We start from the raw sequence: 282,038 nt of genomic DNA on the forward strand, positions 1-282,038 counted from the left end.
CCCATAGTAAGCTATAGAACTGGGGATGTGTGGTTGGAAAGCAGCAATTTGGAGAAGAACTTTGGAGTATTGGGTGATAGCTGAATATGAGTGAGCAGTGTGCCCAGGTGACCAACAAGGCCAATGGCATCCTGGCTTGTATTAGAAACACTGGCCAGCAGGAACAGGGAGGTGATCATCCCCCTGTACTCAGCACTGGTAAGGTCACACTTTCAGTATTGTTTTCAGTCCTGGGTCTCTCACTATCAGAAGCACCTCCAGCACTTATATACACATTGAGGTTTTGGAATGTGTCCAGAGAAGAGAAACGAGGCTTGTGAAGAGCACGTGCCCTATGAGGAGCAACTAAGTGAGCTGGGGTTGTTCAGTCTGAAGAAGAGGAGGCTGAGGGGACACCTCATTGCACTCTACAACTACCTGAAAGGAGGCTGGAGTGAGGAGGAGGCCAGCCTCTTCTCCTTAGTGACAAGTGACAAAACTAGAGGAAATGGATACAAGTGAAGCAAGAGAGGTTTAGTCTGCATGTTAGGAAATATTTCTTGACTGGAAGGGTTTTCAAACATTGGAATGGTCTGCTCAGGGCAGTGGTGGAGTCACTTTAAGTGGCTTGTGTATCTGGCTCTTAGGGACATAGTTTAGTGTTGACCCTTCACTGCTGGGTCAAAGGTTAGACTGGATGATCTTGAAGGTCTCTTCCAAGCAAATACATTCTGTGATTCTCTGATCTCTCTGATGCCTAAAATAGCAAAAAACCCCGGTTGTTTTCTGCTGCATGAATGCCTGGCCTGATGAGCTGCACAGTCCTGCTGATGCTTACATTGGGAAGGGGTTGAGATACAGGGGAGTGGGATGTGGCATGGACTTTGGAGCCAGATGTGAAAACATACTGCTGGATTCAGTCCATTTAGGGCAGGGTAAACTAGCTCAGACACTGTCTTAATGAGGAAATGCTGGCTGAAGCCAGTAGGCCTCCCTGTCTTGCTGATATAGGCAGACGTTAGCCATCAGCTTTGATTTCACTTCTTACCCTTGAGAAATGCTCTTTTTTCACAGGGTGAGTCAGGTGAGAGAATTTTTGTTTCTCAATTCATCAACAGAGAAATATAAAGTTTGCCACACTGATCTTTAAGGTACAAATATAACATTTCTCAGACAGCAAAAACCAAAACCGTGAAAACCCTGTAGCAGTACCCTTTCCACTCAAATTAAAAACCTCTCAAACCTTTCTGTGTGGTGTGGCAGGACTCTTCTAGCTCCAGTTAAACCTCCTTCCAATCCTGCTGCCCTCCATGAACATCTGGTCCTACATTCAAGGCCTATCACCTTGAATTTTGTCCTTTAGCAGGCAATGTATCAGCAAGCCAATGGGCTTTAGCTCAGCTAACTTTCCATAAGTGTAACTATTCATAAATCTGCCTGGGATCAGCTTCCAGTCAGCTGGGAGAAACAGGCACAGAAGGGGCAAAACACACCTTGATGTAACACTGTCAGTTAAAACAGGTGAGAAGAACCACATCACTGAGGGTAGCCCAGGCTGATGGTAGTCTTTATACTGTAGACATCTCAGCTTTGGTTTCATCACTCTTTGCTCTCCATATGCACGCCCAGTGAGTGTTAAGGGTGGTCCCAGTGGTGTCACTCTCTTTGGAGCTTTGTCACCTTAGAAGCCAAGGAAGGTGCATTTCTGCTGGACTCCATAGTGCCTGTGATTGAGTATGAACACTGAATGCCTGGAGGAGTGTCCAAACAGGAGGTGACGAAGGAAGGCAAGCATCCAGGATTCTTACATGGCAAAAAAAGGAACACTCATATAAATTTTTGCTCACTAGCTAAACTGAACTTTTATTTTGAGACTGTGGGATGTTTAGTTATGTTCTTTTTCTTTTCACAATTTTAAACATCTGTGTATAGTCAAAAATTGAGGAGAAAGTACCAAAATACTACGAAGCAAGCTAGTCTCAGTGTTTCCAGCTTAGCAGGAAGTACTTTAAAAGTTTATTTTTGACAGATGCTGAGCACTGCCTAGACGCTTGCTGTCCATAAAAGGGTCCATTGCTAGCAGGAACAGGGCATTTGTGATAATTTAAATAAGGTAGTTTGGCCCATATGAATGCTCTGGTTTTAGTTTTCTGCAGAACTTGAATCCATCAATGTGCAATCAAAATTCTCCACATGAGGACCAGCAACTTGCTGCTGTGCTCAGAGCAAGGCAAAGGGTGGGCTTTCTCACTGAGCCTGCCTATACAGTCAATGGAAGAGAATAGAGAATTCTAGGTAGGTGTTGTCCAAGTTATTTCTCTCCGTCTAATATCCTCTTTCATTCCTTTTTCTAGGCCAGCTGGACCTTTATCTCATCTTAATCATAGCAGGAGGTGCAGTCTTCTTTGTCATCTTTGTGATTTTGATTATTTATTGCATCAGGAAGAAGAAAAGAGAAAGGTTTGAAGATGATGGTAAGTATTTAAAGGGGTTTTATGTTGCTATCCAGCCACCTAAATCTTAGAGCTTCCTGCTAACAGCACCCTGTAGACAGGAGCTTGCTCTCTACCTTGGCATGAGCAATAACATAGCTTTGGCATATGGTGAATCTTGGCAGATCAGCTGGCATTGCTGGTCTCGGTTTCTGATATGTGCTTTGAAAAAAGGACTTTATTGAAATCCTTTTGCTTATTAATGAGAGAAGAATTGCTCTTCTAAAGCTTGGCCATGGCCACCAATCATGAGCATCTGTAAGGTTAAAATATATGACTAGATATTCTGTCAGCAGATTTTTTTTTCATTGCATTTATGTAATATAAAGTTAGGATCCTTGAAATCATTTCTTGTATTTGAAAACGTGAGAAAGGGCAAAAAAGAGTTCAGGCATCTCACAGAACTTATCCTCTCTACACAGCAATGCCCCTGGAGGACTATTGACACTGGAGGTCTAACTTGTAGCACTTTAAAGAATTGAGGTTTTTGGAGTGGACAGAGATTTTGTCTCTGGTTGAGAATTCATGCCTCTTTAAGACCATAATCTATACCTTAGAGAATGCCAGAGACTTCTCTGAGAGTGTGGTCTAAGACTGACAGAGAGTTTGCCTTGAATTATAACTGGGCATTGCTGTTAGTTTCGCTGGACAGAGGATACTGAGCTCACACTTGAGTCATCTGGTCCACTTGGAAAGAGGGGCTAAATCAGCAGGGAGATCACCCTGGCAAGGCTTGTTTAAAGGCTTGTTTCTGAGTGCTGCCCACACACTGTCAGGCTTCCTGTGTGATCCCAAATACCAGCTAGTCTCTGTGTGAGTCAGTTCTCCAGTTACAAAATGAGACTAAAAGGTCTTTTGTATACAACACTCATTATCAAGATAAAGAGGGCAATGCCTGATGGAAACCTTAGCTGAAGCCTCAAAGGCTGACAACAAGGGTGAGTATAACCAGTGCCATGGTTGAGGGGAGTGCAACCTCACCACACTTAAGTATGGGTAACTTGCCATGGCCCTCCTGCTTTCCCTGAAGTTATGACCATGAAGAATAAGCAAGTGCTTTTCCCATTCACTGGGAGAGCTCATCACAGTGCAGCGATGGAATATCATTTCAGAAGGCTTGCCATATCTTGTGAGCACAACACTGCTGTGAGCACAACACTGGTGTGAGCATACCCATCTTAGTGTTATTCTGCATTACAGATATTCTGGTTTGAGTGGCATACATTGCTCCCTCAACTGTGCAGTGACAGCACATCTGTAATCCCTGTGTCCAGATTCAGCAAGAACTAAGAGAAGTTTGAAAAAATGAGTATTAATATAAGAGGGTGACTAGCCTCTTTGAAACAGTTTGAGTCACAACAACCCCATGGTAAGCTACAGACTTGGGGATGTGTGGTTGGAAAGCTGCAACTTGGAGAGGGAGCTGGGGGTATTGGTTGAGAGTCAGAGGAATTGAGTCAGCAGTGTGCCCAGGTGGCCAAGAAAGCCAATGGCATCCTGGCTTGTATTAGAAACACTGTAGCCAACAAGAACAGGGAGGTGACTGTCCCCCTGTACTCAGCAATCATGAGGCCACACCTTGAATATTGTGTTCAGTTTTGGGCCATTGAGGTGCAGGAGCATGTCCAGAGAGGGGCAATGAGGCTCGTGAAGGGCCTGGAACACATGACCTACAAGGAGTGTCTGAGGGAGAAGAAGAGGCTGAGGGCAGACCTCATCACTCTCTACAATTACCTGAAAGGAGATTGGAGCAAGGAGTGGGCCAGCTTCTTCTCATTGGTGTCAAGCGATAGGATAAGAGGAAATGGTTTTAAACTGTACCAGGGAAGATTTAGGCTGCATATTAGGAAATATTTCTTCACTGAGAGGGTTCTCAAACATTGGAATGTTTTGCCCAGGGCAGTGGTGAAGTCACCATTGCTGGAGGTGTTCAAGTGCCGCATGGACCTAGTGCTTGGGCACATGGCTTAGTGTTGACCCTTCAGTCGAGGGTGGGACTGGATTATCTTTGGGGTCTCTTCCAAATGGATGTTTCTGTGTGTGCTCAAGGCCATTTCAGTGTCTCTCAGTCCCTAAGATGAGCTGTCTGACATTTCAGAAATGATGAGTCAGTGGTTAAAAGTCAGCTGGCATAAGTTTAATTCTCCTATATGTTGGGAAATTAATGCCAGCAAAATGGACCTCTGGCTTCCAGATGCCTGTAAATCCCAGTACAGACAATAGCAGGACAGAGTGCTTTGGTGTTGCTTCCTGAGGTTGCATCTCACTTTCCTTTCAATGGGCCTGTTTCCAAAAGAGGACAGAGGAGTGGCTGGGAGTGTCCATTTGGTGACCACTGAGGCCACCCCAGCAAAGCTGGTTCCCCTAACACAGAGAGGGCAGAGCTGTCCCAGATGCCTCCAGGCATCTTAACCTCATCCAGGCAGCCAAAATGTTTTCATGTTTGCCTGGAACGTGCAGGCAGAGGAGATTTTGGTTGTTCCAATGGAGTAGCAGAAAGACCTGAGAATGACAGTGGCCTTCCAGGTAAGACTAGTACTTGGCATTATCTTGCTTGGGCCAGACACTTTTCACTCTCCGTTCAACATCTGCTTAGACTTGAGTGTGTGCCTGATTGTTGGGTTCCTCTGTCATTGCAGGTGAGGAGCAAATGATGCAGGCTTGCAAGGTGGACAGTGAAATGGTGGTGCGGAAGCTCCCTCAGCCACCATGCAATCCCGCCCCAAAGCAGCTGCGCGTGCAGCAGCGGCCACTGCCACAGCCCCAGGTACAAGAGCGAGCACTGCCCCCACGGCCCAGGCCCCGTGCTCAGCCACGAACTCTAAACCACCCAAGAGAAAGACCTTGAGCGCCTGCCCCGGGAGGAATGAGGCCTCTCTGCTCCGCCATTCACAGGGAAAAAAAAGTTTCCAATCGTCAGAAACTCCTCCTGCCCAGCCTTGCATAATGCTCAGCTATGAAACCACAGCTTTGTCGCAGAAAATTAGAGAGAGCATCAAATGGAGATGAAGAGACCCAGTGGAGGAGAGTGAAGGTGATGGGCATTCATCCTTGTAGTCATTTTTTCTTTAACTGTCTCCATGTTAGGGTACCGAGCATTGAGCCTTGAAACCTGTGTCTTTCCGTGGCTCACTTGTTTGTACCACACCTTGTTGTCTTCATGCTTTTTGGATGGATTATATCAAGAAGAAGCTCCTGGATCAAAAAATTGTTGTATGCAATTAAAGGGTTGTCTGAAGTTGAAAGAATTGGTGTCATCTAATGCCGAGAAGACCATACCAATAGGAGATGCAAGAGACTCGAAGCACCTGTGTGGGAAAAATGCAAGTGGGAGAAAGTAAACTTTTAACTTTCTCTACCATGTTTAGAACAAGAAACTATTGACTTGCAGCAAGGGAGAGTTAGGTCTGGATTTTTATTTATTTATTTATGTTTAGATGAAGCACTGAAATAGATTTCTGGGGCAGGATCTCCAGCGCTGGGAGTTTCAAAGGCAGAAGAGGCAATCATCTGTGAGGGCATCTCTGTCCTGCTGAGAGCCCAAGTGCTACACAGCCTCTCCAAGGACTGTTTCAGCTCAGTTTTCTGTGACTTTTTGATGGCAAATAAGATTGAAAGCTTATTCTCAGCATAGCTCTTTTCGGTAATCCATATAATTTTTTTTTTTTGGTCATAGGAGATGTTTGTTAACCATTGCCAAGCAATCTGATTACTAGAGTCATTGTCTGAATTGTCATGGCTTTCCATTGTAGGGCTTCCTGATGATGGTGAGGGACCCTGCCCTTTGATTTTGCTGGTAAGCACCTTGTGTATAACCAGGTCATAACAGAGAACTACTGAGAGATGTCCCTCCCAAATGAGGGAGATTGGACTGCAAAAACTCCACCTGCATCACCCTCAATGTGCTGGACAGACACTGTTCTCTTTTCACCCTTGGAGAAGTTTGTAACTGCCTCTGCAGGACAGATAAGGAGCCAAGATAGGACAGGTCTTTTTAGAGAAATGTCTGAATGCGTACACCAGCCCATATGGGGTAAGAGGCAGTGCAGGTGGAGGAGAAGAGATCTGTGAGAGCCACAGAGCACAAGACATCCAGTTAGTGTGTTGCTGCATTAGGTAGAAGAATGTGTAATAGCTCTTTCAGGCTTGACTATCCTATATATGCCAGGGTAGATAAACCAACCATTTCTTGTTTCTCCCCAGAAATGCGAATCTTTTTATCTTCCAGTGCAAGGGCATGAAACTAACTTGTCAAGGAGAAGGAGGTTTCTGCCTCCTCCATAGCTCAATTTGCTTGAACTCCAGTGGTGGACACAGACCTGGAAGTGTCACTTGCTCCTGCCTTAGCTTTCTGCAGCTTGTTTGAGGGCTTCCACTATTTAAAGTTGCATTTGGTAAACATTTCATGGTTTGTTTTGTAACACATGTTATGTCCCTGTAGTGAATGAATAAAGATAAAAGTGGGTGGAGAGGATCTTAGTTCACACTTGTGCTGGTACTTCAGTATTTGGATCTCACTTTAGTGCAAAGGACACAATGAAAATGTTTTGGTGCCTGAGCCATGGAAACGTAATGCAGGAGGTTTCACACTGATCCCCGGCAGGTGCCAGCTGCCACTTGAATGTTGGCGGCTCAGGGGCTGGGCTGGTGAGCACAGCAGCTGTGCCTGCTTGCCTGCTGTGGCAGCATGCTCTTGCCTGTCCTATGAGGCCAGGGCTTTATTGGTGCCCTCTTTAGACCAAGCAGCCAAGCTAGCTCTCCTCTAGGGTTGTGGGAGCACTGGTCTTTCCTGGGAGAGAGGAAGTGTTACTGAGACCTGAGGAGCAGGATGAGCTCTTCCTGGCAACCATCTGCCACTGATTAGTGCTCTCTGTGCCCCAGGCTTAACAGAGCTGCAGGAGATGCTCCTTCCCCATGGCTGAGACTTGGTGAGCATCTCTCATGCCTTTGAGAAAGCCTCCTGGGCTTTCCACCAGCTTCTGCCTTGGGCTCTCCTCTGCTTGGAGCTGGTGCTGGTGGGGTGACACTTGCCAGAGGTCCTTTCAGGTGAGCACCAGTGTGTGCATGAGGTGGTGCCAGGGTGACTCTGGCCCAACACAGGGCTGTGCTTGCTCTTCTGGCAAGGAGCTGCAGCAAAAAGCTAAGTCATACCCAGGGTAAGAATGGGATGCATGAAGCTCTTCTACTGTTGGTCAAAAAACTAGGATCAAACCTGCCCTCAAGACTGGACTCGAGCTCACTCTCTGAATACTGGAAACTTCTGTTTTCTGTGAGGGCTGAGCACTCAAAAGCTGCTCTTAGATCCCCTTCCTGGGGGGTGGGGCTGCCAGTGGACACACTAAGTACAAGGCAGGCCAGAGGCCACAATAGTGGGCATGAGTGAGGTGTGGAGGTGCATGTTTTTATACTACCCTCCACCTGACTGCTGTAACCGTGGGCTGAGAGAAGCACTCTCAGCCTCTGCTAACTCTTTGAGGTCTCCTCTGGCTTACTAGACTGTTTTGAGCTTAATGTTTCTCACTTAAATGGTAAAAGGTTCAAACTGAGTAAAAAGCGCTGATGGGTGGATTTGCACCAAAACACAGTCCTCCACTGGGCAGACAAGTAAAAACCATGAGCACAGAGTACCTCCACACAATGGAAGCCTCATCAGAGCAGTATTTTTTTTTGACTGATAACTTTTTTTTTATCATTACCATTGTTTTTGCTGTGTTTGTTCGTGATGTGCTGTGACAGATGACGCTTGTACAGTCCTGAGTTCTACTTGATGCCTACTTGAAAAGTCAGCAGTTTTTTTGAATATGCATCATGGAGTTTTTGAATGCCAGGTTTTTGTGCTGTAGGGGATGTTTCATTTAGGAAAATGAGCAGACAGCAAGACCTGGAAAATAGCAGGGATTGCTTGGCTCTGGTGATACAACCTTTATTGTTTCTTCTTACATAGATGCATCTATAGTTACACAAGATGAGGTGGTTTTCCCCATTTTTCTTAAGGGTGATGAGCTGAGAGGGCTGATGTGCTGTCCTGGTTTAACACAGCGTGCTCTAACAAGGCTCACTCTCATGACTGAGAGTTAGTAAAACAAACAAACAAAAAACCCTGGTCTGTAAGGATGCTACCTTGTCTTCCCTGATTAGACAGACACAGTTTATGCTGCCCAGGCATTAGCAGGGATCAGTTTTGATTGGTGATGTGTTGCAAAGCCAGCACTGAAGGAAGGGGAGGAAGGTGCAGCAGAGATCTGTAGTTGTGCCACGGTCTTGCAGTGCTTGCCAGCTGTGCAAGCTGAGCAGGCACACAAAATGGTGGTATAGAAGATACAAATGTTCTATATCAGTTTTAATTCACATGGCATCAGCAGCACACACTGCCCAAAACTGGCATTTCTACTAAAGCAGACAAGACCTGCTTGTATCTCATCTAGGTATTAACCAGTCCAGAGGGAGGCTTTCTTTCTCTGGCACAGGCAGTGCTGGAGACAGATCAACAATTAATTTCTAAAATAAAACTCTAAGCCTGTAAAAGGTCAAGTAGGAAACCATGGTTGGTTCAAATGTCTTTCTTGGGATGATTGCCAAAATAATGCTATGGGGAAGAGACACCAATTTCATCCTTATTCTGCAACAAATCTTCAGGCTCTGATGTGGAGATAAATCCCATCTGGGATTGTGTTGCACATCAGCTCCCTTCTTCTTTCTGACACGGCATTATCACTTCAGCCATGATGAAGCATGGCAAAAGGCTTAAGGAATACTGGGTTTGTCCTTCAAACTGTAGTAATGCATGGGATGTGCCATGGCAACAAGTAGGAGTAGAGTTTAGCAAGGTGGGCAAAGTGCTCCACCAGTGTTCCTTGTAGGTGCTGGCTTTGCAGCAAGTACACTAGGATGGCTGTTACCTTCTGATCCTCAAACTGGCTGATAGCCACCCTGGGTCTTGTTCATGTGTTGTGAGTGACAGTGTAAGAGGTCTGGCCCCAGACTTTGGGATAAGACCAGTTTCTAGTAGCTGTCAAGCTTTTGAAATAATGCTGCTGGGCAATTGTCATGGGTTGAGTTGAATGTGCTGATGTGTATTCAGTACCATGCTGCTGTCATGGCAGCTTCAAAATGAAATTGTTGGCTGGAGCAAAGTATCATGGGGTGCAAAGTTCAGATTGTAACATGAGAGGCTTTCTGTTCTGGTCGCTGCTTTCAATTTCCAGGTTTGGGGATTGGCTTCTTTTCCTCTGGGCTGGCTGCAGATTGAGGGGTGGGAAGAGGCAGGTCGCTGGCTTCTGCTGCTGCACTTTCTGCAAATAGGCTAATTGTGCATGGTATTATGTCATTTCCAGTAAAGCTCTTTATCTCACTCTGTAGCGTTTTTGTGTGTTACTTTCTCTCACTTCTGTGTTAGGGGAGAGGGGGCGTGAGAGCGGGCTGTGTAAATCCAGCACAGCAATCCTATCTTATATCATGGGAAGAAAAAATAAGAGTAAACTGAAAGAGGACACAGTAAGATACTCAGTAACAATAATATGGCATCCTGGCCTTCTCTCTCACTCTCATCTCAGAGAAGGGATGCCAAATCCAGCCTTTTCATCCTCTCTCCCAGCAAAGTGCTCCTTCCCTCCCTGCAGGTGGGAGTTTAGAAAAGGACTTTTTCACGTCCTTGCAGCCTGGCTGCTACCTTGAGCCATGGATCAGTAGAGGCTGTGGGAACACTTCCATCCCTCAGGGCTGCAGCTTTAGCCTTTACTCTTGCAGAGGGTTGCTAGAGCAGCTACTCAGAGGGCCTCTGATGCTCACTCCAAACTGAAATTCCCCTCTGCTCTACTGCTGGAGAGGGGGAGAACTGCAGCTCTGCAGGCAGAGGGTGAAATTGTTGCCCTGGTGCAGCTAGGGTTGATTTTCCATAGGTAGGCTCCAAGCACCAAGCCACCCCTGAGACGTGTGTCCTGAAAGACCAGAAAGGAATCGGCACCCTGACTGCTTACCAGCTTCTCTGTGGATGGGAATATGGCAGTTAAAGTAAGAAACTGAGCAAAATTATTCATCCTCTGTGGGCTGAGGCAAATATCCTTGACCAGGGAAGATGCAGACCTTCAGCCCCCTAAGTAGAATTTCTCCTCCTTGGTGAGGGGGAAGATGCTTTCTCCACAGGAACAGAATATACCTGGGTGAAGGAGCTTTCCCAAAGCCCACAGCAGAGCAGCACAACATGGCTGCTGCTCTCCTTGACTTCCTGCTGGAACTAGAAAGGTGCAAAGTGAAGATTGGGGGAGAGTGAAGGAAACAGATGAGGACCTTCACATCAGTATGGGCATCTGCCAGCCCAGCTGTGATTTGGGCAGAGGAGGGGAGCAGAGACCATGTGAACTGGCCCAGGGAATAAGCCAGGCTCTGTATATGCAGCATGATGAACAATACAGCAGGTGGAGAGGGATGTGCAGGCGCAGAAATGGCTGCTGGAGAAGATGAATTAGATGACCAGGAAGGTTTTGAGTCATGTAACTTTCTTATGCTCACAGCTGGACTTCTCTTTCCATGCAGAGCTCTCGTCTGAACTCCAATTTGCCCTTTGAGCAGGGGCATGTGTTGATGCTTTGCTGGGCCTCCTGCTTCCGCCTCTATTTTTAATCCCAAGGCCAGCTGCCTTGTCCTCACCTCCTGTGATACTTCCCAGGCAGCACTGTTGCAGTGTTTCTTTCTATTCTAGCTTCCCTTTCCTACAAAACACCCACTCTGGGTGGTTTAATTTTCCTCTTTAAATGACACCTCAGCACTCCACCTATGTGCATATCAACCTAAGGGCAGTGTGCCTACCAAGAGTGGGGGGACTTTCACGGTGTGCCTGTGGCATTGGAGCATGGTTTCTCTTGGGTGAGCATGGTTCCTCTCGGGCATGCCTGGTCCAGGTCACTTTGCTGTTGTCAGCCTTTGCCACTGCCATTGGAAATGATGCCTGACTCCAAAAGTATCAAAGCAGGGTACATCTCTTTGCTGTCTCCTGCCATGAGAGCTGCACATCTGATGCTGACTCTTCTTCTCCAAGTCTTGCTGGGCATGTGGTGAGGCCCGTTCACCCAGAGCCCATGGTGCTGGCAGGCCCAGTTCCCTCACCCTTGGCATATGCATTGCTGGTATAAGCTGCTGGTTTTATTGAAGTTCACACAGAGGGAAGGAGAGGGCAAAGGCTAGGGTAGGGCAGACAAGTAACTAAAGCAATGTTCAATTCTGCCCGTCTGGCTCTCAGTGACACCAACCGCAATGCAGTGCCAGTGCCCTGCATGCCTTTGTTTTGGGTTATATTGTTAGGCAGATTCTGCCTTCGGTGCCTCCGAAATGTAGTTTTTGAGATAACAGGAAGAGATAACCCCACAACAGAGATGCTTTCCGCATAGGGGTGCTCATTGGTTGCATTTCCCATGCGCTTTCTCTGCCTACATAAAAAAAGCAGGTGAGCTTTGGGGTCACGGCCTGGCCTCTCACACAAACAGCCATTTTCATTTCCAGCCCTTCTGGGTGGTGTGGGGCAGGTGAGCAAACATGGTGCAAAGGCAGGAGACTGCAAGTAGAGATGTGTGTGGCACAGGCACTGCTGACAACTGGAGGGGAACAGCTCTGATACAAACTGTCTGCAGCCATCCCCAAACTGCATTTCTATACTTACTGCTCCCTGTTTGAGCACCAGTGAAACAGTGACAGGCAGCAAGGCTGGTGCAGCAGGACAACTAGCCCTTGAAAAGCCTTCTGCAGAATTGTAATGCCTGTTAGGACAGCTTGAGACTGCTGCTGTTAGTGGGTGGAGTCAGACAAACCCCTCTTTCTCTGTTAAAGGCAAGGTGAGCTTTCCCGTGAAGAACAGGAATGAAACAAAGGGGCTCTTGTTTGCCAGTGAGTTCCTATGTAAGGGTTCCCTTGGTTTCCACCTTTTCTTCCACAAAACAGTTGCTTCTGTGATGAACTCTTCCCAAAGCCTGCTTCAGTCCCTTCTTCATGTGGCTGGGTGCCCCAGAGACCCCTGTCATTGCTGGCAGGTTCACCAGATGGTTCTGCTGGGCAGACGCTCACTAAGATGTACTGCCCTGTGCTAGAGGCAAGGGGACCGGGGATTCCCATGTTCTGCTCTTACTCTTATCTTACACTGATAGTGTGTCATGTCCCTTGGTGACTCTCCCTGCCCTGAGTACTGGGGCAGATGGCACATCTGGTAGAGTAAGTGCAGTCTGTAGGGTTGGAATGTTTTATACCATTTGTTTTATTCCATTTCTACTTTCCTGGAGGGTTTACAGCTGTTCAATGTACCACCCGAGGGAGCTGTCTCTCCAAGAACAGCTGTACGGCACCGGGCTGTACAAAGGACTGTACAGCCAGGGGGTACAATGCGAGGGCAAGGGCAAGGCCTGTTTGCTGCAGGCACATTGGTCACCATCGTAGCCAAAACTTCAGTCTTAGCTGGCTTCAGTGCGATTTCAACAGCCAGTGCCAGAGTGAGTGAGTGGCAGAATGAGGATGTGGTTCCTATTGCAGGGGAAGTGCCCGTATCTTAACTCCCAAATTCAACCCGAAAAGCTCCAACACTCTTTTGCTGAGCTTACAATTTCTATAAGTTCTATTTTCTTTGAGACATTTAGAAAACCCGAGAAGCTTAGCCAAAAGCTAGCCACTGTAAAAGAAGAACTGAGCATTACAAAGCACTCACAGGAAGGAAACATGTCTGGACAGAGAGTGACTTGCAGGAGCCTTTAAACCCTGTAGTGGAAATTAAATATTGAGTGTTGGAGGAGTTGCTGTTGAATCCAAAGTCTTCCCAAGGAAGGTTTGATTAATACAGAAAAGGGGGTGGAAATAAACAGTGTCCCCACCCTCTCTATTTATCAGACATCTCACCCTGCCTAGAAATGCAGGCCACATATAGACTGCCTAGTCTCATGCTGCTGAAAACAGCAATGTGTCCCTGTCTGTTGCTGCCAAAGTACATTCTCTTATCAGACTCATTCTTGTCCTCCTGCCCCTCTTCCTTGTCATCACTGTACTACAGGAAGAGCTTCCCTGGGGTATGTTCTAGGGAAAAGGGGCAGGATATGCATGTCTCTGAATATCAAATAGTACCTGAAGTATGCCTCTCTGTTGGCACTGGGATCACCACATCAGGAAAATTGGGTCAGCTTTAGTAAAACCAACAAACTGCAGCTCTGAAGAGCCACAGATGGTGTCAGGGTTAGAGGAGATACTGACAGGTGAGAAGAGGCATTTCAAAATGGCAGCTGTAGAAGAAGTACCTGTGAGTCTTCTTTCTCTCAAAACATCTGTGCTAGAGAAGAATATCTGTGACAGGGAACCTGAGGCAAATGCTGGCCTGGTGTCTTATCTAGAAATGAAAGAATGCACCACTACTGGCAGGCACCAAAGCAGCTGCCTCAACTGCCCCAACATATGTATGCATATGTTAAGCAGTGAGAACTGTTGGTCCTCTCTTTCTCCTGAAGTTTTGAAGGACACGTGCTTCTGAAGCCCTAATAAGAAGCAGTACAGAAGAATGCTTTACAGGCCTAGACTGAACAGAAGGGGAGTGAAAGCTCTGATTCTCCAAGGTATAAAAAGGAGATGCTGCACTTTTTTTTTTTTTTTTTTTAATTGCTGTTAGGAAGTGTGGTAATTTTAGGATGAAAGAAATGATAAAGATCATACTTCACTGTGGGACAGCTGAGGCTTAACCCAGCACTGCAGACTGCACAGCAGGCACCAACCCTCTGCAGGCACCAACCCTCTGCAGGCTGAGCTTGGGGATAGGCATAGTTTCCTGGGCCGAGAATCATAGGATATTAGAACTGTTGCGGTTGGAAGAAGCTTTGATATCATGTCCAGCCACTCTCCTAGGGCTTGCAATCCCACAACTACTGCTAAGCCACTACCACTAAACCATGTCCCTAATCACCAAATTCATACATTTTAAATACCACCAGGGATGGTGACTCCACCACCTCCCTGGGCAGCCTTTACCAATGCTTGACAACCCTTCCTGAGAAGAAAGCCTGACATACTTGGCTTATCCCTCTCATAGGACTTGGCTGCTCTGCACATTTTCCCAGATCTAAGTCATGCACATGTATGAAAAGCAAGTGGATAGTCTCACAGAGCAGTCACATCTTGGAATTAGAAAAATATTTGCAAACGGTATGTGGCAGATGCTGTTGTGAGGGCAGCTGCTGGGACATGTGCAGAGTGCATGATTCCCTAAGCTGACCAATTGCATGCTGCAAAGAGCAAAACAATTAACATTCCATGTGTGCCAAGAACAACATCCTGACATGCTGGCACCTCTTACTGGGAAATGCTTTTAGCTTATATTTGTGGTTGGGTTTTATTCGTTAAGTGATTGATAAGAAAGAGAATTTAAACAGCTACTCAGAGCAATAGAACACATTGTTCGGTTAGGGATTCTTATAGGGACTTCTGTTAGTTGCTTCTTCTGTTAAGGGATTCCTGGACTTCTTCTGTAAGTGGGACTCTAAGACTCTGTAACGCTGGGGATTCTGCAACGGTGCAATAAAGGACTCTGAGAGGACTTCTGAGATTCTCTGTCCTCGGTATTTCTGGAATTCTGTTGCTAGAGCAGTAATGGGATTCGTACATTTGTTGCCCAAGGGGACCCTGTTATCAGGGGCTACTACTACTACACCAGCACCCCAAAACAGGGGTGTGATAATGGTGTGGCTCCTAGCCAAGAACCCAGTCCATGAATCTCTGCTATGAACCACTTCACAGCTTTGACAAGCTGGACAAGTTGCTACCACCACTTTAGGGTCTGCCTTTAGTCAGGTACAACCCAGAGTAGGCCAGGATGGATGCTCTACCTAAAACATGACACTGAAGGTGTTCCCTGGGAAACTTGCCTGCCTGAAGCATGGGAATTTTGTCCTATGCCTGTTTTACACCCAGACTTGGCTCTTTTTAGTGGTTCTAGGGTAAAGTGTCTACCATGTGTGGTGAATATCATGGCTGGAGGAAAGGACACAAAGCTGGATCCATGCTCAAGGGGCAGCTAAATCACTGCTTCTCAGGGAACTAATGGCTGGATGCTCTCACTGGAGGAGATGGGGAGTTTGTGGGCTGGCCATACAATGATGACAACATTTTAGGGCTGTTTTATTCAAACACAGCATCTGTTAGCCAGCTTGACACACATCTCCAGGCAGGGAAGACAGTTTACAGCACAGAACTACCTAGCAGCTCCTGTAAAAAGCCCTGTCCTGCAAGATTTATCTCAAGAGGTTCGTTCAGCTGTGCTATCAGCTGTCTCCAGGGACAAGAAGCTGAGACAGCAGGTGCCTTGCCGGCAGCAGCCTGCTTGGAACTAGTGTTAAGTGTAGGGTGCACAAGAACATGTTGGTGCTGTCATCTAGTGGGACAACGTGAGTATAGCCTGGCAATAGCTCCGTGCCCTTCCTTTCCTCATTACTTTTACTCCTCCTTTGCACTAATTTACATCTGAACTAAGAGGTTTGGGAGTGGTTTGGGGCCATAAGACTTTTCCCTACAATAAGCAGCAGAAAAGTTGTTACTGTCAGAGGCTTCATGCATAGTTTTCATCAGGCTTATATATCACGGGCCAGGCTTAAAGAGAGCTCAGCCAAACTCATGAACTCCTCTGTCCCTCATGTACCTCCTCCCAGAAGAGTGTATTTTATGTTTGTAAAACAGATCAACCCAATGAACGGAAAGAATAACGGCTAGTTGTCCATCTAATTTAGATATTGTTTTGCACCCAAGGAGATCTGAATGGTTAAGGCTAGAGACTTCTCATAACACTTGATTTCTGTTACTTGTATTCAAAACACAGCATCAGTTTCTACTTTCTGTTTGTGATCCCCCCTACAATCAGGTTCAAGTTTTGCTTCCTCTTGCAGCTGCTCAGACATGTTCTGCCACTTGCACAACACATGGCAAACCTCCCTGTTGGCTGTCCCAGATTTTCCCAGAGGGTACACTGAGTTGACTTGTCTTCCGGCAGACAAATAACAATGTCAGAGACTTAGCATTTGGAACACATTCAAGGCTGAGTGGCAAGGGAAGGGCAGAGGTGGGAGTAGGGCGTTGCAGCTCATCTTACAACTTTCCTGGCCTCTAATGGCCTTGCCTGGTAAGTGCCTCCTAGTTCCTTACACAGCAGAAGAGTGCTGGAAAGCCTGATGCTGCAAATTCAGATAGAGGAAATAGAACTTGAATCACAGCCCGGGCAAGAGGCAACAGGGAACCAAAAGCAGTCTCCCAGACGAGAAGCATTGGCATGTTTTTGTTTTAAAAGATTCAGGAATTTCTTAAATATATTTTAAATAGAAACATAGAACAGACAAAGTTAAAAGGGACCTCAGAGACTGTCTGGTCCAAACTTTCGTGGGAAAGTGTGATTGGGTGAGATTATCTGACACTGTCCAGTCACATCTTGAAAACCTCCAGCTATGGAGACTCCCTGACGTCTCCAGGAAAGTTGTGCCACGGATTGATAGTTCTCACTGTGTAAAATGTATTTCTTGCATCAAGATGAAATGACTCCCTGTGCAATTTGTACCCATTGCGCCTTCTCCCCTCCATGCGGCTCTTTGATGGTTTAGGTTAAAGTCTTTCATCTATTTACACTTCTGTTCTTTGTGATGGACTGTGATCTTGGTTGCTGTCCCAAAGTAAACACATTTATGAAGGTATCTGTCTCTGTTGGTGTGCTGTCCTTCCCTACCCTGCCTTCACACCCCTATCTTAGTCTTTTTCAGGAAGCATATTAACCTTCAGGATACATCTGTTTAAGTGCTCTTTCTAAAGGCCGCCTGGCTTAATTTCTCTTATTCTCGTCTGCTATGTGAGGCACTTTTTGCCCCCTGGTTGACTATTCCTGTCATGGTGTCAACTACAGTGGCTGCAGAAGCTCAGTGGGGGAAGCTGATGGTGAGTAGGAGAAGGTCCTGGCAGCATTCCCTTTCCACACAGGGTGATGATATGAGAGTCAGGAGAAAATTAACAAGCCCCAAGCACATTTGCTCACAGAAGACGGGTTTTGGTCACAGCTGCCAAAATGTGACTCTGCCCAAGAAGGCAGACAGGACCCAGCCAAGAATCATGTTAGGGCCCTGAGGGCATCACCAGCCCTTCCTGCCACTGCCCACAGCCAGGATCTCATTTCAGTATCCCCAGGGACTCCGTCCCCAGGGAAGGTGCCCGACACCCGGGGCAGGGCCTGCCCCGGTGACCCTGGCCGTGCCCCAGGCCGTCATCTCTGGCCTGCTCTGAGGAGAAAGCCCAGCCCCGCAGGCGGGCCAGGAGGGGGCACCTGAGAGCTGTTTTGTGCGCGGCCGTGTCTGCCCAAGGGCTCTTCCCTCCTTTTTTTTTTCTTTCTTTTTTTTTTTTCCCCCTCCACCTTCTTTCCTCTCTTCATTTTCCTCCGCACAGCCGCTCCCGTTTTCCTCTTCTCGGGAATCCGCTGCTCTGTGGCATGGAAGGAGAGCACAAAGGGCTATTCTGTGAGCAGTCAGCAGCAGGCTGTGCCTTTCCTACCTGCACCCAGTCACCACTCCCCTCCTGCCCCGGATTCTCTCCCCCACTCCACACACATGCCCATGCCCACTCCCAGCAATACGATCATCTCCAAAACACCCAGGCACACGCCAGCATATTGTAACCACGCAGCAATTCAGGAGCCAAACCCAAATCTGCTGTGGTTTTTTGTTTGTTTGTTGCTGTAAATCTCCCTGAAAAATGCCATTTCCAGTAAAACAGAACCTGTGTTCAAACCACTGTGGGAGGTGGAAGAAAGAAAGATCCACCCTCACCTCATCAAGCAAGAACGTCAGTCCGTGAGCAATGCTGGGCTTGGCTGTCTGAGACACCCTAAAATCTGGTCCTCGCTGATACTGGTGGAACTTTGCTCCTTAAAAAGAAGTATTCCAAAGGCTGCAAACATCGAGACAGAGATCTTGTACATCAGACTTCAAATCAAAGTTGCAGGGCCTGAGAAATAGATAGAGCTCAGCTGTGCTGAGGGTGTCTGGGCAAAACACCAATATCAGTCATTTGTTCAGGGTGAATTTTTACACATGCAGTCAGAGAGCAGCGTCCCTGCCATGTTTCGCTTCTGGGGGGGCGAGCATCCTGTGGTCTTTCCTTCTCTCACATGTGAAGCGAGGAACTGTTCTCACCCCCAATCCCCAAACGTTCTCTTTCCTTCTCACTTCTCATGGGTGCTTGCAGATTCAAGCATGAAATCTCTACCAACAAATGCTTTTTAGATGCTCTGCTTGTGTGGCTTTGTTGTATATGCTGATGCTTGAATTGCATCACTCCCCTGCAACTCCTTTCCTCAGGTGAGCACCCCACTCTCTTAGTGAACACATGCACGCAAAAAACATAGCTGTGCCCAGATAGCCATGTATAGCTCACACTTATGTGTGTACATCTCCACTTTTTAAGCACAGAGGCATCAACTGCTCTGATCTACACACTGTGTATGTACAGACACCTTTTTCCACATAGTGCATAGAACTTCAAGTATAAATATACTAATTTTCTTCACACAAACACACATGCACAAGCTTATTTTCCTTTCTCAGGAACAGAGAAACTTTTGTTGTTAGGCTGTCTCTGCTACTCTGGTCTTTCTTTCCTCCTTGTTTCTGACTCTGTTTTCTCTGGTGCCTGTCTCTCCTGCTTGTTCAGGCTGTCAACTACGTTGCAAGGTGCTGCAGATGAGTCACTTGAAATCACGGTTGTCCAAAGCCTTTTCCTGGGCTGATGTGTGGCTTGTAAAAAGAGGCTCCATCTGTACTCTCTCAGTGAACTCCCCCCTGCCCTATTTTGATGGTACAAAATGCAGTGTTTTGATTAAATATTTCCCCCCTGTGGGATGCTCTGTGCAGCAACAGCAAGGGACCACCTTGGGGTGGTGTGGTACCTCTTCCATCGCTATTGCAATAGCAAACACCTTGCTCTTTCCAGGTCAGAAGGCTGTGTCCAGCCTGCCTAGGCTCTCCCATGGCACTTTGGCCCTGGGCAATGCACTGCCACCCACTTTGTTCAACAAGTGAGTTGCTCGTAGTCCAGCGCTGAGGGAGCAGGAGAAAGCCAGGGTGCAGCACATGGTGGGGGTGAGTGATGTGGGTTCTTGGACAGCCAAAAGGGGGTTTAGGATGGTTTTCTGGCACCAACAAAAGCTTGCAGCTTTTGGGACAGCACAGCTTGTGGCAAGGGGTGCTTTTTGCTGGAGTAGGGCAGGCAGCCATGCTGTGCTGCACTGCAGCATCAGGAAAGCGGAGGTGATGAGGGTCTCCCTTCACCCCCATGCTGAGTGGGCATCACTTCTCTCTGGTCATTCCTGGGAGGTTTCTTGCACCTTGCTGCTGCATGGTCTGCCCAGGGCTCTCAAGATGTAGCCTTGGTGGGGATTGTGCCAGTGGTGGGCTGCCCCAGTGGGGTGCACTGACATGAGCTGCAAGCCTCCACAGGCGGCAAGGCCTGTGCCCTGGGGTAAGGGCTTTAGCCCCAGACAGATTTCAGGTACTTCCCTGGCTATGTTCTACATTTAAATAACAGCTTCCTGATGCTCAGAGTGAGTTATCTTGGATTGAGAGACTAGGGCTGTGAGGAGGTGACACTGAGAGGTATGCATTGGCTCTGTGGCATTCACTTGGTGCAAAACCGGGTTTGGGCTTTGCACACCTGAATGCTAGTAGTCTCCTGTTCCAGTGCTGAGGTGATATGCAGTAAAAAGGAACTGTGCCAAGTGTCTGTCTTTCTCTGTCTGCATTGATCCCGAGTGCATCCATGTGTTGTGGAGGCTCTGGTGAAGTAGGGTGAATGGATGACAACTCAGCTGAAAGGGATGTGGTGTGGCACAATGTAGTGTAGGAGTGAGCCCTGGTTTTGAGGATGCCTATTTCACTCCACTAGGGAAGGCATAGCCAGGCTTTGTGATGTCCCTGAAGGTAGTAACACCTTGCTCTAAACAGCCTTGAGGCCATAAGAGCAACACTGGTTGCAGACCCTTGGATGGATTGCATTCAAAGACATCTTACTGAGAAGCTAGCCTCGACTGGTTTGTCCTGGCAGTGCTGTGCCAGCAGCCCCCATTTTTCTTCTCTCCTAGTCTTGGTTTTCTGGGTGTCTCAGAGTTAGGGTTCTAAACTGGGCACATACTTTTCACTTTTTGCACTTTCTTATATTTTCTTTTTGGTTTAGAACAGACATGAGGCAGGAAGGAATGTCCAACAGACGTGTTGTCTCACACAATCCTCTCAGGACAGCCTGCCTCTGCAGAACAGTGATGCTGGTGCTACCTCCACTCACTTCCCTCTTTTCATCACTTCATTGCAACTTTGTGGTGAGTCGCAACAATTACACGTATGCTGAACAGAGATAAGTTTTTATAAGTTATTTTGGTTTTCAGTGAGCTCTCTCATCTGCTCAGTCAGGGAATGACAGCTGTTGCTGCCATGGTGAGGAGTATCTCCAGCTTGTTTTGCTCCACTGCTCCATTTACCTCTCACACAGGGTTCCCAGCCCAGCCAAAGACAGGACTCAAATGTATCTTGTGTACAGCAGAGCAAAGGCTCCAGCTCTCTGCTCCCAGCAGCTTGCTGACCTGGTGACCTCTGGGCATAAACAAAGTGCAGTGTTAGTGGAAAATTGATGCATCCCCCAGAAAGTCCTTAGGAAACATGTGAGCCTGGATGGAGCCAGCTGTTCTGCGTGGGAAGGCAAGACGTTAGCCCAGATGATGCAGAGGAAAAAGGCAAGCACATTATTTGTCTTGTGGCTGAGAAGATGAGTGGCTTGATCTGGATGTGGGTGAATGGTGCTCAACCACCTTTTGAAGAGTGACCTTCAGAGCAAACAAAGAGCCAGTCGGCTCTTGTAAAAACAATGTTGGAAACCCTACAGCCCTGGGAGCTTGACAGTGCGGTGTATTTGTGTTTCTGACCATTAACTGGGTCTTTGCACAAGCTTACTCTCACCTGTGGTTTTATCTTCACAGGCACAAACTCAGTAAGTGGGCAGTTGCATGTGCTATCTGATGTAGAGCTCCTCCTTTTGCTTCTGAACTGACGTAGTGTGATAAACAAGTATTCAGGCTACTTAAAAAGACAAAACTCTTCTGTACAATCCCTCTGTCCCGAGGTGATTAGGTTGAAAAGGCTGTTTCAAACAAAATCTATGTTCTGGGTTCTGGGTGGGATATGACTGTGGATATCGTGAAACTTGAGTGTTAAGCAGGATAATTTGGTGGTGCTAATGGTGAGACCATAGCTTTTTAGCCTCCTGATGAAATGTAGTCAGGTCTGCACATGGCATGTTCGGAGTAATCTGGACTTTCATACTGAAAGCCTCCCTTACACCACTACAATAACTTTGAGACTCAAAGCAGAGGACGAGGGAGCATCATCTTTGTGAAGTGAGTTGATATGGTCCAGTTTTTCTTCATAAGTTTCTGGGTGACCAGCTATGTTAATATAGCTGCAGCTGTGCCTCCACCAGGATTTTTTTTTTCAAGCTGAAATCAAGAACAATTACCTCAAAGATGCACTGAGGATAAAAGTGATTGTGCTGGAAGGAGCAGTGTTGTCGCTTGAGTGTTGCTTTGGCTCAGGCTGCTTCCCTCCAAATTGGAGAACTGTAGGATCAAACCTTAATTTAAGCTGGAAGGTACTCCTCTGGAGGCCATCTAGTCCAAGCCCCAGTGAACCCCCAGATGAAGCAGGTAGACTGCGAGGAATCATGTTTCTGAGCAGAGAAATCTTGGAAAAAAATCGTGGTTTACTGGGATGTAGTGGGACTTCTGTGGTAATTTAAGATGGGTCAGAGGGTTGGCTCAGCTGTGGATCACATCCAGACTCTTGGATGTGCACCTTACTCTCCTTGACTTTATGGATAACACTGCTGCCTTCACCATTCCCTGCTATATGTAGCTGGGGCAGTGTGCTCTGTGCCCATCATTGTGGTTGTACTCTCTTTGCCTCAGCTGGGTAAATAATTGCCTCTTTCCCCCTCTGCAGTGACTATATGTTAGTGCAGTGGTCAACATCACAAGGGCTGCATCACATGCTGTTTTGACCCCCTGATGAAACGATGGTAGGAACATGGTGTGTGGGGCAGGTATGCATGCAGCTGGGAGGAGGCCACTGTTGATGTCCTGCAGCTTCACACAGGTGGTGAATTTGTCTTGCTGCTGCTGCTCTCTTCTCCTGATGGTGTCCTATGAACCTTTTCTCCCACTCGGTGGTAGCCAGAGGAAGAATGGGAGGTGCTTAAAAACTTGCCCCTTAAAAAGCAGATGTCCCTGCTATCTAGAAGCAATCATGCCCCTTGTGCCCTTGGCAGGAGGTGTGTATCGTTGCACAGAAGGTTAACACATCCTGTGTTTCTGCTCTCTGGGTCTCTGAGCACGTGTTCTTGGAGGCTGAAACCTTTCCCCAGACCTCTCAGATTTGCATGAGTTTGCAACTTGTGCTTCCTGCCACTGGTTGGTCTGGATGTACAAAGGGAACAAATGTTGGATGTTATTTAGCACTTCGGTCAGGTTGTGCTGCAGCCAGGAAGTGCAGTGATTCCTAATGGAGAACATATGGGATCTCACACAAACACCCTCACTTGCCCCATCCCCGCATCCCTGCCTGCAAAATGGAAATAAAAATCCAGTACCTCAAAGAAGAGTTGTGAGACTTGCTTAACAAATTAAGATTTGCAAAATGCTCACAGAGCTTTATCCAAAAGACACATCAGGAGGGTGTTGTGGTTTTAATTGCAGGAGCATTGCCAGTCTGTCTCCTTTCCTCGCACCCAGTGGGAAGGAGGTGCTGGGTGGCCTGTTGGAATGCTAGGCCATGATGCACAAGGCATTCAGTGTGCTCAGTCACCCCTGATCACGTGGGGACCTCTGGAGATCCTGCTCTACCAGATGGAGACACAGCAACAGAATGGCACACCTATGTCCATCTGCGTGATGTCCACACCACAGCTTTTCAGCAATGGTACCCGAGGCACAACCAGTCCCACTCAGGGCTGTGTTGAATAGTTTCTTTGGCCCTGTCAACCCCATAGCCATCTGGGACTGTTTCTCACTTGTGTGGAAAACTGGGAGCCTCCCATCCAGCTGTCTTTGCACACCTGCACTCTACATCAAATGTTGACTCCAAGAGCAGCAGCATTGAAAAAAGTTCCCCCAGATAGTAACATAAAATTAAAGTCAAGGCACTATTTATTTATCTTTTTCTCCTCTACTTTTTTTTTTTTTTAAAGCAAGGAATTTTATTTCACTTTCAAGGCAAGCAGCCCTTATCTTTACCTTGGAGCTATTTTATTTTTCCTTTTCCATAATGACTTTTCTGAAGCAGTATAAAGGAACAGCCTTTAGAGAAAAGAACTGCGTGAGGCAGAAACCTCTCCTCTTCCTCCTCTTGCAGTGCAAGGGATACCAGATCCTTTCTTCCCCCTTGCTCTTGGAGTTGGTTTCTAGGAGAGGAGGACTTCATCTCCATTCTGTTTCCTGACTGGCAGGCTCTCACACATATGCACAACCCCTACCAGTGGGTTGGTTGACACTTTCTTGATCTGTTTTCCCCTGCCGATCCCAACACATGGCTGTGAAAGGTCTTGAGGATCAAGCTCTCAAGTGTGAAATTCTGGGATCCCGTAACACAGGAGGTCTTCTCCAGTCTTCTGTGGCAAGGGTTTTAAGGAATCCTCATGATGCCCAAAGCAACCTGAGAAGCAGGGTGGCTGAGCTGCATGGTGACCTGTGGTGTTTTTGTTTGATCAGGGCAAAATTGTGTCTCACAGCATTATAGTGTGGCCTGAAAATCCAGAAGTATGAGCATGCCACATGAAGAAATTATCTCAAAACATCAGGTGCCGCTACCTGGCCAGTGAAACCTAACAACTGCGAGAGCTTGTGGAGCTGACAGCACCAGGTCCGTGGCAGCACTCCCCCCAGGAGGCAGGGATGCAGCTGGCACTCATGCTGTGCCAGGAACTCATTCTGCCAATCCTGCATGGTAGCTGGTGAAAATCTGTCAAAATTGGGTTGCTCTGAGCAAACCAACTCATCAGTAAACAAAGTGGCATTTTTCCAGAGAATTTTCACAGGATCACAGGATGTCAGGGGTTGGAAGGGACCCTTGAAGAGATCATTGACTCCAACTCCCTCCCAGAGCAGAGGTCACAGAGGAACACATCCAGACAGGCCTTGAAAGTCTCCAGAGAAGGAGACTCACAGCCTCTCCGGGGAGCCTGTTCCAGTGCTCTGTCACCCTTATGGTAAAGAAGTTCCCCCTTGTGTTGAGGTGGAACCTCCTGTGCTGCAGCTTACTCCCATTGCTCCTTGTCCTATCACAGGGAGTAAGTGAGAAGAGCCTGTCCCCTCTCTCCTGACACCCAGCCATCAGATATTTATAAACATTTATTAAAACTCCTCTAAGTCTACTCTTTTTCAGACCAAAAAGCCCCAGGTCCCTCAGTCTCTCCTCATAAGGCAGTGCTCCAGTCCCCTAATCATCCTCGTAGCCCTCTGCTGGACCTTCTCCAGCAGGTCTCTGTCCCTCAACTGAACCTGGGAGGCTGCATCTGATATGGACTCTAAATGGCCATTAGCCATGTTGTGGATGAGAGCAACGTAACAGAATTTAAGGAGAAGGTTTAGGAAGGAATAAACTTTTTCTTTTGTGTAGTTTCCCAGAAACACTATTTCCCCCCGACCCTCCACTGTTCTCCATTTGAGAGCTGAAAATGTCAGTAGGTTGCAGTTCATAAATACATGGAGACAAAAGTAAAAACCAGCAGAGGGCAAATGAGAAGGAAAAGTAGAGATGTCCATCTTCACTAGAGCTGGGTGTATGTAGCAATAAACATTCACAAAATGTGCTTGTGAATAAAACATGCAGCCTGTCTTCCTTAGCAATTGTGACCCATTTTATTCCCAAACACTCTGCAGAAAAAAATGTTTCTACCCACAAAGATGTTCATGAAAGCAAGCTATCTTTTAGTGTAATGTGAATAAATATAATTGAATGCTCAGGCTGGTGTTATCCTCCAAGCTGTTTTGAAGAGCTCTATCAGTTGCCTAATAGGCTTGTCGAACAATTCAGCATGATTGCAAAGATATTGCGATGAGGAGAGGATGTTTCTCCTGCTTATGAAGTATGGTACCTAGCTAGAGGCAATATAGGATGACATACATGACCAATGGCACAATGTAAATGGTGAGTGAGGAGCAGGGGTATCTTCAGCAAAAGGGTTTCAGCTAAGCCATATGTTAAAATGCCTTCACGCAAACTGCTTGTCACAGCCATCCTAAAACAACCCTGTCTGTAAGTAGACAGGCTGCTGGCTGATTAATTCGGGGACAGACAACAGGGCTGCATTTGTTGGAGGATTTATCTGCAGTGTGCAATTTGATCAGCTTTAATCACATGTGACAGCAACATGAAGTGTAAAGTTGTGCTCGTTCAGTTTGAATTAATCCCTCTGCCAATGTCACTGCACCAAAGATCAGGGCAAGCTGGTATTGTTTTCTCACTTAGCCCCTTGCCAAGAGGAACGGCTGTCCCTGTCCACAGGTATCTCTACCTTTACTGCACTGGCACACATTCCTCTTCGTGAGTTGTCCCTACCTATGATATCAAAGATGGAGAGGGAAATGAGCTATTGGTTCACACTGAGTCTGTTCACCTCTGCCTGTTGCAAGTCCTCTCTGGTGGGTTTTTCATTTTTTTCCGTGTGTAGCAGCGAGTTGTGTTTCATATGCCCAAAACACTTGGGCTTTCCCAGCATCTCTTCAACGGCTATTGCACATTAAACTGTAATTGCACCGTCAGGGAGTTTTCCTTTCTGATAGTCTGCCAACACGTTCTCTTTAAAAAAAATATATCTATTGAGGTTAGCAGCTTGGGCAGAAAATAATCCAGACAAATGCAGGCTGCCCCATCTTTGGACCAATCAATCTGAAACAGATAGCCAGCAAGAGGTGATGGTGGAAATGCTGAATGAGATCTGTGGGGAGCAGACAGCAATTCAGCCAGGTTGTATACTTGCAATTCAGATGCTGGCAGCAGCACCCCATAATATGGGCTATGGAGAGCGCAAAGGAGGTCTTGGCTGCAGTGGGATGATGGGTTTATGGGAAACACTTGCAATGCTATGTGCTTCAGGCAACTCAGGGCCATTGACAAATTGCTAGCTGTTTGTAGAGGAAAGGCCAGCAAGTTTCCTAGGCTAGAATAGCATTCTGGTGGAAACAACCTGTGGGTGAAGTGCAGAAGAGAAGCCAGCATTGCTCAGAGCCCTGCCCTAGAAGCAATTTTCTGTGCAGCACAGGCTAAAGGGCTTCTCCACGCAGGGGCCAGACTATGGTAATGCAGAGAGAAAATCTGTGAAAAACTAAGGAAGGCATTTTTGGGGCAGAAGCACTTGTAGAAAGCTTGGCAGCTGCCTGGATGGGGCAGTGTGGCCTGTAGCAGAGCTAGGGAAGTTTTGTCTAATTCCTCTGCTCTGGAAACTCAGCAGTCTGCTGCAACTGGAAATTCCTGGCAATCCCCTGACAGGGTGATAAATTAAGAAATCATGAACTAACTTAAAACACAGCAAAGCAAAGAAGAAAATATGTGTATTTAATTTTCTTTATTTCATCTATGAGGATCTGAGGCTTTTTGACTTGAAAGGAATAAAAAAATTGTTCTGAGTGCTTCATTTTGACAATATTGAAATTAAACCTTTTGGCTGCCTGAAGAGTTGGTTGGTCACTCAGGTTTTTTGTTTGTTTGTTTGTGTGGTTTTTACATCAACAGACATGCAGACTGTGATGAGCCTATGAAGATTTTGGTACCATTGGATCCAAATCTATACTAGAAAAAATATTACCAGTTATATTCAGGTGCAGCATCAGCTGCGAGAGAGGCCATGAAATTCACAGATTCACCAATTGCATTGGGTTGGAAAGGACCTTCAAAGGTCATCTTGTCCAATCCCACTGCAGTGAGCAGGGACACTTCCAACTAGATTAGGATGCTCAGGACCACATCAAGTCTGACCTTGAATGTTTCCAGGGACTCAGTCTCGACTACATCTCTGGGCAACGTGTTGTGGTATTTTACCACTCTTATTGTAAAGAACTTTTTTCTTACGTCCAACACAAATCTAACCTGCTCCAGTTTAAAACCATTGCCCCTCATTCTATCACTACAAGCCCTTCTAAACAGTCCTTCCCCAGCCTTCCTGTACATCCCCTTCAGATATTGAAATGTAGCTGTAAGGTCTTCCTGGAGCCTTCTCTTCTGCAGGCTGAACAGCCCCAATTCTTTCAGCCTACCTTCACAGGAGAGGTGCTCCAGCCTTCTTATCATCTTTCTGGTATGACTTCCTTCCAAGGAATGCCATGAAGACTGTGATAAGATTAATATTAATCAGTGGAGGAGGAATGTTTGATAGTGAAGTCTGATAGCAAGAAGGAGACTACCGTGAAATAATGAATGCCTTTGCACTACAAATTGATTTGGGGAAAAAAAAAGTTTTCAGTTATTCTCTCATTCTCTCATGTTTGATCCGTAGGTTATAATGCAAATAACACAATATCTATAAACCGTCCCTCAGAAGCTCTACTTCCATTCCTGACCCTACCTTAGGAAAAAACCTCAAAGCAACAGAGAACCTTAGACAAAAACATTCAGGAATGGGTAGTGTGTGATATTTTTATAGAGATTTTAGTCCTGTTATTTATGCTATTTGAGAATGAATTGGATGCATCAGGGAGGTCACCAACAGCTGTTAATAGCCACTCTCTTTCAAGATACTTGTAAAAAATCCCAAATACATTTCCTTTGTGAAATATATAGCTGAAATGATAGGAGATGCTATCCAAACTGCAAGCAGTACAAAAGGTGAGTCAGGTATTTGAGCTATGGGAGGAGAGGTATGACTAGAGAAGAAAGTAGCTGAGGGTAATAAGCACAGGAGGCCAGTGCTGAGCAAGGAAGGGAGCTGCATCATTTTTGCAGAAAAGACACAAAAATATCACAGAAGCAGATAAAGGAGGATATAAGCAAACATCAAAGAAGCAAACATCAACTTCAGAGAGTTTTAGGGGAAATGAGCCTGAAATTGTGAATGGAAAATATCTCCTTTGTTTCCTTCCTGTGTTTAGGAAAACAAGCTTTACTGATAGTTGCATCCTCAGTCCTTCTTCCAAGGAGAGAGAGACGTCCCCTGTTAGTGGCATGGCAAAGTGGGGGTGCTGAGGGGTAGATGGGGCACTGGTTTTCTCTCTAACCTCCTGTTCCCCTCTTGCTCAAAATGTTCATCTTCCAAGCAATGGTTACTATACCAGCCTGGGTCTGTGCAGAAGGGTTGCTTTCTCTGGAAAATGGGAAGAAATGTGATTCTACCAATTACCAGGAATCGTCAAAAGGCTGAATTTAGGCAGGGAAGTAACTTGCACTACGAGGAGCACTCTCAGCTTATGCCTGCAAAGTTTGCTTTCTTTTGAAGACTGTTTGATTGCTTTAAAGTCATGTACTGTACGTACATGATACTTTTTTGTGTGGCTAAGCTATCAAAGTGAACAGCTGAATGGGGCTTTGCAGTGTGCATGAGTGGCTGATTTCCCTGCACAGTGACAAGTTTGGTTAAATGTGTTGTGGTCTGTGCAAAATGTGCGCAGAGCCCTGGTCTGACCCCCTGCAAAGCTTGGAGAAGGGCAGAAGACCCTGTACTGCAGCTCCCTGGTGCTTGCTAGAGGCAAGGAGCGTGCTGCTGAACTGGATGGCAGAATAACTGGGTGAGATGCCCTTCCCTAGGGCTTTAGGAGCCCTGTAGTTGCTAGTGGTCCTTGTGGACTTCCTCACATAGACCTTTCAGGGAAAATGAGGGGGAAAAGAGATACAAAAGCCAAAGCACTGGGAGACAGTAAAGCGTGTGGGATATTCTGCTCTTTGGCCAAACACTTGTAATGTCCACAGCTACTTCTACTAGGCAGCAGTGCTTTGCAGACCTGCAGAACTAAACTCCTAATTTCCTCCCGTTTTTCTTTAAAGACAAAAAATAAAATAAGCCTTCCCTTCCTCACAAGCTAGGGAAAACTATAGAAACAGACACTGAGGGGAATGGCTGCCTTCTTCAGGATGGGAGGCAGGATTTCTAGCTGGGATGGGTAGGGTCACAGGATAGGCTACAAGCCAGTTGCCTGAGCCATCACAAGCTACCAGGCAGAGGCTGCACCAAGTGCCTTGCTCTCATGCTGCCTGCCTCCTGTACCCTGCTCTGTGGGGGTGCAGTGCCTGAGCTGGCCCCATCTCCCTCTGTGCAAGCATGACTGTGTCAGCATCTGCTACAGGCATTAAATCCATTAGCCCCTGAGCACCCCGAAGGCTGCTGGCTGCCAGGCCCCCGGCTGCCAGGCAAGCTGGGGAGGGGGCTTAAGCCAAACGTGGGTTTTTCTGGGTGTGGTAAGTAGGGACAAGCAGAAGCAAGGATGAGGCCAGAGGGGGGTGGTGAAGGGAAGAAACTGCTTTTGGGCTGTATGCAAAGGCATGTGGGGAGGAAAAATGAGTGCCCCAACAAGAGACAGGGTAGACTGTTTCACATTTTTCCTGTCCTACATGTCAGCACTGAAATCGCTACCAGAGTCATTCCTTTTGGAACTCTTGACCACTTCTTCCTCCCACAGCCTGCTGATTCCTCCTCCCACAGCCTGCTGATTCCTCCTCCCACCATGGGAAGGGGAGCTACATCCTCAGAGAGCTGAGTAGCACCTCGAGACCTTCAGGAGCTCAGTCTGGGGGCCTCTGTTGCGTGCTGCAGTCATGGTCTGGCTGGAGGACAGGATGAGTAGAAGGAGTTGGCAGTGCTGTGTCTGGCATCCTGAGGGATGGGAAGCTCAGTCTGAACCAAAAGGGCCATTTAGCATTGTGAATTATTGAGTGCTCTGCAACATGGAGGAGCTGAGCGAGCCAGCTGTTGGACAACCTGCACTCTGCTTGTAGAAACGCTGGCAGACTGGGGACTAAAACACCCTTCCAGCCCAGCAAAGCTGCAGTGCACAGGCTGGAGCCCCCTGCAGCAAGCTGGGGATGCAGAGGTCAATGGGAGCAAACACCCGGGGGTCTCATAGGTGAAGGACTGGGCAGTCGGAGTAAGGGAAGTGGGGATGTACTCTCCCTCTGGGGCTGGGAAGAGCAGGCTGGGCAGTGAGCTGTGAGCCTATTGCCAGTGCTTAATATTTATTAATGACTTGGAAAAGCAAGGGAAGCAGCGAAGCAGCAAGTTTTGCAGATGACATGAAATTATTTAGGTTAGAGAGGACTGTGCAGGCACCCATTGGGACTTACCCAAGGTAGGTAAAGGGGCAGGTGAGCTTCACTGTTGACAAAACACAGTGGAGAAAGCTGCTTGAGCACTGCCACCCTCTTGCTGGATTCTCAATTGACCACAGCTGTCTGAGTGATGACGGGGGGGTGGGGGGGGGAGGCTGGCTGTCACTGCACACAGTTCAGTGGGAACATCTGCTCAATCTGCAGCAGACGTCTCCATAGAGAACAAAATAGCTGGCTATATAAAGAACAGGGTGAAAAAAAAAACATGCTGAAAATACCACCTTTCTGCTGTCTAAGCAAAGCAGGTGAATTATGGGCTGGAGTCATTGTCTTGTTGCATGAGTCACATAGATCAAGAAGAGGGAGCAAAAACAGGTGAAGCAAATTATGGATACAGAAATTAAAAATAGTGACTGCCTTGTTTCCACCTGTATGAGGAAGATTGTGGTGAGGTGTTTGAAAAACAACGACAAATCAGTTTACGCTCCTAAAGAAGTTACAATCAAAGAGAGAGCCACAGACACCGATGGACAAAGTGGCTAATGTGGGCAAAGGGATAGGCTCTTCTAAGCTGTGCATCAGCTCAGGAGATGAGATGGCACAGGATATATTGCACATGCCAGGAGTCCAGCATGATGAATCATGGTAGGACTGTACATGTAGGGGAATCACAGATACACTCATGTTTTGTGTCAGGGTTAGGAGTTGGCATGGCAGGCACTGGGATGCAGCTCCTAAGAGTTGCTCCCAAGGCTTCCTGGAACATTTCCCTGAAGCTTGCTAGTGGCCACAGTGCAAAGGTGATGCTGAACTGGGAAGGAAGGTGAGTGGGCTCCCCCAGCATTGTGAGGCTGTCAGCCAGCACATGAGAGCCATCACTACCTCTGAATTCTTTACAAGAGGACTGAGATGGCAGGTTGTGCCACCAACATAGCTGAGGGAATGAGGCAGAGAAGGCTGGGGTTTACATCAAAACATCTGCTGATCCTTGCCTCTTCATGTACCCATCAGCACCCAGGACTGAGGTTCAGTCTTCTCCCTGCAGAGGAGTGGCAGCATCTAATTGCATGGGGTTTTTGCAGCCTAGGGTAGAAAGACATGAGATATATGCAGTGTACAAAAGTTGGGCCTTGACAGCTAACAGAGAAAAAAATGTGAGCTGGAAAAAGTTAATCTCAGAAATGCATGTATTCATGAATACCTGAAGAGGAGCTGCTTCTCACCTAGGATCTTAAAGCAGTGGAACTGTCCCTGCACAGGTCTTTATCATTCCTTCAAAGCAAGGCAAGGGGAGGGGTCATCGCTCAGCACGGGCACTCTCTGCACCGCTTCGTAAAATTCGTCTAAGGTGGTTAAATCACTCAAGCAAGACAAGGCTTCGCCTCTGATGCGGCTAGGAAACGTGACCTAGTTAAACCCAGCCGTTTTAGAGTACGATGAAATGGTAGCGACTTGCGCTTGCTGAAATTTGACACCAGAAAGAGGGCGTTCGCCGCTCTCCTGGCCAGCACAGCCACCCGGTCCGAGCAGCGTGTGGGAACGGGCTGGTGGGTGCAAAAGCAAACCCGTCCCAACCCTCCTCACCGGCAGGGCGGCAGCTGCCCCGGCGGGTGGCGGGGACCCCGACAGCCCCAGCCATCGCCGCTCTGTGCTTCACTCTCCTCTGTAAAATCCAATTAAAGGGTGAAATGAATTTCAGAGTCTCAGCTAGTGGCCGGGAAATGTCCACACACACGGGTAAAATAGGCTTGTCTGTTGGTGCTGGAGCAGCAGAGAACTGACTCTGGTCTTGTTTTACGCCCAGCCCCACTGACAAGCTGCTGCTCGGGCTGCAAAGGGAGCTATAAACATACCGTGCAATAGTGTTATCTCTTTGATGGATGTTGCAAAGGCTTTGAATGCCTTTTTTTTTACTTTTTCTTTTTTTTTTTTTTTTCCTTTTACACCGTGGCCTTGTACCTGGTAGCCTCCACTGCTGTAATGTGACAATTTCTTTTGTAACCCAAATCCTGTCCCCTCCTCTCTTGCGATCTCTTTTAATGGGTAGAATGTTTTAATTTGCTGCCCATTTCCTAGAGGTAAAAAGAAATGCTTTACCATTTGTGAGGGAAAAGAAAAGGCTTTCTCCTCTCCTCTTGCTGTTTCCAGGGCAGGTTTATGCCTCTGCAACATTGGTTAGCACCAAGGTGACCAGAAGGGAGATTCAGTGCAGGCTGCTCAAGTGCCTGGAGCTCTTCCCTTGGAGAGGGACTGGCCTTGTGGGAACTATGGGCTCCTTGGGCCTCTGGAGGAGAAAGAAACTCTTGGTTCTGAAACTCATTTGTTTTGGCATTTTCTTCCTCAGCAATACTTTTCTTTCTGACAGTGATGTGCTTGGGGCAGTCCATTTGAATGTACTGCTAATGTCTTGGACCCTCCAAGGGGCTGGCATGAGAACTTCAGAGTGTACTACAATGACAGGACCTTGAGGTGTCATTTTAGGAGTGCTAATGGCTGGGCTGGCTGATGCAATGGGTACTGCATCTGGGTTACCTAAAAACCCTTCCCAGAAGGGTTCCCTTTGTCCTCCCTCACTTCTCAGATCTTTCCTTCCCCTCCACACTCCCAACATGATGCTTTCCCCCTGCATGCCTCCAGGCTGTGAAGCTCACTGCTGCCAGGTGGGATGGAGGCCAAAAAGAAGGGTTTGCAAAGCAATTAGGTTCAGAGAAAAGGTCCCTGAGGGCTATTAAACTTGCAAGCGTAACCCCTGGCTCAAGGAATTGCTACGTCATGGTCTGTCAGAAGCTGGGAGGGTCCTCTGAGGAAAGTCATGCTCTATGCCTGTCCTTGCTTTTCTGAGCTTTTTCCTTCAATGTCTGCTCCTGGCCACTGCTGCAGACAGCATACCAAGCTGGACACCTGGTGAGGTCCAGTGAGGTGTGGTCACTGCCATGTCCTTCTCTCCTGTAGTTTTCTGATTTTCTTCACTCTCCTCTTTCTGTCTCTCTGGTTTATTTTATTTTTATTGTTTTTTTCCTGCTAGGATGACTTCTTCTCTTTCCCACTCTGCTCTGACCCTGTTCTTGTCTTGCACAATTTGTTTCAATGTTCAGCCATTGCTTGGCTTTGGCTCTAGGTGACTCATTCTCCATGCCTTGCCTCAGTCTCACCTCTTGGCTGTCTCTTGGACATCTGCTCTGCGCTGCACCATTTGAATGTAGCCTGCCTGAAAGCAAAGTCCTGCTCTGTTCCCTGACACAGCCCTTTACAGCAAAAACCTGTTTTCCCTGGAGGGCTGAGGCTTCTCCAAGGGCACAATGGGTTCCCCAGAGGACAACATCAACAACAAGGTATTGGTACAGTTCCCTCCTCCTATTCTCAGTATAAATGTAACTTTATCTCCCAATCAGCCTGGAGTCACAAGAGCAGTAGAGGGATGGAGCAGCACAAGCTCCCCCTGTGCTCATCAGACTGTCACTGGGTACTCAATTAAGGGGACTTCTTAGGCTTTTTGGGTGCAAAGAGCCATGCAGGGCCAGCTACCTGCTTGTACTGCTGCCCCATAGCTCCCTCCCTGCTCCTGCATCCATGTCCTGAATATGCCTTGCTCAGTATGCTCTCCTTACCTCTGTCTCTTCATTGCCCACTCTTCCACAAAGTGACAGGTTCTCTGATGAATCCCCTTCTCATGGGAGAAGAGGGAGGGAGGAGCTGCTTTGTGCTACCTGAACCTCTACCGAGAAGGGCTGCCCCATCTCTATTTGTTTCACAAACTGGGTCACCTGGGGACCTCAATTCCTCTGGGACACTGAGCACAGGGAGCTCACTGCAGTAGTGTGCATTTTTACCTAAAAAGCTGGAGTAAGAGGATTGTTTCTTTTAGTCTTTCTTTCAAGTTTTCTTCCCTGTAGTGCTCCAGAGTAAAATGTAACTCATCAGCAAGGGTATAAAATCTAACAAAAGTAGAATGCTGAGTTTCAGGACAGTATCAATAGACTAGATAAAACCTGATGAATGTATTTTCTTCTCACCACCCCTTAAATAATTTCACACCAAGCCAATATTTCCTTCTTATTGAGGGATTTCTGAGGTCTGACTCCATGGAGACTTTGACTGGTGTGGGTGTGTAATGAGTTTTTGAAGACATCATTTGTTGAGAGTTTGCTCAGTGCTTGGAGTATAAAATGGCACTAAACTTATATGTTCAGCTGCTGTACTAAGAGTAAGGGCTTTATATGCATGCTGTCCAAACTCACAAGAAGGACTCTACTGCTTTGAACCCAAATCAACTGGCCAAATTAAATACAAAGACCATAAAATCATAGAATCACAGGCTCATTCAGGTTGGAAAAGATCCTTGAGATCATCAGGTCTAACCATTAACCCTATTCTACCAAATTCACCACTAAACCGTATCACTAATTGCCACATATAAGTGACCTTTAAACACATCCAGGGATGGTGACTCAACCACCTCCCTGGGGAGCCTGTTCCAATGCTTGACTACTCTTTCAGTGAATTTTTTTTGCCCTAATGTCTAGCCTAATGTCTACCCTGGTGCAGCTTGAGGCCATTCCCTCATGTGCTATCAATGACTACTTGTGAGAAGAACCTACCTCTTTGTATTGTCCTTTCAGGTAGTTGTGGAGGACGATAAGGTCTCCCCTCAGCCTCCTCTTCCTCTGACTAAACAGTCCGAGTTCCCTCAGCTGCTCATTCTCTAGGCCCTTCACTAGCTTAGTTGCTCTTCTTTGCACCCTCTCCAGCACCTCAATATCTTTCTTGCACTGAGGTCCCCAAAACTGAACACAGTACTTGAGGTGTGGCCACACCAATACTGAGTACAGGGCATTGTTGAGGCCATATCTCGAGTACTGAGTTCAGATATGCACTTAAATTCCCATACAGATCTGCAGTTGAGTATCATCTGTGCTGTGAAGAGACAAAACCCAGGTGCGTTTCTGAGAGAAGACTCCCACAGCTTCTTAATGTTAACAATAGTAAGTCCTGTTATAGGTGCCTTTCACCTTGAAGCTTCTCCAAACACTTTGTAGATCTCTGTGTGTGTATGATTGTTTGCCTGGTAATGAAGGGGAGGGATGTAGCAGCCATTCTATGTTATCTACAGTGTCCTTGGGCTCCTTCTCCTCCTTTCAGAGCCATGCAGTTCATGTGAAATGTTACCAACTTTCTCTAACTTCCTCCTCCAACCTCCTTCTGTATTTATCTAGACTTTCTCCATATCCCTCCTTGCATCCCTTGTATTTGCTCTTGCCCCTCTGTGCTGCATTGCTTGTGCCTGGACAGCCCTCCCTGCTCTTGTCTGGGCATGCCCTGTTCCTCTTCCTAGGCAGGCTTCTGCAAAACTGTCCTCTTGAATCACTCCCCTACTTCTTTCCTCTCCTCCAGACTCATCTGCACTCAGACTCTTAACTTTCAGCTGAATTTGCATGCCATGCCTGTTTTAGCTTGCAAGTCGCCTGGGACAGCAAAGATGTTTTATCTGCAGTGACAAATTGCTGCGTGAAGTTACAGTGCTACATGAAAAGAACAACCAGCCTAACAGTATGGCAGTTTGATGGCCATGATATGCCAGGGAGAAGAAGGTTAAAGAAAACAAAGGGAAGCACTGATATATTAAGGTCTGAAAGCAAAGAAACTTATTTAAAAGATTTCCTTATCTAATGCTTTGTATCCTGACACTTTCTGAGATCATCTGTTGATTTCCAGAGACTCCTGCTACAGGCATAGGAAGGACAAACTTCCTTGTCCTTCAGGGTTGGTCAGAGCATATTGATCTTAAGAGACATCTAGCACACCTCCATCAGGCTCAGGCTGAGGTTCCCATCTTTCAGTTATACCAATGGTACCATTTAATCTGTTTCAAGGGAGGACTCCAATACCACGTGCCTAACCTCACCCAGCCCCTACCAGCTGATCATCTGCCATACCTGTTCACCTTAAGTTTTTCTTCTGGGATGAGTTTCTTCAGGATTTCAGATGACTTTACATATGCATAAAATGCTGGGCAGTTGGCAAGCAAGCTTCCATAAGCTGCTGTTCATCATCTACCTGGCAGTTTCAAATTACAGTTTTCAGCTGTTCAGCATAACTTTGTCCCAAGCTTCATCTCTAGCTTTTCAACACAAAGAGTCAGTTATGATTGCTCATGTACCACCTTGTACTGCAGGAGTAAGGTCTCTATGTGCATTGGCAGTAACTGTCAGATAATAAGTGATCTCCCTTCACCCTAGGCAGGAGCACAGCTCATTTCAGTGCAATAACTGGCTTGGAGCCTTTGGCCTCTTTCTCTATAGACATGGTAGATAGTCTCTGGCTTGTGGCATGTGTCCATTAGAAGCAGACTTGGGATTGTCCTTACCGATTTCCACAAGATGGCATGCCAGAAAGTAGACAAGAGACAGGACCAAGCCTCAGCTGTGACTTCTTCTAGTCAGCAAAATAAGGAAACCCAGACAGCTTTGACAGCTCAAATGTAATTGAATAGCATTAGTGCAAAACCTTATGTTGTTGAATGAGACAGGCACATGAGGACAGTGAAAAATAGGCCTGAAAGGGGCCTTCTGTATCACATCGCCTTGAGGCCCTGCTGTTTGGGGTATGTATGCTGTATGGTATCGGTAACGAGCTGACTCACCTCCCCATTTAAACAAGTTGGGATTTTTGTGCTGATAAAACCTCTTGGAAGTCAATCACAGAAATACACTTCTTGGACACTCGGGACTTTCTTCCAATTTCCAGCTGAAACGTATTCCTGGCACATTTATAGGCACTTGTTCTTGTGCCAGCACTGCCCTTTCACTCAAATAGCATTTCTCTCTTCCTGGTACTTCCCTCCGGGGTATTTGTAAGCAACAAATATATCTCTTCCCAGCCTGCATTTTGCTACACTCAAGAAACTAAGCTCATTTAGTCTCTTCTTGTAGAAGAAAGCTCTCTCCTCCCCATGTCATCCTAAGAGAGAAAGGCACAGAAAAGGCAATTCTAAATTAATTCATCTTTTATATGTTCATACAATACTCTGTACTTGTGCGACGGCATTAAAATCTCGTAAGTTCTATTAGAAATCCCTCATCTGACATGCCTGAGGTTCACATTTGTCTTTCTCACATCTGCATGCTATTGCCAGCTTACAGACATTTGATCAGTTAGTGTGCTCAGGTCTTTCTCCTCCTCTGTCACTTCCAAATGATGAGCTCCCAGCTGGTGCAGAAATTCTTGTTATTACTCCCTCAAGGCACGACCTCGCATTTTGTACTATTAAATTTGGTTCCATCTCTGTTGCTTCTGTCCCTTTTTCATAGGAAAACTGCTCTGATTAGTCACCATATAATGCCTTAGAGACCTAAAGACATATTCACTATATTTTTATTTTTAGAAACTGTTTGCTGTTTCAGTATTTTCATTCAGTGAATGATGCTGATGTCTCTCTGTATTACTGCATCTTTCTAACAGAAACTCCAGGTTGATGAGGAGAAGGGCAGGGGAAAATTGCCTCTCAGATGAAATATGGCAAGAACAGGTATATTTCTAAACCATTTCAAAGAAATAATTCTTTAAGGTATTTGTCACTCTGCTGCACAGAATGATCAGACATGGTGTCCAATCAACAGCAGACTAGAAATGTATAGATAGGAAAATGTTCTGTTTTGCCTATTTTTTCCAAAGTGGTCCACTGTTGCTGGGAGTGAATTTACTGCATCTTACTGCCAGGACACAGCTCTTGTTTACAGAGCTGTCACAGTGATGGCTCCCATCACTTTAGGTTTTAACCACTAAAACTAGTTTTATGATATTCAAAGTACTTCAGAAACAACTGTCTTTATTGCTTAATTATTGTGCTCAATTACTGTGACAGTTCTGTGATGGTGGTGAGGATTCACTGATTTTAACCTCTCTTTCTCAATTACAAATAATACTAAGTATAGATTATTTTAACCAAAGAAGATCTAACGCAATTCAAAACAACCCCACCCTGTCCTCAAGATGCTGTAGAAGCTCTGAAAAACGTCTGGTGCTTTGTAAGGAGACCTCTTTGTGTGCTGAAGAAAATTACCACCACAAGAGCTATTTTATGGAAAAATGTATTTCAGAAAATAGCTGAGTAGAAGTGCATACAACAATACTGCAGAATTTGATTTCCCATGTCTGCACTGTCTGGTATATGTTTATGAAGTGTTTCATTGGGCTGTGAGGTCTTGGGTCTTGACTGGCTTTGTAGGTGTTTGAGCAGCACCTAAAGCAGTGGGACTTCTTGCCCTGAGTGGACCTCTGGAAAGTCCATCTCTGCAGATGAATATCAAGGTGACTAGGGCTGATTGTAAACTAGACAAAGCTGATGCACGTAGAGAGCTGTAGTACGGACTTGGTGTTAAAATCAATGGTAGTTTCAAGTTGTTCTCTCTTACACAAATGGGGCACATCCCAGAGACCATGGTGGTCTTCAGATGGACAAAATTTGGTTCTCATGAAAGAATCAAATTTTCTTTCCACACTGTGTTCTGCATATGCACTGCAGATCCCCTCTATATTGGGATGCCATGGGGATGGGGTCTGAGGGGAGGATGCTTTCTGTCTGTGTGCCCATGCTACAGCATTTGGTGGCACTTCAACTGCCTGCTCAAAGCATCAGAGGGGCAGGATCTCTGTTCATCCTTTCAAGCTGTGCATTGTTGCTTTTTGCTGGCAAAAGCTATATTTTCTGCTTCATCCAGACATACTAATGAGGCACCCGTGACATCTGACAGGGCCTACCTATGGAGATGTGAAAGAAAATAGCAGAGGAAGAGGTCAGGCAAGCATTGTTTCGGAAGCACAAGATCTTCTGAAACATTAATCTGGTGAATTACTCCCTGCCAACAGAATTTCACTAAACCACTGCTCTGAATCGTGTCACAGATGGCATCATCTTCCAACACATTAGCAAAAAACGCAGGGCTCAACCTTCAGTGGCCATGCATCACTATTTCTGATCCAATACAACAAGTCTGTAGAAGACAGAGCTTGTAATAATTGCAGCTCAGGAAAAAAAAAAAAAAAAGAAAACCCAACCTGTCTGAGATCTGAGTAACTGGCTTGCAGAAGGAGAACTGCCCATTTTGCTCAGTGCAGCAGTGAAGATGGGCTCATAGGATAAAAAGCACCACATGCTCTGATAGACTGTAAGATCTACTTTGATGCCTTTTTGTAAGTGTAAAACCCTGACTGGCATTTCTGAGTGGAAGGCAGCAGTGCTTAGCTTGATAAAGTAGCTATGATGTAGTCATGACGGAAGTGGAAGTAGGAGGAAGAGATTGCATGTCAACTAGGAGCCTCCATTTATGTCATTTCATGGCTGCAGGAAGAATTTAGGCTTGAAGCATTATTTTAAATTCTAAAACCAGTGCGACCTGATGCCAAAATGGATAAACAGTAACACTCTTGGGCATGTGATCTCTGGTACCAGAGGCTACATCTGTATTATTATTTCAGTCTAAGGTCCTTCTGGCACCTATCCTGGCCACATCTCATCTTCACAGTAAGAAGAGATCCCTACTTCCTTACACCTAGTTTCCATGTAAAAGCACATACAGGTACCAGGTGAGAGCTCTTAGTTTTGCCTCTTAGTGGTTTCTCTTGGTGGGTGCTTACTCACAAGACCATGAGCTGAGGAGAGCCACAGCACACATCTGAGGCCCTCTCTGGGCAGTTCTAAAGTACAAGCACATTTCCTGGGGAGCCTGAACTCACCTGGAGTTTCACTGAAAGCAGAGCTGAGATTTCCACCACCATGGTTTCCCAAGGAGAGACAGGCCACCAAAGGACACTGGTACCTGTCTCCTGAGCTTTACTCGGGCACCTGGCCCAGAACTACAACTGAAGAGCTTCACAAAAGATGTCCAGCTTCTGTTGACATCTCTCATACACATCTCCCAATACAATAGTGTTAAAAGAACAACAATAAGGATTGTGAAAGCAAGCCCACCACAAGCAGGAAGGCAATGGAGGAAAGCCAGAACAATGGTTGCCTTGTGCAGTCTTCTTTTGGGCTTCATGTGCTCACCTGCTGTTTTAGCCCCTGGAGCCCTGCCTCTCTTAGTGCACAGACTGCAGCTGTGGAGGGACTGAACAGCAAAACATGAGGATGGAAGAGGCTGTTGCAGTGGACCCACACTGCTTTCACTGGAGAAGCTGGAAGGCATGTAGTAGTTGAGGTGTAGCTGGTGAGACACCAGCGTGCTGTCTCAGGAAGCTGGACTTTCTCCCAGCTTGTGCTGTCATGTACCTGTGGAATATCACAGACATCACTTGAACCAGGTTCTGAGCAGAAATAAATCACAAGCAATCGAGCCCCGAGTTGGAGCGCCAAAAGTAAAAAGTGTGTCGGTGTGAGCTGAAATTCCCCCCCCCACCGACAATAACCAGGCTAGCCCAGTCTGGAAGCAAATGAAAAGCTGTATTTACAAGCAGAGTCTAAAATCTACGATGAAATGCAATGAATATGTAAAAATATACAAAATTCACAACATTCACAAATATATACAATCAACAGAAAAAGCACAACCGATCTCCCTTTGCTTCCCCCCAAGGGGACCCTCCCAAAGGGGCCTCTCTCCCAGGAGCTTCCCCCCAGACACCCCTGGACAGAGAAGCAGAGTTAGTTAAGCAGAAAGTTGTTAACTTAGCTGCCAAGGTCAGTACGTGTTATCTTCAGCCAGAAGAGAAGAAGAAACAGCAGCCAGACAGCCCAGCAACTGCCCCCACTGCAGAACGCAGAATGTGCAGAGTGCCTACTTTGTTTTGGGTAATAGTTCTTAAACATTTCTATCTATCCAATGGAAGTGTTTAGAACAATCGTTATTTTGCTTTCTTACACCCAATAGTGACTTATTTACATTCTTTCACTTTCTCTGTTTTGAACTTTGCAAGGAAAAATTAAAAAGACAGTTTCAAACCATCACACAGGTGTTCGTAGGTATTTGCTGCATCTGCTGCTCAGTGTCTGTTTTGAAATCCTGGGAGTGCTGTCCTCTGTGGTGACAGAGATCAGAGAGAGTCCTGCTCTGAAGGTGTACTGGTCCCTGGGTAGGCAGACCCTAGGTTGCTCAAAGAAGGTATCAGAAATGACTGCCTCTTCCCATCAGGTGGTGAGCTGGTGGTAAGCAATACAGGAGTTGCTGTAAGCACTTCATCACTATAAGGCTGTTATAGAAGAACCTAAGAGGAATTTAATAGGTCCAGAGTAACCTATTTGAATAGCATGCAGTACAAATGCCTGAAGAATCCATCAGCCCCAGGCAAGACCTCTCACAGAAGATGTCAGTCCAGCCAAAGTCAGGCAGCGTTAGAAGAAACTGAATATAATACCAACCTGCATAATAGACACTGCTACCACCTATCACAGTTATTAGATTTCATAAAGAAAAGCCCATCTCAGTGGCTTCTAGGAGAATTTCCTTTAGCAGACAGCTGGGCACCTGGGCTGATTAAACACAGATACCAGTTTGAGCAACTGGAACAGCCTATCATGTTTTACTGTACCTAGGCAGTTCTAGCTCAAAAAGATGCAGCAAGCACATCCAGTCCATTTTTACCTTGTCTCTGAATGTATACACATGGTAAGATAAACAACAATTTAGCTCCTGCAATGAACATAGTGCAGCACAGGACCCATTAGCAGTCCTTCCATGGGAATGGGCAGGACTCATTCCCTGGGGGTGTGGATAGAATCTTTCAGCCTCTGCCGTGAGACAGCAAGAGACAGGATGCATAGATTTGCTGTCACCCCATCCTGCAGGCTGATGGAGAAAAGTAGGACAATGACACATCCTCTTGGTTAGAAGACAAGGAGCTGCTATGGTGTTTCTGTACCGGAGAACGACCTGAAAACAGAACTCAGCCATAAGTCTCTCCACAATTGGCTCTCCGCACAGTACATCTGCAATGCTTCATGGTTGACCAGAGTTGCTGGCACAGCCCCATCCCTCCCAGCAATATGTTGGTGAGGTTCTTACACCTTTTTGCTGGTTTGAAGAATCAGCTACTGCCAGTCTCAGTTAAGACACTGCCAGATGAAGTTAGGGTTATGCTTGTGATTTTGATCTACAACTGCCTGGTGACCTGTCGAAAGCAGTGAGAGTCATCAAGGAAAGAGCTGGAGAGAACCCATGCAGGCACTGAGCTTGTAGTCAGGGAGCCCCTCAGACCTCATTTTCCCCCACAGAAAGATTTTGTTTTACTCTGAGTGATCTGAGTCCCAGCTCCCTTCCTTGGGACCCCATTGCCTTCCTGACAAATAACATCACATCTCAGCAGAGTAGCTTCTAGCACCAACCTTCTTGAAATATCCTGCTTTACAGTCAGGGCTCAAGCAGGAGTGAGACAATCTGGTGAATAGAAGAGGAAAGTGCAATTAAATGAAGGGTTAGAAAAGGCAGCGAAGGTTTGGACTTCTCTGTGAATCTTTATAAAGCTGGGACTGAGGCAAAGCCATAATTCTTTAAATCACCTGAGACCTGGAAGCCACTGGGGGGCTCACAGTACAGGCAAAATAGATGCTTCTGTTATTGGTATTATTATCATCATCATATCTACTAACCAGGCAAAACCAGAAAAATGCTCACCCAAGGAACAATGTTCATCTTCCATTTTACACAAGAGTGCACTTTAATTACACTCAAAGGATCTAATGACAAATTAGGGCTTAGTCAGGCTGCTTTGAAGTCAACAAATTATTCCTGTTGATTTGAGTGGGCATTGGCTTGGAATCACAAGCTGCAGGAGGAAGACTATATTGGTGTGATCCCATTAAGGGATGGCTTTGCCTCCATGAGAAGATCATTGGTGTCAGATCCAGCAGAACCGAGAGCCCATGGCTGTCAAAATCAGGAGGATGGACTTATCAAACCCCATGATTCAGTGTTCCTGTTCCCTTCTGATCCATAGAGGAGTTGCATTCTGATCCGTAACTCTCCCAGCTTACCCACACACCATCCTCTGGCATTCCTAGGAAGTATACCCTTCTAGGACTACTCTTTTCCTAGTTTTAAAATGGGACCAGATCATCAACTCAGGCACCACCTCAATATATGGCATCTTTTTGTCTGTTTGCTTGTTTGTGTTTATTTGGGTTTTGGAGGTTCTTTACCCCCTTCATCTAGAATAAATGGCAATCCACACTAATTTTTAAAACTGGCAAAGGCATTAAATCAGATTGAGTTAGGCACTTTCTGCCCCTTGCTCATGCCTGAAATAAAGCTTGTGTTATTAGAGTTGAGCTGACTATGATTTTGTGCAAGAAAGGAAAGACTCCAGTTAGTTTTTCTGTAACTGAAGCCATATGGAATTGAAACTTGTTGAATCAATAATGAGACATGCCTGTGTCACAGAGAACTTTTGATTCCAAGACATATAATAGTTTGTTTGCAAAGTCATGTTGCTGGTTAAAACTTCATTTTTTTAAATAGACAAATAATTTAGAGATTCAGCTGGTTAGGGGGATATGGTCTAGCTGATTGCCTCAGAAAGTTTTAAAAAAACCCCAAACCAACTTGAGGTTCTCTGTTGACTCACTTTCATAATACATTTGACTAAACTGTGGCAAATGTTTGCCAGACATTTAGACAAGTTGCTTAAGACATGTCAAGAGACACGAAGAGTAAAAATGATTTCAAGCTCCTCACATCCTATCCATCCTACCCAACATATGGACAGTAGCTGCACTGAGAAGCAGGCGAGTCACTAATACAGATGAAGTTGTCCTTTGAGAATCTACTGCAATTAATCCACCCAGTTATCGCTGAACAAAGAAATATTTCTGTGACACATCGTTGTTTCCAGATTTGTAAAGGAATTGCCAAATGCCTAACTGAACTTGCAAAGCAAGTGAACAGTGGTGGAGAAAAGAGTGTGCAGCCTCCAGAGGAGGGCATGGAATATCTAAGAGAGTAAATAACCTACTTCCTCAAAGGTAGCATATATTTTATTTTATTTAGGTGCTCCACAGTGAAAGAGGAGGTTGGAGAAAGTCAGAGATGCTTCAGCAGAGCTCACTGGTGACTAGAAGTTTCTTCACTTTCACATAGTATGCTTATAGCCACTTGAAGTCCATCTATATTACAATACGAGGTATTCCCCTTTGTTTTGGTTCTTGGCCTCAGTGTCTGTCACACAGATTTGTAATGCAAGTGTGAAGATATTTGACACCACACTAACATCATGCCAGCTTTAAAGCAAAAGTGTTGGCTGGAGCAAAGCATAATGGGGCTTGTAGTTTGGATTGTAAAATGAGAGGTTTTATGTTTCCAGTTGCTGCTTCTGTTTTCCAGTTCAGGGTGTTGGTCTTTTCTGCTGGGCTGGCTGCAGGCTTAGGGGGTGCAGGGGGTGTGGTGTGTGTCATTTTACTGCTGGCTTCTACTGCTGCATTTGCTGTGCTCTTCTGCGAAATAGGCTGAGGTAATTTTCCCTCCTATCATCTCATTAAATTCCTTATCTCAACCCAGGGATATTTTTTTTTGTGTTACTTTCCCTCCTGTCTGTGTGTGGGGGGCTTGCTTGTGAGAGTGGGCTGTCTTAACCAGGAGACAGTGTAAAGTGGGATTTTTTGGAACTCAAAAGCTTTGGTAATTCTTTTCAAAAAGCTTTCTTCTCTGAATTTCCTTTCTTGGTGTGGTGGTAGGCCATGACACATGGCCCAGTACAAATCCAGACAGGCCTCAAGAGGTCTAGACAGGTCCTTTCTCTCCCCTCCTTCCTGCCACAACAACAGGGCAACATGGGAAAAGGAACAAAGGGCACAGGACCTTGCCTTGTCTGGTAAACAAGATGCCCATCTGGGGTCAGAACATGTAAGCTTCCCCAGATACGAGGTCCTGGCCTCTGCCTGTTATGGTCATAGCCTAGCAGAATGCTTTCCATTGAGTGGCTACATGTTAGCTTTAGTGCCCCATTGGACCAAGTGACCTCTGGCATTTTGTATATACGCAAGTGGCTAGGGAGCCTAGGGGCTGCTGCTCAAATTGGCCTTGCTCAGATCCACCTTGCTCAGATCCTCCTCACTCAGATCCACCTCGCTCAAATCTGCCTTGCTCACATCTGCTGAAGCCTCGCCTCACTTCAAGCCTTGTCGTCTCGAGTGTCTTGCCTTGCTTCGAGCGCTGGTCCAGAGCCCTGGGATAAAGCCTGAGCCTCGAACTGGATTACAAACTGACAGTTTCTGGAGCCTGTCAGCAGAGAGAGCGAGCTAGGGACCATCTCCAAATTCCCACTTTAATCCTCGTGAGTAAATCCTGGACTGATCATATTTTCCTAAGGGTTATTGGTTGGCCTTTGGTTTATAAGTGGATGAAGCTGTTTGTGTCATAGCTTTTTCCAGTCTCTGAACTCTCTAAATTGTGTGAAAATTGCTGTTAAGCATCCTGGAAGAATTCATGACCGAACAGAACCTGTAAATAATTCTGTCAGTTTTGTACATAGTTTTGGGGTGGTGTTTTTGGGAAAATAAAAATAACTATATTTTATAATTCCTGTCTCATTAACTTAACCCAAAACTATTACACTTGGTAGCACAGGCCTGCCCCAAGAATATCACATTTCGTAATCTCTTGGTTCCTACTGACCCACGCTTTCTGAGCAGGAAGAGTGCTGCACAGTGGTGGGATCTGGGCTGGCAGCTTGGGTTTCTTCCTCAGGGACTATGGGAGCAGATGCCTGGAGCTCAATTTTTCCTGGGTTTTCTTTCTTTCTTCTCTTATTCTGTGTTGGATAATTAAGGATTGAAAGGTTGCCTTAAGTGCAGCCTTGGGAATCATGCTTTACTGCAGATAGTGTTCTCCGTTATCAGTTATTTTATTATAATAGGGCCTAAAAATTCAATGTCAGATGATCCTGTCTTGGAAAGGTTTAGTATCAAAACTCATTAACCACTGAGGGAGATAGGAAGATGCCTACGATTATGGTGCACTGTGGCACTGTAAATGGCACTACCTTGAGCCAGTGTATGCACCAGGCACTGGTGGCAAATTGCTCAAATCCCAGTTTGGTGCCTCCAGCGAATAATTTGAGTCCTGTAGCAAGGCAACGGAAACACCACAGGGGACAAAGCTGTTACTAACCAAAACAGCTGACATCATCCCTGGTTGTATGGGAACCTGCCTGTTGGTAGGGGTATATATCAATTTCCTGGTGCGGATTTTACATAGTAATTAATCACTCTGGCAAAAATAAAAACCCCAACAAACCCCAAACAAATGAAGTGAAAAAAACAAAAGAGCACAATGTCTCATAATAAGCTCTCTCTGTTGTGGCAGCAGCTGCAGTTTCTCTTCTCAGATTTCTTTTCTGTTATTACTCAGAAAGAATCAGCAGCTGGTTAGGACATATTCCAGAAAGATTAATTGAGAAGTTCCTACTTGTTTTTCACACACTAATCTGACAGAAGTAACATCTTCAAGGAAGGGACCAGTCGTTTTTGTCTCTTCCTCACAATTTACTGGCTTCATATAATGTGGTTAACTACAAGGAAATGATAGCAGGAAGAATCCAGAAGTAACAGGCCCAGGTGATGGGAGACAAGTATGGTTTTTATGCCACAGAGAGGGTGTGGGAATTGCTTTGGTTGTTTAGGTTATATTAATGATTGGGTTCCCACCTCTTTAAAAGCTTTTGCTCAATAAAACTGCTTTCCAAGTGGGTGTATTTGGAGTCAACACCCTTAAGAGGGATCATTTGGAAGAGACACAACACAGTCTCCTCTAAAAGTAGCGTACCTTCAGGACATATTGACTCTGGAGTTATTTTGATGCTGCCACTGTGCTCTGTGCTTTAAGGCTAAAGTGTGCTGCCATCAGTTTGGCCAGGGAAGCTTTCAGGGTGGAGCTGCATGAGGCAGTCCAGATCAGTGCCTCTGAACAGCCACTCCTATTGCTAAACTTCACTGTGCTTTCTTGTATGCTTGTGTACGGGGTGTCTGCTTGACAAGAGCATTCCTTCCCATAATGAGGATGCTTAACAAGAGTCAGAGCTGATGCCTGATCCAGATGATGCCTGATCCAGCTCAGCTGGTAACTGATGGTTGTTAAACAGGTCAGGGGGGGTAGAGGTGAGCTATCTGTTAAGACTCAAAGTTCACCCAAACCATTGCTGGAAGCTGTCACCCTGAGCCTTTCCCCTGTCTTTGGCCTCTGGTTGTAAAATGAATCACAGTCCCATTTCCAGGACTCTCATGAATGAGGGTACAGTGGAAACATCATCTTTTGAATGACATTTGCCCATCATTCAAAATCAAAGCCTGTTTGCCCTTTCCCTGTCCTTCTGCATCACAGGCAGCCCTGCCTCTGAATGCACTCCAGACAAAATCCAAAGTTTTTGTTGGCATCCAGAAGTGGAGGCATGGGTCTTCACAAAGCCAATATGGAGCCTCCAAAACTCTCAAGACCATGAATCCTGCTGCATGGAGAATTAAATGTGAAAAGTAACTTCTGTCACTAGTGAGTAAGGGAAAAAAAGAAACAAACTTGGGTCAAAGCGTCTGTGATGTTCAATGCTGCAAAACACTGTCCACTGAAGTGTACAAAGCTCTCGAGAAAGTGGAAGAGATAATTGGAGGTTAACAGAGATTTTACTGCTGGCTGCCTGGCCAATTATTTCTATGGAAAAATCCTGATTCTTTCCCTTTATTGGAGTGAGTTCATGATCATCTATATAAAAGAAAGCTGTGTTCTGAGAACCCATATGCATTTGCATACGGATCGTGTTCGCTTTCAAATTATTTGAATAAAAATAAAAGAAGAATGAAAACAGGAGTTTTCACTCAAGGGAAAAGTTAATGAACTCACTTCTCTTTCTTTCACTCCCTGATTAAATATTATGTTACCATTTTATCTTTGTGCATGAAGAGTAAAGCCCTATTCTGTATTTTGCCAGCTTCATTCATGAAGCTTTGTATTATTTTTACTGCACTAAAAAATTAAAAATTACTCTCTCCACATGAGAAGCAGAATGGTGAAGAGCAGTAATTCCCTGTAGTATGGAGGAAGAAGAAAGACAAGACATCCTCTTTTGTTTGTTTGAATAGGCATGAGATGTGCTCCAACATGTTCAGCTGGAGGAGATCAGCTACAGAAGCTCAATGAGAAATGCAAAAGGCATTAACTGCTATGTAAGATATCAGTGAGACCTTCTTATCTGAAGACTGTTTTTCTCTTTAACACTCGTTATTTTGGAGAGCCCATGGCCTCAGTAGCAGATTGTACTGATGTTTTAAAGTTGACTGCTTGATCGTTCCAATTCAGATCCTGTGCATTTTCAGTGTTGGTAGCTAAGTGGATTTCATTGGATTGTCAGCTAGGCCAGCTGAGTACCGCTGGATATCGGGTGCTGCAATAACCAAGTAGTTCAGCTGAGATGGTGTTATTTGCATGGGGCACCACCTTCTTTTAGGCAGCAGCAGCAGATTTGGCAACATTCAGATATGTGAGTCAGGATTTGTCTGCCAGAAGATGATTCCAGAATTGGCTTCGCATTTTATTAACACATCTGAAGGCTATTGCCCTAGATGTGTCACATTTCGGCTATGTATTTGCTATGAGACCTGTCTGAGACAACACAAGGAAACTAGCTCTGCATGAAAGCAGCTTCTTGGGGAGTGCCCATCACCTGGTAAATATGGCCGGTTTTCAAATGTTCTTGAGAATGAGCATTGTTGCTCTTAATCCAGAAATGGATGCAGGGTTTTATAGAGGCTTAGTGCCTGAATAGCTTGCAGACTTGTTTGATTGGATGTTGAGATGTAAGCAGAGGCAACATGGAACCACACAAGAGTTATCCATGTGGAAACCTTGTAAAATACAGTGTTTTCTAGGGAAAAAAATAAATGCATTTAGAAGTGGACCACTCCATCGAGAGATTTCATCTGTGCTGCTGTTGCTGGCCCATTGCTCTAGGTTAGTAGGAGAAAGGCTTCCAGCTGCCAGTCTGCCGTTTTCTTTTTGATAATTACTCACATTGCTGTAGAAATGGAAATTATCTCTATTTTCTCACTTCCCAGTTGAAAACTGTAATTGCAGCTGTTCCCTCCTCCTTGCTTGGAAGTTTTACATGCAGAGAGTCATCATCCAGTCTTGCCTTAAATCAAATCTTCCCATGCAGCCTGGGTTATAATCTACTGAGCACAGCAGCTGCCTAGTCTCAGCAAGGAGACCAGCCACTGGTTAGGGAATTCCGGCTATAAGAAAGGGGCTATGCCTTTTCTGATGCCTTTATAAAAATGTAAAGGAGTCAGTTTCCTGAGGGCTTTCACAGATAATGCTAAGCATCTTAAATTAAACAGGGCTTCCAAAACCAGCATCTAAATCTCTGTAACACACCTTCAATTTCTGTCTCCAAGGCTACCCAGCTGTCTTGATCCTCCATGACAAGCTCTGGAAATATCATGATACTTCCTTTTGCACTAGTCCTTCTCCTCTCTTCAGTTCGCCTCACTCTTGGGTCATCTGGCTCACATGGAGACACCACTCCACAGCATTGCTGCCATGGTGGTAGATGGAGAGCTGGTCTGAAATCCCACGGGAAATCTGAGTGGTGGAGAACGCACAGGCTCTCGCTTCCACCGGTGCAGAAATGCTAACTTCCTCAAGGATACAAGAAAATAGCCAGAGCCCCTGTGCAAACTTGCCCAGTTTTGCTCACTCATCTGTGCAAAGGCTGAATCAGAAGTCTCTTTAAAGCAGTGCTAACAGCATTTATTCATGCTATTTTCACGAAACCTTCTTATTCTGCTATAGGACCCACAACTAGTCCTCAGTCACAGAAGTGTATTTGGAGGGACACAGTATATGTAGCCTCATCAGACATTTTCCAGTGACTTTACATGCAGACACTGCTTTCTCATAGAGCCAAAATCTGCCCTCATATGAAGTCTCTTGGGTCTGAATCCCTCAGGGATCAGTCCTGGGACCAGTCTTGTTCAACATCTTTGTTGGTGACATGGACAGTGGCATTGAGTGCACCCTCAGCAAGTTTGCTGATGACACCAAGCTGTGTGGTGCAGCAGACACGCTGGAGGGAAGGGATGCCACCCAGAGGGACCTTGACAGGCTGGAGAGGTGGGCACAAGCCAACCTCATGAGGTTCAACAAGACCAAGTGCAGGGTCCTGCATCTGGGTCGAGGCAATCCCAAGCACAAATCCAGGCTGGGCAGTGACTGGCTGGAAAGCAGCCCTGAGGAGAGGGACCTGGGGGGCTAGTGGACAAGAAGCTCAACATGAGCTGTCAATGTGCACTTGCAGCCCAGAAAGCCAACCAGATCCTGGGCTGCATCAAGAGAAGTGTGGCCAGCAGGTCGAGGGAGGTGATTCTCCCCCTCTACTCAGCTCTGATGAGACCCCACCTGGAGTACTGCATCCAGTTCTGGAGCCCCTATTACAAGAGGGATATGGACATGCTGGAACGTGTCCAGAGAAGGGCCACCAGGATGATCAGAGGGCTGGAGCACCTCTCCTATGAGGAGAGACTGAAAGAGTTGGGGCTGTTCAGTCTGGAGAAAAGAAGGCTCTGAGGAGACCTTATTGTGGCCTTCCAGTATCTGAAGGAAGCCTACAAGAAAGCTGGGGAGGGACTTTTTAGGCTATCAGGTAGTGATAGGACTAGGGGAAATGGAATAAAGCTGGAAGTGGGGAGATTCAGACTGGATGTGAGGAAGAAGTTCTTCACCATGAGAGTGGTGAGAGCCTGGAATGGATTGTCCAGGGAGGTGATTGAAGCCCCATCCCTGAAGGTGTTTAAGGCCAGGCTGGATGAGGCTCTGGCCAGCCTGATCTAGTGTGAGGTGTCCCTGCCCATGGCAGGGGGGTTGGAACTAGATGATCCTTGTGGTCCCTTCCAGCCCTGACTGATTCTATGATTCTATGATTCTATGAATTAGTGAGACTTTTATTTATCGTGATTTGAATCTGAATGTGTTTCCTTGCTCGCAGTCCCTGCAGTCCAAGAGTAGGCATGGAGACTTTGTGCTGTAGTAAACCTTGTGATATTGTTTTTTGGCTGTCTTGGTGAACCACATGATCAGCAGGCACATTCATTGTGTTGCCAATATAGGAGCACCTTCTAAAAGTGAACATCCTTGAACATGAACGATTTGCAAAGGCACAGATGTATGGAGCAATGTCCTAGCAGTCAATAGGAGCCCCCAGCTGATGGCTTATTTGAAGGCCAAGAGTCACAGAAGTGCTGTATGAGGTGATAAGCCTTGTGTACTGCAGATACCCCCAAAACACTGCAGGGTTAAAGAAGAAAGTGCCAAACTACAATCGATGGGACCTTATGCAGACATTCAAGAATAACAAGCCAACCAGTGGATTTGCAGACAGGCTGTAACAGCTTGCTATTTGATATCCCTTGGGCACAAACATGAAGACATCTGCAGTTTTTCACTTTTTTTTCCCCTCTGCTGGCTGAATAGCTAGTTAGCTGGTCATCAGATGTGAAAACAAAACAGAGGGAAGAAGAGAGAAATTGCAATAGGCAGGAGCTTCTGGACTATTAGGATGCTAAAAGTACTGGAAATAAAATAAGTGCCGAGGTTGCTTTGCTTTCCTTTATTATTTGTTTATCAAGCTCTTGCAGTTTGCTTCTGGAACTCTGCTAAAAGCAGAGGTTTCTGTGTGCCAGTTGCCATTGAACTTCTATGTTGGTTTTATTTTGCATGTACTTTGCATCTCTAATCTCTTTGCTTTGCACTGCAAGTACAAAATTAACCTGAAAAACACACGCTGAGGCTTTACTGACTCCTTGATTATTGTCTGAGAACACAGATCTCTCTCAATGTCATCTCCAGTACCATTAGTGGGAGAGAAGACCCCCAGAAAACTGGATTGTCCTTTGGACTGAGATATCTGCTCCTTGGGATGCAGTGACTGCACTGGGTTGTATCATTCCTTTTTCCTGCTTCTAGGCTCTTATTAATAAAGAGTGTGCCCAGACTGTCAGACAGGGTCATGATCACCAGCTGCAGCCTAATTTCTTAATTAACTCCTCTTAATGTAAATGCAGTCAGAAAGATTCTTTTAGCCACAGTGTTCAAGAAATAAGAAGTCCTCTCTTGAAGAGACAGCATGTTCCTTCTTTCATGGTTCACTATAGTGACAGCACTGTCTTGCTGTATGAGAAGGATTTGCTACATCCTATGGTGCCCACTTCTCATGCTTGGATTATAGACTATTTAAAACCAACTCAGGATAATAGGTGACAGCTCAGTGTATATTATGTGCAGCATTCCAGTTGTGCATAGGCAGAGACCTTCTGGCTTCTTGTTTCTGTAATTTCCCTGTCTCAAAATAGCCTAAAGTCAAGGTTGGGTTATGCACCTCGTGTAGCAGAAAGTGAAGCTCTGGGACCTGCAAGAGAAATGCACTGCTACTGCTTTTGATTTAATATGATTGGTCGTTGTTGCATGGATGTCCTGCTCACTGCAGTGAAGATCAGAATAGGATTTGAGCCTGTTTCTGATGTGTCTCGCAGGTAAAAAATGTGAAGAGCTAAGCTAAATTTGATCATAGTGAAAAAAATTAGCTCCCAAAAAGGAGTTAAATTGGACTGTATCAAGAGAGTGGAGCAGAGCAAGGGTTGTACCTGCTCACGTTATAAGGAGAGGCTTTCCCCTCACTCATGACTTCCAGTTTTGCCTAGGAGAATCCATATAAAACAAACAAATGCCAACAGAAATGTCTCTATTATTTTCCTTCTCTGTTTCTAATGAAAACTGTTCCTTTAAAACAGAGCAATATCCTCTTATATGATTTTTGCAGTCACAACGCAGAAAGAGAAAACCTGAAAGCAAAATTGACTCTTTTTGTTTTTTTCTAGTTCAAGAGAGAAAGCATGCCAGTGGGAAAGAGAACAAAAATCATACCGAGTAAATCTGGATTTTAAGCTGTCTCTCATGATCAACAGCAATCATACAAATATTTATTTACGGTTTTATAGTTAGTGTTTAAGCTGACAGCGGATCTTTAATTTGATATTCAGTCTTTCTTATATAAAATTATGTATGTTTTAGATTGATTCTTTAATTATTCACCTCTGTGGGAATTCAGACAGCAAGTTGTTAGGGAATAAGTTTATCATATACTGCCTTATTAGTGGACAGAAGTTCACTAATTCTTTGGTTGCTGACACTCAATTTGCTACTAGAGATAAAATCCTGTTTGCCCTGATGTTGACAAAAAAATGTCCAATAACTTGAAGAGGGTGTGGCTTTTATCCTTACTGTTTGTGCCATAGTGGGAGCTGCCATAACATCTAATGCCAAATTTTTAGTACCTTCTATGCTTTGAAGTGCAGGCCCTCATATTGGGTAGTAAGCATTCACAACTTCAGCCTCAAAGCAATGGACAGGCTGCAGCCCTGTTGTTGGAAGAGCAAAGGAGAGACATGGAGTAAGAGGATGTCTCATTTATTGTGTGACAGGATGGATAACTTTTTTGTGTGTGGTATGATCATGTGGCATCAGTGACATGGATGCATGACCCATGGCCATGGAAAGGTCTTTGCAACCTGCCTGTTTCTTACTTGTTGTGGATTTAACTGGTAGACCACCATGCAGGCAACTATAGAAAAAGCTGCTGAATCTCCATGTATGCATGGAAATACACTTGTGTGTTTAGTGCTCTAAAATTCCATCAAATTCAACAGGAGCTCAGCGTCTAATACAAAGCAGCTATTTTTGGGTGCTTAAGTAGCTGGGAAGCAGACAGATTTGACAAATGTAGTCAATGCTTAAACGGTGTACTCTATGGAAAGGAGTCTAGTGTAAAAACACTCAGGAACTCTGAAGTTTAAGATGTAAAGAAACCTGCAGCACACGGTGTGTGCTTCCTACTTTTCCTGAATGTCCTTATGCCTTCTTGCCTCACAGAACAGCTGTAACACTAAACCCACTGAAATTTGTGAAGTGCTTAGAGATCCACTGAAGGGAGGCTGTAGAGGAGTAAAAGGTACTCAATTTTCATCGCTATTATGATCAGGCAAGCTAGTTTCCAGAATGTCTTTATAACAAACAGGAATAAATAACTTCAAATGCGAATCTGTTTTAATGTCTAAAGTCATTAATAGGTGTCTTTTGGTTGAGAAGAATCTCTTTTAAGGAAAAGGTGAATGTAGGTTTGAAGACTTGAATTCACATTTCAATACCTTTCTTAGGACCTTGGCTTGGAGCATCAGCATGTGCTTCACTAGTACATGAACACTATCCAAGTCTACTGGCATTGAATAATAGTGTCAGATGGTTTGTTTGACCATTTTCTCCTGTCAGTTTCAACTGGATTTTCAAATAAACTATTCACGTAAGTTTTTTCCTTATGATTTGGTTAGCTCAATAGCCAGCTGAACAATATTAATCAATCTGCAAATAATTTATTCACAAGTATTTTTTACATGAGGCAGACAGCTCTAGCCAGGACAAATCAAGGTAATTTCCTACTCTTTTGATCAAATGCCAGTAGGATTTTATCTTGGACAGCTCAACAGAGACAGGTTTTAATGCATAATACATAATGGGTAAGCTAAGTTGTTCACAGTTCTTTGTGAGTTTTCTGCAATTGCCCGTATTTCAGTTCAGCTATTGAGAGAGGAATGACAAGGGGCATATATTTTCCATCGAGGTATGATCAGAAGTATTTCACAAAACTGACCGTACAGCTTTGACCATGTAGGGCTCATGTCAGCAACAATCGTGATGGGGCAGTCCCTTGGCTGGAACGTGCAAATTGTTTAATAGAGCAAGGCAAAATTTAACAAGAGGAGAGGAAATGAAGATGGGTATTGTGCCTGCTCTGGAACACAAAGGAAACCTAGAGGCAGAATGAAATCAAGCAACATGGAATTTGGCCAGTATGCTAGGGATAATGTCCCTAGTTCTTGAGAAAAGGGGCTTTAATGGTCAGCCAAGACATGAGATGGCACATCCCCATATAGATGTCTCCAGGACAACGTTCCTGCTGTGGTTACCTTTCCCTGGGTTCTCATGCAAGCAGTTTGGAAGCCTCTGACAGTCCCTTTCCTGTGCTTAGTGGCTGTCCTTTTGCTGACAGAGAAGTTGAGCGCGGCCTTTGCCTGTCTGTCTATTCCTCTCTTTTGTTGTGGAGAGCTTAATGGCTGCCACACACCAGCAGCAAGGGGCCTCACGTAATTAAGGCAGTGGGACCAAAAGATTTCTCCCCTTCTTAAGGCTTGCAGCCAGCAATCTGCCCTGCATGTGTGCAGTGCTTTTGCAGCCTCTGCCCTTAAACAGGGTGTTGGGTCCTCGTCAGGGTGGGTCCTTCATCTGTTGGTCTGAGATATATGGGACTTTTGAAAGGTGTTTAGAATGTGTTCTATGCATAGTTGTCTTGCCTTTGTCCGTTGCTGCAAGATGGGTAGAACAAGAGTTGTTTATTCATGCTTGTCAAGAGAGAAACTTTGCAAAAGCCAGCAAGTACCTGTGGGAGGAGAGGATCAAGTAGGGAGTAGTTGCATGTGGGTTTCTTTAGGATTAATGTGTTTATGTTCCTTTACATATGTGCATGAATAATAATGTGCTTAATATAACCCTACGCTCCCGATGCTTCCCTGAGATTCTGTTGGCTAATTTAGTTACCCCCAAATGAGCGATGTCTTCAGCCTATGCATTATGCAGAATCTAGATACGAAGAAATGCAGGCAAACGTTTCTGAAGTGTCATCAATAAATGAGTTATATTATACTTGAAACAACATACTAAATACTGAAAGTCAAATGGGATGCCTTCCTGAGAATCAAACAACTGACCACATATTTACCCTGCATCTTATGAATAAACATGGAGAAAGCACAAAACCAGAGAAAGATATTTGTTTTGACTTCATATTTGGAGAAAGCTTTTGACTCGGTCTGGCTCTCTTAGCTGAACTATACAAAATGGAATTGGCAAGGGGGAAAAAATGACATAATCACATATATGTAACAATCCATTGAAAGTAGGACACACAAAAAAGAGAAGAAAACACAGCGGTCATCTTCAGGCCTGCTCTTTCTGTCATCTGTATTGGTGATTTATCAGCCTCAGAGAAAAAGTTCTCAAATTGGATGAGGGATCTCAAACACCTGCTTAAATTGTCACAACATTAAGAAATGTATTTTAACACATTCTGCTGCAAGGCCAGATAGTGAGAATGGAAGAGTATCAGTGATGAATGGCAGGATAAAGATGCTTTCTTGGAAAACGCAAATGCAGAAAGACACTTGGGGATTCAGCATTGGTAACAGACTCCACAAGCTTTTTGTACAGTGTAGGCAAGTTAATGGTCTAATTCCACATTTAGGTATGTGAGAAGGGGAAAACCAAATGACTGAGAAATTATTTTTACTCTGTGCACAGCACACATATATAGACCAGGATGATATTGTATCCAGGCAGTTGCCCGTGAGTCAAAAAACACTCAGAAACCTTGGAGAGTCCAAAAAATGCTGCAGTGGATGAACCTGAATCTTACAATCTGAGGCTTCAAAGAAAATCTATTCAGTTTAGCAAGGAGAAGTGATAGGAGCACCATGTAGTTACTTACCCATGAAAATGGGATGGGTGTGCAGGTTTGTAGACAAAGGCATAAGAAGTTCTCATGCCTCAAAGTTAGACAAATTCAACCTTGAAAGAAGCAATTTCCTAGCAGCAAGGACAATTAAACATTGGAATAAATTAGTAGGTAGAGTAAGGTACTTGCCATTACATGGAGTCTTTAAGACAAGATGTGTTGCCTTTCAAACTCACTTTGATCCAGCTGCTGGAGTCAGAGTAATGGATTATGGTGGTCCCTTCTGTCTGCAAGTCTGACTATATGGGAGGGAAAGCAGTTCTTACTAAATATTAAGTAAAAGAGTGATATGACACACCACAGCTCAGGATAGCAGGGGTTTACCTATTCCTTTCACCAGTGTAACTAACGATGTGAAGCATGGGTGAAGCTGCTATTATCTGGCAGCTACAGTAATAGCAATAGGGAGTTCCAAATTGGACAGTCAAAATTAAGATCTCTCCAAGGACATAAGGAAAATTATGAATTCACTGCTGTAACTTTTCAGCACTGTAGTTCAGGTCCTGGATCCTCAGCTAACAACAGAGCACAGGAAACAGGAAGCACAGAAAAAAAAGGGATTGGGTCTCCTCCGAAATCATTGGCCTTGTGCATACAGAAAACTTTGCATCCATGACTACATTCATGTGTACATATTAGGACTGCTGCTGCAAGGCTTAAAAAGCACAAGGAGATATATTTTCAGAACTAGTGTTTGATGAAGGATCAGCAAGTTTAAACAGCATGATGGAAGCTGACCAGTAAGGGTGAAATCTTCCAACCTGTTTTCTGAATTTGATGTAGGAGATGTGTCTTGGTTTACAGAAGCAATGTTTTCCAGTGAACGAAAAAAGTGTTTGAGCGCTGGCCAAGGAGGAGGTAGAGCAGAATGATCGGAAACAGGCAGCAAGAACAAACAGGCATATAAGTGTATTGTAAACACAGATGAAGAGAGTCTTGTTTGGGCAACATGCTCTCAGTCACGCTTGTGGATTCAGCTTCATTTGTGGTCTGGGAGACTGGAGAGCTTCAGAGTACACAGGACTAAGTGTCTCCCAGGCACCTGGTTGAGCTTTGCAAAGAGATCTTCTGTAGAAGGTCAAAGTTCTCCTCATCAGTTTTTGGAGGGTCTTGTTTTGTTCCTATAAGGCAACACTCTCTCCATTGTAAAGCACTAGAATGAATAACAAAGTCCAACCTAAAATCCAGTCTGATAATCAGGCTCAGTTATGAACACAGTGTGCACTTCCTGCTAGCAAATAACTTCGCCCCAGCCAAGGCACACTGAAGACCAAGGTACACTAGAGATGCTAGAATTAAGCCTAAACCAGCCATTATGTATGGGAGCAGCAGGTTCTGGAATGTGTATTTGGCTCCAATCAAACAACAGAAAATCAGGTAGCCTGAAGGAAGCCTGGGCAGCAAACTGCAAAAACTGCAAAACACACACAAGGAGAGCACTGATTTTACAGTTAATGGGGCAAGGGGACTAAAACAGCAGATAACTGTCTCAGTTAGTAGACAGCAGGGCAGCGCCTCAGTTCCTTGTTTTTAGAAACAAACAGGAAATTAAATCCCCAAGCAAACAAAAAACTCTCCAGCAGGCTGGGAAGGAAAGCAGCAGAATGCTGGCATGGATGCCATGAGCCCCTTATTGAGTTAAGCAGGGATGCAGGCAGGGGAAAAGAAACCAGTCCCACAGAAAGGGGCAGTGCTGCGTGACACAGCTGCCTGGTTATCAGTGTGGAGGATCAGCCCTGCCGGTACATCAGGCATGGTGGAGGGCCTCTGTGCTGCCCTGGCTGAGCAGTGCTCCCACTCCCCCTCTGCTGACCCAGGCCGTGAGGCCAGTGGGCGGACAGGAGCATAGGCAGGGCTGCAGACTTGGTGCTGCCAAGCGTGTCCGTGGAGGGAAGAGGACACGAGTGGGCCTATCCGTCAGAGACTTTTGAGACTATGCATGCATGGATAGATGAGGAACACAAGTGGACCCGGCAGCTAGAGCTGTGTGAATAGGTGCAGGGATGAATCCGTGTGTAAGGGGTGTGCGTGCAACAGCAAGCAGGCCCCGGGTGGGATCTGTGTGTAGGGCAGGGGCGGGAGTGATACTTTCTGCCCCTATCTGTGCGGTGGTTCTGTGTGCGGAGATCCTGGCTGTTGTGCCTGTGAGGAAAAGGGGCATCATCCGACCTCCACGCTTGTGCGAGGAGGGCAACGGACACGAGCAGACCGCACTCTACAGTGGCGGGGCCGGGAGAACCCTGCAGCTGGGGCAGAAGCAGCGCCATGACGGCTCCCCGCGGCCGCAGGGTCCAAAGGCCGCTGTCGGCAAGGGGGCGCCCCGTGTCGGGAACCCCTCCTCCATCCCGCCCAAGGAACCGGCGCTTTCCCGGGCTTCGTTTGCGAGGCGGCTCCAAGAAGCTGGGAGCCGCCCCGCCCTCCGCGCGGCGCCGCTCGGCTCTGGGGCTCCCCACCCCGCAGCTGGCGGCGGACGGACTAGAAGCACACGCACTCCTCCCCTTGCAGGGAGTGGGGCCGGGTCGGAGCCCCGCACCGCCTCCGCTACCTGCGGGCGGGGGCGCGTGGGGGCGGGCACTGAGGAAAGTTTGTCTCTGTGGTTGGCTGCGCCGCGCGGCGCGGCCGGTTGGGGTGGGCGGCTCCGTGTGCTGGCAGGGCAGCGGGAGGCAGAGCGGCCGGCCGAGGAGCGCGCTGCCGCCGGTCCCTGGGCGACGCGAGCGTGTGCGCCGGCGATCCCCTCTCGCGCAGCCCTGCCAGCATGGGGCACCGCGGGAAGAAGGTGTGCTGCCTGCCTCTCCTGCTGCTGCTCGGTGAGGCTGGGGGGTGCGCGATGGGGGGCAGCGGGGAGGGCCGTCTAGGGAGGCCGGTCGGGCTGGGCAGGGCCACCTCGCCCACAGGTAGTGAAGGAGGGCCGGGCCTGTGGGCTCTTCGGCGAGGAGGAAACGCCCGCCGTGCCATGCCCGCCTGAGTTGCGGCAGAGCTCAGCCTGAGCGCTGGCCTCTGAGGGGCAGCGGGGGGCCGAGCAGCGCCGCCTGCCCTACGGGCTGTGCTGTCGTCGCCTATCGTTTCCTCCAGGTTCGCCCGCGAGCATTAACTGCCGCCGCAGCCCTCACGGCTCCGCTGCTCCCTCTAATGGCCGGGGCGCGGGTTGTGGCCGGGTATCTCCCGAAACTTAAAGGGATATCCTCACACACTAGAGATGGGGTGTACCGCTTGGCGCGGTTCTCCGATGAGAGGGGGTTTCCACCGGCGACCGGGGTCCCGCGGTACGCCGGACAGGCTAACGTGACGGTGTAGTAGCTGTAGTTGCTCGTACACAGTTGCTGGTGGATGGTGGTGGCCACTCTGAGGTGAGGGCAGTGAAATTTCACGAGCGTGGAGTGTCTCGTTTCAGGGCCGAGGGGTTGATCTTTCTGCCTGTTGCGTGAGGGAGGCTGCTTGAGGGGTCCCCGCACCCGTCGTGCCGGCGGCAGAGACTCAAGTTTCTCCGGGCACACACAGATGTGCTGGGGGAAGTGATACTTATGCAGCCTCCCTTCTCGCTGTCGGGGTTTGCTACCTCTGCCGTGAACTTCTCCCCCTAAAAGATAACGAATACTTACGTAGGTGATGTTTTATGCCATACTTTCATGATAGCGTAGCTTAAGATGTGGTCTTATTCTTAATGGTGTCAATGCTGGGCTGGCAGCATGCTGAAATACAAGCTAGGAAGAGCTATACAAAAAGGTGGGAGGTGGATTTTAGTTTTTTGCTTTTAATTTCTTTTGTTGTGTTATTCAGCGTTGGAGTTGTAGCATTGTTACTCCCAGTGTTACTGACCTAACACTGAGTTTAACTGGAGAATGAGAAGATTGCTCAGGTAACATAGTTACGTGTAATATTTAAGTGGTTCTGTGTCAGCTCTGTGCAGTCAGAAGTACTTTAGGTGCTGGTATGCTGGCATGCCCTGCAGATCACTATAAGCAGTTCTCGATTCAGAACACTTGACTAATTGCAGGTAGTAAGTTGGAGCCTTTTCCTGATTTGGGGTGGAAGAAGTGAGTAACTAAACAGTGCCCTAGTCTCTCATTGCAGTGCTGTTCTTTAAAGAAAACTCTATTTTCTGACTTAGTTTGTGCTTATACTTTTGACATTGCTATGACTAATTCTTTATTTTTAAAGTCTGCCAGAGTGTTTTCCTCATGGCTTGGCTGTTGAGTCTTTCATAGACAGGTCTGCAGAGCAGATAGTTAAGAGTTGAAAAGTCATCTTTCTAAGCTTGTGCTCTTCCCAGCCGAGGCTGCTTGCAGGCAGTGAGACAATTGGGGCAGAGGAGCATCTATCCACAAGTCAAGATCCTACCACAGAAAAGTGTCCACTGTGCTTTATTTTACTTGCAGCTCGTGGTGAAACAATGAAGAACTGGAGAGAACATCTTTAGTGTTTTTGTTTAGAATCAGAAAGGGGATAAACTTTTGTTTCAAGAGAGTGGTTTAGTACGACAAGCAGAAAATCAGGATTCTCAGATACTCTAGGTCATGCAATGAAAAGTAAAAACTGTTAAGGATGATGTACAATGGGGAAGTTGTTTTCTTCTTAATTCAAGACAAGATAATCTGTATGCACAGATACCTGGCCAGTGTTCCTGATACTGTTTGTCTGAAAATTTTCTGAAAAGTTCCTTTTTGGGGTTGTTTTTTGTGTGGTCTTTTTTGTTTTGTTTTGTTTATGGTGCTTTAGTTTGCAGGAAAAAAACCTAAACTTTTCAGTCTTACGGTTTGTATTGCAGTGTGGCTATCTCCTGATACCATTACTTGGTAGATTCTGTGAGATGCTACAAATGGTGAGAGTTTGGGAAGGTGTTGTTCCTCTCACTCTGGATGCTTTTGTGAACTTTTGTCTTACAGTGGGTCTTTAGTAGTGACAGGTTGGGGCTTTTTATTAACTAATGTGCTGTAAGGATTGAGGAATTCTTGTGTTAAAGTGATGGAGGGAAGAAGTCCAAACACAGGAGAGTTCATCCCTTGTGGGTACTTAGGCCATTTGCTTTTTTTTTTTTTTTTCACCCTTTCTCCTGTATGCTGTACAGTGATAAACTGTTTGGTACCGAGACTATGGATCTTGAGATTAAGGCTTGATCTAGGATTTTTTTTTTCTTTCCTCCTCTAGTGTGGTTAGATCCTGAGAGAGCACCATTGAGGGCATTTTGCACTACTGCCGTTTCTTTTATGTATAATTTTATTCTGCAGTCAGTCTGCCTAATCAGTCTGTGAAATGCTGTAGAAACAAAAACATCCACCCATGGACAAGACAGCCAAAACCAAGACAGGTATCTGGTGGTTACTAGAGCTCAGATTTTAAAGTAAAGAGTAAGTCTTGCAGCTCCTGAATTTTATTTATTTTCTCCCCCCACTCCTGTCTTTTGTTTGAGATTCAAGGTTAAAATTTTCAGTATCTAAGAAAAAAGGTGCTGTTTAAGTGCTGTGGGGCTTCAGGAGAGCAGGCACTCAAGTAGATCTGAGGGGAAAATATTGATGATGAGCTTCTTACATATGGCCTTGTTCTTACTACTATTTAGACTTGTGTGACACTTGCTTTCCTCTATGATGAAAGTCAGTTCCAGCATGTCAGATCTCCAGGAGTCTTGTATATACGTGAATAGAATTGTTTCCTGCCACTCATATCTGAAATGTTATTCTTCTCAGAAGTTACAACAATTAGTAATTTGTATCAAGGTTTAATTGAAGTTCTGCAATAGAAAGCTTTTGGTAATTAGTGTAAATTATGTGATTGTGGACTGTAGGAAAAAAACATGCTTTAATCTTTTCCAGTGTTTGCAGCTAGAGTGAAAGCATTAGAAAATGAGACAGCCTCAACATTTAGGGCAGGTAGATGGTGTAAGGATAATTGCCCATGGAGCATTCAAGGTGTGTGAGAGTGGAATCGGCTTCCTGTTCCCCTTCTAATGCCTGCTTGCCTCTTGGTGAGCCCAGTAGTGTTGGTCACCTTTGGCTGCCTGCTTTTGCAGTAATGCAGGCTCTGATCCTTACAGGTAGTTGGAGAAGGAGCTGACAACTAGGCCTACCTATTTCTGTTGGAGATTTAGAGGTGGTTAAAAAGGCTCCCAAAGGGGAAATAACAGCAAACCTGTCTTGATCATAGCAGCTGCAGACTGCTAAAGCAGTAGAAGGGTGTAGTGAGCATTGGAACTGGATTGCTGAGGCACTGAAGGGCAGGTGGTATTGCTGAGGAGGAAGCATTTTCTGTGTAGTTTTTGCCATGCTGATGTATTAGTGTGAAGGCTATGGGAAAATGTGGAAATCAAAGGGCAAGCAGCCTATTTGAGTGTTTTTTTCCTTTATATCCTCTCTTCTTTTGGGTTGGCAAACGATAGCTTAGGCACCTTTTTCTCTCTTGTGTCTTTGTAGGTTCCTGTCCAGGGCTCATTTTTAGGGAGTCTGGGTGCTTTTTCTGAAGTTCTTTGACCTTGTTCACCAGGTTTGTGGACTGCTACATGTCAACAGCTTGCTCTCTTTAGGTAGTCTCTGTTGTATTTGGCTCTAATCCTCAAACTGAGGTATAAACCTGCCTGAACAAGATTTGAAGGAAGTAGTAGGGGAGTCATTTAAAAATGCAGTCACATGCTTGATTAGAGGGGAATGTACTTAAGAAATAATATATATCCATCTGTCTAGCTATATAAACAAACATTCAGGGACATTGGCAATTTCAGCTTTCACATTAATACATTTTTGGGTTGATTTGGGTTTGTGCGGTTATTTTTTGTGTTTGGGTTGTTGTGTGGCTATTTTTTTTTTCCCAGTCTTTGTAATCTGTGTCAAACATTTACCTGCAAAACACACTGGTGTATTTTTTAGTAGTGAAATGGTTACATACCACAATTATGTACTTTTAGAAAGTGAACATTTCAGTTGTCTGTTTTTGGATGACTTTCACTGATGTATTTTTGTCATATGTGGAGTTCTTTGTTTTAGAAGGAAGGAAGATGGACACATCTGAAAATTATCTGAATTCTTTCTGATTATGTATAGAAATCAATCACTTGAAAGCTAAGTTGGAAAGAACTTGAGATATTGATTCCTAACATGAGCTGGATTATAGGAGGAGTTATGACAGTGTCTACAAACATTTCTAGTAACTTTGAAAGAAGGATATTAGGTGGACTATAAAGTAAGAATCTATCATAATGCAAAGAAAAATATCTTATTATTCTGCTATTGACTTTTATTGGAAATGTTGCAGTTATTTCCCAGGCCTCTGGTAGTGTGCTACTTTCTTAGATCTGCAGTACTAAGTGATAAAGTCTGTTTTCTAGAGATCTGTAAAGTGAACTTGTGTAGAGATATTGATATTTAAATTTCTGTCCAAGAATAATAAGCAATTTCCTTCATGACTTCCATTCCTAACCTAAGCAAGGTACCCCAGAACTGCATGGAACAAAACAAGGACGGACTGTAACATAAGCAGGTTATGTCTGGGTTGCTAGTATCTCCTGCTCTAAAGAAGGAAGGAGCGAGGTGCTAAGTTCTCCAGTTGTCCATACTTTTGTGAGTTGATTCTTTAGAAAACCTCAAATTGTAGTGTTCTTTCAAGGCTTGAATATCTGCAGAGAAGGGCTTTAAAATACTGACATAAATTTCTAATACCTTTCTGTACTGGGTTTTGCAAAGGGCAAAGGTAAGTTTCAGACAAAACTGCTTTTGGGGTAGGTTTATCTGAAAAATAGCTGCTTAGATCACCAGTGTATCTAAAATAAGGTAGGAAGCAAGACAAGTTGTGGAACATTAAAAAAAATTCTTTACTTTTTTAATTTCTTACCAGAAACTGGTTTACATGTAAGCTTTCATAATTGTAAAGCGTAGCTGGTATAATCTAACTGAAGTCTGAGACAAAAAAAAGGTCTCTCTCCTTTTTTTTTCTGGAGAGAGGACATGTTTCAAAGCTGTTTACAGTGGAAACCACTATCAACTTTAACTATGGTTTTCTAACTAAGTTTAAAGTGAGCTAGATGGAATGTAGAAACAGTGTTGCAAAATGCCTTTGAGTCTTATGAAGTTTTAAAGCAGTATGGCAGTGCTGGTAGATTTGAATCAGCGTGCTTACTGTGAGGACTCCTTGAAATTTGTGGTAGAGTGTGGCAGTCAGTGCTCCTTTTCATTACACTAGATGAGGCATGTTGCAGGGAGTTGCAAGTTGCACACAAGTCTTATGTGACAAGGTCTGAAGAAGCATCCTGGAGAAAAATATCTTTTTGTATGCAGCGATGGCAAAATACTGTGGCAGAAATATGAAGAACTGCTGAAGCAAGATGAAGTATTTGACTATTGATGATCTCCATGGCCAGATGGAATTTGCATGGATGCTCTAATGGAGCTGAACTGTTAGGTGAGCTATGGGAATAATAGGTAAGTTAGACACCAAGTCAGGACAGAATTTCCTTTAAAAAAAAAAAATCTGAGGATGTTTTTTTGAATTAATTGACTTGTGAACTTAAGGAATGAAAACTGATTAAAGACTGAAGCTCCCAGGCAAGCAGTCACAGCTGCTGATAGGCAAGACTGCCAGCAATGCGTGTAATCTATCTGCTTGGTGCTTTTTTGTTATGAGGGCCATCTTTAAATTGTTTATTGTTCTGCAAGACTTTGGGCATTCATACTGAAATTTTCTGGGCTAGCTGTCTACTGCAGGTTGACTTATTTTCCTAGGAAATGCATCCCCCCCACTCTTACACAGCAAAAAAAAAAAAAAGTTCCAGCATTTCCAGCTGTTGTACTTGTGGGGGCAACACGAAGAAGCAGCATTCTTTAATTCTTGCATGTTTTGGCCAATTTTTACTCCTTGCTCTTAAATAATAATCTCAGTTGTTAAGATGAGAAGTTCGTGCACCTCTGTGCTTTAGAGAAAATGGAAAATTTGGCTGGCTCATTAACTTTGCATCAGGAATGTGGCTTTTTCTGTTCTTATGAAAAATGTCCAAATTTGGTGACATTATAAGGCTTGGAAAAACATCAGTTTGTAAATGCTTGTTAGGGAATTGGTCTTGGGTCCCTAGAGAAAGCACTTCTTTGTGCTGTGAAGTTGTTGGGGTGGGGTTTTTTTGGTGGTGTTTTCGGTGTTTGGTGGTTTTGTTTTGTTTTGTTCATGGGCTTTTTTGTTTGCTTTTGCCTTTTTTTTTCTCCCTCTCAGTCAGATTGGCCCATGCTGGTGCAATGTGCTGGTCTATGGGAATCACTGATCATATCTTGCTATTTATAGCACACAAAGTGTGCATATCTATATATCTACATAATATATCTCATCACTCTTATGTGGCTTTTGAAAAAAAATAATCAATGTACACTTTGTGTGGTTTAGAAACTTTTGTTCTTAGGCTTCAGTTCTTTTCTTAGGCTTTTTCCCAGGTGTTCCCCATTGTCCATTACTTCATGCTGGTTGTAAAACAACTCCTGCTGCTATGGTTGCTCTCAAAAAAACCAACCCCCTCCCCCCCCCAAAAAAAAAACCAAAACCAAAAAACCCCACAAAAAACCTGAAGAACTTATGCTACTTTCTGTTTAACAGGCTTGATCAGTCTGGGCTTGCCTTTCTTCTGACTTTCTTGAAGATGCGGTTTAGCTATGCTGCTTAGTGTTTGCTTCATGACTGCAATTCATGGTTTTTAGTCACTCTTGTCATATCAGCCATTAAAAAGAGTTGGGTGGAATACAAACTGGGGGTTGTGTGGGCTAGCTAGAGTCCAGTTCTGACAAAAGCTAGTTGAGCTTAGGTTTGCCAGTCTTAAAAAGCAAGTTGCTGATGAAAGGACTTTGTTTCCCTGCATGTTCCACTGTTAGCTGCAACTGCAGAGATTTAGCATCGTATTTCAGTCGGTCTTTGATGCAGTGTGGCTGTGGGGAATCTTTGCGCAGGCTGTAAGGCATTGTTCTCCTACATGCATTAAAATGGTTGTTGCAAGAGAGGCATCCATGGGGACCTCTGCCAACTTCTTATTGATGTGTTCAGTTTCATCTATTGACACACTACCCTTCATTATTACACAGTGAATCCTGTGGCAGTGGAATTCACTATTAAATCTGCCCTGCAAAAGAGAATTGGCAGGAGCTGTTTTAAAAGCAGCATGACCCATGTGTCTGCAAAGAATAGCTTCTAAATATGAAACAGATGCTGATTTAATAGAGGACACTTCTTAATTTTTCAGTGTACCAAACATAATTATTTTGAGAAAAATTCAGAATTCACATAAATGTAAATATTTATTCAAATTCAGTGCTTTTTTTCTAGAAATATATGTCTTGTCATTATGTGTATTAATTTGTGCTCAGATACAGCAAAGTAATACTGAGGTGAAAATAGGTAATTGTTAATGAAAACTGTTAGAATAAGTACTGAGGTGTTAGTCTTTCTGTTCATGTTCTAATCCTTTTCTGAGTGCTAGAGGATGGAGAGGTGATGCATCTTCCTTTGCCTTTTGCTATTGCCACAAACTATGCTGTTCTTTCAGAGCGCCACCCATAATGTTTACCCAGATGCTACAAGCTCCACCATCTCACAAAAGAAGCACTATGTTCTTTTGAATCCCAGTGATGCACTGTGTATTGGGAAGTGGTATCAGTGGATTGAATTTATGTCAATGTAAAGAGCCTTTATGTTGTATAGAGTATGCTTGTTCATACTCAGTTTTGAGATTTAAATTAATATGGAGTAATAAGACTATTGCATCAGTAGACACCCTTCGATCTTGGGGTTTGATTCTAGACAAGGTATGCTGTATGTTTTGGATTAAGGAGCTTGAAGCAGGCTTCATCCGTAAGAAAATAGCATGACAGCTTACTGGAGACAAAATCAGTCTTGTATTGGTGGAGGTGGGAGCTAGCACAGTAAGTCTGTGTCTTTTATGTCTGTTTGGATGGACACTAAAACCATTGATTAAGCCATGGTTGCTGGCAACTGTATTGAAAGGCACCTGTTAATAGTTGCAAAGCTGCTGACATCCCTAGGTTTGTGGGTTTATTTATTTGCTAAAACAAAAACCAAATTGAGAAAATAGCATTAGTAGCCAGGAGTCAATGGGCACAGAAATTTGGATGTTGCTAGAGGTTAGAGTTGAGGGATGGAAGGTAAGGAGAAAGTACTGGAGCAAGTCACACGTCCCAGAGAGAAAGGGAAATGGGAGAATATCTTCTTTAAAATGGAAGAAAGAGGGGAAAACATGACTGCATGAGAGGGTGGTGTTGGAGCAGCTATTACCAAAACACAGCCTTGGAAAAACCACAAGTTTCTCAAAGCTTTCCAATTAAATTTTGAAATATCCTAGTTTTCCAAACAAAGTTTTTTGTTCACTGCTGGCAAATAAATAGAATTACCCAATTGTAGACTCCTGCAGAGTTTAAAACAAGGACTGAAGTGTGATGCAGGTTGGCTGCAGGATATAGTGTGACATCTGTATTGATGCTGGTGTCTGCCTCTTGAGTCTGAAAGAAAGAGGCAAGGGGGAAGCTGCAGTACTGTGAATAGAGTTACTGGATGGGGAAGAACAAGTGAGCTTCAGACGGTAGCCATGTTCCAGCTCATGACCAGAAGGCACAGGGAGTGCCTAGTAATAACTTACATGTGCCTAACTTACACGTACATAAGTGTCTAGTAGTAACTTACATGTGGATGGCAGGACAGATGCAGTGAGTGCTTATGTGTCATGACTTGTGAGGTGGGTCCTTTCCTTGTTTTAACAAATCCTATTTGGAATAAGAAATTAGTCATCTTAACAGTGCTTTCATGGATCATGCATATGCTATCTAAGTAACTTGTTGGCTTCTCTTAATTCTGTACTTTCTTTTGTTACATTTTTGGTGTTGGTGCATTTGGGTGAAAATTTGCTTTACATATGTGGTTTTGGCCAATGTCCAGTGTGAATACTGTCCTCACATGAATGACAATCTGGGGTCAGCAGTAATCCTCCCATATCAGAGTTTCTTTGTTGCTGTAGGATCTTGCTTGCAGTCCAAAGTGGGATTTTGGTCAAGTGACCATCACAAGTACATGGATGTTTCTTGACATTTGTGGTACCTTTAGACTATGCCTTTAAAATTTTTCACAGATCTTGAGCAGAGAGTAGTCAAATGTGAATAAATAACTATTGGGTGTAAAAAGGAAAATAATGATTATTTTAAGCAATTCTATTGGAGAAATATCTCCCATAAGATTTGGTTCCCAAAACAATTGCTCTCTCTTCTTGCTTCTGTGCTCTGGGGAGATACTAACTGGCTTTACTGACCTTGGTTGCATCACTTTTATTTTGGCAGTCTAATATCCCTGCTTCTGTCTCTTGTCCCTTTTGTACAGGAGGATAAGGAGGAGGCAGGCAAGAGAGAAGATATTGCAGCTCCCCTGGTCTTTGACCAGGGGGGTCCTAGTGCTGTTTGTTAATTGCATGTACTTGTAAATATTGTAAATACTGTATATTTGTACATACTCATTGCATTTCATTGTAGATTGTAGTTTTTCTTGTAAATACAGCTTTCATTTGCTTCCACTGAGCTGGTCTGGCAAAGTTAATGTTGGGGGGGAATTTTCAACCCACCACAACACTAAAGCCCTGCAGCTAAGATTTCTACCTCGGAGGCTGTTAAGAGGAGACATCCTGTGCCTGTCACTTGGGCTGGAAGAATATGTTCAGGCAAGCTGTTTTCTGGGTAGATGACCAGTCACAGAGCTACAGAGTGAGCCTTGAAGAAGAGCAGCCTGTGTATGGGCATGGGAAGATGTTTGGAGGTTTTGACGGGGAGAAGGCAAGGCCTGTTGAGAACTGATTGTAGGTGAAGTAGTCTTTTCCTGTGCTTCCTTGCTTAGGTGTGAAACTCTCATGTTGACAGGGTTAGTATGATGGACAGCTTTGGGCCCGTGGAGAACAAAGGTGGCATAGGGGCGCATGTTGTGAATTGGTGGTGGAAGACAGCTAGTCTCAGGGAATTTGGCAATGTGAAGCTAGAGCTTTCTGCTTTTCAGTGTGTGGGTATGAATCCAGCCTTGTGTCTGCTTTTCGCTTGGCTTGTGTAAGATGAATTACTGGTTTTGCTTCAGTTGGGTGAACATATGTCAGCTGGCCAAAGCAAAATAGTAGTAGGTACTGGATGGTGTTTGATCAAGGTCACTCCCTGAACAAGGCGAGTGAGCTCAGTAGCCAGTTTGATACAAAACATCCAGATATGTGTTGGCTGTGGCTGACACATGCATGTGGAGGTTGTTGTGGGGACAGTCCTGTTTGCCTTGTTCTTGAATGTTTTGTTAACATGGGTGGGTGAAGAAATTTGGCTTTCAAAGCTACCTGAGTGCTTCTCAGTATCATTCAACATTCCCACTTCCCTCTACATCTGCCTGTGAATTGTTGCTTTTACACACATTATAAATGTGAAAAACTCAAGAATTGATGATTTGCTTTCAATACCTATAATCAAGGAGATTTTTAACTTGTAATTAATTTCCTGTCTTTAGGACTTCTGTGTAGTCTGGAGTATATGCCACCAGATTATGACAGGAAATACCATGATGATTGTCTGTTTAACAGGGGCCTCTAAATTCCTCACAGACAATTGCATATAGCCACTCTAAGCTGATGTAACATTCACTGCTGTTACATGCTACTGGTTTACTGGGGAAATGTATAGGTAAGATGTACGTTCACAGGCCCATGTGCAAAGTGGAGCAAGTATGGCTACCTGTGTTTTGTTTTGCTGTGGCATTCTTTGGAGACAGCAGGTTTTGTACATCAAGTGCAGCTTCAACAGTTAGTGGGAGCTTGTGGGAACATGCCTCTGTTTCAAGTAGCCTCTGTCTCCTAGCTAGCCTGCCTGTACTGGGGTGGTTCTCCTTTTTCTTGGAAAAGATGGCATGCATGCTTTGTATCAAATAGATAAAGGGAAGTGAATACCTGCTGGGAACCTTGAGCAGCACTCATTTAGACAGAATTCTGGTTATATGGTGATATATATTGTTGGCATCTTTAGGAATGTGGAATCTTTCTTGCTCTGTTTTAGAACATCTGTTTCTGTGCATGTCTCTTGCTTGCTGCCTTTTTTTCTCTATTTCAATCCAATTCTATCTAAGCAGTCTTCTCTGCAATATCAGGAGTATGAATGCCAGCAAGGATTTTGTCGGGTCATCTTGGGTGTTTTGTTCTTTAGGAAAGCCACAAGTCATAATAAAATGGGAGCTTAAAACCAATTAAGCTCTAGAAATGTAATAGTTGTCAGAAAATTCTTTGAATTTATGGTGATAGTCATAGAAATTCCACTGTGCACATCTGTATTTCCCCTTCTCTTTAACAACATCTAACCATCAGATTCTTGTAGTTTGTTGTGTTTTGTTTTGTTGAGATAGAAACTGACACGAGTTAATGTTTTCTTTCTTGAGAGAAACATTTAACTGAGTGACATTGACTTGTGAGGTTAGGCTGAGAAAGTCCATCCTTTTCTTCTTCCCTTTTAGAGAGAAGTTAATGAGCCTCATTTTAAACTTTTCCTGCAGAACGTTTCTTGTAACTCCAGTACTGTTCCATGGTCTTAGGCTTTGATATCTGCAATTCAGTATTCAAATGTTGCACATTTGTGCATTTCCACAAAAAATATGCAAATGCTTAAACAGTTCGTGTTAGTGATATTAAATTTATTATTAGCTTTGTGCACTGACAGCTTTTACCTCTGCTGTTGTTTCAGGCTCTCTGCAGATAACTTACAGCCTTGGATTACAACACATCTGTTTGGGTGGGTTTCATTCAAAGTTTGGGCTAAACAACGTATAATTTAAATTTTTTTTTTCCTTTTGTAGGAAATATAGGGTTCAGTTGAGTTCTGCTGTTTATCAGATGTTTGTTTCATTGATAACCAGTTGACTGACCATGCTTGTGACTTTTCCCTAGCAGTCTATGTGCATACACTTAAAGTGCTTACCAGCTTTAAAGGAGTAGGAAGTGGTTTTGATGATTTACAGCACTGTGCCCAAGAGCTTTCTTTTTCCAGAGATTTTGTAATCTGAATAATGGGATGTGAGTACAGCTTTGTTATAATTGTGAATTCCCATAATGATTAGAAAGGAAGAATACATCTGCCAGGTGGATTAATGAAGATGGTTCTTTTCATCAGTGGGTTCTTTTTTTTTCAATAGGATCTTGGAGAACTCTGGGAGATCTCACTAATTGTACTGAGCAACTGTAGGTGGTGGACACGTAGTGAATTTCTTGCATTGAACTGCTTAATAGATGAAAGTATAGTAATGTGAACAGAGCAGGCAGCAATACGAATACCTTAAAACTGCCATGGGAAGGTAGTTACTTCAGTGGTAAAATGACTTAGTTTAAAAAAAAACTACACTATTTTTCTTTTGCAAAGAGGACCTCCTTTTATGCTAAAGGCAATGAGTGCTTTTCAGTGTAGGGACAGACAGGACCTCTGACTTCCTGGCAATCCCTTGTCCAATGCTTATTTATTCCCTGTGAAAATGACAAAGATCTTGAAATCTGTGTTTTGTCTGGGGAAAAGCAAAACCTTATCTAGTTGTGTCCTTTGTAGCCTGTTTTGTGACTTTTCATAGGCTTAGGCTTTAAAACTACAAAGAGTGGAGGCATTTGTAGGCTGCTCTTGCATTGTATTATGGTGGGTGCTCTTCTGCTTGAATTCTTTGAAATGTCTTAATTTGTTGTGGATTTTAACTGATTTAAGCTCCTGGGAAATGCTATTTATATCATTAATCATTAATCTCTAAAAACTTGTTCTCATTTATGAAAAACTAAGTGGAGAGGCAAGGAGTGAGGTGAGAAGAAAGTTGCATTGTTGTCTATAGGTCTATAAATACTGTATGTACCTTTTTCTGGTTAGGTCTTCATTCGCAGCAGGGGTGCTTTCTGGGTATTTTGTTTTCTTATAACAGTAATAATAATCTCTAATTAGTATTATTAATGGCTGCTCTCTAAAAATAAACAAACTTTATTATAGGATTTGCTGTTAACATGATTTATGATTGCCATACCAACAAGAGAGCTAAACCCTGTTGATTTTGTGATGTAGTAAAACAAACAGTGATCAGGGAGTATAAATAGTATTTTGAAGCTTTAAAGTATAATTTTACTAACAATGAAGAAACTAAAAGAGAAATAAACAGTTTTGTTTTATATATGTAATGCTTCTTAAATTGTTGTATATTGCTGATATTGGACCATGGCTTGATGCAGAGATGGGAGAAGGATCCTTTACATTTTAAACCACCCATTGAGAAATCTGCCTATATGTGTACTGTGACTCTTTCTGAGTATTAATGAAGGCATAACTCCTTTTGCCTACTGGGGCTGAGATATAACACTGACTTTCTCAAGCAATGCTAGCTTTTCAGATGCTATCATATAGCATGAGAGCAAGGGGAATTTCCTGATACTGCACAGCATTCGGTGTTTTTCTTGCTCGTCCTCTTTTTATTACTGTTACTGAGATCAGGCTTTCAGTTTCAATTTCTTGCAGCCTGAGTTCAAGGCCAAAGTACCAAGTGAACACTTCTTGGATATAGCTGGCATTGTACGATTTTATTCCATGTTTCTTTTTCTTCCTGTTTCCATGTGTATGGGTCTATGCTTTGTGTTTACATTCTGAAGGATATGCTGGTTCAAGTCATCTCTGGTGCTAAGGCTGGGTAAACAGGTCCCTTGGACTTGATATGGCTTCCAGGATATGGTCTGATAAAGGAGTCATGCCTTGCTCTGCACATTGGACACCAATATTTCACGTTCCAGCTTTCTAGGCCTAATTAGAAGTACTTGTGGAGAGTATTAGCTTTCCCTGTGCATTGAGTACATCTCCTTTGTTACCCAAGGGCTGCCTGCCCTTGAATGAAGTGGGAAATTCAGCTAGAAATCTCAAAGGTTCTTAAAAGCTATTACTAAGAATCTTTTCTTACACTTCAGATGTGTGGAATGTTAATTTTGTTCTTATGTTGGCCTGTATACTGGTTGCTGCTGAATTTGCACTAGGCATAATTATGATTGATGTTAAAATTGTTTTTGTGTTAATACAGTGGCTTGTAGAGAGTTCTGAGACCTTAGTCTGCAGTTCTGTACTGGTTTTGCAAAGGGTATTTGGAATTTGTAATGTTGTATTTAGTTCTTGTTACAGATGTGTACCAGTCCAGGATCCAGAAAATGGCTGTCATGCTTTCTGTTGGGATAAAGTTTGACTACAGAGTCTTTTGATCTGTTGAAGAGCATACTGTGGGACATAACTTTTCTTCCCAGTGTAGCAAATACGAAGATGCCTAGGGTGAATGCAATCTGTTAAGTGCCACCTGATTATGAGTGTTAGTTACTGAATAATTTCAGGGTATCCAAGTGTCATTCTAATATTAACAGCTACTTGTTTTGTTTGTGGATTGTCTTATTAAATTGGTAACCTAGAACAGCTCTGCAAGGAGACTGGAGGTGAGAAGAAACAATTAAGCATTTTCCCTCTGGGAGTCTTTCAAAAACTGTATTCTCCTCCTGCTGTTTTAATGTTGTGTTGGCTCTCTACTGGCTTTTCTCTCTTGTTTCATGTTTGAAAAAGATTTTCTCTCTGCTGATTTTTAAGTTAATTGAAAAATCCATGTTCTTTCATGTTGTATGTTTTTTGTTTTGGGTTTTTGTTTGTTTGTTTTCTTCTCTTGATGCTGATTGTAGCCTAGTCACCAGCCTGGGTACCAGTGAGGAGCAACAGAGGTAAAAGGGTATTCCAAGCTCCTACTTCCTAGAGCTGTAGAAAGAGAGCCAAGGCTGACAATCCTTCAACCTTGTGTCTTGTCTCTGACAGTGGCCAAGAGCAAATACACAGGAAAGAGTGAGCACACCCTGTTATAATCTTAGTGTATCATCTCATGTTCATCTCTAGCCTGGACACTTCCTAAGTTATTTGTGATATCTTCATATTTAACCTTGGGTATTTCATTCAAGATTTTGCTGGCTTATGGGTGTTGCATTTGGCTACTTCTGAAGTTCAGTTTTCTGAAAAGCTCTGAGTGATGATGTGTATTAGGTCATCTCAGTGTGTTAACTTTCTCTTTTGAAATGTGTGATGTTGACCTTCCAATACACAGCACACCAATGACAGCAGCAAAGTAAATATGTTTGAGTTACGTTTATTTAAAGTGGGAGTAACAAGAAACATTTAAAAATGTATATTTAGGCATGCTAATCTGAAAATTAGTAGCTAATGGCTGAATGCCAACCTTTTACTAAGACTCCAAAAGTAATATGTTGTGATGCATTTTTTTATTACATGGCTACGGATGATTTTTCTTAAATGCCTAATGGCATAAAATTCTCCTCAAATCTTAACTGCATGTGGCATGTTGTAGAGCTATGTGTTACTGTGTATACCAGGGAGGCTATTCAGTATTGGTTATAGAGGTAAGAGTACTACTACAAATGCTGTGAGTTAATCAAAACAGGTTAAGAGTGAAAATTATTTGCTGGTGTATAATCTAAACAGGGGAGAAAAGACTTTCAATTTGTGATAGGAAACATGAGAAGACTGCTGGGCTTTCTCAGTCAGGTTCTAGATTGATGTGCCTTAGTATTCTGTTCCTGGAAATAACAAAATACCTGCATCGAACAATGTGTTTGGAGGTGGTGGAAGGCTTGAGGCCGTGAGCCTGAAACTTTACAAAGAGATATGGTTCCTGAAAAGGTTAATGCTCAAGGTTTTTTGAAATCTGAACCTCTTCATTTCTTGAGCTAGTTAACTTTGGCCACAGGACTGGAGTGTTTCTTTTTCTCCATTTACTCTATAAGGCATAAATAAAAAGAAGTTTGTTTCTCTGCAGGATTAATGTAATTGGGAGTGGATTTGTATCAGGTGTGTGTCTTGCATGAAGTAGTATCATCTTGGTTTCTGAATGTCTCATATGTTGCCCACATGCACATACCTGCCCACCCATTCCAGAAAGTCTCATCTTTTTGTCCAGTAAAATTAATCTTCTAGTAAATTAAATAGCAGCTGCATATACTACCTTTTCCTTTCACATGTGAGAACTGCTTTTTTAGAGATAAAAATCAGGGGCACGGGCAGGTAACTATACAGCTAATTTGGCTTCAAGCTCTTGGAGGCAGTGAATGCCAGCATATTTTTGACTCTTGCAGGCTTCTTTGAAAATTTTGGATGTTAAATTTGTTGAGCAGGGATAAGCAGCACTGTGAAGTGTGGGTGAGTTTCATATCCCAACCATACCATTGTTCATGGCTCAGCTTGTGTTTGTATTTTAGGTAAGAGTTCCCATTTCCACACTGCAGTTGAAGTTAAATGTAAACAGACCTTTAAGTATCCTTCAAGAGCATGCAGGCTGCATCATCACCGTTTCAGCTGGGGTGAGGATTGAATTTCTGAGGTGAAGCTCTTCAGTTTCTCTCTTTCCGCACATTGCTTTTTACTGTGAAGCAATCTGAGTGTGTGGTAAGGATTCCTTTAGATAGGGCTGAACTAGAGGTGTCACTCTAGGAGCGTGTCTGCTGTGTGTGGAGTGCCCTTAGGTCTTTGGCCTGTGGTACTAAGCCTGATCCAATGCAATTGCCCAAACACGCCTATTGTGATTCTCAGGGCCTTGGTGCCAACTGCCTTCTACAGCCTTTTCTCCTTTTGGACTGTGTCAAGTGTCAACGTAGACAGTTCGGCTAGCCTTAAATTTCTATGTGATGGGGGATAAGATTTTTTTTTTTTTTTTGCTGTTTAAATATTAGTGAAATAAATAAGCCATCTTGTCTTCCATCTACTCACCTGATGCCTTATTCTCAATTTTTAAGACTCTGAATGCAACCAGATTGATATGAATGTTATTTGTGAGGATTTTTTTGTTTCCAGAGCTGTCTGTATTACTACTTTTGTCTTTCAAATAATAAGAGTGCTGTGGCATGCCTCTCTTTTTAGTGCCAGCTGTTTTTCAGATCCATCTGGGGGTGGTTTTATTTAATGGTCTGTGTGTGGGTTACACAGACCCTCTTAAGAGACCTTGACTGGGATCCCTGTGTCTTCTAGATGATGTTTTATGTCTCTGACCTCTTGTCTTTTTCTTATCTGGACCTCTTCCTCCTCTTGCCTCTTCTAAACTTTCCTTAGCAAGAGGAAAACAATACTGTAATGAAATATGTCTCTTCTTGAAATGGGTGAGTTCATGTGTCCACTGTTATTTATGCCAGAGACTGACTACCTTTTCTGGGGCAAGTCATCAACAGTGCCATAGCAAATAATAAAAGATCATCAGCAACAAGTACTACAAATACCTTGTGGTCCTGTTCTCAATTACAGAATTAGTTATGTAAGTCGTGTTAAAGGAGGAAGGGCTCTGATGTCTCTCAAATCACACTCTGTGTGTGCATACATGCATGCTATTCCGCCTTGTCTAGGAGAAAGTTATCTGTGCCTCTAACTTAGGGGCTCCACAGAGATTAGCATACTAAACAGTATTGCTCTGCATGACCTGAAATTGGCTTTCGAGTGCTAATTGGGTCTATTAGTGCTTTGAGAGAAGGGACTGGAAAACACTGGTCTCTGATTTTCCAGGTTGCAGACAGCAGTATGGATATGGTGGTGGCGTAGGTGCCCAAATGAAGTCCTCAGGGGGCTCCCGAGGACCTCTAGGTCCACCAGTTGATAGAGTACAAGCTAACTTGTCTGCTTTGCATTTCCTGCTGTCTTCTTTGCCTAGCTAGTATCTTTTTGTTTTCTTCTTTATGTAAAGAAACAGTGTGATACAGTGAAATGAACACTAAGCCTGAAACTAGGAGTGCCTGTGATCTGTACCTGACTGCTGCTGTTCTGCTGCATGAGTTTGGTTTAGTCGGTTAATCTGTCCAAGTACATCTTCTGCAGCAAAAGAGCTGGCAACAGCTGTGCTCCTGTACTGAGCTGCATGTGCCGACAAGGCACAGGCACTCATTCTCATGCTGTAACACCCACGCTCTGTGCATCTGTTGTTGGCATTTTTAATGTGGCCACTTGGCTTGAAGATTATGTATGGTGAAGATGGGACCTCTAGATAATTAGATTACAGATGAAAGGATTACTCTATAAACACTGAGATCCATCCCTCCACTGGCTCCTATAGCCGCAACTCAATTGACAAGCGGAGAGCCAAGGTGGGCCTTGTGTTGGCTTGTTCAGCACTTCCAGCAGCCTTGCTGCCCAGCCACCTCCATTCATAATGTCTCACAACAGCAGATGTAGAGTGAAACTGCCCTTTAGGATCCCATCCGGAGAGTCTGAGAGCCTAACATACTTATTGATTGTTTGGTCTTGTGGCTGTCAACTTCTGTAATGGGTCTTTGTTGCTGTTTTTGCTGAAGTCTATGTAATGCCTACACTCATGCAGTGGAATCCTTGCTGGTAAATTAGTCTCTGTGTAATGATATTTCAAATGATCCCCCAAACCAGTTTTTGGGGAAGTGGAGGTTAAGATAATAATATTTGGAATATGAAAATGTGGCTTTTAAAATATTACCTTTGGAATGTTCAAATGTAGCTTCCAGTCCCCTTTAGATTTAACTTTTCTTTAGTCAGGACTTTGTCAGTATGGAGAAGGTGTTGGGTTAAGTGGAAGAATGTATGTAGAAAAACCCAGCCAAATAAAAAAAACGAACAAACCATCAAAATCCCTATTGCAAACCCAAACACCACAAAACCCCTCACAGAAAAAAGGCCCTTAAACAAGCACAATACTAAAAACCAAAGTGAAACAACCACACAAATCCCCCAATACCACATAAAAAACCCCAAAGAGGTGTTGATGTGTGGGGTTTTGTTTTGCCTTTTTTTTTTTTTTTTAATTACTAATGAAGAGTAAAAGACTTTATATTGGGTTCAGCACTTCTTATGTTTGAATTTGGAGTAGTTTTTGGGTATTGCCTTACAAAGATAACCTTGAAAACAAGTGATTACACTAGTAAAAATCAATACCTTCTGCACTGTAAGGGAAAGGGGATAATAATGGAAATTATTCTTGGGAGATGGGAGCATTCTAGAATGTCCTTTTTAAAATGTGTAATTTGTGAAATTACAGATATGTGAAACACAGGGACATTGATGTATATGCATCTTTTAAAAAGTCTTGACAAAAACACTTTTTCCTAGCTTTCCAGCTTTCTCACCCCTGCTGGGTGCTGTCTTTTTTAAAGTTATGCTGGTTGAAAAATGTATTAGCTTTTATAGTTTAACATGATCTTGTTCCAACTGCTTTGGGAAAGATTTAAGATAACAGATAAGTGCAAGCTAATGATGTTGCAGAACAGAACCGATTTTAATTCTGTATATTCCAGTTTGAGGACTTAAAAAAGAAATTGGGAAAATTATGCACTCGAGTGGAACTAGTATTACCATTTTTAACCCACATTCTTCCTCCCCACTAAAGAAAATGTGAAGATACATTCTATACAGCATTCACACAAATATTTGCAACCCTGCTTCCAACTGTGCTAGCTCTTCAGCTTTGAGCTATGGGCTTTAATCGGTTGTCAACTGTTTCCCTTACAATGTAACATGTTTAACCTCTCCTGGCAACACAAATTTCTTTGAAGGTGGAACAGCAGAAAATCACACATCTTGCATGATAGTCTAAATACCACTTCTAGTGTCCCTGGAATTTCTGGATCCCAAGTAACCTAAACAGGTTGCTGTGTCAGATTAGGCTGAAAACGGAGTTCTGTGAGACTATTTGGGCGAAAGTAAATAAAGTTTTGTTAACAGGGACAGGTATTTCAGTGAAACCCAGGAGGGAACAGCATGCTGACTCTTGAATTTCATTGTGGGGTTTTTTGTGTTTGTCATGGTAGGGCCATGACATGGCCCAGTACAAACCCAGACAGGCCTTAAGATGTCTAGACAGGGTCCCTTTCTCTCCCCTCCTTCCTGCAGGGAAACAGGGCAACACGGGAAATGAACAAAGGGGACAGGACTCCTGCCTGTCTGGTAAACAGGATGTTTATCTGGGGTGAGAACAGGTAAGCTGACCACTCTTCCCCCAGAAACAAGGTCTTTGCTTCTGCCTTTTATGGTTATAGCCTGGCAGAACGCCTTTCCATTGGGCAGCTACAGGTTAGCTTCAGTGCCCCATCGGACCAATCGATCTCTGGCAATTTGTATATATACAAGTGACTTGGTAGTCACCCTTGCCTTGCCTTGCCTTGCCTTGCTCAAACCTCGCTTCAAGCCTACTTGGACCTGTCTCGCAGAAGCTGCCTCGAGTTGCCCTTTCCTGCCTCGAGTGCCTGGTCCAGAGTCTGGGATAAAGCCATGAGCCATATGCATGCAAGCCAGAGAAGCCACAAATCTAGAAGCCACAAGCCTAGCCTGCTTCTCCTTGCTACCAGAATTGTACCGTGCCTCAGTTTACCCAGAAACCAAGCAAGCACCCGTTGCGAAGAGCATCGTTAACTGCCTACTGTCCACTGAAGCCAGGTCAGCCTGGGACCATGCAGTAAACCTTTCTTGCCAGCAATCCGCCGTGCTGTATGAGAGCACCCCAAAGGTAACACAGCAGCATCAGCATCCCTGTGTGGGTAAAAGTAGCTGTGAGTAACTAATTCATTGTCCTTTGGGTTTAAAGGTTCTTATCAAGCCTCCCCCCGCTGTAATCAAGCACTATCTGTTCTTGGGGACTTTCCAAGTTGTTGCCTCCTAATTTGCATAGAATAGGTTGTATTCCCATTGTAAATATATCTTCCAACTGTACAATGATCCTATTCAATGAGTTTTGGCATATTTATATTAATAAAGGGTTACTATTTTTATTAATACCCGTTTGCCATATCGTTTGTTATTGTGAGGGTAATTAATAAATAATTCCCCCCTTCGACCACAACAGTGTTTTGATTTTTTTGTTTGTTTGTTTTTTCTATTCTCCTTCCCCTTTTGCTCCCAGCTGCATTTTTGAGACTTAGCGAAAGTAGTTCTTTAGATACAACGTTTTATCTTCAACTGTCAGTCAGTGGTAGGGAAAGGGAATAGAGATCATGTGTGATGGAATTGTTTGACATCCAGAGGCATCTAAATTATGATCTTTAGTATTATCTCTGCCTGTTAGACATTTCCACTGTTTGCCCTAGTGGTTCTCTGCCTGTGGAGGTCCACTCTGACAACCTAGCCTTCTGCTTTGCACAGCTGGGAAAGGTTTATATGGCTTCTCCTTTCACCTTTACATGCTGTATGCCTTGCTCTACCTTGCAGTAGCATACCTTTCCCCATGACTGGGAAACAGTGGTGTGCTGTGGATTTGTGGCGTCAGCACCCAGTGACAGCGTTTTAAGTTAATTATTGCTGCATATGCAACCTTGTTTCTACTGTAAAAACTTCCACTGTAGTTTACTGGCCCTTACTCCTTGTATCGTAGCAGGAAGAATCCACAAACACATCTATGGCAAATTCCCATGGCTCATTTTGGCAGAGAATGGAAATGGGTTGTGCGGTTGAGAGAGAGATGCGGGTCAGATGGTGTTCAGGAGAATGGTGAGCAGGTGAGCAGTGCTTTATTCTTGATAGCCCAAGAGATGCCAAGAGAGGTGATTCTGTCTGATACAGTTGCTTTAGCAGAGATGTGATCTATCATCTAGATCGACACTGTCCCACACCACATCCTGGTCTCCAAACTGGTGACACATGGGCTTGATGAGTGGACCACGAGATGGATAAAGAACTGGCTTGATGGCTGCACCCAAAGAGTGGCTGTCAATGGCTCCAGGTCCCAGTGGAGGCCAGGGACAAGCGGAGTCCCTCAGGGGTCAGTCCTCGGTCTTGTTTAACATCTTTGTTGGTGACATGGACAGAGGCATTGAGTGCACCCTCAGCAAGTTTGCTGATGACACCAAGCTGTGTGGTGCAGCAGACACGCTGGAGGGAAGGGATGGCATCCAGAGGGACCTGGACAGGCTGGAGAGGTGGGCACAAGCCAACCTCATGAGGTTCAACAAGACCAAGTGCAGGGTCCTGCATCTGGGTCGAGGCAATCCCAAGCACAAATCCAGGCTGGGCAGTGACTGGCTGGAAAGCAGCCCTGAGGAGAGGGACTTGGGGGTGCTGGTGGACAAGAAGCTCAACATGAGCTGTCAATGTGCACTTGCAGCCCAGAAAGCCAACCAGATCCTGGGCTGCATCAAGAGAAGTGTGGCCAGCAGGTCAAGGGAGGTGATTTTTCTCCCTCTACTCACCTCTGGTGAGACCCCTCCTGGGGGTCTCCAGTTCTGGAGCCCCTATTACAAGAGGGATATGGACATGCTGGAACGTGTCCAGAGAAGGGCCACCAGGATGATCAGAGGGCTGGAGCACCTCTCCTATGAGGACAGACTGAAAGAGTTGGGGCTGTTCAGTCTGGAGAAGAGAAGGCTCCGAGGTGACCTTATTGTGGCCTTTCAATATCTGAAGGGGGCCTACAGGAAAGCTGGGGAAGGGCTTTTTAGGATATCAGGTAGTGATAGGACTAGGGGGATGGAACAAAGCTGGAAGTGGGGAGATTCAGGCTGGACGTGAGGAAGAAGTTCTTCACCATGAGAGTGGTGAGAGCCTGGAATGGGTTGTCCAGGGAGGTGGTTGAGGCCCTGTCCCTGGAGGTGTTTAAGGCCAGGCTGGATGAGGCTCTGGCCAGCCTGATCTAGTGTGAGGTGTCCCTGCCCATGGCAGGGGGGTTGGAACTAGATGATCCTTGTGGTCCCTTCCAACCCTGACTGATTCTATGATTCTATTCTATGTGACAGACAAGGGAGGCTTACTTTCTTGTAAGGCAGTTCAGTGAAGTTTTTCCAAAATAGATCTTCTGGTGCTGTGATCAGGCAGATGATCAACTAACTATCTGGAAGAAAGCTGGGGAGGCACTTTTTACAAGGGCTTGTAATGACAAGACAAGGGGGGAATGGCTTTAATGTGGAAGGGGGTAGATTTAGACTGGATATTAGGAAGAAATTGTTTACAGTGAGGGTGGTGAGGCATTGGAATAGACTCCCCAGTGAAGTTTTGGATGCCCCCCTCCCTGGAAGTGTTCAAGGACAAGCTTGATAGGGGCTTGAACAACCTGATCCAGTGGAAGGTGTCCTTGCCTGTGGTGGGGGAGTTGGAACTAGATGGTCTTTTAAGTTCCTTTCCAACCCAAACCATTTTATGATTTTTATCTGTATTGATATGGTATATTTTATATGGTGAAATATTGTTCTCCCGCTGTCCCTGGCGTTTTGGATAACAGCGCCTTCCGACCGCTCTATCTGGATCTGAACTTGCCAATTACTATGTGTTTAATGGAAATAGCATCATCCAGACACTTGTGTTGGGCAGAACAGCTTGGGTCTGATTCATTGAATGATCATCTGGCCCATTTTACTGTTGTGCTTCATGTTTTTAAAGAGTGATTTTTTTTTTTCTGCTAGTGGGATTTTTATTTATTTTAAAGAAGAGGAGAAGTATGGGAAGTCTGTTTAGCTTTTCTGCTGAGCTCAAGTGGTTGTCTCCCTAGGCTTTATCTAGAAGCAGCAGTGGGAGAGAAGTTTTTCAGAGAGCTTCTCTCCATTGATGACAGGCTAGGTAACTAGTCATATAAGGCAGCAAACATCTACATTTCTGAAGGACTCCTGGAAAGGATAAAGATGCAGCATAGCATAGTTTAACTGCTTGACTAACCTAGTGCCCAAAGTTGAAATGACTGTCTTGGTGCATAAAGAAAGAGTAACTGATGTAACCTACCTTAACTTCTGTAAGGCCTTTGGTACAGTTCTAGACAACATTGTTGTCACTGTGGAGAGAAAGAGAGGTTTGATGGATGGACTATTCCATAGATGAGGAATTGGTGGGCTGGCTGCATCTAAAGAGCATCCATCAACATCTTGGTGTCCAAATGAAGTTAAGCAGAATCGATATCCCTCAAGGGTCTGTATTAAGATTGGAACTGTTTGTTATCCTCATTAGTGACATACAGAGTTGGTATAAAGTTTGTGGGCAGAAGACTTGAGGAGTTGGCCCATGTGAACCTCATGAGAATTAACAAAGCCAACTGCAAAGTCCTTCACCTGAGCCAGGGCAATCCCCTGTATCAATACAGGTTGGGGGGTGAATAGATTTGGAAGCAGCCATGCCAAGAAGGACTTGGGGTTACTTATATGCTTGTAGCCCAGAAAATTGTGTCCTGGAGTGCATCAAAATATGTGGGACCAGCAGGTTGAGGGAGGTGATTCTGCCACTCTACTACTCTGGTGAGACCTCACCTGGAGTACTGTGTCCAGCTCTGGAGACCCCAATGTGAGAAAGACATGAACCTGCTCAAGCAGGTCCAGAGCAGGGCCATGAAGGTGATCAGAGGAATGGAGCACCTTCTCTATAAGGATGGGCTCAGAGTTGGATTTGTTCAGCCTGGTGAAGATAAGGCTTCAGGGAGACCTTCTTGCAGCATTTTGGTACCTAAAAGGAGCCTATAGGAAAGATGGGGCCTGACTCCTTATCCAAGGTCAGATTGGCTGGAGCTTTGAGCAACCTTATCTAGTGGAAGATCTCTCTGCCTATGGCAGGGGGTTAGAACTGTCTGACCTTACAGATCTCTTGCAAATGGAACTATACTGTGGTTCTTTGACAACAAAGAACTATGTCCTAGTGAAAGCCTTGTGGTTTGCTTAGGTGCACTTGAAATTCCTTTTTTTTGGGGTTAGAGTGGGATAGGTGGAAGAGTGGTAGGTGACAAGGGTGAACGTGAAAGACAGTAGGTTGGTACTGTACTGCAGAATATGTTTAATATTTGTCTCTCAATCTTAAGCCATGTGTATAGATACAGTCTAACAGGGAAGGTACTTAGTTTTTCACCCAGTGCTGGAGATGTGGTTTCTCTGAGATAACTCAGATGGCATGGAGATTAGAGCAATCCAGCAGCCTTGGAATTTGATAGCATTTCTGAGGCTTTGCTTAAGATGCAGTATGCGTTTCTTCATCCTGATAGAGATAATGGGTTTTAAGCAATTACACCCAGGCTAATTCCTTTTGATAAGAGCTCTACATTATCTAAAAAAAGAATCCTAGCCGCCTGGGAAAGAACAATGTAAATGTATCTCATGGAACCCTTTCATTTGCTCTTCTCTGATATCTGCAAATGATATGCTGCAGATCTTCCAGGCTATAAAAATCTATCAGTCTTTTTTTTCTCTTTTTTTTTTTTTTTTTTTTAGTAGGGGGCATTGCAGTCAGAGAGGTGTAACAGTGCTGTTGAGACTTGCAAGGCATGGAGGGAGCCCTGTATGCCTCAGATGATTCTGTACTGCTGATAGTGATTACAGCTTTGACATAAAGAATCAAATCTAGTGTCTTTTAAAAGAAGCTCTTTGTTCCGTCTCAGTGCAGGCTGTCTGGTTGTAAGGTGCAGGTTGATTCTGCTGATTAGGGCAACTCAATTTTGTGATTTGAAAAGAGTGGCAAGAGCCTGACGCTTTATTTAGCATAGATCCTAACCTCAACTGTGTGTTTTTCTGCGCTGGAAAGAAGAGTGTGATGTTGTTGTGTTAAGCAGTAGTGGTAAGAGATTGCACTTACTCAGAATTTTTTTTTTTCTTTCTCTTTTTGAGTTCAGTAAAGAAGTTTCAGTAGTTGGCTATGTTTCTGGTACTTAAGGAAATTCCTTAATCTCTTTGATTTTTCCTCTTATATATACAGTGGAGGATATAAAGTTTAATTGATTGCATTAAAAAAAGGAGGGAAATCCCAAAGCAACATTATTTGTGTAAATATGCCACTTCTAGGAAACACTTCTTGTGTTGTCCATTAAAAAAAAAAAAAAAAAGTACTGAACAGTTTTTAAACATGGTAGGCATATTTGTTATAACTTGCTCTTTCTCTCCCAGATGGTCACAGATGACATTGCTGATGTGGAGCTGCCTGATGATAATTGGAGCTGGGAGGAGAGGCAAGGGGAAGATGGGAGATAAAGGTCATAATCTCCTGTGCTGATATGCTTTGGCTCTTCTCTAGAGAAGAGCCTGTGAATGCCTGGCGTGCTGTGTGTCCCTTCACCTGTCTGCTTGCTAAGAAAAGCTGCTGAATGCCTTCCAGTGGGATCCTGATCAGTTCTTTCTAAATCAAAGAGGATGTGTTTCTTTGGGGGAAAAAAAAAAAAAACAACAAACCCCCCCCCCAAAAATAAAATCTTTTTTGTCCATTTTGTAAAATGGCTTCATGCATCATAAACACTGTAGTTATTAAACCGTGCAGTACAGAAGTTGGTTATTTGGGTTTTTTTCTAGAAATACAAGGCAGAGTACATGGCTTTAATAGTGGGGAATCTTGCTTATTCTCTAGTGTGGCTCAACTGCTTCATTTACACAGTGCTAAAGCAAAGTAGTGCCTAGATTTAAAATAAATATAGGAGTTCAGGGAGGGGAAATTGTTACTACCATTGCAAAGTTGGCTACAGTATTATATTTTTTTCTTTTCCTGTCATAAACTGTTGTGATTTGAAAAGGGCTACTGGACTTCCTTCCCAGACATGTAATGTTTAGTTGGCAAATGAAACAACATTTTGTTTGAAAAGCTCTTTTGAGATGAAAGGCATCAGCAAAGTTGTCGCTATGTCTCCTGTGACTGCTTTCCTTGAGGAGCTGGACTGTGTGTTCTAAGTCTTTCTGATGCAGAAGCTCAAGTGCTTAGTCTGAGCCAATTTACTCACACTTCAGCTCTTACTTTTTTGGCTTTAATTGGCTTCCTACTGCATGTCACATTGAATTTTCCTTTGGCTGGTGGATGTAGAGTCGACCTCCTTCTCTGGGCTGCTAAAAGAACATGTTTTATTATTAGATAGAGCTGTCTAGTGCAGGCTGCAGGAAGCACCTTGTGCAAGAGTGCTGAAGCAGAAGTGTATTCCTTGCAATGATAATATCTTTTCAGCCTTGTGGGCAACTCCACAAATTACTTCCCGTCTTGTTCTTTCATAAATGATATGTAGATACAAAACCTGTGTGAGGATGAAGCTCCTCGAAGACTTTCGTCATCTATAATAATGTCCCCAATGCAAAAGCAAATCCTCACCAGCCTATTCCTTGAGGACTTGTGTAGCTTGTTGAGAGTTTAAACAGACCAGCTGTTCTGTAGATCCTGCACATTTTTTCTGCCTTGTTTTCTTGGTTATTCTAAAAATGACAAGTTGCTATTCAGTGTATTTCGATTGACTTCACAATTTACCTATTCAGTCATCTGATTTCATTGTTCTCTTTGAAAGGATTTCTTTTAATGAAAGCAATGAGATGGTGCATCTAGGTGATGGGACAAATTAAGTACCTTCATACACCATTGCTAGGGAACAAACACTAGCTAAAAAGCTAAAACTGCCTAGAGTATGTTTAAGCTGTTTTGCCTGTTAATATGACAGGCCCTTGATTATTAATCTACCTTGAGCCACACTTTCTTCGTGTTGCTGGTGGAGTATTTAGTGTCCTCCCTTGGGTGAAACCTATAATGAAGTACTTGACAAACAGCCATGTGATTGCCCTGCTTTTTGGATGTTTCTGGCTCATCCCTGCAAAAGTACCACTGTTTCCTGGCAGTCCTGTCACCTGTGTAATGATCCAAAGGAGCAAGTCCCATCCTTTGTATGCTGGCCTCTTTGCAGGGACATCATTACCTTTTGTTTTGGAAAATAGTTCCTTGCAATTTCTTTTGGTGGTTTGGCAACTCAGTAAAAATAAACTTTTGTATTTAGGCAAGTAATCTTGTGCTCAGGCAGGTTTGATGTCCAACATTGCAGTTTGTGATGCAGAGCCATTTACTGAGTTCCTACTAAACACACATCTTTGATGGCCTCAGTGAAACTGGAAAGTACTGAATTGTCAAAGTTCTGTTACTTTCTGTCGCTAGTGTATCCTCTTCTGTCCTGCTTCATCTATTTCTACAGTTAAATGGAAGTGAATTCGTTAAGAACATGTCACCTTATATTAACAGTCAAATGTATTAGGTGTCATGAAAAAATAAACGTTTCTGACAAATTTACAGAGTTTCAAAACTTTTGCATCATGAAAACTGAAATTAGATTGCTGTAGGAATGTGAAGGAGGTGTATATGAGTAACACAGGGCACTGCAAGAATAAGATAATTTTTAACACTCCTCATTTATCTGCCAGAGTAAAATGGAGTTCACATCTTGCCAAGATCAGTCTGCAGCAGTGCCGCCTTCTACAGCTACATGAAATGTTAAACTCTAATGCACTGCAAAGAATATCACACCTTATTTAGTAGCTAGGGATACTCTTGCTGTTGACTGCTGCAGGACAAAAGGCAGAGCCCTGAATTCACAGCTTGCCAGATGCTGAGGCTCCTGGGTCTTCTAGAAGTGCAGCTTGTGTTGGAGTGTCTGCCCTGCTCATGTTTCTCCTTAACTATGGGCAAGGCACAGCAGATGTTCTGCAGTAAGTTCTCATTCTCTTACCTTAATGCTGTATGTGTGCTTCTGCCTTGTAAGAATCCTAATTTGTCTTAGAAGTAAGGAGTGTTATTGTTTGTAAAGTATAAAATTGTGACTGTTACAGGCTCTTCCTCTTCCTGCAGCCTCTTCCCACTGCACTCCTTCCAGCTTTGTGCTAAACTGGAACTGCTTGTGGGACTGTGCTGTGAGGGGGGGGGTGTAATCATTGCTTTAGAGCAATAGGTTATGCACTCTGAACAATCTGTTGAGGAGTCCCAGTGTCCTTTGACCTGCCACTAATGAAGATAGTAATCACCTCCACCCTTATTTAACGTCAAAGGGTCTTTAGTGACCTTGGCAGGAGAGAAATTCAGCTGTTGGTGCTAATCTCAAAAAAAAAAAAATAGTCGGCAGCCCTTGGCACATTAGTCATGGCTTTGTCACCTCTAGATTGGATTAGTGCAGTGCATGGTATGCAGGTGTACAGCTGAAGACACATGCAGGACAGCATTGCCTGCTTATTTTAGTGTCACAGGAGAAACATCAGCACTTGAGGAGTGCCCTGAGGATTCTGAGGTGACTTCTAAAAGTGGTCTGATGGAAGCTGGTCTGGCTGTCAGGCAGTGCTTTAAAGCTTACCTGCTGCTATTACTGCTTTTTCTTAAGAGGATAAGTTGAAGGATTGAATGGGGCTGCAACTTAAGACCTAGTGAGGAAACATCAAAGCGCTGCAACTTTCCTTAGGTTCTTCGTTCATTATTTTTCTGTACCAATGATTTTACTGTAGGGTGCTTGTGTTTAGAGAGATCTCAAAGACATCTGGTTGTAGAGCAATGCGTAGGCAGTGGAGGCTTTTCTCTCTGATTCACATGTGAATGGTGGAGAGAAGTCCAGCTTCCTTATTAGGACTAGTCAATCACTTGATCAGGTATGTAACCATCTTCTGGGAGAGGTATAAAGGGTAAGAGATTAGCCCCAATTGGTGTTATAGATAAGTTTAAAGAAGTACTACTGTTAAATACAGAAGGAGATGGCACTATTATGACTGAGCTTGTACATGTGAACAGCTGGAAAAGCAAAACAACGTGCTGGGAAATAGGACCTGGAGAGGTAAAGGCAGAGTCCTTGGTTCAACTGTTTGCTGAACTGTAACTGGTGACAAAAATATGTCCTTTCTCTTGTAGTTTTGCTCAGTGTGTGCACCTGCTTGTGTAGTTTTTAAATGCCCACAGAAATCTTGATACTTTAACATATCCTTCTCCATGCTGCTCTGGAGGGGACAAGCTGCACCTTTTAAGAGGTTCTCCAGTGGGTGGTTTCTCTCCATAAGACTAACTTTGCCCACACCTGCATACCTATTGGCATGATAGTTCTGAGCTAGTGAGTGGAGTCTTAATTTGCGTCAAGAAGACACATAGAGTGATAGGAGGGGAAGGCTCAGTGAGTATATTGGTGCTGATGTCATTAGCTGGTGGCTTTCCCAATAAAGCTGGTAAATTAGAGCAGTTGTGGGTTGCTGGACTTTGTGCTTTGGGGGGTTGTTTGCTTAAATCTGACTGCCTCTGTGGTATCTCAGATCATCCTTTTGGTCTAGTTGCTTTTGATGCTGTTATGGCCACCTATTCGGTTTCAGCAAGATCTGCCCTTCGGTGTTCTGGCTTCATCTGTTCTACCTGGCTGGTAAAATATTTTGCTATGGATAGAGAGCTGGTGGGATGCAGTAGACTGTTCATGTTTGGAGACTGAGTTTAGGTCGTGTTCCTCTATTTCTGAAAAATTGTCTCTGGTTGGAACTATGAATCAAAGCAGTTTGTTCTTTTGGGAGGTAGGAACCTGCCCAAATCTGCGTGCAGCTGCTGGGGTTATTCTTTGTGCTAGAGAGCCAAGTCAACCAGAAAAGCCTCTTGCTGCATCTTTGACAGGTCCTCTGGCTAGTTTAAGTGGTTCTCTCTTTTACCTGGAGCATGACATGCTGCTTTCCCAGCCTTCTGCAGAGAACTGCTGTTGTTGTTCTGTCCTAGTAAGACAGTCCCACAAAGCATGGTCTGAACACTGTGCTCCTCTGTTCTGGAGGGAGCCTGGTCTGCTCATACTCCAATGTTCTGAGACTTCCATGAAAGAAGAAATGTGTGTTAGAAACAGGTGTAGCTGTAGAAATCTGTTCAAGCAAACTGTGTCTCTTGAAACCAGTTCCTCCTTTTAAATCAGTCAGGTAGGCAGGGAAGCTCATCTGTGTTAGGTAAGCTGTGGCCCTTCAGGGCAGAATTCACTATGCTTGTTTTTGGAGAATGTCGACTTACTATTCTGATGGTCCTCAAGTTAGGGGAGAGTTAGTTTACTGATGTCAGCAGAAGATTTATAAAAATGCTTGATCAGATTATGCTTTCACTGTGGTAATGAAAACGATGTAGTACTATTAATGTGACTAGTGATGTCCCTCAGAGGTCTGTATTGGGACCAGTGTTCTTCAATAACTATCAGTGGTATAGACAGCAAGATTGAGTGTGCCCTTGGCAAGTTTGATGATGATGCCTGTTACAGTGTGAGAGGTGAGTGGTATGGTTAACAAGACTGAAGGACGGGATGCCATCCAGAGGGACCTAGACAGGCTAGAAAAGTAGGCTCAGGAGAATCTCATGAGGATCAGTAAGGTGAAGTGCAAGGTCCTGCATTTGGGTTGGGTCAGTCCTTGTTGCCAACACAGGCTAGGAGGTAATGAGGAACTCTGCAGAAAAGAACTTGGGGGTAGTGGTGTATGAGAAGCTGGACATGAGCCAACAATGCACTTGCAGCCCAGAGGGTGAATTGTATTCTCAGCTGCACCAAAAGAAACATGGCCAGCAGATTGAGAGTGGTGATTCTGTCACTGTATTCTGGTGAAACCTCATCTGGAGTACTGTGTCTAGCTTTGGGGCCCTCAACACAAGAAGGACATGGACCTGCTGGAGCAGATCCAGAGGAGGGCCACAAAGATGATCAGAGGGCTGGAGCACTTCTCCTATGAAGACAGGCTGGGAGAGTTGGAGTTGTTCAGCTTGGAGAAGAGAAGGCTCCATCAAGACCTTATAATTACATTTCAATATCTGAAGGGGACCTATCTGAAAGCTGGGAAGGGACTGTTTAGAAGGGCTTCTAGTGATAGGATGAGGGGCAATGGTTTTAAATAAGAGCAGGGTGAATTTTGGTTGGATATTCTTTGCAATCTGGGTAGTGAAATACTGGAACAGGTTGCTCAGAGAAGTGGTGGAGCCCCCATCTCTGGAGACATTCAAGGTCAAGCTTGATGGGACCCTGAGCAACCTGATCTAGTTAAAAAAATCTACCTGCTCACTTGGGGTGTGTGTATGTGTTGAACAAGATGACCTTTGAGGGTCCTTTTTAACTTGATGGATTCTATGATTCTAAGTATCTTACATAGCACATGGCTTGTAGTAGAAGAAAAGCTCTTACCACTGGATCTATGTCTAGTTCTCGCTCCCTTTTATTTTTTTTCCTCCTTTTTATCCCCCCCTCCTTGCAATTTTCCCATTCTCAGTAAGCAGTGAAACAATGATTGCCTACTCAAAGAATGGTGTATTTAGGAGCTCTTGTTCCAGTGAAGTTAAATGTTAATGGAAGATACTGCTCTCACTGGTTCTAGCTTTCTGCAGAATGGGGTGCTCAGCCTTATTCTGTTTCTGTGGTTGAAGTTTATCCTGGTGATTTCTTTAATTGTATGTTCTCTCTCTATTCTCCTGCCTAGCTTTCTGCAGAGGGCGCATTGTGAGGGTGCCGAAAGGTCCTCTTATTCGGGTCCTGGGCACAGAGGTGGTGATCCCTTGCAGCGTTAGTGACTACGATGGACCCAGTGAACAGAACTTTGACTGGGAGTTCTCCCGAGAGACTGACTTCATGCGGATAGTGAGTACCTGGGATCCTACATTCACCTCTGAAGAGTACCAAAAACGTGTGGGCCGCGGGGATATCAAACTGAGACGGAGCAGCAATGATGCTGTGGAGCTTGTGATTAGAAACATCCATCCGGCTGACCAAGGGAGATACAAATGTTCCACACCCAGCACTGATGCCACCGTTCAGGGAAATTATGATGCGGAGGTTCAAGTGAAAGGTATTTGTGAAGAGTGAGGTGTGCTCTAAATTTGTTCTTGATACTGATTGTGGATGTACCTGTAAGAATGTTGAAATTCTGCTGCTTATGAGCATTTTTTTTTCTCTTCCCTGTTACTGTTTAATTCATCTCAAACCAAAACTGGAAAGTGTGATAGCAAAGACAAGTGAGGTGAAAAGAAGCTGTTTACTATAAATACCACTTTTTTTTTTTCTATATAGTAAATAGGTAAATAGAAATGAGAAAACTTAAGCAGTGAGTTTTCTAAAGATTTCTAAAGATGTCTGCAAATATTTAATGTTCCTAGGACTCTGGGCAAAGAGGATGACCTCAGTTTAAAAAAGCGTAGCTTGTCTTTTCTCTCTTATTTATAGTGTTATTTAGAGAATCTTTCTGTGTGAAGGAGGTTACCTTCCTTTTCTCCTTTAGCATTTGATACTGTAGTCATACTCTAGCTTTGTTCTGTCATGCAAGTTTTTGTGTTAGTAACTTGTGAGACATTTTTTTTGAGGTGTCTTATTGTTTGCTCTTATGAAAATCAAGATGGTTCTGGATAGGAATAGTCAGAGTGATGATATTTGGATAAGAAGCTAAAGCCAAGTGAAGGATAAATGACATTGAATGCTTGTTGCGGTTTGTTTGAAGTGGAGCCCTTCCTCCAATGGATTTTTTTGGTTGAATTTCCTTGTTCCTGGAATATACTCGTTTGGAAAAAGGAATGATTGACCAGGTGTTGCTCTGTGGTGGTTTTACTGTCTCATAGCTGAACTGGTCAGTGTGGATGTTTTCTTTTTGCTTCTGTTTCATGATGCATATATCTGTTTTTTCTAAATAGTGATTTCCGATGGCTTATCGGTGAGCGGTTCAAAAGCACGTTCCTCAATGTCTCTCAGGCTGTCTGAGGGTGACTCCTTCAAGTTGCGCTGCTCAGCAATTACCACCTCATTGGAGCACACTCACCTGCATGTGAGCTGGCAGATCAAAAGTGGATCGGTTTGGCGGGACATCCTATCTTTGACTCATGAGGGCAAATTCCAGCCGGGTCCTGGCTATGAAGAGCGCTATCGCAATGGAGATATCCGATTGGATACGGGAGCGAATGACACATACCGGATATCGGTATCCCAGGTCTCCTCGGCGGATGGAGGTGCCTACAGGTGCCTTGTGAGCGAGTGGGTGAGAGGAGCAGATAGCTCATGGCAGAAGATTCAGGAGAAGAATGTGGAGATAGCAAGTGTGACAATCCAGCAGACTGGTGAGTGTTACTGAAAGTATGGGGTCATAGCTAGTAGCTACAGCAGTGTTGTGTCCAGACTGTGATAGCATGAGAGCAGAAATTGGGTAAGCTGAACTAAGTAAGGAGATAGTCCAGGAGAAACAGGCCAGTTTAGATAACTGGCCTGTTTACATCTTAGGTGATAGAAAATGCCTGGCATAATATTTCTAGCTTTTATTTTGGGGAGAAGGAGGATGATGGCATGGAAGGATTAACTGAAATCTCTTAGATGCCTAGACCTAGGTTTTATCTGATGCTTAGTTCACTTCAGATTGCTTCTCGTTTTCATATTTCTTAAATAAACATTGTATTTAACACCTGAGCACCCCAAACCTTTCCTCTGGTCTCATTAACGTGGAGCTGCCCCCGTAGCACTAAACAGCTGCACTTGCTGTGTAAAAATGCTGAGTGATTCAGTGACACATGTAAGGGATTTATGTGTGTTGTTTATCAAAATAGCATAGAAAGATCAAGAGAATGAAGGCAGGCGGTGATAATTCAACAGGCCAAATTATCCAGTCATTTCTGTGATTGACAGTGGATCACTGGTCACTGTGTTGGAAGGGGTCTAGCACAGGAATGGTTCTGTTAAACACATCACTGCATGCTTGACTAAAGAGACAAAAATACATATAGTGCTGTGCTGAGGATATCCAGATAACCCTGCCAATATAGATTTCAGGAAGAGATGCAGTAAGCACTTAATTGCATTAGCATTACTCCTGCTAGTTGGAGGAGGGGGGAGCAGAGGAGATTGATGTGTTTTCCCATTCCATAGGTGGAAAACCAGGCAATGATGGTCCCTCAGAAATGTGAGATTATGATGTTGATTTAGAAGTGCTCAGACAGTATGGCTATCTTTTTTCATTTTTGTCGTCTTTTAATCACTATAGGGAGAACCCAGAACTTCAGATTTTTTTTTTGCTAACTTTTTGAATGTACTCTTAGTATCCTGGTGGTACTTGGCCTGTGAAATTTGATAGCATCAATCTGCTTCCTCTTTTTCAGGGTACCAGTTACACAGCAGGTGTTTCTGCTGAGGCAGGGCTTGCTTAGTTAGGAACTGTAATTCTCTATTTTGTTGCACTTTTGAAGAATTTGCTTTAAGTAGGTGAAGTTTAATCAGCAGTTGAAAACTCCTCATGCTTGAGGATGGCTGGGAGCAGTAGTAGTGCAGTTTTTTAGTGTTTGGGAGTGTGGGCTTGTTTTGGGGATTTTTTTGTTCGTTTTGTGGGGTGTTTTTTGAGGTGGTAGAAGCCCCACCCCTGAAAACACTTAAGGTTAGGCTGGATGGGGCTATGAGCAACCTGGTCTAGTTAAAGATGTCCCTGCTCACTGCAGGGGGGTTGGACTAGATGACCTTTAAAGGTCCCTTCTAATCCAAAGTGTTGTGTGATTTTTATTTTTTTTTTTAGCTCAGTCATTGGCAGCACTTTCTTAGGGGCATGAAGGTTTTTTAAGTTATGCTAAATGAGATAGGCTATTCTCCAGCAAAATGTCGTGGAAGTTTTTACTCACGCTTCCTGTAGCAGAACTTAAAGAGCATCTTGTGCTAACATCTGAAACCTCTGCACTTGCATGCTAAAATTAATGTGAGTTGTAAATGGTATGCCTGGTTGCTGCTGGACTTCTTCACCTGCTGTAAACTGTGGGGTCGTATTTGTGCAAACAAAAATAAAAGTGAAAAAACCCAATGAAAAAAAGCAAACAAAACCTCACCCCCCCCAAAAAACCCCACCCAAACAACAACAAAACCCTCCCAAAGCCCCCCCAAAACCAAAAGATGAATTCACATATCTAATGAAAAAAGTCACCTAAAAGGTTTTTTGTGTAACTGTGGAGTTTTTTCTACTGTCGCTCTTCTATCTACTTGTTCATCACTTCGATTTCCTAAAATCATGACATCTTTGGGCCTGACTTTGCTGATATGTCTTTTTCAATAGTGTCTTACACAACAGGTATATAACCCTAAGTAAAGGTTTAAGGAATTGTTGCTGCCTTCTGTTAGCTTCCATTTCATGTTTCTGCAATGCACCTGAGCTCAGTCAGGACTTGTCACATGTGGCTGTGGCTGCTTCTCATCTAAATCCATTTTCTTAGAGGAGCTCTAAGCCATCTCAGCAGAAACGAAGTGGAGTTCTAATGTAGTTCCTAGTGATTTCAGTGGATACTTTCTCTTCTGAGAGATAATCCTAGACCCTCTTGTGAGAATGGAAAATCCTGCATGTGTTTTCCTGCTGTACAAAGGTGACGTGGTCTGTGACTGGGACAAAGTTGTTATGCTGTTGAGTTATAAAAGCCTGTTCTCCTTCCCTTCCTCCCTCAGCCCTCATCAGGTATCCTTTTCTCAAGTGCTGATGTGTATTTCCCTTGTAATAGATTGTGAAGCTCAGTATCAAACAGGCATTTGAAGGTGGAGCTTACTGAGCATAAACTTCTGCAATAAAATGTGAAGTCCTGAGTAATTTACAGTACACTCTTTAAAAATAAATAAGCCAATGGTTTTTGTTTGATTTTGTTGTTGTTGGTTTTTAATATCTCTTCATTTCTAAGCTCTAGATGTGGCCATTTCAACAAGCAATGTGTCTGTGACTGAAAGAGACTCCCTGGATCTTACATGCAACATCACAACAGGCAGGAGTGGTGTTTTCCAAGTGGGAGTGATGTGGTATTTTTCTGTGTCACCTGATGATACTCTGTCAGATGCTCAGGTTTTGCTGAGCATGGACCATGATTCTGTTGTCAGCGATTCCACTCTCGTCAGCCTGAGCCACACAGATAGGAACTCCTATCGCCTGTTAGTGCGTGATGTGGCTGTGGAAGACTCTGGCTACTACTTCTGCCAAGCAGCTGTCTGGGTACCACTGTACAATGGGAGCTGGCATAAGGTGGTGGAAAGGACATCTGCGCCAGTCAGTGTGGTGGTGACAGCATTAGGTGAGTGATTCTGCTTTAAGAGTTCATTCCTTGGTCCCAGAAGTGGTAGAGGACTTTGCAGAATTGCTTCTGTGCAAGTTTCTCGTTTGTATTTGTCATCTTCCTGTAGGGTGCCTCTGGCATATAAAAGTAGAGATGTGTCCTATGCGCTTTTGGCTTTGTACATTATAGGGTTTTTAGGATCTCTTAGTGTGTGTCCCATCCATGTACTCCACTTTCTTATGTAATTGAACAGTCTGCAAATGGGAAATACAAATTATTAAAATTCTACCTTGTTTTCCAGTGCTTGGAGCTGCTCCTGTTGTCATTTTGTTCCCTTTCACCTCCCTTGTACCATTAGCAGGACTCTAATCCAGCCACAGTCATTCTCTTTGAGCTCTGAACACAATGATACCAGATTCTTCCCTATATTTTTGAGTCATTTACCATGAAAATTGTTTATAATGGAAACTTCAGAGTGAACTTCAAGAGCTTTCAAAGTTGGGGTTTTGTTTTGCCTTTTTAATCACTGGAGAGACACATCCAACCAGTGGATTTAGAATGGGATGTGACTTTATACTGCTTTGTCCTTCTCTCTCAACACACAAGTTCATTTTATGAGATATAGCTGTTGAGTGGTGTGATCAAGTGAGAGAGACATGGCTTGTGGCTAGCAGTGTTGATTAGCACAGTGGCTCACGGAAACAGATTTTTCCTGCAGACTTTCCTGCACCTCAGTGTGGTGCATTTTTATCAGTTAGTCCTACAGATGAGGGGATTTTGAGCCTTTGGACAAGCAAAGGATTACTTGTGCACTTAAAGTTATGGTTTCCGTATGTTGCTTCAGCATTTCTGCAGCAAGTTCTTTTAATTCAATAGTGGGGGGGGGGAAAATCTACTTAAACAGAAACTTGATGGCCTCTATTCTCACCTTTCTTTACTCCCCAGTTGTGTTGGTTTTCCCTTCTTACAGCTCTAATACTGTTTATGTGTATTAGAGCTGTAAGAAGGGAAAACCAACAACTGGGGAGTAAAGAAAGGTGAGAATAGAGACCATCAGTTGTTCATTTAAGACTGGTTGACTGAATGAGGAACAGAAGCTATAGTTAAGAGAGGTAACAGGCTTATCTGATGTACCTGGCATACAAGAGCAGGCTGACACTTTCTTTACACCCCTTTGCAAAGACAAATCTGTTTTGAAGATCCAGTGTCTCATACACATGCTGTAGTTTGTAAAGCTTTTGCTTTGCATTATCCCAGCTGCACTCTTAGGCTTTAGAGATCTCTCTTTATGTGGATATCCTTAAAAGTAAAGTTATTTGGGAGAAATACTAAAAATTAAACTCCCGCAAAACTTCTGCAAAGCCTGGTATTTCAGGGATAGGTCTAGATATGTCAGCCTACCCATCCTGCTCCTGGTTTAATCTTGGGGAGAGATGATTTTTGATTCAGAAGTGAAGCTCAGGGTGGTGTTGCAGGATGCTGTAGGTAAGGTATCTGCACCTGCTAAAATTCACAAAGTATTGATTGTGTTGGCAGCATGACTAGGGGAGAACTGACAGAGCTGTGTTAGTTCTCAGCCTTTGACTGGATGTGATTATCAGGGCCTAAACCCCCTCAATGTACCTCTTGTCACCAGAATGAGTCTCTTGTCACCAGAAACTGCTGGTACCGTCCAGTTACAAAGGCAGAGCTTCTTCAACATTAAAGGTACCCGAAGTAGGCTCACGTAAAGAGAGTGCACTCTGAAGCCTGTATTCCAGAAATAAATACCTGTGTCAGAAGGTTAAATTCCTGCAGAGAATTACTTGAAATTTTGAATTTTAGCATTGTACAGAGCAGCTGAACCGTGGCCATTTCCAAGAATACTTAGAATGTGTGCTAGATCTGTGTGATTAATGTCTGTTTTCTATCTTTATTCAGCCATTCAGATTGCACATTCAACTTGTGAGTGATCCCTTGTTCCCCTATATGTGTGCTTGCACTTGTATGCACTCGTGTTCATGTGTGTACAGGTGCACTGCATGCTTATGGACTCTCTCATAGTGCCCATACCTGTAGGACTATTTCTTACTCTTTCCATTCCAATTTGTCATTATTTGGAAAGAGCAGAGAATAAAATCTACTTTTCAGCAGATGCGTATTTGCTAGGGCAAGGGAAAGGAGAATAAATTGTCAGCTGCATCCAGAATTCACTGACTCCTGCCCCTTAATGAAAATTAAAAGCTTCTGGAGTATTAACTCATTGAACTGTCAGTGAGGCTGTTCTTCAACAGCTGACTGAGTAGAGAAATGAGGTTTATCCAGACAACCTTTTATTCTCTCTAAATCCTCTGTTTGAGTGTCTGTCAGGGTGAAGCTCCTATCTGGAGTGGTGCTGTCAAAGCCAAAACTCTTTTTAGTGGTCTTTCTGCTTGCAAATAAACCCGAAGTGATATTCTAAGAACTTGAGTTTCTTGAAGTTCCTGTCTAGAGAAGAGTTTTTGTGCTCATGCTCTTTGTTGCTTTGATAATATTAACTAGTCTTGAATGCCTTGTTTGGTGGGGGGAAGGGGAGGCAAGAAGAACGATAAGAAAATTGCAGAGCATGAACTCTATCATGAGACCCTGGAGAATACTAATCTTTTGTGAATGAGGAAGGGTAGTGTAGGTGTAAGATCCATGGCAACTCACACTAAAACTGAGTTTTGGCCACCATTAATAATCTACGTTTTGGTTGCAGCAGAGGAATTCTCTGTATTTTCTTTTTATTTTGTCTTGCTTACACTGAAACTGTGCACTGAAACTTTGCTGGTAGTAGGTGCTACAGACTTACATAAACGGTATTTTTGTGCTTGTGTGTTACCTAACATTGCAACAGTATCACTAGATACTCTAGTGTCTGGTGTGTATTAATGCCCTTGTTCCTGCTAGATGCAAGGACACTGCATGCATAACGTTTAATGATGAGAGATTCTTTCTGGAAACTGACACAGCAGCAGCCAGCTTGCTTTACACAATTGTTTTTATCCTTTGCATCTGAAAGTCAAAAATGTATGTGCACACACAGCTTGTGCAGCAGTTCGATTAAGATGCTTTATTATTTTGGCTCATTGATGAGCTGAGTTCTACCTGTGGATTGCATTCTCTGTCCCAAGTATAGCTGCAGCTACTTGTTTCTAGGGGGGCAAAATGCCATGTAAAACATAAGAAATAAGTATTGAGTGCTGAATACACTTACTGTGTAAAAACCATATGCTGAGTACTGGCTGAACATTTGGAAAACTACTCTTTTTCCTGAATTATAGGAGACAGCAAGAGAGAAGAAAAAAATCTAATACTAGTAAATAAATATGTATCTTCTTTGTGGTATGAGGTTCTTGCAGTAATCTTTTTCCTTTGCTTTCTCTGTAGTCTGAGAGAAAATAGTCATGAGGCTGTCTTATCACTCTTAGGTTTTAGACAGCCAACTATTTCAGATTTAAATACAACAGCTCCATTCTTAACTCATGAATGTCAGGCACTCTTTCCAAATGTGAGGTCTTCCAGCCTTATAGCTGTATGGCATGTAATTCTTCCCTCCAGACTGAGCTCTTCCGATTTATGCATTTTTGACTCTTAACTTAGTTTTTTTGCTGCTTGCTGAAATTTACTGGGCACCACTACTAGTGCTATCTGTGGCCAGTGCCAGTGGTGGTACCAATAACCCCTGGTTTTAGTGTCTGTGTGGGTAAAGGATCTTGTTTGGAAATGCAGGCCTAGGAATACTTGCATCAGACTGCTGCAAGTCTGAGAGCTTGAGTCCAAGTTTCCAGTCCCCAGGTCTTGTAAGAAAAATGTGTATTCTGGCACTTGGCTTCTAGCTCAGGTGCTTTCTCAGACTGGATGTTAAAAGTTACCAATCTTTTAATAATCTCTGGCACTTAATCCCTTCTGCTTGTAGCTTCTAACCTATGTCTTCTGGGTTTTCTTTCCTGCAGAGCCAGACTATGAGGTATTTCTGAATGCCTCTAAAACACCCAAGTTTTCAGATGACCCCACAGAGCTCAATTGTAGGATCACAAACGCACAGGATACTGAAGCAAACATCCGCTTTACAGTTTCCTGGTATTACAGGCAGCACTTGCACAGTGATGATGTGGTGACAGAAGAACTCCTGGCCACAATGGATGCAGACTGGACTCTGCTGCTTGGGGATCGGAGCAGGGAGCGGACTCAGAATGGGGAAATAATCTTCTTTAAAAAGGCTGTTGACATCTTCAGTTTACGAATCCAGTGGACTTCAGAAGGTGACAGAGGGGATTATTTCTGTGTCATTTCTGCATGGAGTAAGCACCGCAACAACAGCTGGGTAAAGAGCAAGGATGTGATTTCTCCATCTGTTAGCATTTTCTGGGCTACACAAGGTAGGAACCTTGCACTTACTTACTGAAAGACCCAGGTAACTGAGGTTAATTTTATCTTGAGTAGGCCCATCAGCCACAAGGCCTGCTAATGGGCTTTGGAAGTGGTGTTCTGTGTTATGAAGAGTCAAAGCCATTATTGCCATGTGTAAAGGCCTCTTACTTGTGGAGGGTAGTAACTACTGAACCAGTTCCCTGCAAGAGTTTGAAGTGCAGAGCAGAGATAGGTCAGTTAAACTGCTGAGACTTCCAGGAGCTGGTCTGTCATTGTGACAGGGATACCATCCAACAATGATGTTGGGGCCAATTCCCTCTTTCGTGACTTGGAGTATTTCACTGTCTAGTATGCATCTTGCTGCTAACAACAGGGTTGTCTTGAGGTGAAGAGATGAATGTCACTCACTTTAAGTCATCTTTGTCTACCAGTTTGAGAGGTTTTTTTTTCTCTCCTGCAAGCCCATGTTTATAGAAGGCACTTTTGAGGAAGTTCATGGCTGTAGTAATACCAGACTATCAAAAATATGAGTGGCAGGATGTTTTGTCCCACTCAATGGATGGTGACTGAGGTGAATCTTTGTAATCTCCTGAATGGGCTAACCCTGCTTGGCTGAGCCACAACAGCAATAAGAGTTGCAACAGTGACTGAGGAACAATACAAAAGCCCAATGGCTTGTCCCACTTGGTGGACAATGAAAACTATACCTGCTTGGCTGGAACCAAAACAGCAGTAGAGTCATGACAATCATCCTGAGGAAAAGTACAAACTGATTTATTGTTTTTTTTTTTCCAACAACTATGAACAAACATTGCAAATAAAGGCACTTTGCCAGAAGAGTTCTTTCCTTACCAACTGCTTTAGAACAAACTAGGTGATGACTATCAAAAAAGAAAAACAAATAGAAGAAAATAGAAAAGAGGGAGGAGGGGAGAGTGAGCTATTTTACCATCCTTGGATCTGGCATTGTTGTCTTGAGTTGGACTTTTGATCCATAGATAGTTATTTGACAAAGGTAAATGTATGCCCTCACATGTATCTGTGTTGGTCTGGGACCACATTTGGGGTGGCAACTGTCTTGCTTTTTCCTGGTTGAGTATTTGAGGGAGTTCAGGGAAGTGAAGTGACAGTGTAATAGCTGGGAATTGAAATTAGGCCTTCTGTGTCTAGGAGTTGAAACTGGGTGAGAAAGTTCATGGGGGCAACAGCAAACAGAAGTTTGACCTGTCAGCTGGTGCATGCTCACACTGATATTTTCCAGCCATAAGAGGGGGTGGGGTAGAGAAAAACAGCTTGCTGATTTGCCTGTGCAGGGCTCGATCCATCTCCTCTCATGTTGTAACAGTTCCAGCTCAAATTGTTTGAGACAAGACAGCCCAAGACTCTGAGACACAGAGCAAAGATAGTGGATTGCTTGAATCTGGGCCTTTTTTGGCAGAAGTGAACTAGCTCTAGTAGGTATTTAAACTGATTGTAGGAGCATTTCTTAGGTTACCAGAATTGCTTAAAACTGGTTTAAAATGAGCGTATATATCCTGGATGTCCTGTAGAGTGATACTATTTTAGCTTATGTGAGACCAAGTAAGAGGCTTTGTTGAGGCAGAGAGTGAAGGAATAGGGTAACCTAGGGTGTAGTGGTGAAGTCCTTGGCAAAAATTTGTGCTTAGCTAAGCTGCATTTATCCTGATCGATTTAACAGTCTAGCCACGGGCAGAGACCTGTATTTCAGAGACAAGTAGTTTGAAATCAGTTTAAAGTTTTTTATGGATAATCCCTAAACTATGAATTGGAGAGCTTTTGCTGTGGTTCTGCTTCAGTGCAGAGAGCAACGGTGGGCTGCTTGCTTAGTACTCCCTTTATCTCCGTATCAGGTGTGGTCTGTGAGAAGGTTGTGCTTTTTGCTGAAGCTGGCTTCTCCAGCAGGAATGACATCTCTCATTAATGCTCAAGGCTGGTCACAATTAGTTCAGTTGTTATGCCACAACACGGAGTGTGTGTGTGTATGTGCATGCATGCGAAACAGATCATTGCCTTCTAAGCAGCTAGGGAGACCAGCTGGAGTTGAAAAGTCTCAGCCTGTGTTGACATTTCTGAGGGAAAACAAACTGTGACAGGTGTGAACATTTCCTTGTTTCTGGTTTTATTCTAAAGCCTGCTAATTTTGTAACACAAACAATATTATAGTCCCCATACTGAAAAGTAGATTTTGTTGGCAAAACTTGGAGTTGGGAGATTTACGATGTGAAAGTGAGCTTTCTTACAAACACCTCCACTTGAAAAAGCATGTTGCATGTCTATAAAGCATGGGGGCAATATATAGATTTTACTTCCTCTTCTTCCCTTCTGTTTCCCACACGCCACCCCAGATGTCTTTCTCTGTATGCCTTGTCCTTTGCCATATCGTGTGAGCTCCAAACTCAACTGTGAGCCCAGTGTTGTAGCCAGAAACTATGAAGGAGTTAATGTGCTGCTGCCTCTGCTCTCAGACTGTTTTGACAAGTATCTCTGGTGATTTGAGTCCCTAACTGCTCCCAGTGCTTACAGAAGTGAGCAGTGAGGCTCCCACGTGTTTGCCTAAGGAGAGAAGAGAAATTTGCCTCCTCCTTAGATAGCTTGTGCCTATATAGGGGCTTTTCTTCCAATTATTTCATTACTTGCATTGTCTCTGTTAGCTTTAGAGCAATGCTTGGGGAGGACTTTGGAGACATCCCTTTTTGGAAAAGATTATTCTGAGTTTTTTTGAAAAAGGAGAATTTTTTTTGTTGTTGTGTCTGTCAGTCAGCACAGGAGTATTCAGGATAAGGAAGCCTTTGTTTAAAATGTAAATCTGTGAAGATGTCAAGGTCGTCTTTTGTGTATTCTGTAATAAGTTGTATGTTTGCCCATTTTAACTTAGGTTTTTGTAACTTTTTATTTTGTTCTATGGAAACCAGTAATGCTCATTTCTTTCTGCTTACTTGGCTTTGTATATGCAGCCAGTTGCTATCATCAGGTCTGCCTGATTTGTTCCTTGCTTTCCTCTACACTCTTCCCCTCCAAGGTGACAAAGGAAGCATTTTTATCTCACTTCAAAAATGAAAAGTATAAATTATATTGTTGTTATTTACAGTACAAATTCCTGTCAGTAAAAAGGTGGGCAGTAAGGAAATGTGGGTATTTTGGTATTTTAAAAGATAATTTTAGTTGTTTGAATGTGAGTACTGCCTACATTTAAAGATGTACTGCTGTTTGCAGTGGAATGCAGAACTGATGTTGGTTTCCTAATTCAGTGTTATAAACTTCGGTTCTGTGTGGAGGTCTTTGCAAAAGAGAATGTTATCTTTTAATCGGAATTTCAAATCCCAAAATACTATTATTTAGGATTTTTTAATGTTTTTGTCCCAAATGTGCAAAATAATTGTATTTGACATAATGTTACTTGTCGTAAATGATTGCCCAGACTCTTCTGTTGTATTTAATTGAAAGCAAGGGTATCTTAATCTTTCAGAAAGTTGTGTGCATAAAGAACAGGTGATAATTCTGCCACCCACTTACCTTTATCATTGCTGGTGTATAATAGACACTGCGTAGTACAGACATGCCGTTCCTCTTGAACGATGAAACACCAATACCCATGGCACCAAGCTCCCAGGTGTATGTCCCATTTTGGGTATAGGAAATAAAAATACCCTAAAGAGCCCCAAGTTAGATATACAAGCCCTGGTCAAGGATGACTGAGCTCTCCATGCCTATGGCAACATGAAGGTGAAGTGTTTCTAGTCTTTGCTTGGCAGGGGAGCAGGCCAGTGAGGGTGATTTAGTTGTATGTGTGCAGCAGTGAGGAGATGTTGTACATACATGTATCAGGCTGTGGTACAGGCCTTAGTGTGCCTGTTGTATTTTCAGAGCACTGCTAGGGCTGCAATTGTTCCTCAGGGTGCTGTATAGCTGCTGCCTCCTACAAAGGCAAAGCTGTCATTACTTTAATGTGTGTTGCATTCCCTGTTCTTGCAAACTAGCTAGTGCATTGGGGGATGAGGAAGCCTTTATGAATATTGTAGTGGCATTACTTGAGGCTGCTGATGAAATGTTAGGCTTTGAGATTAACGTTAGCTTGTGGCCATTATGTTACTTTTCTAGTGGAGTGCAAGGAAAGCATTTGCTGTTTTCCTAAAGGCTCCCTGCCCTTGTATCTGTTAGGCTTTTCTAGAAATTTTACTGCCTTAGATTGGGCAAGAACTCTATTTGGTCACTGTTCAGGAAGTACTCTGGAAGCTGAGCATGCACTTTGTGGTAGAGGGCAACAGGAGAATTATAGTGTGGCTTCACCACTTAGACTGGCAGACATATGCACTGCCAGGCTCCAAAGTACAGTTTATTACTCAAATTTTTATCGGAATCATTTGGCTAGGATTTCTTCTGCTGCTGGCCCTGTGTCTTGGAGTAGTGCCCAATCCGGTTTTAAGTTTTGGATATGTTTTACTTAGGATCTCTTCCCCTACTACTTTCCAGTATAAACTCTGCAGATTGCAGAGTCCTGTATATGACTGATTCTGTTTTGATGTGCTTTTTATTCATGGAGAAGGAGAGACTCTGCATGGGATTGCAGGCAGGTGTGTGGAGGGGCAAGCATGCAGTGTAGTGGTCGAGATTCAGACATTGCTCCCTTGGCAGTTCTCAGAAGATTAAAAATGATATCTCAAGTTGTAGTTTTTGTAAGAAAATATTCTTTGATCTCTAAGGCCCATGTAATGCTTTAAGGTCTTGATGAGTAGTTTCTGTTAATGTAGGAAACATGAAAAAACTTTCTTTTCCAGTTTAACCTTCCTTGCAAATTACTGTTACTTCTAATCTAAGTGGTGTGTCTTTGATTTGTCATCTTTCTCATAACATGTGCTGTTACATGCAGGGACAACTACATGCTTTTCTGGGTGGGGGTGCTAATTAAATTTTGTCTGCTGCTAGTGAGGGAGAGAGAACAATTTTGGCACAGCATTGTACTGATAAGAATAGTAATCTAGGCTTCTTTAGTTGATAGGATATGAGTTTTTTTTTTTATTTCTTATGCAGATCTCTAATACTATTGCAGATTCAGAAATGTTCTTCTGATAGTTTGATAGTTTTTTTTCCTGCAACAAGAAAGATTCAGCACCTTTATGTGTTGTTTTTTGTGTCTTCCTCTCTATTCTGGTCTGCATTTCTTAAGGTCTTACATAAGAAGAGCTGCCTCTGCCTTCTTATTCATCCAACCTAAGGGGCTTTGGGTTTTCAAAAGGCAGAGAAATACTTTGAAAGAACTTTCATAAGAATATTTCTCCCTGTTCTCTGTTCAGCATCTTAATTCCTAACTCTTTTGAATTCTACCACTGTTCTCCAACTGTGTCTTTGGGCCTCAGATGTTGTCTTCCACAAACTTTACAGATGGCATTTCTGCTGGTGTCCCATGCTGCAACCACTCCTTTATTTTCACTGAAGGAAAAGGAGAATTGGTAAACCCAGCATTTTCTATCGCACTCAAATGGAAAGTCAAGAAAGGGTGTCAGGTAACAAAGTTTGTTCTGTCCTCCTCTCTAATGCTGCCTGGCCCCTGGCTCAGGGAATAGTTGAAGTCAGTCATTTGGTGCCCAGATAGTAGGGAGAGTTCACAGCAATACAAATGTAGACCAGATCATATGAAGGTATTTGTCTGAAGCACAACATACTCAGCGCTCAGACAGTGAAGATCAACAGCACCATGAACGTCTGCAGTAGGAGGGATATTTGATGAGAACCTCCTCTTAAGGCCAGGATAGCAACAACACGCAGCAGAAAAGTATGGCTAGCTATTCATGCTTCTGCTTTTGGAGCAAAACACAATTACTGAGTGATATGACAAGCTGATCTGTGCTGAGTTCCTAAATGCAGCAGCCTTATGAAGAAGGTGATATCAGAATCTTGTGGACAAAACAAGGAAAAAACGGATCTGAAGTCTAGAATCAGATGCATGATGAGTTCTTGAACAAGGAAGCAGAGAATGACTGAGTGCAACTTCAGTTGTGATGTTCTGAGTGCCTCATTGTGCAACTCTTGTATTCCCACTTGCTTAGTGGGTGGAAGTGTGTGTGTGTGGGGGTTTGTTGTGGAGTATGAAGTAATTCTGTGCTCGGCTGGACCACTAGAAGCAGCTCAGCCTTCTCTGCTCCTGCTGTTTCTTTATATAGCTTTGTACTGTGGTCTGCTTTATACGGTACTGATTTAAAATTGTCATATGAGGTTTCTCATCTTGTGAGCCATGTTTACTCATTGTGAAAACTGCTGCTTGAAGGCAAAACAGTGCAAAATGTAATCTTGACAAGTATCTTGTTGCTCTTGTAGGGAGGGCATAAATATTACTGCATTTAGTTCAGTTTTGGGGAATGTGTTATAATCTCACCATCACTTAGTTCCCTTTTCTTGAGAAGTTTCACCGTGCATAAAAGTGATATGTGAAGTTTTTTGTTTAACATGTCTGTGCTCTTTTGCTCTTTTTTTTTCTTCTTTCTTTTTTTTTTTTTTTTTTTTTTTTTAATAAAGTATGGATGCAGGATATGTTGCAAAAGTAAGCCCAGAAAGTCAAACTGTCTGTATTTTTGCAATACAGCAACTTTGGAAAGTGACTGTAAGCTGTGTTTTTTCTGCCCCAGTCCTCCCTTCCTTAGGAAGAACCTGAGAGTGCAGGGTGTCTCTACATCATGGTGCCCAGAAACTAGCAGCTCCCTTTTTATCTGCCACTTCTCATTTTCTCAATGTGAGGTTGCATATTTTGTGTCATGGGTCTGTGCTCCTAGATGTATAATTTTCCCAAATCCTGTAATTGGGGGACGGTTGGGACTGGAGAGTCAGCAGACTTCAAAAATGCTAAAGAAAGGGGATGGAGACTGAGAAGCAAGTGTTGCCAGCTGGCATTCTTGATGCCAAATGGGCTGGTCAAGGTTTCCAGTAGGCTTGTACTCAGGTGAATGCATCAGAAGCAGGGGAAAAGAACACATCTGGAGGGAGAGGTATACCAAACTTTTAACACATGGAGCTGTTGGGAATGAGGACTTCTGTCACCACTGCTGATTTTGTAATGCAATTCCAACTGATCTTGGGAGTTCAGCTGAACATATCTGGATTTCTCTTAGGGTTTATTTACAAAGGAAATAAAGCTACACTAAGTGCTGCTGACTTAGTGTCAGCTTTTGTCACTAGTTGTGAGTACTTCAGCAGTGTCCTCATACCCTGTCACTAAGGATGCACTTGCATAGCCATTATAAAACTGGGACTCTTGAGTCTTGTCTGACTAATATCTTTACTCCTGAATAAAAATTATCCTGGAGTTCCTGTCATGCTGTGACCTGTGTATTATGTTATTTGTTCAGTATTTGATGTTTGTTTGAATTTTTGTAATTTGACTCAAGCTGTTGTGTACTGGTTTGTGTGCACTGTTGAGTAGCATTCTGGGATGTCCATAGGTGTTTTTATGAACGTGCTGGAATGTGTCTCCCCAAAACCAGTGCTGTACCTATGTATAGTTTAGATTGAAAGGTGCTACGGAAATATCTGCACCTATTCATTAATCCCTCTCTTGCTACTTATTTCCTTCCCTCTTCAGATTACACGCTTACAGTGGAGGCGGTGAAATTGAAGCCATTCTTTGTAGCAGGCCACACCTTTGAGATGACATGCAAAGTGTCTTCGAAAAACATCAAGACTCCACGCTATTCTGTCCTTATTACTGCTGAGAAGCCACTAACGGATCAGTCAAATCCTAATGGGACCACTCGCATCATCTCCTTGAACCAGGATTCAGTAGTGCGGCTGGAGGATTGGACTGACCAGACTCGTGTGGATGGCGTGGTTCTGGAGAAGGTCCAGGAGAATGAGTTCCGCTACAGGATGTATCAGACCCAGATTTCTGATGCTGGACTGTATCGCTGTGTGGTGACTGCCTGGTCTCCAGGTGGTGGTGGCATGTGGCGTGAAGCAGTGAATGGCTTATCCAACCCTATTCAGATAGACTTCCAGACATCAGGTTGGTATAGAATCTGGCAGCTCTGTGGCTAAACCAGAAAGGGAGGGAGTTCTGTGATGCCCTCCCTCTTCTTTGGAACATGGAATTTGTCTCCAAATGGTATGATGACTGAGAGCTGTGCTTATATCCTTTAGTGTGTCCTTTGTGCTATTGACTGTCTACAGAAATATGTTTAATGAATTGACTGTAAGCATGACCCCTGGGTTTTTCTTTACTAATGTAGCTTTTACGATCATGCAGGCTCAGAGCTCATTCTCAGTATGGAATAACTGCTGCCACATTTGCCAGTTTTATCACTGGATTGCTGTTTAGGTAGTGGCTACTCTGGAAGAACATTAAACTGAATTTCTGCTCCAAAACAGACTCAGCCTTAAATTGCCTGACCACACCTTTTGATTGATGTAATTGCATAAAACAGTCAGGTCAAGGCAATGGTAGCTTTTCAGCCATCTCTGCAATCATATCTTGCCACTGGAAGACTTTAGAGGCCCCTTGTGGCTGGACTACAAAGCTCCACAAATTGGGATGAATTTCAGTACCCAGAAGTGCATACCGTTCCTCACATCCTTGCTGAAACCCTCATCTTCAGCTGTAACATTGCCTGCCTGAGATGCTTCTAGAAAAGCATGCCTCTCCTGCTATATTGTTGGGGGGAGGGAGAGAGGGTCAGCATTGTATTGAATCCTCAGAGATTTGTGTTAACCCTGGCTTTCTATTGTGCTGTGTGGGTGCAAAGTGTCACAGAATTTATTTTTGTAATGGTGGTGCGCTTTATGAGTGAAGACCTCATCTCAGGGCTTGATAAACCAAAGCTGGTAACCTCTTGAGCACTTTTGAAGAGCTCTCAATGTAGCCCAACTCCCTGTGTCGGATCTCTCTAGTTGGCTGCTTTATCTCAAACCTTCTGCACTCTTCTGTTCCTATTCACAAGCACAGCTTGGGTGAAGGTCTCTCTTCACATCCCTTGTTCTCCGTGTGAGCTATCTCCTTATAATAGCAGGGCTATAGGGTTTTTTGAAGATCTGCCTGTGACTAGGCAAGAGCAGCCTGACTTCTGGTTGCATCTATAACTAAGGAAATAGAGAACAATGAGATGATTTCTGAAAACAACTTCCTTGTAGGAGGCATATAGACGAAAGGACAAGGGCTTGAGCGTAGCGGATAGTCTTCCAATGAGGACATCACTTTGTAAGAAGCTTTGAAATCTAGCATTCTGGTACACACCCCAATGAAGATGCAGCCTGACCTATGCCAGTCAGAGAGAGGACATTGACTTATCTCAGTGTTGCTTTCAGTTTCAGATAATTCCCACTTGGCTTTTTATCTAGTTTTATGGTGAGTTAGTTTTCTGAAAATTATCTGCAAGTTTCATATGATCCAAATGCCTCTTAGGACAGCACTGTCACAGATGAATGTTGCTGTCGTCTTGTCTTCTTGGGGTGGTTTAATGGGCTATAGTTTTAGCCTTATTACTTTCAATATCTGGGTCAGACAGAGTGGGAGAGCAGCATTTGCAAAGCAGCAATGCAAGAACGAAATCTATCCCAAACCCCTACCCGCTCCTCGAAGCTATTGCATGGGGGTTTCCTGCACAAAAATGGTGGTTGGCGACTCTCCCAACATTGCTCATCTTATGTCATTTTGAACTCCCAGCCAAAACGTTTGGTGGGATGCTATTAATATCCATGGTTCAGATGGGAATCTGTGAGCTATGCAAGGGAGGGAAGTGTGCGTGTTGCAGTCTTGACTGCTTCTTGCTGTCACTCTCTACTCTCAGCCTCTTCACCCAGATAGGATTTCTGGAGCGTGCAGTGAAGAAAGGGAGGCAGCCTGTAAAACTGCCCTGGGAATGTGTGAATTCCAGTAGCAGGGCTGGAGCAGAGGGAGGGATGATCCTAAAGCCTTTCATTCTTTACAAAAGAGTGAAGAGAGCAATGAGATCCCAGGCACAATTTACTGGAGACCTGTTTCCCAAAATAATCTTGGCATGTGGCAAAATATGACTTGAAATACCTTCCTTTCTTCAACTGATGCATGAACTTTGTGTCCTTCAGTTCTTACTGGGATATCTCTTCTGGGCATTCATCTCTGGGCATGATAAGGACATGTGATGAGCACAGTTAGAATGGACTAAGTGTGGAATCATTATTTGGAAAATTACTGGAATCAGGTATACAAGACAGAAAGATTTTTCATAAGTGTGTTACTTAGGTTTTGTTTGTCAAGGTATGCTGTCTCTGGAAACTCAGACTGAGGTAAATGGCAAAGTTGTGGAGCATCTCTAAAAGCACAACTCACATACCACACTCTTGTCTTGCATCCTGTGATACAGGCAGCTGTCAAACTTATTCTTTAGAAAAAGAAGGTGGTGCCACATTTTCCCTAATGGGAATGGTGAAAGACTTGAATTGCTGAGGTAGCTAGTGGTTTCTAGGGAGAATGAGAGTCTCCCTGAAATTGTGGGGAAGATACTAGTAGGAAAGAATCAGAAAAAGCAGAGGCATGCAGCTCTCCAGACAGCTGTGAAAGCTGGGGAGCACAGCTCTGCTAAATACCGAGTTAAGGGGAGGGTAGGGTGTGATGAGTAGTTTGAGTGTGTTTGTCTATAATAGGAAAACTATTAGTAAGTCAATTGTGCTGACTTCTGGGGTTCTTAAAGTGAAACAAAGACATTTTAACTGTGAGGGGATATAATACAGTAATAAAATTGCGAAAACCAGAGTATTCCAGTGTCCTTCCTACTTTGAAGACTTGGACTTTGACAGCATTTTCAGTTTATAGCATGGAGGATGAAATGGGGATGTGATCAATATGGAAGCAGCATTTTCATCAGAAGGAAGCCCTTAAACAATTTTACATAAGGGTTTTAGTAGTCATTTCTTTCCCAGTTGTTTTTATTGATTCCCCTTTGGCAGGATTGTGGAGACTTGCTAGGATTGGAAAACCTTCCCTTCAGTTTGACTCCATCCCAGATCTAAGTGGTGTTTCAAGGAGTTTTCAGTGTGCATAGGCATTGTGCAGTGTGATCTGTCTAAATGGCAGGAGGCCTGTAAGCTTTTTTTTATGAGCTGTGGACTGTGCACATGAAGCATCAATGTTTCCTGCCACAACAGCCTTGAAATGTGGCAGTGCTCTGAAATGTTTTTCCATGAACATCTGTGGAAAATGTCTTGCTGGGATTCTTTCCATTCAAGGCAAAACTTGCTGGCTGCAAGCAGAGACCTCCTCTATTCTTTCTCCACTTGGTGTTGCAGAGGGATATATTTATTCCATTTGTTTAACAATCTGAAATGTTAATGTAAAGGCGTTTGTTTGAAACTTCCTGAACTGAAAAATGAAAAGCAGATTTTGTCCACTGAAATATATATATAAAAATGGGAAATTAGGGGGTGGTGGTGATGCTGAGGAGGAGCCTAGTAGGTCATGAGTTTTCAAATACTCAGTCAATGGCAGATTGTTCTCTGCTGGATGTATTTTAAAACCAGAGAGGCTTTTGTGAATCTTCTGTTCTGGCCTTAGGAATAACATGGGTTGCTAGACTAATTTCATAAAATGGATGCCTGCTGTATGTCCAGTAGCTGTAAGCAAGCTAAGCTAAGCTTATCTGGGGGGCAGAGGGAAGCTGTCCTGTATGAAGACTTTAATGTTCTTCAGTGCTTCTTTTTGGTTTTCCTAGTCCAGAACAGAGGTTCTGCCTTCTCTTATTCCAAGGTTGCCCAGCAGTGTGAGGGACAAGCAGGTGCTAGTGCTTGTCTTGAAATTTTCTCTTAATTTCATTGTATCTGCTGAACTGTTGGAATTCAAATGCATCCTCTTTCTTCCTGGGTGCTTTGATGTATGTAGCCTTCCTTTTAGCCTGGAACGCACATGTCTTCTTTTGCTTGCCATTCTTCTACAGCCCGTACATAAAGACAGCTTCTTGAAAGAATTGTGATCCTACCCACCCACACTGAAATCTCTTGCTTGTCTTCTGGTAATTTGGAGGTGTTACTCCAGTGCAAGCAGTGAACAGTGAATAAGACAGAGTGTCTTTTTTTCATGCTCTGCTTTGCCCTCAGTCTTAGCTGAGCAGGGCAGCAAAGGTGTGGAAGTCAATTAGCTTGAAACTGGCTTGAGATCAAAGTGCTTATCTGATGTGGGTCTGTGTACAGGTACCTGGTTCAAATTGCTCCAGCTGGCCTGCAGCAGGTTTTTTTTTTTTTTTTTTTTAATACTGAGGCACCTGGTCTCTCTGAAACCCACCTGGTTTATCCTGGCGTCAAAAATTCTTTGGCATTTGTTCTTTAATTTTCTGTCTCTCTCTTTACCCTGAATTTGGCAAACCAGGTTAGTGTTTAGTCTTTCACTCACAGGAATTTCCACAGAAGTGACTTTCTTTCCTTTCCCTTTAAGGGAAGCAGGGAGAAGGAAGCTTTTAATCTCATATTGAGAAGTCTCTCTCTCATTATGAGAGACATTTTTTTGTTTGCTGTGCTCTGGTCTAGCTTCCCTCTGTCCCATTCAACAGAGGGCAGAAAGCTCTGGAAAGGCAAAAATAAAACAGTAAGAGGAGTGTCTCAATGAAATCTTCATCTCTGAATTACATCTGCATGTGAGCTCATTGCACAGCAATGTATTATCATTCATTTCAGAAGAAGCTGAAATAAACTGAGAGCTGCTGAAATATGACATGAGGATTGATGTTGAACTTGCAATTAAAATTAAATGATGCCCTGCAATGACTCTGAGATGTACTCAGTTTCAGGAAAGGAGAATAGAAATAATCTTAATGGAAAGAAACCTTAATCACGGAAATGAATGAAGAGCAATACAGCAGAAACTCTTTGGCAAGAAAGGCTGGTATTTTCCAGGCACTGTTAATGGACAGGAACTTGCTTAGTCATTGTGTGCCTTTGTGCCTGTGTGTGTTTTGTAGCTGGAAGTAGAAACCACAGACTAAACTCCTGGGGACTTCTTCCAGTAACAGTTGTTATGAGGCTTGGGGTGAAACCTGTTAGAGAATAGCTCCATGAAGAAGCAGGGAGAGGGCAGGGGGCTGGAATATAGTGTAGGTGAGAAGGACCTTGATATCTGGAGAAAGACAAGTCATGGGATCCTTAGTGCAAGAATGAATTATTTGGTGCCAGGATAGATATGAGTAATATTTTGAAGACACAGAACTTGTGGGCTGCATCAGGCATTTTTTCCCACTTGTGGTTTGTGTTGCTGGCTGCCTGCAAGCAGGGAAGCTGTATGCAGTGATTGCGGCCTCCCTGCTGGGTAATGGACTGAATGCAGGCTGCTTGGGTGCAAGGGCTTGCTCTGCATCTCTGTTGTCAGTCAAGTTACTTGACCTTTCTCTGCTCTGCTTTACTTGTCTAGAAAATAAGGGTAACTCATGTCTATGGGGAGACTATACCTTATTTTTACAGAGAAGTACTGGCTAAAATGATTTAGAAAAGGTCAAAATGTCACCTAGGACCTAGGTAATTGGGATCTCTTCTGTGGTAAATCTAGAATTTTGGTTGTTCCTCCCTTCTTTTCCTTTTCATTTCCTTGCAGATTTAAGGTGTTTGGCTTACTGAGAAGGGATAATGAGGTGGCATGAGGTAAATAGGGCTCAGGATTTTTTTCTTTTTCCATTTTTTTTTTTCTTTCTCCAATATGGGAATCCTTAAGCTGAGTCAATTAACTCAAATGTGAACTCCTCCTTTCTACACTGCAGCCTGCTCAGTGTGAATCTGAATGAGCACAATGTAGTAAACCAGATTTAGTGCTTCTAAAAACTTTTTCATATCATTTATGTAACAGGAAGAATTTGGAATACACTTCATAGCTGAAAACTGCATCACTATAGGATTTGGATCTTGGAGTTTCCTTCCTGTCCTGCATGAAATCAGTGGATTGCACAATGAGATCTGTCATAAAAGGGGACATTCAGAAGAAATTATACCAGATCCTGCTCCTGCAATCTCTCCCTCCCTCCCCTCCCTCCCCTCCCTCTCTTTTTTCAAACTCCTGAGCAGCCTTCCTACACTTTGCTTTCTTCTTGATGAGCTTCACAGGTCATGCATGATCTGTCAGCCCTACAACTGAAACTAAATTCTGTTTGGTTTGGTCTTCTAGAGTGACCAGTGGGTGCCAATGCCAGTATTGCAAACTGTTAAATACAGGTGGCAAGGTGAGCATTTGAAGGAAAGTTCATGTCACCTCCCCAACCCTTCCTGTGAAACTGCAAGTGCTTTAATGCAGTGATGCTTAGACCCTGATACCTGGTGTCATCAGTGTCTGCTGGGAGTTGCCTGTTCCCACATGCCTGCATCTGTAAATCTTAGGGTTTTGAGGTTGTTGGTTTTTTTTATCGTGGAGGGCAAAAGTTTAAGAAAAGCATTTGAGTTTTCTGCACCAAACCCTGCTTTGTGAAGTCTAGATGCAGGGCTTGAAGATTTTCATGGTACGTTTTTACTTCTCGGGAGTTCCTCAGGAGACTTGAAGATATGTCTGGAAGCATCCTGTGTTTGCTTTAGTGCTGGTTTTTTTGTCTGTGTGCTTTTCTTGAGCCTGTAGTAAGTCAGATGTCCAGTTTGAGAAGGGTGATGGCTTTGCTTGTAACCCACCAACACACACTGGTTTGCTTCTGCTTTTGTTTGAGGTTGGCATACAGCTCATTCCTGCTTCTCTTATCCAAGTTCAGCTGAAGCCAGAGTAAATTGTTTATGCCGGGGACATAAATCAAGCACGTTACAATGAGATTAAAAGTACTGGTCAACTGAGTTTTTTGTTTTGTTTTTGTTTGGTTTGTTTTAAAATAAACAAACAAAACCAAGACCAGAACCCTTGTATAGAGAAGGGAGGCATGCAGATGACTTAAAGAGGGATTAGAGCCATAGCATCAGCCTCTGTGAATCGTTTCTAGGCTGTGTAGTGATTACAACTCTGACTCAAGTGGACTTCGTGGTGGAGGGTAGAGAATTAAATGGTCTTTGTGGATCAGCCCAGGCTAACAGGCCTCTGTTGCAACCAGCCTCCTGCCTTTTCAGGTCTTCTAGTGAGAGGAAACTAAGCAAACTATAAAGGTTCTGTATTCTGTCCTTTGAGGGCAGCGTGAGGCCCAGGGCACGTGGGCAGAAGGCCTGAGATACTTCCAGAGAAGAAAGGTGCTCCTCCTACAAAGTTGCAACCAGACAGTTTTCAAAACTGAACTAAGCAACCTTCACTATAATGAAGCTTGTTTAGGTTTAAAAAAACCTAAAGATAATTGTTTTCCCTCTTCAGCTGGAGAGCGAAGAGCACAGCCTCTTGTGCATCTCTCGACTCTGAAATGCAGTTCTTCTAACACAGGAGAGTGATTTTTCCCTGTAGGTACAGATGGTAATTTGCAGATCTGCCCTAGTAGGGAGATAACTGAAGAGAAATAACTGTTTGTGGCTTACCAAGGGGGCATGTGTGATCATGAAATGACAGAGCAGCTGCTGCCCAGCAGCCTTCTTAGGGTCCAGGAAGCTTTGACTCTCATGGGAGGCAGGGTTTGTGCTCATTGACCCAAAACTGAAGAGTACATAGGGGGAGCTGTGTTACCAGAGTACATGGCCCTTCCTGGCTGAGTGACCAAATGAGCTTTTACCCTTGTGACATTCAATGGCCAGGAGTGCTCAGTGCATTAGCTGTTTGCTGGCATGTCAGGATTTGAAGCCAGTGTCTGCTGAACGCAATAGATGCTTGGACTTTCAACCTACAAATAAGGCCTGAAAAGTCCTGTCTGTATGTACCCTCTGTCTTGCCTTGTTTACCCTGCTATCCTTAGCCTGACAAAGCTGAGATGAGGCAGTTCATCTCCTTTGCTGCAATCCAAGCCAGCAAGTAGCCAAGAGCCTGTTTGCTGGATTAGAGTATGTTCTGTGTTCCTGACATAATGTCACCTCACTCACTGCTGGGATTTAAGATAGACCCCAAGCTCTAGACAGTACCAGGATTATTATGGTGGTGGTCTGCCTTTGATCAGTGAAGCAGAGGTTAAGTTCTGGGAAATACGGGGATGTTCGTGGCAGGTTTTGACAGTCTTTGTTTCTGTGACAGTTCACACACAACTTGAGACTTTTCTGGTTATAGCTGGCTGGAATGCCCTGGTCTGTGACGCCTTCAGTCCTGTAAGACCTTGAACTTCTGTCTGCGCAACTCAAAAAAAAATTACGGAAAATGTCTTTTTTTTCTTTTTTTTTTTTTATCTGAAGATGAATAGTAAAATAGGCTGCAAGGGGAATATGGTTGATGTGTATGTGAATGTCAGGAAGCACTGAATTAACATAAAAAGAGTTTGGGTAGAGGCTGAGGAAGCAATCAGATTAATCTCTCTCCATTTCCCCAGAAGAGGGTCCAATCATGCTGATCTTAAGTTACGGCTGCAGCCTGCTTGTGAAGTCACTACTGGAACAGCTGAACTTCAGAATCATCTAGATCGCTTATTTCTTTGAGTATGTTCTAGCACAAGCGTAGGGTTTTGGCTGGTAATCCACATGTAACCTCTATTGCATCTCTACCACCCTTTTTCTTTGTTTGTTAGGGTAACTTGAAATCTTAATTTTTAACAGAAGGGAATGTGTTAAAATGGGAACATGGCTCTGGGATTATATCTCTATACACTGCCTTTTTTTACAAAGCACAACTGTTTCTGGGGCAGCCCAGAGGACTGTAAAAAATTCATGGTGTAACAAAGAGCAGCACATTGTGCCCGATTGAAATTGTGAGGAGAATTTTGGAAGCCACAGCAGTAATTATTGCATTTGAATTGGAGTTAATTTCTTAGTGTGCTATATTATCTGTGCTGACCAAAACAAGCCAGGCCTTTTTAGACTAGAATATCTTCTCTGAAATTGGCAGTTCGGGCTTCACAGCACATCCAAATTTCTTTCCAGAACCTCAGGTTGGAAGTGATGTGGTTAAGTGTGTGCAGTCTGAGTTACCAGCATTGCTTTCCACAGAAATCTGTTGGGAGAGCAAAGGATGAGTGGGTTGTCTTGGATGATTTCCTTAAATATTTTCCATCAAAAGCATTGTTTGCCTCTGGTCTTCAGTGGATTTGAAATGTACAATCCCTGTTCTAAAACAGTAGCATGTAAGAGTGGAGGAGGGCAAATCTTCCAACAGCTTTTCTTTCTCATTCTTTCTTTTTATGATTGTTGCTGCTGGAGTCTCAGGTGTTGCTGAGCCAGGTTAATGATAGCAGCTAATGGTATCTGGGAAGGGTAAAAAGGGTTACTACTTAATCCGAGTCCCAAGTTCCTTCTTGATTTTCCTGGTTTCTTCTCCCAAAGCCATCCTGGAAGCCACCATTAGCATCACGCTTCCTCTGGCCTTGTTGAATAGAAAAATAATTTAGAATATTTTGATATATTCAGTTTCTATCCTATGAGATAGACTGTACTAGTGATGTTGGCATATCTGAGGAGTTGTAGTTTTGTTAATTTTGCTCCAGAGAAGGAATTGTCATAAAAGTTTGGGGAAGTTCTGTTTTTTAATTTACATACTTCAGAAGTCAAACACCATGTTATGGTGTCTGAGCATTTCATAACAGCCTAATGGTTTTAGTCAATATCATCATCACCTTGCAGCTGAAGGAGTTACTGTACCCTTGGGCTTTGAGACATCTTCTACAGAAGAAACTATCTGTGGCAGAGCCTGAAGGAAAACTCACAGAAAAGTGTTATCAGATGCAGTTCTTGCATTGTGTTTCAATTCTGTAGCAGAACCACCTGTACTATTAAAATACTGGTTTCATCTAACTTGAATTCCTCTTGACAGCATCAGCCTTAGGATAACGCATGCGGGGTTCTCCTAAACACCTATACTCTTGTGCTCTTAGGATTCACTAGTGGAAGACCAGCTCATTTTGTATGCAGTATAGTAGAATGCAGACTCAGGCAGCAGCCTGTTGGGTCACAGGTTTGAGTACTTTGTCTTAGTGCAAATGTAAGTTTTCACAAAACAGTTATCCATGGTTGCTTAACTTCACTTCAGAGCTCTGTCTCCACAAATCAGCAGAGAATACTTCCAAAAAATGCAAGAGAAGTTTTGGACCCTGAAGAAAAATCTGTCATGAATAATTGTGGTTACTCTTTTTTAGGTCCTGTGTTTAATGTCTCGGTGCATTCTGACAACCCAACGATCTACCAGGGTGAGCTGGCAGATTTGCTGTGTATTGTCACAATGGAAGGAGTGGCACTTGAGCCAGGTACTTAAGCAAAATTTTTTTTACTTATTCACCTTCACTGGGCAGAGTAACACCAGCAGTACAACCCTATATCCTTTGAGTGGGATTGGAGAATTGAGAACCAGCATTGAAAATCCTGTAGAATTAGATGAATACTGGAGAGCATGTTTGCTTTACATAGCCCAACTTGAAACAAGGGGGTTTTGTTTCATGTTCCAAGTGGGGGTGGAGGGGAGGAAGTCTTCTTACTACTAAAGCCCCCCACTGCTGGCATTCTTAACCTACAACCACTAGATGGGCTGTGAAAGCTTTTCGTATTTCCTTTAATTGGAAAGGGAGTCTATTGGCAAGGCCTGTTAGAAGGAAATAGTCATCTAGAAACAAATCTTGAAGTCACCTGACCAGTCAGCTTCACACTTCAGAGTGAATTTAGGGCTTAAGGTAAGTCTAAATAATTGAATACTGCAGCCTAAATGCCCCAAATGAATGTTTAATGCTGATGAGGTAAGCCTTCTTTTTTGTGTGGAAGAAGAAAGAAGCACAGTACAAATTGCTGTGAAAAAGATAGTGGACACTTTAAAGGCAAATTATTATGAAGAGCGGAAAAGTTCAGAGAATGGCTTAAAACTTAGCTGCTTGCTAAACATTGCCTGAGCTGCTTGTAATCAAAATATTGTAAGAATATCTGATTACTTTATCCAAGATTTGTGTTTGGAGTGAGTTTAATTGTTTTTTTTTTAAAAGTAATTTCATATATATGACTATAAAAATATTTTTAAAATAAATCTCTAAATATTTATGTAAATATAAATGTATACACCAAAATACAAAGATGTCATGATTTATGCAAAAATTAGAAATATGCATGTAAGCCACAACAAAAGAGGTGCTGTGCAGAAAATGTTACTGTAATGTAGTAGTTGATGAGATGAAGTACCAAGCTTAGTAAAGGCCCATCACTTTGAAATTCCAAGATATCTGTACTACATTAAATCTGAGTGCAGTGGGGAAGCAATTTGCTAGGTTACAGTTGTGTGCTGCCTGTGAAAAATGATAGAATGCTCTAGGTTGTATTATGTAAATGGTTGGTAGGGAGGAAAAGCTGAGTAAACTTCATTGCTGTCAAAAGATTCATACCCTGGCACACAGTAAGCAGTGGTGTATGCCTGTGTGTATATCTCAGTCTGTCCTGCAGTTTTTGCTCAGCAGGAAGCCTCCTCTAAATCGGGGTGTGCCCAAGCTCTTAGGGGTATTGTTGTGAGGCAGTACCCAAAGCAGCTTGGCTACCTTTTCAAAGTAATAATTGCTGGCAGGGGGGAGCTGCTGCTTCTTCAGGTGTTTGACAGCTAAAATAACCTTGGGGTTGCCTTGTGAAAGACGTCTCAGCATCCCTGACTCACTTAAAACGTGAAAAGAGGCCATGTAGTATATTGGGGCAGTCCTGTCAGTGCTTTGCTGCAGTTGGCTATGTGATGGTGTTTGTGTGTTCGGTAGCTTGAGACTAGGAGAAGCACTGATGAGATAAGGATAATCAAAGGAATTGAAGTACAAAGCTGACCTCTTTGAGGAGCTGCTCATAAGCACAATCAAGTTTTAACTAGCCAACTTCATAAGGGTTCATGAATGTCTGTTGAATTGGTAGATGATACGTAGAGGTGGAAATAATGCAATCACGAGCAGCCACTGCAGTTTTGAATTTCAGCACTATAATCTGTTCCATAGCTGGGTAATGGCATCTTGAACATGACAGACCTCTGCTTCTCTCCTTTGTTTTTTTGTTTGTTTGGGGTTTTTTTGTGTGTTGTGTTTTGTGTTGGTTTTGTGTGTGTGTGTGGGTTTTGTTGGGTGGTATTTATTGTTTTGTTTTGTGTTGTGGGTTTTTGAGTCTGTAATGGGGCAGATGAGGCACCAGGCAACAGATATGCCTGGAATGGATTAAAGGGTGACATTGTGGCAGGTTTTGAGGGAGCTTAGAGACTCTGAGCCTCTATTTGCTGAATGAGCAGAGTTGGGGGCCTAATGTGCCATACTGAGTGGAGAAAGCCCATCTGGGCCTTTTATATGGGCCTGAGAGGCTGGCCTCTCTCCAGCAGTTGCTGGTCCTCTGGGTGATACTGGCAGAAGAACTGCAGGGAACAGCTGGAGTCTTTGCAACAGCTGTAGGATGTGCAGACTTACTGTGTCAGTCTGCCTTCTTGGCCTTGAGAGACGGAAGGGACTAGAGCAGTGAGATAATGGAGCAGGTTAGGTGAAGAAGGGCCTACAGGGATCGGTGGTACTCTTATTCCCCTTCTCATGCTTCATTTGAATCTACTGATGTGTATTCCATACCATGCGGCTGTCATGCCAGCTTCAAAATGAAAGTTCTGGCTGGAGCAAAGTATCATGGTGCTTGAAGTTCAGATTGTAACATGAGAGGCTTCCTGTTCTGGTTGCTCCTTCCAGTTTTGGGGTGTTGGCCTTTTCCTCTGTGCTGGGTGCTTGGGTGGAGGGAACTGTTTTATCGCTGGCCTCTGCTTTTGCTGTGCTTTTCTGCTAAGGTAACTGTACAACATGTGATCTCAATAAACTGCTTATCTCAACCCCCATTTTTTTGGTGTTACTTTCCCTCCTATCTTATGTGTGTGGAGCTTGCTTGTTAGAGCAGACTCTGTTAACCCAAAGACACTCTGTATCCCACCTGTGATCAGTTTCTATGCTGAATCAGTATCACAATTTAGTTCACAACTGGAATGGAGAACTTGCTTTTCAAATGAGTGCCAAACATGAGGCAGACTGAAAATAACAGGGGTGTCATGTCTCAGTGGGTAAAACAAGGCATGTTCTTAGGGAAAGCCTACATGAAAGAACTGCATGAACAGGGCAAGGGTTACCAGCACCTCCTAAGAGAAAACAGATGGCACCAGTAGAGACATCATCTTTCCATTTAGGAGTGGGATGAGAAAAGACAATGAAGCATTTGCATTTGACTCTCTTCTGAGGAGCACGGTCCCTTTCAAAGGCCATCTACTTTGCTGATGTCACGCCTGCTGCAGGATGGTGGTTTTGGCCCTCTTGAGAACCAGGAAGGATCAGGGAAATTCAAAGGAAATCTTGTTAAATAAGCATCCAAAACATTTTTAACACACTTGGTATGCCAGCCAGCTGTGCTTTCATGCACATAAGTAAGCATTTTGCAACCATACATGTGGATTAATATGTATGCTTCCTGTATTAAGTTGAGGGGTCAGGTGCCACCTCTCTTCCCTTTTAGAATGCACAATCAGAAAAATAAAAGTACTTCTAAGGAATTGAAGAAAAGGTAAATAACCAATGACCTTTGTCAGTGCTGCTCTTTGTTACAGTTAGCTCAATCCATTTCTTTCTAGAAGTGTTACTTATGGGTTGGAACCTTGTCTGGTAGAGGCAATTCACAATAGTCTGTGTGCATGTTCTTGTACGCACTCTGTGGGAAATTTTCAAAAGGGTGGAAAAGGTTTTGGTGTGACTGCTGCATGCTTTAATTTCCTTTGTTTGCTTGAGACCCTGCTGAAATGGAGTGTGTGTTACTAAGCTCAAGTATATGGCAGCAACTGCCCCATCTAAAATAGTGCTCCTTTGGTTTGGCAGCCATGGTTAGTGTTTTGAATTGATATGAGGGGGAGTATGTGTGTGTCAAGGGGAATAGTAGTTCTTCTGTGCCCTGAAGACATAAAAGCTGCTTCTGATATTTCTCTTGAATACACATTTTCACAAACCATCTCTCTAGACTTCCCAGATCACCCCTTCTTGAGCTATGTGCTTAGGGATTTAAAAGTATTGCTATGCTTGAAAGGAGATGTTTTTGTTTTTTTTTTTTTTTCATCTGCTCCAGACAGACCTAGTGGGCACTCTGGAGAATTTAACAAAACCATCTTGTTTACTTCTTGTATGGCTTGAAGTGGTTTGCTTAGCTCTCTAGGAAGCCCTATTCAATCTTATTTAAATGTAGTAAACAAAGAGTCTCAAAACTGTGATTCAGCGCTTTAACAAGATGCTGAGAGAGCTCCATTCTAAGCAGCAAAACTGTATGGTTCCTAAGACCTAGTCTAGAAATAGGATTCCCTGGGTTTTTTGAGGAGTGATTGGCCAGAGAAGCAGCTAAGGCCCAGACAGCTTAGTTCTGTGTGTCAAATTGAAATGTACATAAAGATGTGCTTTACATGTTGATGATCCTCACTGACTGAGGGGAGGAGGAAACGCAGCACTGCTGTTACTCTGCTCACGGAGCTTGGAACCATACAGCTCCCAGTGTTTTACATTCCTTTATGAAAACAGCTGAGTTGTGTGATCTGGGGACACTGAGGTTCTTGATGGTCTTCTGAGCCTGGTACTGGGATTATTATGCTTTTCTCTAACATGAGGCACCTTGTACAGGTGTCCCAAACTACTTACAGCCTTGTGGATCGTGAAAGGAAAGGGTGAAAGAAACCTTTGCACTGTTGAGTGTGATTCGGTTTGGTTTTTTTGTAGATAAGGGACAAAAATTGAGAGTGACTTCTCAACATTGATGCAAGGTGTATGGAATTGTACAGATGCTTTTGGGAAGTCTAATGTGTGACCTGTTCTATGTCAGTAAAACTACATATTTATTAGCACTTAGGAGCTGCTAGACATGTTCACTGACCTTTAGAGAGCACCTGATTTATGCTCTGGCTTTGCTAAATTTTTCTGTGTTTTTATTGCACGACAACCAGAGATACATAGGAATCAATAAGATGACTTTGCTGTGTTGTTTCAAGGAGGATAGTGACAAAGAGTACTGAGAGCCAAATCCTCCCTCTGTCTGTAGCGAGTCACTAATTGTACGCTGTGCATGCAGACTAATAAAACGTGTTGGCATAATACTGTTGTCCCATGTTGTAATTACAGAAGATATACTCAGCTATTTCAAAATGACAGCAAGTGCCTGTGCTCATATTTGTATGTGGAGGGAAGGGAACCTCGCATTAACTGATACTGAAAAAAAGGAATTCCTAAAAGGTAGCAGATTGCCTGGGAATCTGAAGATTAGAATTTTAGTGTGTTTTTAAATCTATTATTTTATACTTAAATTTATTGTTTAAACAAAATTTTGGCAAGTGCAATGGTGTGTTCAGCATAGTTGAACTTAGGCTGGAAGGTGTCCATATGCTGCTATGGTACTTGGAAACACAAGAGCTAATGGCAGTCTTTATCATGTTTGGAAGGAATTGGTTGCTTCCAATGTGACTGCCTGTGGCCTAGTGCTGTTACCATATTTGGTGTAAACAGGCAGCAAAGACAAGGAGTAGTTTACAGAAACAAAGTAGAGGCCCCGTTTCCCACAGGCACTTGGATGAGTACACAAAGCAGAGGTTAAACTTTGGTCCTGTCAACTGGTCCTGTTTATGGTAACTTCTGTTAACATTGCTTTCAAGGGCAGTCAGAGTGCTATGCCAAGTAACTAATACTAGCATTTGTAGTATGATAGGTGAGAGGTGATTGTTGTGGGGGCTGCTGGGCCATATGACCTATGCTGACCTCCATGTAGGACTGGGAAACTAACTACTCCTGCTGTAGGCCTGCAGAACAAGCTGGGTACTCTCTTGAGATTCTATGCTGTCACCCAGAGCACCTGGCCATAGCAGGCAGGAAACTGGTGTCCCAGAACGGTTTGTTCAGCCAGTGTCTCTGAAAATAGCATCTGCATTGTCATATTTTTGTGTTGTTATTGAAGAAGTGTGTAAAACTCAGTGCACCTTACGAGGTGATTAAAAACCACCCACTGGGTGGGGTATCATTTTGTGTGAGGTAAGGAGGAATGTTCTACCTGGCCAGCTGATGCTATATTTGAAATAGCAGAGCTAAGGATGTTCCTTCACATCACTTTACTTAAAAATATTGCTTTAGAGTTCCCTTCTTTTCCAAAGTGTTAGTTTTCCTGGTAGAGGCTTAAAAATTATCTTCACTTACATTCGCAAGGAATTTGAGTATAGCAGCAGGTTTAGGGCTTTAATTTTTCCATTAGTCTGGAGGTCAGATATGGAAGTTTAGAGAAGAGAACTCAATTAGGCTAAAAGTCAGCTTTAAATTTCAGGTTGCTAATACTGTATTTTTCAGAGAACTCGATGCTAGGAAATTCAGGTTCTATATGTCGCCCAAATCACTGGGACTGCCTTAGCTGTGAAAAGGTGAAGCCCTGTGCACACATTCTACCAGTACCAAAAACTCAGGGCAAAACCAGAAACCTCTATTTCCATTTTGGGCACATCAATTTGCTAGTGTGCCAGGAGAGAGGACCTGTTGATGAAACAAGTGAGGAGGCTTTCCTGTCTCTGTGCCAGGTCATGCCAGGTTTCAGACTCTGTGGCAGGTGTCACTTGGCTTGTGCTAGCAAAGAATAGCAGTGATTTTTAAAGTAGGCACTCAGCTACATCAGCCTAATAGGGTTAAGGCTGAGATCTGCTAATGGGATCAATAGAATCTTGCATGAATGTAGAAAGAGCTGAATGTACTGATGAATGCTGACTACCTGTCAATTATACTAAATGTGGAAGGTGTTGCAAATGCATTTTATAGACTGCCTCTTTGGGTGGTAAAACTTGTACAAGATGTGATCCTTGATGATGTGTGACAATAAATCTGCAACTCTGGAAAAACAAACCAAAAATAAACTAAAAAACTCCACACAAAAACATCATGGTCAGGCTTTGCTCCTGAATACTTTGTAGGCAATTCGTGGTGCTTTGTGTAGAATTTCAGTATTCATTTAGTCTGACTAAATGTAAGGAGGGGACCTTCAGGATCATCAAAGTTTTCTGACTTTGTGGTTGTTGTAGATTGCACGTGAAGATAATGGTTGCAAATCACTTTCTGCTAGCACTCCCACTCGCTTTTCATTTTGGATTCAGCATATTTATAGAAGTTCTTATAACACTGGGCCAGCTTGGTTAAAACTTAGATCAGAGGTTAAATACAAATTTTTGGATAACAAGCAGAAGGACACTCTGCTGCTAGTGCAGGAGCACTGCTTGAAAGTTGCAATTCATTGCAGTTCACTGCTTGAATCCTCCTAGAAAAGACATGTTCAGGGCACTCTTACTCCTTTTGCTTTCTGTTATTTTTTTCCTTCTGCTGTCAGACCAGTGCTGGCTATGCTGCTTGCAGATAAAACTTTCTGCTGGGAATTGGCAGAACGAATACTTTGCAGAGCTCATTAACATGTCTAAATTCTTGTTTGTCCACAAATGCAGATGATATGTCCTTTGATGTCTCCTGGTTTGCTGTGCACTCCTTTGCGTTGGACAGAGAGCCCGTCTTGCTGGCCTCGCTGGATCGGAGAGGGATTGTGACACAGAGCAGGAGAAACGGTAGCAGTGATCTCAGCCTGGAGAGAATCAGCCCACTAGAGTTCCGGCTCCGTGTGCATGGCTGTGAGGACCATGACTTTGGGAACCACTACTGTGTAGTGACCCCATGGGTGCGATCTGCCACTGGCGTATGGCAGCAGGAACCTGACATCAAGGCCAAACCCATCTTTATATCTGTGAAAATGGATGGTAAGAGACTGCACGATGTATTACACAATTCAAAAAAAATTTTTAAACACCTTATGTCTTTCTGTGACAGATAGTCCCCATGACTGCTTTTAAAGGTGCCTGTGCTGATCTCATTAGATTTTGTAAATCTTTTTCTGTGGATCTTTTTCTGTGGTTTGTAACTTCTGATTCCAGATTCCACAGACTGGGAAGTCCTGAACTGATCACAGCCGTAAGGCTGGACTGTTTTCTTTCTGGATCAGCTCTTGATGTTGTTTTTTGTAGCTGGGGAATCTTTCAATCAAGGTATTTTATTCTTTCCAAGTGTTAACCCTTCTGCTGCCTGCAGGAGGAAGCCTTGGTTTGCAGATGGAGTGTGCTGAATTAGAGTTGCATTATGGTTAGCAAACCTGAGAACAGAAAGTCAGAACTGTAATTCTTCCTCCCTCTCCTAACCACAAGACGTGCTGCTTCCTGTGCTTGATGCCTTGTCTGCCTTCCAGCCTGAGCTGCAAGTGTTGTTTGACATTATGAGAAGCAAGCTGCACTCAGGAAAATCAGTGCAAGAGGGGTTTTGACCAAGTTGCTTTCTTCTCAGTATTTCCAGGAAAGGTCATATTGGAAAGCTCCATGAACTCGAAAGCAATCAGAAGTTTTTATTCTCTCTACTATGTAAATAGCTATCATATCTGTACTTTCTAAGCTCCTTACAGTTCTTGGCCCTGCATTTTAACTGAGGAATACATGCTTACAAATCAAGTTTCTTGTTTAGGTACCAACTTTGGAGGTTGAATAGACTGGGTTGCTGAGTGGCAGTAGTTCTAATCGAGTGAAGTATAAAGGAGTCTACTCCTTGTCATTTGGAAACATATTACTAAGAGTGCAGCCACAGTCAGCCATTGATGGGGGAAAAATTGCAAGGCTTTTTGTTTGGAGGAACAGGTAACAAGGATACATCTTGGAACTAGCTGTACTTTGCTGTCTCACTCCAAAACTCCTCTAGTGCTTCCAGCCTCCCTGAGTCTTTGAAATGGTAGAGAAAGAGTTAGAGTGAGGAGGGTAAGTGAGTCTGGTAAGACACCAATGGTCCAAACCTCAAAAGACAGAAAACAAGGAGAAAAAATAGTGTAATGTCCTTCAGAAATAATTAATATGAATAATGTGGAATTTTCTTCCTTTTTCAGTTGGGAATTTCTCAATGATATATAATGACTTTGCCTTCCTCTTTCAGTTCTGAATGCTTTCAAGTATCCCCTGTTGATTGGCATCGGTCTGGCCACTGTCATTGGACTTTTATCCTGCCTCATTGGCTACTGCAGCTCCCGTTGGTGCTGCAAGAAGGAAGTGCAGGAAACAAGACGAGAGCGTCGCCGACTGATGTCGATGGAGATGGACTGAATGTGGGAGCCAGACATGCTTGTGTTTTGGGAGAGACTCAGCCTGGGGCTCTTGGACTGTGCTGAGACACTTGCTCACAGGACCAGACAAGACAGTGCATTTCCTTTCTGATTTCAACCTGGACCTCAAGCTTCTCCTTGTTACACTTCACGGCCTGAGAGCATTCAGGCCATATTTAGTGACTCAGAGTTCTCCTTTTCCAGCAGCACCTTCTGCAAAGGAATTGTGTCCTTCCTTCAGCAGGGCCCTGTGACAAAATTCACCAAGCTTGTTTTGGTTTTTTTTTGGTTGTGGGTTGTTTTTTGTTTGTTTGTTTGTTTGGGGTTTTTTTCCAGTGTTTTTTTCCTACCCACTCTTGGTTTTGAAAAGATGTCCCCATATGAAAGCATGATGGGCAGGGTGATGGCTGGGAAAAGGACTAGTAGAAATGTTAGGCTTCAGTTCTATTAACCAATCTACTTTTTGCCTCTACCCCATCACAACATCCTGTTCCCTTTCTCTGCCTTGGTATCTGACAGACTTCTGTGTTAGGTTGAAGGCTAGAGAGGGCTCCTCTGCTGGTGCCTCATGAGGCTGGTCCAGCAAAGAATTGGTTTATTGTTGTCAGCATGCCTTCTCTTCTCTGTCTTTCAAAAGGATTGCAATTAACCCCAAAACCATAACTTGCCTAGAGGTCTTTAAGACACTTTCCTTTAAACTTCTTTTTTATTTTATTTTCAGTGCTCAAAGCTCTTAGCTGTGGTGTATAGGGGCTAATTTGACAGCCCAGAAGAGTCAATCCTCAGACAAGCATTTGTGAATGTCCTCTTATGGCCACTTTCTTTTTCCTCACTACAGATGCCCATGTTGTGCCTGAGACCCTGTTCTGTTTGTGACAGGGGGGCACATGATGTCCAGGAATAAAGCCCAGCCCTCTGCTGGCCTTGGCAGAGAGGTAGAAGGCCTTCCCCCACTGATTATGATGAAAAACAAAAAAAGAGCTGGATCTTTGTCTGCAGGTGGCCAACTGACCATGTTTAGAGAAGCAGAGTAAATTATGTATTACTGGATGCACAAACCAGATACTATGCTGCTTTTGCCAGTCACTCAGTGATAACTCTTGAACCTGTGAACAGAGTCAGATCTGCAGCAGCTGAAGTGCAGCTCAGGGTAGAATTAAGGTCAAGCCTAAGAGGGCAGCAAGAATCCTGCAGATACCAGTACTCCTGTTCTTGTGCGTGGGCCTGCAGCAGACTTTCCTCATGGGTTTGAGAACTCTTCCTAGGTGCTATAGTATAGAAGTTGGGCTTTCGTCTTCCACACACTGACCTGGCTCCTGAGCTGGGAGCAGCTTCTGTTTCAGGCAGTTCTGTCTTCCCAGCACAGCTGGTGTTTTAAGCAATAAAAGTCAGAATAAAGATACTGTGTATAAACAAGGAAGGAAGTAGGACTGTACCAAAATCTGATGTCACAGCCTAGGTTTGGCTTGCATCAAGAAGAGTGACAAATGTAGAGTTGAGGCCAGAGCTCAATCCTTTCCAGATTTTTTAAAAATAAATTATGTTAAATGAGAGCATCCATGGTAGGTAGTGACTGTGATGTGCCATTGTTAGTCTAGACATTAGTTATGTGCTAGACACGCTGCCTCACTAATAGCTAATTTCGCTGCACATTCCAGGGGAGCTGCAGGTCAAGTATCTCTGCTACAAAGCCTTTGTCTTGCTTTAGTGTTTGTGGAAGCTTGCAGTCACCACTATTGCTATTCTGAAATTGTGGGGGTTTGCAGTGAGTTTTCCTTGTGTGTTTCCCTGCTGCCCCAGTTTTGCATTGTTCTGAGGCTGATGTGAGGGCTTAGGCTGTTCCACTTCCCACATGTGAGCATGTGTGAGGTGACATATACATACATTTGTATGCACAGAGGTGGCCACTGATTTTTGGAATCTGAATGCTGAATGTCTTCAAAACAGACTTGATTTGCATTTGGGGCTTGTGATGTGTTGAGTCTTTAAGACATTTTGTGTAGTATTCCAAAACTGGAACACCCAAAACCTATAAGCCTCATGGCCTGAACATTGACAGCAACTTTTCTTTTTGGCCTGGTATTGTCTTTTCTGGAGCTCTCAGAAGGCCTGTGTTGCAGACAGTCTCTGCTGAGAACGAGGGCAGAAGCAGTCTCTAGCTTTTGCTGTGAAAGCCGAGAGATCTGTAGTGATGCTTTCCAAAGGAAGGAAGCTGAGGGAAGGATTCGCTGAGATATTACTCTGTCAGCAAGGAATTTTCTTCCTTTCACATCTGTCTGCTATAGAGAAATCGTGCTTTTTTCCTTGGATGTTATGAAACAACATTCTGATGTTGGGGATGCTGGCTATCTTTCCTATGCTGGTCTAGCAGCTTTTTTTTCCTGCATTAATATTTGCTTTCTTCATGGAAGGCCTGTGGCATTGGGGCATCTTGGGAGGGGGCGTAGTGGGGGTGAAGCTCAAAGCACAGCATCAAGTCACTTTCTGTCCTTGCAGGCTGACTCCTTGTTTATGTGCTCTTAGTTAAGTTTTAGGTAGAGAGGATCATGACTGAAATGCAATAATTAGGGAATGAATGAGCAGGGAACCACCAGCTCTTCCCAAGCACATGATATAGCACATTTTCTCCCTGCTGGAAAAATCTCAGGGTTATTTTGGTCAGGGCTCCCTGTTCCTCTAGTGAAAGGTCCCCATGTCCTTAGCTAATGCTGACCTTCCTTCATGGCCCCAGACAAATCATTTTGTCATTCCAAGTGAAGCAAGTTGATGCTTGATCACTTCTGACTCGTGCTGCTGCCAGCCCCTTGAAAGGCAATGCTGCATCTTCTTCCACCCTGTATGTGCTGTAGTTGGAAGGATAGAAACTGAGGGGCTAGATATAAACATTTCCCCCCCCCGCCCCCGCAATTCCTTCTACTTGTGCCAATTTTGTATTATCCCCTTTTTTAAAAATAGAGTGGGAATCGTATCTCTAAGGGAAAAAAAAAGTCACTTTTCATGTTTTTATTTCCTGTGTGACCAGGGTTTGTGTGAGTGGAGGTGTGTGTGCATCTGGTTGTGTATTAAACCTGCAGAGTATCAGAAGAGTAAGCTGCCTAAGATGCATTACAAGCATCCATATATCCTCCCTGCTGCAACCTGTGGTATTGTCAAAGTATCCTAAGGGCTCACGTTGATCTTTCTCTGTTCACATTGCAAAATCTCCTGGTTAAGCTGGTAAATTCCTCCAGGCACTTAGAATTTTGATCCAGGACAAGCTTGAACATCATGTAGCAGAAGGGCAAGATATTTTCTTTCTTTTGTTTTAATTTCAAAGTTATAAAATAACGTGTTTGGCACAATCCTGGAATGCAGGTACTGAATAGTTCTAACAGTGCTGTGTAAAATGTTTCTTTTTATGTTTAAAATAAAGAATGAGCCTTTTTGATTATGTTTGTGCTGTGGGTCTGGGTGTTTGAGTTATTATGGGTGCTACTTTCCTTGTACCTTGTATGCAGACACTGTTGTTGAAGTAAGGATATCAAACGTAAACCTTATGGTGCTGTTTCCAGCACTGCTTGCCCTGTAAAACAAGCATGAGCCCTGTTTTGGAGTAAGTTTTAAATAGTTGCCTGCTTTTGTGTGATGAACTGAGGAAGAAGACAACTGTCTTCTGAGTCTATTCTGTTTCTACCCACTGTAAGATAACCTTTTTGTTGGAGTTTCCTTCTGATTACTGAGGTCCAGGAGTCAGTTAGGAGTATGTGTTTATTATCCACTGTAAACCCTAGGCATTAGATATTGGGTCTTCCTTGAACCCTTCCTGAGGCTTCTTATTTCCAAGGTACCAGGAGGGAAATTGGTAGTGATGGCTGTAAACTTCCTTCTTACTTTGTCAGTGACTGAATTTAGGATTTATTTTTTCTTGTTCCCAGCAATCATGTAAGAACACCATGGTAGTACAACAAGGAAGTAATTTGCTTTTCCAACAAGAAAGTTGTTTGAGGCAGAGGTGGTTTTGGGAGGCCAAGACAGGTTTTGGCAATGGAGGGTTATGTTCAGACTGGTGCGTGCTCCATCCAAGATGGCTGCAGTGCAGGCTGGTTGACATTGAAGTGTATATACCTTTGGCTTCTTCCCAAATGGTGGTGTCATAGCTGGCATGAAAAAATGTCTTTGGTAGAGCGTGCTTAGAGGAAGCTGGGAGGTGGCACAAAGCTTTTGGTTCCTAAGGGGTGGCAGAGACCATCAGCTGAGACACAGAAATGGCATGAATCTCTGATCCCTTACCAGAGCCTTTGGCAGCTGTAGATGTTTAACCTGTACGTGTCAACAAGTAATGAGTGGCATGCTTGTGGGACATTAGTCACTGGTCTCTATCTGTGCAGGTTGCAGCTTACAGCTTAGTGGTAAGTTTGGATTAACTTTATGAAATCCTCTTGCCTACCTAACCTGCAGGGATGACCTGGATCTTAAATACTGTTCTTGCAAGTGTGCCAGGTTTTTAGCATATAAAAGAAAGCTGAAACTTGCATTTGGGACATGAAGGATGCTTACAAGTAACTGCCTGAGTGTTGCAGTGAATGATGAGAGTTACCAAGTCTCCATCATCACCTTCTGCCATGGGTTCAGCTCAATACCTGCCTATAGAGGTATTAGCTGCATAGTGTCGTAGCAGCAGTCTGAAAGGCACTTTTTTGCCAGAGCTTCTGTAGCACCAGGCTCAGTCAATGTGCTTGGCTGTGCTTGTTGTATGACAGAGCCTAGTTGTGCTGTGATGGCTCTGACTACTCTGCTTAGGTCAGGGCCAGTCCTAAAACCTCTGCCAGGTTGAAGCTGACAAGTATTGAGTGGGATGCACGGGAAGACATGCCTCCTCTTTGTCATGTTTGCTCAGTCATGCAAATCTTCCAAGGAAACATGGCTTTTGCCTTTTCTGGGGGACTTAATATATTTCTGTGATTACAGGGGACTGAGGTCTGCACAGCAGGTGTTGGGACTGATGGTCTTTCAAGAAAGCAACTCATCGAAGCTGTGGGACCTGCTAACTGAGGAAAAAGCCATGTTCATTCTTGTGCAAGATAAATAAACCTTAAATACAGCACATAGCCTTCTATCAGCCCTTTGCCAGTGATCTCTTTCCATTACTGAGGAAAACAGTGTTAGACTGCAGCCAGCAGATGATTGATACTGAGAGCTCCAGGGGAATGCCTGTGTTATTGAGGAAGCCAGGCTCTGTGGATTTCGAGGTCTCTCAGAGGGGGTGCCACGAAGACAAGCTGTTCTGCTTTCCCTGGCAGCCAAGCTGCATTCCGCAGAGTGCCAGAAGTGTAAGCGCATGTGCTTCTGCCTCTGCCAAGTGGGTAGAAAGGCAGGACTTTCCAAAGCAAACTTTGTGAAAGCAAGTTAGTATTATATCATACTCAGCTCATATGGGATTCTATAACTCCAGCATGTACTGGGCCTTAGACTAGACCCCAGACTCAGACTGAGTGTACCTCATCTGGCTTCAGAAGTGAAAATGAAGCAGCAGGTAAATGGACATGAAATTCTGTTTCTTGTTGGCAACTTGATCTGGCTTGTGTGGTATGAACATACCAATTACTGGGCATCTGAGAACCCAGAGATATGTCTGAAGACAGGACTGGTGTTGCCTTTGTGGCTTTTGTTGCCTGGGATGCTAGGGCTATGGTGGTTACTGTAATTTCCCTCTTTAGGGAAAAACATCCATGTTGATCAGCATCTGCCTGGATATATGAAAGCTGTTTGTGGCTGCAGCCAAATGCAGAACACAGGTTTTGAATGCAAGTACAGTAGAATTAACTTCCCCTTTGGTGTTCAGGTAATGGCAACTGCCTCTAGTGATGGGCTAGGGAAGGAGGGAAGAAGCCACAGCAGATAGCTGTGGTCACTATTCAACCAACAGATGAAGAGTTTAAGATCTCTAACACCATTCTCACTTATCTTTCTGTGAAAACCGCTCCAAGGTGGATTCTAATCTTTATTTTGTTACTTGTGTAGCATCTTTCCTTTGCCTAAGAGTAGTTCTTGGGTAATAATCACCAGGATGGATCCAGTTCACTCTAACTGTGGTTTTATTCTTGCACTCCTAGTCTTCAGCCATGAAGCTTCTCTGCCATGTGACTGCTGGAGACAACTAAGTCTCATACCGAGGTCCCATGGCATCCAGTCCCTCTGATGGTGTCTCTTCTAATAGGCATACCAATAGTGAGTGATGAGGTTTCTTGAAGTTTTCAGAACAGTATCATTGCCATAAGGTGAATCTTCCAGTAATGAAAAGGATAATTTGTCTTTCTCCTTTAGCAGGCACTTGGCCTTCTTCCACAGGAACAGATCTTGCCAGCTGTTTTATGTCGCTGCCCACTCTTCTCCCTGCCCAAGCCCATCACTGTGCACTGAGAAGCATAGCCTTTTCCACAAGCTCAGAGATGTCTATCTCTGATGTTTCAAGCAGAGTCCCTTCATCTCCGAGTGCCCAGCCTGGTGGAAGTATAAATTTTCTTTAGAAATAAGATGTTAAGGTCCTTTTGAAGCTGACAGCTTTTCCTGGAGCCTTTCAGGTGAGTCCTGAGGTGTCCTTGAATGGTGCTGTTATCTTCCTTTTTTTTTTTTTTTTTCCCTCTCTCTCTTCCTTCTATCTCCCATAGTCCCCCACATTTGTTCAGAAAGATCTTTTGTATTTTGCTGTTCATTCAGTTCCTTGACCTGATTGTATACAGTGTTAACAAGATGGCTTTCAGAACCTTTGTGTTGGATTGGTATTTTTGAACGTGTATCAAATGGGAGTTTGGGGGCATCTGAAGGGTTGCTGTGTTTAAACCCTCTCTTACCTTGTGTCAGGGATGGTGGCGACATGTCTTCTAAGCATCACTTCTTCCCAAACCATGTTTCAGTGTTGAGAGCTCTCCGAGTCTGGGAGTAGCAAGGGAGATGCTACAGGTTGCCTTAGGTGGGAGATGTCAGGCAAAAGTAAGATAGCTGCTGCTGTGTTGCAGTCAAAGGTACATACTTCAGCAAGCCCTTCAGTGGCAGCACTGAAAGGGGAGTTGCTTTCTCACCGAGACTGATGGTCTGAGCACAAAGTGAGACCTAGTGTGTACATTTTCAACTCTTCCTGACATCTCCATTTAATCAAAGCTGTGTACCCCTGCAGGCTTTCCCTGGAGTTCACTGCAGCTCCTGCCTTTTGTTTGAAGGAATTTAGTTTGACTTGGTGTAAATATAGCTTAGCTTTTTTGTACTATAGCTAAGATGCCTTCCTTTAGTGCAAATGGAGGACACCAGCAGCAACATCATCAGTATTGCCTACACCATGTTCTGCTGCTGTGCTCTTGGGATGCTTGTGTGGCAGTGAGGGCAACATGGGATGGTGTTGTCCAGAGTGCTCTGCCCAAACCCAAGGAGACTGAAAAGGTGACAAATAAGAACAGAGCATCTACTGCACAACGTGTTACAGCTGTCTGGTAGCTAAGCACATCTAGACCACTAAGTAGCATGTTAATGCTACATTTTGAGTCAGGGTGTCCCCGGCAACCTCTCAGGCCCCAAACTGAGTTTTGACACTTGCATATGCGTACTTGGAGAGAAGCTTCATATTCGCAGATGAAGGATGACTTCAGAGCTTCAAGAAGAACTGAAGCTGGCAGCTCTGGGATTTTAAAGGGGAGATGCTGGCTCTGCTGTTGGACCTGGCAAAACTCTTCCCATGGTCTCAGAGGAGTGGGAAAGAGGGAGTTATTTTGGGTAGGTGAGGGAAGGCTTTGATGCTAAGTGAGCTGTAAGTGTAGTTCTGACATTGCTACCTTGATTTATTGCTTCAGGAGCATGTCACACCCACATTGTTCATAGTGCTGGGCTGGTTACACTCCTCTGATGGAGGTAGCACTTTAGTGTCCTGGCTGGGAAGGCTGGGACTTTCTGTCCATGCAGGTGACAGTTTCCCTGTGTAGCCCTCATGCTTTGGAACCTGTAGGCTCTGCCCCTTCAGCCCTGCAGGTGCCTGCCTACAGTTTCTGGATGTTTTGCTCACTGCAGTTGGTTCAGGGTAGGGAAAAATCCATGTGCTTTGAGATTCACACACTGACATCGGAGAAAGGCACGTGCTTCTTGAAGGGCCTTGGAGACCCTCTGCCTATGTCTAGAACTGGGAATGACATATTTGTGCATCTTCCACTCAAGCTAGTTAGGAGATATCTCCCTACTGCATCCACTGGTGTAGTGGGTTTTGGAAGCTGGAGTTGTCTTTTTTCCCAGCTTAGATGTACTTAACAATTGGCTGCAGCAGTGACTGTTTAATTCCCTTGCTAACATTTCCAGGGCAGCTATTTAATTTTTTTTATTAAATTTTTAAATTTTAAACCCTCATGCTTCTGGAAATCCTGTAATCAAATCCAAGCTCTGTCAATCAATTAGTTTTGAAGTGCAGCATCTCCATAACTTAGAGACCTAAATAAGCAGCTTAATATGAAAACCTAGCCTCTCTCCCAACATGTAATACTGTTTTGTATTCCCAACAGACTTTCCTTCTGCACAACAGCCTGCTGCGATTGCTCTCCCTCTTGCCCTTACTTAACCTCCTTTTCTCTTCCCCAATCTCTGCCCTTGCTGTGTCCATCGGGAACTGAAACAACCATGCACAGCCCTCTCCTGCTCTGCATCAGACACTCTTTTGTGATGCTGCTTGCTTAAAAGATGCTGATGCCTCTTTGGATGCCAACGCAGAATGGTCTGGGGGCAGCGTGTCGCAGCTCCTTGTGCCACACAGGAGCTGTGCTGGGCAGGGCAGCTGCACTTGCAGGCTGTGTGGTGATGTGATCAGGCCCCACATGTGCTCTGTTTGGGGATTGCCAGGATTTATGGAGGGCAGGCTGTACTCCCTTAGAGCCAAGCCCCACAGCCATAGGAGAATGGTCTGATGAGGTGCAGGAAAGGGCAGCTACTAGGCAATGCCTCTTTGCTGAGGTACCACACTGCTGGCTCTTTCCTTGGGTGCTGCAAGGAGTTGGCAGGCTTACCTTCCATTGTGCAGCATCCCTCAGGGTCCCCAGCAGCATGTTGTCCCTCTGAGAGTTCTGCTGCCTGCAGTGAAGGTGTCAGAAATTGTCAGAAATACACTGTTGGCCCAAACTACAAAGACTGGTGGAGCTATGGCTATAGAGGGGTGAGGGTTTTTAGCTCTTTTACATGGGTGGAAGATATTAAAAAATAATAATAATGGAGGAGAGGAATTAGGGCACTCTTTATTAGGATAAGATGGGGTATATGATTCAAGTTCTGATTATGCCCCACTGGCAGAGCAGATTTAGAACAAATGTGTTTGCCTGAAGCTGTAGCAGTGAAACAGGAATAAGCCATCCCACATTTCTGATGGACTCTGGTCTCTTTGCAGTGCTCTGGACAATTTTGCTCTTGTTTGACTTTATGCAGCAGAAATTACGCTGCAAACACATCATCTTCCCTGTGCAACGGAAGATTTTCCTAAGACATGGTTTGAGGTCTGATTTCCTTTGGAAGGTGGGGTTTCTTGCTACTTTACAGAAGGCTTGGTAGGCTGTGCCCTCTATTGTGATGGGAGGAAGCCAGAAACAGATTTGAGCAAACACTAGGTCACCAAAAAAGAGCTGTGGGCATTCTCTTCTAGGCCAGTCCTGGCAGCTCAGTACTGAAAGCAGTCAGTCCTGGAAAGTTGTGGTTGCATAGGATGGGTGTTTCTCTGCTTCCCAGCCTGTTCTGCTCTTATATTTCAATTGCCTTTTTTGTGTGTGTGTGAGTGATTTGGTTCAGTTTCCATACCAATGATACTATGTTTTTTCAGTACAAAACAGTTGCAACAACCTCTCTGTGCTGCTCTGGGGTTTGCTCTTGAATACCCTATTCTTACTGTGCATTGGAGCCATGTCCCACGACGGCCTAGGACACACAAGATTTGAGTAACAGAACCAGTCCTTTCCACCACTGTGAGAAAAGGTTGCTATTTTCTTCACCTTTGCCAGTCTCCTGCATTTTCCTGGCCATCTGATTTCCCTGGGACTGAGCAATTTGGTTTGCAGCATGTCACTGGGGAGATCTTTATCCACTGAGATCTCGCTTGGCTCCAATAGCCCAAGGTGAAAGCCCACATAGCTATGAGGTGAGCTCCCAGCAGAGTGAGCTTGGCTCCGACGGGATCTGCAGGATTCAGGCATTTGTGCTCTATCAGGAGGTTTCTGTCCATGAGAGCGTGCTCGGGGGATTGTGGCTGAGCTGGCTGTCCTTGGGGAAGCCAGGCAGCTGGCCAGCTCCTGCTCTGTGATTAGGGGGTAGTAACCAGCTGCCTTTGATGTCTGAGCCGGACTGAGAAAACCTGACAGCAGACTTCAAAGTCTGTTGTGCCAGCTCGCCTGATTATCTGTAGGCTTCTGGCGCATCCCCCAAGACTGCCAGATTATCCCAGCTAATGCTGAGCTCTTCCCTGCATCCCCCCACCCTGCCTGGTGCCAGCCTCTTTCTTTTGAGGCTGCAGCCTCCATCGCTCCCTGTCCTTCCGCCATCACCAGTCACTGTGGGTATGTGACAGTGGCATTTCTGGGCAGGGGACATGCCTCCTGAGATCTGCAAAGGCAGAGGAGGTGTTTTTGGAGAGCTTTCCTACAGCCTGCCTTTCTGGGCTGTATTCTGCTTCCCCACTTGGATGCAAGAGAGCCTGAAGTGTAGGGAGCTCTCTATGGCTGCCCTTTGCAAGATGCCAGAGGTATATACAGCCAAGCAGACACCACATGCCTTTCCCTTCCAGACAGCTCTAGGGAGCTTCCACCCATAGAATCATAAAGGTTGAAAAAGATGTTTAAGATCATCAAGGCCAACTGTAACCCAAGTACCCTGACCACTAAACTGTATCCTGAAGCACCACATCTACATGCTTCTTGAACACCTCCAGCAATGATGATTCCATCGCCCCCCTGGGCAGCCTGTTCCAATGCCTCTCAGTACAGAAGTTTTTCCTAAAGTCTGATCTAAACATCCCCTGGCACAACTTAAACCCATTTCATCTCATTCTATTGTTAGTTACTTTGGAGAACAGACCAACACCAGCCTCACTACAACCTCATTTTGGGTAGTTGTAGAGAGCAGTAAGATCTCCACTTAGCCTTCTCCAAACTAAGCAACCCCAGCTCCCTCATGTACTCCTAGTATGACGTGCTCTCCAAACCCCCCATCAGCCTTCTTGCTCTTCTCTGGACATGCTCCAAGACCTCAATGCCTTTCCTAATCTGTGGTACCCAGAACTGAACACAGTACTCAAGCTGTGCCCTCACCAGGGCCCAGTACAGGGGCACAATCACTTCCCTACTCCTGCTGGTGGACACACTGGTTTTGATAAAGGGCAGGATGCTGTTGGCCTTCTTGGCCACCTGGGCACACTGGGTGCTGGTGGATGAGCCAGCGGAGAACCTTTTCCACTGGGATGCTTTCTAGCCATTCTTCCCCAGGCCTGTAGAATTGCTTGGAGTTGTTGTGACCAAAGTTCAGGACCTGGCACTTGGTCTTATGAAACCTCGTCCCATTGACCTAAGCTCATTGATTTAACCTGTCCAGATCTCTCTGCAGTGCATTCCTACCCTTGAGCAGATCAACACTCCTGCTCAATTTAGTGTCATCTGCAAACTTGCTGATGGTGGACTTGATCCCCTCATCCAAATCATTAGTAAAGATATTAAACAGAAGTGGCCCAAATACTGAGCCCTGGGGGACACCACTTGTGACCATCTGGTTTATCACAGCTCCTTGTGCCTGGCCATCCAGCCTAAAACAGGCTAAATCCAGCAAAGAGTCCATCTGCCTATGCCATAGGCTGCAAGTTTCTCAAGGAGAATGCTGTGGGAGACTGTGTCAAAGGCTTCACTGAAATCTGGGTAGATAACATTTACAGCCTTTCCCTCATCAACTAGGTGGGTCACCTAGTCATAGAAGGAGATCAGGTTGGTCAAGCAGGACCTGCTGGCTGGGCCTGATCCCTCCATTGTCCTGCACTTTCCATGGGAGCACACCCAAGATGAACCACTCCATAATCTTCTCCAGTACCAAGGTCAGGCTGACAGGCCTGAAGTTCCCTGGATCCTCCTTTCGGCCTTTTTTATAGAATCATAGAATCAGTCAGGGTTGGAAGGGACCACAAGGATCATCTAGTTCCCACCCCGCTGCCATGGGCAGGGACACCTCACACAAGATCAGGCTGGTCAGAGCCTCATCCAGCCTGGCCTCAACCACCTCCCTGGACAACCCATTCCAGGCTCTCACCACTCTCATGGGGAAGAACTTCTTCCTCACGTCCAGCCTGAATCTCTCCACTTCCAGCTTTATTCCATTCCCCCTAGTCCTATCACTACCTGATAGCCTAAAAAGGATGTAGATGGGTGTTGTGTTGGCAAGGCTCCAGTCATCTGGCAGCTCCCCTGTTAACCAGGACTGCTGATAGATGATGGAGAGTGGCTCGGCAAGCTCCTCCGCCAACTCCCTCAGCGAATCCTGTCTGGCCCCATAGACTTGTGAGTGTCCAGGTGCCATAACAGGTCATTAACTGCTTCCTCCTGGATTATGGGGAGTTGATGCTGTTCTCTATCCCTGTCAGAAGGCTGAATACCCTGAGGGTAATGGGTATGACTGTTAAAGACTGAGGCAAGGAAGGCATTAACTACTTCAGCCTTTTTCTCATCCATGATGGCAGTGTTCCCTGTGGCATCCAGTAAAGGGTGGACATACTCCTTGGCTTTCTTTTTGTTGTTAATGTAGTTGTAAAAACCGTTTTTTATTGTTTTTGTTATCCCTCACAGCAGCAGCCAGGTTGAGTTCTAGGTGGGCTTTTGCCTTTCTGATGTTCTCTCTGCATAACATAACTAGATCCATGTACTCTTGAGTTGCCTGCCCCTCTTTGCAAAGGTGCTAACCTCTCCTTTTTTTATTCCTGAGCCCCTGCAAGAGCTCCCTGTTCAGCTAGGCCAGTCATCTTCCCTGACAGCTCATTTTACAACACATGGGGGACAGCCTGCCTCTGCACCTCAAAGACTTCCTTCTTGAAGAACATCCAGCCTTCTGGGACCCCCTTGCCCTTCAGAACTGTCTCCCATGGGACACTCTTAACCAGTGCCCTCAACAGTTTGAAGTGTGCCCCCTGGAAGTCTGGGGTAGTGGTTTTACTGACCTTCCCCCCCCCCACACTCTGTCACCAAGAATTGAGAATTCTAACATTTCATGGTCACTAAGCCCAAGAGAGCCTCCAACCACCACACCACCCACCAGTGCTTCTCAGGAGGGGTGGGCGGGTTGTATTTTATGTTGTTTTTCCAATGCAAGAAACCATGGCAGTGGCTGAAAAGCCTTCCTGTACTCATCTGAATTTGCCTAAAATGTAATTAGAAATCTGGTCTCTGTAAGATGGGCTTTGTTGCTGCTTTTCAGAAGGTGGGGTAAGTTGTATCCTCTGCTGCAGTAGGTGGAACCCAGCAACAATGCGATGGCTTCAGGCAGAAGCAACAACAGCTGCACTAACCCCAGGCACCCCTAAGTGGGATGAGTGATCTCATGGGGAGGATATTGCCAGACAGAGAATTGGGGCTGTAGTCTCTCCTCTACATTTACCTGCTTGCTTTTGGGTCTCAGCACTGTGTTGCCCTTAAAAAATAACAGCCATGTAGTCATCTCCTTCATCCTCAACTGCTTCTGTAGCATTTCTATCTTGCTGTGGGAGTGATCCTGCTTTTTCCAGTCTCTCTTACAGTGTGCAAGAGGAGGGCCTGGTCTGCTTTTACCAGTCTGGGACATTTCCAAGTGAGTGTTGCCAAGGTCTTTTAGGTAGAGTCTGACTTCAGCCCAGCTACTCTGGGCATGGCAAAGCTTTCCATACTGCATTTTTGGTGGTGTTCTTCTGAAATGCTTTGGCCCAAAGTGCCTGAGCATCATCCAGAAAGGGTGCCTGAGCAGGCATCAAAGGAGGTAGGAAAGAGGAGAATGGGTATGGAGGCATGCAGGATGGTCATCACCTGCATGAAAGCCAAAGCCTGATCTCTGGCCTTGTCTTCTGGAGTGGGAGATGGTGTTACCCTGTTGGGGTGTGCTGAGATGTGAGCCTACTGCTCAGACACTGGCTGCAGCCAGGTTCTGTCAAGGGTTAGATATCAATAGCTTTTAATCCCCATCGTCCTGGTGCAGCACTTCACCTCACTAAGCAGAGTGCATGGGCACATGCACTGCTTGGCTCAGAAGAGGCAAGTCCTCTGCTCCTTGTAAGTACAGGCAGGGACCTCTTGTGCTATCCAAGAAGCATATTTCCCCCTCACTCCCCATTTGGTGTCATCCTCAGGAAAATAGAGTAAGGGGATCTTTCTCCTCACAGATTTGGCTTCCCTGATGTGTTTTCTGATGGCAATGCTATCTTTCTAAAGGATTCTCTGATCCTCTTCCTTTACCCTGCCTTGTATGGTTAATAGCCCTTCCATATGTCTGGTTGCTGTGATATCCCAGGGAGGAAGAGAGCAATTTTTAGGTTGCACAGCCCTGGGAAGAGGGAGCTGTTTGTTTTGTCCACAGAGCATCTTCACTAGCAGTGATGGGGCTGGGCCAGGCGATCCTCTTCTCCCCAGTTCTCTGCTGCAAATGTAAACAGCGACTCATGCATCATTAGAGTCGCAAGCTTGGAGTGAAACTGTCCTCGTGTGTGTGTTTATCTGCACGCTGACTGTCAGAAGCTCACTGAGGTTGAACTCCAAGTTTTCTTTCCATTTACTCTGTTGCTATAGCAGAGGTGCTTTAGTGGTAAGTGGGTTGGCTTCACTCGCAGCAGCAGCATCCCCAGGGCTTTACTGGCAGTGGATTGCTCTTGGAAAGCAAACTAATTCCTGCCTTCCCTTCTGGGACAGGAGGATTTCATCCTGCAGGAGGGAGCAGAAGCCTATCATTCAGTTAGGGCTATATGCATGGCTGTGTCCTACTGACAGAGGAATTGAGAGTCCTCCACACCAACAGGCTGGGGCATTCTACTGCTCACCAGCCTCTGTTATACCTGCTCACCTCCTCTGAGGATCCAGGACATGGGTTTCAGCCTTGCATTGCACCCACTTCCCCCAGAAGAGGTGCTGCTCTTCTGCTCCATTTCATGGCAGTGAGGGTGGATGGTAGAGGACAGGTGCCATCCCACAGGGCCCCCTTTGCTGCAACAGCTTATGCCCCCCAGACTGCATTTGGCTTTCTGGAAGGCTCCATGGTGCTATAGGAACTGCACACACAGAATTCTGAAGAGCCTGCTTCGTGGAGGTGCAAGCCTTACAGGGAATGAGGAGCCTCTCTTGCTCTCTTTTGGTCCTCCACGCTGTCACGTGAATCAGTTTATTGGGGAAAGGAGAGACCTTGTGTGTGTTTTGCTTCATTACACGAATCTTGTTCCCTCAAGGAGCCCCATGGGATCAAATGAAAGGGCTTGTTTTATGCTTGGTTCTGCTTGTAAATCCCTGATCTGGCAGCAGGATGGGAGCAGCATGGCTCAGGGGTTCTTTCTGGGGAAAAAACCCAAAAACCAACAATCAAACAAAATACCCCAAACTAACCAACCACAACCCGTCCAAATAAAAACATAACCATAACTGAAATAACCCCTCCCCAACCCCCTCAAACAAATCCTTTCAGAGAGCATCTCTGGTTTAAGCCTCTTACTAGTGTTTGACTGCATGCCTGTGAGCCTGAGTTTCCCCCTGCCCAGGATGTGTTCCTGTCAGCCTCCCATCATGTCCCTGGTACCTGCCATCAGGGAAGCAGCATGCCTCAGGCCCTGCAGTGCCAACAGCATGACACCATAGTGTTTGCCATTAGGGCTGTGAACAGCAGGCTCCTGGCCACAACCCAATGCTTCTCCCTGTGGTCTTCCTGCCCCTGTGAGTAGCACTGGTCTGGGACCCCTGGCATCCAGATGCTTGCCCATGTGATGTGCTTGCAGGAGAGAGAGTTTGTAGCCAATTTGTGGCTGCATGGTGTTCCTTTGAGAGCAGGTAAGTTCCCTAGGCCAGGTTGGTTGTTAGGATGTAGGGTGGGAGTGCTGTGGGATGACACTCCACTCAGGGGGTCCCACTGCACCACAAGGCACAGCTTGGTCCTCAGGGAGCTATGTGCAACCCCAACATCTACCTAAGGCATCATGCTGCTGTTGAAGCTGTGGGAAATAAATAGCTGGGAGGAGCTTCAGCCCTAGAAATCTGCCCATATCTCTCCTTGGTAGCAAACTACTCCGTGCAACAAAGTCAGGAGGCAGAGGTTGAGCCTCTAAATGACTGTCAGACACAAAGCCACAGCTGGTAGTGCCAGGCACCTGGCATGCACAGAACAGCAGGAAGGGTCTTGAGCATCGCCCTTGCCCAGGTGGCATGGGGATGGGGTGGCAGCTGTCACCTCCCAGAAGCATTTGTTGTTCCTGCTCCCCAGCATCTCCCCACCCTTTTTAAGCAGAGGAAACCACATATGTGGGGCAGCTTCCTCCCAGCTGCTTTCAAAATAGCAGAGTGGCTGTCACCATCACCCATGAGAGCCTTCCACCACCCCTCTGGGAGAGGACCCAAGCACAGTCATTTCTCATGGGGCTGGCGAGGTGTCTGGCAGCTGCCTTCCTTTCTTCTCCTCCTCCTGGGTGAGTGCCCTGCCTGGTGGTGGGAGCTTTCCTGGGGTTAGATGAGGGGGAAGTAAAGGACCCTCGTGGTGCAGGTGGGTGGCTTAGTGGAGTGCCTTGCTGGAGCTGCAGGGCAAGTAGGGCCCCACTGTGGCAAGTGCTACTCTGGCTTAGTGGCCATGGGAAGAAGTGCAGTGGCATGTTCCTTCTGGCACTGTGGTTTCTCTTCAAAGCCACAGCCTGGACCCTAGGAAGGTTTTCATGAGGGGACATGCCTGCTTCTGTTTAGTGGCTGCTTGGGGTAGGTACGGAGGTGGTTACCTCACCTTCCCTTGGGAGGGGGTTTCTGAAGGTGTCTTGGGCTGTGCTGCCACTAGCTCTCTTCCCTGGCTTTTTCTCCATGGTTGTTTTTTGACTCAGTGCCCACATCCTGTGAGTGTTTTGTGGATGTGCATGCTGAGTGCCAGAACAGAGCAAGTATCACCCCTAGGACCTCTCTGGGAGAGGAAAGTGCACAGGAAGCCATCACCTCCCAGATGCTTTGCAGGCAGAAATGAAGGGAGGCTTTGCTGCCTCCTTGTGCCCTCTGTCTTCAGGGGAGCCTTTGCCAGCCCCTTCTCCCATGCCCTCCCCAGTTTCTGCCTGTGGAGCACCTCTGCAGCATGCAGTCTGCCAATTCCCTCTGCTGTCCTGTGTCCATTGGCTTCTGCATTCTATCTCCTTCTGTGGTATTAGTCAACTCTGGTACCTGCTCCCCTTCCCCACAGGTCTGTGCAGAACCTGAGTGCTTGGCCCTCTTGATTTTGACACACTACAACCTTCTTCCAGTGCTCTCAGCCTGATTGTTGCTCTCTCTGAACAGCTGGCTGAGAGATGCTCTCCAGCCATGAACAGGCTTGATAGCCCTCTGGCCATGACGCTCTGGTCTCCATCATGTGACCCTCAGTGTGCTAGGAGACAAAGTTTGGAGGTCTGTCCTCCAAGACATACTCTTACAATTGCAAGGGGTATGAAGTCCCTTGGACTTTGTGCTTCAAAGAATGAAACTGCACGGTAATTCTTTTCGGTGCTATGCTGTAGTCCCCTGCATGCCCAGACCTGCTGCTGTTTTGGGTAGCATCTGCTGTCCTTGGGTGCCATCTACTCCTGCAAACACCACATGTGCTGATTGTTTGCTGGTAGGTTTCAGCACTGGCCAACGGGTGGTGACTGTTCAGAAGGGACCTCTCTACCGTGTGAGGGGGTCTCACATCACACTGTGGTGCAAGGTGAGCGGCTACCAGGGTCCAGCAGAGCAGAACTTCCAGTGGTCCATCTACCTGCCCTCTGCCCCTGAGCGGGAGGTGCAGATCGTCAGCACTGTGGACCCCTCCTTCCCCTACGCCATCTACACCCAGCGTGTGCGCAGCAGAGGGATCTATGTGGAGCGAGTGCAGGGGGACGCTGTCCTGCTGCACATCACCGAGCTGCAGGACCGGGATGCTGGGGAGTATGAGTGCCACACACCCAACACTGACGAGAGGTACTTTGGGAGTTACAGCGCCAAGACAAATCTTTCAGGTGGGTCCTGACAGAGCTCTGCCTGGCGGGGGTGCAGGCAGGTTTCTGCCACCCCCACCTTTGCGCTGGGGAGAAATGGTTATCTCTAGATCTCTGACAAAGGAGCAGCTGGGAAAAGGAGTGATTAATGGGACTGGTGAGCACAAAGTTTCCTTCTCTCCCCACTGAGGGATTGCTATCCTGCTTCTCAGTGGCCAAGTTAGGGATGCCTAAATGCCCCCTTGCAGTTAGCTCTGGCTGTTGCTTCCGAGACAGAACAAGGGAAGGGAGAGGAAGCCTCTGCTGTCTCACAGCCCACTGTTAACTTCAGCTACTGGCACAGCCATCACATTTCACAGCTAAGCACTTAGGAGAGCAGGAATTTTCAGTCTCTGTGCATTTGCTGTTGATGTCCTCTCAGGTGAGGGCGTGGGACATGACCCAAGCAAGATACCCACAGACAAAGGGACATAGTGGTCTTGTAGAGCATTGGGAGAGGGAAGGTAATCTGGTGGAAAGGAAAAGTGAAAGGTCCTACTGTGAGACAGCCAAGTCAACACCGTGGTATAGTACTTCCATTTTGGTATTCACTCCTGCTTCCTCCTATATTCTGGTGGTGTACAATATCACACTTCATATCGTGAGGTGCTGGATGTTAATCTCTTTGGGGTTGCCTAATTAATACTGTCTGTAGTTCGACTGAAGAAGGTATTGCAGAGATATTCACTATGCTTTCTTCCCTACTGCAGTTTTAATCACTTCACACCTTGGCACAGGCTGATGGAAGCCTTGTCAATCAGCTATTTCTCCTATGTTGACAGATCCCTTGGGGCCTGGCTATGGTTTTGGAGTGGCAGGTTGCCAGTTGAGGCCAAGAGATGATTTTTCATTTTCCCCTCTATTTTTTCCCCATGTCAGTGATTTCAGACACTCTCTCAGCTTCCATGGCACCCCAGGTCCTCACCCGCACTGAAGGGGACATGGTGGATCTCACCTGTGAGGTCTCCAAGTCCACTGCCCAGCACACACACCTCTCTGTTGGCTGGTACCATCTTCACGAAGCAAGAGAACACCATGCTGAGGAGGTCCTCACCCTCTCCAAGGACTTTGTGTTGAGCCCAGGGCCCTCTTACCTGCAGAGATTTCTGGCAGGAGATGTGCAGCTGAACAAGGTTGGGAACACCACATACAAGCTCTCCATCTCAGGAGTGCAGCTGCTTGACCAGGGTCAGCTGTACTGTGAAGCAGCTGAGTGGATTGAGGATCCTGATGAGACATGGAAGGACATCTCCCACAAGCAAACAGGAAGGACTTTGCTAGTGGTCATGAGTTGGGGTAAGGCTCTTGCAAACTCACATGTTGGCTCCAAATACTTTGTGTATTTAAGGCTTTATAGCAGCAGCCTTCAGTGGCTGTTGCCTGCTTCTACTGCAGCCCAGGGTCCCACCTGTGGGTCTGGCTACATCCTGTGGGCACTGAGGGCAGGAAACTAGGCTTGAGGCCATAGCAGCCACTGGTTCAGGAGCTGTTGGTGTTTCTCACTTTGGAGGTTCATGGAGGGGAATCTGGAATGCTGGCAGTGATGATGCAACCTTGTGGGCTCAAGTGAGGTTTTAGCAGAGAGAACAATATGTGCCCACATCAGGCTGGCTCCTTGGCAATGTTAATCTCCAGTGTGCAGAAAACCTCAACTGTTGGATTGTTTTGAGGGTCTCATGGCCTCAAGACCTGAGGTAGATAACAGTCAGCTGCCCTTTGCAGTGCCTCAGCCATGTGCACTGAGGGACACAAGGACATGCTGCATGTGCTGCATGGCTCTGATGTCTGCTGGAGATAGCTTGTCTGTCTGTGCTGTCATGAGTCTGCTGCCCTCCAGAGCAATTGGTGTTAGTTTTAAGACCATTTCTGTGTCTCCTCCTAAGTAGTTAATTTATGGTGGCACTGGAACTGTGAGTCAGACTGTGCTTTGAAGTGAGTACACCAAGCTCCTGGATTATATTGTAGGGAAATATATTAGGTATTTAGAGAGAGGAGTTTTAGGCTTGCTACTATGTGTGAAATGGATTAAAATAGGGAAGTCTGAAAAATAGCCCTTCGTCAGTGCTGCCCATCCACCCCTACTCCACTCTGTCCCTGCCAGGCACCTCTTGTTCCCTCTGGCGTCACCCAAGGCCTCTGGGTTAGGGCAGCACTCAGTTCAGGTGACTGAGTTGGGCAGGGGGTGACTTAGTGGGTGCTCTGTCCTGGGGGAGTTAGCTGCTCTGAAAGGGGGAACTCAGCTCCTCAAGACTCTGATTCTTCCTCCAACTGCAACTGTTGATTAATGCCTGGAGCTAGCAACACTCTCCCCACAGGCAAAATTTTCCATCTTCATCATTTTTCTCATGAAAGAAAATGTTTCAGTAGAGAATTCCCTCCCATTTCCCTCTGGAAAGCCATTGGTGCTGCCAGGTGGGTGGGAAACATAGGCAGGGCCACCCAGCACCTGCTTTGCTTTTGATTGCCCACAGGCAGAGACCTCTCCGTGGACATTGCTGCTGCTGAAACCTCCCTTTCTGAAGGTGATACCTTGCAGCTAGATTGTACAGTGGGATCCCAGAAGAGCAGCAGCAGGCACTTCCAAGTGCTCTGGCTTTTTGATAGTGTGGAAATGGCCAGGGTGGATCCCAAGGGGGTATTGATCTGGGAGGAAGAATATGAGAAGAGAGCCAAGCTGGGGCAAGTACGAGCCTTCAAGCAAAGCAATGTGGTTTATGTCCTCACCATCTATGAGGTGGGGCTGAAGGACAATGGTATGTATCAGTGCTCTGTTTCTGAGGTGAGGACTCCTGGAGACTTTCACAGCATCCAAACGAATCTGTCATCAGGCATCCAAGTCAACGTGAAGCCAAAAGGTTAGTAAATCCTAATGGCTGCTCCTCTGGGTAAAGCCTGCAGTGATCCCTGACTGGAAAATGCTTAAAATCTGGCTTCATCTCAACAGGGGCAACACACTTGTTTGCAGCAAGAGTGTAAATGCACCATAGGTTTTTTTGGTAGATAATAATGGGAAAAGCACTTGTTCTGGCAAACATTATCATAACATGCAACAGCTGTCAACAAAGTGTAAACCTTTAGCTCAGTCTCTTTGCAGTAAGTTTTGGGGCAAATAGGTAAAGTTTAGGGGAAGCTAGGTCCTCCCATGTCTCTGGTACAGAAAATTGTGAGCAACACCTGTTGCTACTGCTGGAGATCATAAGATGACCTGGCAGAACAGGCACTTCTGGACAATGGTGGTGGTGGTGAGGGATCATTGCTGTTTTCATCTGGGTGTTCTCCCTGGTTTGGAGGGATGACTTGTGAGAAACTACTCTAAAAAAGATGCGTAGGTGACTCTTGGTTTCCTTCTCACAGCTAGATCATTACTATTCCAATGTACCAGGAGTTGCCTATTGGGACTCTATTCCTTGAGTACTTCTCTATGTATCCATGTCCAAGGAAATGCATTAAAGAAAAAAAACCACAAAACTACAAAACCCTGAAACAAAACAACCACAAAGTCCTATCCAAAGTTTTAAGAAAAGGCTGACTAAAAGTTTTAGATAATTCCTTTCCTTTTCAAAAGCTGAGGTTTATCTAGTCTCTTCCTTTAATGGCACAGTATCTCTGGCTTTCTTTGAGGAGCACAACAGTGTCCCCTCCCATGCAGTAACTGTTGTTTGCAGGGAGCCGCATGCGCCTGTCTGTGTCCACCAGCACGCCACAGGTCGTGGCTGGAGATGCTTTGATCCTCCTTTGCGAGGTGCAAGGAGCGACCAGCCCTGTGTCTGTGCAGTGGTGGCACCTGCCACTGGAGCACCCAGGTCCCCAGGTGCTGGTGGCCACCATGGAGCAGGATGGCACCCTGAGCCTGGGCAGCACCTACCGGGACAGCAGGACTCGGGGAAGCCTCCGGCTGGAGAAAGCAAGGTCAGGTGCTTTCACCCTGGTGATCCCTAACACACTGGATGAGGGCGATAGTGGCCGGTACTGGTGCAAAGCAACGGAATGGTTCCGAGGCCAGAGCTGGACAGAGGAGGGGGATACGGCAGTGAGAGTCAGCTCCATGGGTAAGTTGAGCCACCCCTATTTCTGGACTTTCAGAATGACCATGCTGGAGGCAGGCTGGAGGAGCAAGTGGACACTTGTCGGTAGGATAGAGGTCTTCTGTGCCCTGACCTCCTCTGGCAGTGTAGGTTTACCTGACACTGAGATATTTTGTGACAGACAAGTGGGACACAACATCTAAAATGTCCAGAGAGGAAAAAGACAGTGACTTACTCAGCAGGTCTTTCTGACTGTCTTCCTCTCTTGAAAAACAAAGTATCTATTCTAGCAGGATAATTACAGTAATTAAGTTCAGCAAAGGCACTTGTGGAGTTTCATGATGGCCTTTGTCAGAGTTACAGCTCTGGTGTTGCATCTAATTGCTTCTCCTGCCTTCCGTTCTTAGCGCGGAGCCATTAACCTCCCCAGCATGCAATTCCCCCACTGTTTCTTCTGTTGGTTGCTGGAGTGGTTGCCTTTATGGAGAGGCAGCTTTTAGCTGTGTTTTGAGGTATTTTACCATTTTTATTGCTGTGCTGTGTGTCTGAGAGCACCGGTAGGGCTCAGGACTCATTAGATTTTTGTGGAGGGTGAAAAGAAACAGCTAACAGGGCAGCAGCACCAGTAGAGCATAGCTGGCTCCCTGCCATGGGGTGGGACTAGAGATCCTGAGAGGGAACTCAGGGTTGCCATGGGGGAACGGAGAGTGGGGGTATGAGGTATGAGAGGGCCAGGTACCATGTGAGGCTGGAAGAGCACAGTGCAACTTGAGGAAGAATGGTGCTGGCAGAGGAGCAGCAGGGCTGCTGGCTGCCATGGGGCTGAGGTGGCTGGGGCAGCGGGGCTGGTGCTGCTTGGGAAGGGTGGTTATAAGGGGCAGGATTTCTGTCCCAGCACCAAGGGCTCTCTCTCCTCCTGAGCAGGTCTTGGTCTGCAAGCCACGCTGAGAAGCAGAATTGCCACCATCACGTATGGGAATAGTTTTGAACTTGTCTGCCAAGTGAGCGCCAACTACAGCCTCAAAGAAGTGCCAATGTCTGTGGGGTGGTTCTTCCAGCCCAGCCCTCCCACTGGCCACTACCATGAGCTGGTCCAGGTCTTTCCCAGTGGCACAGTGGCCTGGGGTGCAGCACAGCCACACTTCCGGGGTAAAGTCCAGCTGATGAAGACTGCTACCTCCTTTAGCCTACACATCCACAGTGCCATGGCTGCTGATGAGGGAACATACCGGTGTGAGGTGGAGGTCTGGAGGAGGAACACTGTGCCATTGGGGCAGCCTGCAGCCACCGCCAGGTCCAATGCCGTAGGGATAAAGGTGGTGTTGCCAGGTAAGCAGTGCCATAGGCACTTCTTCAGCACAGATCTCTCCTTCTGCAACTTTAAATCCATCAAACATGAACAGAAGCAACCAGAACCACTGATGACTGGGGTGTCCCCAGTGAGGTCACCTACCAGAGCCGCATGAGATGGTGCTGCCTGTCCTGGTTCTTCCTCAGCCTCTGGTGACGTTCTTGGAGGCAAATTTGGTGTTGGGGAGTGGCAATGTCAATGATTGCAAATTATGCCTTGCTGCTAGGATTCAAGCCTTGTTTCTGAAAAGTAGTAGTCCCTTCCAAGGAACCCAGTTGAATGCTGGAGGTATGAGGTTCCTTGCATGGTGTGGGCTTGTAGGGGTTGGAGGGTGATGAAGAGAGACCAGCCCCTGAAGCTGGTACTAGGATATATCTGTGTCCCCCTGAGCTTCCCCTGGGGTATTTGAGGTGCACTGAGAAAGCACCAGGGCTCTCTGCCAGGCTGGGAGCCAGCACTGAGCTGCAAGGTGCTAGGGACTCTGTGTGGAGGTATTTCCCCCCAGGCATGGCTGGACTGCACAGCCGGGGGACCTGCCCAGGATTCCCTTTTATGGCCACCTCTGCAGGCAGTGTCTGTGTTGCCACGGTGCCTGCCAGCATTGTGCAGGGAGTCTTGTCCTCTTATGGAAGAGAGATGTTGCAAATGAACCACAGCCTATGCCAGCCAGCCTGCTGTGTGCCTGTTCCCCACCACCCCTGGCAGCAACATGGTGTTGGCGTGTCCTACTCATGGCTGGGGCTGCTGGGGGAACTGAAGGGGTCATTATGTCCAAAATCTCTGAGGTTGTGGAGGCAAGTCTAAGGACGTGGTTGGTTATTTTTCCCCTAATGTCTATTCTGCCAGAAAAGGAGAGTTCTTATTCTTTCTTCATGCGTTAAATGCTCCTTCCTCTAATCCTTGAATTTTGGGGATCACAACCCAGCAAACTGAAATGAAGCATTTTCTGTGTTTTTTCAAGCCGGTGGGTTTGCAGTAGCAGAAACTGCCACATTTCCTTCCCTATTCTGTCTGGTTTCCATGGTGCTCTCCCTCCTGCTCCACTGCTGCTCCTCTTGTCCGTGTGGATATGGGTGCTGGGGTGCTCTGTGTTACACCTGAGCTACAGCCAGCTGGGGGCAGGAGGTCCGTGGGGTGGTACTGAGGCTAAAGGTGACATCAGACAGCATCTGTGGGTGTACAGGTAGTAGTGTAAATGGCATCAAAAGGAGCAGGTGTAATTGTAGAGCACCTACACAGAGGAGATGGTAGCAATGGAGCAGTGAGATATTACAACATTTGACTCCAAATGCATTGCAGGTGTTACTGGGTACTGTCACACTGCAAAGATGGTGGCAATTGGGAGGGGGTGATGTGCAGTGGGAGGCAGCTGTACTGAGCAGCAGAGTACCATCTCCCTCAGAAATGCAGCAAGAGCCAGTGAAGGATATTTGGGAAGTAAGTATGGGAAGGAAGCAGGCTCTAACAGCAATGAGATGAGGCAAAGCTACAGAAAATTAATCTGCAAATCATGAAAATCACCAGCCTGCTTCTTCATATATAAACCCTTATGGCTGAAGCCTACAGAGATACTGGAGTTCTTGACTTGTGCTTCAACACTTTATTTACCACTCGGTGTCAGTTGGTGCTTTAGGAATTTAAATGCCACTGTGGACCTGGCCTGTAGTTTCTGATGGGAGGGATATGTGTGAAAGGTCGTAACGTGAGGTGAAGGAAGATAGATCTTTTCCATTTCTGGTTTCTTAAGTAGTTCAGCATCTGACTCCCATATTATGGTCGACTCCCATAATTAATGCCCTGAACAGATAGATGCTGCCCAGCTCTAGTGGGGATGCCTCCCATCAGTCTCTGAGTGGAGCTGCCTGTGGTGTCAGTAGGCAGGCTTCACAAGGAGATGGGCAGCAAGAGTCTCAGCTTGATTAATTAAATTGAAAATGAAAGGAAAACAGCACCATGTCTTTCTGTGCCAAAGGAAGAGGGAGGCAGCTGCTCTGCCCTTTTCAGTAATTGACCTTTAGCAGTAAGGGGAAGAGACCTGGGGCTGAAGCAAAGGAGCTTTGCACAAGTTCTCTGCTTTGTCTCGAGGTGATTTCCTCCAGGAGCATAACAGCAATTTTTCTCATTGAAATCAAGTGCTCACAGCAGTGACTCCCGTGGCTCCTCTCTAAGCTCCAAGTAGCATCTTGTACCCCAGTGTGTGCCAGATCCACTGGTGAGAGGCCCCTGCCTCAGGCAGTTTGTTGTCTCCTGTGCTGGAAGCCTCTCTGGGTTTGGGGAAAGACCCTGGGTTTTACTGGCCTGCCCCTAACTATGGCACTGCTGCTCAGAGGAGCTCAGGTGGAGAGAGGCACACATTTGGTCTGGCATAGCCCCACAGCTGACTTCCCTGAAGCTCCTTTTTGCTGGGAGAGGTGGTAGTGCTACTTGTGATAAGTGGTGGGGCTGCTCTGCTGGCATGGTCTCCCTGGCAGGTGTGACTGGGGATGGCACATAGGAAAGCCATCCCTGATGTCCACCACCTGCACTAGTCCTGTCTGCTCCTCTATCGTGGCCTTTGAAAAGGGAGTAAATTCTTCAGTTGAAATACCGGAGTATTTTTTCTTTCCCTGTCTCAGAGCTCACTTCTAGGTCCCTGAATAAAGCTCCTGGAGTGATATTCCCCTGTACTGAGCAACTGAAGTTAACAGCCAAGTGTTTTGTTTTCTCCATGGTGATCAGTTCACCTATTGCTTTCCTCAGGGATGTACCATGGAGGAGAGGGCCCTGCTGACCTGCTGCTGAGAACATAGGGCTGAGACACTCTGTGGGAACATCTCAGCATATCTTCTGCAGCCTGTCCCAAAACCAGAACCCAGGACCTGAGTTTAAGGGAGCTTGGTTGTCCCCCAGCCTCTGTGGCTCAGGGTGTTCTGCTGCTCTGCTCATACATAAGGAAAATGCCAAGAATGAAAACTGTCTGCAGTCCCTTAAAACCCTGATGGTGTTTGTGCTGAGTAATTTCTATCTACCCACAGGTAGATTTCTGTGTGTACTTCTTCACCTGACCGCTGTCCCCACCTGACAGACGGTGTCTCATCATGGAGTGGAGGGCTGAAGGGAAATGCAGGTGGTTGGAGGCCCATTGGAGAAACTAGTTTGCAGCCTTTCTGCTTTTGGAGGAGAAGGAAGGGTGATAGCAGAGGGTAATGTACAGTAGAAAGGGGGTGCCTCAAACCAGGAGCAACACAGGAGCAGTGGGAGTAACTCTGTACTCTACCAGGGGGACAGCACCACAGCTCTCCTGAACTGCTCAGCACTAAGTTGAACAATTGCTGGGTGTAATGGCAGGAGATGCTCAGGGGTGTATTCCATGTCTTTTGATTAATAACCACAGCAATATCCTGAGATGGTGACTGTTAGTGAAACTCATGAAGGCTCTATAGTTAATCTGAGGTAAGACACTTGTTCACAGTCTCCAAAGCTGTGGGCTGGTTTTGTCACTTAGGTGTGAGCCTGCTAACAGCAGCAGTGGTAGACAGACACATTGCTTCAGACAGACGCTTTACCACCAAACTCTAACAGAGTGGCTGTCTCCATCTCCCCATTCATGCCCCATGATCCCTCAAGTGCTTCCTCTGCTGCTGGCCTGCCCAGTAGCACCCCTCCATAGTTCAAATAAAGCTGTGTGGATTTACTCTTTTCCTCCTTTCCCCATCGTCCCCTAAAGGGTCTTTGTACTCTGAGCAATCTCATCCTCCCTCCTCTTTCAGCGAATCTCTCAGACCAGCCTTATTCCTCTCCTTGCCAGCATCCATGTATTGGCAGCTCAAGTCAGCCTGATTATTTTGTTTCTCCATTTTCAGAAAGCAAGCTTCGGGTGGCTACCAAAGAGAGCTCTGTGGAGATTGCCAGCGGTGCTGACACAGCCATTGAGTGCAGAATCATGTCTGCCCAGAACAATTCTCAGTTTGCTATTACCTGGTACCTCCTACCTGCTCCAGTAGAGGCAACCCCCATGCAAATCATAAGGGCTGACTACAGCAGCATACTGGAATATGGAGCTGAGTTTAGCTCTCCTGCACAAAAGTCTCGGTTCCTGAGCCAGAGAGTGTCCAGCACCGTTTTCTGGCTGCAGATACTCTCTGCAAACCCCAGGGACCAGGGCAGGTACTACTGTGTGGTAGAGGAGTGGCTGTGGCTGGGCAATGGATGGTACAAACTCGGAGAGGAAGTGTCGGGAAGGACCATGCTGGAGTTCAAGGTCCCAGGTGAGCAGGCAGTTATCTCTTGTACAGGTGCCTCATGAGAAAGGGGGATCGATTTTATGCTGGAGCCTCCACCAGGCCTCCCCTAAGCCAGCAGGGTTTAGAGAAGCAGCAGTTCCAGCACTGGATCTGACTTAGAGATGCAGGACATGTTAGGGGAAACAGAGATCTAGGAGGATTTACCACATCCTCCAAAAGCAACCAAGCTGGTGATGTCTAATGCTTCATAGCAAAGTCAGTTGTGGCATTTTCTTATCCCTTCAATGCATGGTCCACTTGGCTGTTTGTACAGGGCTATGTACAGAGCTCCTGTGCTAGTGCTCCTGAAGCAAGGTGCTCAGTTTTCCTTAGCCTAGAGCACACTGCTGCTGAGAACAAGGCTGAAGGCCCAGCTGCCAATCTGGGTTGGGCACTGCACCACTGGTGTGCATGGTGGGTCTCTGTGGCTCAGTTCTTCCCTTTCTCAGCCTCATTTGGTTTATAGGTTATAGCCCTAAATAAAATGGATCAGAGAATTTCAGCTTCCTAAACAGCTTTTGGCCCAAAGGGTGCCTTGTCCCTTATCTGGGGGTAATGGGAAGTGTTGCAGCAGAAGTTTGTGAACAGGGTCAGAGACATTGGCAACATGGACAGTGGCATTGAGTGCACCCTCAGCAAGTTTGCTGATGACACCAAGCTGTGTGGTGCAGTAGCCACATTGGAGGGAAGGGATGCCATCCAGAGGGACCTTGACAGGCTAGAGAGGTAGGCAACAAGACCGAGTGCCAGGTCCTGCATCTTGGTCAGGGCAATCCCAAGCACCACTATAGGCTGTGCAGTTGACTGGCTTGAGAACAGCCCTGAAGAAAAGGACTTGGGGGTGCTGGTGGATGAGAAGCTCATCATGAACCACCAGTGTGCACTTGCAGCCCAGAAAGCCAATCACATCCTGGGCTGCATCAAGAGAAGCATAGCCAGCAGGTCGAGGAGGTGATTCTCCCCCTCTACACCACTCTGGTGAGACCCCACCTGGAGTACTGTGTCCAGTTCTGGAGCCCCTGTTATAAGAAGGATCTGGAGGTGCTGGAACATGTCCAGAGAAGGGCCACCAGGATGATCAGAGGGCTGGAGCACCTCTGCTCTGATGACAGACTGAGAGAATTGGGGCTGTTCAGTCTGGAGAAGAGAAGGCTCTGAGGAGACCTTATTGTGGCCTTCCAGTATCTGAAGGGGCCTGCAAGAAAGCTGGGGAGGGACTTTTTAGGATGTCAGGTAGTGATAGACTAGGGGGAGGAACGGAACAAAAATAGAAATGGGTAGATTCAGATTGGATGTTAGGAAGAAATTCTTCACCGTGAGGGTGGCGAGACACCAGAACAGGTTGCCCAGGTAGAAACCCCATCCCTGGAGGTTTTTAAGGCCAGGCTGGATGTGGCTCTGAGCAACCTGATGTAGTGTGAGGTGTCCCTGCCCATGGCAAGGGGGTTGGAAGTAGATGATCCTTGTGGTCCCTTCCAATCCTGACAATTCTATGATTCTATGATGGTGAGGGGAGAAAGCATCCCAGGCAGAATGAGTCATGAGAGTAAGGGGCCTGTGAGTGTCCTGCTAAAGCTCTTGCCCATGGCCATCCCCATTCCCTACACTTTGCTTCTGAAGATTTCTCACTGCCTGCTGCTGCAGGCAGGAACGTTTCTACAGCAGTGCAACACCACAATGTCTCCTTTTGCTCGCATCCTACCCCAGAGCGTCAGCTGCAGCTGGAGAAAGCGAACCACAGCATCTCAGCAAGGGAAGGCGAGGATGTGACGCTGCATTGCCTGCTGCAAGGTGCCCGACTGCCCACCACCCACCTCTCTGCCACCTGGTTTCGGGGTGAGGACAGTCTGCTCACCCTCCATTGTGATGGCACCATCGAGTACCCCTGGGAGAGCCTGGCAGGGAGGCTGTACCTCCGCCGCCCTGCTGCCAGTGACTTCAGCCTGACACTGAGCAGAGTGGAGGGGGGCGATGCTGGGGTCTATCACTGCCAGGTGGAGGAGTGGCAGCAGCTGAGTGAGGAGAAGGGCTGGGTTCTGCAAGCCTTGGCGCGCTCGGGGTACACCCAGCTCACTACTGTCCCAACAGGTAATGCTTCTGAGTGTGAGGGGTTGCTCACCCCACGCCGGTTCACCCTTATCCATACTGGGCTGTGTGGGGGAGATAGTGCAGCTCTCCACTGGTGGTACCGGCTGCAGTAACAAGGATACAGAGGGGTTTGATGCTGGGGAGGTTACCAGAGTTATAACGGGAACCAGGGTAGGGAAGGGAGCCCTTCAAGGGACACGTGCTTTGGGCCTGGTGGGGGGATGCAATGAGATCCCATTTCCAGTGCTGTTGATCTGCCAGGGCTGAAACCCAGGTGCTTGTCATTGTAAACATTGGAGGTGAGATACCAAGAACTCTGACTGTGAAGTGTGTGGTCCCAGGGATATCACCGAGTGCACTTTCTGTCTGCAGTGCTTTGCAGCTTATAGGCTCCCTGCTGGATTGTGGGCACCAACTTAACTGCACTATTGTGACCAGAATTCTCATTGTTTTGAGGAAAAAATTCTTGGTGTGATTTTTTTTTTTTTTTTTTTTAATGGCAAGCCATCTCCAGTGAGGTCTCCAAAAAGAGCCTCGTCCTCTTGGCATGTTGGGGTGCATGCTGTGTGCAAAGACAGAGCTGGATTCTGCATGCAGGATTTTGCATTAATAATAGCAAAGGTTTCAGCCAGATGCACTCAGTGTTTTTAAGGAAGTAATAAGCAGTAAGAAGGTACCCTTGTATTGCCTGTTTGGGGATATAGGAGGCTCAAATGACCCATGTGGAGGAAAAAACATGAACTGTGAAACCAATTGTGTTGCACCCAGCTGAGAGAACGCTGGAGCTCTTGTGCCTTCAGCTCTGCAGCTGCCATGCCCAAATGCAGCCTGGGTGCCTAAGTGTGGTTATAGCTTCTGAGGCAATTACAAATCCTGACTGATGTGGAAGACCTTAGTGGGACCTGCAGAGCCCTCCCTTGTGCCTGCTAATGGCACAGGCAGGCATGGAGCCCTCTCTCATGACTCTACACCTTCAGCAGAGCTAATCTGGATTTAATTGCACAGGGAAGGACTGACAGTGCTTTGTCTCCCTGCTATTACGTTCCTGCTGTTGTCCATCACAGCTCCCTCTAGCTCTCAGATTTCTCCTTTATTAGCTTCCTCTGTCTCTTGTTAGCCATTACTGTTGGAGTAACCCTCGCTAAAATTGCTCAGTAACTGCTAGAAAATTCTCCTCCAGTTTTTGTCTAAGGTTTTTTGCCAATTGATTTTCGTGGTTTTCACAAAATCCAAGAGATTAACAAGGTGGGATTTCGTGTCTGTGTTTCTCCAGCAACATAGATAGACCCCTTTGGCTCATGCATGTCAGTGTTCTGAAGTTTTCTGAGAGGCCATGACGTGTGCAAGTATACCCATAACCAAGAATCACTTTAGCTCTAACCCCTGATGCTGCCCTTTAGGATAACTCCCTAGTACTATAGAGCCATTCATGTAGTGGAGACTTCTCCCTGCTTTCCTATGGGAGAGTAAATGCTACTTCCATCTATATGAATGGGGCCTGGAGCTTCCAAGGTAGAAAGGTAAAAAAAGCCAATTTCACAGCCAAGAGTAGTTCCCAGGTTGGTTTGTCCCCTAGGGTCACACCTACCCCACCAGGCTATGTGCATCCCCCATGGACACTTCAAATCAGCAGACAGCATGGTTCTGCAGAGCAAGTGTAAAACATCTGCATATGGGTCTTGGGTGAAAAGACAGTCAAGGAGCAACACTTTGAGATGGATAAAACAGATCCAAAGGAGTTTATATGACCCCTCATGGTAGGCCAGGTGCATCTGAGGTCAGTTTGTGGTGTTAAAGCTGTGCGTCAAGTGAGGAGATTTTGATGGCCGGGATTAAACAGTGGCCAGAGCAAAAATGGAGAGACTGCAAATGAGACCTTTTCAGCTAGCATGGCACTTATCAATCATGGGGTTTCTAATTACTCAGAGGTTCCACCAGCAGTACAGGCAGCCTCTATCTCACTTGGAGAGCTGTCCTGTAGGAGCTGCCAGGGACAAGGTTCGCAGCTGCCTGCAGCTCAGAATGGCTGAAATAAAATAGCAAAGCAGCAGAAGCAAGGAGGGGCAGGTGTGTAGGGGAGACAGGGAGCTCCTTGATCTGCTTGCCTCTGCTTTCCTCTTGTCCCTCCTTGTTCAGTGGTACAGCCTCTGACACACTTCTACCTCACCCTGCCCTCATTGGTGCCTAGCAAGGACTCAGGACATGAAGGATATATGTCTTTTCCTTACTGAGCCCAGGCTGCAATAGGTTAACTGAAGAGCCATGCTGTTTCAGTTGGGAAATTTTAGCTGAACAAGATAGGGCTCTATCTGACCTCCCAAAACAAGAAATTGAGGCAAATTACCTGTTTTCTCTCTTCCTTCTCCTCAGGTAGCCTCTATGAATTTTAAAAAATTGGTAGCTGTTGAGGATTGAGGGAAAAGTGATAAGAAGATAACGTATAGAAACAGTAGGAGAGAAACTCAAACTGCCTTGGGGCCTCACATTTATTTCCTTTCTTTTTTCCCTCCAGTGTTAACTGGTTTGTCTAGGATCTGCTCATCCCCACCACTGCTGAACTTCATCCTGTACTTACCACTGGTTCTGATTCTTCTCCTGGCCCTTGCTGTCTTCTGCTGGTACTTCAAATTCAGAAAAAACAAGAAGGGCAACAGCACAGGAGATGAGCTGATGGAACTGCAAGGGGCTGGAGGGGTCAAGAAAACTTAGCTGGTCAGTAACAGCAGATGTAATTTGAAGGAGCAGAGCTGGACAGCTGAGAAGGACCAACTGCTTGCAGGGGATGCTTTTTACTGTTTTGTAGTAGCTCTTGCAATGAATCCAGTTAATTGCATGTTTGCTTTTAATGGAACAAAGCAGCTTTGAATTGTTTTCATAACAGGTGTTCTTCTCTCTTAGGTTAGGTACCCACTTGTTTCACACTTTGTTCATTGTGGTATACTTGATGCCCTTGCAGTATGTGACCCCCACTGTGGATGGAAGTCGTGTCATTTCTCTACAGGATAAGGGAAAAAATCAGCTCTTTTTGCACTGCAACACAAAAGTATCAAACTGCTACTCATTTTAGGTACTTGAAAAAAATCTATGTGATGTGCTGGCAAAAAAAACCCCAACAACAACAAAAACCAAACAAACCCAAACAAACAAACAATGGCAGAGCTGGAAATGGATTATTAATTAAGGTGTTGCTCTTGCATTTGGCCACCCTTTGCTGGTGAAACTCTCAGACACCTTGTTCTGAGAATGCCTGTGCCCAAAAAGCATCTTCTCAAAAGGAAATGGGTCTTCATCACAAAACCTATGGCAGGAACATGAAGAGTCATTAAGGCTGACTGACACTGAAGATCCCATAGCAGGGGTACTACAGCCATCCAAAAAACCTGAATCCTGCTGACCCCAGTATAACTGGCATGGAGTCTTGGGTCCCAGAAGAAAGAAGTGGACACGAAGTCATCTCCGAGGTGACTGTACAAAGACATTCCAGCCTCTCCCTTTGTTGAGATCGCTGCAGTTGGAGACAGCATCAAGCTTCTCATGCCTAGGTGGTCTGTGGGTCTGGAAGCTGCCTGGCTGGTATCCAAATGCCTCCAGGTTGTACCATGTAATCAAAAAGTCATGTCTGTGCTTGCAGGACCGCTCTTCTATGCTCTGAGACCCAGATCAGGCTCACTTTTTTTCAAGGCTGAGGAGCTTTACTGCCCAAAGCTTGGCTGGCTGGTACATTAGAGGAAAGGAGATTTCAATCCATTCCTGTAAGACAAGGGATAATACTCAGCTCCTAATTGTTCAAAGTGGAATGTGGTCCCAGCAGGTTGTAAGGTCACGAAGACAGGCATTCTCAGACAAAAGCAGCCTTAGGCAGAAGCACCCAATCAAGGCAGATATTTATGAGCCTGCCTCCTTTGACCAGAGGGAGGGTTGAAGACATCACAGCTCCTCTAAATGTTCAAGTATTTTACTTTCCTTACAGCTAGAAAAGCTGCCAGCCCTGTAACCCAAGAAATGCCGGGTGCTTCAATCCCTTTCTCCTTGAAAAAAAAAGCACTTTTTGCACAAGTTTAAGGCTACTGCTTGTTTCCCTATTCAGCTGCCTCCATCTGTACTGGCTGGCTCTATCTTGCTCAGCCTTTTCCTGTGGAATCAGTTTTCTGAACTCCATGCAGTTTTCCCTTTGCTGCCTTGATCCCAGCTGTCTCTCCTGTGGCTTGAGTGCTCAGAGACACACGTGACGGTCTCTGCAGAGGTTTCCCCCCTGCCTTGTGGGTTACATCCCAGTAGGATGTTTGATTTTGTGTGAGCGTGTGACAGCACGGCACTGTTCGCGCTTGGCTCGCCATCAGTGGGATGCTCTCATGCAGATTTGCTGTCTAGCAAGTTGTTTCTCCACTGTGTTCAGGCTGTTGTCTTTTCCTGTCTAACTGAAGTGCTGTTAATGTGGGTCTTTTGAACAGCTTTCTGCACCAGTTTGTGAGAGATCCTCCTGTCCTGATAATGTTTTAACTCATGGACTAGTTTCAGTCTGTTTAGACAGAGAGGCAGATGCACCCAGGACATTTTAAACTTCTAAAAGTTTGATAAAAGTGGCAGCTGGATGAAGGAGAAGGGGCAGGCAAGCTGTCCCACCAAGGGAAAGCTGCAATTTGAGTTGCTGGCCAGCCTTGAGCCAGCCATACCAGTGGGTGCCTGGCACCCAGCTTGTAATTAGAGGCTACAGAAAGGAGATGTGGGTATGTTAGGGCATAGGAAAGGAAATGGGACTATTTTTGATGATAAGCTATTAACAATTAATCTGTGCACATAGTTTATCTACCAATTTTGTGCTGCCTCTTTGGGGTTTTTGTTTGGATTTTTTCCTTAGCTGGCTCATAAGAGTACCTTGAGACCACACTTCACAGCCCTTGGCAAAATCAAGAATATGTGACACCAGCTGCTTACCCCTTCCCACAAGGCTTGCAGCCTTCTTGAAGGGAAGATTAGATAGGTCTGACATGCTCAATTTTCATTTAAAACAAACAAAAATAAAGTTGCTTTTTTCCCTTGCATTATTATAGGTGCTTGTAAGTACTTTCTGCTTGTACCTCCCTAAGAATTGCAGTTAGGAGGATGCAAGTGTTCAGTTTCCCCTTCTTTTTAAAATGAATGTTGCCCTTTTCTTATCACTTGGTGACTCACACCTCCTCAGGGGATACCACAGCAAGCTGCTAACAGATGGCTTGGCAGCCCAGTTTTTTGCTGGTTTTAGGATGAACCTCATCAAGATCAGCCTTTTGCTCAAAAATCTATGAGGTTGTTATTCATTACTAGAGTGCTGGGGTGGGGGCATGGAACAGCTTCTACCCTGCTGCAGCAATCCCATGTGTGAGTCAGTCTTCATTGCTGTGCAAACCCTGTGCGTGGGTGGGTTTGGTGCATCCCCAAGGCCTGCACTTCCCCCTTGCTTGACCACCTCCTCGCTCTGTTGCAGGTCAGTTGAGGAGCCTTTGATGCAGTCTGATCTTCATGTACAGAGTTGCAGACTCTACTGCAACATGAGATTTTTGTGTCTAGGGGACTAGGTTAAGAAGGTGGGCAGAGAGAAGGAGGGAGGTTTCTTTATCAACAGAGCACTTTCTTCTTCTGTCTGATTTTCACTCACTTAACCAAAGGCCTGTGTATGTAGAACTGTTCTATCCATGCATGTTTAGAGGGTTTAATTTAAATTTGTAAAGTGTGCCTAGGGTTTTGCAGTGTGGGTTTTTTTCCTCTTAGTGTTTTGTTGTTCTGTTTGTTTTTGTTGTGTTTTTTTTTTTTCTTCAGTGGGGGAAAAAAAAGAAAACCAACCCAACCAAATAAATAAACAAACAAAAAACTCTCAACTTTTTTAGCTATATTTTTTTAAGATGTATTTTTTTTCCATGAGTGAACCTACAGTTGTCACTTATAAAATAAAATGCTCCAAAACAGTCCTGTTTTTAAAGAGAATGTTTCACTTGACTGAGATAAAGGAAAATGAGGGAGAAAGATACGTGTCTGGGCCTCTTGGCCACCTCCACCCACACCTACTGCCACTTTTTTCCAAGTCCTGCCTCTAACAACTAATAAAAATGTATATCTATCTGTTATAGCCCTGTGGGGGAAACCAGTGAAACAGCACAGACTTTGCAGCACAGCAGTGACCATCACACAAAGTCCCACAGATGCACCCTTGCCCAGGGAACATCCTATGTTGAGGGCAGTGTGCAGTGGGGAGGTCCAGGGTCCTTTCATAGTATTTAAAGCTGCTTGAAGGGGCTACAGGGCAATGCAGAGCTGAATCTAAGAGGAATCAATCCACTGGGAAGCAGTTGCATAGTGTTATAGAAGCACAAGAGCTGTGTTGTGTTTCTGTAGGATGGTATGGAAACTATAAGGCAAGGGGAGAGCACAACTCAAGCAAGAAAGCACCACTCAGCAGCTTGGCAGACCTTCACTCTTCAGAAGATGGATGAGATGAGAGCAGGATGGGGGGGAGTATAGCCTCTACATTGGTGTCTTCCTGGCATACTTTTATGGGAGATGTCTTTGGGCAGTAGTAAGGCCAGTACTCAGTGACCTCTGAGGTGCTTACCCAACACGCAGTGGGACAAAGGATCACACCAGTCACTCTCTCATCAGGAGACTGGAGTACTGAAGATGTTTTGCTGCAAGGCTCCTTGGTCCTGTGAGAATGGAGGGTGGGTGATGAGTTAGTCATTGCACATGAGTAGTGGGAAGTGTCTTGCAAGGAAGGAGATACTTTGCATCCTCTAGAAGCCAGTGGCTCAGTGCTTCCTGGCCTGCCCAGCTCCCTGGGAGAAGTGGGCACAGACGCAGCATGCTGACCTGTACTGCCAGGGCTATGTTGTTGAGAAAGGTTGCCAAACTTTCAATAAATGCTTCCAAACCAATGACTTGGGGTTCCTCTGGGATGTCCCTCCTCAAGCAGTATCTCTTAATTCCTTCCTACTAACTCTGAGTTGGTTTTGAAATCTGACACTCCACTTTCTTCCTGTGATGAAATATTTAAAAACTGGAAAAAAAAGATGCAGTTTTGATGTGTTTTGCTCTCACTTGATGCCATTTTGCATTCCAGCTGATACTTGCAGCATCTGCTTATTTTGTGCATCCTTTGGCCTTGGTATTTGGCACTTAAGACAAAGCAGAGCTGCTTCTAAGACTCCAAAACTTTCTTAACCACTAAGAAACTGCTGTATTGTATCTACCCACTGCTGTTTTTTCTTGTCCTTCTCCTCCAATCCCCTGCCTCCTCCCTCTTCTCTTCCAGCATATGTGGGATTACAGTCCTGATGCACAGGACAGGAAAAGGCAGCCCTTGCTCTAGAGTGATGCTTTCAAAGGCACAGCAGTACAAATTGTGAAGCTCAAGGTGGGCAGGATGTGTGAGAGGTAATGTGGTATCTGGCTTGCTTTGCTACAGCAGTGAGCAGTAGAGACTAACTCGGCGTCCTTTCAGCCAGCTGCACTCACCAGCAAAGAGCCTGATTCTGGTGGTGTGAGGCTAACAAGATTGATGATCCCCTACCTGCTTGGGCATTAAAAAAAAAAAAAAAAAAAAAAAAATATATATATATATATATAAAAATATATATTCATGGGCATCATTTAAACCAAAACCAAATGTGCTTTCCTAGCAGCTTCTATTTAGAAATGCAAACTAGAAAGTGAGGTGCAAACACTATTTGCTTCTGCAGTTTAAAGAGGAAACAATACCATAAGCAGCAAATTCAAATATACTCATCTGGGCTTTCTTGATTTCATTCATTCATTACATTTTTTTACTGGTAGAGAGCTGAGCCCTCCGCTATAGCCAGTGCCAGTGAGCTCTCCAGGGGTGTGTGGGTGTAACCCTGCTACTGCCTTTGCAAACCACTAACCTCCATCAGCAGAATAATCCAAGTGGGGGCTGTTTTGTCTTTTAATTGACACTGTGCTCATTTGTGTGCCTTGCCGGCTGGGCAAAGTGAGGATAGAGGGAAGGGAGCTGCTCCTCTGGCGTTCCTGGAGCCTGCCCTTGAGATGGATACTGTCCTCAGACCCCTCCTTGTGGACCATCATGAAGGCGAGGCACCGTGGGAGTGGCTGCAAAGCAGGAGATGGCCTCGTCTCTGGCCTTGTGTGTGCTGGTACTTGCTCCTTGTAGGGGGTGGGAGGAACATTTGTTTCTGGGACTGTCGACCAAGTACAAAAACTCAGATACGAGGTGGGGAGCCACAGGTTTTTATCATTACTTTTAGTGTGAGGGAATGAATGGGTGAGTGCTAGGAGCAGTGTGGCAAACCACGAGGGACCGTGTCTCCTCACAGCCCCCTCCTGGGCTGCTAATGGGGAGGAGAGGCTCACTGTCTCGTTTGAAACAGGAAGGCTATGACCAATTGCTGTTAAGTGTGGCAGCCATGCCTCATGCGGGGGCCACAGGATAAAAGGCAGAGACAGCCTGAGCTGTAAAGACGTTTTCATTTCCCTGGTAATGAGGGAGACACACTGTGGCAATGGAACCGGGGAGAGAGAGACCGTGAGATGCTAATTTCTGCTCCTGCCGCCACTGCCGCTTTGATGTGAAGCAAATGCCCATTTTAAATTGCAAGCGGATGCGAGTCAGATATCATCCAGTGGGGGCTTACAGGCTTAATGAAGTGGGACTTACGCTTCTGCCTGATAATGTTAGGAGAGGCAAGCAATTCAGAGAGGACTTACTGAAGGTCTAAGGACGGGGAGGAAGGGTAAGGATGTCACAGGGTAATTCTCACCACTGTCAGTGTGGGGCAAATTCCTGTGTTTTCTGTCCCTGGGAAGCTATACCTGCGGCTAAGCCTGTAGCCACTCTGTGCCTAGAGAGAAGCTATGAACGTGCTGTTGTACCATTACATGTCTAGGGCACATGTCCTGTAGGAGGCATAGTGCTCATTGTCATCCTATTGTCTGGTCTCAGGGTGTGAATACCAATTTAGTGCATTCCCTAGGTGAGATTAAAGGGAAGAGGGGGGTGGGGGGGTACTAAGTAGCTCATTTTGTGCTATCACTTCATTGGGCTCAGGCAAGACAAAACTTGTGACACCTTGACTAATGAGGCTGTTTTGTGGCAGACCCAGAGGCTCCTGGGAATGGAGTCATCAAGCCAGAAGCAGTAATCTGAGAGCTCGCCCTGGACAAACACATCTTCCTAAGACTGTTTTGGGCACAGAGCTGACCTGTTTTGAAGAATGAATGTCTAAAGAGATGTTTTTATTACACTCTTCACTAACATAAGGCTCTTGGGTCCTAGGATTGGGACAGTTTGTTGTAAATCTCATGTGAGTATTCAGAGGCTTGGGTGGCTCTGCAAGCTGCTATGTTAGACCAGCCAGACGTGGGAAAGCTGAGGGACCTGCAGGCAGCTGCGAAGATTGTCCTCTGCAGCAAGCAAAGAAGAAATAGTCTGGCTGTTGAAAAAGGCTGGTGTGGCTCACAAATCTATTAGGTTCTCTGAAACAATTAGTGAGCTTCTGATGGATCTGATGGATCTCATGGATGTAGTCTCTACAGAGCCAAAAAAGTCTCCACAAATTCCATCATCCAATAATCTTATGGAAAGTAAGGAACTATGACATAAAACTGATAGGTCCTTGCATGGATAAACTATTTGATAAAAATGCAAGGCAGAAAAGTAAGTAAATAGTTCTGACAGAAACAGGAGGTCACCAGTGATGAAACCTGTGTTACTTGATGGACACTGCAATGGTCTGAAAAAGAGGATGACTACTAATCAAAGGATGACTGCTAGTCAAGGTATTAGGAGCAAGGGCTGGCTTTGATGAAATGCACAGGGGTGTAAGGAGACTGATTGGTTAAAGAAACAGCAGAGGACATTTTGCGTCAGGTGACTGGAAAGTGAGATGTGTGTGTGGGGGGGGAATCAGTCTCGGCATCACAAATAAAATGATGGGCTCTGAGCTGACTCATCATTCAGAAACAAGGTCTTGATGTGAGAATAGACAGGTGTATATAACATCTATGTGATGGTCAGAGCAGCCAAGAGAGCAAACAAGAAGCTGTGAGTTATCAGGAAATACAGAGTAAACCCAGCATTTATTTTGCTGCTATGTACACCTGCAGTACACCCACACCTTCCATGCAGAGCTGTTCCTCCAGCCTAAGAGAGGACAGCAGACCTCAGAAGGGCACAGTGAATGCTGGCACTGGCTGATGAAAGTCATGGCACATCTTTCAAGTGGGAAATATCTGACTCACTTGGGGAAGATGACCCCCAGACTGTGAGAGAGGTCTCAAATCTCAAGGAAAGGGTTGAGGGTGGTTAGGCTTTCCATCTCTCCCTGCATGAGAGCAGTGAGACACTGAGGAAGCTAGCTGGCAGCAGCCTCAAAACAAACGGAAAGAAGCAAAGACGTGAAGTTAAGTTGGAAAGCTTGTTATGGAATATTGTGCTCTAAACTTTTATTTCCCAGGAAAAAATGATCAAGAAGGGAACCTGCTGAGCATTGCCAACTGTGAAGCAGCCATCCTGGTTAAGTTCTTGATATGTGGCTTGGTAGGGATTTGGGGAAGCATCACATATGACTACTCTGCTTTTGTCTTCTGTATTAGGCCTGTCCTTTGGCCATTGCTAAAACAAGGTGAGGAGGTAGATGGTCTGACTATGCAGAATATTTTTATGCTCTTACTCCATGTTTACTTTGTAGACGTCAGATTTTCACATATTCTCTTCCTTTTATACCCCCTAATGGGGAGCTTGCTTATTTTTTTTTTCTTCCTAAAAATGGTCTAAAAGGATTAGAATCCTCTTTCAGTGCTACTTTGTAGGCTACCAGGCAAGGTGAAGTTTTTAGATCATACTTTCTTTTTCTACAACATCTTCCATTCAAGGACTTCACATCATCATGATAGCACAGTTGAGAATTCTCTCTGCTTAACAAATGAGGGAACTTAGGCACAGTAGAAAGAAGAAATCAGAAGTCTGGTTTTTTAGAACATCTGTAGAGAAGGAGACAGGAGGAAAGAATGATTCTAAATGTGAAAGTCAAAGGGAAAACCTCTCTGCTGGACTCAAAATAAGTTTCCAAATAAATCTATTTTTTTTTTTCAGAAAACAAATTACTGCAGGATGAAATAAAGATGATGGATCCCACCTGCATACATTCCTGTGTGGCTTGCCCTAGTTGATCCTGCTTTGGCAGGGGATTGGACTCGATAATCTCTGGAGGTCCCTTCTGACCCCTAGCATTCTATGATGCCATGATCTAATTCTGCAATATACTTAAGCATGTTCTTTGCATATCTCTATTCAGCTCAGGGTGCAAGCATGTGATTTCTGTGGGAGTTTACGTGCTTTATTTAATGGAGGTAGAAATAAGGATAAGCTGTGTTGAATTGGAATCTGGGCCTTCTTGGGCTTCCTCACCACTGACAAACTTGCAGCTTAATTTTTATGACAACATGTGTTTCTTTGCTGCTAAAGGTACAGACCCTGGTGCTTCAATCCCTTCAATCAGTTCAGCAGAAAGTTTCAGCAGACTCTATTCACTAGTGGGAAGTGAAGTCAGCAGAGTGTTTCCATTGTTAGGTACTTCATTATTTTGTTAATTAACTCTTTCTATTTACATGCAGACTTAAATTTACATGAGATATTTATTCTGTAAATGAACACCATGGTGATTATTAGATAATTAAGTTGAGAACTGATGACATAAGAGGTTGAGATTTGTTCTTAATCTGTCTTTTGTGTACCTCTATTTGTGGCTCGTAGACATTTAAAAGACAAGATAGGTTCTTAATATCTTGCATGCTAATTGCTTTTATTGTGACTGTGTGCTGGCAAATTATTTGGTTTAGTTTAAGCTATTTAAGACTGTTTTGTGCATATTTTTCTCCTCTCTGTTGTGACTTTATGCTTAGCCAAATTAATAGGACAAATATGGTCGGATTCAGAGTTCTATTTCATTTGCTACACTTGGAATAGATGAAGCTTTTTTGAGGGCATTCTATGGTAATTCTTCACACAAACTTTTCATGTTATTAATCCCTCTCTATTTCACACTGACTTTAAACTTTTTATTTGGGGACATGTCTATTTGCAGACCACCACAAAACACTTCCAAGGAGCACTTTGTAGTCCCACATAATGAATTTCAGCCTACTGATGACAGTGCTTTGGGATTCTCTTCAGATACTGAAGAACAAACAATCTGTTTTTGTATCTGGTTTTCCTGTTCCCTCCCCTGAGCTCCTGTGCCTGTCCCAGCCAAAATAAACTCTCAAGACATTTAAACAACCCATCTTCATGTAACCTTCCACATGGAAGCTATTGACTTGCTGTGGAGTCCCTATGAACGATCTCTCTGGCTTGTTACCCATCAGGCCACCACTGGTGTCACTGCACTGGGCTCTCAATGCACTGGGTGCTGATGGTGAAGCTGGTGCTGGAGGCTGAATTGTTAGGAGAGGGGCAGCAGGAGCCAAAACTGCTCCCTTGCACTGCTGGGCTTTGATTTTCCCTTACCACCAGAAACTATTCCTTCTCAAAATTTACTCTGGCAGGGAGATGGTAGACATGCTTCATCTCTTGGAGATTCAGTAGCACTTGCTGAGAGCCACACTTGTTTTGCAGGCATCCTCTCCCTCCTCCTCTCTGCTTTGGGACAGATTTTTTTGTTTTGTCATGTTATTACCACCAAAAGTGTATACTAGAAATGGCAGCGGTTAGTCTCTCCTTTGGTGGTGGTTTCAGCTCCATGTTTTTCAAGGTATAAGGAAAGGATGCTGTCGAAAGAAGCAAGACAAGAATGGGGGCTACTTGTGCCTGATGGGCAGTTATTCTCCTCTGTTGCTTTCAGGTCCCTGAGGAGACCTGTATCAGTGTACAAAGTACTGAACACAGAGTGGCACATGACAAGCAACTTTTGTCACCCTTTTGCTACCTCCTCAGGTCCAAGAGGACCCTCTGATCCCAAGTGGCAAGCAGCAATAAGCACCCAGCACAGAAGCTATCTCTGCCTGCTGCCTAGCTATTCTTGCCCAGGTGCCCCTGGGAGGCATCTCCGGTCTATAAAACAAGTCACAGTGCTGCACACACCTTTCTCCATGCTACAGACATGAGACAGGCCACCACTGCCAGCATTCTGTCCAGGCACATTTTCCTTCTGAGCCTGCAGTGCCTGGTATTTCCATGCCAAATTAAAGTAATGAGAACGACTCTTGGCTATTTTTCCGTAATTGGTTCTGTTTTCTGCTAATGATCTGAAATGTAGCATCTCTTCCTGCCTCTGAGTGTTACTTTGATAACCAGCGTTAAGCAAGGAGATTAAGACTGTTGCTAGCAGTGGAGGCTATAGGACATATGGATGCTGCAGATCTGTTAGTGATAGACAGAAAGTTGTTTTGAGGCAGTGGGACAGATTGTCTGGGAATCCTGGCTTAGTAGCAATGAAAGGCTGATGAGGTAAGTAGTGCTGGGAAAATCCTGTTAGGGAAGGAAAAGGGCAGACTGGAACTGAGTGATCACAGGACGCCTGGTATTGAATATGCAGTTTCTCTACAAAACTGAATTCACTTTTTGGCACAGAAATGGGATTTGTATTTCTCTCCCTATTGCACTTGCTTCATTAGCAGGCTCATAAGGCCCTCTGAACTTCCCAGTGTTTAGTAATGGATTAGAACCAAAAACTTGTTCTGAGCCTTCAGGGCAATTTGATTTAGGTTTGTATCAGACATTTCCACCTCCATTTCTTTTGCAGATGCCATGGAGTGGGATGAAGGATCCAGAACAGAATAGCCAGATCTGGTTGCTGTTGACATGATGGTTAGAAACAGTGGTGTAGAAACATTCCTTGCTGAGCTGGAAGGGAGCTATTGCTGAATTCAGGCAGGGCAGCATGGGCAATAGAGGTACACACACATATGATGAAACCTTTGGGTAACTACCAGCACCTTTTCTCCAGTGATTGTGAGCTGCCTGGTATCTGGAGTCTATGTTTCCATGTGGGGTACAGTTTGCAGCTGTCCTGGTTTTAACTCATCTGGCATCTAATTCCTGGCAGTCTGTTTAGGACACCCTTCTCCCTGCACCCCTCCCTCCTGTCCAGGTGGGCAAGGAGGAAAAGGATCCAGGAGGCAGAGATGTTAGTTGCGATAAGAACAATTTACTACTCTATTGCAGGGATATCAGACTGCACAAAAGAAAACAGAAATACCAGTGTGTGCAGCAGCAGGGGAACAGACAAAAGGCAAACCACTCATACCCATGAAACTGAAGGACCAGGAAAAGGGAGGCACCCCTGCCTGGAACCTAAGGAAAAAAACAAAACAAAACCTGAAAAGCCCAGAACAGGAAACGTTACAAGCTATAGAATATATTTCAAGTCCCATAAGCCCTGCCCAACCCCTTTGTGTCATGCAGTGAGTGTGATGTTAGCATGGTGTAGAATAACAATCCATCTTGCACTGCACCACTGTGGGGGGTTGTGGAGTAGCCCTAACCTTAGCCCTAACCCTAACCCTTGTCCCTTCTAGTGGGGCCAGTCAGCTTAAACCAACACAGCACCACTCTTCCTAAAGCACTTCCTTGGCTGTCTTTGGTCAGTGGGTGATTTGTTGCCTGTTCCTCTACAATGGCTAGATCAGCTGTGATTTATCCAGGACAGGACTGAAACTGGTGCTGCTTGTGGGTATCGAAGTTGTGAGATCTCATGGTGAAGGGTGATTGTTGTGCATCACAAGGGGATAGACTGAGATAAAAGACACAGGATTCTGGATCGGCCAGCTGAATAGGTATGTGAGGAGGTTACCCAAAATCCTTCAGATGTGTTACTAAATGCAGTCTCCTTCACTCCCTGCACCCTTTTCATTAGGGGCAACAAAGTGGCAGGCTTGTCTCCCTTCTTATTCTCTGCTTTTTTTCAGGAGGAGATGGGAGGACAAGCAAGGGAACAAATCCTTCTGCAGAAGCAGCAGCCTGCTGGCAAAGAGAACACTTCTGCTGTCAAGGGTACACTCTATCTGGGGTCATTTCAGTCATTATTCACACTCATAAGAGGCAGGGAAGAGGAGAGGAATGGCTGAAGGCAGCATCCCTGAGTAGCAGAGGAAATGCCTGAGCGGTGGGCTGCACAGGGGCCAGGTTGTGAATAGACTTGGAAGGAGGCTGTGATCTGGAGACAGGATGAGTCTCATAAAAACATAGAACAGTCTAGGTTGGAACTGATCTCAAAAGATCATCTGATCCAACTTTTCATGGGAAATGGAACCTAGGTGAGAGTGTTTGGCACCCTGTCTAGCTGCATCTTGAAAACATGCAGTGATGAGGACTCCACCACATCCCTAGGAAGGTTGTGCCAGTGACTGATTGTTCTCACAATCAAGATGAGCTATCTCCCAGTATAGCTTGCACTCATTGCCTCTTGTCCTCCTCGTGTTGCTCCCTGTGAAGTGGGCATCTGTCTAATTTGCAGCTGCCTTTTAGGTACTGGAAAACTGTGATTAGGTACCCCCTGATCAAAAAAAGACCAAACTCTGTCAGTCTTTCCTCAGTGCAAGTTCTCCAATCCTTTGATCATCTTTGTGACTCTTCTTTGGATCACCTTCAGCCTGTCCATTTCTTTTTCAAATTGTGGGGACCAGAACTGGACACAATATGCTAGATGTGACCTGACAAGGAGAGAGTAGAGTGGGATGATCACATCCCTACTTCTGCTAGTAGTATCCCTGTGGAAGCAGCTCTGGATCCAGTTTGGTTTTGTTGCTGCAGCAATGCACTGCTGATGTGTTCAGCTTCTCCATCAGGAGCTCCTGATCCTTGAGTACCCCTCACCTGCATGAACCAAAAGGACACCCCCTGGGGGCAGATGTTTCATCTGCAAGGTTTGTGTTTCTGTAGGGGGTATTGTACAAGTTGGCTGGCTGCCATGCTGCAGTGCCTTGCCCATCCCCCCAGGGAGTGGGGTGCTAGCCAGCAAGCACAGGTGGCAGAGATTATATGCACACTGAGGGTGGACAAAGTAATTGTGGACAAAGCGTTGGTGAGGAAGTCTGAAAAGCCAAGGTATATGTGCCCTCCCCACTTCTGCAGAACAGCAGCTTCTCCTTTCTTGGAAGTGTTGAGGCCTAGGGCTGGGGGAAGCTGTGGCTCCTACTTTGCAGATCTGCTGCCCACAACCATGGGCTCTGTGCATACATGTCTTCCAGGCAAGCTTCTGTCCAGTGGGCATGGCACTTGGAAAGTATTTTCCTGATGCTTTTGTGGAAACTGTTTATGTCTATTTCTGTAAAATGCCATTTTTAATTTTAAAATCCTGATTTTCCGCATTTCTGAGTTGCAGAGCTGACTCTCAGCATCCTGAGTCTCCATATGAAGCCATCACTCTCTTGCCTACCTGAATATTTCTTAGCTTTTCATGCATCATGGGAGTGAGCTGGATAAGAGCCTTCCCATTTCCCTTGCTTCAACTCAGCACTCTGTCAGCCACAGCAAAACTGCAAATGTGTTGTTAACTTTCTGCTCCTCTTGGTAAAAACTCTGAACCTTAGTGACAATCTTGCAGTTACATGAGCTACAAAGTCAGCAAGGTGAGCAATAAGTGGCAACAGACAAATCTGGTTGGAAAGACACCCTGGAAAATGAGAAGGGCAATACAGAGCTGTAGGAACACAGGCACATCCCACATCATCTGGCAACTTGTGGTGAAATGGGAAGTTATCTTCCTCCCCTTCTGCAGATAGAGGGGAAGCAGAGCTCATTGGATGTCTGTCATCTAGTCAGCATAATGCTTCAGCTAGATTTTGGAGAGTTTGACCTGTCCCATCCTCCCTACCTATGATGGTGGTCAGGGAAGAGTGCTGGTTTTGAATGCTTGTGTCGGTGTGAGCTGAAATCCCCCCCCCCCTGACAATAACCAGGCTAGCTCAGTCTGGAAGCAAATGAAGGCTGTATTTACAAGCAGAGTCTAAAATCTACGATGAAATGCAATGAATATGTACAAATATACAAAATTCACAACATTCACAAATATATACAATCAACAGAAAAGCACAACCGATCTCCCTTTGCTTCCCCCCAAGGGGACCCTCCCAAAGGGGCCTCTCTCTCTCCCAGGAGCTTCCCCCAAGACCCTCCTGGACAGAGAAGCAGAGTTAGTTAAGCAGAAAGTTGTTAACTTAGCTGCCAAGGTCAGTGTGTGTTATCTTCAGCCAGAAGAGAAGAAGAAACAGCAGCCAGACAGCCCAGCAACTGCCCCCACTGCCGAATGCAGAATGTGCAGAATGCCTACTTTGTTTTGGGTAATAGTTCTTAAACATTTCTATCTATCCAATGGAAGTGTTTAGAACAATCGTTATTTTGCTTTCTTACACCCAATAGTGACTTATTTACATTCTTTCACTTTCTCTGTTCTGAACTTTGCAAGGAAAATTAAAAAGACAGTTTCAAACCATCACAATGCTGTTCTAGAGGAATTGAAGGGTGGCCTGAAAACCTGTGACACTGGCCCCAGAGCCACAGCCCACAGAACAGTTAGAAGTAACCCAAGGAAGCATAGGCTGTTATGGGTTTTCTGGTTAAGAGATGGACAAGAAGGTTGGAGGGAGATCTACAAGAAAGTCAAATTAATCCCACAGTTTATTGCTTCAGAATGTTGAAAATCACTAGACCATGATAAACCTGGAAGAAACTGCCGTGGACTTTTATTGGTCATAAGCAACATTATTACTAGCAGGATTCTGCCACATCTTTGTTGATGGGGTTTGTATCTGAAAATCAGTATTACCTCCAGCCTCAGGAGCAAGCATTGGAGAGAGAAGTGTTTTGCAGGCCTTGCAAGAATCTCTGACTGGTCCTGGAAGAAAGTCTACACCCTACTCAGTGCTCAGTGAAGGTGACACTAGGTCAGGAGAGGCATACTGTGAGATGCAGGCTCTCTCCCTCAGTGAAGCTCTTGGCCCTCACTGCAGCTTGGTTCACAAACCATGGTTATCTCCCCACCAGACATCAGTCCTGTGCTCTCCTGGCTAGTGTCTGAGACCTCTTACCCACAGATGTGTCTGGGCACCAGCAGCACTGCTTGGGCCACATCCTTGGTGGTCAACCAACCATGGCAGCTGTGTGTGCTGGAAGAGGAAGTGCTGCTCACCAGCTGTTGGCTTGGTCTCTGGTGGCAGAACTTGCAGCTACTGCCTGACAGACAGCTCAACACTGTGGTTGTTTTCTCACCCTGTTACCCCAGGGCCACAAGTCACACCTCTCTGTGTCACCTCTGAAAAACTTTTACAGGAGGACAGAGGCTTGTGGGTCTCTGTTAGCCATGCCTGCACATGATCTGGCCCCTGATAACAGGGATTCTTGGAGGACCATTTGCACAGGACACTGCCTGCCGCTCTTCAGCTTCCTTCAGGGTGGTGCAGGAGAGCAAGGCTTTCATCAGGTGCTGGTGGCCATTAATCACATTGCATGGCTGTTCCCAGCAGCTGGTCTGGCTGGTGTCTTGGAGGAGGTAGGGATGGAGTGTAATGATGTGTATCAGGAAGCCTGTGTGGGGGACTTGGAGTCCGGACCACTGCCAGAACATTTTGGCTGACCTTGGTCAGGGCAGAGATTTTCACCCAGAGATCTGATGTTGGGTCTGAATAATGTTCCTGTGATGAAGATATAAAGATGGAGAGACTCCAGCCTCCACTTGGAGTGAGCTATAGTGGATATAGCTCACTAAGAGCTAAGAGCATATGACATTGTTTCCTGATAGGGCTTGCCTGACTCAAAGTTTCAGCCACTTTCGCCTTTCTCCACAGACTCTGTGAAGTACTTGATTAAAGCATGTCACAAGTGGTTTTGTGCAACCCAGACTAAGCTTGTCATGCCATTCACTGGATAGATAGCATTTTCCCCAGAGTTGGAAGATCAAAACTGGTTTATATGTGCAGAAGCCTAGATGTATAAAATACTGATTTCCCAAGTAACCCACACAAGGAGATATGCTTAAATATTTGAGATTGAGTCACTTGTACTTAAAAAAAGAGCAATTAAGGAAACTAAAGGTTTTCTTGAAGGGCTGAATAATTTCTTCATATTAGTTTCCACAGGAGGTGCTTACACAGACCTTGCTCTTTTCTGGACCAAGAGGAAACAGTATCAGAGATTGAGAGAGGAGGAGCTGGAATAACCAGACTGTCTATGTACTAGCAAGCTGCTAGGTCCTGATGGCATACAGCCAAGAGTTCTCTGGAACACAAAGATGAAAGAGTCACATCTTGAAAAGAAATATTCTCTCACTGAAGAAAAAAAAAACCAAAACCCAAAACTAACCAAAAGCAGTATTTGATAAGGATAGAGAATGTTGTACGCACATTTTTAACAGCTTTTGGGATGATCTGAAGAATTACAAGCCTGTTTGACATGCATGCAAATGAATGCAGTGCCTAGCAAATTAGGAGAATTGGCCATAGAGCTTACACAGGTAAGACTGCTCAGAGGTGCAACCTGCAGGGATTCTGAAAAAGGAAACCACATTTCCTGAACTCTTGTAAGTCTTTGAACAAACTAGTGAATTAGCTGAGAAAGAAGCACTGTCTGACACAATTTATTTAGCTTTTTCAGCAGGCTTTTTGCTAGGGTACTTTCAAGATGTGGCTGCAGACATCCAGCTAACAGTGGATGAAGTGGCTTGTTGTTATGGCTCTAACACTGGGTAGTAGGTGGGTGAGCAAGGTGGTCAGTGGTGGTGTGACAGATGAGGTGCCAGTGCAGCACCTTGATCAATCAATGTACAGTAACCTTTGGGGTCAGGAAGAAATGTAACAAAGCTGCAGGGAAGCTTAGGTCAGTCAAAAAGGAAGAGAGGAGGTGGGTGGAAGACCTGAAGGGGGTGGGGATTCACATGAAAGGTAGAAGGAAAAGGGGTTGACAGAAAGAGGTTAGGGATGAAAGTAATTGTCTCCTCAGCATTCATTGCATGTTTATGTCCCTGATACTTAAGTCCTGGGTCTGTAGGGCTCCAGCAGCCTAGCAGCAGGGACACAGCTGCTTTGCTGGGCAGTTTCAGGGGTCGATGTTAGACCAGTCACAGGATTGAAAGGAATCCAGAGTAGATGACAATCTAAAAAGGGATAGTATGTAGGGAGAACAGAGGAATCCTTTTTTGGTAATATCCAAGTCAATAACCTCCAGCCATGGAGGACTGGGCTTTTGTTGAGCCACCGAAGCACATCTGATCAATAACTCAAATTCCCAACTTGCACATTACCGGAGTCAATTATCAGCTCTGCTCTCTGCTTCCTTGATTATTATTTCAGCATGTAGCAGCTGTTTCACAAGCATTATGGCACATCACGCTCTGAAGGGACTGTGTTAAATGCAGATTATTGACCAATGAAGCCATAAGAATGTACGGTAAAATATAGTCCTGTTCGCCTGTAAATCCCCAGCAAGACTGCTCTTTAAAAAACTCCCTCTTGCAATGGGATTGCTCTGGGTCACTGCCAAGGACCTGAAAAATGTTTTTTTCCACCTGATTCCTGCCATCTCCTCTGTGTTGTTGTCTCTCTTGGCGTTGCATCTTCACATGAACGAGTGGTTCTCCCTCCCTCAAGCTGCTCATCAGGGCCCCTGGGCTTCAGCAGGAACGCTCAGGTTACAGTTGATTCTGCACATGGGCAAGGTGAACTGAATTTAATGTTTCTGCTCTAGCTCTGGCTTTTCTGCTGCTCCTGAGTTTCTCATGTTGCTTCAAGTTCCTCAGGTTTGGCTGAGGTTGTGGGTTTATCATTTGAAGCAGCCTAAACTTTGACAAGCATGAACAGGCTAAACCATGAGCTGTTTGAACACCAGATAATGACAGCTTTCCCTCCTCTGCCAGCCTGAAATACTGCTGGCTGTCAGCCTTGTGGTTCTTGCAGGCAGGCAGAATTGCCCGGGTCATTTTGCTTTGCAAATCTCCTCAGCTTCAGGATTTAAACCTATTTGAAGGGAAAGGGTGCATGTCTTTATGGTTATGAATTGGAAATGCTGTGGATCTACACTCTATTTAAGATACTGGTAGCTAGGCCAACAATGATGTTCTCAGCAGCTCATTAGCTCAGGTGTGCCCTTTGTCCAAAACCTTGGAGGAGCCTGGGCTCATCCCAGGCAAGTTATTGGTTATTGCAACCATAGCATGTGCTGACATGCTCTAGTGGCTAGGCAGAGGAGATCACTGGTTTGATCACTGCCCCCAATCTGACAGACCCAGCGTTTTAGCCCAGGCAGTGAAATTTTGTGCCCTTGAAACTGGGTCCCTGCTGTTGGCAGCCTGTGGAGATTTTCTTAGTGCTTATAAGGATTTCTTGATCTGCTTCTACCCAGGGTGCTCCCCTTCCAAGGACAGGAGAGGTGTTCACAAGCTTGAGCTGGAGCCCTAAGGGATGCCTAATTTAGAGCTTGACGCATTACAGGAGTTGTTTTGTGGGGTATGGATTTTTGTTTTGCTTGGGTTTTTGTTTTCTTTTGTGTGTTTGGGTTTTTATTTTGGTTTGTTTTTTTATTTTTCAATATAATTTTGACATGACTTTAGGACCTTTTTTTCCTAAGCTTTCTCAAGTGCAGAACCCAGGCCACAGTTCTGATTGCAAATGTTTTTAAAATGCTTCCACTGCTGGACCCACAGAAATCCTCAGGGCTAGGTCCTCATGAGTTCCCAGGGAGGTCTGAGTCCACTGGGTTAGTGCCAGCAGGTGTAGGGGTGTTCTGCTGGTCACAGCTGCTGGAGCATGGTACTGAGTCCCAGCTATTGCAGCATCTTCACGTCATGCAGATAAAAACATTATAAGAAGCAAGGGGACATTCCTTGGGGGTGGAGAATAAGCTTTCTGTTGTCTTGCACCCTGGTGTTTACTGCTATGAGAGCTGCTGACCAGTGTTGTTTCATGTCACATGGGATGGAAGACGACAGGGTGTGCTGCCCCATGGGATAACAGTGCTGTGAGAGTCCAGGCAACACAGCCAGAGATGAGGGAAGCGGGAACTCAGTTCCTAGACTTGCTCCCCACCTTGAGGAGGGAGTGTTCTTCTCAGCGGTGCCTGTTTCCAGATCTGGTCTTTTTACTTTCAGAAATGAAGGAGGCGAATGTCATGAGGTCAATCACCACGGCTGCTAAGGTGGACAAATGTGCAACCACCCTGGGAACAGCAGCACAAGGGGAGGAGGCATATCTCTAGGGCTTGTGACTTTTCCAATGTTAGTAGTTATCTCATGTTAGGAGTTAATGCCAGGTAGTCTTTCCCTGCTGTGGGCAGGGAGACTCAGGGTGCATTTGTGCTGTCGGTCTGATGCTCCCTCTGCTTGCCTTTCTCATCAGAAGGGAAATTTCTACATGTACCTCAAACATACATTGTGCCTAAACTGATCCAGTGTTTTTATTTGCAACCTACTGACAGCTTTTCTCTGTGTCTCAGGCTGGGAAATGCAAAAAGAGATGGGTCGGGTCAAGGGGGAACCACCAAAAATTCAAGGCAGAAATCTTTGCTTTAGCATAGCCCCTTTGCAGGCCATCATAGTAAACCCACTGGATGGCTTGCTGGCCCATCCACAAATTGCATTTTGTTTCTCTCCCTCCTGGCTGGTCTGCTGAACAATGTCTCACACTGCTCAGCAGCTCTCACTGAGGTTGCCTCCCCCTGGACACAGGATATTTTAGCCTTGAAAGCTAAACGTGGTGTTGGGGCGGGCTGATGGGAAGGCTCGTCATGTGTGGTCAGGAGACTGATACAGTCATGTTGTGTGTTCATGTCTCACTTCAGCTGCCCATAAAATGTTAACACGTATCCTGTCCCATCAACTCCCCGCTGTAAATTTTGTCCCAGGAAGGGCCATGCAGAGCAGCACATGGCCAAGACTCAGACGTGCAGCTGGTGGGGCAGTTGCAGTGGGATCACACTATGTCTTTGAGTGGCATGAATTCCTTGGTGTTTGCTTTCTTTAGCTCCCTTTTCATCTCATTTTGTGTCCCTGGGGTGAATGCCTGGTAACATACATGCTTGCCTTTAACTGTGTTGTGCACATTTAATTTTTTTTTGCCAGGGTAAATGTCTCGTGTCTTCTATGCCAGGGCAAGGCTCTCACATCAGCCCTGAATAAGCTGCTCTTCTTTTCCTCTCTCTTCTACGCTCTGTATATGCTTGAAGCACCTTTATTTAGTCATCAGCCTGGAAAGAGAGGTTTGTTGTTGATGGAATTTGCCTCTTTATCAAAAGACATTGTTGCAGTAAGACTGAGCTCGTCAAGGAGGAACCATCAAAAAGTGCCCAGAAAAGGATCATTGTAAAGCGACCTCTGCCTATTCAAAGGCTGGAGCTATGTGGAAAAGCTAATGAGCTACAGGATTTTTTTCCTTGCTTGTCATTGTTGCAGAAGTTTAGCCAGCTTGGAGTTTCGTTACTGCCTCATGCAACCTGCCTGGAGATCCTGTGCTTGTTATGTATGCATTGATGTTCACCACTGCCTTTTCCTGCTCTAAAAATGTCAGGCTACACAGGATGAGAGTCCCATGGTGTGACATGACACGTCTACACAAAGTGCAAGAAACTGAAACCACACTGCACCAGCACAGGCTGTTCAAGTGATGCTCCCAGTCCTGCAGCAGTTTTCAGAATGGGTTTTCTAAAACCTTCCATGGCCCTGGAGTCAAAGGCTTACAGCCTAGACCTATAGCTGTCACCTGGTTAAGGTTGATCGGTGCATGCCACTATCTGCACCAGTTTATAACCTGGTCTTCAGGCTGAGTCCTCCCATGACTCCTTAGATGTGTCTCACCAGTCCCCACGGACATGTCCTTGGCTTCAGCCTGGGGCAATTATCTCAACACCAAGGTAGGTATGGAATTAGATGTGGTTATATTGGCTCTTTCAGGGATGCAAGTTAGGCTCCCATAGCCCTAACTGGGTCCTTTGATGTCTGAGGGATGTGTAAAGATGTCAGGTTTTGGAGAGGAGAAGGCTGGTAGGGAATACAAACAAACAAGGTTTGCTAAAACATGGAGGCAGTGAACAGGGAGTTGTTCATCCAGCCCTGCAGCACCTCTTTGGTAAAACCTTAAAGAATAAGGATGTCTTCATGCAGCAGGTCCTGGATGCCTGGCCCTCACTGTCCCAGGGAGGAAGGCAGCACTGGCAGGTTCAGGCAGTGTTAGAGGCATTCAAGGACAGCAGGCTCAAGAATGGGTTGCTTGAAGGGATGGGATATATCTTGGCTCCATGATGATGGGCACTGTGGGAGGATGATGAGAACAGGCCCCAGGAGTGGTTGACCCTGTGTGCTCCTCATGTTTCCCACCATGGCCATGGTGGTGAAGCCAGGCTAGACAGCCCATCACTGCGTCCCAGACAGGCGATTCCTAGGTGTCTAATCCCAGGAATTAATGCCTTGAGAGAAATCTCCCTCTGAAAAAAACTGGGGATTTGAAGTTGAGAGGTAATACTGACAGGGGGAATTATGAGGAGGTTAAATACACAAAATCACACCAGTGTCCTCAATTTTTCTGCTCCTGATTTCTCTTGTGTGGCAATGTTCAAACTCAAGCATGTCTTGCTGGGTGATGTCTCATCTTTTCTTGCTGCAAAACAGAGATCATGGTTTCTGGCTGAGGGTCTCACTGGTGGCAGCAACCCAGTGAGAAGTGAACAAATTAAAGCCTCAGATTAAAAATGCCCCTGTGGGGAGGACATACCTAACTGTGCCCCAGAGGGCTGTAACTGCCTAGTGGAAGCTGAGTAAAAGCCAACATGACAACAGGCTCTCAATCCTCTATCAGCTCACCTGCCTGTGTGGAAATACAGGATATAAGTCAAGGAGACTTTAACATAGCTGGAGCTGCTGCTCTCTCTGACTCTCTACTGCAGACATGAGTCCGGAAATAAACCTCAGCTGGAAAGAGGCCTCATCCAGGGGTGCTGCTGAGGCTGGCAGCTGCAGGGGTGGCAGCCAACAAATTGCAGTGCTGCTGAGGTGGCACTGGCTGTCTGCTATCAGATCCCTGCCAGACCAGCTAATGATTGTACTGACACACATGCATGCAGGCTGCAAGAAGCAGTGCAGAGAGGATGCTTCAGCTGGCAAGCAGTTGATTAGATGTGCCAGCCAGGATGTGCTGGAGGGGAAGGAGAAACCCTGGCTGTGGGGCAGAGAGCCCTAGCAGCCAGAGGCACTACTGGCCCAACCAGAGCAGAGAGACATAGATGTTTATAAAACAAGGCCAAAGCACCTGCAATCCCCAGATAAACAGGAAAGAGTCTTGTAGGCTCATGTCTTTACGTTGCAAGGCAAGGGAGAGCTAAGGTGGCTGCATCCTGAGGACATGACTGGGAGGTAAGGTGGCTGCATCCTGAGGACATGGCTGGGGGTGCTGAGGACACAGAGCTGGGCTGTCTGCTGGAAGAGGGGAAGGATGGGATGGTACTGCTTGGGTAGCATGTATAGAGAGGAGGGAGAGGCATGGCTTACATATGTATAAGGACTGTGTGCTTCCTAGCCATTCAGGCAAATGCAAAAGTTTAGGGGTCAGACTGAGGAAGGCTTCCAGCATGCAGAGTCACCTGGCCCAGATGACAGGCTTAGGAAAAGTAGAGTAGAGAGCAGGGTTCAGTGATACAATGCCCTGTGTGAGCATCTGGGCTGGAGAGCACTTTTTGGGGGAAAACAGAACTGAGTGGGCAGATCTCCGCCAGATAGCTCCCACATTCAGGCTTAAGTGATAAATCCTCTCCTGGGGCACTGGGCTGTTGGTCCCAGCCCTGCTTTCCAGAAGGGTTCTGTTCACTCAGCTCTCCCAGGCTCCAGGTCACAGTGGCGTGCCTGGAAGAATGATGTCATGGTTTAAAATAACATGTGAGTGAGCTCAGTTGTCGGGCATAGATGAGAAATGGGTGGGCTCTCTGCTCTGTAATTTAAAAGCTGACTGTTGTGTATCTGTGACTGCATCACACCAGCTGGAAGCATCAAAGCCTGTGTGGCTGTTTCTAGGTCAGTAGTTTTCTGTCCTTGCTGTGTGACTCCCTAGGGATGCCTATCCTGCTCTTTGGGGTCTGAGGTATGTGTCTGCTGTCTGCAGGCACTCCTGCTGACACAAAGGCATGTGCCCTCCACTGGAAAGCACTCCAGGCTCCAAAAGTGGCTGAAAACCATGCCTATTCCTTGCCTGTGTGGCGTGGACCCACCCTCAGTATAGGATGGACCCCGCATCAGCCTGGTTTGTGCTTTAGTGTATTCCTCAGAAGGCCCACCCAGGTCCAGTAGACTCTTCTTTTTTTGCCCAGTTTACTGCTGTGCCCCAGGGCAACAATGCCATTTGAGTCCCTCCCTACCTCACAAGCCCTGCAAGAAGGAGGAGGATGGCTGAGCTGCTTGATCTTCTGCCTGCCTGCTCACCTCCACACCTTGGGATGCTGCCTTTCCAGTCCAGCCCAGCAGTATTGCCTATTGAGTTACCCCCTCAGGCTATAGTTGAAACAGTGTGGCTTCCCAGGCTGGTCTTTGAGATGACACAGCCTTCTGCGTCTTCACCAGCTCTGGCACAGTCCTGCTAGGAGAGAGGTTTGGGAGAGGATCACCGATGTGGGGAGCCCAGGCACCAGTGGAGAGCTTGGGGAGCCCTGTCAGCAGGAAGGGCCCTTTGTCCCTGCACCTGAGTGCAGCTGAAAGTCTCCTAACTGGCTGAACTGCCGTCTGCACTGCCGTCTGCACTGAAACCCCCCCCTGCTGCTCTGGTGCTCCTCTGCTGGCATTCAACACGAAATTGACCCTGATTTATTCTGGAATAATAGGATGAAATGCTGCAAAGGAAAATTTTACACTGAGGATTGAGATAAATTGCCCAGAGAAAAGTCAGCCACGAGAAGGGAGGGGTGAGGGTGTGTGGGACTGTATTCCCCTGGTCACTCACAAGACCAAACGTCATTAGACTGGGAAATGAAATGTTGGAAACAATGCAATGCTGTCCAAGGAGCTTTGGCTGGATTAAAAGGGCTGGGTGCTGAGCTTCTCGCAGCCTCTAGGGTTTTTCTAGCGGTTAATGCAGGCCCTCCCAAAATCTAGCAACCCTCATTGCCCCGCTACCCGCCGCTGCCAAGCAAGAGGGGGGAGGCAGGCGGCAGCTCCTGGGGCAACCAGCGGAGCTTGAGCCGGGGCCGGGCTCCCGGAGGGTTTCTGACAGTCTGGCACCATCTGCTGGGGTTTCTCGGGAAATAAAGCAGGTTTCGGGAGGCAGCTGTGCAGATGGGATCCCGGGAGCTGTCATGGATGTTGGCTCTGCTGGGGAGGCAGAGATCACCTTCTCCTCTTCGTCCTGGTCACTACTTTATGACTTTGTCACTGTAATGTGTCATTAGCAGCATGGTGGCAAAGGTGACTGATGGCCTGTCTTTACAGACCCAGGGCCAGCCTGGTGACCCATCCTAAGCAAGTGTGTGTGGTGTGGCATAAGCAAGGAGCTGGGGCTGGGTGCCTGCAGTCCCTTTGCTTTAAAGAAGGATGCCTGCCTTGTCTTGGACCTGTCAAGGTCAACTTTCTTGTTGCCAACTTTCATATCATTTCCCTTTCTCCTGTCTCCTGTTGCACACTGGTGGTGGTTGCTCCTGTCCTAGTACCTACTTTGCTCCCCAAGCACTCTTTATCTGTACCCCAAGGCTATGGTAGCAATGGGACAGCATCTGAGGACCACTGGGAAGAGGATCCTTGGACAGATGAAGATACACTGAGGCAATTGCTTCCTCTTCCAGATGAACCAGTGCTGGTGTTTGCATTGGTCCTTCAGAGAGGGTTGAGAAGGAGCAGCAGCAAGGAGAGCATGCTTCAAGGACCCTTGCTGGGCAGGTCCTGAGAGCAACCCCCGCTGCCCACCATTTGCAGGCAGGCAGAACTCATCCCTGCCTGCACGATCTGGCAGTGTGGGTCTGGGCATAGATGTATTTGCAGTAGTCACCATCATGTGTACTGCTTTTACCCTGACACAGCTGGGCAGTAAGAGTGGCTTCCTCTTGCAGCTATGCTGCCCCTCTCTGATTTTGTCTGCAGCTCCTGGATGAAGCTGTGGTTGATGTCAGACCCTGCCCCATGCAAGCAATAGGCAAGAGGTGTCCCAGATTCACATACACTTGTCCTTATTAGGGACTTCAGCAGAGGAGGGAGGGAATGAGATGGAGAAAGGCAGAAGCCTGCCTCCAGCAAGATGTTCTGCACAAATGGACTGGCTTATAAATTAATTTATGAGTTGAAATTGGCCTATAATGAGAGAGTTACTGAGAATAAAAGGACTGTGCACTGCAAACCACTTAGGAATATGAGATCTCTGTGCATTATGCAAAGCCAGAGGGGAAATGCTGAATTCTGAAAGCAAAAGTATCACCTATTACTAGGAGTGGTGATGGACAAGCTAAGGCCAGTTATGCTGCCTACCCTATAGTCTTTCACTGACACTGGATGCCTTGCCCAAAAAGTCTTCCCTTCCTCTGATAAAGCTGCAGGAGTGTTGGGCTCTTGAAAGTGCTGCTAAATGCCCTCATAAAAAATGTTTTCTTTTCAAGGAAGCCTTTTCTAGTAATGGGTCTAGAGTTAGTTCTCCAGAGAAATATGGTAATTTTAAGGTTTTCCTTTCTGAAAATAAAGCAGTCTCCCAAGCCCACTGCTGTGGTTGGGTCTTATGCTTACAGGCTTTTGTTGACAGCTTGCTTAATGAATGGAAATGTGAGGAAAGAAAAGCTTTTCAGTGAGGGGGCTTTGTGCTCCCCAGGGCTAGAACAGTAAGCAAGACGTAAGCTGTGATTGAAAGTACGACATCCTACTCTTGGTACCACCTAACACACAGAGACTAGATCTCATCTTTTGGATTTGTTGAAACCTGAGAAGTTGCTGTGTCTCCATTCCCATAACCTCTGGGTTATCTCTTTGAGAAGAATGCAGAGATGCAGGCTTGTCTCAGTTATGCAAAGCTAGTAGGTGTAGAGAAACCTTCCTTCTCCCAAGAGTAATCTGATCCCCAAAGTTGTCCAGAAACTTGTTGCTTTTGATTTCGTCGTCCCCCAGCAACTAACCTCCGCCGGCAGCTAACTTCCACTTTAGTGCTTTCTGAGGTGCAGGGAATAAACATTTCTTTCTTTTGAATCTGAGAGTGTGTCTCCAGCTGTCCATGTGAGCTGCTCACATTGTCCTCTGGCTGGTTGTGCTTCACCTGGGTGTCTGCAGCCTGGAGGATCAAGGATGGATGCCAAGCGAGCTCAAGTGATTCGTCCATGTCTCCCCACTGCCTTGTTTCATGGTAAACCCATGCTTTGCATGAAAGAAAGCCACATTTCTCTTGAAAAGCTCAGCAAGCCTGGCCACTTCCTAGCCCAGCATGCCACGCCTTGCCTGTGCAGATCTGCATCTCCTTGTGGGGCTGCTGTCTCTGGGAAGCTGCTGCCTTTCCTGCAGTCTGACCTGGCATTTCTTCTCCTGTGTTGGGACCATATTAGCATATTTTTCCCCCTTACTGTCATATACAGCTATAAAATGTGCTCTCAAACAATTGGCCTGGGAGCTTCCAGAAACCACTTACAAAGAGAGAAAAGCAGCCTCTATATAAAGAAAATCAGCCTCAATATTCAGCTGGCATTGGTCAGAGCTGAAAGTCTTGCAAACCTCCTCTACAACAGGGGACAAATGTCTTAGGCAATGGAAGAAGTACCAAGGAAGGAATAAGAGGCAGAAGTACTCACAGCATCTATGCAGCAGCAGCAGCCCATGAAGACCTAGACCAGCTTCTATGTGCAAGAGGTGCCAAGTGTTTCCACTTTCCCAGCTCCCCAGTGCTCACCAGCACCCCTTCTATTGCTCTGCAGTGCTGGGATTGTGGGGAAGTAGGAAACCTTATGGGATGTCTGCTGGGGCCCATTTCCCCAGGGGATGGAGCACAGACAGACATCAGCCTTCTGGAGTAATTTTAAAATTAGTTTTCCCATCAGAAATGGTTCTCTGGTTTTTGCAGGATAAAAGGAGACTTGAAGGACATTGGTGTGCATTGACCCAAAAATGCACAGCAAAGGGGATGCAGCCAGAAACCCAGCAGAAATGTCTTTGTGTACACAAGCCTCCTGTGGATACTTGTGAGCAACTGAATTTCTCTGGCTATTACCTCTCCTGGGACTATCTGAGATAACACCATGGCATGACTTTTTCTTTTTCCTAGAAGTGCAGCACATCTATATTTTCTGCTGAGGTCAATTAGAGCTATGGGATATCAGAGACTGATGAAAAATGAGTGCCTTGCTATTGTCTTGCCTCACAAGATAGTGATCCTTTGATTTCTGGACTATAGTAAAACACTTACTTAGGAATCATGTGCAGAGAGCTCTTGCCTGCTCCTACTTCTTCCCCTGGGTGAGGAGGCAACCAGCTGGCTAGATCCTCCCCTGAAGGAAGACAAAAGGATGGCAGCTGGTTTGGTTGTTCACCTTTCTTCTACCCCATTCTTTATGCAACAGTACATCCTAAAGGGCATGATCCTATCAGTTACCAGGGCTTGCTTGCCCCTTGCCTCCTGATTTCTTAGCATCTTCAGATGCAGGTGGAAGCCCGCAGCCTTGCAGGAGGCTTTGGTGCAGGAAGCATTGGGGCTGCACTGGTATTTCCACTGTTGGTTTTATACAGGATCTAATTCTCAGGCTCGTTTCAGCATCTCACTTCTTAAATGGTTTGACCCCCGGAGGCACTCTCAGCTGATCTCACAAGGGCTGCCTGCTTCTATGCAAGGGCTGTCAGTGCCGTGGCACAGAAGGAGCGAGGAAAGGAGAGAGGGAGATGCCTTAACGCTAGTGTGATTCCTTTTGAGTATATAGCTGGGTAGAACTCCAATCCACCTCCCACTCTGGGGTGCAGCAGCACCTGGAAAAGCACAGTCCTCTCTCAAACATCAAGGACTCAGCATTGCTTGATGCTCAGCATCTGCTACATCCTCCTTTTCCTGTGCCAAGGCTGCTGTGTTTTTGTCACTAGGGCAGAGCCAGCCAGCTGTTCGCTGTACAACAGCACCTGGCTGACATCCCAAAGTGTTTTGCTGTTTTGTTTCCCCTCCTGACAGACAGATGAGTGGGATTATTTGGCTGAGAGAGGTTTTCTCCAGAACTCTGGTGGCAGCCTTAGAAAGGGATCATCCTACTGGCAGTGAAACAAAGGTATCACCTTCCCTAGCACTGATACATCCAACAGGGCTATCCCTATGGCTGGCATCAATCTCCTGAATTCCACCAAAATCAGAGTGTACTTTGGACTGATACCAAGTCGAGAACTGCCACCTTTCTGGTCAAGGACACATTGCAGACAGGCACTGAGGGTGTAGCGTGGTGGTGGTGGGCTTGGTGCTTTCTTTGCCTCTTCCAGATGGGCAGGAGATCTCCTGTGTGCAGCAGGGAGCCCCTGCAGCCAGGAGTGGGTTGGACCCAAAACTTCTGGGTCACTTGGGAGAGGCAGGTGTCCTGCTGCTGTACTCTGGCTCTGCCTCACATGGGAAAGCAAATCCCTTAAACCTCAGCAGAAGATGAGTCCCTGATATACCAGAGTCAATAAGGGGGAGGACATTAAACACTTGCAAAGCATTTCTGAGAAGTTCATCTGCTTAGTGTCATGCAAGCAAAATGTCTGGAGGTTGCACGAGATGTTTGGCTTTGGCTAAAGTCACATATGGAAAGCTGGAGCCATGGCTGTGGGCAGTTTAGGCAGATTTTGCCTTATTCTGTCCTTAGGATTAGAGATTGTCGTATCTGCAGGCACAGAAGAAGAGAAAAATACCTTTTCTCCCTGCCAGGGGCTGTACCAAGCTGTGCTGGCTGTGGAGCATGTCTGCACTCTTCTCCCAGGAGAAAGGGACCCTTGCAAATCCAGAAAGAGCTGAATGCATCTGCAAGGCATTGGTGCTGCACAGCTGGGGGTCTCAGCTGCTTGAGATGCTAGTAGGTAGGAAATTTAACCAACGATTCTGCCTGTGAGCTGGCTTGTGTCACCCTAGCATTGCAGCACAGAAGACCACCAGGGCTCCAGGGTTTGGCATCTCTTTCCTGCTTTTGCTTGCACTGGCTGGAGGATGATACCAGCATGTGGAAAACTGATCCAAATAGCAACAGATTGGACAGGTTTCAACATGTCTGCAATGCCTCACCCTGCTCCATCCGCAGCTGCCTGACAGTCTTCCCTTCTAAGGATCCACAGAGACTTGCCCATCTTGTGTTTGCCTGAGGAGGCCAAAGCATGTGACTAGAAGCAGCAGTAGAACAGATTGTTGCAGCAACACTCTCAGTAGCAGGTGGCCTCTCTGCTGATGCGTGAGACAAGCACCTGGTGAGGGATGTTGGACTCCTGCTTGGCTGTACTGCAGCCTTTCCCTTGCACCACTGCTCCACAGCTAGCACCCAGAGGTGGCCACAAGAACGGGTAAAGATGTGCTGTGTCTGTGCTTGGGGTGAGAGGCAGGCCCATTTCCAGGGAACACGAGGCACTGTTTCTCAAACATGGCTGTCTCCCAATGCTGAGCTAATCACATGTCAGTCTGGTTTCCCACTGAATGACAGGGGAGAACTTCACCTGCTGGCAGGGTCTTTCTGTATCTTTTTGCATTTAGTTTAGGGACAGTACTTTCTTCTCACTGGCATGAGAAAGCCTCTTAATCTCTGGAGATATGTCTCCCTTTGCTGTGTCCTGGTGGCATGGTGAGAGCGTCTCTGAGCTATGCTGTGGTGCTGCACAGCACTGGGATGCAGGGTTAAGGGCAGTGCTTTATGTTTGCTTCTGGGATAAAGGCAGGAGAAGGGGGAAACTCCAGCACCTGTGAAACACTAACAGCTCAAAGTTAGGCAGGTAGGACAAGTGAATCCCTACCTCACCTGTGTGTGCCAGGTTTGGCATCACCCCAGGCCCTCTTTTAAAAAACCCTGACCTCTCCATCAGCCTCTAATCAATCTAAAGGGTATATGGACTTGTATCCTGACTGGGAACAAAGGATGTATAGGTAATGGTTCAAAGCTGTGCCAGGGAGGCTCAGACTGGATAGTAGGAGACCGTTTTTACTGAGAGGGTGATCAAACGCTGGAACAGGCATCCTGCAGGGAGAGGTGATCAATGCCCCAAGCCTGTCAGTGTTTAAGAGGATTTGGATAATGCCCTGGCTCCCTGTATGCCTGATAATTAAAATACATCCCTAGGCTGGTTTGAGGGTTTGCTTGCTGCCCATCTTACATGGCATCCACACCCTCTCTGCAGGACAACACATGAGCCAGAGTTGGTGCAGAATTGGGACTGTGACAAGGTCAATCATGATGAGATGAGGAGAAGACTTGGAGAACTCCAGGGCAGGAATAGACAACACTGTCCTGGAGTAACAACACACTAGCCCCAAGGCAGCTCCCAATTTGGGGACTGCCTTGTCTGCCAAACCACAGCAGGGACTATCCCTCTGAAAAATGGGGCCATGCAGGGAGAAAATTTTCCAGTTGGAGGTTACACTGTGGTAGAGCCAGAGAACGAGAGCTTTGGGGAACGGATGGATGAAGTTAATGGACAGCATTGCTGCTTGCACTGCTTTTGGCTCACTGGTGCTGGAGCTCATTCTCTCTTGGTTTTGTTGATAGGCACTGTGGCTGTCAAATGCTTGGTGCGGGTGCCTGAAAAGGTTCCTTTCCCACTCCAGCCGGACTGGAGTGGGGAGGAAGATAATCAAAAGAAAGCTTCAGCTAGCTAAATGAGTCTGCCCTGAAAAAAAAAAAAAAAAAAAGAGGAGCACTCTTTGAATACCATGCAATGGGTATCAACAGGATGAGGAGGGAAAAAGGAGTTTTCTTATGTTTGTCAATCAAAATGTTATAAATGTTTCTTGCTGCCTGGTTGCTCAGGCAAATCATAGAATCATAGAATGCTTTGGGTTGGAAGAGACCTTTAAAGGTCATCTAGTCCAACCCCTAAACGATGGGATGTTCTAGACAGGGCAGTCACAGCACAGGGGAATTTCCTCCTGGTGCTACATGGGTTGCTTGTCAGCCCCTGGCTACTTCTTGTCCTTCTTGTTTTGCTGTTTCTTCTCACCTCTTTTCTTTTGGAGGAGACCAGGACTAAGGGTAGCTCTTATCCTTCTGCCTTCGGGAACAGTAGATTTGTAGGGAGAAAATTCCTTATACTGTAGAGGCTAATCACTTCTAAGTATCAAAAGAAAAAGCTCTAGTTCTTCCCAATGATTGCCAGGGTGAGGTCTAGGAGTGCTGACAGTGTGGGATGAGGAAAGTGTGGAGAGGAAGAGATGACTTTCGGAGGGAGGAATGGCCTTTTGTCTTATTTTTGCATGGCTGTTATGCTGGTGTAGGAAAGCACCCCTCAGGCCTTGGATCCCCAGGCCTTGAGCTTGTTATTAAGCCCTGATGTACCCAGGACTTCACAAAACAAGAGGATGCTGATGCAGTGTTGTCAGGGATGAGGTTTGGAGGCTCCCATAGTGCTGCTCCCAGGGAAGGAGGGTCTTTGTGCTTCTCCTTGCCCTTGTCCTCCGCTGAGTGAACCCCATCAAAAAAACTGTCCGGCAGTGGAAGAAGGCTTCCTTGCAACAATCCTGATCCATGGGGACTAGGATTAGGCTACAGTGCTCTGAAACTCATTTACCACACTCCACCAAACAGCCTTTGATTGGTAATAATTTTCATTCATTGCAGCTTTGTATTTGGAGAATTAATTGCTTTAATAACAAGCTTAATTAGAAGCACAAAAGTAGGATAAACAGCAGAAAGGTTGGATAGGCACTGAAGACCATTTTCACAAGGGGAGATGGTGCCCTGCAGCCCTCCTGATGGGAAGAGGTATGAGGGCAGGGGGATTGCATCATCATATCCTGCAGCCTGGTTTCACACATCCTTGCTACTTCTCCTAATGAAAGCCACTCAAGGGAGTGGAACAGAGGGCCTGTACTGAGGGGAGCTGTGGTGGTAGGCCACGACACATGGCCTGGCCCAGTACAAATCCAGACAGGCCTCAAGATGTCTAGACAGGTCCTTTCTCTCCCCTCCTTCCTGCCACAACAACAGGGCAACACGGGAAAAGGAACAAAGGGGACAGGACCTTGCCTGTCTGGTAAACAAGATGCCCATCTGGGGTCAGAGCAGGTAAGCTCCCCCAGATACGAGGTCCTGGCCTCTGCCTGTTGTGGTCATAGCCTAGCAGAATGCTTTCCATTGGGCAGCTACATGTTAGCTTTAGTGCCCCATTGGACCAAGTGACCTCTGGCATTTTGTATATATGCAAGTGGCTAGGGAGCCTAGGGGCTGCTGCTCAAATTGGCCTTGCTCAGATCCACCTTGCTCAGATCCCCTCACTCAGATCCACCTCGCTCAAATCTGCCTTGCTCACATCTGCTGAAGCCTCGCCTCACTTCAAGCCTTGTCATCTCGAGTGTCCTGCCTTGCTTCGAGTGCCTGGTCCAGAGCCCTGGGATAAAGCCTGAGCCTCGAACTGGATTACAAACTGACAGTTTCTGGAGCCTGTCAGCAGAGAGAGCGAGCTAGGGACCATCTCCAAATTCCCACTTTAATCCTCGTGAGTAAATCCTGGACTGATCATATTTTCCTAAGGGTTATTGGTTGGCCTTTGGTTTATAAGTGGGTGAAGCTATTTGTGTCATAGCTTTTTCCAGTCTCTGAACTCTCTAAATTGTGTCAAAATTGCCATTAAGCATCCTGGAAGAATTCACGACCGAATAGAACCTGTAAATAATTCTGTCAGTTTTGTACATAGTTCTGGGGTGGGGTTTTTGGGAAAATAAAAATAACTATATTTTATAATTCCTGTCTCATTAATTTAACCCAAAACTAATACAGGAGCTCTAGACCCTCTTGATAGAAGAATGAGATATTGTTTGAAAATGATACATTTTTGCATCCTCTGTGGCAAAACAGCATTTCCAGGGAGCTCTGGTTCCAGGGCCTTACCCTGCAAGTCTCCATGTGCAGTCCTAAATTTTGTAATGTGCTGTAACATTAAGGACAGTAGAGCAAAAGCAGGGGCTGCAGCCCTCCCTGTGCTGGTGCATGGTGCAAAGAGCCACACTGGAACCATGCACCTTTTCCACCACTTGCCCTCAGGCTGATTTTGCAGCCTGGTTATTCCCACAGTGAAGATGAACATTTCTGACTCCAGCTGAGTTAAAAAGCTTCAAGAACAAACGAGCTGCAGGGCAGAAACAGGCTATTTTCCTTCCACCCCCAAAGCAGCTATCAGCAAGGGGAAGGGCAGAAAAAAAACAACCAGCCAAACAAACAAACAAAAACCCCTCAATTTTCAGGGCAACTGAATTCATTTGCAAATGCATGTCAAATTCAGCAAATAGTTTGGGCTTAAATAATGGAGAGTGGCTTTTTGTTTCAATCTAAATGGTTTATTCCAATAGTTTATAAACAAAACATTTCACTTTTTCATTTTGAAATAATGTTCTGTTGTGAAATATGAGTTTTTGAAAAAGCATAAAGCAAAACATAAACCCTGAAAATGAAGTAAATGGCAAAAAATTTCTGTGTCCAAAGCAAGGATTTAGCCAACCCACAGTGTTTATTTTTTTCCATGGTGGGTGTCATCAAGCAAACTGGAAGATCTGCATTTCTAGACAACCTGAAATTATTCTTTTTTCCCATTTACAACAGCGTGCTTAGAAATCAATTTTCACAGATCCATTTTCTGAGCAATCTCATCACCACTGTCAAAATGATCTCTCTACTCTTATTTGTACCCAAAACAGATAGATAAAAAATATTCCTGAAGTAGAGGCTTAGAGGTACATTACCATTTCCTGCATCAGTCAAACACATTGCTCTGATCTAAATATGATGGATCTTTTTCTTCCCCTTCCCCCCAGGGCAGCTCACATTGCAGGTGGCAGTGGTTGCAGAATCGATGCTATTGTCTTGTTCTCCTGTAGCATCTGAACTTCCCAGGGTCCTTATTGATTAATTAAAGACTTGCAGTTATGCTGAGAAGTACATGTAGCACACATGGTAACTGCTTTCCCTGCTGCCAAAATCCTCTTCTGACACTGTGCAGTCTTCTCTCTATCCTTTCCCTATCTCAGCCTCATACTGTGCTTGGGCTTTTCCAGGCATTGCTGTCTGACTCCTTTCTGCCCCTGTGGGCAAATCAGCTGATGGCTTATCTCACCTATGGAGCCATGATGGCATATCTATCCCATGGAGCCAGACAAATCATACTGGTGCAAGTCAAAAGGACTGTTGGGTTAGCTTGGTTGGCTGGCACTATTGAGTTAGCAGCAGACAGAGGGAACTTTAATTTATTGGACACTTTGCAAGCCTTGGGTAGTTCCTGTGGAGATCTGCCCAGGTAAAATCTCTGATGAAACTCAGTCACCAGTGAGATGCCATACAGCTCTTGATGCAGTGGCTGGCACATCCCAGCCCAAGGGGTAGCAGGGTTTAATTGCACAGCCCAGGGTTTTAAATTGCAGCATGCAGACTGTTCCAGCAGGGTGAGTGCCAGCTGGTACCATGGTGCACTAGCTCTGTTTTCCAGAGGAAACAAAGGAAACCCTTCCCTACTTTCAGAAAGAGCAAGGGTCCTTCCCAGTTCTAGACATTTCCCTCAGAGGTTCTTTACCAACTGCAAGGGTCTAATCTTTCACTATCAAGCACTCACTGCACAGCTCCTCCTGTACTGGTGGGTGTCTAATATCATGCATGATGTGCAAGTGCAGATGTCCTGTCCTACACAGAGCAGGGGAAAACTCAAGTCCGTGTCCTCTTCTCTCTGTTGCTAGCACTTAGCCACCGGCTGTCAGAAAAGGTCCCCGCATCTTCCCACCCTCTGTCTGGATGGTTTCTCTACTACTCTATGGTCCTTGCTGCTGGGCCCCGCAAACATCCCTGCCCACGTCTTAGCCTAAGAGCCGCCGGTTCCTGCAAGCAGATGAGCCGAATCGGTGGAAATGCAAATGCAGCTGCCAAGAGAGGGCGTTGAGGCACTGTCGGTGGCGAGTCTGGCTGGGGACGAGCCTGAGGTGCTCCGCGGGCAGCCCTAGCTGAGGGGGAGGGGGAGAGGGGAAGAGGGAGCTGCCTGCTGCGCTCCCAGCCTTGTGGTTGTTAGTTTTGCTTGTGACTTCTGCTCTGTGGACACAGAGAAAGAGTTGGTGCTTTTGTTGAAGGGCTCAGCAGGGCTTCCCAGCTGAGATGGCTGCACAGCCTGGTCCGCTGCAACATCTCAACATCTCACCCGTGCAGGCTATAAGAGGACTCACCTGAGCACCTGCCTAGCTGTGCCTGAAATGGTGGGGAAATGTGCTCAGTTTCTCCATAGACCACAAATGTCTGTGGGCTCCTCGCATGTGTGTGGAGCAGGGTGCTTGTGGAGGGGCAGGAAGCGTGGTGACCCTCCCATGCTCCCCTCAGGCTTTCTAAACCTTGCGGGGAGAGTGCTGTCCAGGGACAGCAAAATATGTAGGCTGATGATGATAGGAAGGGTTCCCCTTGCTTTTCTTTCCTCCATCTTCAGAGAGATGTCTGTGTCCTAAGCTGTCCTCTGTCTATGAGCCAAGTGAATGCCCAAGCTCCCTTTCTGTGGAGATAAATCTCACACCAGCTCCACCAGCACCTTCAAGGGGGAGGGCAGGGGATGTTGCCAGACACGGTGCCCATCCATCTCCTAGGTTTGTGTCAGCCATGATGGTGGTGTTCCCTAATGGAGCCAAACTAGCCAACTGCTCTTTAAGCATCTATCTGCTTATCTGACATTAACAGCAACATTTATGGACACATTTATATTGTTTAAAGTGAAGCCTGTGTCAGTATGTACCTCAGAGGAGAATTTCAGCCAGGGTAGGAAAACCACTTTCATGTTGTTTTCTGAAATCTGTAACTGTCTTTTCCATAAGAGACATGCTGTATTTGAAAGTGAATATTGAATAGCAGAAAATGATGCTTTTCATTTTGGGAAAATAAAGGTCAGGTTTTGCAGCATCAACTTGTTATGAATCTTCCAGAAAGCCACTGAGCTTTGGGGCTCTGCTCTTCACTTTGGTAAGGGGTAATATTAATACTGACCTAGGTGCTGGGCAAGAATGGTAGATCAGACAAACATCCGGACTCTGTCAGTAGACCACAATAGGCAATCTTAGGGTAATATAATTTTAAACACTAGAGCAAGAAATTTGTGTTGGAAAACCTATTCTGAGCTCATTGTTTGGACATAAGCACATACTGGCTTGTAAATGGGTTTTGACCAGTGGCAGATACTGACAGTAGTGTAATGTCCCCTGTATTTGAGCGACAGTGTCTGGATGTGCATTAGCTTGGTGAAAATTTACTGCTTTGATTTTTTGCCTGTGCTTCACATTTTTGGGGCCATATGTGCCTGTGGGATGGAGGGAGAGGAATGTGAACTAGATCAATGCAATGAGGAAGGAGTCAAAAAAACAGGGCAGCTGTATTTGTTGTAAGGAAAATGGATAGAGGCTGTGAAAAGCAATCACTGTTAGGAGCAAGAGAGTGATGGTGTCCAATCAGAAGACAAGGAAAGAGTACATCTCAGAGCAGTAACTGGTGTTAACTTTCTGTTACTGATATATAACTATATCCTGGAGTGATTGCTGAGTTAGTTTAGACCCAGATACAATTATTGCATTGTGTCCAACAAACATCCTCAATTTGCTGTGCAATATTGAGCTGGAGTCAGCTCCCTTACAGGCTCTGGTTTCCAGGGCCTAGGCTGCTAACAAAGGGCCCTCTTGCTCTCACGTGCCATCACTCACCACATGTTCACACACATCTGTATTCTCTGATAAAATCAGGGTCTTTGCTGCTAAATGCCAGGCAGTATTTCTTTCAGAGAAGTCTCTTTCTTCCTGGCACCAGCCTGGGAGTCTCTCTGTTGACTCCAAGTGTTCTATGCTTGGAAAAAAAAGGACCTGTTTGTCCAGTCCCCATCTTCACAGCCCCTGAATCACAAACTGCGGCAGCTGGGCTCTTGCAGGTGTGTTTTGGATGAAGAGACTCAGAAAGTGTGATGCAGGGCACTCATCAGCCGTTAGAAATGCTCTCATTAACCTCAGCAGCCTTGATGTTGCCTCTGCTAGACACAACAGAAGCCCTTGGGAGTAATGAGGCTGACACACCCCAAGCTTAAATTTGGACAAGCTTTTTAATACCCAGATGAAGAGATTACAGGAATGACCTACTTGTTTATATGTGGCAGATCTGTGAAACGTGCAGAAGGCTTTGCTCATTAGGAGAAGTCTGCAGGGTGGAGCTGCCCCACAAGCACCAGAGCTGCAGCCAACCCTGGCGATTAGATGGTGCCTTCGAGGAGCGGGGCTCTTGCATGCGTTTGGAAATTCCTTACACCGCCCCTAATTCTCACACAAAATGCTTTGTGCTGTGAGGCAGAGATGGCTAATTCCAACCTCTAAGGCCACCAGAAGTTTGCAACCAGTTCAGGCTCATCTGCAAAACCATTGCTACATTGCATAGTGTGCCTGGCATATAAAGGCAGGGCAACAGCATGGTGTGCCCTACGAGCCACTCCACCTATCCATGGGGGTTTCATGAGTACTGAGTGAAGCCACACTGTAATGTGGGACCCACCACTCCTGTGTCCTGATCTTCCATACTGACATTAATTAAAAGTGTGTTGGATACATTCAACATCATCTCTTTTCTAATATACAATGACCTCTGTGTACCCTGAATCACAGCCCCAGGATGCTTGAGTTCTGGATGACTGAATTCCTGCCCAACCCATAGCTCCTCAGGAGACAAAAAATGTGACCTGGTACAAAGATATCTTCCTTAAGAGAAGAGTTTGTCCAGTCTTCTTCTGGCTGAAAATACAAATACCTCAGGGTCTTTGTACCCTGATTTGAATTTTGGGGACTTCCTAAAATGAGATCAAATGAAGAAGCCAGAAGGTGTGTTATAATCCAATGAATATGTTAACTCAGGTTTTCAGTGTGGTGATCAGCCTCTCCCACAGCATGGCAGGCTGGAAGGTACAGGAAAAGGGAATTTATGGCTCAGGTGATTGCAGCAGGTTTCTCAGCTCATCCTCTGAGAGCCCTGAATTTCTGAACCCTCTTTGGTGAGCAGAATCAAAGTTGTGATGTCCCTCTATGTTCACCATCTGCTGGGGAGTTCCACAGTGTGCTGTGCACGGCTGTTGTGGCAACTCTCAAATGTCTCATGGTTTTGTGAGTCTAAGGAAGATGGAGACATGCAGCTGCGACCTGTCTGAAGAGATGGGTGTTCAGCTTGGTGAGTCTTTCACTGGGGAAGGAAGGTCAGTGTGAACCCTTTATGCTGTTAGTCACCCAAAGCACACAACCATCTACACAACTATACTGACCAGTTTGATCCTGGTGTGACCCATGACGTGACCCCTGCGCTGTTCCCATTTGAAGCAGTCTGACCCCCAATTCCTCTGTTCTTGCTGCTTGCCAAGGACAGACTTCAGGCTATCCTGTAGGTTCTGATACCTCTATGTGAACAGATGGTTCAGGCCCACCAGGGCACAGGTGACACCTATAACGATTCTTCCACCCTCAGTGTTCCTCCTGCATCCCAGCTGAATGAAGTCAAAGCCAACCCAGCCAACATTCAGCAGGCAGGCAGGTGACACTGGCAAGCAACAGCCTGGGTCCCAGGGGTCACAGCTCTGCAGGTGCAGATGCCGAGTCCTTGGGTCAGTGACAAGGAGAAAAAGTATGTTGTTATAAATCTACAACCTGGCCTTAATAGCTTTGGCTACAGGCACACAGATTAAATTTCAGCCCTATATCTCATGGAAGTCACACGGTGGCATGTCAAGGTGTTATAACTGAGCAGCCCTCTGCTGGTGTGTTGGACGTCTGGCAGGGGGGCTAACTAAGGTCATGAAATAAAGCAGAGCAACATGCAGGCTGAAGAACAGGAGAATTTCTTTGTGATGAGATCAGTGATGTAAAGCAACATCTTGGTGAACTGATGGAAGCTTCTCCATGACCAGGTTATTAAAAAAAAAAAAAAGAAGATTGGACAAATGCTAGATAATGCATATTAGCCTAGTGGTGTGGAAAGTGTGGCAGGTTTGCCAGGAAAAGGCTGACAGAAGGGTATGCTGTTTCATTTTCAGTAACTTCATTCTGAGTACTGTTTACTTTCCTTTCAAGATTTAGGCAAAAGCTTGGTTGGTTATTTTTTGTTCAGGCAGGGGAGTTTTTTTTAGTTGCTAATCCTTTAGAGAAAGAGCTATTTTCATTCTTAAGTTTTAGCTTGTGCCCTTTCTTGTGGACACAAGAAGGACTGGCCTAAGGTCAGTTACACCTTGTAAGGATAACCTCCCACAACACAGGTTTAGGCACGCTCTATGCCAGTTGTACAAAAGGATGTCTCTCTGTAGTGGTCAGATATGTAAGGGGTCAGATGTGAGGAAGGTCATCAGCAGATGCATGGCACAAGAGTGGGTAACATTTTGCTGGGTGCTGCTCTGCAACAGCTTCCTTTTGGGCTGCCCAGTTTCCCCCATACTTTCATCATACTAGAAAGCTGCAGCACAGCAGCAAGGCTGTTTTCTGCAGCTGTGCACAGCAGACACAAGAAATGACTGCCTGATGGTTAGGATTTCTCAAGCTTTGTTCCCCTGTGAAGCAGTCCCTGATACCATCAGCATTACCTTTCCTACCTAGCCCTATTTCTCAGTCCTAGCACAGCTTCCCCCAGCCTGTGCATGGGATTGCCAGCTGATACCAGCTCAGACAGGAAGACAGGCCAGCAGCAAGTGTTTGACCAGTAAACAAAGGCAGCCCTTGCCCTAGCACTGGAAATGAAGGGTTCTTCTCTGCAGCAACAGCCTCCTTCAGTCCATAGCCTGTTCTTGACTGTCCTTCCCTGTGTGATGTCATCAAGACCCTATGTTTTTGGACACCTTCCTGCAGCAGCCAGCTCTACTGAGCCTAGGAATGATGCTGTGCCCTCTTTGGGCTTCAGGGACCAGTCCCTGGTCCCACATGGCTGCCTGCACCTTACAGGCACATGAGACCTCTGGGGTGGCAGCTGGTCAGGACCAGACAACAAGGGGCCACATCTGCAGTGCCTGCCCAGGCATGTAGAGTGAGTGCAGTTTTGGCCCTCTTTTATTTTCCTTCCTGAGAATCCAGAGGAACAATTCCTGGCCCTGGCTGTGCCTGGAGACTGTCTGTGGGTCCACGGCAGAGCAGAGGAAGGTGCCTCTTACCCTAAGAAGCCTGTCTGGGTGTGCATGTTGAGGAGAGCTCAGTCCTCCATATAAAATAATGAGCTGGTAATAAATATTCAACTTATTTAGAATTGCAAATACCAAGGGAAGGAATCCAGTACACAAAAGAGGAGGCAATCAGCTTCCTGGCTAAAAATCAGAAATGCTGAACTGCAGTGATGGATACAGGAGGAACAGAAGGTGGCGAGTGGCCAGCCAGGCCTGTGCGCAAGCAATTAAATCCAATTCAAGTCTGAGAAAGCAAAAACTCAAAAGGAAGCTGCTTAAGTTAGGCTCTTCTTAATGAGAGACAAATACACTGGAAAATATTGCCTGCTAACAGTATTCATAAGCGGCTCCCAAGATGTTTTGATTAAACTGCTGTTGTCTTTCTAGTGTACTAATGGTTTTTAATCTCTCCTGATGCCTTGGGGCAAAGGGGTCTACTGATTCACAGCAGCTTGGTGAGCTGCAGCTTGTCCCTGGTGAATATATCTCTAGTGCCAGAATCACAGCTTTAAATTTTTTAAAATGTGAGTTTTTAGTGAAGGGAGAACTCTTAGATGTGAGTGGGGGGTAGCTGCTGCAAAGCCATGTGCCCAAACATGAAGGGAGCTCCTCTGGGAGAGAGGCACATGCTTCTCCCCCTTCTCCTTGGAGTACATTAGATTGCAATGCTGGCACTATTTCACTGCTGAACAGAATCTAATTACACTTTCCTGACTGGCTGACATGCTGGGGAAGGAGCAGGATGCTGTATGTCCTGCTGCTCCTGTGCTGACCTGGCAGAAGTGGCCACAGACCTGTGGTGGCTACACAAGGCAGTGGAGAGAAGGAGGTCAAAGTTCATCTTGGAGGAGCTTTATTGACAGCCACAGGGGTGCTGGGTGATGCTGGGAGACCGCTACCACCTCCTCCCTTGTGTGAGGCCTCTCCTGAGTGGAAAGGGTCCACTGTGCTTGACCAAGTATTGGCAGCAGAGGCACTGTGGGGGTAGTGTGGCAACAGTCACAGCCATGCCACAACCAAGATCACTGTGGGAATGTATTGCAGGCGTTCAGCACAGAGGCTTTGTGCTGATCCCTCCTCTTCATGCTTCTCTTCTTGTTATGGGAAGACCTAACTTCTCATGTCTCAGAAGTTTATCTTCATCTTCCCTGTGAGCACTATTCAGTTGTGTCACCCAGCTTGTTCATCGCAGTATTCTGACTATTGAAGGTCTCAGTTAGTTTTTTCTTTTTTAATTTTGTTTTATCTTATTGTAGATTTTAATTTAGTTTTTAGTCACAACTGTGACCCCTTTTTCCAAGTCAACTCAAAGCCCATGGCCAGCTCACCATTCCTCCTCCATGCAACTTTACGGCTCCTCAGTTTCTTCCCCAAGGAAGGAAGGAAGGAAGGAGGGAAGGAAGGCCTTATCTCTCAGCAGGTACAAGGGGAAAGCTCTGCCTGCTAGCTCTGCCTGGCAGGGGCTTGCATGGCACACAGTGTGGGCTTACCTCCCACCTCCTGTCTAGGCTGGGTACCAGGGAGCATCCCTGATGAGAGCAGACAGTTCCTCCATCCTCTGGGTACAGTAGCTGCTTGTTGCTCATGGAGAACGAAAACATGTTAAAGTACGAAACTGCTGCACTAGTCATTTTCCAATTCCCCACTCAGAGAACTGGCTTCCCTGGAAAATAGGTCACTTACATAAAAAGCACCTTATTATCACACCACAGCACTGAAGGAAAGAGATGGCTCGAGAGACACTTTCATTTTGGGCCCCTGTTCCTGGGTACTTAGATATTTCTGGAAAATTGACCCTTTGGGCTGCAATTTCTTATGCTCATTTTAAGCCCGTAAGGTGAATTTTAGGCCCTCATTCCCTCCACTGAGCTACATGAAGCTGGGGAAGAATATGTGTTACATCTTAACCCTTGGGAGAGCATGCATCCAAAATCACTACTTTCTGTGGGGATTGGAGTGAGCCATTTTCCCTGATTTTTTTGTCAAGGGTGGGGAAGGCTCCCAGAAACAAATAGACTGGTGTCCTCTCACTTTCTCCTGCAGTAACCTCCTGCCTCCCACCCTCCCCAGATACTAACTTGCTTTACACCTCTAACTTGTAATTGTGCTCAGCCCACCCCAGGATGGGAAAGAGTCCATGAAGGGCAACTGGAGGAGGAAGGGTGGGGAGAACACTTCAGTCTGAGCCTGCAGGCTCTTGAAATGTGAAGGAGGCAAAGAGACCATAGGGACATGCCCTTGTGAGGAAGGGAGAAGGTATCTAGTTTTCGCTAAAGGCACTGTAACTGAGAGAGAAGAAATGGGAAAGTGGGGAGAATGGAGAGACTTGTTGAGGGCTGAGGGTGTGTGTGATTGCCTGTGGAGTCAGGTCTTCCCAGGAGGGAAAGGGAAAGTCTCTGAGCAAAATGCTCAGCTCCCCTCAAAAAAAAAAAAAAAAAAAAAAGCTCTGGCTTCGAGGAACAGGCTGACTGAGAGACTCCAAAAGGCAACACCCACCTCTTTGGTCCTGGACTGGGTGCTATGTTCTGCCTTCATTTCAGCTGGAAGATTCAAGTATTGTAAACCTGACAAGAGAAAGCACAGATGGTTTCCTCAGCCTCTGTTTTAATGTTGCTGACTCCAGCCTTGGCCAGCCTCTGTTTCCCCCCACTGTGCTGTTTGGGCTGGGGAAAAAGGCACCTTCTTGGCAAACTTGTACTGAGATAGGCAGGCAGAAAGGGGCCAGAGTGTGAGGGAGCTCCCAGAAGAGGAGGATGAGGAGTGGGAAGTGGAAGGAGTGGTATAGAGGAAGATGTGTTGGATGCCGTAACATAGGCAGACGGCATGGGAGGAGTAAGGGTAACAGGACAGTGAGAAGCCTGTGGAGAGACTTGGAAGCCAGGGAGGGCAGATGGAGAATGGGTCAACCAAGAGACTGATGGCCTCCCACCCTTAGCAGTGCAATTGCCCCATTCTGAGGAGGTGCTTGCTGCCCTGGCACGCCTTGGACAGCCTGACTCTCACGTAGTGGGGGACATCTATGCCACTGTAGGAGGTAGAGAGAAGGCCTGGTTTCTTGGCACAGAGGAGGTGCTTCCAAAAAATATTAGCAATTAGGTCCACAGCAGCAGCAGCCAGTGAACAGGAGTAATTTGCATAGTAAGAGCTGGGAGATAGATGGCTCTTTAAACCAGATCTGTCATTCCCAGCCCTCTCTGATGCTTTGATGTTCCTCTTTGAAGAGCCCTCCTCGTTTGCTATTCCTCACTCCCTTGGTGCCGCTCCAGCTCTCCAAATGCCGTTCTCTGTCTTTCTGCCTGTGTGCCTTTGCTGCTGCCCTGGTACGCCTGCATCTCGGCAGGAAGGATGCGAAGCGAGTGACAGCTGGCACCCTGAGAGGCAGTGCTGGCAGGGGGCTGTGGGGAGGGAAAGTCTGCTTCGGCAGGCACCAGGGCGTTTGCACAGCATGAGACCTAATGCACCATCAAGGAGGGCAATGTGAAAAAGTAACAGCAATAACACCAAGCAGCTTTCAATCACCGTGTTGGCCTCTGATGGGGGATCCAAGCATTCAACCCAAAGACACCAAAAAATAGAGGTGAGTAGAGGGCTGGAGCCCTGCAGTTCCTGTTCTGCAGCCCTTCAAGGGGACTGAGAGTTTCCCAGTATTTCAGTGCATATGGCATTTCTCACTTCACCTGAGTCCCTGGTAGGTTCAAATCCCTGGAAAGGGAAGAAAAGAAGAATAGAGTCATGTGAGAAAAATGTTGGGAGGGCTCCACATTTGGTGAAACAGGCCAGAAGCTTATCTGAGTGGCAGTGGACATGAAGAAGCATGCCATGGTAACAAGGACCAGATCAGAGGACCCTGTCAGTGAACAAGTATAGGGGAACTGAGAGGAGCCGATGGGTTAGAAGATGTGAGTCTGGGGGCAGTTCTGTAAATGTTAAATTAGAGGCTAAGTATGGCATGGAAGATCATGCAACTGGAGAGGATAAGCCTGTGCAGAAGCCGAGGCCTTGTCTATACACAGCAGTTTTACCAGATGCTAAGGTGTAGCTACTTAGGGTTTTATCTTCCTGCAATCCACCTTGCACCCTGAGCTCTTACATCCCAGGGTGTTTGTGACTGAGGGTTTGGATTTCTTCAGTTTAGCAAAAATCCCTCCACCAGCTGCATAAGCTAAACCCAAAAAAAGGCACTCTAATACCAGAATCAGTGTCTGTTCAGGTTATTATTAAGGGATAAAAGCTATAAGAAGTTTTAGTTTCACCACTTGAAGTGAAGGGGTGAGGGGGTAAAGGGCCTCAGTAAAAGGAACTGAGAGAAAAAGGAAAAGAGATCCCTCATGTGTGAACTTTGTATCCTAATCATAGAATTGTTTTAGTCAGAGAAGACCTCTAAGATGGTGTGTTCCATCCCAAAATTGCCTAATGGCTAAAGCTGAAGAACAAACAACTGTCAGAAAAGTATGGGCTCACCCTACAAATGTCCTGCTGCTGGATATCTCACTTGTAAGACATTTTGAGAGATTCAGGCTTCTGAAATTAAAATTATTGAGGTGCATGCCCTGTACATGCATAAATCCCAGTTCTGTTTGCTACTTTTAGGGGTAGTTAGGTCTGTGCTGCTTTTGAGAGTTCTGCTTTAATTTGGGCTCAAGGCCCTAGGATCAAGAGATGTGAAGCAGATCTTTTTGACTGCAGGGACTAAATAAGAGTTTCTACTTCTAGTGCAAATTGGCCACTGGTAATCTAGCCTAAATATCCATCTGTGTAGGAGAGGGCCTGTCACCTTGTATCCCTGACAAGAGCCTCAGTCTTTTGTGGCGTCATAGCACACATGTCCAAAAGTGGGTTCTGACTTTCTAGTGTGCTAAAGACCTAACTTTTTTCTCCCTTTTTTTTAGTTCCTATGACAGGGCAGGATCTCAGCCCTGTGCAGGGGAGTCAGGAACACTGATCCCTAATGGTGACCAGAGCCAGGTGGAGGGAATTCATGTCTCATCTTCCTTCCCGGCCATGCTGAAAAGTAGGATTTTTGTTTCTGCTCTTTAGTGTAAGCAGTTTCAGCACATCACCAGCAGGGAAGGATAAAGCCCCAGCTGCACTCTGGGATACTCTGGCTGTATTCCCTGCTGAGAGCCATGCTGCAAGGTGCCATCACTACTCCTCAGACCCAGGTTTGTGTAGTTTGCTGGCTAAGCTTGCAAAAGCAGCAGAAGGTCTGTTTCCCCTTCCAAATCTTTCTTCTGGCACAAAAACCTGCTGCTTGACCATATGTGGTTAGGCACACTATAGACAGCCACCATGGAGGTCAGACACCACGATGGTTTGTGGAGCTGAGTAAAGAGCACAGGCGGTAACATTCACCAGGCTTTGAGCTCTTCAGCTTTCCTCTTTCTTTTCTAAATAAGGGCTGTTGCAAGGAAAACGAGGGGGGTAGTTGTTTAAGTGTGTGGTTGTCATCATTAGCACAAAAACCTGCCATGCTCAGAGACTGCTTTAATCAAAAAACATGTCAGGTTTCACCTATGGGTTAGAGATGCTCTCTCTGTTGTCAGCACTGCAAATTAACTCCAGCCTGGTACCCAGGGTACTGCTCTCCAGCAGTATAGGTATCTGCATGGCAGGGCAGCCAGTAGCAGAAGTGGCCCTTGGTTTATTTCACACAAGCCAATATCCTCAGGAGCTTAATTTTCTGTACTGTGATGTTGGGGCATGACAAGGTCAGAATCTAGACTCATGGTTTCACCCTAGAGAAAAAAAGGCAAGCTGCAGCATCCATAACAGCTTCTCCTATTCCTACTGTGATTCCTCATAGCCACATGACATCATCTATGTGCAGGTTTGTATCACGAATAGTGCATCAAAGGAGGCTCACAGAGACACCTTCAAATGTCCACTGTGATGGGCTGGTGAGGTTCTCACTAGTGAGGGGCTTGTGGCAGCATGTCCAATAAGCTTGGGGCATGAGAGAGCTATAATACTGCTTCCTCCTTGGTTTTCTTATGTTTTTGCTGTGATTCATTCTCTCTTTATTTTGCGTTGCAGGAGACAGAGGAGGTGTGCCCTTGCTGGGAAATAAATCTCCATGTTATGGACTCCTGTTGCCATCTATGAAGTAGAAGGCTAGTTCCTTCCAGATGTCTGCCTGATACTTCATGTGTCCACTGTCACTCGAGCTGAGGTTGAGGAAGGGAAATGGCTTGGTGTTAAAGAGGTTGGTGAAGGAAAAGGATTGTCCTTCCTCATGTGAGAATTAGTGAATAAGTGAGCTGTGAGTACTGCCAAGGAATGAGCACTCAGACATTATCACCTCACTTTAATCTCCTCATGCCTTTAGTGATTGTTTTTTCCTTGGCCATTGCAGGCTGACTAGCAGTAAGTACAGCTTACTCTGTTGTTCTGGCCCAACATTAACAGTTAATGATGTAAAGCTGTATTAAGCCTGAGCCATCTCATTTGAAACATCCCTCAAATGCTATGGAACAGATTTCTCTGGAATAAGCTGCTGGCCAGTGGATTCATGCTTGCTTTGTCTTGAAAAGAAATTTTTGAGCTGAGAACTGTAGCAGTGTATGTGTTGAAGGAATAGAAAATGCCTGAGACATACACTAACCTTCATGACACAAAATGCTTTCACAAAGCTTTCTTAGTATTTAGAGGTCACCCTGCATTTTCAGTGAGCATAGAGGGCCAGGACCCCAACTGGCATAAATCAATGTAGCCTGCCTGAGAAGGGCTGAATTCTTCAGCTGAGAATTTGCTGAATAGTTTTTGATAGAGGTCTATAAAATCAGAAACAGCACAGAGAGGGCAAGCAAGGCACATCCATTCCCTAGCTGTTGTCCTACAAGAATAAAGGGGCACCAGCTGAAGCCAGCATGCTGGATGTTCAAAGTAGCAGGGAGTGATTCCTAATACAAGGCATTGTTAATCTGGGGAGCTCATTGCCACAGTATGCTATGGGTTTATAGTTACATGGTTCAAAAAGCATTTGGACAAACACATGGAAAAAACCTCCTAGGGCTACTAAACACAAGAAAAACATGGTTTCTTGTTCACAAAGTTCCTGAGCTCCATATTATTAGAAACCAGGGAGGGATACATTAAAAAGGGGCTCTTGGGCTATCTAAAGCACAGAAAAGCAGGTTAGTGAAACCAGTGTGGGCCTTTTAGTGTATGGCAGAAGGTAACATAGTAGAATAACCTTCCTGCTTTTCCAAATGTTCGGCTGGTTTTAAGGATACTATGGCACCATACAATTAAAGCAGGCAGAATGTTCTCTCCTTCTCCCTGAGATGGATTGCCCAGGCAAAGACCAGCCAGGTTATCAGCAGCTAGTCCATCACCACAGATGTGGGAGAACATCCCTGGCCACAGAAAAGATTTCTTGCAGGCTTGCTGAGGAGGTGGTGAGGTTCAAACCATCCAGACTCCTCCACTTCCTTCTGGGAGAGAACAGCAGGAGAGAGTGTTGATACAACAGTGGAGGAGGCAGGATAAGGAAGGCAACAAGTGAGGCAAAGTTCTCCTAGGCACAGTCTGCAAATGGGAATGAGCCAAGCGCCTCTCTCTCATCTTACTCACCTCCTGAGCAGGGTGTTGAGAGATCTTACCACTCACTGGGCCAGAGAGTGGCAACCTAATGATAAAGTGTAAAGAGGAAGGGCTGTGTTCAAGGACAGGCTCTACACTTGCTGTCACCCTGCCATGAACTACCCAGAAATGAAGCTTCTCCTGGGGTGAAAGAAAGGTGAGAAAACAGAAGTGTTCTCCCTTCCTGAGTAGGTCTGAGCACCATATGTTGGTGAGAATTATTGTTACCATAATGAATTCATTCTTGACACTGCTCTGGCAGATATCCTCAGGTCTTGGGACTGTCTTCTTAGCAGCTGCAAAGAAGTGGAGTAAGAAGTAAGTGTCAGGGGGGTTTCTGTCTGTTTTGCAGGCTAGCTGAGCTGGCACAAGAATGAACCATCTCTCAGAGGCTGAACAGACTCTTCACTTTCTGGCCCTGCAGGTTTTCTGAGGGACAGGGATTCCTTTTTCCCCCACTGTCACTCTGTCTCTGGATTAAACAAGATTGCCGAAGTCAGACTTTAATATGAAACACTTTTTGCACTGCAACAAGGAAAGGAAGCCAAAGCAGAGCACCTGTCTCCTGCGCACATGACTTCAGTGTCCAGCAGCCATTTGACACTCTCCATTAAAACAACCCTACATGCAATTAAAATCACCTGAAGTGAGACATCTCAACTGCTGGGCTTTAGAATTACAGCTCTGGAGGGACTTAAAAATGTGTATGTTTCCCTCTTCTTGTCTTCTTCTAGAATCACAGAATCATTTCACTTGGCAAAAAAAACCCTTGAGATAATTGAGTCCAACCATTATGTAACTCTACCAAGCCTGATGCTAGGCCATGTTCCCTTAGCACCACATCTTTTAAACACCTCCAGGGACGGTGATTCAATCATCTCCCTGGGGAACCCATTCCAGTGCTTGCTAACACTTTCAGAGAAGTTTCTTCTACTATCCAATCTAAATCTCCCTTGTTGCAACTTGAGGCCATTTTCTCTTGTCCTATCACTTGATACCAGGGAGAGGAGACTGACACCCACCTTGTTACAACCTCTCAGGAGTTGTAGAGAGTAAAGTCTTCCCTGAGCTTCGTTTTTCTAGGCTAAACAACCCCAGTTCCCTCAGCTGCTCCTCATAAGACCTGTTCTCCAGACTCTCCACCAGCTTCATTGGCCATCTTTGTACCCACCCCAGGACCTCAATGTCTTTCTTATAGTGAGGGCCCCAAAACTGAATGCAGTACTCAAGGTGTGGACTCACCAGTGCTAAGTACAGGGGGACAACCTCCTGGTCCTTCTGGTCACACTGTTCCTGATCCAGGCCAGGATGCTGTTGGCCTTCTTGTCCACCTGAGTACACTGCTGGCTCACGTTCAGACAGTTGTCAGTCAACATCCATAGGTCTTTCTCTACTGGACAGCTTTCAAATCATTCTCCCACAAGCCTGTAGGATTGCATGGGGTTGTTGTGCAGGACTCAGAACTTGGCTTTGTTGGACCTCTCGCAGTTGACCTTGATCCAGATGGTCCAGGTCCCTCTGTAAAGCCTGCCTACCCTCAAGCAGATCAACAGTCCCTCCCAGCTTAGTGTCATCTGCAGACTTCCTGAGGGAGCTCTCAACCACTCATCCAGATTGTTGATAAAGATATTAAACAAGACTGGCCCCAACACTGAGCCCTGAGGAGCACCACTTGTGCCCAGCTGGCAACTGGATTTAACTCCATGCACCACCACTCTTTGGGCCCTGCCATTCAGCCACTTTTTCACCCAGTGAAGAGTCCACCTATCCAAGCTACTGCAAGGGCTTCAATGGCTTCTGGCATATAGGGATTTTGTGGACCTCTGAATCTATTCAAAGTGATACTGCTCACTTTCCTGTGCGTTGTCAATAGCCAAGTCTTGCCTTGGCTGAGATACTGTTATATAGATCTCCTAAGAAATGATAGATGAGATAGATTACTGATGCTTCTTTAAAATAGCCAGTTCTTCAAAAGGGACCAGCTTTCTACCTTTTATACAGACAATTTAACTTCTACGAGTTGAATTAGGTATTTTATTTTCCCTTCATGTAATTCATGTTTATTATACAACCTCTCCTTATTGACGTAGTATCTTTAGCTCATGCATCATTTATTGTTATCTGAACAGTTCCTGGAAAGTGTCCCTGCCTAAGCTCTGGGGAGAAATGGTTGCCTCACTAATGGAGGGAAAGCCCAACTACTTCCTAAATCAATTAACCTGAGAGGCCAGAAGACAAGTCCAGGCTGCTCTAAGCACATGCACATTCTCCCATTCACACACCGCCGTGGTCTCTGCTGTGGGTAGTGGCACAGCACCCACAGACACACTCATTTCTCCCTGTGTGGTCCCAGCCATGCTGACAGCCTGCTGAACAGCATTTCTTCTCAGCCCATATACATTCACTCCATACATCCCTGCTACTGCACATGCACTCATAACTCACAGCTCAGCAGCTGCCAGCTCCCCGCCTGTAGCTGACCCACAGAGGATGTGCGCCAGTTCTCGAGCAGGCAGCCCAACTTTGAAGTTCAAGCCATAAAAATGCATGCCATCTGACTCTGAAAGTCCTCAAGGTAATGGTCACCTCATGTGCCCACATATCCATATAATGCCTCTTTGTTCCTGTGCACTGCATGCAGGGAAAGGCTAACTGCCTGCTGACAGATATCACTGTCATTGAATGTAAAGGGAAATTTGGCAGAAATCATTATTGCTAATCACTGACGTTCATCCTGGGGAGAGACAGGGCTGCTGGACTGCAGGGGAGTGCCCCTGAACATAGTGCAGCCCATCAGCAACCCATGAGAGTCTCCAGTACTGAGCACAGGGAGAGCCCAGCACAATGCCTTGGTGCTTTGGGAAGAAGTGAGGCAGAATGCAGCACGTTTGCTCCCTGAGACCCCTGTGCATCCTGTGGAAGGGGGAGAAACAGCATGGATGCTGCAGTGGAAGGGGCTGAGAAAAGCAAACAGATTGCAGAAGAAGAAGAGAGAAAATGATCTGGTGAGTGGGGTGAAGTAAAAAGAAAGGAGATGTAGGGGATTGGAGCATGGGTTATGAAGAAACGTGCAGAAAGAATGGGCACTGAATGCAAAGGCAAAAGAAAGATCTAAGCAGGGAAGTAGGTGGGAAAGAATGTGACAAAAAGAAGCCAAGACAACATGCCTATCTAAAAAGGGGAAGGATCTTGAACTTAAGTCTCATGAGGAACAGCTGAGGTAGCTGGAGCTGTTTAGTCTTCAGAAGAGGATGCTGAGGGGAGACCTCATCACCCTCTGCAACTATGTCAAAGGGGACTGGAGCAAGGTGGGGATCAGTCTCTTCTGCAACAAGTGACAGGATGAGAGGAAATGGATTCAAGTTGTGCCAGGGAAGATTCAGGGGGAGATTGGATGTTAGAAAAAAATTTCTTCACAGAAGGGCTTATCAAGCATTGGAATAGGCTGCCCAGGGAAGTGGTGGAGTTGCCATCCCTGGAGGTATTTAAAATATGCATGGATATGATGCTTTAGGGATATGGTTTAGAGGTAGTGACTTAGCAGTTGTCATAGGATTGTGAGCTCCAGGCGAGTGCTTGGACTTGATGATTTCAAAGGTCTCTTCCAACCTCAACATTTCTATGATTCTATGAAAGGATGAAGACAAGTAGGAATTACTGGTAGGAGCTGGACTGTACAGTCTTGCAGGAGAGTGTCAATGCTATGACTCCAAAGCTGGAACACCTGGAAGCTGGTTGTCACGTGTTTATAGGGAGTGAGACAGATGCTCTTCACCCCTTCCCAAAGGAGTAAAGAAAATGCTTCACACAGGATTGGAAAAAATTGAAAATTTAAATGAAATGTACTATTCACAACTACATACAACATAAAAAAGCATACAAAAAATAATACTCAGCAGTTCTTTTTCAGCTTTGGGCCAGCTCACTAGCATGGGCTTCTGCAAAACCTCACAAGATCATCACCATCCAAAACCTTCCCCCTGCCAGTCCTCAAATGCCCAGGCCTACATGCTCCCCTCCCTCCCCATCCCCTCTGCTTCCCCCCATGCTAGGCTCAAATTGGCAGCTTTGCCAAGGCTGCAAACCTCCCTTGCAAGAGATAACAGCCTGTGCCACATGCCGGGGAAAAGAGGGAGGAAAGGAGAGAGAAGAAACATGGGAATGAAATAACATAGATTACACTTTCCAGTCCATCACTGGACTTTTCTGGTCCTCCTGAAAGTTCTCAACTCTGTGGTTCTTAAAGGCATCCAGCCTTAAACCCACAACACTAGTGAATGAAAGGGAGTTAGTGTCACACACACAAAAAAATCTCCATTCAGGAGGAGAAACATTGCTTGGAGGGAATCAAAGAAAGAAAATAGTAATGCAGGACTGGGCTGGTGGCAGAGAGGATGTTTGGCAGATGTTTCTTCCTTGGTGTGCCATGATGGTGAGAGAGGGAAAGTAATTAACTAGAATTTGAGGCAGGCTGGGGATAAGAGACTGAGGTTCATGCAGCAGGGACTATAAAAGAGAGGGAGCATGGGGCTACACATCTGTTGGTGTTGAAGATAAAAGGGCAAAGAATGGGAGTTGTCAGAGGGCAGCCGCAGACATCAGGTGGGATAAGAAGGAAATTTCCATATGACTTTGTAACTCTGCCATTATACTACAAAGGAAATGTAGGCTGCAACCTGTGTGTCTTCAGGAGGCAAATCTTTGAGCTACAAGTCAATCCCTGATGGGGCCCTGAGAGCTTTTCAGAAGACAGATCTAAGCATCAGGTTTGGGTGAGTCCCAACGTCAACACAGCCAGTGCTTGAGACTTTGGGAAGCAGTGGGAGCACTGAGACTCTAGCTGGCAAATCCTCTGGCATCTCCCAGGCCCTTCTGCTCAAACACCCTCCAGAAAATCTACACGCATCTGCCTAGTGAGAAATAACATGCTCTGGACATGGTGCATTGTGTCCCATGACAGAGCACTGGGACATGGCCAACCCCAGGAGTTCCTGAAGAAGTTCCTCTCCTTGCTACCTGTGGTAAGAAGAAGGTCCCCAGCCTCATGGTGCAAGCAAAGAGGTTGCTGCAGGCCACACTGAGAAAACTATCAAGCCTTATTTCCAGGCTTACACCACTGACTCTTGGCAGACATGAAAGGAAGCTGAATCACCATGTTATTTCAAGCTCCATTAGAGAAACAGGGGGATAGGGATATAAGAGGGAAGGAGGGATCATGGAGGGTTGAAGAGGAAATTGAACAGAGTAGCACCGGAAGGGGAAAGAACTCTTGTTTATAGGCTCAGAAGAGGGAACTGCAAACTGAGAGATTAAAAGAGAGCCCTTGAGACTGTCTCTTTAAATACAGCAAGATTCACTACCTCCATGCTGAGCCAGGTTTGTTGAATGCTGGAGGTACAACCCCAATGATGTTTGCCAAGCTGATTGAGCAGCGGAAACCTGTCTCTCCCCACATAGCAGCAAGTTGCCCTCTTCCACCTATGTTATATAGGAAGTCCCACTGCTGGTAATTCTGCTGTGGAGTGAGCCTAGTGGGGAAGCCTTCTCTTCACTACTCTTCAGCACTGAGCATTTAAAATGATCTTTTCTCCAGGGATACATGGTCACAGCAAACTTGGCATCATGTGTCTGGGAGTACAGCATGGGGTATCTGGATGAAGATTCTCTTGTGCATGGAGGGCTGTGTTCCCTTGTTGATCTTAAAGGCAAGGAGAAGAGGGAAAAAATAGAGTCGGAGAGCATTGCCTTTGTCTGCTTGTAATGGAACAAGTTAACCCCTCTCAGAACCAGGGGACAGAGCACATGGGCCAGCTTTGATGAAGAGGAAAGCAAGATGTCCAACCTTGCTAGCTAGATCCTGACCACTTTAGTCTGCTCAGGGGCAGCTGCAGGACACTCATATTGGAAGTGCTGACTGACTGCAACCTGAAACGAGTCTGGAAAGCCTTGGCCAGGTTCAGCCCCATATCTACAAGAGATATAATTTCAGCAGATTTTTTAATAACTCGTAATGGTTGGCCAAACTCAGCATTTGGGTGGGAGGCTGGGACTAAACTGCTTGTCACTGAGGTTGCCCCACAAAGGGCTACAGGCTTCTGCTCTGTAACCAGCTGAAGTCCTGTCCACAGCGAGGAGTGGTGTTGCTGCTAAGTGAAGACTACAATGATGTACAGCTGGAGAAAAAATGACCCAAATGAGATCTGGTCACCAGAGATGTTCTCATCAGTGTCTGAACCACAGCAATGTCCAGCCTGATGTTCTACTCATATGTAATGTGTGTAATGATATTCACATTACACCAGATTTCTTCATCCCCTGAACTGTAGTTTCAGATCTTATCCCTACATGCCAAACCTTGAGTTTTTATGGCCTGACAATTGAAAGAGACTGAATTCCTTGGGACAGTGACTGGTTTCCATTTGCTCTGATAAATGCTAATGGCACTGAATAAATAGCAAAAAGTGGTCATAAGGTAACAGGTAATCACCACTGCATTTCTTAAGCTGTTGCCCGGCACTGCTATGTGCCATTAAATATCAACCACATTATGCCTTAGAAGCTGTGTTTGCTTTGTGGAAGTAAGAACAACTGCTGAGCTCTTCTGGCTTTGGTTTTGTCACAGAATCACAGAATGTTAGAGGCTGGAAGGGTCCTCCAGACATTGAGTCTAACCCCCCTTCCAAAAGTAGGGCAGGCCACACAGGAATGCATCCATGTGGGTTTTGAAAATCTCCAGAGAAGGAGACTCCACAACCTCTCTGGGCAGCCTGTTCCAGTACTCCATCACCCTCCCTGTAAAGTTTCTCCTCATGTTGAGGTAAAACCTTCTATGTTCAAGTTTGTATCCATTGTTCCTTGTCCTATTACTGCACACCACTGAAAAGAGATCGGCCCTTGACACACACCCCTCATATTTATAGACATCGATCACATCCCCTCTCAGTCTTCTCAAGACTAAACACCCCAGGTCTTTCAGTGTCTTTTCGCAGGGGAGATGCTCAAGTCCCCTGATCATCCTCATGGCTCTCTGTGGCACTCTCTCTAACAGATCCCTGTCTCTCTTGAACTGGGGAGATGTGGCTGTTTAAAGCTTTCCCAGAGCCCAAAACCCCAAATGGAACAGAATTTAGGTTGCCTTCCCTTTCCTCTCTCCCTTTTCCCAGGAGGGAGGAAAAAGGAATTTGGCAGGAGAAAAGGAACAGGTAAAATAACAAGAATAGACTTGCATTGACTTTGGAAGTAAAAACGTAATTTTTTAAACAAAGGTAAACAGTAATTAAGGGAAAAGAAAGTTAGAAAGGCATAAGGGAAAGGATAAATAAGTATATATACATATACAAAATGAGACACAGCTGGCAATGGATTCTCTCAGGTGTAAGTCCCACCACGTGGAGCAGACCCAAAAGTAGAAAAAAAAAAAAAAAGTAATGTTAACAAATATTAAAGGGTATTTAAGTAAAAGGAAATATAAGGAAAAGGAATAGATACAGGTATACACAGAACCAGACCGCAGATGGAAATGGATTTTCTCGATGGGAGTGGATTCTCTGGGATGCAGGCCCCCAACACTCAGAGGTAGGTCAGCCCACATGGTTAGCAGCTCACAGCAGCAGCAGGAGGTGTTGACCACGCAAAGGCAGGAGAAAGAGGGAAGCAGCAGGTTGACTCTCTCTTAAATAGGGTTGTGGACAGCAAGTGGGAGTGGAATAAACTTCAGCCCTGGAAAGGCCCAGGTCTCCCTGCCCACCTGTGGCCATGTTTTCAGCCCATGCCCCCTGGGCTGGGCTTAACCCAGCGCAGGAGACCAAAACTGGACACAATATTCCAGGTGTGGTCTTACCGGGGCAGAGTAGAAGGGGAAAAGAACCTTCCTAAATCTGCTGGACACACTTTGCTTGAGGCACCCCAGGATACCATTGGCTCTCTTGGCCACAAAGGCACATTGCTGTCCAAAGGATAGCTTGCTGTCTACCAGGACTCCAACGTCTTTCTCCATGGAGCTGCTCACCATCAGGGCAACACCTAACCTGTACTGTTGTCTGTGCAACTCATGTGAAGACTTTGAAGACAAGTAGCAGCCAAGGCAGATCACATTTTCTCTGCACTGCTCTTCTCAACAGCCATGCTGAGTGCCAAGCAGTTTGGCCAGGATCCCACAGGTAGACCTGCCAGACGTGCCAGAACAGCTAGGTACCAATATTCCAGGATGTTCCTGGAATGCATAGATGACAACTACTTCCTCCAAATGGTAGAGGAACCAACGAGAAAAGGTGCTATGCTGGACCTTGTCTCACCAACAGAGAAGGGCTGGTAACCAATGTGAGGCTCAGGGATAACTTTAGCTGCAGTGAACATGATGCAATAGAATTTAAGATCCTCAGGGCAACTAGGAGGGCACATCCCAGGCTTACAACCCTGGATTTTAGGCATGCAGACTTTGATAGCTTCAGGGATCTGCTGGCCAAAGTATTGTGGGACAAAGCCCTAGAGGGAAGAGGGGCCCAGGACAGCTGGTCAGTATTCAAGGACCACCTCCTCTGTGTCCAGGAGCAAAGTATACCCACAAAGAGGAAAGCAGGAAAGAATGCTAGAAGACCTGCCTGGATGAGCAAGGAGCTCCTGGACACACTATCACTTAAAAGGAAGCTCTACAATGAGTGGAAGAAAGGACAGCTAGAATGGGGGAATATAAGAAAGCTGCCCGAGCAGCAAGAGACCTGGTTAGGAAAGCCAAAGCTCAGTTAGAATTCAATCTAGCCAGGGAGATCAAGGGGAACAGTAAAAATTTCTATAGGTATATTAATGGTAAAAAGAAGACTGGGGAAGGTGTGGCCCCCTCAGAACGGAAACAGGGGAGCTGGTGACAAGTGGCATGGAGAAAGCTGAGGCTCTCAATGACTTCTTTACCTCAGTCTTCACTGGCAAGGGCTCCAGCCACACGCCTGGAGTAACGGAAGATAATGGCAGGGACTGGAAGAAGGGACTGCCCATTGTGAGTGAAGATCAGGTTGGTGACCATCTGAAGAACCTGAAAGTGTTCAAGTCCATGGGACCCAGTGAGATACACCCATGGGTGCTGAGGGAACTGGCAGATGAGGTTGTTAAACCACTCTCTATTATATTCCAAAAGTCCTGGCAGTCTGGGGAAGTCCCCACTGACTGAAAAAGGGGAAACATAACTCCCGTTTTCAAAAAGGGTAAGAAGGATAACCCAAGGAACTATAGGCCAGGCAGTCTCACCTCTGTGCCTGGTAAGATCATGGAGCAGAACATCCTGGAGGCACTGATGAGACAGAAGAATAGTGAAGAGGTGATTGGGTACAATCAGCACAGCTTCACCAAGAGCAAATCCTGCCTGACAAACCTGGTGGCCTTCTATGACAAGGTCACAATATTAATAGATGAGGGGAGAGCAACTGATGTCATTTACCTGGACCTGAGCAAAGCCTTCAACACTGTCCCACACCACATCCTGGTCTCCAAGCTGGTAAAGTCTGGGTTTTATGGATGGACCATTCAGTGGATAAAGAACTGGCTTGATGGCTGCACCCAAAGAGTGGCTGTCAATGGCTCCATGTCCCAGTGGAGGCCAGGGACAAGCGGAGTCCCTCAGGGCTCAGTCCTGGGACCAGTCTTGTTCAACATCTTTGTTGGTGACATGGACAGTGGCATTGAGTGCACCCTCAGCAAGTTTGCTGATGACACCAAGCTGTGTGGTGCAGCAGACACGCTGGAGGGAAGGGATGCCATCCAGAGGGACCTGGACAGGCTGGAGAGGTGGACCCATGACAACCTCACGAGTTTCAACAAGACCAAATGCAAAGTCCTATATCTGGGTTCGGGCAATCCCAAGCACCACTATAGGCTGGGCAGTGACTGGCTTGAGAACAGCCCTGAAGAAAAGGACTTGGGGGTGCTGGTGGATGAGAAGCTCAACATGAGCTGTCAATGTGCACTTGCAGCCCAGAAAGCCAACCACATCCTGGGCTGCATCAAGAGAAGTGTGGCCAGCAAGTCAAGGGAGGTGATTCTCTCCCTCTACTCCACTCTGCTGAGACCCCACCTGGAGTACTGCATCCAGTTCTGGAGCCCCTATTACAAGAAAGATCTGGAGGTGCTGGAATGTGTCCAGAGAAGGGCCACCAGGATGATCAGAGGGCTGGAGCACCTCTCCTATGAGGACAGACTGAAAGAGTTGGGGCTGTTCATTGTGGCCTTCCAGTATCTGAAGGGGGCCTACAAGAAAGCTGGGGAGGGACTTTTTAGGATATCACGTAGTGATAGACTAGGGGGAATGGAGCAAAACTAGAAGTGGTAGATTCAGATTGGATGTTGGGAAGAAGTTTTACACCATAAGGGTGGTGAGACACTGGAACAGGTTGCCCAGGGAGGTGGTGGAAGTCTCATCCCTGGAGGTTAAGGCCAGGCTGGATGTGGCTCTGAGCAACCTGATCTAGTGTGAGGTGTCCCTGCCCATGGCATGGGGGTTGGAACTAGATGATCCTTGAGGTCCCTTCCAACCCTAGCAATTCTATGATTCTAACTTTTCCACACCAGCCATGCCCACAACCTTCGTTCTGTGGAGCCTTCGTTCGGCGGAGAGGCAACCCAAACATGAGTGCAATTTTTCTTTGGGTTTGCAGGTCCTGGAAGACTTTATAATATGTCTCTCCTTGGTTTCCGGTCTGCCTTTTAATCCTGGCAGTGTGGAAGGAATGGCCATGATCCTTCAGTAATCAGAAATACAAGCACTCCTGCTTGTCCTCTATGTCTTCCCTAAGGTTGGTGGATCTCAGGACGTGTCATGTTCAGAAACTGGAACATTAAGGTAGTAGGAAAGACTAAAACCCACTGGGCTAGAGGCTCTTTTGTATTCACAACAGTACTTTTCTGAGGGAGTTTAAGCACAAACCTTGTTCCCAGCTGCGAGTCTCTGGCTAAATATTCCCCACACCCAGGACAATTGCATCCTAATCCTAACTGAGGCCCCAGGGCACTATTGTAATGCAAATAATGATAAATAACAGTAATAATAAAATGCTGGCAGCACTTGCACCATCTCCCTAGCAATCCCAAACCAGCCATAGCAAATTTCTTGTCATCCAGGTTATGTAAAGGAGCATGAGCATTAGGAGTGGAGCTGCCAGGGAGGGGACCAATTACTTGGCGTAGCTCCCTCCTGCAGGCAGCAAATCTTCTGAAGTGCAGGCTGCCATTGGGTGCAGGGTTCAGTGTGCTGGCTAGGAGGGCTGCTCTGCAGGTGCAAGGTCATGCCTAAACCCAGCTCTGGGTACCATGAACAGATGAATGCTCCCATGCCACCACGATGGAGGAGTCTGGGGAGAGCACAGGGGGTAACATGCCCCTCAACGCTTGCACAGTCAGGGGCACATGGTGCAACTAAGCTACCTGTTCAAAGAGTGGTGGTACATGCTGGTGTCACTTAAAATAAATTCAGATTAAAATCTTTTATTTCTGGGTGGTTTTTTTTTTTGACAGCCAGCTCTTTTTTTGAGGGATGTGATGAAGGCTGCTGACACACAGGGCTGGACAGGCATGAGAGAGCAGAAGGGGCCTCCCTGGTGCTAATGTGAAGGCCAGAGGCAGTAGGCAGCATGACGTGGGGACCCATGCTGACCACCTGGGCTATCCGTGTGCTTTGGCCAAATACTCCTATGATGCTATGGGCTCTCTCATTGAGCTGGTGGCATTTGCAGTTAAGGAAGATTAGTGCAGCAGCTGGTGGAGGTTGGACACAATACTAGCATCACATGTGGAGAGCCACCTCCCAGGTATCTTCCAGGATTTTATGACTGTAAGCAGAAACATCCTGCCATGCTGCCTTTTCTTCCCTGTGCTCTTCAGACCCAGTCCTTTATACTGAGTTGATGAGTAGGGGTAGATTAAGAGAAAATATCCTACTAAAATGTTGCCCTTTGGCCACTGAAAATTACTTCTCTAGCTTTAGGCAAGTTCAGCCTTTTTCTATTTATTCATTACAAAGCATCAGAAGACCACAGAAGGGAGGTGTGCAGCTCTTAATAATCAGGCTTCTCCTTCTTTCTTGCAGTTTGTTACACCCCTACTTAAAAGAACGTGCAAATGGCCATACTGAGGCCCACTAGTGGTGGTGTACTGTCATGGACTGATATGAAATACTGAGGCAAGGAACATTGGGAGAGGGGAAAAAAAATACACTGATACGTCCTCAGCTAACCTTTCCATCTTAAGGTAATATTCAGTTCAAAGGCTTCCTGGGCAAATGGACATGCCTAGACCTTCTCTTGGAATAGCTACACATAGGTTCAGCTTACATGCATTTGTCTAGTGTCTTCAGGTTCATTCATATTTCAGAACATAAAACTGGATTATTTCTGTAAGGTACTATGAAATCAAAACCTGAGAAGATATTTCATGCCACAGAGTGCCTACATAGTATGTGGGAGAGCTAAGAGAGGACTCCAGGCAGAGGAGGAATAAGTGCAAGGCGGCAAAGGAACTGTACTGGTCAGTGTCATATGTAGTAGCCTTAGCACAGCAGCAGCCCGGGCCTTGTGAAGTATTTTGCAGTCCTTGGGTGTGCTATAGTAGGGATTTACAGAATCACAGAATCAATAAGGTTGGAAAAGACCTCAAGGATCATCAAGTCCAACCTGTCACCCAAGACCTCATGACTACTAAACCATGTCACCAAGCGCCATGCCCAATCCCCTCTTGAACACCTCCAGGGATGGTGACTCCACCACCTCCCTGGGCAGCACATTCCAACGGCTAACAACTCTCTCCATGAAGAACTTTCTCCTCACCTTGAGCCTAAACTTCCCCTGGTGCAGCTTGAGACTGTGTCCTCTTGTTCTGGTGCTGATTGCCTGGGAGAAGAGACCAAACCCCTCCTGGCTACAACCTCCCTTCAGGTAGTTGTAGACAGCAATGAGGTCACCCCTGAGCCTCCTCTTCTCCAGGCTAAACAACCCCAGCTCCTTCAGCCTCTCGTCGTAGGGCTTGTGTTTGAGGCCTGTCCCTCGTTGCCCTTCTCTGGATATGTTCAAGTATCTCAAAGTCCTTCTTAAATTGAGGGGCCCAGAACTGGACAAAGTACTCGAAAGGTAGAGAAGAAAGAGACAATTTTTCAGATGTCTATGGGATGTCTTGTCCAGTGTGAGGGACAAAAAGGCAGAAAGCACCAGTGAGTGTCTGAATATATGAGCCATGAGCTGATGAAGGTAGGAGTTGGCATGTCTCTGGCAAAAGCAATGAAACACGGGAGCAGAGAAAGTGTAGGTTCCCTCTTATCTCAGATACCCAGGGAGTTTTGGAAAACTGCGTGGATGTAAGCATTGTTACACTCTGGAAAAGCATCAAGTGCTTTGGGGAGTGGGTAGGAGAGAACTAGAAAATCAGACTGCATCTCATTCTACTATCACTACCCAAAAACATCACATTGAGGGCTCCCAGCACCCCTCACTGGAGTGGCCTTCTGTCATGGTTCATTGTGCATGATTAAATGGGACCTTTAAGTATGAAATCAGGATGAGTTGTAAAACTCATATAAATAACTAGCAAAGGAGGTATTGTGTGTATGAGCTCGAGGAACTACATGGGCTAACTACTGTTAGGGCTGGGTGGCTGGGAAGGCAGGGAGAGATGTGAGCTTGGGTGCCCCTGCTGAGACTCAGATGACCCCCATTATTGGTGGAAGAGCATGTGCCCAGGAAGCTGCTTTGACTCACCACCAGCTGCACAGATTTGTCCTTTTTTGTGGTCCTCTCTTGCTCTTAGGCTGGGTTTTCAGTCCTGGGAACTGCCCATCAGTACCCTCAGAAAACATAATGCAATGTAATTGGTAAAATGTATATTGGCCATCTTCCCATTCACAGAGATGTAGAAAGCACAGAAAATCATAAACAAACTATATATAGACATCTGCTGTTACCAAGTCTGGAAACATTCCCCACTCTTCCCTGCACACCCGTGCACCATATGTGGTAATCAAGGTGGGGAGGTCTGGGTCGATTAGAGGCAACTGGGCAAAGGCTTTTAAGTCTCCTCTTTGACTGTGTTTTCTCCCTGAGGGCAGCCCCACTTACCCTGCTCTATCATAGGCTGAGACACAGCTGTCTGTCTTTAGCACAAAGATAAGACAAGACTACCAAAGTCGGGACAGTTCAGCGTGGTTGCCCATAGACTGCCTGGATACCCACAGAGTGTGTCTAGCAGAGACCTTGGTTCATTTATTTCCCTACAGTCCCTGTTTCCTAACAGTATTATTTAATTTTCCCCAGGGGCTAATATTCCTTTGCTTATAATTAGGTCAGCTTTGTGAGGAAAGTAAGTACTCAAAATATAGCTTTTAAAAAATACAGCATTGCCCTGTTCAAGCAAATCAGGCCCCAGGTAAGTCACCCGCGGTTCTCAGATCTCTCCATTGCCCCTCAGTCCTTCTCCCCCCCACCCCTCTTTTTTTTTTCTCCTCTGGTGAACAGCATTTTTGGATCCCAGTCTCCCAGTGTGACTCAAGGAGGAAACCTCATGGGCTCAGGTACAGCTTTGTGCCTGGGAAGCCAGCAGCTGTATTGAGGGTCCCGGGAGCTGTGGAAGACCCTGGGGTGCCTACCTCACCTGAGAGACCTTCTGTGCTCCCTGCCAAATGCAGAGGAAAGGGCAATGTCGTAGTCGTGGGGCTCCTGTCAGATGCTGAAGCTAAATGCCTGGAAGGACAACGTAGCTGTAGCTTTTCTTTATCTTCCTTCTTCTTCTTCTTTTTTTTTTCTTTTTCTTTTCCTTTGCCACACTTAAAATAATTTGATGTTGAATATTTAAGACCATTTTGTTGTCTTCAGTTCACCTCATCTGACCTCATAATCTTCAGGATAATAGCAGATGATGAGGAGAGGGATAATATTCTGCTGTTTTACAGTGCTACTTTCCAAGACTTCCCGAGCCCTTTAGCAATGGTTACTTGTTAAGGCCTGCAAGCCACTTAAAGTAGGTTAATTTATTACTCCCTCTCTGTGTATGGTGAGAATATATGACTTGGTCATGAGCTGGAAGGAGAGGCAAGACTTGTGGACTTGAACTACAGGGCAGGGGTCCTCCCTGGGGCAAGATAGAAACCCTGTGCTCTCTCAGTGTGTGGTGTGGCTCCTACAGCTACATGTCTCCAGAAAGGGCTGTGCCTGGAGTAATTGGCATGAGGGCATGCAGGAGGTTAGGCTAAATGGAGAGGAAGGAGTGTCCCCGAGGAACTGAACAAAAAAAGCTACATCGGTAATAGAAGATAATAAGCTCCCAGACTTTATCAACCGAAGATTTGTATCGACTGCTGTGAAAAAGATGGTGATGGAGTAGTATATGGATTAGAGAGGAGGATGGTGAACAGGAGGCTGAATGAGCTACCAGGGCTTCCACATTGGAAGGCAAAATTCTGGAATTCCTAAAATGGAAGATTTCTAGTCCCAGTCTGTCACCCCTCCAGCACAGCTGGCTCTTGTTGGCACTGGGCTACAAACCCTCACTTGCCAGAGCCCCATTGCTGCGTGGGGTGTAAGGCAGGGCCTGCATGGTCAGGTAGGAAAAGATGCCTCTGGCTGCTGGCAACCCAAAGTGAATGGGGGGCTGTGAGGAGGGGGCAGGTCACTCATATTTTGCTGGGATGCTGGAGGCAAGAGGTGCTATAGATGGGAAAGAAAGAGCAGCAAAATGGTTCCCATGACCATGATTGCAAGCAATCTGTTTCTGCCCCAGCCTCGTGGCAATGATGACTCTGCTGCAGCGTCGCCGGCTGCTGTCTACCAGCCTGCTGGTGGGGACGGGGCGGGGCTGTCAGCCGGGTAGCTCTCCGGAGGGCTGTATACTTGTTTTTCTTCTCTGTGACATTACATAATGTGAGGTAGAAAATGTTTGTACAGTATCTGTATTGGTCCTTGGGGTGAAGGGAGAAAGGAAAGATGTGGTGGATAATTTGAGGATCTTTATTAGACCAATAAATCATTTATAATGCACTAGCTTTCAGGCCAGTCCCTTATTGCTCATGTCAGCCACAGTATGCTACGTGGTAACTTCAGGTAGCAGAGCATGCATCGGGCCCCCTAAATCAGAGGGGCAGAGTCAAGCTGCATGGAGCAGGCAAGGTGTTGGAGGGCTCACCACGCTGGGGTTGACAAAGACAGCTTGTCCTTGACAGGTCTTGGGGACAAATAGAATGCAGCAGGTGATAGGCACTTGACCTTGTGTGTTGCACAAGTGTGTTGCAGCAGCCCTGGTCCTCCTGGGGTGAAGGTGAAACATCAGGAGCTAATAACTGAGCGTCCAAGCAGTGGCCATGGGCACCTGAGGGCAGGTGGCATTGAGTATGTCACCTAGCCTTCTTGCATCATCTTCAGGCAGAGATAGCTGGCATGATACAGGCATGATTCCGAGCTTTAACTGGTGGGAAGCAGAGGGCAAGGCAGGTTTTCCTGGTGGCACTCTTACAAAAATGATGAGTATGTCCTACCTCAGTCATATTTGTATTCTGAGGTTTCAGTGGAGCTTAGTGCCTGAGGCTTGTCAGGCAAAAATCTCTTGGGTTTCTTGGGCCCTCTGGACACCAGTTGCTAAGGTTGCTAAGAAGAAGTGTCACTCAGCTGGGAAAGACTGCACTCACTTAGTCACACTTGGGTGGTTTTTTAGTGATTTTTGTTAGATTTAATTTTTGGTTGGCTGGGTTGTTTTGGGTGGGGTGTTTTGTTGGTTGGTTGGTTGTTTTGTTGTTGTTGGTTGGTTGCTTTTTATTTGGGTTTGTTTGCGGGTTTTTTTGTGGTTTCATTTTGGGTTTGGGTTTTTTTGGTAGAAGTTCCTTATTTGCCACATTTCACGATTGTATCTCATTTAATTCAAAAACATCTAGTTCTGCAGATGAATGACTTTCAGTAGCCTGCCTGCATTCCCAAGTGCTTCAGAAGGCATCATTTGGCCTAATATTTTGATAAATTATACCCTTATCAATTTCCCTCTTCTTCCTCCTTTTGTCCTCTCTGTCTTCCCCCAGCAAAGAAAGCACTTTTGATAGCTTGTCTCAGGGGCTCAGCAAACCTAACAGACAAGTTCACTCCAGAGTGGGTTTCCAGGACATCTCAACAGGTGTGCTTCCCTGTTAGGTAACCAAATGCTTTTGAAAATGGGACCACTGAACTGGCTAAGCACATACTCCTGCCAGTGTGCTGGGATTTGAACACCACCATCCCTGCTAAAAAAAAAACAAAAAAAAAACAAAAAAAAAAAAAAAAAACAAAAAAAAAAAAAAACCAAAAAACCCAAACAAACAAAAAGACCAAAAAAACCCCAACCAAACAAACAAAAAACCACCTGAGCAGCTTCAAAGGAACCTAATTGGGAGAGGTAAATACAAAAATCCTAGCAAATACCATTCCCTGTTTTGAAATACATGTTTGGGGGTGGATGTTCTGTGGGATCTGGTTTAACTGTCATCTCTTTAATATGTTCTTTGCATCCTCATGGACTGTCTGATGGAAGCAGCAGCTAAAAGCAAATCATGGGGTGAGAGGGTGAGTCTTGTTGGTGAGAATTAGTAGTGTCAAGAGAGAAATACCACACACCTCTCTGACTGAATTATGCATTATGCTGCAAAATCCCTAATGTCGATACACAACTGCTATTCCTGTTGTTTTGCCTGTGATGACTGGCAGCAAAAGAATTCAAATCACATCCACACAGCAATTTTCCAGCTGTAACTAAGACTTTCCTACCCAGGTGGGTATGCCTGTGTGAGCGAAATCTATGCAATATGCTAGGTGCTTTAGGAAAAGGTTAAAAAAGGCTGCTAAAAATGCTTTCATACGTTCAACAAAACAAAATATTGTCAGTTAGCGAGTACTCACTGTGGTACTTTCTCCTTTTGCTGGGGTTACATCTATAGGGTAGAAGTTATCCCAGACCTTGGAAGGAGTAGGCAAAGAAGTCCATACCCAAGCAATGAAAGTGATTCGAAGCGCACACCTCCATGGGAGGCCATTTCTCTCTCCAAATAAGACAGGAAGATAGGAAGCAGAGAAAAAGAAAATGTTATTTGCAATACAAAGGAGCAGAGGGGTCACCAGCATACCCTCTCTCCACATGGCAGGACTAAGAGGATTGTGAAATTATGTGTTATAAATGGTAAGAAAACTTTTATTTTCATGAACACAAAATTGTTAACATTCCTTGCTATTAGATCTTGCTATTGTGTTTCCAGATTCCCAGTCTGAGGTGCTGTAAGTTCAACAGAATTGTTTTGCCCTTGGTAACAACTGACTTTCCACAGAATAAAGCTGTGTAAAAATATTTTTTTTCTTTTTTTTTTATCTTTGGTAATCAAATTAAAAATTTACAGTGAATAAAAATATATATCTGCAGTTTAAAATACCATTTTGTTTGCACTCCTTGGGTGTTTCTTTCAGAAGAGAACTTCCTCTTGAAACACCACTTGAAGATGTTTAGGAAACAACTAAACAAATCAGCAAATGTTTTACCAGTGGACTGCTGAATTAGAATAGTTGCTGCAAAATTCTATTTTGCTTTTTTCCCCCCTTCCCACAAGTAGAATAACCTATCTGCCTATGGAATGTAGCCCATCCCAGGTTACGAGCTCCTTAAGGGATGTGTCACAGAAAATAAAACATGAATTTGATCAGAGTAAGACCTCAGACTCCTGTATTACCACTGCTGCTTGCCTGCCCAGCACCTGAGCCAAAAGGAACAGGGACACCAGGGCTTGGCAGGGAGCTGGGAACCTTTCTTTTTCAGGATGGCAGGTATGCCTGCCATCCTCCCTGCAGAGCTGGCAGGATTCTTCCCCTGCTCTGGACCTTCCTCAGTGTCAGCCCTGCTCATCACAGGGGGAATCACTGCTGAGGGGAGGCACAATTTGGCCCTGACAGGGAGATAGGGTGTAGACAAACTGGGAGTGAGGAAGGTGAGGGAAAGGAAGGACTTTTTAGAGTATCAGGTAGTGATAGGACTAGGGGGAATGGAGCAAAACCAGAAATGGGTAGATTCAGATTGGATTTCAGGAAGAAGGTCTTCACCATGAGGGTGGTGAGACACTGGAACAGGTTGCCCAGGGAGGTGGTGGAAGCCTCATCCCTGGAGGTTTTTAAGGCCAGACTGGATATGACTCTGAGCAACCTGATGTAGTGTGGGGTGTCCCTGCCCATGGCAGGGGGGTTGAAACTAGATGATCCTTGAGGTTCCTTCCAACCCTAGCAATTCTATGATTCTATGACTGTAGTTCCTTAATGAAACTAAATGAAAAAGACAAGGAGAGTGGAAAAGATGCTGCCTTGCTTGCTGGTGGAAACAAGCTAACAGAGAGGGTGTGTGCCAGGGAAGTTGAGTACCATTAGCACTGTCACACAAACAACTGAAAATGAGCCTTCTGTTGGGAAGGTTTAAAACAATTCTGAGCCTTGCAAAACTCCCCTTTTCAGACCAGCAGCCAAAGGTTATAAGGATAAGAGCAAAGGAAAACACACAAGAAGGAACTGGTGAAGAATCAGACTACAGAATAATAGTGACAACTCCTGTTGGAAGTTGGGACCACACTGGAGCTGGGAGAGGCCCCTTTGTGGCTGCCCTCACAGGGCTCAGTGCAGGGGCAGCAGCAGACTCTCTGGCTTCCCTGGTATCAGGCAACAGCTTTGCCTTCCATGGCATGGTCACTGCCCACAGCGCAGGCAGCTGCGACCTGGCAGCCTCTCACATGCACACACGCTCCTCTGTTGCCCCAGGTCAGAGCTGTCTCCTCTCATTCAGCTGCTTCACTGCACAACAGGCGTGATGAAGAGCCAGGAAAAGATGGGGTAATCTAGGTTCACCAGCAGCTTCCCGTCTGAAATATTCTCACAGGTCCTCGTCTGTTGCTGCTTTGGCAAGTACTCTGCCAATTGGAGCTACCCAAGCAGTTGTGCTACCCAAGCAGGTCTTGCAAATGGGCACCTGAGGGCATGCTTCTGGTCTGTGCTTGTAAGCAGGAGGTGATTACAATAAGTGGAGACCAGGGCATGGTTGTTCCCACACAAAGCAACCTTTGTGTTCATACTAGCTTCTCCCAAAAGTGCTCATGCTGCAGGTATACCACTGCAGCTTTTCCAGCTCATTTTTCAGTCCTTGAGCTGGACTTTCACCTTTTGCAAAGCAGTTCTCTACTCTGTAGGCAACCTGATCTCACTGTAAGAATTGTGCAAGGAGTGTTGGGGCTTAAATAGGGCTGCAAAATGACTGTTTATCCATTCCACTTCAGGATCTGATTTCTGTGGCTAAAAGCTGAGAGGTTACACAGACAATCACCTGGCCCAGCAACGGAAACCTGTCAGGGCTCTCAGGGTCTGCACTGACTTTCCCGCACCTTTCAGACACAGTGTTAAAAATTCCATTATGGAAAGCTCGGAAGAATTTGACAACACCTGGAAACTAAAGGAAAGCTGGAGCCAGGACTATGCTCAAAGGCAAAGGAAGAAACAACCAGAGCTGAGTTTTTGGCAGTTCAAGGACAGAGAAGAAGGGATGAGCGGAATAAGCTGCCCTCTGCCTTCTTCCTGCTGTTTATAGAGTGCTTGGCCCTCAAGTTTCCTTACCAGGAAAGACAAGCCCAAAGGGACTGAGACATCTTGATATCCAAAACAGGAGTTTGTACTGGTAATCCTGTCCTGTTGACCATGGAGACTTGTGAGAGGCTGAGTCTGGGCCTGGAAGAGGGCAGGCACTCTGGGAAGAGGATACCTCATCTCTACATTATACACTTGGAACAGCATGGGATTTGTACTCTGTCCCCAAAGCCTCGAAGGTCTGAAGCTTTCAAGCAAGCTTAGTGTATCAGGAATTTGCCCCTTTGTTCCCTGCTAGGTACTGGTGCAGATAGCATACATCAAAATGATGCAACAAACCCCCAAATTTCTGATTCCAATACTTCTTTTTTGGAGGCTTTTTTTTTTCTCTAGTAACAGTTGCACTAGATCCAGAAATGCATGTAGTGTAGGTGCATCAGAAGCATGCTGGAAGGGCCAATGTGGATGTGATTTAGAACAGCTTGAAAACCTGGAATAGCGGACATAGCTGGGATGCTTTGATCCAGGTGCTTAGTGGAATAGCCCTCGGGGCATCCACACAAAACCAGCGCAGAGTACAGATGCATATCGAGAGCCTTTTCCACCAATGTCTTTGTAGAGAGGCTAAAATAACAAAATACTTCCCCATGACTGTGATCTTGCAGCAAGGGTTTGCTCTGTACCACTTTCTTTTTGCAGCACGCTTTTTTTGTCTTCACAAAAGGCTTGCTTGGCAAAAGGGAGCTGCCAGCTGGCTAGGTCTGGCCAGGGGGCTAACAGAAGTATTCAGCTCTATGCAGTTGTACCAGCAAAATTGTCTGTTCTAAGAAAAGTCACAGTTTTGACTCTGTTTTCTCCATCAGAGTTTATTACTGTAGGACGACTGCCGGTACATTTATTTATTTATTTATAGATAAAATGAAAATAAAAATTAAAAAAGAACTCCTAGCATGTTCAAATCATACACTTTGAAAGCATCCCTCGTCCTGGCTGGTACCACTGCTGATTCTCATTTCTTCACTTTTTTTGGTCTAAGCATTCACTGTCTGCTCAGTGTGACTTTACTGCTTTCATCTCAGTAGTGGAGAGAAACAGTGACTTAACCATTTAATTGAATTCTTATTTTTTTAAAAAATGAAAGCCTTTTAATTCCTATAGCTTTAATAACACCCTGCCTCCCCTTTTCCTTTTTTAAAACTACTGCTAAACCTTGGGGATGGAACTGGCTGACAGGATCCCTTTAATTATCCTCGATCCCAACACTCATCTCTTCCATGGTGCCTTCAAGGGACACCACTACGAAAGGTGCTGTACACACAAGCAGTACGTCCAAATTGAAGCAGGGAACAAAGCCAAAATGTCAAAAACTCTGCCCTTAAAGAAATTAATAACAAATACAACCAGGTGCATTTGATACGCCCCATTAGTCAGTACTGCTCAGATACCATGGTGATGATCCTCCTGTAAATATTCCCACAGCAGCAAAACTGTTTTAAAGGGACCACACAGCAGCTCATCTGCACCTTGGCAGAGCACTTCTCTGGAGGCACCTCTTATCCTGTCCAGACTTCCTGGCTGGCACCTGAGGAGAACATCAGGACCATCTGCTTTTCTTTTGTCTGACACAGTATCAAGAGCAGTGCAGCCTTGGCATTATGCCCATAATTCTGCAATTTGACCACAACTCATTGCTGGGGACAAGGGGGGGTTCAACATGTTACTGCTTAGCAGTTTCTCAAGGCCAAGGTGCTAGGCGACGCTGTGTCCTTTAGCTGCACATCCACAACCTCATTCAGCCTGAGCCTCTACACAGCACAACCACAACCACAGACAGCAGCTTGAAGATACAGCTTGTAGGGAGCCAAAGGTATGCTTGTTTATCCTCCCAGAGGCAAATGTTTGTTGAGCAGAATAACACCTGATCAGGTAGTTAGGCATTTGAGAGCTCCTGCTCACAGATCCTCCAGAACAAAAAGGAGCCAAGCAATGGAAAGGGAGGGGAAAGATGCACTCAGATGTTTAGGTTGCAGCAGCCAACTTCTGCTCACGCTACAGGAGAGCCTTGAGTTTCTTGTCCTTGATGTAACCACAGCCAGAAGTTTGTTTTCACAAACCCTTCTTGTCTTGAAAGCTCCAACTTGCACCTCAGTTCCTCAACTGAAAAGAAATATGTAACCCTGTTATTAAGCTGCAGGCAGCATCACCTGTAGGATGATTCTTCACACACCTGCCACTGTTCAGAAATAGATGGGAAACTTCACATTGCAAAATAATTTTCAAAGGATTGCCGCTCCAGTGGAGTATCGGGCATAAAAACAGAGAGAGAAATGATCTTGTGAACAAACGCTGACCTAGCCTTGATGCTGAGAGCCCAGTGCATGGCTGTGCTGGGTGCCCATACAAAGGAGCTAGAAACTATTTGGAGCTGCTGCTGTTCAAACCCTCCCAGTAGAATGGCTAGGGGGAGGAATTAAAAAATTCTATTTCTTGCCTGGTACTTAGTGCACACCTCACAGCAAGAACAGAAAAGGGGTGGGAACAGGAGTTGATCAGCCACATGCCCTCCCACAACAGCTATACCTAGTCACAAGATAAGGCAGAGAAGGGCAATACAAAGGAGATACATACATATATATATACACATATATATGTATATATATTCATGCCTTGGTGCCTATCTTGAATTTGTTTCTGCTAGGAACAGGAGCACTTGGGATGAGGATCAAACTCCTTTGGCAAAAGTATAGTATATAGTAGTAGTTGGTTGGACTGCCATATATAGGATGAGCGGAGATGAAAAGACCTTCAGCCCTAATCAGGAAACTGCTTCTTACTCACTCCATTGCCACAGCAAGTCTTTTCTCTCCCCTTCTGCCTTCCTCACCGCATCCTGCCTGCTTCCTGCCTTTCTAGCATGCTGTTTGTATGGTAGTTTCTGAGTGTGGCCTGGGTGTATTTTGTTTCTCTTAATCACAGTTTTTAAATGATATCTGAGGTCCTCAATAAATGGTGGCTGTCTGGGCACACAAGCAGTATGGAAACACAGTGCTAACCCCCAGGTGCTGGGGTATGTTGGTAAGTTACTTGTCTTCCCTATTTATGTGGAGGCTAATCAGTTCTCAGTGGAGTTTTATTTTGATCCTTTGGCCTATCTCAAGGGAAGCATGGCACTAACTGACAAAATATGTATATTTTGGCTTTCAAAAACTATCACACTTTGCAACTGTCACCCAGACCTGAGCTTTTTGGTTGCCAAGGAAACATTGAGGGAGATAACCTGATCACAGCTGCAAACTACATCCCTTCCTCTCCTGGTGCTCAACCCATGCTTCCAGAAATGCCAGCTTTTAGCTTGGGGTATTTCATCTTTAAAAAGCAGAGGCTTGAAAAATAAGGCTATTTACGGCCCAGAAAATATTTCTTTCTGAAATAAAACTATCTAGGAGGTCTTGCTCTTTTGAGCTCAGAGGACATGTGAGGCAGTATCTGAGCAGCAGAGAGTTTTGTTGTGCTCTGATAATATCAATGGCTGCTGGAGAAACCACAACCTTGTACAGATAACATGGGATGGAGTCAATGGGGGTTTTGTACAATATCAGCTCTGGGTTTGAAATATTCAGGCTCTCTGGAGTCATCAGCTCAGAGCATTGCAAGGTTGAGTCAGTGCTGTGTGCTTCAGATAAGATAGATGAAGCCTCCTTTCTAAGACACACCATAAGTAGGATATGTTGAGTTATCTCAGGGCACTGTCAGGGATCACATGTCTCTTCTTGCTGTGGTTCTCATCAGAAACATTTTTTCTTTTCCCTTTGTGTGATGTGTTGTCAGGAGGAGGTGGAACATCAGTGATTTTTGCTTGGATTTTTCTTTCTGTGCCAGCCAGGACCAAGCCAGTAGGGACAGCAAAAGCTCATGATGCATTGTAAGGATGATAGCACCAAGTGTCCCTGCCTGTTTCTCTGTCTTGTGAAGAGGTGCAGTGCCCCTGGGCACAGATGGTGGTGAGCTTTCATTTGGGGTCTGACCCAGGAGAAACCAGACAGCCTGGGGCTGGGCAGGTGACAGACCTCAGGGAAGCAGGCCATGGGTCTGCTTTGTGTGCTGGTAGCAGCTCTGGTGAGGGAGGAAGGGGGGGGGGGGGGGTGTCCCAGTGAAGCCAGGTACATATCTTCCCCTTCTGGTGTGGCAGAATGGCACTTTAAAGATGCGAGATGAAGCTCTTTTTCCTGACACTCAAAGCACAGGTTGACAAGCTACTGTCAGAGAAATGCTGTCTAGCTCCCTTTCCCCAACAATTTCCTTGGTAAGACTGCAATGCATTGGAATCAAATGGTGACAGAAACAGAGGGGGAATAGACGTGTTTTCCATTTTCTTCCATCTCTCTGTTTTTTTTTTCCCCTTTCCAAGCATGTGTCTGTGTTGGGAGCCGTGTGCACACCAGTAAATCTTGCCAGTTCAAAGAAATGTTTTTAGCATTCAGATTCAACCTTTAGTGCTTCCCTCTCTGCTTAAGAAACAACAAAGCCTTGAAGATGCTCCCAGCTTGCATGGTATTCAAAAGACATACTGGCTGAAGTAGAAAATAGAATCTCATGTTTTCCTTTGGGTTACATGTGCAGATAGGCCTTTTGCTACTCTTTTAGGTGGTGCTGGGAAAAGTCCTCCCTGCCGAAGACAGGTAAACTGTAGGTGGAGGAGGGAGAGCAGGAGAAAGAAGAAGGATAGGATTATAAAACTATCTTGCAGGCAGAGAGCTCATGTCCTGAATCATGACAAAATAACTGAGGAAATCTGAGAATGGGACTGGCAATGTTAGAGAGTGCTTGTGCACTTGGGCATGAGAGTGACATCTGCCCCTTGATGGATGCATTACACTGAAACCTCCTGGGAAGTGGCTTGCCCCAGTCATTCTCCTTAGGTTCACTGAAGGTTCCTCTCCTCATGTCCCTAAACAGGAAAGGATTTTCTGGGTGTGCAAGGAGAGGGAAAGGGCAAGAAAGCCTTAATGTCCCACCAGCTCTGGTGGCTACTGCCTTTCCTTATCATCCAACGCTGGAGTGGGGGTGTGGCTGCATGACTCTTGCCTCATGCAGTGCTTGCAATCTTTGCTGTCCATGGCAAGTTTTCATGATTTGATTTCATTTGAAAATTTCTCCAAGAGCTTATGTTTACCATCTTAACTCCTGCCAGTCTTCAAGCCATGACAGGCTGGTCATCCCTTTGTCAATATTCAAAGCAGAGTGTTTTACTGTTAGGGTGGATATAAATTGCTTTAAGTCACATCCTTGGAGTTTCATTTTTGCTTTCCAAAAAGTACCAGCTGCTCAGGCTATGTTTACTCAAAACCTGGAAACCCTGCAAGGGTTCATCCATTAATTCTGGCTTGGATCATTAGGGATTAATCCAAGCAATTGCCTCGCCCTTAACTTCGAAGGGCTTAGGTCAATTTCACTCCGAGATGAATTTGCCCCCCAGATTTATGTATCTATTTCTTTTGTACTTCCTATCCTAAAAAAAATTCCCAAAAGCAGATGACCATTGGTAGAAGGGCACCAGACTTTCTGTACAGAGAAAATAAGGCAGAGGGACTTAAAATACATGAAACACTGCTTGTTTGTTTTTAAAATAAGCTTCCACAAATTCCTTACCACTCAGTCCTTAGGAACTGCTTTAGCACAGTGAAAGAGCTGATTGCATAAATGCCAGCTGTAACTCTCTTATTTTTGGTAACAAGGCAGATTAATTCAGTGCCACGCTCCAATGAGACCAGTGTCCTTTTGTCTGGGACTGGCTTAGGAACCCCCTGCTACCTAGCTATTGTTTTCAGTTGTGTATGTGAAGGGTCTGATAATGGTTCAAAACACACACCTGTATTGCAGCAAGAAGTCATGAAGGGTGTGCACATGTAGGTGAATTGTCAAGGGACACTGACTTCAAGTACTGTCAGACTGTTTTCGAATGTAATCATGACATCTAAGAGGATGATCTGTCAGAGCTCAGAGACAGGAAATCATTCTTTTGCTTTGCACATCTTAGTGCAGTTTGGTTACAGTCAAATTAGCTGTTTCAGCCTACATTGTCAGTTTGCTCTTATCTCTCTTTCCTCTTGTTGTATTATTAATAATAATAATAAAGAAATCAATCAATCAACAAATAAAAGGTAAAGACCTACCTGTGTGGGACAGGGCTGGAGCCACTGATTGCCTGTAAGTAATTGTGGATGGTGACCAGCATTTGAGTGTCCCTCAAGGGGATATGTCAGCCCCAGGGACAGCAGGAATCTCTTTGCCACACTGCCTGGGGATGTTTGAAAGCAGAACTGTTTGTATGCAACTCCTTTGCTTCATTTTCTCTGCCTGCTCTCCTTTCCTCTCTCCCTTGCACAGCTGCACTCAGTAATGAAGCTGGCAGCATGAGAGTCACTAGAAGTAACCCAGCTGCCTCCTTTGGTTCACAGGGAAAACGACTTTGTAGCTGCTCTCAGTCAGTCCATTAATTGCATATAATAAGGCATTTAGTGACAGAAGGATGGTCGATGAGCCTTAGCTGAAATAACAAGGGCCTGCCAAGAGCTTTGTCAGGAGGAGTGTCCTGCTGATGAAGTGCAGAGTTTGAGTTGTGCAAAGGTCCTGCCACTCCCTGATCTGGAGGTTGCACAGCCCTGCAGACCCAAGCACTGAGCGTGCCTGATCTGCTCTGGGGAGAGCAGGTCCCTGCTTTTTCATTTTATGCAGCAGTGTTCACCTGGTGAAAGCCATAGGGAGCTACCCTCCTACCAGGGGGTCGCTGGTGGCAGATGGCTGCACTGCCAAGCACCTGACAAGAGATGAGTAGTTAAAAAGTGGCTCAATATGGTACATCCATCCCTGTATGAAAGAGCATGGCAGGTTATATGGAAAATGAGTGGAGACTGGGAAACTTAGTCTCCTTTTGGGTTTGTTGGGAAAACAAGTAATGTGTTGGGTCAGTAGCTGGCCTCAAGTGTCAGACAGATTCTTTATGCATTGTCAGTAAAGTCAGAGAGGAGGAACAGGTGTGTGTGGGGGTGTATTTGGTGGCCATGTCTGCATGGAAGAATGTGAGGGAAGTCCTTGCAGTGCAGGCAGGCTTGAGAGGGACGGCTCAGCTCCCTTATTAATAAAGCAGCTGCTCCTGCAGGAGCAAGCTGTCTCACCAGCCTCAGCCCCTGGCATTATGAGACTCCCTACATCTCATTTCCAGCTCAGCTCTGTGGGGAAGCAGGTGAAAGAGCTGTCACACCAGAGCCATGCAGCTCCTATTGGTCTCAATAGCAAAACAAATAGTGACAGCATCCATGATGGAAGAAAGCAGCCCATGGAGGCAATGAGGAGCTCAGGGTGATCCCTCACAGCTGGCAAGCAGGCAATGCACGTCTGAGCACTCAGACCACTGCTGCAGTGCCTGTCTTGCCTGCAGTGAGGGTCACTCTGCAAGAAAAGGTGTCTCCCCAAAGCAGCTAGAGAGACTTTGGTGGACATGCACAGGTGGTCCCTTGAGGCCTGCAGCTGGAGCATCTGCCTTGATTTGGGTTTGTTCAGACACCCAACTGGTTGACACGTCCTTCACCTACAAGAAGTCCAAGAAGCTGGCAGGAGATGTTATCTGAATGAGCACTTGGGACAGTCAGCATGTCTGCAGGCTAGTTTACTGTTCTCCTTACCTATTTGTTTTGTTTTATCACCTCAGTCCTGAAGTACTACTTCCAGAGGGCCAGGATGTTTCACAAAGGAATGTAAATATTACCTCTTCAAGGAGAAACAGAGGTACAGCACAAATGGCTTTCCATCCCTGAACTCTTGCCCCATCATACAAGTTCCAGAAGCAGCAGGAAGCAGGTCTGGCACAGAAACCCACCTGCCTCCAGGAGGCGGGGCATGTAGCACATACCTGCACAGCAGAGGGAAGGAAGAGAGGGAGCAAGAGTTTTCTGAGTCAGGCTACAAAGGTAGATCTCAGCCCATATGAAAGGTCCTAGGAAATGCAGAGGACTGGCAGCTCTGCTGGCTTTGAGACTCACATGGGTCTTTCATGTATCCCTGTGCATGCAGTGGTTGAAGGGGACACTACCTGTCCCTGTGCTCAGCTGGGCATGTTTTGGGTGGATTAGGGCAGCTGTCCCATGAGCTGAGCAATGCCATCCGCTCTGAGGAGTGGGTGTTGCCACTGTCACCTTTATTACTGTTTTTAATTAACACCCTGTCATGGCTTGGCAACCTTTCCACCTGCCCTGTGCCTCAGGATGTCTGTCCAAGTGCTGGTTCTCTCCCTTCCCGCAGCATCCCTGACTGTGAGAGCAAGGCAGAATCACAGAATCACTATGGTTGGAAAAGACCATTAAGGTCATCAAGTCCAACCATTACCTAACTCTACCAGGACCACTACAACACCAGACACTGCACTGGGATGCACACCTCACTCATGCACACCTCTGTGATTTGGAGACACTGTCCCCCTAACCCCCACCCCTGCCACACGCTACCACAACGACCAGGGTCCATATGTTGCACCTACCACAGAAGACTTTGCTGGGATGTACACCTGCCACTGAAGGACTTGAATTATGCCTGTGAAAACACCACTGGATCCAAGGTGTGGTGATGTCTTTTGTTTTTTTTTTTTTTCCTCTTCTTAACTCGCTTTCTCTCTCTCTCTCACTCTTTCTCTCTCATTTTATATATTTATATATATATATATATATATATATATAATGATTTTTCCTCTCCTCTTTCTTCCCATTTCCCCTCTGCTCTGGTCCAACTAAGCATTCGTAACAGCTTTCATTGGCTCTAATAAACCTAACTCACCAGCTGCTTGGTATCAGTTTACTTTAATTTACTCCAAGGTAATTTTTAAATCTGAACACACACGCGCACACACACACACACACACACACACGAGACACACACACTCCCCATCCCCAGCCTCCTGCCCAGGGTTGGCTCAGGACACCAGGTCATGACACTCTCCAGCAGATCAACATTCCCACCTAACTTGATGTTGTCTGCCAACTTACTGAGGGTACTTTTAATCTCCTTGTCGACATCACTGATAAAGATATTAAACAGGAATGGTTCCAACACTGAGCCCTGGGAAACACCACTTGTGTCCAAATGGATTTAACTCTATTCACTACCCCTTTCTGGGCCCAGCCTTTCAGGCAGTGTTTGATCCAGCAGAGTGTATGCCTGTTCAGGCCTAGGGCAGCCAGAATTTTCATGAGGATGCTGTAGAGAACAGTGTCAAAGGCTTCCCATCTAAACAACTTCTACAGCCTTTCCTTCATCTACCAAGTGGGTCACCTTGTTGTAGAAGGAGATGATGTTCATTAAGCAGGATCTGCCCTTCATAAACCTGTGCTGAGTGAGCCTGATCACCTGATGATCCTGTAAATGGTGTTTTGGTACTCAGGATTTCCCTAGCACTGAGGTCAGACTGACAGGTCTGTAGTTCGCAAGATCCTCCTTCAGGCCCTTCTTGCAGATGGGCATCACATTTGCTAATCTCCAGTCTGTCGGGACCTCAATAGTTAGCCAGGAGTGCTGATAAATCATGAACAATGGCTCGGTAAGCACATCTGACAATCCTTTTGGCACTCGTGGGTGTAACTTACCTGGCTCCGTAGACTTGGGTATGTCTAGGTGGTCCAGCAGGTCACTCACCATTTCCTCTTGGATATGGCACTCTCCCTCTGTTTCTCATCCCTGTCTTTCAGCCCGAGGGTATGGCTATCTAGCAAACATCTAGTTCTGCTATTAGAAACTGAGGCAAAGAAGACATTAACCAGCTCAGCCTTTTCTTCATCCTTAGTCACTATGTTTCCCTTGCATCCAATAAAAGACGAAGATTCTCTCCAGTCCTCCTTTTGTTCTTTATATATTTATAGATGCATTTTTTATTGTCTTTTATGGCAACAGCTAGATGGATTTGTAGTTGAGCTTTGGCCCTTCTCATTTTTACCCTGCATAGCTTCATTGTACCTTTGTTTTCCTCCTGAGTGGCCCATTGCCTTTTCCAAAGGACATAAACTCTCCTTTTGTTCCTGAGTTCCAACCAAAGCTCTCAGGCTGGCCTTCTTTCCCCCTGGCCTCTCTTTCAGCACATGGGGGAGGCCTGTTTCTGTGCTTTTAAGATTTCCTTCTTGAAGAGTTCCCAGCCTTCCTCAACACCTTTGTCCTGAGGAGAGCCTCCCAAGGAGCACCAGCAGTCAGTCTCCTGAAAAGGCCGAAGTCTGCCCTACGGAAGTCCAAGGTGGCAGTTCTGCTAACCCTCCTCCTTACTTCTGTAAGAATCAAAATTTGTTATTTCATGATCACTTAGCCCAGGATGGCCTCCAGCTGTCACATCTCCTACAAGTAGCAGGTCCTCTATCTGGCTTCAGGAAGTTATCTTCCACACACTCCAAGAACCTCTGGGTTCAGCACACATCTGGGAAGTTGAAGTCCCCCACCAGAACAAGAGGTAGCAATCGTACAACCTCTTCCAACTGCTTGTAGTGTACTTCATCAGTGTCATCATCCTAACTGGGCAGTCTGTAACAAACTCCCGCCATGATATATGCCTTGTTGGTCTTCCCCTTGATTCTCACTCACAAACACTCAACCCTGCCCATCCCCATCGTTAAGTTGTAGACATTCATATCCACAGAACAGCAGACAGCTCCTCCATGCCACAGTACCGAAGCACACAGTTAAACAGTTGCTTCTGCCTGTGCTTGGCTCTGTTGCTGGCCTCACCCCTTCCCGTGCTCCTCCAAGGTGGGAGAGACCAGGACCTGGGCACACTTGGCCGGCAGCAAGCCCTGTGCTGAAATTTTGTCAGGGAGGAGTGGGACAACCTTGCTTTGCTGTGGTTCCTTGCTTGTTGTGAAACTGAATGAAACTGACATGAGCTGATGCTGGGTCCTGACCACCTACCCACAGCTTTTATTTTTAGTTCTGCTTGTCTCCATCTAGGAGAAGAGCTGGAGAGCTCTCCCTTTCTCTCTCTCTCCCTAAAGGCTCCAGCCTCCCTGTTCTACTCACCTAGTCTAGACAGCCTTGCCTTTATAGGATTTTTGAGGTTTTGCTTTCAGCTTTTCAAAACCCGAAGAACCCGAGGCATACATTGCTTACAGAAGTGAGAAGCTCTGTGGTTGGAGTTCATGAGTTTTGTTTCCTTTTCTGCAGGGAAACATAACTGCAAATCACCTCACAGCAGAAGTCCTGGGTAGACCTTAGCAGATCTTTGATGTAATGCAGAGAAAAGGAATGTGTTTATCCACAGAAAAATGCAACTTCAGCTGGGAAATTATTTTGGTTCCTTCCAACACAAAGTATTGCATTTGGTCTGAGGTTGGTTGGTTGGTAGGGGTGCTTTGCTGAAAATTTGGGTGAAAGAGGGAGATTTGTTACGCTTTTGCAGCCTAGATTTTGAGGGAAAGCTCTTGGCCCCATTTCCAATATGGGGGAGGAAGGCAGGGAAAGAAGCACTAGGGGTGGTTTCTCCTATTCTTGCACATGATCTGCTCAACATCCAGCTCTGGCTGGATGAAGCATGCACAGGAAAAACAATTACATTGCACTCATGCAGTTGAAGGCTCAGGGTGTAGCAATCCAAGATGGTTTCCTGGGCATGTACTGCCATCCTGGCTTTCACACAGCTTGGTAGAGGAAGAGCTCCCCTAAACATAGCAGTGTCTCAGTGAAGCTTTCAGTCTCTGAGCTTTGACCACACTCCTCCTGAAAGGGAGACCAGAATGACTGTGAATCACAGCTAAATGGGTATGTATCATTTACAAAAACAACAACAAAACCAAACACAAATAAACAGAAAAGCCCAAAACAAGTGAAACCAAAATAAACAAACAAAAACACCAAACACAAAAAAACCCCACCACCAAACACCAAAATAAAAAAAAAAAAAGCAACCTGCTTTGGAAACCACTCAAAAGGGCCCTTGCATTCCTGCCCCTAGTAGCACAGTTTATAGAGTAAATGGCTGTGCCCCAGGGCATACAAGCAACCTCTTGTCTCTGCTGCACTGCTCCACCTCCTGTGTGCCCAGGAGGCAGGTGATGAAAACAATGCACCCCAGGCTGCCACAGCTCTGCACAGCATCCTTGCCCAAGGTGTGCTGGGGCAACCTGTTCTCCCAGGTTGCTTTCTGCTGATGATGTGAGTTAGATTGGCCAGAACAATGATAAACACCCTGAAAATTCAGATCCTAATGGCTGTATCTGGAGCCTGAAGATTTTCTGGTGGGAAGCTTCTTCCTGTAGGGCAGGTTCACCATGGAGAGCATGTTCTCTGACAGGGACTGCTGGAGTGAAGTCCTCCAGGAAACAGCCTTAATTCAATAAGTAGCTCTTACCTGATCAATGCCAGATCTCTGCTCTTTCACAGCCATGTTGCTGGAAATGTTGTTATTCAGGAAGAAGGCAGCACCAATGTTCTGATAGTCTCAGCCAAGTGCCATTGGCTGAGGCCAATGGGCACTAAAGGGCAAATAAGCCTCCAGACTTGCAGCAGCCAGAAAGCCCTGGTGGCACTGAGTTGCTCATCTGGGCAGATGTGGGGGTGCCCCTATTAACACCAGAGTCAGATGCTTCTGAGAGAGGCCTTCCTCTCAGTTGCTTGTACTGCTGCGAGACCCTTGAGTGTTGCATTTGAATATTTCCACAGCAAATGTCTACCCTAGGCTAAATTTTACTTTTTTTCCTTTAAGCACAAGCTTCAGCAAAATTGATTCCATTATTCCTTAGAGAGAGACTAAGGAAAAATAAGTTCATTAAAAGGGCTTGCTGTGCTTGAGAAATGGAAGCATCTCCAGCTCCAGTGGAGACCTGCAGTCAGCCCTGCATCTACTTCCCACATGGAGCTCTGAAGTGATGCCTAGCTGTCCACCTCTGCTGTGTGCCCTGCATGCTCCTCATGTTTATGATACTGTGAGATGATGGGATCACCTCTGGAGGAGGACAAAGCAGTCTGAGCATATCAAGGATTAGGTAACAGAACTTACTGCCTCAGCATTTTGTACTATCAAAGCTAGTAAGCATCTCTGTCTTAGTCTCACTCCTCTCTCTCTCTTCTGTATTTTACAGGCTACAGTGAAAAATCAGCTCGTTGATATATGATGTGAACTCAGATGCTGTAAGCATAATCTCAAGAGAATAGCCCACAAAGAGATTGAGTCTTTGGGGAGAATACTGGGCAGCATGTGGAAGGCAAGGGATACAGCCTCACTTTATGTATAGCATGGTTAAACCAATGTTATATCTGGGCTTCTCAGGCTGGCCCATCCATCAGAGCACTAAGTCAGGTAGGAAACCAGGGGAAAAGCCTGCTAAGGAACTCAAATCTTTTTTTTCCCTCCTGCCACTAATTTCATTTGCTGTTCTAGTGGGTGAGAGGAATTCAAGCTATTTGTTCCTGGCCACCAAAGCTTAGCTTCTCTGCTGTTGTCTCTTATTTGTTTTTTAGTTGCCAGGTTTCTCACAGTGATCTGTTCTTTCCCGTTTATTTCAGTATTCCGCCCTATGGACAATGTCTCCCCTTTGTCACCAAAATATTTCATTAACTTACCCCTGTTTTTTTCTGTGCTAAGGTTGTTAAAACAACAACAAGACAAGAAAACCAGTAGACTGAAAGGAGTTTCATCCTACCCTCCTTTCAATGCTGCCCACTACCAGCTCCTCTCTAGTCAGGCTGCTACTTATCTTGCAGTGCTTGCTGGCTCAAGCTAATCCTCAGCTTGCCTGGCTTAACTGTTAATTTTCTACCACCAGACGTTTTTTGTGGGGTCCAGATAGATGAGATCTACTGCCATACCTTTGTCCAGGAAGATATTTCACCAAAGCAGACTATCATCTGTGCAGGGCATGACTACCTGCTGTAAAATCCATCTTGCATTTGATTTTTATTTACCCTTGCATTCCATCTAAGCCTTGCCTTCACATGAGGTGCACAAATCTTTAGTGCCTGCATGCTGCCTATCTGCACGTCTACATATTTGTTACATGCTGTCCTTCAGTCTTCTAGCACCATATCTCTTCCTCCCCCCCTGCTTGCTAGATCCTTTAGAAACCTTTGCTACAAGCCCCTTGTTTTATTCTGGCAGTTTGCCTCTGAATTTTGGACTGGAGCTTGTCTGGCTGTCCCCTTCGCCCAGCTGAGCACATTCGCCTTTCGCTGGCAATGTCCACATCCAGGTTCTTATCCCTATCAGCCTTTCCACCTTTCCTCTTTTGCTCCCCATCCTCCTCCTCACAGAGAATTCAACCTGATATTTCTTTCCTTTGAGGTCAGCTCCCAGTTTTCTTTTGATGAACAAAATAACTTGCATGCTCTGTGTCTGCTGGAAAGCTTTGTTGGTTTTGTTGTGGGGAGGTTTTTTTCCTTTGTTTTGTTTTGTTGGGGTTTTTTTTCTCCCTGGAATACTGAGATCATTTGGCTTCTTTCTATATCCTCATCTCCCAGCAATCTTTTCAGAATGTTGTCACCACACTAGAGGCAGTGAGCTGGGATTCGTCTTGCTAACATGCATCCAAGGTGTATATGACTCACTGGCTCATTATTCCCTGAGTGTATGTCCATTATCACCCTTTGCCACGGCCTTATGCTGTTAGTACATATTGTGTCATGATCACCAAAACCCTTTGCAGAGCCCCTGATTTCCAGACATGGCACCCCAGGACTCCACCTGGAATTACTTATTCCAGGAACACCTTACTGCAGTAAAATTCCATTTGTTTAAGTGAGCTTTGTTCATTGAGCTGTACACATTGCTTTGCATGGTTGCCCTGTGCTCCTCATTATTCATCACTTTGAATCTCTCTGTCACTTGTGCACTGCAACAACACTGAGATTTGCATTTGCTTCCCAGTGATGAAAATGCTGCAAAGTGTCACGCCTTAAGCAACTCCCCAAAGAACCTTGCTAGAAACACTCCCATATGAAGATGATTCACTGCTGACTATTTCTTGTTGAGATCTCTCAGCCAGCACTTAATCCAGTTAATGTGTGGTTTATTGATATTATATACTGCTGATTTTTTAAATCAACATATCATAGAGTCGAATGACAAATGCCTTACAACAGTCCTCCCTAAAGCTGACTTGGAATCAGCCTTGGAGTCAAGCAGTAGGTGTGATAGGTGTCAATTAAATGTGTCATCTCATCAGAGAAGGCCCACAAAAGTGGCAGAGCTGGTTGTTAAATATACTCCTATCCTTTCATTTGCCATTATTTCAGACCCACCATGAAACTCTCAGGAACTTCATTCCAGTCTTGCTGGGCTTGTTGCTGCCTCAGTATCTGTTCCCAATGTCCTCTGGTACAGAAGGAGATTCACTTCCCTCTGAATGATATTTTCCCTTTCTGTAGATTTTCTCCACACAGTGTTAGGGACCATGATCAGTCAGAGAGAGTACCTGAAACTCCAGCCTGGACAGTCCCTGGAGAAAATTGGATGTATGGCATAATGATCCTCATTATCCTGTCTCCAAAGGTAGTACTCCAGGTGCATGCAAAGTGGAAAGCTGGGCTCTGGGGGAGCACAGAGGACACTGAGGAGCACTCAGTCCTACAGAGCATGTTCATTCATCCTCAAACTAAACCTCAGACTGCTGCACACAACCACAACCACACTGGAAAGACCAGTGATGCGGTCAGATCTCAGAAACCAGCCTCAGAGATCACCTGCCAGAGCTGAACCATCCCTGCAGCAGTCCAACAGAGCAGCAGAGGCTGGGGGACAGTTGTTTTTTTTCCCGAAGTTGAGTTACATGTGGTGAGCAGAGAACCTCTCCTCACTGAGCAGGCTGATCTCTCGGAGGCAGGTGAGGTGCAGGTGGAGCCACAGCCACAGCTGCAGCCACAGCCACAGCCACACCCAGAGCCACAGCCACAGCTGCAGCCAGAGCCACAGCCACACCCAGAGCCACAGCCGCAGCCACAGCCGCAGCCACAGCCACAGCCACAGCCAGAGCCAGAGCCACAGCCACAGCCGCAGCCACAGCCACAGCCACACCCAGAGCCACAGCCACAGCTGCAGCCAGAGCCACAGCCACACCCAGAGCCACAGCCACAGCTGCAGCCACAGCCACAGCCACAGCCACAGCCACAGCCACAGCCACAGCCGCAGCCGCAGCCAGAACCACAGCCAGAGCCAGAGCTGCAGCCAGAGCCACAGCCACAGCCACAGCTGCGGCCGCAGCCGCAGCCACAGCCACAGCCACAGCCACAGCCACAGCCAGGGCCGCAGCCACAGCCACAGCCGCAGCCACAGCCACAGCCGCAGCCGCAGCCGCAGCCACAGCAGAGCCACAGCTGCAGCTGCAGCCACAGCCACAGCCACAGCCAGAGCCACAGCCAGAGCCACAGCCACAGCCACAGCCGCAGCCGCAGCCGCACCCACAGCCACAGCCACAGCCACAGCCACAGCCACAGCCAGAGCTGCAGCCACAGTCGCAGCCACAGCCACAGCTGCAGCCACAGCTGCAGCCACAGCCGCAGCCACAGCCACAGCAGGCTGTGCAATGGCCCCACTGAGCAAAGCGGAGGTAAGGGGTGTGGTGAGTCACCTGGGCATGCCACAGCAGTTTGTGCAGAAGGTCTTGCAGGCAGGACCAGCTGTGGTTGCTACCTGGGCGAAAACTGTTGTGAAAAGAAATGTGGTGACCCAGACACAGGTTCCACTCAAACATGCAGCTGTCTAGGCCACAGACTGCAAGGAGTGCACTAGTGGTGTCCCCCAGGGATCGATGTTGGGTACCCAATCCTGTTCAATATCTTTATTGATGGTCTGGATGAGGGAATTGAGTCCACCATTAGTAAGTTTGCAGATGACACCAAGCTGGGAGCAGGTGTTGATCTGTTGGAGGGTAAAAGGCTCTCCAGAGAGACCTTAACCGTCTGGACAGATAGGCAGAGTCCAACATGGTGGCATTTAACAAGTCCAAGTGCCGGGTGCTGCACTTTGGCTACAACAACCCCATGCAGAGCTACAGGCTGGGGCTGGAGTGCCTGGAGAGCAGTCAGGCAGAGAGGGACCTGGGGGTACTGATTGACAGCCGGCTGAACATGAGCCAGCAGTGCACCCACTGGCCCATCCTGGCCTGCATCAGAAATAGTGTGGCCAGCAGGAGCAGAGAAGTCATTCTGCCCCTGTACTCAGCTCTGGTTAGGCCACACCTTGAGTTCTGTATCCAGTTATGGGTTCCTCGATTTAAGAAGGATATTGAGACATTTGAACATGTCCAGAGAAGGGCAACAAGGCTGATGAGAGGTCTGGAGCACAAGCCCTATGAGGAGAGGCTGAGGGAGCTGGGACTGTTTAGCCTGGAGAAGAGGAGGCTCAGGGGAGACCTTATTGCAGGAGGTGCAATAAGGAGGTTGTAGACAGGTTGGGGTTGGTCTCTTCTCCCAGGCAACCAGCACCAGAACAAGAGGATACAGTCTCAAGCTGCACCAGGGGAACTTTAGGCTCAAGGTGAGGAGGAAGTTCTTCACAGAAAGAGTCATCTGCCATTGGAATGTGCTGCCCAGGGAGGTAGTGGAGTCACCGGCCCTGGAGGCGTTCAAAAAAGGATTGGACGTGGCACTTGAAGCCATGGTTTAGTTAGTCATGAGGTGCTGGGTGATAGGTTGGACTTGATGATCTCTGAGGTCTTTTTCAACCTTGATTCTATGATTCTATTCTATTCTTGCATCGGCAGCAAGTGGCAGTTATGAGAGCTGCTGTGTCTGCTGTGAAAAGGTGGGCAATCTGCTCAGCATCGCGGTAGAGCTAAGCAAGGAAGCTGAAAGGTTGAGGAGTACCAGGGAGGCAGAACAGGAGATAGACCAGTGGAGCCAGGCTCTGCCCTCCATGAAACTGAAATGGGGGCACCCATCTTATAGTACTCAGGATTAGAGAGCCCCTGTATCCTGCCCCTGTCAGACCAGAGGCAGTAACCTTGATAAGAGGAATGAATAGAGGCTGGTTCATGACTGAGGTAGCAGACAAACTCCTTCCTTGCCCATCTTATCCCCTCGGGTGCCATTTAAAAACAAGTATAAGGCTCTGGTTGGGAAAGAACAGCCAAATGAAAACATGGATGATGGTCAACCTACACCAGAGGCATGTCCACACTCAGAAAAGCCTATCATCCCTATCACAATATCATCCACAAGAAAATAAAAGAAGGGTCATAGTCCCCTTTCTGAGGTGAACAGAGGGACCAATGTGTCAGGCAGACCCTTCTCATAGGGAGGTATGCTGTCTCCCTGGAGCCGAGGTTAGGGATGTCACTAGGAAAATTCCTAGCCTAGTGTAGTCCTTCAACTATTACCCGTTACTGATCTTCCATGTAAGTGGAGAGGAAGTAATGACTGTTAGTCCAAGAGCAATTAAAAGAGTCTTTAGGGTCCTGGGATAAATAGTGAAAGACTCTGGGGCACAGGTCATCTTTTCTTCTTGTGATGGTTTGAAACTGTCTTTTTAAATTTTTCTTCTCAAAGCTTGAGCAGAGAAGGTGAAGGAATGTAAATAAGTCACTATTGGGTGTAAGAAAGCAAAATAATGATTGTTCTAAACACTTCCATTGGATAGATAGAAATGTTTAAGAACTCAAAACAAAGTGGGGCAGTCAGAGTCTGAGTTCACAACTTGCTGGGCTTCTGTCTGGCTGCTTCTTCTTTTCTGGCTGAACATAACACACTGACCTTGGCAAGCTAAGTCTAACAGCCTCTCTGCTTCTTAACTCTCTGCCTTCTGCCAGGAGGGTCTTGGGAGTCCTGCTGGGGGGTGGGAGAGAGGCCCCTTGGGAAGAGCCCCTTTTGGGGGAAGAAAAGGGAACTTGGTTGTGCTTTTTCTGTTGATTGTATATATTTGTAAATGATGTGGATTGTGTATATTTGTACATATTCATTTCATTTCATCATAAATTGTAGATTTGCTTGTAAATACAGCTTGCATTTGCTTCCAGACAGAGCTAGCCTGGTTATTGTCAGTGGGGAGGATTTCAGCTCTCACACTGTTACACTTCTGCTCTTCCAGTCCAGTCTGTTAATACATAGCTCTGTGGCTGGTGTCACTGCCACAAATTTGGGTTCTTTGACTATGGTATGGCCTATACAACACCAGGGTTGTTGATATCAAACAGGAGACACCTTCCTCAAAGGGGTAAGAGGGTCTTCGCTCAGGAGATGGGGGGGCTGATCGACAGCGGGAGGGGGATAATGTCAGTCTTTTACATGACAAGGTGTGGGACGACACACCAGGGTTGGTGGGATGGTGGGCTAGTAAGGGCCTTCAGCCCTGAAGCATGCTGGGGACATAACAGCATACCCAAAGTCTCATGGAGGTGAGCCAGGATATACTGAGGTAGTAACAGCTGACAGGGAAACACCTTAAGGAAATTTAGGGGTGTTTCTCTTGAAAGAGGACACAGCCAACAGCCCAGCTGAAGTGCCTCTACATGAGTACACAGAATCACAGAATCAGCCAGGTTGGAAGAGACCTCCAAAATCATCAAGTACAACTAATCACCCAACCCTATCTAATCAACTAAACCATGGCACTAAGTGCCACATCCAGGCTTTTCTTAAACACCCCCAGGGATGTTGATCCCACCACCTTCCTGGGCAGCCCATTCCAATGGGCAATCACTCTGTGAAGAACTTCTTTCTAAGATATAGCCTGAACTTCCCCTTACATAGCTTGAGACTGTGTCCTTTTGTTCTGGTGCTGGTTGCCTGGGAGAAGAGACCAATCCCCACCTGGCTACAACCACCCTTCAAGTAGTTGTAGACAGCAGTAAGGTCTCCCCTGAGCCTCCTCTTCTCCAGGCTAAACAACCCCAGCTCCCATGTGGCATGGGCAACAAACAGCAGGACCTGGAAGCTACCTCGCTGCTGGAAGGCTATGACATAGTGGCCATTACTGAAACCTGGTGGGATGAATCCTATGACAGGAGTGTGGCTATCAATGAATACAAGCAGAAGGGACAGAAGGGGAAGGTAGGGCAGAGGTGTTGCCCTCTGTGTTAAGAAATGGATTGAATGCTAAGAGATATCCCTAAAGAACAGCTACAAGCAAGTTGAAAGCTTATGGGTAGTAACTAGAGATCAAGGAAACAAGTGGAACCTCATGGTCAGAGTCTACTATAGGACTTTCAATCAAGAGGAGTCTATTGATGAAGCATTCCTACTCCAGCTACAGCAGTAGGGTCACAAGATGAGTAGGAACAGTCCTCATTATCAATACAGGCTGTGGAATGAGGTGATAGAAAGCAGGCCTGTGGGAAAGGACTTGGGAGTTCTGCTGGATGAGTAGCTGGACATGAGCCAACAATGTGCACTTGCAGCCCAGAAGGCAAATCACAGCCTGGGATGCATCAAAAGAACTGTGGCCAGCAGATCAAGAGAGGTGATTCTGTCACTTTGCTCTGTTAAGACCTCACCTGGAGTACTGTGTCCAGCTCTGGAGGCCTCAATACAGGAAGGACATGGACCTGATATAGCTTATCCAGAGAAGAGCTGCAAAGATCAGAGGGTTGGAATGACTCTTCTGCAAGGACATCCTGAGGGAGCTGGGGTTGTTCAGCTTGGAGAAGAGAAGGCTCCAGGGAGACCTAATAGTGGCCTTCCAGTACATTAAGGGGGCCTACAAAAAAGTTGAAGACAGACTGTTTACAAAGGCTTGCAGTGATAGGAGGAGGGACAATAGTTTTAAATTAGAGAAGAGCAGATTTAGATTGGATGTTAGGAACAAGTTCTTTACCATGAGGGTGGTGGAATACTGGATCAGGTTGCCCATGGAGATGGTTGAGGCCCTATCCCTGGAGATATTCAAGGTCAGGCTCCACAAGGCTCTGAGCAACCTGACGTAGTTGAGGATGTCCCTGATCACTGCTGGAGGGTTGGACTAGATAAGCTTTTGAGGTCCCTTCCAACCCAAACCATTCTATGATTCTATGCCATGTGCTTCCCTGGCCCATGGTGGAGTTTGGAGAGACCATGTTACACAAGGCTCTGGAGGTGCAAAGGTATCTGAGGGACAGGTGATGCTCTGGGAGTCCACACCTTCCTTTCTGCATCACTGTTGGACTTGTTGCAACTACAGTGCACTCAGCTTAAGTCAGCTGGTAATCACATACTGTGATAAATAGTAAGAGAAAGGAGTTTGTCACAAACAAATGAGCCTCAACTAACCTAATTTTCTTTTTTGACAGGATAACAAGCTTAGAGGATAAATTCTCCCCTGCCAGAATTTGTTTCCCTGGTGCCAGCCACCTCAGCAATTAGCAAAACCCCATCCTTCCTCTGCTAACTTTCAGGCTGCTTAAAGCAAGGCAGGATTTGACCACCCTCCTCAAGTTTTGATTCAGTCCTACAAGTATTTTGTTTTTTTTTTTCTTATGGGCTGGTGTAGTTGTTCCCTATCCTTCCACCCTCCACTCTGGAGATGCTTAAGCCTCTCCTCTACCCACAGCTTCCAGGAGCACCAGGCCCATGAGCTGTCAGGTACATGCTCTCATACTTATTACTGGGCTGGCTGGGCAAACATGAAAACTCAGCCTAATGTGTGTAATCTCTTGGATGTCTGAACACTGTAGGGTAAAGTGGCAATGCTGAGCTGAGCAGCTGTGCTAGGGAGGGGACTGCCCAAACCTTGCTTGGGGAAGGCTGCAGCAAAGGAAGAGGTCTTCCATGTGGGTTGGCCATATGTGCTACTAACCTGAATGGCAATGAGCTGCATTGGCTGTTGGTCACTCACTTTCTTTCCTTGTGGCCCCTTAATAATGCCTCTGAAAGGGTGATTCATCCCATAGCTGTGGGCCCCACTTCTTGGTGACGTGTTCCCACTATAGCTTATCCAAGGGGACAGCCTAAAGTGCCTCCAATCCTCTCTAGGGCAGTGTCATTTGACGTCCTTATGGATAGCCAGTACTACCTGTGCCAGTTTAAGAGCACTAACAAGGACAGAGCTGGGAGCAGATCCAGTGGAACTCTTCTTTCTTCCCAGAGTCAAAGGAGCTCTTGACAAATGACCGCAGCCACCAATGGCACAAGGAACCACATGCCCTCAGTCAAAGCTTTGCATTTCACATCCTCCACTGTGGCCAGCCTGGTGCTTGGAGATACTTGGAGGTGGTTTTGCTGAGCAGGGAGCAGGCAATTGTATAGTACAGTATACAGCTCCAGAGTCACTTTTCTACTCCTGCCAGCAGCCCCTCACAGGTGGAGCAAGCACAGGGACATCCCTCGTTGCTGTGTAAAACTGAGAAATGCCACCTTAGCAGGTGAAGCCACTTGGGTTTGCCCATTGCTCTGGGGCAATGCTGAGACAGGATATCATGGACACCCTGTGGCAGAAATGCTGTCTGCTCTGGTGGACATATCCAACTGGGCACATCAGCAGCAAGAAGACTTTCTTTGATGAGTCCTTGCTAAGTGTCTGAAGAGACTGCTCCTAGGGAGCTCAGCAGCACTGGTAAGTAAATTAGCAAGACAATGATGGTGCTTGGGATCTTCATGTGTCTGTGACATGTCACTTGGTTTTGAGACAGGTTGTTGATATGGAAAACTTTGAAAGTGTCTTTCCTACTGCTCTGGAAGGCACAAAAGCTCTCAGGTGTGTGCTGTGCCTCTTGTTAAAGGATCTTTCCCTCACCAGAGCATAGGAGGCTACTAACACTCCAGAAACGCCCAGAAATATTTAATGTATTTAGCAAGAGAGGCCAGGTTTTCAAAAATCTGGGAAGACTACTCAGTGGCTAAGGGGTTTGGGATGTTCTGCCTGTGACTCAGAGAGGATTTTGAATGCTCTGGATACCTAGCATGTCTAAAAAGATCCAACCATGAGATGCAGAGCAGCAGGTATACCAGTATAACACTCCACAACATGCTGTTTTGCAGCAGCCTGAAAGGATCTTCTACTCTAGGCTTCAAGTGCTGGGCATGATGCTGATCATCTCTGGTGGCCCTTTTTATGGTATCTTTTCTGCAAATAAGAGCCTAGACTTTTACTTCTCCTGGGTGAAAGCACCATGTAAGAGGACATATTTAAAAAACTAAAAAGCACTATTCCCAATGCGTTGTCATTTTGTCACTTTCTCGCTGAGCAGTTATGTGTGCAGTGCCAAACAGAGCCTTTTGCCAATTTCTTCCAATTATTCAAGGGTTTGAAGAGTGAAATCGGCAGCATTGAAAATGAAGCAAAACACTGCCAGCATTAGGTTTTGTTGCAAAGTCAGATTTGGTCGCTGTTTATGCTGAGAATTTGTTGAGGTGCACAGCCTGGGCCCAGATCCAAGCAGTGCTGGCAGAATGAAAACTCCACTCATGCTGCAAAGGCTTACGTTTGTGGGGCACTACTTATAACCTGGTGGACCTTCTGTGTGAGCTGCCCATATTTCAATGTAGGCTGACCTACTGCTTGCTTAGAGTGACTTAGCCTGCCTGTCTTTCTCCAGAGTGCTGAGTGCACAGTGACTCCTTTGTGGGCAAGCTGTGAATTTGACAGGTAAAAACCACACTCTGGGGAGAATTTTTATCACATTTAGTGACATTTGAAGAATGGCAGATTAAAATACAGTTCAATCTTAACCCTGTCTGCAGATTAGCATTTTAACCAAGTTCCCACCATGCTGGATGAACTGCGTGAGAGTTTCTGCCAGAGATGGTTTTCTTAGAAGAAACTCTCACTGGAGTGCAACTGATGTGAGAGCAGATCAATCTGCCCCTTTAGATTGTGGTTTCTCTGAAGTGTTGGACTTGTCCTGAATACAGAATTGAAAACAAAGCTTGAAAGCCTGAGAACCTGTGCAGACTGAGAATAAGGTTTGCGCAACCCCCTGCCAAGCGATAATGCAGCTCCCCCTGGCTCTGAGAACAGAACTTTCCTCCCCAATGATGCTCAGGTGTGAGAGGAAGATGGTGCTTCTGTGACAAAGCTCAGTCCTGCAGCTGTGGGTTTAGTGCTGTGCTGAGTGTGTTCCACCTGTGGTTTACCAATGGGAGGGGAAGCAAATCATCAATTTGCTCAAGGAAATATCTTTAAAGTTCAGCACATCAGTTATCAAATGTGTAACTAAAAGACATCAGGTCCTCTGCTTGGCAGGTATCTGGGGTTTTGTATATCTCAGTTTGGATTTTGGCTCTGCAAAAAAAAAAAAAAAAAAAAATTCCCAAAGCTTCTTCCTGCTGTGTGTTTGCCTCTGGCTTAGTTAAGTCGCTAGGGCTTTGGACTGCAAAAATCAGATTGGATTCTCCTACCTTTGTTTTCAACAACAGGGACAAACTTTACCCTTTGCAGTGCCTGCAGGGCAATGAGTAATGAATGTTTATAGAATATGGGTTAGCTCTGATAATAACCTGCCTGACCTTGCTGGGGAGAATCCCTTCTGCCCTTGCAAGACAGATGTAAGTCTCCATCTCTGTAGCTGGGAGTCACCTGCCTTCAAAGCTTTTCACAGCAAAGAGCATGGGGAGATGGAGCAGGCAAGGGAAGTTCTTACCTGCCTGCCTGCTCTGAGGGTACAGAGATGAAAGCTCTGGTGGGCTTGCTTGCTGTTTACACACTACGACTATATCAAGACAGTCCATGTCCTGTTAACCAGGCAAAGGTTTACACTAATCTGGGGTAAAATTCCCTGTACAGATGAGAAGCAGTTGCACTCTATCCTCCTGTGCTGCTACTTGAGCTACCTGTCTTCAAACATCCTCCTACCTCATCCTTATTGCCCCTTCTGCTCTCATCTGAATGTTTCCCCTCTCCTGGCTTCAGTAATGCTGTGCCTTCTACAGTGAACAGCCTCTTAGCAGCTTTATAAACATGGGATTCAAGTCCCTCAGCATCTGGGAACAGGCTCTTCTCTGTGACTCTGAGGGTCTGTGGACAGCCCAGATCCAGCCTTCATATTCACTGGGCATGATGAGGGCTTTTTTCTTGCAGGAAGAACAGGGAAAGCCATAGGTGACTAGCAAAGGTGCTCAGGCCTCGCCAGTATTGGAAGGAGTACAGCACTTGCTGGGAAAAGAAGAGACATCTAGTGTGTGCTCCCTATTAATCTCTCACAGCACAGCTGCCATCCAATCATCTCTGCTACCTCTCTTCCTCATCAGTCTTCTGTGTTAAGCAGTGTATTTTGTTCATAGAATGGGTACTCCAGCATATCTTCAGAAGCTCTTGGGAGGTTCGCATGGAAGGAGCAGGGTGTGCGCCCGGGGCTCAGTTTCTCATTCTGAGTTGCCCAGAGTCTCCAAACTGTTAAAGAAGGCAGGAACCAGTTTCACATACTGCAAATGTTCATTTTAAACTAGCCCCCAGGATTTAATTTTAGGATTTCCTTCAGGTTTCTTGCTTTCCCTGCCCATCTCCACAGGACAATGTCAATCTGCACCAGCATCTAAGGCAAGGTCTGTGACAAGAGGTGACAGAGCTAGTGACATCTGTTGTGAAGTCCCAGCCACTGGGCTGTCACAAAGAAGTTAAGCAGATAGTCAGAGCTGATGAATGAACAAAATAGTACCCTTCAAAAATCCTGGGCTTCTCATCTTCCTGCACGTCTTGGTACTCTTTGTGACTTTCTGCTACCATGCCCTGCTTGTGCACAGCATCCCATATAGCTGAGTATACTTCTTCTGGCACAGTTTGTCCTTCTCCATTCTTCTTGCTTAGCCCTCCCTCATTGAATCTGATTGACTCTGAGGCCATTGATTTTTAAATAAGGTCTTGGGGGAAGGTCTGACAGGTTTTGCTTTGGTTTTATGCAGCAAGCTTTGAGTTCCAGTTGGGAGACACTGAGCACTGCTGCTTTATTAAATGATGGTCAGTGATAGGAATGCAGTCGCCGCTTAATACACCAAATTGCTGCTTTTAAGTGGGCAGGCTTTGACTTTTGGCCATATCTCTGTGCTCCGGGCAGAATTATTCATTACTTTGTTCTAACAAATGTATTTTCATCTGCTAGTTTAAATCTGATTTCTAGTTCTTGGTGTGGTTCTCACAGCTGAGGAATTTCTTGCCCTTTATCCACCCGTTTTCTTCCAATATAGGCTAAAATCAATGCACTTAAATAAATAAAGGCTTGTGAGTACCTTCTGCTGTGTCAGCAGCAGAAGTAAAGCTGAGTGACCAAAGATTAGTTAAGCCATTTTCTTCTTTAAGTAAGTTTGCTGTTGTTAAGGTACACCAGACTGGTCTGAGGATGGTATTTCCCTACTTGATCACAGCAGGGAGACTTTACTGACTGTCAGATCCAAGAGCATGCCTCAGCTTCTCAATTGTGGCAGCTGCCTCTGGGAAGGGTCCCTGCCCTCCTCTGTTGCCACCTCTACTCCTTAGTATTTGGTTTGGGCATGCTTTTCTGGCATAGATGCTTTGAGATGGAGATGTTCTGCTATGGAGCTGAAGAGTCCACAGCAGACATAGCTACCCTTAAAGCACTTCTCAGGCATTGGGTTTGCTTCTGCTCTTCCCTGACAGACATACTTTTTAGGTCTGCTTCTTCTGTGAAGCTATATAGCTTCTAACAGAGACTTCTTCCTACAGCTGCTGTCTGCCCTGCAGAGGGGGATGCTGGCAAGAACATCCTCTACCAGGCTTCACACACCTCTTCTGGGACCATGGGAAAAGGTGAAGGTGGCATGAAATAAGGTCTGCTCTTTTCCCCCTAATGCTGGAAGTTACCCCCCAAGCACTTAGTTCAAGAAGCAAGAAACAGATACGAGATTTCTAGACCAAGTCTTAGGGTTTCTGGAGCCCTGCACTTGTGCATGGAGTGTGGAGAAATGGTGAGTAATGGGGTACCTGCCCTAGATTCAGTGCACTGCCATGCCCCAGACAGGGAAGACCTCCATGTAGAGGAAGACAGATCCTCTCCTGCCTTCTTGAACAGAGCCTGCAGTTCTCTACAGAGCCCAGTTTTTACAGCTTTGTGTTCATATGAAGAGTGGTGTCCTTGGGCTTCTGTCTGGTACCAGCTTCCAAATCACAATGTAAGCCCTGCTCCAGACGTCCTCTCTTGACTCAAGACAATTGTTCAAAGATGTCTCTGTGCACCAACCATGATAACACATTTAGGGATGGAAAGAAACTTCCTTTCTACCATTTTTTGTTCATTTTGGGGTTTCTTTGAAAGGAAAACTATTTTGAACTAGATTGAAAATGCTAGTGACAAACATCAAACTTCTTTATTCCTACCCCCACCACAGGCCGCTTAGTTTTGTGAGGGAAAACTGTTTCATAAAAACACATCCCACTTTTTCTTCCCTTATCGTCTACCCAGCTCTGGCTGCAACTTACTCTGTGGGATGTGTTACAAGCCAGAAATTCAGTACAGGCTGGGGAATGAGAATCCAATGCCTTCCCTCCTGCCTTGACAATAATTGCAGGATCTGGAGATGAAAGTGATGGGGTGTGCAGCGCTGGGCTCTTGGCACAGAGGAAAGTGGGATGCTGCTGCAAACTTGCAATTCTCTGCCATGATGGTGAATGAGATTTCCAGAGCCTGCCATCCTTCAGTCTCCCTGGGCCAAGCTGGGATGCTCCCAGCTGCCCAGAGTGATGAGGACACCACACTGGGAGTAATGCTGTCTTTGGCAGGGCTGCCCCAGGAGTTCCTCTGAAGGTGAGCACATATCATAAGCTGTGCCCTGAGCTCGAGAGACGCAGCAGAGTGGAAAGGAGACAGACTCTGTTTACACACAGATACCTGTGCAGCCAGCAGCGTTAGTGAGAGAAAACAGAAAAGGACATGACAGTTACAGTGGGATTTCATTAAATATTAAATGGAGTGAAGTTTTCTAGAGTGTGCCTGGGCTGTTTCCAATTGTCTGTCAGACAACAAGAGAGAAGCCAAGTGGGTGAACCCTGGATCTGGAGGTGCAGGGCTCCCCCCTCCTGAGCTGAGATGACAGGCATCTCTATGCTGAGCTTCCCTTGTTTCACCCTGAGCAGCAAGCATCTCTGCAAGCTGTCTTATCACTGGTGTGGCCCAAAGAGAAAAATTAACTCTTACAGGCTTCTCCAGTGAGAAATCAGGGGAGGGATGCAATTGAGGGGGCCAGACTGTGGAGTGGCAGTTGTAAGCAGCAGACATCTTCTTGATTGCTAGCTGGAGAATTAACTGCTCACTTGTGTCTTTCTACCAGGTTTAATGCAGAAGAATTTCCTGTGTGTAGGGAACGCCAAATAACTGCTGCAACCCTTTTTGATGCTTCCTTTCTACTGCCACATGAGCTGTGCAGGCATGACCCATCCTGGGCACAACTCTGCCCAACACTCTCCCCATGTAGCCGTGCCTTCCTTCCACAGAAGCTTACTGGGGCAGCAAGAGGAATTCTCCTAACTTGGATTGAGTTAATAAGTTAAAATGCAGAGCCTTAATCCTTGCTGCTAAATCAGAATGTAATTCAGTTTATAACCACAGCCCAATCCATGTGAATTACAATCACTTTAAATACAGCCAGGGCTAGCCGGGATTTAACATCCTCCCAAGAGATCCTGAAAATGGAAACTGGGACACAGTGCTGCTCCAGGTGAACCTACAGTCAGAGGCCGCCGAGGCAGCGGAGCAGAGGGATTGTTACCTCTCAGGCCCCCTGGAGAGGGGACGCTTGGGTGCAAGCCTTGTTCAGGGCACAGAATGGGAAGATACATGTGAGACTCCAGCAGGAGCTTATCCCCAGGGAGTGGGATGGAGACTGCTGGCAAACCCACAGCACTTTTATCTTTAATTTAGGGTGTTTATCTGAAGAGATTCTTCAAGCTTTAGAAAAAAACATAAGGAGATCTTTGTTTGTCTGGCAGCATCTGGCCTCTGAAAGCAGGCATATGCAGGGCTGGTAGCAAGACGTTGTTCTCTGTCTCCTTCCTCTCAACTTTAACCTCTGTCAGGATGAACCTTGCTCTCCCTCTGCCTTTTCCAAGAAACCACTAGAGAAAATGGTTCTTCCCACAGCTTGAACCAACAGTGGGAACCTGGCAAGTGGTCCCATAAGTGCCTAGGAAGTTCACCTACTGCTTGCTTTGTTGTGTTATTCAGCCCTGGCTTTCATAGCTTTGTTATTCAGTCCTGATGGGGAAAGAACAGTTGTTCATTGTCTTGCACAGCTCTGGTCTGGGAAAGTGGAGATATGGGAGCCTGCATGGAAGCAGCTGAGTCCTTCTGCCACCCTTCCCAGAGAGCCTTGAGCAGTGTCTGGGCGCTTGCAGATTCAGAGGTTCCGCAGAAATTGAAGGTCTTGATGGATGCTCTTTCAAGCACTGAACTGGAAAGTCCCTGTGGGAACAAGGCGTTGCTCCTGTGGGCTGCCAGGCACAGATACAGAATTCAAGGGGTCCAAGTTACTTATGTTGGTAGGGAGAAGATAGAAAACAGGCACCAGCCTGGGAGGAAGAGATTATGTGTGGAGCTTTTTAGAAACACTTTGATGAGTTTTTTTATGTCCCTCTATTTTGTGTTTTCCTTTTGTTTCCTCTTTTTGCAGTGGTGAAAGGCTAGCGCTGCGGTACTACTCCTAGCCAAAATGAGAATTTGCCATAATTTCTCAAAGCCTGGCATGTAAAGAGCCTGGTGTACTGTGCTGGAGAGCTCATGAGTTTTCTGTGGATGGGATGAGAGAATGGAAATTATCTGAGTTCTTGGGTGCTTTCCCAAACCCAAACTAGCCAGCTTTCTATGTTTAGATATGGTTTACATAGCAGCAGTGGTAGAGCAGAGAGGAGGCCAGAGGGATTTCAAATGCTGGCAGAGTGTAACCAGAGTATTGCAGGCTGGGACAGATCCACAGTGGTATAGCAAGGACCTTCCGGCCTCCTCCCTGAATGGCCACAGGGGCTTGCTGAGAGGTGAAACGTGTCATCAAAAAGGATTTGAATGGACCCCAGAGGGTGCCACTTCTCCCACTGAAAAGATGCAGCATACACTGGGGACACTGGGTGCTTTTTTTTTAAAAGCTTCTGAAGCCTTTCTTCCATGCTGTAAAGGAGGGCAATCTACCAGGGGTGACCTGGGCATGGCAGGAGAAGCCGCAGAAGTGCTGAGGTATCCATATTGGTGTATGGACACCAGAGAGAGGAGTCATGGACATCTGGATCATGAAGCAAAGGTGTTCCTTTGTTTGCTTGACCTGCCCAAACAAACAATGATGGGAGAAGGTCTGTAACATGGGGGTGTCCAGAGCAAAGTGCAGACCAGGGCAGTTGTGAATGGCTGCAGCATCCACTCCCAGGAAAGCAAAGTCTCTCAATGGGAATTCTCTACAGCAACTGCCTGAGTGTGCCTTAGCACAGACCCATGCCAAAAGGCAAAATGTGGATCTAAGGTCAGCTTCCTCCCAGGCACTGAGATTTGGGGTTCTTAGGCTAACAACCATTCCTGCCCCAGCTAGGACTAGAGCAGCACTTAGGCTACGAGAAGGGGGTGATCTTCCCAGCTTCTCAGGCAAATTGTGTATGTGGCTCCCATCTAAACTGCTCTTGTCTCCTTACAGAAACATAAGATCAGTTCACGAATCTTTTGCCAGCCAGGCAGGCTAGCTTGGCCCCACAGTTGTTCTTCTGACATTCTCCCTGTGTCCACAAAGATGTCCATGTGCATCACGGCTGCTGTCCCTCTCAGTGGCAGTCTGGGTGTTTACAAGATTTAGAGGTAAGAATTTATTTGTTTGTTCATTTGGTTGGTGTTGAAGGTTTTTGGGTTTGGGGAGGGGGGGATGTTGTTGGTTGGTTGGTAGGCTGGGTTTTTTTGTTTGGTTGGTTTTGGTTTTCTGTGGGTTCGGTGTTTGGGTTTGGTTTTGTTTTTTTTTTTTTGGTTGGTTGGTTGGTTGTTTTTGAAGAACTTTTATCATCACTTTGTTAGCTTTCCCAGAGGTTTCAGGGGGTGCCGTGAGCAATGCTTTCCCTGATCTAACTGCAAAAGAGAGAGAAATTCTCATTCAAGCAAGAGCAGGATGGCACTGCCTTCATTCCCAAGTGTCCTGGACTGACACAGTTCACTCTCCTAAGTCCTCTTTCCCTTACACAGACAGGAGAGAAAGTAACAAAAACCAAACCAAACCAAACCAAACCAAAACAAAACCTCTGGGTTGAGATAAAGAATTTTCTGAGATCATATGCTATACAGTTACCTTAGCAAAACCAAAAGCAGCAGCAAAAGCCAGTGACAAAATGGTTCCCCCACTCCAAGTATGCAGCAGCCCCCAAGTACGTAGCTGTAGAATAGACCAGTGCCTAGAACCTGGAAAGCAGAAGCAGCAACCAGAATACAAAGCCTCTCATGTTACAGTCTGAATTTCAGGCCCCATGGTACTCTGCTCCAACCAGCACTTTTGTTTTGAAGCTGTCATAATGGCATCACGGTATTGAGTATATTCAGCAGCAGGTTCAACTCAACCCATGACACTGAGGCAGGGATCACACTACTTGCCACTGGCACTTCATATCTGTAAGGAAGGTTTCATCTCTCTATGGATCAACCACCAAATGTACTTTGAAACAAGGGTGGTCCCAGGACCTTGTGCTCCATGAAGAAGCCAGGCTGGCCCTGAAACTGAGTATATTGCTTGGCTTTGGCCTGTAGTGTTCCCTTTCTGACACCGGTCTCCTCAGCGTGGAGGTATGACAGTGTCCCAGATGGCAAGCTGGACCGTGCTGCTGTCATCACTCTCTGTCATGGCTCAGGGCAGAAGGATGCACTCTCTGTTCTGGTACCAAAGCAGGCACTGGGCAGCTTGAACTGACCACACACATCTCCTGCATGCAAGCCGTCTGCTATGCTGGTTGCCCATGATAATTATGGTGGAGCACCTTCCCACCTTGGATAAGAAAGCTGTCTTCCCTCGGACCCACCTCAGCATGTGATGTCCTTGCAGCTGAGCCAGGAAGCATAGCTGTTTCCACCTTTCAGGCCAGGATGAGAGAAGGCATGCTCAGTCTTCCCAGGGGATGGTGGTATCTCACCTCAGTCAAAATATTTGCTTTAAATGAGCATGCTGCCCTGCCTGGAGGTTAATGCTTCTTGGGGAACTCCATTGTACAAGCCCTGGCAAGTATTTATTTATGAGATTGCTACTTCTATGCATGCTCAAAGACGCCTGGCTGGAGAAGAGCCAACATAGGCCAAAGGACAGGTTTGTTTTGTTGAGTTGGGTTTTTGTTGTTTGGGTTTGGTTTGGTTGGTTGTTTTTTTGTTGGGTTTTTGTTTGTTTGTTTGTTTGTTTTTGTAGGCTGCTTTTCACTAAAGAGCCTTTAAAGTCTCTTCTAATTTAATTTCCTCTCTGGGTCAGTCTTAAAGGACACCTTTTCCATCACGAATCTGCCCAGCCCCAGCAGCAGCAGAACTCACAGGCTGGCTGCAGGCAGGCCAGTCTTACAAAGGGCATGGCACAGCATCCCTACCACACAGTGTGAAATTATTCCTCCTCCTGCATGCTGTCATACATGAGTGGAAAACCTTATTTTGTCATTACCTAGTGAATCTAACATGGAATTCCATCTACTCCACCCTTCATGCAGGCTGCAGTACTGGGAGAACTAAGCAATTTAGTGTGAGAGTCTGGCCCCAGCAGCAGTTTCTCCTATGCTGACAGAGTTATAAAGGCCACCACAAAGGCTCCAGGGAAATAGTCCTAAATGAGGAGATCAGAAATAGCAGGACCACTGTGTAGTCATCCCCCCTCCCTACAGTGGAGTGACTGAAGCAGGCTGCCAGGACAAACAGAATTCTTGCTCTCACCTTCCCCACAGGATGACCACAGGACCAGAGCTCTGTCATCAGCAATCACACTGGTCCCTATTGATGCCAAGATAGACAGGTCCAAGACTGGCACAGAACTGGCTGTGCTCTCCTCTCTCTATCTATACTTCTTAGCTCTGTCACTGCTCAGTACTGAGATGCTGTTTGAGAATAACAAATAACCAAAATGCTTTGTCAGCGTGGAAGCCCATCACGCCAGCAGAGGCTGGGTTTGAAATACAGAAGCAGCTTTTGCTGAGGAACAGTCCCAGAGACAAGCTGCTCCTGCATTATTAACAATGGTGCTGATGAATCCCTGTTAATGAGACACAATCACTCAGCCAGCCAACCTACAAAGTGGCTGTGGCCCCACTGCTCTGAGCCCTGAGCTGCAGTATGTGCATTTGAGAGCAAGAGATGACTGCTCTGAGGCGAAACCGGCAATGCTGTGCTGTAAGATTTAGCTACTTTCCCTAAAATTTGCTCACATTTTGCCAAATTTGAACTAGGTAGGCATGGAAATCCAGCACTAGTTGTCTGGTGGCTGCGGCAAGGCTGCCTTCCCAGTGATTTGCACTTGTGACTAAAGACAATCTTGTCCTGGCACATACTCTCTGCTCTGTTCCAGAGAGCAAGGTGGGCAGTGTCTTCCAGTCTACTCTGAAATGGTTTAAGCAGGGGAGTTCCTTATGTTATGACTTGAGATATCACTGTTAGGAATTTTTTTTTTTAAACTGAGATTCATCTTGCTCCATTTATGAATTCTCCCTTTGGTTTCTAGATGCAATTACTTTCCCACTATAGTCACGTTACCTCCTAGGATACTTGCAGAATAGGGTCCTATGCACCCTTGTCTGGTATCTGACCACTAAAGATACCTTTAAACTCTTTCAGTTTTTGCTAAGTCAAACCTTTTCTGAGCTCTCCTAGTAATGTAATACTTTTCTGACTGGTCATCCTCCAGTGCATTACATAATGCCTCCACAGTCCATCGCACCCATTGTTCTAACGCATTGCAAGGAGTGTAATTCCCTCAGCAGTGTTGCCAAGCTACTTTGTGCTGCACTGTAGCCATTCTGATGTTTTCCAGATGTCACAGATGATTTCAAACTCCTGAAGTCATTGCCTTATGCAGAATGAATCTGATAAGCTAATGTGTTCATGATACAACCTTCCATCTGTTGATGGTTTTCCCCAATATGGTCAGTGTCAACCTCCAATGTTTGTACAAGCAAACCCTGCAGGAGCTAAGAGGGATGGTTAGGGTTGCATAGGATTAATTGGAGTAGCTCTTTTTTCATTTGTTTTATAGCAGAACTTACCTTCTAAGCAGTGTGTGGAGTGAGAACAGTCAGAGCAACAAAATGAGAGAGGCAATGCTGTGAGGGCACAAAAGTTCCTGGCAAGGAATTTGCTCACAAAAAAATGACTGGCAAAATGAAGACTGAAGTTGCCTCTCCTATACTTTCAGTTTTTAGGGATGTGACAAGAAGGGATGCTGAGATAGGCCCTGATTTTGGCAGAACAGTTTTGCAAGTGTCCTTCTGAGCTCACATGAAGGACCAAGAAACCCTGACAAGGTGTTGGAGCAGATCTTGGAAGTCTCTGCAGCATCCAGAATCAAACCCAGAGGTGCTTAGGCTTGAAACAGTAGGAGGTAAGAGTATTTGACATTGAGGAAGACAGAGCTGAACTTTGGGAAGGGATCACATAAAAGGGAATTTGGTACCTTAGAGGTAAAAGCTTATCTGTGTATGAAGTGGTGTAGCCTCAGATAAAATGTTACTAGTGTAACTAGGAGTTGAACAGGTCAGAACTTAATGCAGAAATGGCATTGCTAATGCTCAGACTGCAAAACAGCCCTGCACAGACCCTCCTGCCCCTGATGTATTGTGTGTCTCCCAAACAGTGGTGAGTGCATACTCAGAGCAGCCCTAGGCCAGACAGAAACAGCATCCTTGCACTAGAAGAGGAACAGGCCTGAAAAGGAGCTGCAAAGTCCCAGAGTGCAGGATAGGGTGATGAGGGGAGGCAGTTGCCCCTGAAGAGGAGACCAGCTTTCTTCCTTGTTTGCAGACGTTGCACCTGTAATGACAGTCCATGGTACAGGTTGAGAGTCCTCCGCAGAACGGAAACATCCTGCCAATTGGTGGCAGCAGGTTACATTATCTAAATTTTGCAAACCCTCTGATTGCACATTTATCAGCCTACAAAGGAATAGGTTAAAGTACCATGAAGCCTGTCATTCATCCTTTTGGTGCCTCACCAGAAACCTTCTCCTGTACTCTGGCTCTGTAATTACCATCACCCTTGTGTTGTGGTCATCCTGCCAGCTTTATGTCAGTGTGGCAAATCATCCTGTAAAGCCCCACTAAGTTCCTATTAAAATAACTGTTTCAACAGAGGCAGCACAAACATGGGACCATATTTAAGAGATCTGGGAGTAGATCCTAGCTGCTGACCACTTGGGACATGGCCTTCACCTCTGAAATTTGGATACTGCTACACACAGCCTTGTGTATCTTTTACAGTGGGGGCTGCTGCCTCTCAAGGGTCACTGTTCCTCCATTGTCCTTCCCTTCTCCTGGCCCTGTTCCCTAGGCTTTGCTCTATAATAATCCTTCATATTTGGCTGGGTCATGTTGTGGTCAAGCATTCCTGGTCCCCAGCACATCGTCCCTAAGGGATGCTATGAGGTCACATAGGCTGCAAGGAGGTTTTGGGGGCCACAAGCCTTACTGGTGCCATTGCAGCTCACTGGTGAATGAGCTCCATTTACGTCTTGCTGGCGAGGACCGCAAGCCTGCCGAGGCAAAGCTTGAAGTGACAGCATGGAGCCCCTGTTTTCAATTAGCGTTGCTATTTCAGAAGGGAATATCTGCGGTGCAGAGGTAACCCATGGCAACCATCTGCTGAACTGCCGTGCCGCTGCCGGTGCTGGCTGGGGAGGGGGAATACGGGTGAGTGGGGGCCAGGGGCAATGCAGGGGGTAACCTCACAAGTATTGGAAAGGCAACATCTCCTTGCTCCAGGTCCCTCTCATGCCCTCACCAGCACAGGAGTGGCAGACAGTGTCTGTGAACCTCACGCAGTTCGGTAATTCATGGGCAGAGCAGCTCACCGTAGTCGCTTTGTTTGTAATTGGCCTCTAAATATAGCTGCACTTTAAAGCAGGAAGCAAGCTCCTGCCTGCCTGTCTTCCTGAATCTCCTGCTCACGAACGAGGGTCTCTCCTTGCAGAAGACAGAAAGAGTTGTGCAGATTGTGTTGGTGTGGTGGTGCCCATGTGGCACCTTCTTGGTCCTACGTTCTCCACGTGCTGTGGCTTACTGGAGAAGGGCAGCAATGAGACCCAAGCCTCTTCTGTTGGTGGTTAAACCCCAACTCCAGCTCAGCCTGGTGACAGTGTCCTGCCTAGCTGAGGCTGGCATATTTCCTGAGTTCTCTGAGCTCACCCCCTTCCCAGAGAAGAAGCTTGTGTGAAGAATTTTTCCTCTCCTCCTTTTTTTTTTTTTTTTTAAGCAGAAAGTGCACTAATTGCATTATCCCTAACAGAGGTTTAACACTGAGACTGATGCAAAATATTACCTCTAGATATCACGTTAACATGGCAAGAAACCCCATATGCTCTCATTTATCCCCCTGCTGCAGATGCCAGCCTTGACAGGGAGCACAGGTGGCCCAGGCCACCTGCTGTGGGCAGGTGTACAGGCTGCAGAATGCCAGAGCAGGGACAACTGGGTGTGCACCTCCCAGCCCTGGGATGGAGCACCCTACAGCAGCCATGGGGCCAGGTAAGAAAGCCTGGTTGGCCATTCCTTATCTGCACTCGTGCAGATGAAGGCAAGGCTCACTTTCATGAATTATGAGTTACTCCAACCCTTGTGTCACAGGTACGGGTGTTACAAACCACAATTCTGACCAGGGCTAACACACCAAGGGTTGAACACCACCCTGAGGCTGATGGGAAAAGAAAGACAGTGAAGTGCTGACAAGGCGTTATAATAAGTAGCGAGCAGAAATAAGAACCTACTTATGTTTTAAACATAACATTAATTAATAAAGAGAAGGGTACATTGTAGATACTAAAAGCCTTCAGATACTGAGGAGAAAAATGTCTTTTTCTTTTAATTTAGAAATTAAAAAGAACATATTCTTAGACCTGGATAACAGCAGCTACATGTCACATCTACAGAGAATACCCCTCAGCAGCAAGCAGATCATCTCTGCCCCATGGAAGAAGAGCGTTCAGGAAACAGTATGAGGATAAAAGGAAAGGGTAATTTTCAGATCACATCACTCCATCACATCAACATTAATTCGTGTTGGTCTCTTACTTTGGATGTAACTGAATGCGATGAAAAATGACTCTGGCCCGATCTGGCAGTACACTTCGGCAAACCTATCTAATAGGTTTATTATAGTTTATTGAGCAAGCGTTAGCCCAGGGTAGATCAGAACAACTGCTGAAACGCTAAATGGCCTCAGGAATTATGGCATTTGGGGAAGAATTATTGTGGCAAGATGGGTAACTCAGTGGCTGGGGCCCCATGATACCTCCATTCCTGTCAGAAGAAATAATGGCCAAATTTCCTTCTGAGCCTTATGACCCACTGGATTAATATATAGGGGCCAGCCTGTCCAGCACATACAGTACCTGCAGCTACCCCAGCCTGGAGGATCCTTTGCAGTCACTTTTTAGGAGCAGGTTATTCTCAGCATTGACTCCTGCCTCTCTTGCAACATGCTGAAAAAAACTTCCTTCTCTTTGTGTAGGAACAAATGTTACTGTCCCTATCCCTAGTGGGAACATCTAAAACTTGTGTCTCAGAAATGCCACAATCAGCTCTGGCTTGGAACTCTTTGGCTCTTTACTCTTCCTGAAAAAAATATCACTAAGCCCTGGGAAAATTAAAAAAAAAAAAGAAAAAAGAAAAAAGAAAAAAGAAAAAAGAAAAAAGAAAAAAAAAAAAAACTTGAAAATCTGCTTTATAGTGAGACCACATTTTATTACTAGATAGAGTTAATATCAAGGTTAGATTATAATAGCAAACTGGTAACAAGATTAGGGAGAGATAAAACAGCAGAAGGCTCCAGCAACATCTGCTTGTGACCTTAACTCCATCCTGTCTGCCACATCCAGGCTTCTTTCACTCAATGACCAATCTGAGAGTTTATTCCAGCAATGCTGTCTCCATCAGAGGGAATTTTCAAGATGCCACCCCTCCTTTCCTTACAGCTCATTATTTATGTTCCTACCTTTTCAGGAGAGTTGTAAAGTGAAAACAGAGTGCTGAAGCACATCGCTGGGGATTTTATACAGACTCATGATGTTTCAGTGGAGGTCTCCAGAATTCCCTAATTTTATAAGAATTTAGAGTCTCTCTTTAAAGAGTGGCATTGCTTCAACCATCCAGCACTTGTGAGACTACTAATGGATTACTTGCAGTCTTATTATTAGGGAGTATCAGCAACCTAAATGTTAAGTTCTAAGGATAATTCATAGTTAAAATTATTATTTATATACACAGCCTTTGCTATACACCAAAACAAAGTGTTTGGAGCAAAATATTGTCATTTTTGTTCCAGTCATGATGATCAGGGAAAAGACTTATGTTAATGATATTTCGAGTTGATATTATCCTAACCTAGTTATCTACAACAATTTCTAATATAAACAGTTTTTAGGATCAAGTACTTCTCCTAGATGCTGGAGGAAGGTCTTGTTCAGATGGCTCAGTCCCTCAGAGGGTCTCTGTATTCCTGATTCTTCAGTCTCTCCTTCCATCTCTTCTCAAGACAAGTCAATCAGTTGAAGGCTACTCCTAAACTACCATTGCACAATCCTCCAAATTACTACGTATACAAGTTCTTTGGCATCCTACAGCAGTTTCTCTTTTGGGCCCTCTGTTTCTCAGCAGAATGACTTGCAACAAGCTCTTTTAAGTGATTTCCTAACAATCTGCAGAAAAATCCTTGGGTTTTTTTTTTTTTTTTTTTTAGTTTCTTGTTGCTTGGGGGGTTTTTGGGTGGTTATTTGGTTTGGGGGTTTAGATTTGTTTTCTGTTTGTTGGTTTGGTTTTTGTTTGGTGTTTGGTTTTGTTTATTTCGTTTTTTGGGGGGGGGGTTGCTTTTGGTTTTGTCTTTTGTTGATTGGTTGGCTTGCCTGTTTTTTATTGTTTTGGTTGGTTTGTTTGTTTTTCTTCTGATTACACCCCCTTCTCTTCAATAAACTAATGCAATATTTCTGGCATCCACATCTAAGTTACCCTATGGCACTTCCACAGAAACCACCATAGACTTATTAAGAATGTTTCAACCCCTGGCACAGGACCATCTCCCCCTCTTGTCAGGTTATCAGGAACAGAGGTTTTCCCTCCTTTGTGCTGATGGTCCAGCTGCCAGCATAATCCTGGAGTAAGCTTTAGACTCAGTCACCTTTAGTGGCTTCCTCCCTTTCATCAAAGATCTCTCTAGCACTATCCCACCTTTCCCTGTTGCCTCAAGTCCCTTCTTTCTCCCAGCCATTTACAGCTCACAGTTGTGCTCCAAGTCCTCTCTGGCAGAGCATGCTGGCACTCAGTTCTCTGAAACCTAGCTGTTTTACCCTTCTCCATGTCCCCCTCCCCAGCAGGAACACATAGCCCCTTTCTACAGTGCACATTATAAACACCTCTGTTCTGCATAATGGCTCCCACACACCCTGTGTTTCATCCCAGGGGCAGTCAGATACAAGGTGACCACTAACAATGTGCAAGATTGTCAAATAGGACCACATAATGCAACCCGTGTGTTGGTCCAGAGAACAATGTTGGCATAATACCAGTCTGGATCTTTCACCAACTGAATACCTGTGCATTTGGGATATTCCTCCCTAAGCCTCCCAGCAGCAAGCACACAGTGTGTATGTGTTACCCATAAGGATATCTCTCTGCCTCAAGGAGCTTCCACTTGAAATACACTAAGATCAGCTACAAACATACCACAGAACAAATGCAGAAGATGGTAGCAGTGTATATGCAGCCCTATAAAAACCCCAGGTAGTGAACTGCTAGGACAAACTTGAATGAGATTTGTGCTCAGTGTTTCTAAGGAGTGCTGCCTCTGCTGTTTGCAGAACTGAGGGTGCCAGCGAGGGGTGTAACTAAAGTAGAAGCCTCTGCTTGGTATGCCACACCTTGCTGAGTTATTCCAGAGAAGCGAGGGAGAGGGAAGAAGTCCAGAAAAAATTAAATGTGACCATAATTATTCCATATATGAGCATAATGGTTAATGTTACTTGAGTGATCTGTTGGTAGAACAGGGTCTGATGACTTCTGGGGCAACTCTGTGCTAACAATTAAATTAAAGACCTTCCAGCCTTCTCGTTATCCCATGTCAGCAGCTAAGGGTCTCCTTCCACTCATCTCCATTTCTTTTTCCTCCAGGTGAGCAGAAGAATTGCCTTTTCACCCTGATTTAATTACAGGAACCGCCTCACCCTTTCTGGAGCTGCCAGAGACCATACAACTGGAATAATCACTAGGCCAGGAGGCTCACAGGAAATACCTAAGTAAGTTACATGGGGACAGGGGCGACTATTAAACACTGCAGGCCCCACTCAACAGGCTAGGTTAGAGGAACAGAAAGTGGTAAGAGGATGAATTGCATGGATAGAGCAATAACTGTGTGGTTTTATTCCTTCCAACAAACCCTGGGCAGTGAGGAAGGCTAAGAGAGAATGAGCCAAGGGTGTTTCAATGCTAACTGAAGCTAGTCCTGCTAACAACTGCTGGCCAAATAAATCAGAGAGCTCAAACATGCTCCTACCAGTTATTGCTCTGGGCTGGCTGGCTGGCTTAAGGGCTCACACAGCTAAGACCTTTTTTGCTTTGGTGAAAAGCTTTTGTTCTGCTGCAGGAGAGCATGGAGCATCTTGTCCTTCACCTCTGTCCCTAGTGTGTACATAGGAGTATTTTGCCTAGCCAGCTCCCACAGCCCCCAAAACGTTGGGGTGGAGGAACCTTGCCCATACGTTCTGCTTCTACAGGCCTAGGGTGGCAGTGGGTGTTGGGCCACATGGCCCACCCATCCTTTCTCTCCTGGCTGGACCTGGTCCTTGCAGCCCTGACCAAGCTCTAGACTCTGCGGTCTCTCAGTGTCTCCACTGCTGTGGCCAAGCCAACCCACATCTCAGGGCTACCATCTGCTCTGTCTCTCACTGCAGCCACAGCAGGTCCCAGGACTCTGGACTCACCAGCCCTCCTTCCCCAAAGCCCACCAAGAGCACCCCTCCAGGCAGAGACTTCCTGGTGGCTAAATCAGCCTAATACTGCAGCCGAAACCCACAGCTTTTCTTCTGACCTGCTCGAGGCTTTAATTTATCAGAAAAAGACCCCTCAAAAAGCAAGGGGATATTTTCTTGGAGATTTCTCATAGTGAAACAGGTCAAGGAAGGAACCAAAGAGTTGTCTCTGCCAGGCAGGCTTGAGGGACCTGGACAGGCAACATGTAGGGGGACTTGAGATGTTGCATGTAATTATGCCAGAAACTGCAGCTGCTGTGCAAGTGGGTGAGAACACATTTGAGTTTTATCCATGTCATTGTGCCCATTTGGATGAGAGTCCTCCCAGGGCAAGGGGACAGTGGCAACAAGGGAGGAAAAAAAATTGGTTTTAGATCTAGTCTCCTTTGGGGGAGTTCAGGCAGATTTTCTCTTTCCTCATAAAATATATTTCCATTCTAAGTTATTAACAGTGGTGTTTTGGCATTACCCTAAATAGGTTAAGGACTGCTTTATGTTTTGGAGAGGGGTCCCTCTGGCCACCTGGGGAGCATCTCCAGCATTTGACTAGCTGGGTAATACTTTTCCTTTCCTTGATGAGGGATAAAACTGCACTTAGTTATATTTCAGTATGAGGATTTTTTTTCATCAAACCTTGTATTTATATAATCTGTCTTCTGACTGATACATCCAAATCAAACATCTAAATAGGATTAATGCAGGCAGCTTATTACTGGCTCTTGAGAAGGACCAGGAATTATGGTTATTGACCATAACAGTGAAGTCAGGGTGTCTGACCCCTGCAACTTATCCTTGAAAAATACTATACAGCTTCTGAACGAGTGAAAAGTAATTTCATATTCACTGAATAATAGAGAAAAGCACAACTAAAATAGCCAGATCTGAATATCAGAATGTATTTTGGGTTCTTTCTTGGTGGCAGGAAGACAAACATAGTCATAAGCAAAATGAGTGCCAAGCCATAATTTAACCCTCTTAGCACTCCAGCAAGACCAAACATAACTGTTACAAGCTTTCCAAACATAAAAACCTGCCTTTCCACAGAAAACAAAACACTCTGTTCAATTTTGGGTCCACTCCTCCTATTGCAAGAGAAATATTCAGTGATGTTTGATGCCCTTGGATGGGATTTAGCTGCAAAGCCCAGGGAAACTGGTGCAGAAGCTGACTAGATGATGCCTGGTTTCCAAAGAAGTAGGTGGGGTGATGTGTCCAGGTATCTCCAGATGAAGGTTATGGCTGGATGGTATAGTCCTGTATAGTTGTGTTGCAGGGAATGTGTAACAGTGTGAGAGCTGAAATCCCCCCACACCAACAATAACCAGGCTAGCTCAGTCTGGAAGAAAATGAAAGCTGTATTTACAAGCAAATCTACAATCTATGATGAAATGCAATGAATATGTACAAATATACACAATTCACAACATTTACAAACATGTACAATCAACAAAAAAGCACAACCAAGCTCCCTTTGCTTCCCCCAAGGGGCCTCCTCCCCAACCAGAAGGACTCCCCCAGACCCCCTGGCAGAAGGCAGAGTCAAGAAGCAGAGAGGCTGTTAGACTTAGCTTGTCAAAGTCAGTGTGTTATCTTCAGCCAGAAAAGAAGAAGCAGCAGCAAGACAGACCAGCAGTAAGCCAAGAACTCAGACTGCCCCAGCTCTGTTTTGAGTAGAGATTCTTAAACATTTCTACCTCTCCAATGGAAGTGTTTAGAACAATCATTATTTTGCTTTCTTACACCCAATAGTGACTAATTTACATTCCTTCTTTTTCTCTGCTTGAACTTTGCAAAGAAAAAAATTAAAGACAGTTTTAAACCATCACAGAATGAGTGCATAAGAGTGTGGTAACAGACACTTTTCCAGTCCAGATGGCTAATTCAAATTAAACCTATGGAGACAGCGACTGAAAGTGCAGTTCTTACTTTCTGGTGGTTACCAGCAGCTTGTTTGTTGTTCCTGATGGGCACTGCCTCCATCTTTTAAAATCATCCTTACAGCCAGGTGATTAGTTTCCTGATTGGCCCTTTCACCTACGGAAGTGAGAACTGAAAGAGCTGGATGATCACTTTGCGCAGTCATTTATGCCTGTAGTCCGATATAGCTCACATTGAGGATCTCCTCCTCTCTTACAATTGGAGCAAATTCCATCTCTAGAAGCTCTTCTTCAAGAGAGGATGATTTATCTAAAGCCATCACCTGTCTAACACCATTCAGCTGCTATTTATTTCTGACATTTTCATGTCAGTAGAAGGCTTTCCAACCTTGCTCAGAGACATTGGGAGATTCCATTTATACAGTGCTGTGAGATTGTCTGATCAAAGGCATGCAAGCGGAAATCATTACTGTTATTTTCAGACATCTCTTTAGTCATAAACTCTCCCTATTCATCGCAATCATTGCCATTGTAAATCAGAAGTGGGTTCCTTCACCACCTGGCCACTTGGTGCTCTCCTAATCTCTGCCTGTCACCTGTACTGTGAGATTTCTCCTTATCCCTCCCCACCTCTCCATGATACAAGCACGTTCACTAAAATTTTCTATGATAGCTTCAGTTTATGTGGATTTGTTTCTGCCAGCGGAGATGATATTGAACTTTCTGAATCTCTCCACTAGGAAATGAGGATAATACTGGGAGCTTTCAATACAAGGGCCATTCATGATGCCTGACAACCTTGTTGAAATGATTGAATTATATTCCTGAAGGTAGAAAGTGTGAAATTAGTTACAGTAATTTAAACACGGGAATAGAGGAATTTGTACTTATAACTCCAGACAAGAGTAAGCTTGTTAATGTCCTGTCTTCTTGACAATGTACATCTTTTTTTTTTTTTTTTTTTTTTTTTCCTGATGATGCACTGGGTCCCAGTGCTGTAGTAGCTTCAGGCCAGAAGAATGGAGGTATCTGCTTTCTGTCATTTCTATGGGATTTTGGCACTGCATACTGTGACAGAGCAGGTTTCCAGTCTCCCCTCAAAGCAAACCACATGCATTTCTTTTTTTTCTCACATCTCTTTCATCTGCAAAGACTTTGGGAAGTGTTATGGGTGAAAGTGAAATATCTGCAGAAAGGACAGTGTGAAGGAGGCCCACTAGACTGATCTGAGATTTCTGCTGGAGATCCTAAATACATGAGGGCTAAGAAAGCCCATGTATTGCACTCCTGGGTTTTGTTTCAGAGGCTGGATCTTTCATTCCTAAAAGGTTACAAGCACACAGGATGGGATGGCTTTGCTCAGTAGCTCAGGTCAAACCAGCTTGAAAATGGCAATGGCAATCTGGTTTGGTTTTGAGTGTAGTGATTTAGGGTGTTGGAAACCATGGGAGTGCCAAGAAAATCTTGATGTTGCCAACTGCTTCAAGTGACAGCAAATCACATACGCTCCAGCCAAAGTAGTACCTTTATTCCAGCTGCTGCAGATACTATTTCCTCATATTTGTCTCATTTGGCTTAAGTCCCCTGTGTAATAGCTGCTGCTGCTTTTAAAAAGGCTAAGGTGCTTCCTAATTCCCATGCCAGAGAATCAGTGGCTTAGGAGGACAGGAACAGGAGATGGAGCTTTCCCATCTGAAATCACAAATTCTAGTCTGGGCCCAGGTCATCTGAAAGTGATGTCACCTGGAATGTCAATCTACTTATATTTGCCCTGCATGATTGAATATTCATGACAGAATATTTATTCCATGCATGACAAGAATATTCGATGTAACCTAACTGGAAAGACTATGTCACAGATGTAGTCGATGTCCTGCTGTTTTCTGAAATGAATTCTGCATTTAGCAGCTGTCCAGCTTCCCTCTGGTGGTCACCAGACTAGTCGTACATGTCCACAAGATCACCCCATTCCCAGAGACTGATTTTTTTTTCCCCCACACAAGCACAAAAAAACCCCTCTCCTTATCTTACCTGACAAGGCAAAGGGCTTAACATGTTACATCACCTTCCCACTCCCAGAGGTGGGTGATCCATCAGAGAACCAAGAGACTGCTGGGAAGCAAATATTTTGCTAGGAATCACAGCAGAGCAGCTTCTAGTCCAACTAACTGATGGCTAATTTGCTTGGGGTTGGCAGCCTGGTGTTTTCAACAGTCTGAAGTTAGCTTAAAAAAAAAATTACAGTGATTAAGTAAACACAGCTATAATGGAAATCTTTGCTCTGCATATTACAAACCAAAATGGCCATGAAGGGAGCAATTATGAAATCTCAGGACTGTGGTGAAGGGAGGAATCATATGAGCTGTGTTGTTGTTTGGTTTTGTTCAGCATTTATTTCCCCTGGGAAGCTTGGCTCTGAAGCAGTCTCTGCTGCATTGACAGATTCTTTACATTTTTTGTTAACCCAGTTTTCCATCCAGTTTTCAGCAAAATGGGAGGAAATACAAGGGATTTACATAAGGTCACAAGACATTGGGGAAAAATTCCTAGATCTAGTTTCTGATTCCCACTGTAAGTCCAGAACACAAGCTGGACATTGATTGCTCTCTCTTTCTTTGTCTTTAGTGACATGACTGATTTTCACAAAGACTTGAGAGAGTGATAAAGATAATGCAGGAGTGGCAATGTTAAAGCTGTACTAATGGGAACTGCAATGACAGCTCAGAGACAGTGGTCTTTTTTCCTTTCTGGAGATATATGATTGGTTCTAGTGGGTCTTTGGGACTTGCATGATTGAGGAAAATTATAGTGTAAAGCAGCACCAGGCTTTCAGCTTCAGATGACTTTTGGTTATGTTTGTTCAAGACCAGGGGAAAATTAGCAGGTGGACTACTCAGATGTTAGTAGAAATTTGACTCAGAAATGGAGAACCCAGCAGAGAACAGTTGGTGAACGATGGGATGAGTGGTAATTCTGAGGTAGCAAGAAGATTTATGCTTTCCAAAAACCTAATACACTCCCCAAATGTATATAATAATGCAAGTTCGGGAGCTGCTTCAAGGCCAGAAACCAACCTGGAGACCTTTTCCTTGACCGAACAGGCTTAACCAAAGAGAGTACAGCAGTTCCTTTTGAGCCCTGCTAGAGTTGCAGATCTGTCAGCACAGGTGCTCAATGCTTGAGCCAAGTGATGTATAGATATGATAGATTAGCAAAGCAAGTGGCTACCAGATGATGATTGTTCAAGATCTCTATATTCACAGATCCACAGATTGCATTGGGTTGAAAAGGACCTCAAAGATCATCTTGTCCAACACACACACACACAAACACACACACACAAACACACACAACCCCTAATCCCCTCCCCCTCACAGTGAGCAGGGATACCTCCAACGAGACCAGGATGCCCAGGGCCACATCAAGTCTGATCTTGAATGTCTCCAGGGATGGGGCCTCAACTACATCCCTGGGCAATCCATTCCAGTATTTCACCACTCTCGATGTAAAGAACTTCTTCCTTACATCCAGCCTAAATCTACTCTGCTCTGGTTTAAAACCATTGCCCCTCTGTCTGTTGCTACAAGCCCTTTTAAACAGTCCTGCCCCCAATATGAGGACAAATATTTTTGTTAATGGCTTAGTGTGTTTCAGCAAGGGAGAGCAACCCACATATACCTGAACAAAGGGCACAGAAATGTTTGTCAGTTCCTATCACACGGCTATACATTAGCTAAGGTAAGGCCCTGGTAACCACCCTGGCACCATGGTGAGCATGTCCCAGAAAGATTCTCTGTGAAAGTGAGGATCAACTTTCTTCTTCCCTGGAGAAACACATTCAATCCAGGTACAAGGCCTCAGAGACAAGCTAGCTGGCTGCCAAGACAGTCTGAAACAGCTGCAAAGTGGGTGGTGTCTAGGGGAGGAGTAGAGATTAGAATGGCAGGGTTTTGACAGAAGGCTACAGCTATTACCTTGGCAAGCCAGCTATAGCAAGGGAACCTCAGCACACACACACTCAAGAGAAGTGTTAGCATCATTCCTATTGCAGGGTGATAATAAAACACATACTTGCCAGCTGGTTTGAAACCATCCACCCTGTTCATCCTCACTCCTTCCAGAAGCCAATTAAGGCTTTCCCAAAGAGATGCTACATGAAACAGAGGCTTTTCTGAAATTGGTAATGGTTGTCACCCTAGCAATAATCATAATGAATCACACCCAGGCTTCTGTTGAACTCATATTTTCAAAGAGATTTTGGTTCCTGATCCATTCATTAATATTAATTAGCATGGAGTCATGTTTCATTTCCCATTTATGTGTCCAACCTGCAGTATCCTTGTGTGTCCTGTGCTAACGAACCAGATGCCATTTATGGCTGGCATAGAATAATTAGCTAATAGTTGAGGAATATGTATCTGAAGTTAGTTAAATATTTATGCCAGACTTTTTCCAATTTGGCTTCCAGTCCTCATCTGGGGGTTGCAGTGCAATTTAGGGAGGATATGAGAAAGTTTTCACAGTTGTATGCATCAAGCTTTAATTATACATTCTCCATATGGATGCAAATGCTTGAATTATACAGATGCTGGCAATGAGTTGACCACCAGGTACTAGAGTAGAAGCATCAGCAAGCAGATAAAAATCTAATTCCCTTGTGACAGGACCTTGTGTAATGCAAGTGTTGCTGTTTTGCTTCTGATCCAGCCTTTTTTTTCTCAGTCAGAGACCACTGCTGCAAAATACTTCCAGGCAAATTAATCAAAATATGGCCAAGGCTGGATAGAGGGCACATGTGGCTTGGAATTAACTGGAAACCACATCCTGCATCCTCCCTAGAACTGATTTCTGTCAGTGGGAGAGGTGTTTGCCTTTCTTAGTCTTCAGATTTTTCCAACATCTTCAGATCCACAGGAATCCCCAGATTCATCTCCTAGGAGTCCTCTTACACAGCCCTGTGCTGTAACATGGAAGAGCCAGGACTATGAGCCAGGACTATGAGCCAGGTCCATGAGCCAGGACCATGCTATGAAAAGCAGGACAGCCATGCTCAGGGATAAGACAGTAACTTCCAAGCTGTTGCATGGTGTGCTTCCGCCAAGCCACTCACATGTGGTTGATGTTCGGTACTGTGCTGCATGAAGGTGCTGGACAGAAAAGCATGCTGCATCGAAAATTAGCTCCAGCACAGACATTCTCCACCCAGCTCCTGCTGGGTGTGTAATTCCCAGTGTGCCTTCTAACAAAGGAGCAGCGAATACAGTCAGAGATGGCTCAGTGCTCTTAGCTGGATATTTCCTTGAGGATATTCACAGGACATTTACTCTATCTATTACTTTATACATGAATGACATTGATATATGAGGTCCCACTGAAGGCTGATTTTTGCTTAACTAACCTACCTCTCCTATGTCCTGACCTTCCACTTTTATCAGTGTAGAGAAGGTTTGCTTTTGCCTGCTCAGAAGCTCCCAAATTATCTGTAATGTCTTGAGCACATAATTATATCAAGCTAATCACTGTGATACATAAGCATTTTCACTTTAGCATGCTCTTGGCCAGGAACAGACCCTGAACCAGCTTCCATGGGGATACAGTTATGCTGAAGCTTTCATTTTCTAGAGCAGGTTTGGGCAGGGAGCTGGTGGGGGGAAGGGGTGGTGTTGACTAATGCCTATGTTAGAAATAATGCCAGGAGAAAAAGTGCTTGTGATCAATTCTCACACAAGTATCACACCCTCTAATCAGGTAAGATGAGATGGCTTCCTTGTGAGCTGCATCTGGGCTCATGCTGTGACCCACACCTTTTCTATTTCATGTGCCACCCTCATGCTCCTGCTTTTGAGCTTGCCTGGTTTCCCAAGTAAGCAGAAATGGGTGTACTCACTAGGTAGATGAAAAGACTTCTAAGAAATATGTGGGTGCTCTGGTAGATAGTATTACACTTCACTAAACAGAACCCTTCCCTTTGAGTCAGCCTTTACATGCAGGTTGTTTTTTCTTTGGGCTAAATTATGAAAACCGTGAAGAATTTCTCAAGGTTCCAGTTAAATTGCAGTTTTTGCCATTCCAATCTGCTGTTCCATCTCTGCAGGCAAAACCAACTGCATTTTCCCTGCCACTCCTTCTGTGCTGTGAAATAGCTATCATGCTCTATCCCAGAGTTAGCTGCATTGTTGCGGGGGAAGAAATGTTTTTTTCTGTCCATGCACGAAAGGGAACGGATAAATCTCTTGAGATGAAGAGGCAGTTATTTTGTACTAAAGAGTGGGAAGTGGATGGAGGAAACAGAGAGATGTCTACAGTGAGCTACAGCTTAAGAATCAGTGCAAGATATTTATTCCTTGCAGAGGCAAAATAGAGAAGTCCCACAGTTTTTCTTCTCTTAGGTCAGGAACACAGAAGTGACAGCACAGTAACTCACTTCTTCCCTCTTGAGAGATGGCTGTAAAGGCAGTGGTCTTAACTTATTGTATTTAATAAGGAGGTGAGAGACAACAAAGTAACAAAATTAAACTTCTGCCCACAACATAGCAAGTAGGGGAAAGAGGTTAGACAAAAGTTCAAATGCCAAGTCTGAAAAGTGGAAAGCAGGAGTGTACAGGTTACAGACTACTTACTCCACAGAGCTGGCACTGAGCATGATGGATACACTCTCTCTTTGGTTACCCACAGCTAACAGTGTTTCCATTGGAGTGTTCTGCCATGGCAGAGCAAGAGCTCTGCTCTTTGCATCACAATGCAGAACTGCTGCCACTAGTAAGAAGGAAACCGAAGTAGCCTTGGCTCAGGGGTGAGATAGCCCTGCAAGGTTTAATTCTCTGGGATCTGGTTTGTATACTTCAGTACATCCAATTTGCCAGGCCTTGCTCAAAAGGATGCCTTTTGCTGGAGCACTCACTGGGGCAGGGAAGTGATGCATGCGAAGGTCTTGTTGGGCTTCCAAAGCTGTTCTCCTTAGTTAAACAGTAGAGAGTGGAAAAACCTAGGAATGCTGATAAGGCAGCTACTTCCTTTTCCTTTGCTCTATAAACTTCTGTAAAAATGCAATACAGGTGTTGGCCTCGCTACCCATGGCATAAGAGGCTAGGTTCTCATTTGCACTCATTTGAGGTTGACTGGATGCCTGCACACGTTTCTGCTCTGCAGTCTAGGGCAGAACAGCTTATCTGCAGCCCCAGGATGCTAATGAAGAACTAGGAGGAGGGTTTCTGTGAAGTATGTGCCTTCCCTTCTCTTCTGAGGAGTGTTTCCTCTGGTTTTTTGCTAAGTTGGAAAGAAGAAAGAAGAAAGGGCCAAAAAAGGACACTCTGTAGCAAAATTTCCTAAGTAAAGGAAAAATCCTCACTTGCATGCTGGTGAGAATAACACACAGTGCTCTAGTTACTGAGGGCACGGGTGAAGGGAGCTAGTGAGGATGCCAGAAAAAGAGTGCAGCAGGCGTCATTGCATGGTGGTGATCTACTTTTAAGCAATACCAGAAAAACCTATTAAATATATAACCTCAGCGCCCAGAAAAAATGTGTTAAGAGGTTTATTCATGTAGGAAAAGCTTCATCTTATAAATATAGATAAGGGCTGCTTTTTTTCCTATTTCTTCTTCTGGATGTCCTATACAGAAAACATGTTTGGACTGCAATTTCCCTTCTGGGAAGCTCTACCTAGTTATGCTGCTTTCTGTCTGGCAGCACTGTGAGGCCCATGCTGCAAATGGGATAGCTCAGTGTGATGATTCCTTCCCACCACATATCCCACTGCATCCTGTTCCTAGCTCCATCCTGCAAAACTTTATGAATGTCCTGCACTGCAAGAGGGCTGGTAGTTTCACTGAGATGTAGGACCACTACGTGTTGAAAGTGAAAGGTAGTCATTACAGCTGAGTGGTGCAAATGACAACACCAAAGGCTGAGATGCCACCCAGAGAGACCTGGACAAGCTTGAAAAGTGTGCCTCTAAACATCATGAGGTTCAACAAGGCCAAGTGCAAGGTCCTGCACCTGGATCAGGGCAATCCCTGGTATCAACACAGGCTGGGGGAACAAAGGGATTGTGGAGAAGGACTTGGGGGTACTGGTGGATGAAAACCTGGATGTGAGCTGGAAATGTGTGTTCTCAGCCCAGAAGGACAACTATGTTCTAGACTGCATCAAAAGAAGCATGGCCAGCTGGTCAAGGGAGGTGATTCTGCATCTCTACTTGGCACTGATGAGACCTCATCTGGAGTACTGTGTCCAGCTCTGGGGCCACCAGCACAAGACAGACATGGGTCTACTTGAGAGGGTCCAGAGGAGGGCCACAAAAAAGATCACATGAATGGAATGCTTCTTTCTGTGGGGAAAGGCTGAGACAGCTGGGCTTGTTCAGCCTGGAGAAGAGAAAGCTCCTGGAGACTTTATTGCAGCCCCTCGATACTTAAAGGAGACCTACAAGAAAGATGGGAACAGTCTTTCTAGTAGGGCCTGTTGTGATAGAAGAAGGATTTAAACTAAAAGAGGGTAGATTTAGACTAGATATAAGGAAGACATTTTTTACAATGAGGGTGGTGAAACACTGGAACAGGCTGCTCAAAGAGGTGGTGGATGCCCCATCCCTAGAAATATTCCAGGTCAGGTTGAATGGGGCTCTGAGCAACATGATCTAGTTAAAGATGTCCCTGCTCACTGCAGAGGGACTGGATTAGATGATCTTTAAAGGTCCCTTCCAACCCAAAACTTTCTACGATTCTTTCCAGGCTGTACCTGCTGCTGGGCTGCCAATGACTGATCTGCAGGGGAGGGAAAGATACAAAAAATATGGAGCCATGGATCCCATTCTTATTGGTTTTCCTTCTCTTTCTCAACATAGGCACTTTCATTTCAGGCCATGCAGAGCACTCATGTGGAAGTATTGTCATGGAAATTAAGAAAACCTGCTACCTTTCAGGTTGACACCTTCCTTCCTCAATAGCTCTCTTGCCTGTTTGAGAACACCATCTGTCTCAGCTCTGTGGCCTCATCTGCCAATAAAAGTCCAACTACTACCTTTATGCTGAGCACAAGTCAACCTGTGATCTCATCTTTACATCCACCTTCTTTAGTCCAAATTAAAACTGAATTCGGTCTCTTTACTGTTTCTTTATGGATGGTTGTCAAAAGCTCAAGCTCAGTAATGATAACACCATCCTGTTCTTGCCCACACTCCTCCCCATTGATGACTTTCATGGTATCCCCACACCAGACCACTTGTCCGGGACTCAGGGATGGCATGCACCTGGTACTTCCACGCTG

At 45.5% G+C, this 282,038-nt stretch overlaps 3 protein-coding genes across 3 annotated transcripts in view; all 3 read left to right on the plus strand.

Annotated features, from left to right (window-relative positions):
- CD2 (CD2 molecule) overlaps nt 1-5,319 on the plus strand; it is a 14,285-nt gene extending 8,966 nt beyond the window's left edge. Inside the window, exons 4-5 of the mRNA XM_054390661.1 lie at nt 2,334-2,453; nt 5,111-5,319. Of these exons, the coding sequence (XP_054246636.1) occupies nt 2,334-2,453; nt 5,111-5,319 (329 nt within the window). The remainder of the gene's footprint in view (nt 1-2,333; nt 2,454-5,110) is intronic.
- Nucleotides 5,320-59,135: 53,816 nt separating this feature from the next.
- On the plus strand, nt 59,136-128,566 carry PTGFRN (prostaglandin F2 receptor inhibitor). The gene is given in 12 exon segments (XM_054391671.1): nt 59,136-59,207; nt 59,509-60,016; nt 60,019-60,189; nt 82,153-82,158; nt 92,520-92,885; nt 93,721-94,140; nt 96,715-97,098; nt 101,037-101,462; nt 109,046-109,465; nt 119,565-119,672; nt 126,884-127,189; nt 128,400-128,566. Coding segments are annotated over 12 exon segments (3,354 nt in total).
- A 16,591-nt stretch (nt 128,567-145,157) lies between these two features.
- CD101 (CD101 molecule) lies at nt 145,158-161,202 on the plus strand. The gene is made up of 9 exons (XM_054386513.1): nt 145,158-145,194; nt 146,357-146,749; nt 147,647-148,063; nt 149,239-149,622; nt 150,433-150,816; nt 151,717-152,121; nt 155,986-156,390; nt 158,113-158,493; nt 161,006-161,202. The coding sequence occupies exons 1-9, from the start codon at nt 145,158-145,160 to the stop codon at nt 161,200-161,202; spliced, it is 3,003 nt and encodes a 1,000-aa protein (XP_054242488.1).
- Nucleotides 161,203-282,038: the final 120,836 nt, after the last annotated feature.

This window comes from Indicator indicator, chromosome 1 (genome assembly GCF_027791375.1).
Source record: "Indicator indicator isolate 239-I01 chromosome 1, UM_Iind_1.1, whole genome shotgun sequence".
In the NCBI taxonomy this organism is placed as follows: Eukaryota; Metazoa; Chordata; class Aves; order Piciformes; family Indicatoridae; genus Indicator; species Indicator indicator.

Excerpts from the sequence above, each read along its gene's own strand:
- CD101 (XM_054386513.1), top strand. The coding sequence starts at position 145,158 with ATGGGGCTGGCGAGGTGTCTGGCAGCTGCCTTCCTTT. Across the intron at positions 152,122-155,985 it reads GATAAAGGTGGTGTTGCCAG|AAAGCAAGCTTCGGGTGGCT; the intron begins GTAAGCAGTGCC and ends CTCCATTTTCAG. Across the intron at positions 156,391-158,112 it reads GCTGGAGTTCAAGGTCCCAG|AGCGTCAGCTGCAGCTGGAG; the intron begins GTGAGCAGGCAG and ends ATCCTACCCCAG.